The sequence below is a fragment of the Ambystoma mexicanum genome, chromosome 8, assembly GCF_040938575.1.
Source record: "Ambystoma mexicanum isolate Mex_15411 chromosome 8, UKY_AmexF1_1, whole genome shotgun sequence".
NCBI lineage: Eukaryota > Metazoa > Chordata > Amphibia > Caudata > Ambystomatidae > Ambystoma > Ambystoma mexicanum.
In genome coordinates this window covers 973,477,440-973,765,797 of record NC_090929.1, presented here as the reverse complement: position 1 = coordinate 973,765,797, position 288,358 = coordinate 973,477,440, and the positions used below count along the sequence as shown (strand labels likewise).

At 46.0% G+C, this 288,358-nt stretch overlaps 1 long non-coding RNA gene across 1 annotated transcript; it reads left to right on the top strand.

Moving 5' to 3' along the window:
• Window positions 1-75,744: 75,744 nt before the first annotated feature.
• Window positions 75,745-242,147, top strand: LOC138473702 (uncharacterized). Its single transcript, XR_011268865.1, has 2 exons — window positions 75,745-75,999; window positions 241,713-242,147. It is a non-coding gene; the product is annotated as an uncharacterized lncRNA (long non-coding RNA).
• The last annotated feature ends 46,211 nt before the right edge of the window (window positions 242,148-288,358 follow it).

Below are 288,358 nucleotides of genomic sequence, written 5' to 3'. Positions count from 1 at the left end.
CATGGTAAGGCTGATGCCCTATCCCGTTCACCTGGGGGGGAACCACTGTCTTCATTTCCAGACACATTGTTGGGGAAGGGTCATGTTGTTTGTTTGTGTACACCATCCCAGCCACTGCTTACCTCTATTAGACAATGGGTCTCCCAACATCCGCATACACTCACAGAATGGGATATTGTACTACGAGAGGGGTTGCCGTTTGTTCAGGGCAAGTTGTTCCTTCCCACATGCGATGTGCGCAACCAAGCGCTGGCCTGGTCTCACGATGCTGCCATAAACGGTCACCCCGGGCAGCAACGCACCCTGGATCTGTTACACCGGTGGTGCTGGTGGCCGTCCATGAGAAGGGATGTAGAGAACTTCGTGAACACCTGTTCGATATGTGCCCAATGCAAGTCACGTAGAGGACGCCCCCTAGGCCTACTCCATCCATTGCCCATACCCCTCCGACCGTGGCATACTATCTCCATGGACCTTGTCACGGATCTGCCACGCCGACAAGGTTATGATGCCATCTGGGTTATCGTGGACTCCTGTACTAAGATGGCACGCTTCATTCCCTGCACCGGCATACCTTCGGCCCCAACGCTAGCCCGCTTGTTCTTCAGGACAGTCTTTTGTCTCTTTGGTCTTCCACAGGTCATCATATCGGACCGCGGGTCGCAGTTTACTTCCTGTTTCTGGCGTGCCCTTACCAAACTACTGGGAATTGATGCTCGTTTCTCCTCTGCCTATCACCCAGAAAGCGATGGGCAGACTGAGAGGGTAAATCAAGCCATGGAACAATATTTGCGGTGCCTGACCCTTCAATACCAAGACTCCTGGTACGATCTGCTCCACCTCGCTGAATTCGCCTATAACAACTCACGACACTCAGCTACTGGTTTCTCTCCTTTCTATTCTATGTATGGTCAACATCCGCGCACCCTTCCGCTTCCGGATCTCTCCTCCGACACCCCTGCTGCCAACGCCTGTGTTCGCGACCTTGCGGACGTCCATGCTCAGACACTTGTCCATCTCCGTGAGGCCAAAACCTTGATGAAATCAAAGGCTGACCGGAGACGGTCGGTAGCCCCTGCTTATCGCGTAGGGGATCGGGTGTGGTTGTCAACCCGACACTTGCGTATACCTGGGTGTCGCAAACTGTTGCCCCGTTTTGTGGGTCCCTATAAAATCACTGGGATCTTGAACCCTGTGGCCTTCCGCCTTGCTGTCCCTCCTTCTTGGCGAGTCCACCCGGTTTTTCATACCTCTCTCCTCAAGCCTTGCCTGGCCCCTACCCGTGTCACTGCTCCGCCACCCTCTGTCTCGGTGTCCTCTCCGGATGTTTTCGAGGTCAGTGCTATCTTGGGTTCCCGTTTTCACAGGGGTCGCCTTCAATATCTCATCGACTGGGTGGGTTACGGTCCCGAGGACCGCTCTTGGGTTTCCTCCAATGATGTCCATGCCCCGCTTCTTGTTGCCCGTTTTCATAGTGACTGCCCTGCCTGCCCACGGGGTCGTGGGCCTTTGAGGGGGGACTCTGTTACGTCTCCCACTACCCCACACACTTACCTGGGTCCACGTAACCCATTGACCCTCAACCATCCTGTTAGAACACTGTATAGCAGACCCGGCGTTTATCGCCCCTCCCGTTCTTGGCAACTGAACTGGAGATTGACATCTCGCTACAACGCAAAGCGTTGCCCACGGAGACCCGCGCGGCACGGATCACGTGATTGCCCTTCACGCAGCAACGCTCCCGTGTCACGTGACCCCTGAAAGGATATAAAAGACTTCCGGAAACAAGGAGCGTTGCTTCACAGCTGTTTTCCTCCTGGATCACGTGACGCTTTTGAACTTACGGATTGTTTTCTTTCCTCGACCACGCTTTGTTTCACGGACTGCCTCGCATTGCCCTTCTACTTTGGATCTTCAGTTACCGAACCACGCTTTGCTCCACGGACTGCTTCTGCCTCGCCCTCCTGTTCGTACTTTGGTCCTCTTGTTTACTTGACCTCGGCTTCGTCTCTGGATACTCTACGGATCACGTCTGTCTGCTTGGTAACCTGGCCTCCGGCCTCCACTCTAGGTGTTTACCTATCCGCCTTCCTAGCCTCCAGCAACTCCTGCTCCGGGGTTCAGCCCTTTCTCACATCTCTGGGCCACCTAGGTAAGCAGCACCAACTTACCTGTGTCTTTAGTTGTCCTTCCTGTTCTGTGCATAACTGCCTAACCTTTTGCTTTACAGCGTTCAAGGGGTTCTTCCGGCTGTTCCCAAATCGGCTCGACGGACTTCCACCTGTGGCCTCAAAGACCGCACATGCAGTATTTCTGGTGTTGTCTGTGGGGTACTTGGGGACGGAGGTATTTATACTCTGCACGACCATCAAGTCCATAACAGAGACCCTCACACCATCCCGTGCTGCTCCCATAGTTGGGAGTTGCATCCGAGACACTACTCGCTGGGCACTGCGCAGCTGCAGCTTGGTGTACACGAGACACTATTCTCGTGTGCACGCGCAGCTTCTTCTCGCCGGCTGTGTATTTTTACAGCTCCCATTTCCACCGTTCTGCCCACATCGACATTTTGCAGGTATGTTAACCCGCACTTGAATACGGCCAGGCACCCATTCGCCACACCCTACCATCTGAGAGTGTCGCTTTGTCTCGGCTCCACAGGCCCCTTCACAAGGACCTACTCGATCCACATTTTTTCATGTTTTCTTTATATTCATCTCACAGGGCGCACCAGACGTTTATTCTCTACAGAGCTACTCAGCCCTGATGACTTCGTTCCCGAACCGCTCGTGATACGGCCCCCCGTTCCATCATGTTGGGACCCCACTAATTAGCCTCAGGTACTGTTTGTTCCCCCTATTTCACACCACAATGCACTCATCTGCATTTGTTTGTTTAATTTACTTGCGCCTCCATTTCTACCCATTTCCCTACGCAATATTCCCTCTCCCATCCCCTTTTCCCTCCCCTTTTCTCTCATATTTTACAGGCTCAACTCCCTCGGACCTGTACCCGACCCCGCCATCCACCCCGTGGGTCTGGCACCAGCTATCCACCGGCCGCCTGCCTACATCCCGGCCATCCACTCCACCCACGCCCACACAGGCTACATCCGCTTTTCTTACTGCCCTATGATGAAACCCCTCGGGTTCATCCGTTCCAACTGGACGCACGACCAGTGGTGAGTGGAGTTTGTCTCTGGAACTTCTTTTAGGACTTGTTTTTAGTAGTAGATGCTCCACATTGACCTATATCAGCTACCTGCAGCTGTTTTAACTGTACTCTCTTATATATTTTCTCTACCTTTTCTGTTTTTCCAACACAGAGTCTCCTGACTTTCTTTGGCCCCAGAAGAAGGCTACCATCCATTCTGCCGAAACGTCAGCAGCACACCTTCCCAAAGTAGTACTGGGTTCTCATCCTGTGCTGTATTCCCATTTTCTAACATCACACCCAGACGTAGACCAAATATGAGGTCAGACTTTAGCCGGGCATAGAAGACCGATTACCAACGTCTCCTCCATCTGCACTTTCATCCTGTGTTTTCTAAATTTATTGGCATGGAACATCTTTTGCTTACCAACAAACTACCAGTGATAATGTACACTTGAATGATTTATGTGCCATGCCGCTTGCATTTATGTCATAGTGAATGTATAACTATGTTTTTGTGTTCCGCAATGGACATTATAGATTGTCATCTATATAAATCTACTAAAAGGCTTTACATAAATAAAATAAGCATCAGCTAATTAATAAAAAGCTGTAATTGTGTATAAAAGAATTGGAATTTGTGTAAGTGAATATTGTATTGGAGATACCTGTTTGACAGCAGCAAGTATGCTGTTTCTTTCAACGGTTGCCCAAACTGCACGGGCAACCATAAGGGTCTAAAACCAGTGTGCACTTAATTCTCCCTGCGCACCCTTGAGATCCATAGAGGGTAGGACAACCCCCCTTGTTATAGGTTTATGCATGTCATCAGTTCTTAGTTTTTGTCATATGAAAATATGCAGCTTGTTGTTTTGCATTGTGTCCATACAAGCAAGAGACAGTATGCCTTTAATAAGACATTACTCATATTTATTTTGCTTAATATTATGCACAAAAGACCAGGTGCTTTTAACTAAAACAAATGTCACTCCCAGCTCAGCTTCAAATAGTATATAGGTAGAGATGTTTTAGCAGACTAGACATCACCTCAGCTTCAAATGATCTACCATCAAAAAAATTCAGTTAACCATAAGAGATATTCCACATAGCTCAGCGTCAAATGATAGGTAGTCAAAGGCAGTCTGTGTATCAGATAAAACACCACCCATACGCGCAGAGCACAGGGGGAAATGGGGCCACTCTCCCCTTAGTTCTTCAGCAATGTGGTTAGAAACCTCACTTTGCCTCCATTGGAAATGATTACAGTTTGCAGTTTCTCGGTGTGCATCCTAAATGAGACTGTGCACAGTATCAGTGTGGCTGGAGATGACACACTATTGGCTTTAAATGCATGCGCATGAATTGTACTATTGGTAAAGCAGTTATCCATATCTATAATGTTGAATTCTTTGAAGGCGTAAGTGACAGGTCCTAAAGTAAAAAGCTACCAAGGTAGCTCAGCAGATTATCTGACCATTGTTTAGATGTTATTTGTTTAAAGCTAGCTGCAAATCGTATGGCTTTTGGAATTTCTTAAAAAAATAGGTGATGTAAAATGCACTGTTGGGCCAGAGGATGGGTTTGGCTGGACTTCTTCAGGGCGGGTCTGGGTCTATTTCTGCTCCCATAGTGAAAATCAAATGTTGGCACTCATAAACACACTTCCTAGTTTGATTGAGCAGTTTGACAAAAAAAAAACATCTTTATCAGTATGGTATTGTTTATTTATAAAGCGTCTATACACAGGCAAGTGTTTCAAAGCGCTTAAGGTGGGTGAGAACAGGGGGAAAAAACAACAGTCACTCATAGCCCTTGAAATTCTGAGACGATAATAGTCTGCAAAGCAGAGTAAGCACGTAAATTACAATAAACAGTTTGAGGATCAGCAAATAGGCCTCAAGGTGATTCTGCAGTTTTAATCAGTACGATTAAGGGGGGAGACAGGGAGAACATACAGACAATCGTCTCGTCAGCACAGTGCGTATGGATGGTCCAAGCGCTCAGAGGGGGGTAAAAGTGCACCAGATCATTGGAAGCCTCTCTCTATGGTTAATTTGGTTAATGTTCTAGTGCAGTGAGTGTGTGAAGGGTGTAGGGCCCCTGGGCAATTGCGGAGTAGGACTGGCAGGGGTGTCAGGGACCTGTGAGACTCTGAAGTACACCTGCCGGCCAGTCAGCAAGCTGTAAGGAGGAGGAGGAGGGAGAGAGAGAAGAGCAGAGAACTAGTTAGCAGGGTAGAGGGAGAGAGAGAAGAGGAGAAGAGGAAGGTCTTAAGGAGTTTCCGGAACTTAAAGGATAGTTCCGGGACTTTTTTTTTATTCTCCCTACGGTTCGGCCATGTGTTTTTAAGCATAACTCGGTAGATCGTAGAAAACTTTCCTATGGACCTTACCCGACTTTTCGTCCATTAACGCACTCGAAATCAGCCGCCATTTTCTGATAATCCTATCATTTCCCCCCATCGACCTGGCTCACCTGCTTTTGCGGCACTAAATCAAATCCCCCGCCCCTGAGCCTGACATCAGCAGACGCGTACCACCCATTTCCCAACGCCAAAGCACGTTTTGTGTCAACAATCGCTGCGCCTCAGCTAATGAAGTGTCGCCATGGAAATGGCAGGACGCCTCTTTCCTCAATAAGTATAAACACACCGTTTCACAACACACAGCAGCAGATTTTCGATTCCATTACTCTCTCTGTGTTACTTTGAGTATTCTGTGACTCGTTTCTGTGCTCTGGTCAGCTACATTCGCCGCTTCTAGGCCTTGTGAACACCTGTACCATCTCTGTAAATTATTTTACTTTCTTTACCACACAATGGCTACAATAATGCCGTATATGTACGAGCCCGAGTACACCGAGGAAGAACTACTGGAAAGGCAAGCACGCGAAAACGATGGGGATTCGGACGGCAGTTGGGAGGACCAGTCAACGGATGAAGAGCCTGGACCATGTCGCATGGACGGCGTCTCCACCTGGTGCACGTGCAATCGGTGCGAGCTAATGCCAACTGAGGAGGAGAACTGCTGCTGCCGTGAAAATTCCGGGTGCTTGGCCTACATTTCGGAAGGCGAGCCAAGTCCGCAATGCATCACCGAGCTGCCAGAGTTCAGGGAAGCCTGCCTCTCACGGACCGTGTTGAGGATGATGATGGTGCTTATGCACGAACTTCGCGGCACTGTTCGTCCGCGTAATCCGAGTAACGAGTAAGTATACTCTGGTTGTGATGTCAGTGATGCCACTACTATTTCATGGTCGTCTCCCACATATAAAATTACATCTACATATCATTCGAACGCATGTAAATTGGTTCCATATTGTGCATTTTCTAGATAGAATTTTTTTCAAAGCAGAATGACATTTTTTACCTGAATCGACAGTGATAAGAAAGTTTTGTCATTTTAATACAGTTTGCATCTTTCATTTTCACAGGTGGTACAGGCTGGTGGCCTATCGTTGCTTCACTTGGTGGCTTCACGGGAGGCTCGGACACCGCGTTCGGAGAGTAATACCTGCCTGTGCGGTACTTGCCATTAGACAACATTTCCCCAGCGACAGTGGACAATACCGCGGATTTTCCCTGGATGTGCTGCAACCGGAACTTTACAATGTGTAATGTTTATTATTTATGTTCAATTGAAATTAAGATCTAAAATAAAACCCAACATATATTTTAACAATGGTTGTTTTGATTTTTTAAATGAATCTAGTGTGTCTCCATTGAATAGTCTTCCTGTGCCTTGTCTTGTCACACCACATGTCTCCGGCCAGCATCCTCCCTCACGCTGGCCGCCCACCTTCAATCCACATAACCGTTGAACCCATATGCAGCAGACATACATATGTTATTTTGCGGGTTGGCATCAAGCCTCCCGGCCTTGCCTCCTCCCCCAAAAATACTTACCACACCACTTTGTTCAAGCGTTGGCAATAAAAGGCCGTTGGATTTTATTGATACAAAACATGGTTATAGGTAAATAATCAATATGGTTGATCATAATAAATCATCCTTTTGGGCACCGGGTACAGAGATGACCCCCTCTGGCCCGTGCCGCCTTGCCACCACAGGCCAGCCTGCTGCTGACTAACTGCCTAGGCATCCAGGGTCTCCAGGGTGAACTGCACCCATATATTCTCCTGGGAGGGTGAGGTATTTATAAACTCACCCCCCTGCCTTCCATGTACTAGATCCTGCAGCCTGCCTCTTACATGCAGTTAGATGGCCTCTCCTTGGTGAGGCCCTGCGGCAAACGAGTCTTGTCTGCACAACCACCGCCCCAATCCACCCCCCCGCCCTATCAAAGGCAGTTCGCACCGGGGTACTTGTGCTGCCAAGTGGAGCTGTCAGGGAGCGATAAAGGCCAAGAGGTGCCAAAGACCATGTACACTTCAAAGTGGTCTATAGAGCATGGGTTGTTGTTCCCATGTCTACCTCCAGACCCCGTGTCTCCTGCCAAGCATCCCCCCTCACGCTGGACGGCCCCCTGCAATCCACATAAGTGTGTCTCCATTCACGAGTCTTCCTGTGTCTTGTCTGCACGACCACCGCCCCAATCCACCCCCCCGCCCTCTCAAAGGCAGTTCGCACCGGGGTACTTGTGCTGCCAAGTGGAGCTGTCAGGGAGCGATAAAGGCCAAGAGGTGCCAAAGACCATGTACACTTCAAAGTGGTCTATAGAGCATGGGTTGTTGTTCCCATGTCTACCTCCAGACCCCGTGTCTCCTGCCAAGCATCCCCCCTCACGCTGGACGGCCCCCTGCAAACCGCATAATGCCACGACATATACACGTCATTCATTCACAAACACACCCCTGTTTCGAATTCTTTATAACCCACTTCATATTTCTAATGAGAACTTCTTTGCGCTTTGCTAGTCAACCCGTGAAGGTGCTGGTTATCTGCTCTTCGTCTCTGTGAACTTCCGTGACCACTTCGAGGAAACTCGTCAGTTTGCAACCTGTGAACTGCTCCCTGTTCTACGACAAGAAACTACTCTGATCCCTGCATCTAACTGTTTGTTCGTCAAGGTAAGGCCATGTACCATAATCATTTCGCGTCCAATTTCTTTTCGTTCAAGACAGAACATGCAAGGAACTAGTCACATGTTCTGAGTTTAGTCAAATTATTTTTCTATTTTTTTAAAGTTATTCAAATACTTATCCGCATGTGAATAACGTGTATAGTTCCAAGAACCAAAACGAACCTTGCATTGAACCTTTTATGTGTCATTTAATTTTTTAACACATTGGTATTCATAGAGAATTGTTGATCTTTACTTTTCAGAACTTTCCACAATGCCTGCCTGTTCCATTGGCGGTTGCCCTTCGAAGACCCATAATAAATCTGAAGGTACTATAATGCATGTTTTCCCTAAGACAATAGATCAGATAAGAGAATGGGTCCGATATTGCGGATATCCACCGTCTGAGCTTGAAAGTAGAGTCCTAGAAGTCTTTGCGGACAAGAGGGGTGATCGATACCGCATCTGCAGCAGGCACTTTAGCTCAGACATGTACTCCACATCATTGCTAATAAAGAAGAACACACCGCGAGCGAGGCGAAAATTGCTCTCAACCGCTATTCCCACTCTATTCGTCCACATCCCTCCACTGGTGAGTCATGTTTACGTATTTATCTCTCGGCCTTGCGGTAGTGTGTAGCATTAGCTAACAATAATTTCCCCATTTATGTATCCACTCAATATGAAGGCGGAAGATTCTCCATCCGTGTCGTTATTGCAGTCATCAGCCACTTCAAGCGCCTATCGGGTAATCTTACTTGGCTATTCTGCCACTGACTTGTTTTAGGCATGTAAATCAATAGTTTTAATTTATCGTGTAATTATTTTACCTAATGGTACACCCTTGTACTCGTCCTCTAGTCTTTGTTTTCAGTTATAATTATTGTTATCCAAAATAATGCAAGTACTGTCTTTCAGGGAGATGCTGAGGAGTCCAACGCATTGATGACAACCGTTGATGTCACTCAGATGCTCGAGGTACGTTTCCGGACAGTTCCATCGATGGAGATCATCAGATCTTGCATTCTTGTAGCGTGATTGTTACACACAATGTTTCTTTCGTTTTTAGCCATTGATATGTCCTTCTGTCGTCGCCCTCCTATTTGTCTTCTTTTTTCAATATTGTGTTCATTACTTATGAAAGTCCTATGTTTCAGGGAGTCGATGGAGCATTAGTCCAAGAAGAAGGGGGAGCATGCAGTTACGGGTCGGCGCAACAGCTTGCAGAAGTGTGCACCGCAGTTACATCGTCCCTTGATGTTCTTATGCATTTCGAGGTATGGATACTGACAGTTCGATCAAGCGAAATCATATGACGTGATTACATCCGCTATACTTCCTTCTTTATTAACGCAAGTACTATGTTTCAGGGAGATGACAGAGCTTCTTCTACAAGAACATCACCCCTAGTAGTTGATGCAGATTTCTGGGTGGTGACACTTCCAACAATCGAGCAAATCGAATCATATTTAGATATCCATTATTTATTTTAGACAACTGATCATTTGTGCAGGTCTATTTAGATGAGCCGTTGACGCCTGCACAAAGTGTATGTTCTTTTTAACAAAATAGAAAACCATACTAATGCAATTACTGTGTTTCAGGGAGTTACTGAAGCATCATCTTCAATAATATCATCAATGGAAGTCTATGAGGAGCCCGAGGTATGGATCTTGACAGTTCCATCTAACTAGATCAACAATGCGTGAATAATTGTCGTTTGAATGTTCTACACAAAGCGTTCATTCGTGTTTTGCTATTGAGATGTACGTGGGTATTGGTCCCCAAGTACATTTTGTGTTTTCAATATTATTATACATACTAATGAAAGTTCTATGTTTCAGGGAGTCGATGGAGCGTCAGTGCGTGATGGATGTGCTTATCATGAAAATATAGTCGTTGCAGCGCAAGAGGAAGTGGAGACATGAACACACGAGTCGGAGCAACAGCGTCCCGATGTTGAAGTTCGAGGCAAGAAAGTTTCAAAGAAAAGAAAGCAAAAGAAGGTTAGTGTCCTGGTCACTATATTATGTTGTTTTTCACTGTTAATAGTTCAATACTGTAAGTTGTGTTTAAACTGAACATCCCTTTTCCAATCTGTCCTCTAGTTGCGAGTGGGTGTACGAACTAGATCTACACAGACAGTGAAGCGAACGAGAGATGTTGCTTGTCAAACCTTTTGGCAGGGACTTGAGACTGGAGATGCATCGTGCCAATGGGAAGAATATGAAGTGATTGACAACGGAGCTATACCACATCCAGCCATCAATAGTGAATGTCCTCCTGGTAGTTCGGATGCAGTCAGAGATCAATTCACAGTATCCACACCCTCAAAAACTAAGACCGCGAGAAAGTTGAAGAAATTGTTTTATTCACCCATCGCCGGAGAAGGAACAGATGTTGCAATGGAAGAGAATGAAGTGGACGACAATGAAACACCATCAATATCACTGAACATAGTGGAAGACGATATCAGAGATTCTACCTTTCATGTGAGTGACATGTCCTCAACGTTACAGGCCGAACCAGCTGGGATGCAGAGTGACAGTATAAGGAAAGAGGCCAAATTCATTGTATTCGATAGTTGTTTGATTGATATTATTATTCGGATGAAATGTGGGCATTCGTTTGGTGGGGAAGTATGTGGGGAGCCATTGATTAATGTGACTCGTGCAATTCGAGGCACTAACCTTAAAATACATGCCACCTGTACAAAATATCATCCTTTCTCATGGTCTGCACAACCCATGCTGGGCAACTGCCAGCAGGCAATCTACTTTGTGCAGCGGCTGCACTTTTTAGTGGTTCAAGTTTTAAAAAGCTAGAGTCTTTCTTTCAGTTTGTGGGAATCCATTTCATTGCGAAAACTCAGTTCTACAAATACCAAACCGATTATCTATTTCCAGCCATTAGCGAAGCTTGGAGAATGGAAAAAATGTCTATTGATAGTACATTCGCGGGCAAACGGTTCAGGCTAGCCGGTGATGGACAGTGCGACAGCCCAGGATTTTCAGCCAAGTACTGCACCTACCACTTTCAGGACATGGAAAGTAAGAAAATTGTGAGTTCGGTGGTCGTGCAGGTGTCACAAAGCACATCCTCAGTGGCCATGGAGAAAGTTGGCTTTGTAGCATCATTGCAAGAACTACAATCACGGGGAATGGTGATCGACCTGATAGCCACGGACAGACACGTTTCAATTGCCAAGACAATGAGAGAAGAGTACAAAAATATAAATCACCAATTTGACGTTTGGCATCTTGCAAAAACAATCAATAAAAAAATGTCGGCTGCAGGTAAAAAAAAAGATATGCAAGGTATTTCACAGTGGTCCAAGTCAATCAGCAACCATCTTTGGTGGAGCTCAAAAACATGTGGAGGGTCGTTGGAAATTCTACTGGAAAAATGGCGGTCAGTAATGCTACACTGTAGCAACGTTCACCGCTGGACCACAAACCAACATTTCCACAATTGTGAACATGGCCATTTGTCCACAGAGGAGGCACGGAAGAAGAAGTGGTTGATTCCTTCATCACCCACTCACAAAGCCATTGAAAAGATTGTATTTGATAAAACTATAACAAGAGATTTGAGGGGACTCACAGAATTCTGCCACACAGGAGATTTGGAGGTGTTCCACAATATGTGCCTAAAGTACAGGCCAAAACGATTGCATTTTGGCATGGAGGGCATGATAAATCGGACTCTTCTAGCGGTTTTGGCACATAACCATAATGTTGGCCGTCAACAAAGTAGGACAACCGGAACTTTAGGGACGCTTCGCTACAATAAGGCCTTCACTAAAAGAAGTAAACAATGGGTGATCAAACCAGTGTTTGAGGATATGCAATATGAGTTTATTGAAAGACTTATTGTTGATGTCCTAGATAGGCACATACATGGAGTTGTGAACGAACCTGTGCAGGGGACAACTGCATTGCCACCCAACATTGCCTCTGTTCCATGTCCACCTAAAGCAGAGCTCATTGAGAAATACACATCACGGTTTAAATGATTGTCATTTGATTGTCTGTTCTCTCGAGTCTCCTCATGTTGCAGGCCCATTGAATATGTGTATCTATGTATTGTGTAAATAAAAGTGATTGCTCAGTGTACATGCAATGTGTCTCTCCACCCTTGCCCCTCCCTTCACCGTGCAGTAGTGCGAACCACCCGGGTGTCACCTGTGACTTTGCTCTCGAGTCTCCTCATGTCGCAGGCCCATTGAATATGTGTAGCTATGTATTGTGTAAATAAAAGTGATTGCTCAGTGTACATGCAATGTGTCTATCCAACCTTGTTCATTTGCGCATTAAATTAAACCAAACAGTAATATAAATCATTTTTCAAAAAATATAGAATGTCTCCGTATTTATGGTTCTCTGGGGCTGCAAAGCACGCAGACAAAATGCAAAGATGGAGTGTAAATTTCAAGTCCTGTGAGATGGCCTTACACTGAATGTAGCTAACTAGGAATGTGTGCTCGTTCAAAGTGAAGGTCAGCTGCTTTGATTTTTTGCTCGGGTGCCGGAATGGCCCACGACTCAGTATAAGGTTCTATTGTTATTTGACCTTGACAGGCCGGGACCATCCCGAAAGACTTCTTTTTGGGGGTGTGGTGCAATAACGTAAGAAACGATAATGAATAAAATTTCAGAAACGATAGCCATTTAATGTTCGTTCATTAGAAGAAATAACGTCGGCATAGAAGGAGTGGTATTTCGGGGCTGCCCTACGCACAGACACAATGGAAAATGCAAATATAATGTAAGTAACTCTTTAGATGAGTTTATACCGCAATTTTATTACTATACAGTAGCTTTAAAGACGGGTTAAGTTGTACTTGTTCGTTCTATGTGGCATATTGTTTTGTACCGCGCACTATCTTGAGGAGAACCATCTCCTTTTACGGAAGCACCTCAAAATCTTCCTCTTTGCTTCTGCTTTCTCTCTCCCTCTCCCCTGCTACAACTGGTCCACTGTCTGCGACCTCGGTCCTGGGCCCTTCCACTCTCCACCTGCACTGCCTCCCTGTCAACCCCTGCACTGGGGGACTGTCTCAGTATCCTACAGCCCCCCCTTCCCAGCACTTGTTCTGCACTTACCTTGCACTCGCCACCAGCTGGCCCTATGTATTTATTATTTTATGCTACTTACCTTGTACTCCACTTCCCCCCTCCCCTTCCTCTTGCACTTTTACCTTCCCCCTACCCCTGCACTTGCGCGATCTGAATGACACCTGGCCTAGTAGGATCGTTGTCTGTCTTCTCCTTCTTCCCCCCCCTCCCTGCCTCGCCACGCCTTGAAACACTTGTGTATAGGCACGTTGCAAATGCCATATTATATCATATCAGTGACGAAGTGGTCCACTGGCGCTCAGGCGGCTCTGAAAAAGGCGGAGGAGAGGGGGTGTGTTACTGCAAATAACGTATAATACCCAGTTGCACTGTCCTAGCTATGAAATAATTTCCCGACCTAATATATAAAATGAATAATTTTAATAAAGATCTGATGGTGAGACTAATTTCATTTTTTATGTTTTTAAAACAGGTACATCCTTCATTATTGTATGTGTCACGAGTACCAGACACCGGCGGATGGCTTTTATAACCGCCAGTTGCTTCTCCGCGTGAACAACGTTACCACCCTGACCATTTTATGGGACGATCGCCAAGTACAAGTATGCCCTTACGCAGTACTAACGGCTAGATGCAACATACAGACCGTTGTGGTGGCCTAGTGCCTCGTTGTTGGAACAGCCATGCGATTATCAGTGCGACCGAAGAGCTTATTTTATCGTAAACCAACAACCTGTGTACTGCACACGAACATCGCTTGCCTCAAGACGAACTATTTTGGATCGAGAGCAAAGAAAAATGCAAATCGCTGAATATTCTCTAAACATTTGATGTCCAATAAATGTACTTTGCCAAATGTACAATCTTGCCGTTTGCTTTTAAACCAAAGTTTCATATTCCGAATTGTGGCGCTGTATTGTGAGATGATCTAAGACCCTGTGTACAGCAAAGGAACATCGCGTGCCTCAAAACGAACTTTTTGGAACGTGAGCAAATAAAAATGAAAATCGCTGAATATTCTCAAAACATTTGATGTCAAATAAATGTACTTTACCAAATTTACAATCTTGCGGTTTGATTTAAAAGTACAGTTTCATATTCCCAATTGTGGCGCGCTGTGTTGTGAGCTGATCTGTGTTGATTTCCGGGTTCTGTGTGGAGTCGCGTAGAAGACGTCTGGGCGCGTTTGCCTACGCAGCACAGTCACGTCACGGATAGAGGCGGGGAATATGAATGTTTTGATAAAGTCTGTTTCAGGGGCGGGGGATTTGATTTAGTGCCGCAAAAGCAGGTGAGCCAGGTCGATGGGGGGAAATGATAGGATTATCAGAAAATGGCGGCTGATTTCGAGTGCGTTAATGGACGAAAAGTCGGGTAAGGTCCATAGGAAAGTTTTCTACGATCTACCGAGTTATGCTTAAAAACACATGGCCGAACCGTAGGGACAATAAAAAAAAAGTCCCGGAACTATCCTTTAAGAAGATCCAGCTCAAGGCGAAGGGCGACAGGGAGGCTATTTCAGAGGGAGGCACCTGCAGAGGATAAGGATCTCCCTCCAAATATTTGCTTGGAGAACTGGCTCACTCGCAGAAGGTTGCAGTTAGACAAGCGGAGGGCTCATGAGGGACAGTATTTAGGAAGGCAGCATTGAAGGTAGGTAGGTTCCAGGCCCCAGAAAGCCTTGTGAACAATGCAGAGGGTCTTGAATTTGATCCTTGTAGCCACGGGGAGGCAGCAAAGGGATTTCAGCGCCGGAGAGATGCAAGATATGTCTTGCGGTTCTGTTCTGCGGTTCTGTTCTGTTCTGGGTGAGTTACAGAGGGCACAGGGCAGACGAAGGGATGTTGAGGAAGAGGCTATTGCAGTAGTCCAGCCTAGAGAGAACCAGGGCTCTGGAGACAATGGCGGTCATTACGAGTTAGCCATGCCTCTATTAGCGGCATGGCTACCCCCTTACCAGGTACCGGGTCCGGGTTCCTTAAATGAGGAATTACCGGGCCATTCCAACCTTGGAGGGCCCGGTAATTCCTCATTCAAGGAACCCGTACCCGGTACATCCCCATTCCCATTTGAGCCCACATGGGGCTCAATGGGAATGTGGAGCATGCTAACAACGAGCCCGTTAATAACTGGGCCCATTGTTAGCATACTGGTCTCCTCGCGGGACCCGCTAAGGACGCCTGGTTTTACCAGGCTGCCTTCCCGCGGGAAGACCTCGTAATAGGGCGGTAAGGGGTTGGCGGCTCTGGCACCTTTACCAGCGCCATTAACCCCTTACCGCCCAACTCGTAATGACCCCCAATGGGGGAAAGTGAAAAAGGTAGAGTACCACTGAGGAGGTGTAGCTGGTAGTTAGCTTTTTTAGAGATGTCCAAAATCTGAGAGGAGAAGGAGAGAGTGGAATCGAAGATGACCCTGAGGTTTCTCCTTTGATAACATTCAAATTCAAATGAAGTTGCAAAAAAATCACAGGGCAATTGTCGGGATAGCCCAACAAAAGTAGGACATTTTAAAGATTTTGAGCATGTATTTTTTGTTGTTCCTATGACATTGTAAGCTACACATGTATAAAACAATAGTTTGTCCAGCATGTGGGCAGCCTTTTTCAAACATAGAAGGCGCCCACCCAAGCAATATTCATGGCCCATCTATCCCTAATGTGTCTGCTTCAGGTTAGAAGAAAGAACAGGTTCAGCAAACAAAGAAACAGTAAACCCGCAAATAACTCCAGGTTGAAGTGTTCTTTGCCAAGGACACCAATTAGGGGTGGGGCAAATCAGCAATTAGGGGAGGCAAATTGCCCATCTTTGCCGTACCATAGGGACGCCTCTGGCATGCACACTGTGGAGTCAAGCAGATTTTCCAAGTACCCTGATGAGAGCAACGGGGTGCATGGAGGCTGCATGGGCACCCTTAGTCATATTCCGAGTGGTGCTCTGTAGTGAAAGTTGTGCATGGTGAAAGAGTAGTTCTAGGTTCCTGTTTTTAGAGTTGCTTCAATGGAAACAAGAAGTGGGGCAAGAAATATGTAGGCAAGACAAGGAAGGCAAGACATTCCAGCAGAGTGACTTCCTCCACTTCTTCAGTGTCTCTGTCCTCTAAGAAAAGGCCATAGCCAAGACGTCTTTTTGGGAGGGAAAAAGGGGCACGTGCCCTGGGGCCCACATGGTTGTCTGATTGAAAGCAGCCAGTTCCCCTTCTTTTGCAAAACTAAAATAACCTATAGTAGGATGTTTTATGGTGCACTACTGAGTTGCCAAACCTGCTGCCAGACTGCTACTGACAAGTACATTCTGCTTGGAACAATTAATCTTATAATGCGTTTTCTGTTCACTGTAGTACACACAGTTTAGCCGTTAACTATAGCACCACACCTCCTGTATTAGTTCCACTGTCCTGTGGGGTTTATATAGACCACATGCTGTACTGAAGGTTGAAATCCATAATGATACCTTTGAGTGCCACGATTGCTCAGTCTGTTAAGCACATGTTACAGAGATTTGTGTTCATATGCCAAATCACAGTACTAAATTCTAGCAAGGCCAACTCGGTCTTTCCTATGTCTGAGGTGAATAAACCTGTATGTATATATACTTTTGTGATAGGAACAATTAATGTGTGCTACACAGCAACGTAATTGCACCAGTTAGCACTAGCAATCAAAAAGTAACATAGCATCAGTCTGGTGCAGGTCTAGAGCGTTGCCCAAATGAAGATTGTCAATGAGGAGCTTTAAGTGTTAGTAGGGCGAGTAGAGTTGTGTGTTGGTGAGTGGCGGGTTGACTGATGGGGTGCCTGTGAAGAGTGAAGTACGGAAAAGGTGTCTATGATCTGCTTTGCTCCTTATACTTTGCATGGAGCATTGTTGGCATGGGCTGAGAGAAGGTGTACCCGGGCCTGGTGTACATTTATATATTTATTTATTTTTATTGTTTTAGGTGCAGACATAGCTAGAGAGCAGCAGAGCGCTGTACAGAGTGTGCATATCCAGGCTTTGGGCTGCCATCTTTAAACAGTAGCTCAGTGCTTTGAGGTCTGTGCGTCTGTCTGTGCGTCCATTGGAATTAGTCTTTGCTCAGGTGGTGTTCTTGTACAAGTTGCAAGTCGGTGTCAAGTGAAGAGTGTGAAATGCATGGATGATGTGAAACTGTTATATGCTGTGGGATACTTTGCTAGTTGGTCATTATTGCATACACACGATTTGTTTGCAAAACCTCCGCATCAAAGATGAATGTAGACAATTCTGATATGGAAAATGGCTCGGCCACTATGTCAAAAGTCAAAAGTGGTACAAGACAGGATAACAATCTTCGATATTAATTTAGTTCACCTGACTGTTCCGATATCTGGCCAGAGGAAGTGTGAACGTGGCGCAAAGGAAGAGGTACCGGAGTGTAAGGTATCTTTCTTACGAAGGTAACAATTTCATTCTTAATCTATAACAGTGCTTCCTTTGTTATACGCAGCAGTGGTTTTCAGCTGTGTTGAAATATTATCTTCAAGCTAAAAAAGAAAACAATTTCTGTTTTCTGGGGTTATAAACTGAAAAAAATTGCGAGTTGGGGGCCTATTGTAGAAAAACCACCACAGATGAAGAGGACTGTGCTTATAGGATTAGCATTCTACCCATTAGTAAATGGCGATGAAAAGGAAATTAAGCTAAAATGGCAGTTTGACCAAAATTCCACCAGTAGAGGGAGGACACTATAACTAATAGAGAGTAAAGAAACCAAAGGCTGTGAGCCAACCACAGTCAGAAAATCTGCGGGTGTGGCACAGGATTGCACTGCCAGTGAAGAATATCAGCCAGAGGAAAATAAGCGCACCACCTGTAAAGTGCGCACCCCGTGCAGTGACCGTGCTTCCTCCTGCCTGTCTACGAGCACCACCGGGCAGCATATGTGCTGGTGGAATCATGCTACGTCGCCGGAAACAGGCTCCTCTGTCAGGACACCTCTAGCACTCTGCATCCCTTTGTCTACTGCAGATGCACACCACGCAGCCCACGGAATACATCACACATGAGACCCACATGATCATCGAAACAAGGCACAGTGAGGACAGCAGATCCCCAGACCATGCTACTTCCAATGAGTGAGCACAGAGAACACGACAAGAAACAACCTCTGCCTATGCTCGGAAAGCATAAGGCTCCTCAGCCATTGGAGATATACGCAAGAGCACACAAATAGGCAGCAGCATCACCCAGCACAACACAGGTGAAGATGATAATAACAACCACGTGGCCAGATGTCAAAGCAGCATTTACAAACAGCATGAAGTGAAGTTCCCACAAGATGAGCTGATCTCTCAGAGGAGGTAATCAACCACACTAAAGAATGTTCTGGGCTAAATGAAAACAAGCTTACAAAAAGTAAGAGAGAAAATATGTGTAGGTATGTGAGTGCAGTCGGCAGCGGCATTAAACAGGCAGCGTCAAAAAACAATGGAATCATCTATGGGCAGAAGTCAAGACGAAGGAGGACAAAAGAAGCCGTGAGGCAATCGCGACATGAGGATCCGCAACTGAAGGATGGATGACTCCTGGAGTGAGGGGGACCATATTCCCCAAACCAAATGAGACCAACGGAAGAACTAACACTCGCCTCATCACAGAGCACCAGATAACTTGTGAGGGCAACATCGTTATTGAAGGACCTGGCAAGTGTTCAGATCAGCCTCTACTCATAATGTACAACTTCATAGAATAACAATGCAGCACTAAATAAAGAGGAGGGGATTCCTCGAAACATGTCATGTACTGTTCATTGCTTAAAAGGTAATGCAACGTGACAGTCAGCTGACCCCTTTACCCAGGGAATGTCTAATCATATAGAATGTGAAGTAAGCACACTATCTGATAAGAGGAATATCGTCTCATTGTATGAGGACATGATGACCCCTCTCCTTCCCCTGGTCGCCAAAGTGAGTGGGAGACACAAAACAAAAACAAGCATTGGCAATGCCAATAGTTTTGGCGTTTAATGCTGTTCTTTGTGTGAACCCGAATTTAAATTTGGGGTTTTGTTCAGACCCATCGCAATCAATAAAAGGAGTATGTACGTGGTGATGGCCAAGTACGTCTAAATAATAAAAACAGCAAAAATAAACCAAAACCAATACATGGGGTCACATTTCCGGTGAGGTAAAGTGGTGCGTGGGGAGTTTATGTATGTTATGCCTTTTGTAGGTTGGGGTGAATGTGTGCGCAAAATATGTGTTTTGTTTTCCACCTGTTCATTGCTATTTCAGACACCGGTAGGCAACCGTAGTTTTGATGTGGAGATCGAGCCCGTACTTTAGGCTAGTGGTTTCTCCCAACCTGCAAGGGGAAGCAGAACGTCCCTGAGGAACTGAGGAGATTTGGCAACTTTCTCTGTCAGCACGCCCCCCTGGAGTCTGATGTGGGAGCATCCGGGGAATCGGATAAAGGGAAGCCCGGTGCAGAGAGGTGAGAGACGCTGGAGAGACAGGGATCAGGGAACTGTCCGTTAGGCCCTCAGTTGCTAGTATCACAGGCCTCTATGGGCTGTGTGTGTATGAGGTCTCCCGCCCAGTCGACTAGCCTGAGGTGGAAGGTGTGAGGTGCTGTGCGGCAGGCCGTGTTTGGGCCCAGACCAGCTCCTGTCATGCCCACACCTATGATGGTAGCCACGCCGAGCCCATGTGTTCGGTGGGGGTGAGTTTTTCTTTCCATGGCCGACGGAAAGGAAGGTAGGGTGATACTCCATTTTCAAAACACAAGGAAAGTTGGCGCATACACTCTTTGCCTTAATCATACGTGAAAGCAATGTAAAGAGGTTACATCCCCTTCCCACTCTGTCTCTCCGTGCGGTACCACCGGCGAGAGTACCATTTGGGGTGTTGGTTTGTGTGTTATTTGGCAATCGCGAACATAGCCTCTAAGGGGCAGGATTTAGGACTCTGCCTCAAGCTGTTGTTGGAGGGGGAGACTAGAGAAAACTAAGAGAAAGAGAAACTAAAGAAACGCAAGTCCGCCTCGCAGGGGTGCTCCACCTGTGTGTCAGCTCCAGTGGGCCTCCGAGGTCCTGAGGGCTTCAGGGTTTGTGGAAGTGGACACATTACGTACCTCACTTAACTGGAGAGTAGACCTCTGGAGAGCTGGATGGATGACGAGAGGTTCAGGCCGCAGGCGCCACTTTGGGTGGCTGGTCCCAGGAGCACCGTCCCGATCAGGCCACGCTGTGTTTGTTTGAGTAAGGAAGGGATGCTAGGAGGCATGACGTAAAGTCTCACGCAGAGTGTAAATATATTGCCGCCCTTTCCGGATGACTTTCGGTGAATGGGGGCCTAGCTGTATGTGTGTGTGTGTGTAATAGTTGTCCCGTATTAAGTGAGTTCTGTCCGTGGTAGATGGCAGCTACTGTTAGAGTATGGTAGTGCTAGAGGGAATCAAACCATTCTCCAAAGTAGAGCGACTTAAGGGAAATCACTTAATTATGCAGCAGTGCTAGTTCTGAGAATCCCAGCGTTGTGTCCTCCAGTCATCAAAGGTAAAGGGGTGGCTACATTCTCAGACATCAAGGAACTCAGGTGGCCTAGCCCAGTTATTCTTCTATTTATGAAAAGTCACATGCAAACATCCCTCTGTCTGACTGGTGGTATTGAGGGAATGTAATTATGTATTTACCAAATGTGAATGGACTTGTTCCCAGGTGGCCCACTTGATGCTATTTAATTATTTATTTACCAAATGTGAACAGACTTGTTCCCAGGTGCCCCACTTGATGCTATTTAATTATTTATTTAGCAAATGTGAATGGACTTGTTCCCAGGTGCCCCACTTGATGCTATTTAATTATTTATCTTCCAAATGTGAATGGACGTGTTCCCAGGGTGCCCCAAGTGAAGCTATGGTATTATTTAATTAACAAATATTAACTATTTAACACAGGAGGTAAAGTAAGGGCACCCTGTACTTATTCACTTATTGTATATACTTATCAAGAGCGCCGCAGGTAGGGGCGTACAGATGTTATATTACTTATGTAAACTGAGTGCATGGTTTTACATATTCTGTTCATGAAGAAGGCTGTCAAGCTCGCCAAATGAAATAAGGCTGTGACTGTTCTTTCACTATGTGCACTCTAATTACTGTTAGCCGCCAGGGCTGACCTGCTCATAGGAGGAGGCCAAACCACACCCTGGACACCCCGCCCATCATTGAGGTCTGCCATAAGCCCTCTGTGAGGGTCCGTCCATCATTCCCCTGGGTTTTCTCATTCACATGTGTGTGGTAAGGTGTAAGTATCCCATGTTCAGGACTCCTACAGGTTGCTACTCACCCCTTCTTTCAGAATCATAGGGAGAAACACCTTAGATTTGCATTATGCATTTATAGGCACATGGGTGCAAGGAGGAGCGTGCAAAGCTTTAAAGGAAGATGCGATAAGGGAGACCGGTGTGCAAGAGAATGAGAAGGAAGGAGAATAGAGCAAGGGGGAAATGATTACGAGCAATGATAGAAGTCTACCAAAAAAGTAGGTGAACTATGACTCTGGAAAGGGACAGAATATGTAGGAAGATAGCAACGTGCAACACATATTTCATGGGTTGCAGTTATGCTGTTGTACATCCAATTGAGTTGAAGCAGTTTTGAGATCAGTTGTAACTGATATCCATGGTAAAATGGAGAAGTGTGATTTCACTGGGGGGGCGTGGCTTGGAAGCCATGTGAGAGGACGCGCTCTTGGAAGAGCTCCTGAAGATCCTGCATTTATCCTGTGTAAAAGTGCATTGAGACTAACTTTCGCGAGTCAGGAACGAAGGAACCCGTCCATGAATGTATGCTGCATAAATATTGAGGAGCTGAATCCTTCGTAAGCCCGGCAACAACAGAAAAATTGCGATCGAAGATCCGGGAGTCACGGCCCGGACGGAGGGAAGATGGCGGCCATGCCGGACAACGGAGGAGATACATGCGGGGCGATGAAGAGGCATTCTCGTAGTGATCGGTGGCAAAGTAAGCTGTGAAGTGTGAGAATGGCCTCTGGGAGAGAACCGGCGAGTCTCGGTGGGCACCGATTACTTATCACGGGCTTTGGACAGTGACGGTCAGTGGTCGGCACTAGGACCCACCCGAGCTGACCACCCGCCTTGGGTGCCGGAGCATCGCGTGCTGGTCAAGCGGCAGCCTTGGGACGGAGGGCCCACATTGTGTAGGAACTCGCTGGTAGGGACCCAGTCGAGTGGCGGAAGGAGTGACTGCGGAGGTACACTTGGTGCGGGAGAAGCGACTCGCTCCATTGCGAGCGGAAGGTGGGCTCCTCTCTCCCGGGGTGGGGGTGAGGCGGGAGTGTACGGGCCCGCGACATACAGTGGTGGTGGAATGGCGAATAAATCCGTCAGACAGAAAGTGAAACAACCCACATTGGATGAGTTTACCAAGACACCACCAGGCCCAGAAAGTGCTCGGAGCAAGGAGAAGCCATCTGCAGGCGGCATGGCCGCCGCTAGCCCAAATCAGGACGTGTTAGTTGCGCTCGCAGAATTGAAAGCGGATTTGAAAACCGCTTGGGAAGCCAAGCTCGAAATGGTGGTGGCGGACCTGAAAACAGTGCTTGACCTCAAAGTGGGAGAAGTTCGGGAGGAGGTGAACCTACTTCGACAAGATGTGAGGACTCTGTCGGAGCGCACGGAGAGCCTGGAAAAGGAGGGGAGCGCCAACACGGCAGATTGCGCCTCACACAAGGCCGACCTGCATGTCTTGGAACAGAAAGTGCGCAACCTGGAGAACAGGGCCGAAGAAGCAGAAGGGCGCGCCCGGAGGAATAATATCCGTGTAGTGGGCATCCCGGAAGGATTGGAGGGTCACAACCCCACGGACTTCATTGAGAATATGTTGCTCCAAGAGATCACTGGGGGAGTGCTGTCGCAGGGTTTTGCGGTGGAGCGAGCGCATAGAGCATTGGCCAGGAGGCCTCCGCCGGGCGGTCCGCCCAGGCCAATGATAGCCAAAATCCTTAACTACCGAGACAGAGAGAGGATTTTGGAGCATTTTCGCAAAGGAGGAACCATCAAGAGGGGGGAGGCCACCATAACGGCCTACCCAGACTACACCATGATGGTGCAGAGGAGTCGGATGAACTTTGCAGCGGTCAAAAGGAGACTTAGAGAGGCGGGGAAGAAGTATATGCTCCTCTACCCGGCCAAATTGAAGGTGATCCACAACAACAGATCCTTGTTTTTCGAGTCGCCTGAGGAAGCCATGGGTTGGTTGGACATGCAGGGCAGCCCCCAGGAGCCGGAGGTCCAGGCTGATGAAGGTGGCAATAAGAGTTAAGTGCGCTACGACGATAAAGAGTGCAGCCAGAAGACTATGGGACTTGAATATAGTTACTGTTATGGCCGGGGGAGGTCGGGCCTGGAACTGAATGATCAATGCACTGTTTGCACCGTACCTGTGGTTATACGAAGGAGCCTTTCGGGGCTAGTCCATTCACCCCCATTTAGTGTTTTTTAGTTAAGTGGCCGTTAGGGCGACTTTACCCTACTGGGCTCTGTGTGTAACAGCCAGAACTAGATGTGGGGGGGCCTGAGTTCCCGAGGTGGAGCTGGGCAACAGTTGGGGAGGGTGTTGGGGGGACGGGTGGGGGGAATGGGGGGTGCGGGGAAAGTTGGGGTGTACATAGCGTTGGGGAGTTTAAGTTTGACCGCGAGCCCTGGGAGTACATTTTGGATGAGATATCTGGACGGCACGGATGAGCGGGGTGGGTTGGGGGGGAGTGGGCAGGATACCAGTGAATTATGGGGGAGCTAAAATTGCTAACATGGAACGTCAGGGGTCTCAATAGCTATCTAAAACGGAATAAAGTCATGCTATACTTGAGAAGGCAAAAGATAGACATCGCATTGTTGCAAGAAACGCATTTGACCCGAGATAAACTGGAGTTGGTAAAGAAAAAGTGGGGTGGAACGGTGGTGGGATCCACGTACTCGGCTTATGCCAGAGGTGTACTGATCTGGGTGGCGCCACATGTCCCGTTTCAACTGAGGCAGGAAATCTTGGATACTGAGGGGCGCCTGGCTATGGTAAGAGGGGCAATCGAGAATAAAGAGATGTGTGTAGTGAACACGTATGCCCCGAACCAGGGCACGGCAGAGTACTATCGGACTATGAGTGCCAGCCTGAGCTGGTGTGTTGGGAGTGCGGTGTTCTGGGGAGGGGATTTTAACTGTGTGTTGGAGCCGGGGATGGATAGATCCGACGATAAAGTGACTAGGCCCGCCCCGGCAGCCCGGGCGCTGCGGACGCTGCTGCGAGACTTCGAGCTCGAGGATGTGTGGAGGACTAAGCACCCCAATGTGAGACAGTACTCACACTACTCGGCCCCGCAGCAGTTGCACACCAGGCTTGATTATATCTTTGCCACATCGGATGTCTTGACAGAGGTGTCCAGGGCGGAATATAAAGCGAGGGTCCTATCGGACCACTCGCCATTGGTGGTGGGTTGGCAATATGGCCGCCCCAGAGCGCGGATCCCGACGTGGCGTCTGCGCGCAGAGGCGCTTAAAGACCAGGTTTTCAGGGAAGATATGCGGGAGGAAATAGCTAGTTATTTCGATACCAATACTGGCAGCGTTGATTCGGCGGGAACTCTGTGGGAGGCTTTTAAGGTTGTGATGCGAGGGGTGGCGATTGCCAAATCGAAAGGCTTGCAGAATGGGGTCCTGGTTGATTTACAGAGGGCAGAAAGCCAGTTGGAACGGGCGTTGAAGAGCGAGCCCATAGACAACGAGCTGGTGCTTAAACTGCAACAACAGTGTACGGAACATTGGGGGAGGCTCTGTAACCTAAACTATAAAAAATATATTGAGAGACAACACGCGGGAGGAGACAAAACGGGCCGTCTCCTGGCATGGCTATATAAGAAAGAAACCCCGAGACCCCCGATTAGGACGATTACTAGAGAGGATGGGAAGCAGATAGATACCCAAGAGGGCATAAACGAACAATTTGTGAATTACTATAGGGAATTGTACGGGGATCCGGGTGGCGGTGACCGGGAGGATATGCTGGAGACCCTGCAAGATATTGGGCTGCCCAGGATAAGCACGGAAGAAAGAGAGGAATTAGATGCCCCGATAACATTGGAGGAGTTGGAGGCGGTTGTCCGGCAACTACCCACTAGTAAGACCCCAGGGACGGACGGCCTGCCCAGCGAATTTTACAAAACCTTTGGAGCGGAAGTGCTCCCCCCGATGCTTGATATGCTCAATGAGGCGTTCGAGACGGGGAGGTTGCCGGAATCGCTCAGAGAGGCGGTCATTGTACCGCTCCCTAAGCCCAATAAACCCAGGCATAGTTGTGGGTCGTACAGGCCAGTATCTATGCTGAATCAGGACAGCAAGATACTAACGGCTGTCCTGGCAAACAGACTGCGGAGGGTGATAGGCAAACTGGTACACCCGGACCAAACAGGGTATGTCCCGGGGAGGAATATTACCCAAAACCACAGACGCCTCCACCGGGTGATAGAGATGGGATCCATTAGCGACGGGGAAATGGCGATAGTGTCGTTGGATGCTGTAAAGGCCTTCGATTCGGTTAATTGGGGGTGGCTGCTGACGGCCTTGAGAGAATACGGACTGGGTCCAAGATACGTTAGATGGGCGGAGCTGCTGTATAGTGCTCCACTGGCCAGGGTCCGGACGGGGGCAATCATATCCGAGAGATGGCAACTCAGCAGAGGCACTAGACAGGGGTGTCCTTGGTCCCCGATGCTGTATATCCTGGCCCTGGAACCCCTGGCACTGTACCTGCGGCAGCAGTACGACATTGTGGGTATTGAGATTGGGAGGGAAAAGCATCTGATATCCCTGTATGCGGACGACTTGTTATTGTACCTGAGTCATCCGGAGGAGAATTTACAGTATATCCTGGACGTGATGGGGAGATATGCGAGGTTGTCAGGCATAGCGGTCAACCCCCAGAAGTCGAACATTTTCCCATTGGGCTGCTATACGGGTGTCCCCATAGAGAGGCTGCCGGTGCTACAGGTGCCCTGGGCAGTTAACACGTTTCGTTACCTGGGAATAGATGTCTACCACACGGTAGAGAAAGAACATAAGTGTAATACTGAGATGGCTGTTGAGAAGATACGCGCATGCATGAGTTTCTGGCAGAAGTTGCCCCTGGCGATGATGGGGCGTGGAGCAATGATTAAAATGGTGGTTCTGCCTAGGCTGCTACACTACTTTAGTAACATCCCATATATGATCCCTAAGGGTTTTTTTGCTAAAATAAATGGGGTTTGCAGAGAGTTCCTGTGGCATGGCACTCGAAACAGGGTAGCACTCTGGAAGTTGCAGAACTCTCATGAAAAAGGGGGAGTTAGACTCCCAAACTTTGAGGCTTATTACATAGCGAGCCAACTACAGTTTGTATCCAAATGGCTTTCCGACGAAGAGACCCCAGAACTTAGATTATTCGGGCATGATTGTGCCCCATTTTTCCTGAAGGAAGTCATTTGGTTGCCAGAAACTGTTACGAGAAAGTACCCGGCGATGGTGAGGCTGGGATGGAAGATGTGGAGACGAGCATGCAAACTGATGGGAGACCCACTCCCGTGTTCTCCGCAGATTCCACTAGTTGCCCTGGCGGGGGTAGACGGACAGCTGAGGGGGATTATTAGGACCTATTGGGAATCTGTGGGGTTGGTGACATTGGGTGATGTGTGGCAGGAGGGTGCCATCAGAGCGTTTGAGGAACTTAGCGGGGAGGTTGGATTACATGGAGGCCAATATGTAACATACCACAGATTGGGGAGGAAAATTCGGGAACTATGGCCTGAATTTACCTTGGCAGACGAATCGGAGGTTACGCTGGAAGGGATATACGACACGACGGAAGGGGGACATGAGATCTCTAGGTTGTATGAGATGGTGATGTTGAAGGTTGGGAAGGAATTGACAGGCCTACGATCGGAATGGGAGTGCGAGGTGGGGACCCAGATGGGAGATGGGATGTGGGAACGGGCTCTAAGATACCACAGGAAAGTATCTCGAAATGCCAGACTGCAGCAGGTACAGCTATATGTCACGCACAGAGCGTATATGACCCCACTGCGGATATCCAAATTCCGGAATGCGGGCAGACAGGCGTGCCCTAAATGCGACGAAGAAAATGCGGACATGACGCATATGTTCTGGGCATGCCCAGTGATCGAGGGGTTCTGGAGGGAGGTGGCGCGCAAGCTAGGAGAGAAAGGGGTCACGCTTGCCATAGACACCGCCTGGGCATGCCTGCTGGGTGGGTTTTCCAGACCTAGGAAGCAGAAACATGTGTGTAAACTGAAAGACTTGGCGTATGTGCTGGCCAAACGGAGAATAGCCATGGGCTGGAAAAAATGTAGCAAGCCACGGGTTGAGGTGTGGTGGAATGACCTACAGAAATGGGCGGAGGCCGAGACAGCAGTGTGGCAGGAGGCGAGTTGTATGTCTTGGGAGGAGGAACTGGCCTCTTTGATGGCATGGAGGACTTTGATATCTTGCATATTTGGGACAGGGATGGCTTCGGGAGGGTCGGATGACAACGAGGCCCGCTCATGTGCGGCAGATACGGAATGTGACATGGAAACTGGCTCGCGAGGGGGGAGGGATCAGGGAGGTAGTGCGCACTAATGATTAAATGCTTTATTGTAATATTGTTAATTGCACTACGGTTTGGTTTGTATTGTTGTTTGTGTTGAAAAATCAATAAACTTTTTTAAAAAAAAAAAAAAAGTGTGATTTCACTTCACAAAGAACAGTTCTGGAATGGTGAAAAAGGTTTAAAAAAGTAGGGGAGCTGTTAGCAGTAAATATTAAAAGTCGTGGAACAGCTCTCCTGACCCTTCCCACTCACTTCGACCACTGATAAGAGAGGATGCCATTGATGATGAGCAAGAGGAAATATGAGTGAGAAAGGTTGAGAGTGAGAGGGTAAGAAATAAAGCAATTGGGGTAGAGAGAGTGGTGGTAGGATGGTGAAGTGTTGGTAGGGTGTGAGAGTGGGGGTAGGCTGGGTGAGTGGTAGTAGGGTGGGAGAATGGGGGTATAGAGGGAGAGTGGGTGTATGGTGGGTGAGTGGGGTAGAGATAGTGGGTGGGGATAGAGAGAGTGGGTGGGGTAGAGAGAGTGGGTGGGGATGTAGAGAGTGGTGGTAGGGTGGTGGGGGTAGAGAGAGTGGTGGTAGGGTGGGTGGTTGTCGCTAGAGAGAGTGGGGGTAGAGAGTGGTGCTAGGGTGGGTGGGGGTACAGAGAGTGGTGGTAAGGTGGGTGGGTGTGGGGTAGACAGAGTGGCGGTTTGGGGGTAGAGGGAGTGGTGGCAGGGTGGGGTTGGTGGGTGTTTTTAGAGAAGACTTGGGACGTTGGAAGGAAAGGACTGCCTTGAGAACTTGCTGTGGCAACCAGCACAGAGAGAACGCAGGCTTCAAAATAGGATTTGCAATGTGTGCCTGCCAGCTACGGATACCTCCTCCTCACCCTTCACCGGCAAGACTAAAGCAAGCCCAAAATGGTCTGCGGTGGAGGGGGCATTTTCTCACTCATAACACCAGCAGCCTAGCTTTGAGAGCAGCAGGGGAAATGGCCCAGGAATATGCACGAGAAGCAGCTCAGGTAAGATAGCACACAGTCACAACAAATGAGCACATGGTAGACCTCCACAAACGTTATGTGCATGCCAGAGATGCCGGCAGCAGAGCCAGGCTGCAAATGGCTTCAGTTTTGGCTGGAAACAAGATCATTCCGCCTTAAACATATTGCACAGGAGTTTAAGGCAAAAAAAGTATTGGTGCACGCAAATAATTAGAAAAAAACCCAGCATATTGTAAAGTGCAGTCATTTTGCTACCACCTCCGAGCTGCACAGCTTCCATAACAATAGCAGCCTGTCCCCAACGTCTGTGACCTAGTATGCACCCCGACCTCGGCCTCCCCAGTACACACACTCTCCTCACCTGAGCTGCTAGAAGTGTCAAGCTCTTGCAGGTGCCGTCTCGTGAGGTAGTCCTTCTGTTTCTTGGGAAGATGGTGCTTGTCATGGAGGGAAGCCACAGTGACGGCTGTTTAGACAGCTGTCCCGTGACTCCCTTCCGGAACCAAGCCAGAAATCAGGGAAAAAACCCCCAAAGAGGAAAAAACCCTGCAGTAGAGCCGTTACGCTCTTCAATCCAGATGTCAGTATGGACCGTTGGCAAAGGTCGAATCCGAGGCAGAGCACAGTGTCTGTAGTGAAGGGATAGTCCAGATGCCAGAAGTGCAGGAGTAGCAGAGTCCGGGAAGATACGACCAGCACGAGGCAGGCAGGAAGGCTGGACCTGGAAATGGTACCGCTGGATGAGGCAGAAGCCTCCAGGATATGCAAGGAGGCCAGTAAAAGAGAGGGAAGTAGAATGGAGTAAGGAGGAGAAAAAAGTGAAACAAGCGGCAGGAGCCGCAGTGCAGAGGGAGAGAGGAGACCTACAGAGCCCTGCTCCGCGTAGTGGGGAAGGAAGGTGCCGACTGCGAGAATCCAGAGAGAAAAGCGGGAAGCAGATGCACAGACCAGAACAGGTAAGGAAAGTTTCCTTAAGAAAGCCGAAGCCGGAGGACAGAAACAACACAGCGTGTTAACCCGGAAGCAGGAAAACATCCAAAGGAGGGTTGCAACGCAGAGTTGTGCCGAAAGGTGGGGCCTAAAATACGATCGGCCGTGCTGCGTTGCTTCGCTGGAGACGCGGAAACAAAGAAGGGACCAAACCCTACCTCTGCGTCTCCAGCTCCAAACCGGAAGCAACCGCCAATCTCGGCTGCGGCCGGCCTGGTGGATGACTGTATGCCCCTCCCTAAATCGCACCCACCCCGGCTTCCCTGGGTGGAGGCGATGGAATTTGGCAAGCAAGCAAGGGGCATGTACCTGCGAAGCTGGCTCCCAGGAGTCCTCCGACTCGGGGTACCCCTTCCATGACAGGAGATATTCAAAACATCCCCGGTTATACCGAGAATCCCTTATGGCAGAAACATCGTACTCCTCCTGAGTGGAGGCAGGAGCCGAAGACTGCCGGAAGGGAGTCCGGGGATGTGGATCAGGGAAGTAGGCCTTGAGAAGAGAGGAATGAAAAACAGGGTGAATGCGTTTAAGAGATGGGAGAGTCTCAAGTGACAGGCCACAGGATTAACCCTAGAGAGAATAGAAAAAGTACCCAGGAAGCGAGGTGAAAGTTTGGAAGGTCTTGTCCACCTGGGAAGAAACCTGGTCGACAGCCACACTTTGTCCCCTGGTTTCCAGGACGGGCATGCTCTGCGGTGTTTGTCAGCACTAGCCTTATTCTGTTGTCTGCTGTCTTCCAGGCTACGCAAAGCGACGGACTGAGCCTCTTTAATATTCCTCAGAACCTCTTCTGCCGTTGGAGAATTCGAGAACAAGGGTACCTCCGAAATTAGGAATCTGGGATGGACCCCGTAGGTACAATAAAATGGAGAGAGACTTTTAGCAGAGTGCTTAGAGTTGTTGTAAGAAAACTCCGCTGTCGGAAGTAGCGAGACACAGTTGTCCTGATGTCTGGAAATGAAGCATCGCAGGTACTGCTCAAGAGTTGCATTGAGTCGTTCCGTCTGGCCGTTAGATTGCGGATGGAAACCTGAAGAAAGAGCCCTTTCTATGCCCAGTCGGGTGCACAAGGCCGACCAGAACTTTGAGACATACTGACTTCCTCGATCCGAGATTATTTTGTCAGGTAACCCGTGTAATCTGAAAATGTCTCGGGCAAACACCTCTGCCATCTTGGTTGCGGTGGGGAGACCCGCTAAGGGGGAAAAATGAGCCAATTTAGAAAAGGCGTCCACCGTTACCATGATACAGGTACAAGCTTCGGATTTGGGAAGGTCCACGATAAAATCAGTGGAAATGAGTACCCACAGGCGAGTTGGCAACTCTACTTGAGTAAGGAGTCCGAGGGGTTTGCCTGAGGCATACTTGGTCCTGGCACAACTGGGAGATGTTTTGACATAATCCAGCACCTCCCTTCTGATATTGGGCCAGAGGAACGACCTCGAGATTAGTTCAAGAGTTCCGTCGCCACTTCTGTGCCCTCCCATGCGGGAGTCATGACACCATCTCAACACCTTGTTGCGTAGGGGACCTTCTGGGATGTACCACTTCCCCTTATAGAACACCCAGCCGTCCTTCATTTGAAAAGGGGAATCGGAGCGGAAGGAGAGATGGGGTATCTTCTGCATGACAGTAGCCTTAACCTCTTGTAGAAAGGAACCCTCCGCGGCTAGTATCTGATTCCTGTGGAACATGGGCTCGACCTTGATTGCCGCTCTTTCGGTGTGGGAGTCCTTGCGAGACAAGGCATTAGCCAGACGATTAAGTGACCCAGGAATATAGGTGATCCGAAAATCGTATTGCGAGAACAGGTATGCCCATCTTGCCTGTCTGGAGTTCGAACATTCCATCTCCTGTAAAACCTTCAGGTTTTTGTGATCCGTACGAATGAGGAATGGGTGTCTTGCCCCCATAAGGAGATGCCGCCATTCATCACAGGCCAACTTCATGGCAAGCAACTCTTATTCGAGAACAGAGTAGTTGAGTTGGCTGGGCGAGAGCGTCTTAGACAGGTAGGCCACCGGGTGTTCAATTCCTTGAATAGTCTGAAGTAGCACGGCCCCAATGGCTATGGCGGATGCGTCCGTCTCCAGAATGAATGGTAGTGTCTGATCCGGATGTTGCAGAATCGGGGCCGAGCAAAAAAGGCTTTTGAGACTGCAGAAACTCTGCTCCGCTGCGGTGGACCAAGAAAAAGGGTAGGCTTCTTTTTTAAGCAATCTGGTGATGGGGAACACCACCTCCGAAAAGTTTGTGATGAATCTCCTATAGTAGTTTGCAAGTCCTAAGAACCTCTCCACTTCCCGGACAAAAGTGGGGGCTGGCCAATCCAGTATGGAAATCACCTTATTTTGGTCCATGGCTATCCCTCTCTCAGACAGGACATAACCCAGGTATTGCACAGAAGGTTCAGCGAATCTGCATTTTTCTGCTTTAACGAGTAGATGATTCTTCCGAAGGCGTTCTAGTACCAGTCTGACCTGCTCAATGTGTTTGGTCATGTTAGGGGAGAACACCAGAATGTCATCCAGATAGATGACAACCGATATCATGAGCATGTCGGAAAACATTCTCTCCATGAACCTCTGGAATACCGCTGGGGCATTCACCAATCCAAACGGCATAACTCGGTATTCAAACAATCCTAGAGGGGTCCGGAATGCAGTCTTCCACTCATCTCCTTCTGCGACTCGTAGGTGATGGTAGGCGTTCCGGAGATCCAGCTTGGTAAATACTTTGGCTCCCTGTGCCACCTCAATGATGTCTGTGATGAGGGGCATGGGATACCTATCACGAACAGTAACCTTGTTTAGGCCCCGGTAGTCTATGCAGGGCCTAAGATCGGTAGAGTCTCTCTTCTTGATAAAGAATAGTGGTGCTCCAGCCGGTGATTTTGAGGGTTGAATCAGACCGTTCTCCAAATTGGTGTCTAAGTAATTCCGAAGAACCTGTCTCTCCGTCTGTGTGAGAGAGAACATCCGTTCGAATGGCACCAAAGCGTTGGCTTCCAGGTAGATGGTACAGTCTTCTGGCCGGTGAGGCAGCAATTTAGCTTGAATGTATTCCTGAAACACCTCTGAGAATCCTGAACAGAAGTTGGGTAAAGCATGAACTCCTATGTGATGATTGGAAGAGATCTTAACCGGTTGGAGGTCTCCCCGACTTTCCAGTGAGAAACATTGGTTACGACAATAGGAAGAATCAAAACTTAGCTGATTCTCAGTCCAATTTATTCGGGGGTTATGCCGGCGGAGCCAAGGGATACCCAAAATGATAGGGAAGTGAGCAGCCCTAATGATGTCGAAACGTAAGACTTCCTTGTGATGGTCTATCGTCAAGGCTAGCTCCTCTGTGGTTTGGGTAATGGGGCCAGAGGATAAAGGGGACCCATCCACACCTTCAACCTTCTGACCCTCCTTCCGCTGTATCCGGCGTAGACCCACTCGGTCTGCCCACAGGGTGTCGACGAAGTTGCCCGCCGCACCACAATCCAGTAGAGCTAAGGTCTTAATTTGTCGGCCATCCAAGTCAAGAAGTACCGGAATCACCATAAGTCTGGAGTCGTCCTGCGACTCGGGTGAGGAAACCGAGAGGGAGACATAGGGATGAGAAGAAACGTTTGGAGACCCTCAGTCGTCTGTCCCTACTGACGCCGAGGGGGAACATTTCCCGACCTCTTGTTTGGCAGTTCTGTGCAGTCTTTAAGAAGGTGTTGGTCCGAGCCACAGTAGGCACACAGATCTTTCTCCCGTCTGCAACGTCTTTCAGCCGAGGTCAGGGGTGCTCGGATGGTACCGATCTGCATCGGTTCATCCGTAGGAGAGACTGTGGAACGACCAGGGGAAGAGTGTGCAAGGGGTTCTGGAAGATAACCAAGACCTTTTTGTTTGCGACTTTCCGCTCTCCTTTCTTGGAGGCGATATTCTATGTGAAGGGCCGCAGCAAGCAGATCCGCGAATGTGGGTGAACGAGGGGACCACGCAAGCTCATCCTTAATTTCTTCCTTCAAACCCCTTCTGAAGATGGCATATTGTGCAGATTCGGGCCATCCTGCTCCGGCCACCAATGTCTTGAAGGTTGAGATGTAGGACAAAACATCCTGGGAGCCCTGTTTGACGTCCAGCAAATCTTCACAAGCAGTAAACGACAATTCCGGGCCTTCAAATGTCTGTTTTAATAAATCCTGAAACGCCGAGAAATCCTGTAAAATGGCGTTACCACTGGTCACTAGCGGAGTAGCCCAGGATAGTGCGTTTCCTGTCATATTTGAAATCAGAAAGCCCACTCGGGCTTGATCAGTGGCAAAAGTGCGAGGGTGGAAGGTGAAGTACACCATGCATGCTTCTAGAAACTCCTTCACCTTCTTGGGAGAGCCGTAAAATTTTCTGGAGGATAGTGCCATGGATGGCAATTCCGGGGGAGTGGGTTCTCTAGCGGAGACCATCTGTTTTAGCAGAGCGTTCTCGGTTTTCACCCCTTGTAGCTCTTGAGACATTGCTTGGAACGCCTTCCATAACTCTTGGACTTGATCCTCCGCCGACATCGTGATTCCTTTTGGCGTTGCAATCTGGGACCTAGTATGCACCCCGACCTCGGCCTCCCCAGTACACACACTCTCCTCACCTGAGCTGCTAGAAGTGTCAAGCTCTTGCAGGTGCCGTCTCGCGAGGTAGTCCTTCTGTTTCTTGGGAAGATGGTGCTTGTCACGGAGGGAAGCCACAGTGACGGCTGTTTAGACAGCTGTCCCGTGACTCCCTTCTGGAACCAAGCCAGAAATCAGGGAAAAAAAACCCAAAGGGGAAAAAAACCCTGCAGTAGAGCCGTGACGCTCTTCAATCCAGATATCAGTATGTACCGTTGGCAAAGGTCGAATCCGAGGCAGAGCACAGTGTCTGTAGTGAAGGGATAGTCCAGATGCCAGAAGTGCAGGAGTAGCAGAGTCCGGGAAGATACGACCAGCACGAGGCAGGAAGGAAGGCTGGACCTGGAAATGGTACCGCTGGATGAGGCAGAAGCCTCCAGGATATCCAGGGAGGCCAGTAAAAAAGAGGGAAGTAGAATGGAGTAAGGAGGAGAAAAAAGTGAAACAAGCGGCAGGAGCCGCAGCGGAGAGGGAGAGAGGAGACCTACAGAGCCCTGCTCCGCATAGCGGGGAAGGAAGGTGCCGACTGTGAGAATCCAGAGAGAAAAGCGGGAAGCAGATGCACAGACCAGAACAGGTAAGGAAAGTTTCCGTAAGAAAGCCGAAGCCGGAGGACAGAAACAACACAGCGTGTTAACCCGGAAGCAGGAAAACATCCAAAGGAGGGTTGCAATGCAGCATCGTGCCGAAAGACGGGGCCTAAAATATGATCGCCGTGCCGCGTTGCTTCCCTGGAGACGCAGAAACAAAGAAGGGACTAAACCCTACCTCTGCGTCTCCAACTCCAACGTGGAAGCAACCGCCAATCTCGGCTGCGGCCGGCCTGGCGGATGACAACGTCAGCGAGAGGGTGAAGGGAGAAATGGTGCTTAGGCGATTTCATCGCCAAGCGTTGACAATTTGCCATGGCAACACCATACACTGCTCCCTGACACCCCTTTCTCTTGTTTTTACATTTCTATTACAATGTATTAGCGATTAGGTGGCTTACACCACCAAAGCGTCAAAACCGAACAGAAGGAACATAGTTTTATGCACTGGTTTGATCAGGATTACTGAGACAGAAAGGCAGAATTTCAAGATGCGATCAAACAGGTCTTCTTCACGGCTTCAAAATGCAGCTGGTGAAGCCTATATTGTGCCACCTTTAGTCCTCCATGGGGTGCTCAAAAGTCCGGCCAAATATGCCTTAAAAGCATGGCTTCAGAGGAAAACAACCTTTTTGACATGGCGTGGGAAGATCATTTTCCCATGTCCTGCCAGGCATAGTTTAAAAGGCATTCGATTGCAGGAACTGCAAAATATGGACTTGGAAAATTCAATACACCTTTATATCTCAGGACAAAAATCCTATTCGGCAAGCCAGATTATCCTAAAGAAACAACAGATAGAAAAGAACAGAAAAGCATCAGAGATTGCAATGGAGAATATAGCCCACCTTCCCTAGATTTCTATCTACACTTTTTGTAACATCCTTATCTGCGAACTTAGTCCAGGCCACACCAAAGAAGCCTGTGTGCTTCGGCAATGTGTGATGAATTGCCTTTGGGAAGCAATCTGAAAAGATGAAATCTGAACATTACAATCAGTGCCTTGGTTGCCTCTGTGCCTCTGAAGATCTGGACCATTTTAAATTGACACCTCCATGCTATAGTCAACAGAGGGCTCAGCATTTAGATAGTTGATTGATAAAGAGAGAATTGAAAATATCTCTGAATATGTTGTCTTATGTTTTAGGGGAGTGGAATCACAAGTGACAATATTGATGGCAAGCTTTTTAAATGCAGCATGGAAGAGCAGGTCTAAGAGCATGAGTTCAGAAAAGTCCACAAAGCTATGAAGCTCTTTTGTTGTGAGAACCCTGCGAGTCCTTTCGTTTACATGTCCAATTTAAATTTTAAAGTGCATTAATATGGATGATGCTTGTTTTAAACTATATGTACAGATTTTATTCCTGCATAGTCAAGTCGATCGATTTAAGTTTAGAAATCCAAGGTAAAGAGTGCAAGCAAGGAGAATTATATTGAGCTTTGAAATTTGCAGAATTATTGACTAGCGGAAATCGCTCTCAAAATTTATTTCATGGAAATTAGATCTGTACGATAAGTGGGTTTTGTTGTCCTATACATCACAGAAGGAGATATGGTGTTAGAATAGGATTTCAAAACCTTTAGTATAATTTTATATTTTGTACTGTTTCTTATTTTGAGTTATTTTGTTTAGGTTGTATTCGTGGTGTTGGTTTTTATGCTCTTCTTAAGTGCAAGGCTCAGGGGGCTGAACATTTTAAATAAAAACCAAAAATCAAAAACTCAAAAAACTCAAACAACCCCTTAAGTTTTAGTAATAATTGGTCCACCTAGGAACTCAGGAATAGCACCCTCCAGAAGTGTGAGTGCACTGGGAATACCAGTTCAGGAACCTAGTAGATGCTCAGGCCTCATGGTGAATAGTGAAATTACATATTGCACAACCACAGAGGCACACAATCGGTCAATGTAAATCAATACATATACATGTGCAGTGAAATGTCATGTAGTTCTGCATAGCACACTTTTCTGCCATTTCAATGTTCTCATGGCAATTGAGATCCCTCATGAAAGACAGAGTGTAGGTAAGAGGATCGATGTTTACAGAGTCTGGGTTGTTCTTTGTAAAACAGGTCCAGGTTAGCCATTATCTGTTTTTATTTGCACTATTTGGTTTCCCTATTTTACTTAGTGTGGGGAGCCAGTTACCCGTGAAGGTTGCAAAGCCAGTGTTGTTTTGTGTTGAGATTACCTGACAGACAGTAGGTGTAGGTTTTCTCCCGCTGATGACTAGATGATTATGTGTATTGCTTGCCCATGTCACTTTAGAGCTAACCACCTACCGTGGTGCAGTGTGTGCGGTAGGATCTATAGCTATTGTATGTTGGTGTGTGTAGGGAGGAGAAGGGGAGAAACCATTGTGCAGAGATCTAAAAGAAAGATAAAAGGATTACTATAAAGACAACAACCATTTTGACATATGTATGTCTTGGTACAAATAAATGAGGATGGTTGAATAATGAATGCCATGAAAAATATTGTGTGTGGTCGAAACATGTGTTGCCATATCCATCACTTTAAAATGAATGTCAAATATTTATACTATATGAGCTGTCTATACCTATGAATATTTGTATGAAGTCCACACAATTATATAGAAGTGTGAAAACAAGGAATGTATCAATATTTTGTTCAACCTTAGGACCATGATCAACAGAGATGAGGAGTAGTTTAAGACAAAGAACATTAAGGATATAAAAAAGCATCATTTATATTACAAGAAACATCGCACACTAATACACAATTCCATATATTTTTCCAATATCGTAATGGTAATTGCAGTTTATCATTACACAGTTATATTCATACTGCCACAATCCCAACAGTCAAAATACTTTTGCCCTGCATTTTAGATAAATTGGTGCAAAACATATAGGGGTGCTGCATACTGTCACATTTCTTGGTTTATCTAGCCTTTTCAAATACGAGGAGCCCATGTTGCTAGGAGAGGCGCTAAACTGGTGATCACTATCATAGACCAGATTCAGCATCAAGGCAACATCCCATTATCATGGGGGTGTTAGATATATTCCCTACCACTTTCATTTCTTTTCCAGGCTAGGCTAGACACCATAGACCTAGCACTGCTCTGGCACACACCAGATATTTGTAACACTACAAACCATAAATTGAACAGGCCACACAATGACAAACCACGACACATGCTTGTTGTTTTACACTTGAATCTGAAAACATTTAGATCTGTTAGCAAAATCATGAACACTTTCATAGGCATTGGTTATAGAAGAGAACACAATATATGTCAGCATGTTACACTGGTGAATGGCAGAACATGAATGATATTTCAAAACACATGGAACTCCTGTTTGTACTGAGAAACCCTGGCTGACATTCATTAATAAAGATTGTAACATGGCCAAAGTTGTGCCCATCCCTATCTGGCACTTTGACTATAAAGGCAAATGCACTAAAAATACAGATTTGACCCTCATTTACCGCTTGTCCTTAGCTTAAGTCAGGTTAGTATGAGATTAGATTTAATGGACTTGCCTGCATAGCAAAACCATCCCCATAACAAATTTTGATTCAGGCAACAACCGTCATCTGTGGAAACCTTAGGAATAAAGGGAGTTATGCCTTTTGGGTCAGTTTGACCTGGCCAAATCACCCCTGCAAGAGTCCCAGCTAATATTGTCCCTATTAATACTCACTCCACTTCACTTGAGACTTTGGTGAAACCAGCAGTTCTGGCCTGTCTGCAGTCCGAGGTCCACTAGGTAGCTGCCCCCACCTTCCTTCCAGCTGCTGGGATCCCAGGACACTTTGCTGCTCAGAACTTTGTTCCGCTGCCAGCTACCTAGATACAGTCAGCTCTCCCATCAGTTTCAAGGTCTGTCTGCAGTCGTTTGATTGTGTTCAAAGCAACACTTAACAAGCCAGCTCAGTTTTCACATTCAATGCAAATAAAGGCTTGCAAATGCTTTCTGGTAAGTCCCAGATCTCTTTCAAAATTCGGAAACCAAAACCTCAGGCCCTGCTAGAAATTAGAGTTTGTTAAATTGCAGGCCAGTTTTCAAGTTGCAGTAAGCCAAAAACCAGCCACAAATCCTTTCAAAACTCAGCCAGAAAAAGCTCCAAACATCAAACGGGAAATCTCAGGTCCACAAGCCATGTAGCGAAACTCCAGGCAATACGCCCCTTGTTCCAGCTGACAGGCCATTATAAACCCTTCTCCAGAAATATCCCTTTCTCCTATATCACATGTACATTCTCTGAATGTGTACCCACCTATCCAGCAATCCTTTGAGGCCGCTAGTATGCCTCTAAACTGCAATTCGTACAGAGTGATCGAGAGGAATACTCTGCTGCTGAAATCACAGGGTATCCTGTATGAACTTTGAAAGGCAAAACATCACCATGAAATAATCAAAACCAACAGAGACATCCGGCACCATCTTCAAAGAAATCATTGAGACGTCCCATTGAATTTCTTTTTTTGAACTTCTGTTTATTAGGTTTAGAATAGAACACATCAATTCCGCATAGGTTCAAATCCACAATACAGTATTCACTTATATATGAAAGACATGAACAAGTCATCTAACCAAATCTTATAAGAAAATCAACTATACAAAACTTAACCAAACTAACCCCATCAAGTGTTCTACCCAATACACACCATACAACACAGAGACAACACAACCGTCATGAGAATAACAAAAGAAAAAGGGAAGAAGAGAAGAAAACAAAGGAGACCGAAAAGAAGAAATAGATGAGAGAGAAAAGAGGAAAAAAAATAAGAGAAAAAAAAAAAAAAAAGACGAAAAAAAAAAAAGTACATATTTACTTCATCCACCACCTATCGACCCGTTCGCCACAGAGTGTAGAATCAATCATATAGGGCATCAAACGATTCCCACAGCAATAAATATTCCTCCTCCTTGCCCTTATTCTTCAACATAACCTTATCATATCTAAACAAAACCCTCAGGTCAATCAACCAATCCTCTACACTAGTTTTTTTTTCTAGTTTTCCAAATCCTGCGGATTAATCTGATTGCAATCATCACTGCCCTATCAATCCAAAAGTTATGTTTTCTAATTGGAACACTCCTCTCAACATGTGAAAGCAATATGATATTCGCCACAGATCTAGGCAAACGTATTCCAAAAATGAAATCAATCCTATCTATCACCTCACTCCAAAACGACAAAACCCTTGGGCATTCCCACAATAAATGTAAAAGAGTACCTCTATCAGTACCACAGCTCGAACACAAGTCATCCAATCTCAACTTCAACTTAAACATGTTCACAGGCGTCCAATACAATCTCCCCACAATCTTCTGATAAATTAGTCGTAAGTTCATATCTGCGCCCAAATTCACACCTACCCTCAAAATGCCTTTCCAATCAACATCAGAAATGACTCTATTAACATCACCCGACCAAGTCTCTCTCAATCTATCCCCTGCTAACAAGTATTTTACATTCACTGGCATGAAATTCATATAAGTTTGTGCACCATATTCCGGACCATCCAATAATTTACTAATCTCAGGCTTCTTCCCAAGTGAGCCACCTGCTATAGCAATCCTTTGTTCAATCATTGAGACCAGACTCCGATATCTAGTTTTTTCTCTTTGACCCAAATCAAATCTCCCTACCAACTCCTCGAAACTCAACACCCGGATCCCATCCAAAACATCTCCCAGTTTCAGAATACCCCTCAAGATCCAACTCTTCCAGTGAAGACATCTGTTATCAATCATTAATGCATCATTATGCCAAATTGATGCATCTGCGCTAAAGCCATAAGCCTGACCATTCTCTCTAAACCAAGAGCCTAAAATCTGTCTAGTAGTCCCAACTGGCTACAAAACCATTTTTCTTCCAGATAGTTTTTCCATACAGTATAGATTATCTAAACAGAATGGCGCACACATCTCCCTCTCCATTCGTAGCCAGAAAGGCTCCTTAGCAGTTGCAGCCCTAAAGTAATAGGAACTCTTCTTGAGTAGAAAGAACTTGTAGTGATTAAACAGATCAGGGTAGCCAAAACCACCTTCTTCCACTTTCTGCATCAACATGAATTTTGGAACACGGGGGCTTCTCTCAACTCCCCACAAAAAGTTTTGAAAGAGTTTCTCAATCTTCAAGAAATGTTTCTTATAAATCAACAATGGAATAGATTGAATAATATATAATATTTTAGGTAACAGCACCATCTTAATGGCAGTTATTTTAGCCCACAGAGTTAAGTTCAACCTTTCCCATTTCCTGACTATTAAGGTGATGTTCGCCAACACCCGATCCAAGTTGCATTGTACTATTTTATTCAAATCCCCAACAACATGTTTCCCCAAATATGTGACTCCCCCGGGTGACCACCTACAACAATCCAAATGTCTTTTACTCCACTATTACACATTCTGGACAAGGGAAAGATTTCAGTTTTCTCCCAATTAACCTTGTGACCCGACAATTTACCAACCTCCTCAAACATTTGTCTTACCATCAATCCGCATTCATCCGGGTTGGACAACAAAATTAACATGTCATCTGCATAAGACAATAGCTTAACTTCAGTCTTTCCAACACATATCCCCTTGATTTGTGCACATTGCCTGATATATGCTGCAAGCAGTTCCAACGCTAGATTGAACAAAAATGGCGACAACGGGCACCCCTGACGCCTACCTCTCGACAGATTAAATATCCTCGAAATATCTCCATTAATCAACAACCTAGCCCTAACATCATTATGAATACACTCTATCATCCTCATAAACACAGGCCCAAACCCATTCGTAATAACGTATATTCCATGAATTTCCAGTTGACCCTGTCAAAAGTCTTTTCAGCATCAAAAAACCAATTATATCATCTGAGTCCTCCCCATAATGTACACCAATCACATCCAACACAGTCCGTTTATTATCATACCCAAAACGCCCTGGTACAAAACCCACTTGAGATTCATCAACTAACTCACCTATACATGACTTCAGTCTATTAGCCCAAATTTTAGTAAAAATGTTCAAGTCCACATTCAGCAGAGAAATTGGTCTATAATTTCCACATCTCTTACGTTCCTTGTTCGGTTTCGGAATCACAATAAGCAGTGCCTCCTTCATCGACTCACACATTTCACCCGATTCCATAAATACGTTATGAACTTCACACAGAATAGGAGCCAAGTCAGTGTCAAATTTCTTATAAAATTCTGAAATGATACCATCCGGTCCTGGGGATTTACCGTCATTCATTTGTGCGATTGCCAAGCTTACCTCAGACACATCAATCATAGCTTCTAGCTGATTTTTCCTCTCTAAAGACAACCTGGAGAGATTAATTTTATCAAAGAACACTGTTAAACTCTTAGCATCAGGCTGTATATCCTCACTATACAGGTCCTCATAAAACTCCCTGAAGTATTCACAAATTTCTTCTGTCTCATTCAAGATAACATTAGAATCTGTCAGAATGGACGAAATAGTCGTATCCACCGTTAGTCCTCCAAGTCTATTAGCCAACAGTCTCCCATTCCTATCACCAAATTCCCAAAAGCACTGTTTCGAATAGAACATGCCTTTATCTGCCAAAACCTGCACATTGCTACTCACTTCAGTTTCCAGCTTTCGTAGGCGTATCCTGTTTGATTCCGAGTCATCATCAGCACAAAGCTTTTGCATAGACGTTATCTCTTCTTCCATCCTCCTAAGTTCTTCTTGGCCATTTTTCCTAGCATGAGCTGTTCTGCTAATCAATTCACCCCTAAGAACTGCCTTAAAACAGTCCCAAACAGATTTAACCCCAGCTGTACCTCTATTATCCTCAAAGAAATGCCGAATGAAGTTCCCTAAACCTGATGAAACAACATCGTCCTTAAGTAAAGCAGCGTGCAATCTCCATCTCTTAGCCCTCTTACCCAAATCACCAAGTTTCTCCTGCACATCGATCAAAGCATGGTCCGAAATACCTCTTTCCCGAATATTTGAGCCCACCACCTGATTAACCAACACCTTACTCATGAAAATATGATCTATCCTTGAGTAAGAATTATGAACAGGGGAATAAAATGTATATTCCTTGACATTTGGATGAAGTTCTCTCCAGACATCCACAAGTCCATATTTAGATACCAATTCACGCAGTTTTATACTGACCTTCTCCCCAGAGTACCCACTTTCAGATTTCCGGTCAAGAACACTATTCATCACTACATTAAAGTCCCCACCCAAAATAAACATCTCTCCCTCCATCCTACCTAACAGCAAATCCAACCTGGTGAGGAAATCATTGAATTTCTAACACAGAATCAGTATTGAAGACAAAGTACTGTGCCTGAACTTTTGAAGGCATAACAGCACTATGAGATAAATGAATATCAACAAAGACATTTGGCGCCGGAATCACGGAAATCCCTGTGATGGCCCATTGACTTTCTCTCACATCATTAATGGAGGTAGCTTGGCGCACCCGAAATCTAGATCTAGATTGCATCATGGTCCAGATTTGAATTCTCTCAACGTCCCTAACTGAGTATAGTGAACTCCAGATTGATTTTGAGGAAGCACCTAATTGGGGAAGAATTGAATTCTTGAAAAATTATTTCTGTCCTGAAGATAGCCCATACATTAAGTAGACCAACAGCACTTGAGATTGTGCAATGTGTCTGTGTGGCCGAAACATATGTCGACTTGAAAGGAAATATTACATCTATCAGCAGGCTCTTTAAAAGAAATACTTTACATTTCATTGTCCTATGTTAAAAAATAAGTTTATATAAAAAATTATAAAATGTATGTTATGATGTGAATACCTACCGTCAGGTTAGTGAAATATGTGTCCTTTATGTCTTATGAGTGATCACGTTTTTTAGTGGTTTTTTAGTGGTTTTTTTAAAAAAAGGTGGAAGACAAAATAAAAATGTATGATCTTGATATTTGAGAAACTGAGTATCTTTGCAATGTACTGACCCTTCTGTTAAGTGAACAAACAGCAGTATGATTTACTGACAGGTATTGACTAAGGGATATAAAGAGAGGGGTAGTTGATCTGCTTTTACTGAGTATGCTCAAACAGTCTCCCACAGTGCAGATTCGACCCCCGACAACAAAAAAAAAGGGAGTACCCAATCACTATTATCCCACGTATCTAATGACATCAGCTGCTAGCTCCTTCAGACTTCTGCCCCTTTCTTGTGTCAATCCCAACATCAAAAGGCGCTATACAAATAATAAACTAAACTAAACTAAACTAAACACTTGACAGAGCCTTTGAGAATCTACCCGCCCTTCTTGCACCGTTTTCATGTAATTTTCCAAGCAACTTTTGGGCAGCATTTGGCACATCACCCTATAATGTGGCAATAAGCCATGAGACGGCGGCCAATACCGCCCCAGGTAATGCCCCCGGGCTGTAGTTACAGGCCCGAGCATAGTGAAGGCCTTAACGAAGCCCCGGGGGCATTACCGCAGGCAGTATTGGCCCACCATTAAGGGGTTTATTGCCATTAGTAACCCAGCCTGTTAGACCAGGGTACTAATTGCTTTTTTTTCTGTTCCGAAATGCGTTTCAGAACAGAAAAGAAAATAAAAAGTTTAAAAAATGGCCGCCGGGAAAGGGAAAGCGTAGTCCATTTTCCCTTTCCATGGCAGCCATCAGGAGCGGACGCGCTGGGAACACTCTCTTCCCAGCGCGTCCGCTCCCGAGAAAAGAAGAAAAAAGAAGGTAAGTGGGGTTGGGAGAGGGGATAGTTTGCAGGGGAGGGGGATGGAGGAAAAAAAACGTATCTGGGGGACGAAGGCAGCCTCCAGCCATGGGGAGGCTCAGAGCAGGGATTTCCCCGTTTCAAGCCTCCTCATTGGCTAAGGGGCCGACACGCCCCCCCGTTGGGAACCAAAGGCACGTACAGCGTGCAAGGGATTCCCGGTCGGGTAATGCCCAGGCAAAAGGCCAATGGGAATGCATGTTGCATTCTGATTGACCCTCGCCGGGTACTAATGTAACATATTCCTTCCTTCCTCTTTTCCGCTCAGATCAATGGGCATTTATCTTTAACTTCAAGGCCCAAAAATGTAGTTTTCACTCTTCGTTTTATTATTATCTGAACTGGCAAGACCTGCTGCAATTTTATTATGTTAAAGGCTGAAGCCCACAAATCTAAACCCTAAATCAGCTGTTTGGTTAAAAATGCTACAGTCACCCCCCATGTTAGTAATCCGTGTTAGTAATTCATGTATCACACTACACAGCACATAGAATGTGTTGCAAGGATTCTTTAGGACAAAGTGTTATCTGTCATCCTGGTCCCTTTATGCATGTCCTAGGTGAGTGGTGATGTCAGTGTGGAATGTCAGCGTGGGACCCTGTGTGCCTGAGATGACTGTTGTGTGATTGGAGTTCCGACCCAGACAGTTGATGAAGATGTAGCATGTGTGGTGGGAGCCAGTGGGCTCTCTAATGATCTTCCTAGCTCCTTTGATGTAACCTGAAAAAACCTGAATACCTTAATGACAAATAAACTACAAGTGATGTACCCTGCAGCACAAGTGCATCCTTTCAAACCTGCAGTACAACACATAGCTCCCTATAGGGGCGCACTGGAAATCTCCACTGCAGTCTGACGGCTTACTGCTTCATGCTCCCTGTGGGTAAGGGGAGCCGCCCACCTTTACTGCCTCCTTCTGGGCGGCCTGCACTAAATACCAAGCGCTGCCCGTGAGTGCAAGGGGAGCACTGATTGATGGTTACTGGGCCCACCCCTGTGCATGTGGGTCCAGACTGAATACCCTAGGCTACTTCTGGCATATACAGGTAGGTTAAGAAAACAATACCGGCCCCCATTGATACAATTAATGGCGTGCACGGTCTGGCTAAAATTACTTTGGACCTTTCGACAGCCCTGGCCAATTTGTCTCTTAAGTAAGGACTTTGTACACAATTGTTATGATATAAAGTGCATTTTCTAAAGACACTGTATATCCTTTATCAGGACTATTTTTAGTTTTTGTTAAATGTAGCTTCTTAGGAATAATGATGATAGTGTTTTTTGTTGTGTGATACCCCGTTTTTATTGCAAAATAGAAAACTGCTGATGTACTGGGACTACTTCAAATGATATGTAGAGACCATCCACACACCAACAGACTGTACACCAGCATTCCTATGTCCTTTCTTTATTTTGTACATTTACTCTAACGTAGTGTTTTTTTCCTAGAGGTTTGGAAAATTCCTGTACCTATTGTCTCTCCTGACCTAGTCCTTTTCCTAGACCGACACACTGAGGGTGATCTGGGAACTCAGGTATAGAGGGAATACCAGACACAGGTATGAGAAAGTGTAAGTACTTATAGGAAAAGTATATAACCATGCCTGCCTACACGGTCTACCACCAAGTACAAGTAGAACCATTCTCCCGGTTCACGTGTCATCCGCTTAATTCAGATAGGGCATTGCTAAGATCACTAGTAACATCATGAGCGATTGAACATTGATGATGCAAAGAGCGAATGACAAATCTGACCCTTGTGGCAGAGGTTGATAAGGGGATTGAAAAGGACCTAGTAAAACTGCAGAGCTCCTGTCCAAAAGAAACAAATTAACCCAGTTCAGGGCCAGGCTTATAATATCAATGAAAAGTGTCCAATAGAAGGTGGGGATCGACAGTGTCTAACGCGTCCATCTGATCCAGTGTAATCATTACTCCAACAACGCCATCATCTACAAATCTCTAATATTTTCCAACATATAAATAATAAGAGTTTCAGAGCAGTAAAAAGGCTTGAACCCTGCTTGGATAGTAAATGTTCTTGAACAATCAATTCTGCCAGTTGCTTAAAAGCAACAGTTCTGATTATGTTAGCTTAATGAGAAATATTCATTGTGGGACTACAGTTGCTCATAGCTCTTGTGTCTGCCAAAGGTTTCTTTAACATGGTGTGTGGGGTGTAATCAAAGGCCCAAACTGAAGGTCCATGTGAAAAAAGGCCAATCTGTCATTACCAAAGCAAAATCAGCTTTTTAATTCACATGAAAAAACAGGATTTTTAAACACTGGTACAAAAACGGCTTTGCATGTATGTTTGAAAGATAAACTTGAATGGTCTTGTGAAAAAGGCCTAGCTGTCATTACAAAAGGAAAAGCAACATTTTAATTCACCAAGGACAAACAAATTTAAAGGTCCTTTTCACATGAAAAAACTGATTTTTGAGCACTGATACAAAAATGGCTTTGCATGTGGGTTTGCAGTTTAAATCTGAAAAATGTAGCCCTGTTAACATAACAATGTCAGGGAAAATACATGGTGCGTGGTGACAAAAAGTAATGTATATTATGTTTCACATGCAAAATACCAGCCATCATCTGAAAAGAAAAGCCCACTTTGTTTCCATGAAAAACGTTCTGTAGGCCTGAGACAAACCTTTTGGCTGGTGGGTGGGAAAAATTCATAAATAACCTCCCCACAGCCAGCCTGCCTTGCATCCCAGCTGTTTATAACTACAGTAAAATGTGGCCTGCATGAAAGGTGTTGTCCCTGAAGGCTGGGCTCTGTGCAAAGACAAATGGCCCTAGATGGTACATCCCTGGTATGTAGAGAGGAGATGTGACAACAGGGGCTACAATTAAGAGGAGCTAAACTTTGAAAGGAATACAAGAAATGGAAGCCTTTCAGATCGAAATAGTGGTCCCCTCCAGATAAGAGGACAGGCCTCGTGGCATCACAGTGCTGGCCCGGCTCATTATCTACAGTTAGAGATCTCCGTGTAGCAAATGCATTCCCTATTTACTAGCTGAAACTTCAACCTCAAAAAGACTAATAAAAACACTGGCCCACAGTGGCAAATGGTGTGGAGGAAGGGCAGCTCATATTTGCAGATATGAAGATTGCCTATATTTAAAAGGACTATTATCATTTAGGCACTTTTCTCAGCAACCATAAGTCAGATTTTCTTTATTTATGTGTCATTTTTTAAGATAATTTCCAGGCAATTCTGGTGATATAAAATGTATCCACCAGTGACTTAGGGAACTGTAATGGCCAGTTTAACTAGGTTCCTTTCTGATCTGAAAATTTTTTAAATTTAAGAGTTGGCGAACTAGTGAAGGGTGAAAACATGAATGTGGAGACTAAATTACATGATCATAACTGTTATGCTTTCTGTGAAAATGGCAGGAAATTTCCACACAGCCGTGCAACATGATGCAGACCTGGCTGTGATTTTATTTAATTCCCCATGATTAGCTGAAAAGGACAACATATATATTATGGCAGTTGGTAGTACAATTATGAAGTTTTGACACATAACTAGTTTTAGCCAAATATTTGACATGAGAACAAATGGGGATTGCAAATGAAGCTGCCATATGTCTGCTCCAGAATCTGAAACAAATTCATAGAGATGGCCTGGAGTTGGGAGGAGAGAGAAGGGTAACTGTCAAATCCTAGTTGTGAGAACTCTTGCAGAGTGCTTCCCCAAGATTGTAAACTTGATGGTGTTATTGCTGCTATATAAGGTGGATTGCACTATCAGGATGGGACAGAGCTGCTAAAATTTACAATCAAACTGAGCTACTGAAAAAATTACCATCGAAGGGTAGCTGTTTAAATTGCCAACAAGAGAGCTGCTAAAAGTCACCATCTGACAGCAACAAGGAAACACCTTCAGAGAGTGCAGAAATTGCCTCTGGGTAGAGCTGTCTATTTCTGGAAAGGCCTAAAAGCCGACTGGATCCTATGGTAGAGTGCTGGTTGCCAATTTTGAGAGTGGAGTTACCAGACCCCGGCCCTTTGTTCCAAGGGGTACCTGAAATGCAACTAGCCTTCCTGAACTTTGAACAGAGGCTTTCTATGTAAGTAGAACTGAGCCCTGGGAAACCAAAAGTGGGAGAGTATGCTTGCCTTAAATCCTTTACCTTTATAGTGGGTAAGGGGGACAAAACTGTGTAGATCCTTAGCCTATTTAACGAAAAAGAATTAATTAAATTATTTCCCTCTGGCAGAACACTATGGGGGGATTTTTGTTAACATTTTAAATTAACAAAGCTCACTTCCCAGTGTGCGCTGAAAAACGATAGCATATTATATAATTGGGTAATTCTTTTTGTCCTGATGACCCCGATTCTTTAAGGAAGAGGGGTGTCTTTGTTCTTAAATCAGCCCAAACGTTCCGCAACACAGACCTTTTAGTGAGTGGCAGCTAAAAACAAACTACTAAATCACCCAGTGTTTATTTTAAACCAGAGGTCTGGGTGAAATCATAATTGCCATATGCATTTCTCCAAATCTGAAAAACCAAACTGCTAGCCTTTTGATCACGCAGGAAAATCGAAATTGCACAGCACTACATTTGTAAATTGTGTTCACTGACCAGCGCTAATTATTTCTTGAAGTGACATTTGTAAGAAAGTAAAGAATCGTGATGTGTTCTTTTCAATGCACTTGTGTAATTTATTTATGTTGAGAGAAGTTGATTGTGTTGTGCCACGGATAAAGTGGTGTTTGACATTTCAGTGCAAGTTTCGTATCATCTAATTCAAATAAATATATTTCCTGCACATTGGCCTGGTTCTTGGCTCATTAGTATCTCAGAGGGAGGGATCCAAGGGAGATTAGACGAATTAGAGATAGGTCTGAATAAAAGAACCATTACATGGTTAGTTGCCTGACATCTTGTCTGGGGAGGGAAGGAACTCCCTGTGTTGAAGGTGGCCTCTCAATAAACAGTTACAGGTGGTGCACCAGTGGCGGCTGTTTAGATAGGGTGGAGGGGGCGCTGCCCCTTTACTCCCTGTCCCAGAGAGAAAGAAACGAAAATAGTGTGCACATTATTTATTTATCAGCCAACCAGCCAACAAATGCATGAGACGACCCATGTGCCTGTGGGTGTGGGCCTTAAGTTAACTGGTAAATACTATTATGACCGATAGTACTGTATAGCTAGGGGGCGCGCTTGGTGGCAATCTGAGCTAAACATTTCAATGTGCAGAGGCTGCCATCGAGCTCGGATGCAGGAAAGGCTGAACATGTATATTGCTGGTAAGGGTGGGTAGAGGGGATTATGGGATGTAGAGTAGAGGCACTTATTTTTTATTTTTTTTTTCTATTTGTATTAGCTGAATCAAATCAACCTTTCAAATATAAAAATACATACATTTAAAAGATACAGTTACATTTCATTAAACATGTGTAAAATTAAATCACAAAGATGCATAGTAGCCTATGACAACACATACTAAAAAACAAGATTTAGCCTCTTTTGCTATTTTTTTGTGATGAACTTAGGTTCTTGGGCACTTAATACATCAACATTTCATAATTTGCTTCAATTTGAAAATCAGTGACACTGTTTCCTGTAATATCCAATTTTAAACTTGATAAGAAATTGACAGTTGCAATTTGTAGAGGAAGATAGCATGAACCCAAGATTACTGACCAACAGTGGTGAGAATCTATTAAACTCAGGTATTTACAGTATCTCGAGAAATGTACTTCTCGTGCAGATCGTAAAGCACTACATTCTGTAAACAAATGCACTACAGTTTCTTGAGTGTCCATCATTAAGCAATATCGACAGAAATGATCTGCTACAGCCAAAGGTTTTCGCTTTACTTGTATGTCTCTAGTGATCCTTAAATTAAAACGCAATCTTAAAATGCTGTTACGTAAGTGATGAGAAGGACATTGTGTCAAATAAGAGGGCAATATTTGTCATTTTTTGTATCGAAAGCGACAACCTTCCATATCCTTATAAGAAAGGCAAAGGGCCCTAGTAGTTATCCAGTCTGAATTGAACAATCTGGATTTAACTTTGTCTGGATTGTGTATTAATAAATCCAGTGAAATGTATGCCGAGTTTAACACATGATAGACCTTCGATAGCCATAGTTTGGTAAATGAGTGGTTTGTAAAAAAAATGTAATTGAATAAAGTTTTCAACAAAACATTTAATTGAGTAGAAAGCAAACTTTTCCTAAAAAAAAAACATAAACGCCAATTATACACAGCCTGTAGGGAAACCAAACCTAATTCATACCTTATCCAGGCGACAGGTATGCAATTGGGTAGATGTAATATCTGCCGCCAGTATTTGGCTTCCCAGTTGGTGAATTGGAAAGATGAGTTGACATTAAAAGTTTCTATCCCATATAAAAGGGCCGTTGTGATTTTCATATTCCAAAAGTGCCAGGCTGGCATAATTGAGAATTTCCCATACTTATACATGAGAATTCTTGCTTGTGATATAAATGATGTAAGCCTTGTTTCCAAGTGAGCTAGGTGACCTACAGCTTGAGGGGAGTTCTCAAACGATATGCCAAGATAGGTGTATTGAGGTACCATTTTTATCGGAGACTGATCAAAAGTCCAAACATAGGATAAGGGACCAGTTCGCCTAGGCGAAGACACAACAATTTGTGTCTTAGCTATGTTGATTTTTAGCTCATTCTCTTGTGTATATTTGAAAAAGGCATCTAAGAGATGCTGCAGACCCAATTGAGTTTTGGAGATGAGAACTAAATCGTCTGCATACATAAGTGTCTGAATTGGTTGATTATGAAGTTTCGGGGAGTCCGATACCACATTAACCAAAGCAAATCTAACATCCTGAATGAAGTAATTAAAGATTGCTGAGGCTAAGAGGCATCCTTGTTTTAGGCCCCGTGATGTATTAATCAACTCTGAAAGTGAACCATCTAGAGAGAGACAGACTTGAGTGGAGGTTTTAAAATGTAATGAATGGATAACATCATATAACGTTGATGGGCACTGATCTTTGCAGAGCTTTGACAGCAGGATCAGACAGCTCACCGAATCAAAGGCCGCATTTAGATCGACGAAAGCAAAAAAAAACCTGCTGTTTGTGCATGTGGCATTGCATTTTGATAGTATTTAGGGCAAATAGGTTTATGACTGTGCCCATACCCGCAACAAATCCCGTCTGATGAGGATCACATGATGAGATTACCATGTAATGTCCAGGCATTAAATTCAGAGAGTATCAGTTTTGTAAAAACTTTCCCTGGCGCGTCCAAAATGGCGATGGGCCGATAATTAGCGGGCACGCTGCGATCGCCTTTTTTAAAAATTGGAATGATTATGGAGGTTCTCCAAGAAAGTGGGATAAGACGAGATCTTAATATTTTGCAGAATATTTTGTATAGAATATTAGCCCATTCATCTGGATGGGATTTAAACATAAAGTTTGATATCCCATCTAGGCCCATCACCCTGGAAGAACTAGCCTGCATTATGATACCTCAAATAATGTGTGGGGACATTTTTATGTGCCATGAAGATGAAGATGTGGCTTGTAAACTGTTTTTTCAAAGGCTGGATCAGCATACAAAGATGAGAAATGATTCATCCAGTCTGTTTCATGGACACCATTGATTTGTGTGTCTCCCTGTAGGTGATGTTTTCGATTGTTTAGCAATTGCCACATGGCGGAGGAATTTTTGTTGGACATAGCGTTTAACATTGCCTCACTGTCTTGTTGAAACTGTGAAGCTTTACGGCTTCTCAACCAGTTTTATATCTGCATTTAGCCATCTTCAGATGTTGCCAACAATTCAGATCTTTTGATAATAAAAGTTTTTTCTTTAGTTTTTTTAATTCAGCTTTGATTCTGTGAGTTTCTGTGTCAAAGGTGTGAGGATGTCGAACTTGATTGTGAAGTGGAATAGTAATAGTCCTCATAAAAGGTTTTAAGAGATCAGTATATTGCTCAGAATTGAAATAAGATACATTGGCATCAACTAAGTTCTTGAAGGCAGAAATAGTGTTAGTATTCCACCAGTGACGACATCTTGCTGAGTTAAATGTTGCCTCAGCCTGCAGAACTGGCTTGTTTTTGATTATGGCAAAATCCCAAGTAATATGGGCAACAAGCAGTCTGTGATCACTATAAGATTGATCACTAATGATCAGTTTTTTTACACTTTGAAAGAGCTGTTGACTCACGTATATATAGTCAATGGTACTTGTACTAAACCCACGATGCCACGTGTAGTTAGGGGGAGAGTCCCCCTCGACAGAACCATGGAGCATATAGAGATTATGATCTTTCATTGTGTTGACCCATCTCGACACCACACGATTATTGCAAGTCAGGTTGCAGCATCCAAATTAAGGTCACTTACAATGATTGTGTGGGTAATTGTCTGATTCATCAGAATCATGTCCAAAATTGTGTTTAGACCATCATAAAAGGTATCATCTGACATTGTGGCGATGTTATGATAGATGTTGACTAGTGCTATCACCTGCTTGTTGCTGGTGATTTGGACTAATTGGATTTGTTCACCCACAGATGACCAGGGCTTAATGGAGAGGCCACCAGAGATGTTAACTGCCACAAGAAGACCTGAAGATGGTCTACCTCGACCAGGGATGGCAGGAATCAGGGTGACATCATAACCATCCCATAATGGAGCGGTTATGAGCCATGTTTCTTTTAGCGCTATCACATGATAGATGCTTGTCAAGTTAGCAATGGATAGATGTAGATGTGAGTGGCCTCTATTGTTCCAGCTTGCAATTTTAAGAATAGAGGAAGCATTTGTCGTTAATGGTTACTGCTGTTGAAAGGGAGGACATTGGATATCTTGATCAGTTCTAGTCACACTTTGATAAATATTCGGTTTTAAAATGACCTTCTGAGTTTTGTGTGAGGCACAATCCAGGTCTTCTGCTAGGAGAAAACCCATCTCAAACAGCTGCATCCTGCATCGCCAAATGGAGTCCCAAACTACTGGAGATGGAATCCATAATCTCACTACTGAGCATGTGCGCTTAGAAATGAACTCTACTTGGTCAATATCTTGTGTTGACAAATTATGCAGTTCGGGGACATCACCAAACAGGTTCAGGACACTCTGTCGATTCAGGTCATAGACTGGGAAATTCCGTCTCTGCATTTCAAAACAAATGTATGAAAATTAGCTCGGTGTGGATGCAGATGGCATGATGATGTTTGTAAGCTATGTTTTCGTGGTGCCCATTTCAGTTTTGAGGGGTCTGGGTCTGATCTTATTCTAGAGTGTGTGCAACCGACTTCTTCCCACAAAGCTTGTTCAGAATATGAAGGAGTGGGGGGAGTGTAATCACCTAAACCAGGTGTGGAAGGAGGTAAAACAGTTTGTTTTCTTCTTTGAGGACCAGAGGAGTGAGAGAGGACTTTAGCCATGCTTGTGGCCAAATATTCGTCCACTTTCTGTTTGAAATGTTCAAATACATCTTGCGATGTTGGTGCCACATGGGTTGTGTCTACATGAACTTGAGGACAAAAGGCTACAGATTTCTTGGAAGGTTGCGAAATGGCAGGCAAAGGATCCTGTGTAGTTGAAGACTGAATTGGCATAGCTAACAAACTCTGAGCTGTGGAAGTCGGAATCAAACCTTTGGAAGTAACAGGCATAGGGAGAGACAAAGCAACATTTTGTGTATTTGTTGGTCCTTGCTGAGTCTCATTCTCCTTGTTTCGCTATACAGATAATACTAGCTGCGAAAGAGGTGAGAGAGACCCACCTCCTTGGTTTTTATAGGCTGGATTTGAGATAATTGTAGACACAAGTGGTATGCTTGTAGAGACTGATGGAACAGGGACTGAGAGTGGTATCTGCTCAGTCAAAGTGGCCATTTCAACACGTGGGACAGTCGTTTTGCTTAGAGCCTTAAAAAAGGAATTAAGTGTTTTTTTAGTTGTTTTACATCTGCCATATTCTTTGTTTTCTTTAATAATGACAAGGCCTTCTTTTTGGCAAATTTAGGAGGCCTAACTTTAAGTACTTCTAAGTGACTTAGAGAGCTGCCGTGGGGGGACACATCTTCTTCTGCCAATTTAACGTTTTGATCATTTTCAAGGCAAACATTAGATGGTTGAGCAATAGGCGCATTGTTCGTTTTTGGGCTTGAGTAAGGACTCAGGCCGGTAATAGGACGTATGATACCAGAAATCAAAGGTATAGCGCAAGGGATGGGTCCCTTCTCATAGTTAGAAGAGCGCGCTCTGCATCACTAAGAGGTTCTCTGCATCACTGCACTGCCGTGCAGCTAAGCGGCCAAGCTGTACTCACACGGTACTCCCACGAGTGCGTGCGCACTGTGCTGTGCACGCTCGAGATAAGGGAGTTTGTGATGACGTGTGAAGTGGGTGTGACACTAGCCAAGCACCTATAGAAAAATCAAAAATAATGGTACTTAATAATGATGCAAAGATCTCGGTGAAACAGGAGCTCGGTGGCCGTGGGTGTAGCAATACAATGTCCAGAAACAAACGTCCACAATCACCTTGAGGCCAAAGTAGTCGCTCGTAGTCCGACGAGCAGACATAAACACAGGAACGCAGCAAAGCAGATCCAGCAAAAGCATCAGCAGGGAGCAACAGAGTGTAGTGGCCAAGCCAAGCGGTACTCACACGGTACTCCCATGAGTGAGTGAGCACGCGCTGTGCGCATGCACGCTCGAGACAAGGGAGTCTTTGATGATGTGTGAAGTGGGTGTGACACTAGCCAAGCACCTTAAGGCCAAAGTAGTTGCTCGTAGTCCGACGAGCAGACGTAAACACAGGAACGCAGCAAAGCAGATCCAGCAAAAGCAGCAGCAGGGAGCAACAGAGTGTAGTGGCCAAGCCAAGCGGTACTCACACATTACTCCCACAAGGCGCTTATTGGATTCTTGTGGCATCCTGTAGAGAATGCTAATGAAAAGTGCCTAGAAGAATGAAAGTAAAATGCCAGACTGTTGGCATGGGTCGAGGATGAAAAAGGGCCAGTGCACATAGCAAGAACAGAAAACCCATCTCTGTCTTTCAGAAACAATGGCAGAGTGCAGACAGGAAATAATGTGGGATGCAAACGCACTATGGATTTGCCAGGCATGGAAGTAGGCATGGCAGTATTAATGGACCACTATTGGGCCTGTAGTTCACAGGCCTATATTCAGCTCCTGTCAGATTAGGGAGGCATCTGCGTACTACCAATGTTACATGCACCGGCACTAGAAGTGCCTCAAAGTGATGTGGTGCAAATAGTAGATTACCCCATAGTGAAGAGTGGCCAGAAAGGGAAAAGATATGAAAGATCACAATGCACAAAACGAGACAATAATTTTTCGAGGGAATCGGTCGAATCATTAGACCATATACCATCTGAGCACACACTGTTTAGCAAGGCATTTACGTTCTTCGCAACCCTTCTTAACCCTGGCTTGAAGATGGCAGCAAATACCAATTGGTTGAAAATAACCAGATCAGAGGTAGTGCAGGGCATCAATGCCACAGAAAAGAAAGGGCTTCAATGCGATTAAATGAGAACTGAGAGCAATAAGACTGATGATTCTCCAGAACAGGTATGTCCTCGACCTCCTCACTGCCATGCAGGGAGGCATCTGTGCAATAATTGGCTAAAACTGTTGCACAATTATCCTGCACACAATGAGCAGAATGGGAGCTTGATGGAAGCAATAAGGTTTCTGCAAAATGTGCATGCAAAAATGGTCCCAGTAACGTGTGAAGTTAAGGATGAGGACTGGTTTATGGCTCTTTTCTCATGGGTGCCTACTTGACTGGGCAATGCATTTAAATATTACTGGCAGTCCTGGTGTTGGTATTAACAGGCCTCTGCATTTTGCAATTAATATTGTCACAGTGTAAAAAAGCTTGGAAAAGGCTGTAGAGCTGCACATAATGACAGTAATACTGGGTAGAGATAACATGGTGCATATACACACCCAGACTGATGAACCACATCAGAAGCATGTCATTGAAAGCTCGATAGGGCCCACAGGCCCTTTGAGCCCCCTCTCAATCCTGAAAACTATATGGAGCATTGGGTCAACTGTGAAGGAGATGGTGAGTGCTGCCTCATGAACATGTGCGCCAGAAGAATATGCAGACATGGGAGGCAGCTTGAGAGCGGTGTCTAAAATATTTATACCCAAAGTTGGATATGATAGGAAGAAGGAAAATGTAGGGGTGGTCAATAGATTGACCAGAGGAGGTGAGTGTGGGAATGGAGATGAGAGTTGTACCCCATTGGCCACTGCCCCAATGGTCCCGCCTGCTCCCGATCATGAAAGAACGTACAGGCTTAGGAAGGGCCAATAAGCCATTCACAAAAAAACTAGGGGCTATGTAGTTGCCATTAACAGTAGAATAGGTTATGTGACAGAAGTAGGATGACAAGCAGTTTCATTTTATTATATACAGAGGCAAGGAACAATTAATTGGTGACACACACACACGAAGCACACACAAAGAGCATGACAGACATGAAGAACATTTGTATGTAGGCATGAAGAACATGTGTATGTAGACATGAGAACATTACATGCAAGATACAAAGGACACAATATGGGGGAGAAAGGATAGAAGTAACAGCATTATTCAGATGAAACTCTGTGAGGCCTCAATTTGGGAATACTACAGCCTAACATAAAATCACTAAACACACAGTTTTGAGGCCCCACAATGCTCATCTGAGCCCCACACACTAAACTCAGTGCGCCAAGGGGAGTTTGGCTTAGCAAACTGAAACCACTCCAGATAATGTTTCCTAAGGCACACAGCACACAATTATTAAAGTTAATTAGTTTCAATTGATAGCAGTAAGACAACACATATCCTTGAATGCCAGTGGATATTGCGAGAAAGCACACACACGTTAAAGAAGTAGAAGTCTAACAAATACATCAAATAGGGCTCCGAACAGTGGTCCATGTGACTGAAACAACGGTAATTTATTCCAGTGCCACTTAGCTAGTGTACGTGCCACTTCTATAGCATATTCAGACAGAGGCGGCAGGACCGACAGTGAAAATCTCAGGCCAACTAGGGAGCATTTTCTTTAAACTGGATCACAACGGTTCACCCATATCTCCTTCCTCAACACGTAACTTGCCACTGCTTCAAAGTGGCTAAGGCCAATCAGCTAACAACTGTCCAATAACCATTGATCCTCTTGTCGACTGGTGTACTATAACACCAACCAATAAGGGGTTAGACTGAAATGCATCATTTTCAAAGGTTGAATTTATGAGGAGTTATTAATTGTAGAAGAACCAATCCTAATGAAGTTCACGTATAGATAACCATATATTCTATACTCTACCATCCACGTATAAACTAGAATAGAAGTATCATGATAATAATTAACCATAAAATCATTTATGATGATTTTCTGAGATAAAAAGTTGTTGATCATAACGCCATTTTGAGATTGTCTTTTGTACGCTCTGCCAGCGACCGTTTGTTCCTGAATAAATCTGTTTTTTCTCATGCACCTGGACTTACTTTGCCATTGAGTTTTTTCTTTTATTGGTATATTTGGGCCTATCTCAACAAATCCACATTTTTTTCATAAAAGATAGTCTGGATCCATAATTGGAGCATACTGGATCCATAATTGGAGCATACACAGAGAAACTCCTGAGTGGTGTTATATGCAGCACTGCCATTCTTAGAATATCATTGTGCACCATGGCCGATGCCTGCACATGTGGAAAAGGGAAAAGGATGCCATCATTATATTTAATTTTAAGCTTTTCATTTCGTGTCAGGTTTAGATAATGGTTAAGGGAACCGACTTCCAGGTAATCCAGTTAGGAACATTTCTCCCTCCACTTCTATATTCAACTATTACATGCAGGTTCGCTTATAAAAATAAAACTGTTTTGAATGTAAACTTCACACGTGAAGCAGCCAGTTTGGTTTCTCAGAAGGTGAGCTTTACCAACTGGTCAAAGCCAATGTTTGTATTAGGCCACAAGCTGCTTAGACCACTCTCTGCCTCCCTCCCTGCCCAGCTGTCCCAGAGTTCACTGTCTAAACCTTTATTCCTCCCCAGTTGCTCCTTCATAGACAAGTAGACTAGTTATATGAGGCTTCTCCCATTGTCTCAGTGGATCTAACTTAGATTGCAGCCAGGACATTGTCAGCATTCTTCATTGCCAGCACCATCCCACCAAAATTCTAAATGTTGTTCTTCTTGGTAGCCCAGTGAAATACTAGTATTAGGTGGGTCTGCCTGCCACCAGATCTCCTTCCTCACCACGTTTTGCTTCAGGGGGTGGGGTTCCATGAAGGTCCCCCCATTTCTGCAAAGCACATCCTCCCTCACAATCTCAGCATACACTTGAATTACCCACCCTCACCTCCACAAAAAGTACCTCAATGGAGTCCTGCCCTGACACCCAGCACGCAGTGTCTTCCTTGTCTGTGGTGTCAAGCTTTGTTTCTGCCCTTGTCACATTCTGTATGCCAGCATGCTGGTACAAGCATGTACATCTATTGCGGTCTCAGTTCTAACTTCCTCCTCTGCTTCTACACCTTTGCCTGCCAAGCAAATGGAAGTGTGTCTCTGCACAAAGACCAGTTTCAGGTTCTGTAGTGGTCATCTTTGCTTTGTTTCTTTTGGTTTGTGTGAAAGAACGGATTGAGTGCTTGCCACAGCATATTATTGCACATAAAGCATGACCTTTAGCACAGCAGTCTTCAGCTTGGGTGCTAATAGGTATAATGCCATCATCAGTGGGCCATACTGGGTCATAACATCCCACCAGCCATATTAAAGGTGCTCACTTTGCTCTGGCATATCAACTTAGGTGGCAGGCCATTACCACCCATGATGGTCCACCAAAAGGATGATTTATGCACTATCATATTATTTTCTGTACTGAGGCTAGTCGGATAGGTGTCTCCAAAATGTCTCCAAAATGTTTTAGGACACCATCAGATACCCTCAGGTAGTGCAGTGTAACTAGACCCTCAAAGGTACCCTTATTTGTGATTAAAGTTGACTTCAGGTGGTGAAGTAGTTTGGTGAGCGAAGCAGCTAAACCCTGGATGGGTACCTCCATGAATGGAGATGCTTGTAAAAGTAAATAGTTTGCCACACAGCACCACAAATGCAATTAATCCAGTAACTCCACATAAACTAACATCAATTGTATTCATATGTTTATTTATTTGAAGAACAGGGATGGCAATTTCTATCAGAAATTACTTACAATAATACGTTTATAGATTGTGGAGGAATTTGTGGAAGGGTGCCTGTACAGTAGCACAATGATGAAAACAAGCTGGGAGCCAGTTTATGGGATAAAAACAATAAATAAATAAATAAATAAGTGCCTTACAAAGGTAATATTAATATGGGTGCCGGGGTACACACTAAAGAGGAGTACTATACAAATATACAAAATAACATTATCACGGGGCACTGGAGAGAGTGGTTGGGTCAGGTAAGCAGATTGGGAAGGGGAAAGGGGAAGCTCCCTCCTAGGCCAGTAGGTGAAGTTTAAGCTGAGTTTGGAGGAGCTTTACTGCTGGGCTGGATTTGATTGTGACAAGCAGGAGGTTCCCCTGAGCAGGGCAAGTAAGAAGAAAGAGCAGAAGTGAGAGGGGGCTCAGGGAGCATGGGACAGTGAGCTTGAATGCAGTGAAGGAGTGAAGGGAATGAGACAGTGAGTAGACTGAAACAAAGTCAGCGAGGTAGTGATGAGCAAGACCATTGATAGATTTGCAGACTAGAAAAATGAACCTGAAAAGGGAACAGCTTTTCATGGAGATCCAACTAGGGTGGTGCCAGTAGACAGAAGCAGGGGAGGATCTTGGTAGGTTGTAGAGCTTGCGGGTAGTGAAGTTGAGGACTTAGTCATGTCAGAGGAAGGACTAGAGAGGAGAGCCAAGGAGTAGGTATGAGCATTATCTGAGTAGTGCTGACAACTAGGGTGAAGATTGGAGTTTTCGTAGAGTGGTGATTACATTTTCATAGATGTGGAGAAGGTGAATACAAGAGGCAAATGTGTTTGTAGTGATCAATTGTTGCAGTTGGAGGTTGCTATAAAAGCAGACCCCAAAGTTGCAAGCCTTTTGTGACGGATAAAAATTGTGAGGTGGAAAGGAAACAGGAGGATTAAAGGTAGATATGGTGTTGGGAGCCAGGAGAAATATGACTTCTGTTTTCGAGGTGGTCAGCATGAGGTACTGTAGAGCCATCCAATGATGGATTTTAGTGAGACAGTTGGTAATCGGCTTAGCTGGGTTAAAGGAAGGAAAGCACAAATATATTTGAGTGACATCAGCAAAGCGATAATAGTGAAAGTCAAAGGACGAGATAAGTCTAGCTAGGGCAGAGGTATAGATGGTGAAGAGCAGAGGTCCACGCAATGATCCTTGGGGATGCTGGGAGGGAGACAAATAGGGTCAGAGGTTTGCCAGCTCCAGGAGAATTTAACATAGTGACCTTCCAGATAGGAGGCAATACAGGCCAGAGAAGATTTGAGAAAACCCAGGATCCTGAAGAGTGAGGATGAGGGAGGAGTGGTTTAAAGTGTTAGAAGGGGCCAGGGGTCCAAAAGGATAAATAAAAGAGAATCTTGGAGACACAGTCTCGGTGGAGAGCTTACTACAGAAACAAGATTGAAGTAGTTCTCCAACGCCATTGTCCTCAAGGTACTTGGTAATCCAGTTGCTGACCACCTGCTCAAGGACCTTTGAATAATGGGGTAAGAGGGAAACTGGCAATAGTTCAGTTGGGTGATTGAAACAGCAGAGTGTTGGCGTTAATCTAACCCAAAAGGGGTAGGGCAGTTGTACAGTTGTAGATTTTAAGGAGACAGGGAAGAGTCCAGGCGGTAGAGAGAGAGAGAGAGAGAGAGAGAGAAAGAAAGAGAGAGAGAGAGTGACAGAGGTTAAAGAGATCTGGGAAAAGAAGGCAGGTGATTGGGACTAAGTGTTTGACCATCTGTGAAGCAAACAGGTGGATAAAAGGGTGAAAGATCGGGTGGCGCTGTGAAGAATGGCCATTAATTAGGTAGGAGAGGTAGGGACGAAGTAGCTTAGAATTGAAGGAGTAGATGGGGAGGTGGTGGACAGAAGGAAGATGGAAGAGGGAGAGAGAGGAGCAATGTGATAGTCTCATGAATTTCAGAGATTCTAAACTGAAACTTGTGAGCAAAGTCATTAGCAGAGAAGGAGGAGGCAAGAGATATCGTTATGAGTGAGCAAAGCTTGGCGGGTATCAAAGTTTGCGGATGTGAATGCAAAGGGAATAAATCAGGATTGAGAAGTATCAGCATTTGGCAGAGTTTGGTGTAGAGGAGAGGGCAGCAACAGAATATACATAGGTTTAGGAGTATGGTGGGGGTCCTGAATTGCAACAGCATTGTAGGTCATGGTGCATGTTTGTTTTTCTAGGTTTAGATCTCAGAGAGTCTGTATGGTCATTCAGGCCTAGATTAAAGTCACCCACAATGACTATTTTGGACAAGGGTTTTGTGTTAGATGCCAGAAGGGAGGCAATATCATCTTCAAAAGAGGATAATGGGCCTGGAGATCTAAATACAATGTGGAGGATGAGGGTGCAGGTGGAGGAGAGTGAGATTTTAAGTGTGATTACTTCACCCAATAAGAATATGTGGTCCGTGGATACTCTTAGACTGATGTTGTTTTTTTGCGATAAGCACCACTCCTCCCACTTTGGAGTTAGTTCTGTCTTTCCTATAGATGGATACCCTTCAGGGATGGCCAGGGAGAGGGCTGGTCCTGATGCTGAGTGCAGCCACGTTTCAATGATTGCGAGGATGTCCATGTCATTAGTCTTAATAAGGTCTGCGATGACTAAAGAGTGGGCTGGGAGGGATCTGGAATTTACGAGGACTCCTTTCATGTGTGTTGTAGTGTGTGTTGTAGTGTCAATGTGGTCTGTGTCCTTAGTAATAGTTTTCAAAGATTTCAGTTTTTTATGATTTTCTTTGTGGTGTGAGTATTGGTTTGAGAGGGTTTCAACAAACCCAGGTGCGCTACTACACTTGAGTGTGTGTAGATGATCAGTGGAGGAGAATGTCTGGTTTCCAATGGTAGGTGATTTGTTTCTGTGGCTAGAGGATAGGGTGGGCGAGGAGCCATTTTTGGTGAAGGAGTGTGTGCGGGAGGCTAAGCGTTTGTTTCTCAGGATGGTAGGGCATGGGATTGAGTTGGGAGGGGTGTACGGTTTGTCCCTCTGCTCTAGGTGGTCTGGGGTGCTCCCATCAGGGGTAAACGGACCAGTGGAATGGTGTAACTTCAGTAAGAAATATGTTGGAGGAATACTGTGTGAGTTTGGGCGTGAGAGTGCCATTTGCAGCCTCTGTGGGCTCGGGGGGGATTGGTATTTCCGCTTAATGTTAATTGCGGCTCACAAGGATGCCATGTAGGGGTCATGGGAAATTCCATGTTGTAAATGGTGGATGGGTTGAACACATACACCCAGTCTCTTCTGGTTTAGAGTATGCGCCTAGGCTTAAGCACGTCAGAGGTGAGGCGGAGATATAGGCCTACGGCAAGTAGGATATAGTTATGGAGCTAATTTCAGAAACTCACAGAAGAACATGCATGAAGTGCACAGGTGTGACTGGATTTAGTTGCCGTTCAAAGGTCTGTGATCAGCTATAATTATGCACTTAGGTGAGCTTTGAACGTTGATAACAGTATCGGCCCTATGAATGCAACGTCCTGAAAGACGCAAATGGAGCAGAGAGCTCGCAGAGGGCAAGCAGAACAGTGGCACAGCTAGATTTAGGGCCTAAACTGGGTGTGGGTCCTAAGTAGATAACACGTTGATGGAGACAGCTGAAGCATGTGGCATGGTATGAGCAGTTAAATATGAATGTAATGTGATACAAGCAGTTAAATATGAGAGCAATATGGTGCAAGCAGTTAAATATGAATGCAGTACAAAGTTTGTGTTGTTTTACAATATGACACACAGATGTAGGTGGATAACATTTTTAAACTACTAGGTCAAGGTAGATTACAAAAAGGAAAAAAACGCATTTCAGTTTCAGTTTGCCAGCTCATAGTCGGGAGCGTGGAGGAGCGCACAGGCATTTTCCAATTTGATAGGTTATATTATGATGCACAGCAAAAAGCTGGAAGCCGCACGACATATGCATTTGGCTCGGTGAAGAGCGATGTTCACTCAGATAGCTCGCAGTAAGGTATGCAGAAGGATAGTGACAGCCAGTAGACTTAGGTTGGCCAGGAGGTCAGATTGCTCCAATGCAATAGACAATGTCAGCATGTGAGATACTTTACGGGCTCTGACTGTACTTAATGGATGAGGGTAATAGTGACTCCCTGTGGCTTATAGGCCCTTATCAAGAGACACGGAAGGCTGCGCGGGGTGCTAAAGCATGAGAAGGCAGTCGAGCTGGTCGTGTGCCAGGCCAAGGGAGCACAATGGTAAAGTGCAACAAGAAAGACACTCGATAATCCAATCGCCGAGCCATGGGGTTCGGTTTCATGGGTCTTGCAAGCGCCAGCGTGGAGAGGGTGCACCTCCACGCTCTGACAGGCTCAGAGCCTTAGTGTGTGGGTCTTAGGTGGGTGGGCCGGCTGACGGCTACCAGTGATCCTGATAGCCATATAAAGGGCTGAAGGACCAATCAGCTTCCACCAGCAGGATTGCCGGTTAAGTGCAAAGATGAATTTAGGTGGCGGCCATCTTAGCCGGGGTAACGGCATCTGGAAGCGGCAGCTGTTATAAGATATGGATAGGGTAGCTACCTGTTTAGTGTTTAGGAAATGTACATTGATTGGGGATTTAAAGATTGAACATATTGCCTAAATATCTAGGGAAATTGCCTATTTCAGAGTATGAGCTTCAGGTTGAATTTGTTAAATACCAGAGAGGTATTGTTTATGAGGAATAGGAAGGATTTTTCCCGGCCTACATGCCAATATTGTGACAACTTAGAGGTAAAGGAAAGTCTCAGGCACATAGTGAGTGACTACCCAGTTCTGTGTCACACTCGCACTTGTTACTGGAGGGAAGCACCTTACAGGAATGTCTGAATGGGAGTGCAGCATCATTGCAGCTCTGTTTGTAGAGGGGATCAGTTAAACATATCATTCAGATTTAAGATTTTTAAGATTTTTAAAAGATATTGGACTCATTGAAAGTTGAGTAGGGTATGTACATTTTAAATGTTGATAAATTTAATGAATGAATACACTGATGGTATTAAGAGGATTTTATACAATTAATGAAAGTGAGATGAAATTGGTTTTCTTCTTTTGTTTTACTTATGTCTTTTCCTATGTATTGTTTTTGTTTTATCATTTTATCTTTCTTTATATATGTATGGATTATCAATGGTATGGGGAAACATTTGATCTCCTGTATTTTTATAATTGTATTGATACATGATTTTCTCTTCTGAAAGATGTATATGTTAAACCAATGTGCATATACAAAATAAAATAAAGGTTCTGTGGACATAGACCTGCAAATCACAGCCATCATTATAACAACCATTCTATCAACACCTATGTGAAAAAGGCAGAAACCTCCTAACTTGGTTGGGGTAAGGAGGCATTATTGAGGCAGAGTATTAGTAGTGAGGACATGTAGTGCAGAAGAACATGAAGAGTAGAACCTGTGTTTGACAAGTGAATCTGGTCAATCAGGGAAAGAAAGCCAAGAAAGAGGAGAACCACGATTGAAAAAGCTTTCTCAGCAAAGCAATATGTGGCAACCAGAGTGATAGAGCGTAAACAAGGGAGTTGGTTTACACCATTGGAACCCGAACGTTGGAGAAATCAGATTGGGAAGACATGCTAGACTCAAGGCTTCCTGACCTAAGCCTACAGACTGCTAGATGCCACACCCTGTGATCTGTGATGCAATTAAAGTGAAGATAACTTAGAACTCTAGCCCAGTCCCTGGTAGGAGTTTCAAGGCCACTATCCAAAATAAAGGAGTCTTGATAACATTGATTCCCTGGTGGCATAAGTGAGACCTCTAGCCCAAATAAATAACCCTTGCTAAATCTTGAAAATTGAGGCTGGGGGAGTAAATCCTACCCACAAATACCCAGTAGGGGGTACATGACCAACAGCCTATCTGCACTGATATCCAAAGGAAGAGTGGTCCCAAGCAGGGTTACCCCTGGTGTTTCCAGAGGCGGTTACTTCATCCTCATATTCAGGACCACAGGACCAACCAACCAACCAGCACAAAGCAAAGGTCAAGACTAGGCCAAGCTCAAAACAAAGGCAGCAGTCAAGGGAAAGACCAAACTCACGCCAATGCCGGCATGCTACAAAAGCATCTTTCTTAGACAAGATGTTATAAAGGTTGAATCAGCACAAATGTATGATTTGTGAGCTGCAACGCCATCGACAAGGATTCAACCTCAGTTGCAGAGAAAATGTTGGTGGAGAGTTTGAAGGTAAATAATACAAAAGATTTTTGAGTCAATATATTTGCAAAAAAGCAAAGAAAGACATCTCAATGTTGTTCAATGGCACTTAACTTCCTGCTAGTGCTAGGGGGCTGGGAGCCGGGAAGTGAAGCAGAACAGCCTTGCATGAGTGGGGGGATTTACCTCCTAAAGGAGTGGAATTTCACATGTTACCACCATATGCAAGACTCAGCATGATAAATCACAAAAAGGTTGCAATTCCATTTCCATTATTGGTGCTAATTCACTTAGTGCAATAGTTGTGCTGTTGTTATCTAGAAATAAAAGGAAAAGCAGTTGCACTAGAGAAAATAAATGTGCATCACAAGATCTGTTATAAATAAGCTCGCTCCGAGAACTCCACACTTACATGCCATGACATGGGAAATAAGAGACTACACAGCTCCCTATGAGGTCCCTGCAGTCCAAGACCCAAGACCTTCAAAGTCCTAACCACCCACAGTGTATCACAAATGAAGATCATAGGCATACATAAAAAGACTGACCATACAGTTGGGGCCTCCACAAAGACCACAGAGAAACTCCTAGAGAATGGGCCTCCAAAGATCCAGTGCAGACTGTCATGACCAGTAGTGTAAGCGGAAGATAGATGCTCAAGGATAAAAGAGAGGCGATCAGGTATAAGCCTGTAGTCTAAATTGCACTAGCTAATAAGCCGAACAATTCTGGGCGGCTTTGCCAAATGCTTGCTGAAAGGATGTGTTGTTTTTTTGTAACTTCCAATCAGACTTTCATTATGATAAATGGGAAAATTCAGAGATTAAACATTCATCTCCTGTACCTGACCCAAATTGAATAAAGAACATCAGTAGGCCTGATGTTATGTCTGAACACAGGTCATTCCAGGAAGATTACAAGATCCGGGGACCCACGTTAAACACTCTCTAGTGAAACACAGCCCCCAGCAGGGGTGGTCTGGGAATCAAAAGAGGCCCTAGAAATAATGTTCACAGTGGCCCCATATTACACATTTTCAGCAAGCCCAACCCTTTCCCTATGAGAACATTTGGAAATAAAATAGGTTACGACACCAAAGAGGCCCAGGGTGCCAAGTACTACCAGGACATCTCCCAAGTTCCCTATAAACCAGTCCACCTCTGGCCCCCAGACATTACCTTTACAATGTATAATAACATATTTAGTCAAACCAAGGCCATCTCGTTCATACTCAAGTCAACAACAGTTCTTTAACAGACAATGCAAAGTATCTCATGAAGTGATAACGTGAAGTATTGTTTGTGTTTTTTGTTTTATTCGTATTTATTTAGCGCACAACAGCCCTAGGACATCGTGGCACTTGTTACAGTACAAAGCTTAGCTACTTAGTTACATGGTCATTAGAGATATATATACAGGTTGCAATATAGTTACATAGTCATTAGCAGTATATATACAGGTTACAATATAGTTATATTACATTTGTGTTATATTACAATATACATGGCAGAAGTGAAGGAGGCAGTCCTCCACTTGCTAGTTGAGGAGAGTGGCCTTGAGGTTGTTGCGGAAGACAGAGATGAAAGTTTCAGCTCTAAGGGTGGCAGGGAGTGAGTTCCAGAGTTTCGGTGCAATATAGGAGAAGCCTAGACCTCCACCTCCCGCTGTGGCTCTCTTTATGCGTGGTATGTGTAGCTGGTTGGTGTACTGAGCTCTGGTGGGGCGAGTGGATGTGGTCCTTGATATTGCTTCAGATAGGTATGCTGGAGCGGTTTTGTTGATGCAACTGTGAGTGATGGTGAGGATTTTCAGAGTAATATGGTCTTTGACCTGGAGCCACCGTGCTTCACGTCTGGCGTGGGATATATGGTCTCTTCTAGGGATGTTCATGGCGGCTCTGAGGGCATTGTTTTGTGTGGTTTGCAGTCTGTGAATGTTTTTGGCGGAGGTGCCAGCTAGAAGAGCGTTGCAATACTCGAGTTTGGCTCCTATAGTTGCTCTGGCTATTGCCAAGCGGTTGGGGGCGGATAAGTAGGGTTTAATGGCATTGATGAGTTTGGTGCTGAACGCTGATGCAGAGGCTATGGCGCTGGCTTTTTTGTTCATCGATAGATTTGCATCAATGTGAACACCTAGAGTCTTGACAGAGGATGATACGGAGATGGTTGAGTTGTCTATGTTGAAGTTGTTGTATTGGGGGCTTAGTTTCGATAGTGTGTTTGTCTGGCCCAGGATGTCTTCTCCCTGTTAAGACAGAGGCCATTGATTGCCATCCAAGCTTGGATAGTGGCATAGATGTTGTGAAGGGCCGTGGCGTCTTGGTGATAGAGTCCAGATAGGGGTAAAAGTACTTGAGTGTCGTCTGCATAGTTTGTATATGCAACACCCATGGAGTCAAGTCGGTCGAAGAGGGGGTTTTGTGAAGAGGTTATAGAGGGTGGGGGCTGTACAAGATCCTTGGGGGACACCGCAGTTTATAGTGGTAGGATCTGCGTTAGCTGTGTCGGAGTAGACCTTCATGGCTCTTCCTTCAAGGAAGGAAGTGATCCAGGATGCTGCTTGATTAGAGAAATGGGCTGCATGGGTGAGGTGGGTGGTGAGTGTTTGGTGATCTACCAGGTCAAAATCAGCTGATAGATCGAGGAGGAGGAGCAAGGCAGGTTTGCCTTTGTCCATGATCTGTGAGATTTGATTTTTTAGGTCTAATAAGGCGGATTCTGTTCCATGCCTAACACGGTAGCCAGATTGTCTTTTGCCTAGTATGGAGTTAGCTTCTATGTATGATTGGATCTGGATGTGAGCTGCTTTGTCCAGGATTTTTAGGAGGAACGGGACGGTCGTTATCGGTCTGTAGTTGTTGGGTTGCGCTGGGTCAAGTGTGGCCTTTTTTAGAAGTAGCCGCACCCAGGCTTCCTTGAGATTGTTTGGGACAGTTCCTGTTTGGAAAGATGCGTTAATGAAGGCAGTAATCAGGGGTGCTAGGTCATTGGCGCATTCCTTGATGATTTTGGGAGGGCAAATGTCTGCTTTGCAGAGGGATGGTTTGAGGTTTTTGATGAGATTATGGACCTCAGGTTCAATGACGTTTCTGAAGGAGAATTGAGCGTGATTGAGATTACTACACTTGTCTTGTGTAGGGCGATTGGTTTTTTGGTTTGGGAGGACTTTGCAGTGGTTTTGGATTTTGCTCTGGAGGAGTTTTATTTTGTTGAGCATGGCGGACTGAATGCTGGCACACCAGGCTTTGTCTTTAGTTATCTCGTCAGCAGTAGCCGGAGGAGTGACTAATTCATTAAAGATTGTGAATAGTTCTTTAGCTTGGGAGTTGGCCTTTGAGATCCTATCATTGAAGGAGTTGGATTTTGCTGCTAAAATGGCTTTTTTTATATTGGAGGGCTATTTGTTTGAAGAGGCTGTTATTTAGATCACCTGGATCCATTTGCCAGTTTTTAAGCGACTGGCGCTTTTGAGCTCAGAGGGTTTGGAGTTCTTCTGAGAACCAAGAGTTGCAATGAAATGATTTTTTTTCCTTCTTGCTTCCAAGTGGGGCTATAGACTTTATGGCATTGGTGAGAGTATCATTGAAGATAGCTGATAGTATATTTGGGTCCTGAGAGAAAGGTGGTGTTAGGCAGGGGCTTTTAAGGTGGGAACGCAAGTTGTCTGCGTTGAGTTTTTTAGAACTTCTTATTGTGGCAGGTGGTGCGTGGGTGAGAGTCTTAGGTTTAGGGTTGGTGGGGATGAGGAATTCGATGCATGTGTGGTCCGTCCAAGGAAGGGCTGTGTTTGAGGTAATGTTGAATGCACAGTTGTGATCCATGACCCAGTCGAGGGTGCGGCCTTTGGAGTGAGTAGGGGTGAGGACTCTTTGGGAGAAACCTAAGTCTGTGAGTTATTTAGCTATGGTTGCAGCGGATTTATCCTTAGGATCATTGTATCCTAAATTTAAGTCTCCTAATAGAACGATTTTGGAGGACTTTTTAATGTTGTTGCTGAGTCGATGGGTGAGGTGCTCTTGGAAGTCAGCTGGGAGTCCGGGAGGTCTGTATAGGATGTGGATGTTGATCACACGAAGAGGGTCAATAAGCTAGGAAAACAACAGGTACCATGTGCAGAATGATAAACGGAAGACAAAAATGGACAATAGCCCACGTTGTACACCTGTTTGATATGGCTAAATAAGGAGTTTGTGGTTAGAACAAAGCAAGAACCTAGGAAACGGAGTGGCCAACGAGGCCTTTAGGGGTACTGGAGAAAAAAAATGAATATCTGACATTCACAATTCCTTATCCATAATCAGAAAAACAATTTCAAAAGCACGGGTGGCCTCAAGGACCAGCGTAATTGAGGCAGTTCAATATGAGCTCAGGGAAAACATGCAGGGGACCATTGTGAGGCCGAACAGACAAATTAAACAAATTGAAATCACCAAAGTAGCACATGGCGCCATGACAAAAATATGTAATAATGGTCGGGAATGCAGAGAAGCCATCTAAATATGATCCAAGGAAGACACTAAGGATCAAGGTGATGCCCAGGCTGCAACACAAGCTAGGTCCCGTGAAAGTTAGTGAAGTGGTCAAATACACGCAGGATGACGTGGTTATTTAACACGTTATTTATTTACACTAATTGACTAGTGAAAGTGAATCGGCCCCACCGACCACGGAAAGCAACTGAAATAAAGCGGGTTTGAAACTCGCATTCCAATCATACGTTTCTATATTCTATCCATCCTTCCATCACGAGAGGCTCACGCAGAGTCTCGTGATGAAAGGATGAAAGGATATTACACATCTCCCCTCCTTAGTCTCTTGCTGTTTATGGAACACAGTCTAGTATCCTTCTTCTGTATATTCGGTATTATTAGACAAAATCCTTCATGTGGTCTGGTTTGCGGATTACTCTTCCTGTTCTTGACACATGCAAAGGATCTGGTTTAGGTTTTGGCAAGGAAATTTTCGATATCACATTTCTATTCAACACAGATCTCACATGTTCACCATTCCTCTCCATGCTTCCATTACCACCCCTACTGGATTGCTCCTTGTGTTCCATTTCACCAGTTCTCACATCTTTACTTGACTCCATCACACATACTCTCTCCATATTCCAGACTCTACCATCTTGCACTCTCACCGCATGTCTAAAAACCTCAATCACACTCACTGGTTTGGACCATTTGCAGGGTCCATCTCTTAGCACAGGGGGTAATTTAATTCTCACCAGACCCCCCACTCTGGGAACCTTGTTTCTTTTCCCTTCGCTCATTTGACTATCGTGAGCTGCCTTATTCCTCAGCTGGATTTTCCTGATACTCTCTACTGCCTCTCCAAAACCTTTTCTCACTATAGTCTCTCTCTCCAACCAGGATGGTGGCAATGTGGTGTTTGCTCTGCGCCCTCTACTTAACTCAAAAGGTGATAGACCAGTTGTACTATGGGGAGTAAAGCGGTGAGCAATTATTTTCCTTTTAACCGCTTCTTCCCAGTTGAGCCCATTTGACCAAGCCCACCGAATGGCATCCTTGAGTACTTTGTTGAATCTCTCAACCACTCCATTGGTTTGTGGGTGGTATATTGTGCTAGTTTTGTGTACAATGGAATTACTGGTACAGAACCTTTCCATCTCTTTTGACCTGAATTGGACACCATTATCTGTTAATATGCTTCTTGGGAAACCCTCCCTGGTGCATATCTCTGACAAAAATCTACCACTATTTTAGCATTCATATGAGGTTTGATTAAGACTTCTACCCATCTGGTCAAAAGGTCAATGACCACCAAGCAAAATTGTTGCTTACCATCACAATGAATAGGCCCTAGTATATCCATGCCTACTTCATCCCATACTTTTCCTGGAATATTCGTTATTACCATCGGGTATTTCACACTCACACACTCCCTGTCACTCTGATTACAAAGGATACATTCTCTGATGGTTCTCTCGATTTGCAGGTCACATCCTGGCCACCAGAAATCATCACGTATTCTCTGCTTAGTCTTCACAATCCCTTGATGGCCTTCATGGCCCAGATCGATGATTCTTTGTCTTAGACTTGTAGGCGGAATTATTCGATCTCCTCTCATAATTCTGTCACTTGCTATATTGAGTTCATCTGCAACTCTCCAGTATTCGATGAGACCGGACTCTTCAAAAATAACTTTCTTTAGACTTCCATTGCTTTGTATAATTTGCTTCAACTGTTTTATATTATCATCTTGTCTCTCCGCTTCTTCCCACTCAGTTTTGGATATGGATAGCGCTTCAACGTTCAAAACAACTTCTGGATTATTTTCACTTTCATTATCTGCCTCAGAATTGTTGGTAAGCCGCGACAGACAATCAGCAGCATGATTCTTCACTCCTGGTACATATCGTACGGTACAGTTGTATTCTTGCAGAAGTACAACCCATCTTTTGATCCTGTTAGATACATTGTCCAAACCTTTATTCATAAAGACATGTATCAATGGTTTGTGGTCAGTGCGAATCTCCACCTCCACTCCCCAGATGAAATTCCTGAACTTTTCTGTTGCCCACTTGATGGCCAATATTTCCTTTTCTATTGCAGCGTACGATCTTTCTGCACCTTTTAACAGTCTAGATGCAAATGCAATAAGAACTTCTTTTCCTTCGACTTCTTGTGTGACAACAGCTCCTAACCCTAGGTTGCTTGCATCTGTTGTTGTTATAGTCTTCCTCCCACTCTTGAAATTCTTCAATGATGGTGCTCTGTTTAATTCTGATTTGATATTTTCAAATTCTTCTTCGCACTCCCTGTTCCATTCAAATGACTTCTTTAAAAGTTCACGGAGCAGAACAGTGTGCATGGCGAAATCCTTTATAAATTTTGAATAGTACTCTGCCATTCCGATGAACGTACGCACGCCTTCCTTTGACTCTGGTCTCGGCATGTTCATTATGGCATCAGCAAGTTGCTTCTTTGGCTTTATGCCGCTAGCAGATATGGTATGTCCTAAATATTCGATTTTGCTGCGATTTATGTTACATTTGTCTCTACTCAGGGTCATACCTGCTTCATATAACTTCTTGTAGACATGTTGTAATCTTTCTTTATGCACCTTCTGGTTGATGGCGTGTACCAATATGTCATCTTGAAAACAAATAATCCCTTCATCGCCTTCAAATAGTTTGTGCATGATTCTCTGAAATACTGAAGCAGCTGACACCAACCCAAATAGTAATCTTCTGTATTGATACAATCCATCTGGCGTGATAAAAGCTGTCATTTTCTTAGATTCTTCATGAAGTCTAACTTGATGGTACGCTGACGTTAGATCCAGAGTAGAAAAATACTTCGAGGGCCCAATAGTGGATACAATCTCTTGAATATTGGGGAGTGGATGTCTGTCCGGGATCACGCTCTTATTTAATTCTCTCATGTCTACACATATTCTCAATTTTCCGGACTTTTTCCTTAATACAACTAATGGCGAGACCCATTCACTGGCATCTATTCTCTCGATGATCTTCTGATCTTCTAATAATTTAATCTCCTTTCTTACTTCTTCCCTCATTGAGAGCGGGACGTTGCGCAACTTCTGTGCAACAGGAACATGTCCTGGCTTCATTTTGATCTCATGAACAAACCCACGCAGACATCCAATTTCTTTCCTGAAAATGTCTTTCATCATATCAGCCTCTCTGGTGATTTTTTTGTTTTCTTGAATTCCTCCAGCGTTGCTTTCAACCGAATATACAGACTCATCCGATGCAGCATCTAACTTCACTCTGAGTTTGCATTGGTGAGTCCAGCTTAACAAAGGCGTTCTCCCCTTTCTTGTTATGTATATTTTCCCATTGGCTTTCCTCTCCTTGAATTTGAGTGCTCCCCAAAACCATCCAATGACATCTATTTTAACTTCGCCATATGCCCTGGGTTTTATGTCTGGTTCATGTAGGTATTCATGTTTCTTCCTGTCCCAGAGGGTCTGTGGTATCAAGGTATATTTTGCACTTGAATCAATCATCATGTGCATGTTAGTTCCATCAACACAAACTACGGCCTTGGGACTTTCTATTTCTTGTTCATTTTCTTCATCAGTTACGACAAACACGCATTCTTCTCCATCTTCATCACTATTATCATCGTTTCCTATCCAGTTAGTGGAAGTGTTCTGCATTCTGCAACATCGGGCGTAATGCCCCTTGCCTTTGCATTTCCCACATATAATTTTCAAGGCAGGACATTCCGGGTTATCTGCCCAATGATCCATGCTATCACATCTAAAACATCTCCCTGTACTTTTCCTTCTAGGGTCGTCTCCTCGCCTGTGCGGACTTTTCTTTCTCAGGTCACTGTTATTAACTCTGGAGCTTGGTTTTTTTCTTTTATCATCATTCCAAGGAAATCTCCCGTTCCTTTCTGATTTGTATCTCCTATTGGGATTTCCTGATATTTGAGCAATGGATTCATTCTCTTTACTTGCGGTAAGTGTTGCATACTTCTCTTTGGAAATTTCATGTTTAATATCAGTAGCTTGTAACCTGCTTTCTAATTATTTAACACATTTCTCAGTGTGTTCCACTTCCTTGGCCACACGTAAGACAGTGTCCAAGTTGGGGTCGTCCTCAGCCCATAATCTTTCTCTTACTTTGCTACTCCTACACACCAACATAAATTGATCTCTCAATCTCTCGTCCAATTGAGTATTGAAATTGCATGTTTTGGCTAGCTTCCTCAAGTTGGTGATGTATTGTTCTATGCTCTCACCCTCTCCTTGAGTTCTTTTCCCAAACTTATAACGTTCCAAAGTGGTGCTCAATTTCTTTTCGTAATGTTTTCCCATCTTCTTCACTGACCGCTCATATTCATTTAGGTCATTATCTTCATCAGAAAGCAGATCTGGTAGATCTTCAAACTTTTCCTGCCCTGCCGGGCCCAAACAATGCATTAAAAGAGACTTCCTCCTCTCCACACTGCAATTCTGACCACACACAACAGCAGCGTAATGTTCAAATGATTTAATCCATCTTTTCCATGGAATAGCTGGCTCACCAACATCAGAGAGGAAGAACATTGGCGGCGGTACACTATTGAAAGACATGCTGATCGAAATGGGTATGTGCCACAAAATTTGAAAGGAATGACCAAAAATGCAAATGCAGTCCTCCTAATGTCTCTTTTAAATTCAAATGCAGTGGCTTGCTGCTGTACAAATATTTATCACCTTAATTCTCTGTATTTTTTTTTCTGTACTTGCATATATGTGCTGAGATTAGTGGTGGGAGGCTTGAAATAGTTAATTATCGTCCTTTCCTTGCGATGCTAATGTAGTAGATTATGTGTCCCAATACAATAAGGCAAGCACAGCCAAACATATGACTTTCTGCAGTTTAATCACTTGTCGGTTCAATTTCATGTGTACATTCACTTCCCATGTATTTGCGCCCATACACTGAGAATTACGGTAGATGGGAAAGCTTGAAGCAGGCAGAAAGCACCTGTATTCTGTGAAATACGGTAAATTTAACAGCACAGGCCAAAAGGCGTGTCCGGAAGGTATACGTCGGAAGCAAACACAAGCAGGATGAAAGAAAACACTCACTTAATTGACCTTGACTCGGCGTCGCTGGAAGTCAAGTTGATTGTAAGTGGAGCGGAGCGGCCACAGCTTTTAGGACAGCTGCAAGGCCTGCTCACGCACATAAATCGCAGCTGTCGAGACGAGCAGCGGCCACACTACTGTCACAGCTGCAGGCCCTGTTGCGCTCTCACAGACTCAGAGTCGAAGACGGTCAAGAGAGTCAGGTAAGATGAAAGCCTGGGACACACGGGGGGGCGGTGGGGCCTGAAGATCCTCGTCGCCACTTGAAGTGGTGAAATACACGCAGGATGACGTGGTTATTTAACACGTTATTTATTTACAATAATTGACTAGTGAAAGTGAATCGGCCCCACCGACCACGGAAAGCAACTGAAATAAAGCGGGTTTGAAACTCGCATTCCAATCATACGTTTCTATATTCTATCCATCCTTCCATCACGAGAGGCTCGCGCAGAGTCTCGTGATGAAAGGATGAAAGGATATTACAGTTAGGCTGAACTGTTTCCAGTTGCTCCAAAGCACAAAAAGAGAGGAATGGAGTCTATTCTTAGAACTTGCTTTACCCCAAGTGTGGGGACGCACAAGCACATCCCCTTCACACGCCAAAAAAGCTGCACGAAATTCACAAAATGAATCTCTATGTGTGCAGTAAAGATGCTCACATTCAGATGTCCATTTACACTCCCGCTGCCCAATTGGCAAATCAGAAGACGCGTCTGTGCGTGCTAAAGTGCACCCCTATTTCAGAGACAATCACATGTCCCTGTTCCTGTTTGAAAAAAGAGCCTAAGGATGCGCATTGCATGACTGTGCCATATCTGACGTTGTATTTAGTGGAAAGCTCCAATCCTACATGCATTTCTATAACTCAAACGGGGATAGATGAGCATTTTTTTTTTTACACAATGGCAGGCCGTTACACTGTGCAATGCTCTCACACCACCGAAGTCAGTGCCTGGGGCCTGTCAACTGCCCCAGCAGTAATGCATACATGGGGGCTGGCCAGCTCATCACTTGCCCTGCGACATAGCCCCCTAGAAACGTACAGGCCACCATTTGTGGATAAAGTAACCTTCTGCACATTTGCATAGCTTGGTATCTAAAATAGCACTAAAAACCGATTCCTATGCTCTATGTTAGGTGCCTGATCTTTTAGAATTATACACATGATGTACACAAAGAAATAGAGGCTGCAGCGTGGTACTGTGTGGACGAATTAACCTTCAGCAACTTGTAAAGCATATTAGTACCCAGCAAGGGTGAATGAGCTTGTAAAAAGCAAGCTCATTGGCCCTTGTCCGGGTCTTACATGCCCGACAAGCCCTGCCGTGTCCCGGAGATCCATGGAAAGGGAGAAGGGCCTATGGGTCATATTGCCTAAGTAATCACCCAAAGAAGAAGAATGTAAACAGGGGTGGACTGGAAAAGGGCTGGTTTTGCTGAAAATGGGTAGTATGGGGCCACTTGGAAAATTATTTCCAGGGCCTCTTTTGGTTCCCAGTCCACCGCCGAATGTAAAGCGTGTCTTGGAGTGAAGTAATCTAGGAAGCCCAGAACATCTAGAAATGGCTGAATAGGACTTCAACTGTGATATCATCTCCATTACCTGGTCCGATTTAGGCCCACTATTGCAGGCTAATGGATTTGTATTTCATAATTTCCGGCTCATTTGATATGTTTCCCTATTTTCTTCTCGTTTTCTTTTCCCTTTTCTTTTTTCAAGGGTTGTGTACACCCTTTAGATATCATGTATTCATGAATATTGTTACTTGGGCAGTGCACGTTTTTTTTTCACCAAAAACTATTCATTTTAGAACCAGAGAGCTAAAAGGCTTATCTGAGGACTTTTTGTTTTTAAATTAGTAACGTAGGTCATTTCATATGTAATTAAGTCATTAGGCTGACCAGATTGTTCCTGATCATATATGGGATAAGGTACCCCACGCCCCCAACATGTGGATATTGGCGATTGATTGCTGAAAAATGTCACAGAAAACTATTAAACAAGCAAGAAATGTGAAAACCTTTGTAACGGCTTTAATTAACTGCTGCATTGACAGCTGGAATTCTGACCTTTGCTGGCAAGCAGCCAGACTCTTTGTGATGTCACAACTGAAGTGTGATAGCTAATTAAGGAGCTGTTGTGATGCCATTTTCTTATTACAGGTCCGTTTTGTTGTCACAATTAGCCTGTAATAAGAACATTATTTCCATTCTTGAATATGGATGTTGCATGCTGGCACGTATTGTACAATGTTCATAGTGGTTAGGATAAATTGAATGTTTTAACAATTTTAAAGCATTTTACTATTTTTGGACATGGTTGTATTATATTTATGTGCTGCATGTTAATGTATGTGTACATTCTGAATAATATATTTTATTTTATTCATCGCCATGGGCTGAATTGCCGAAATATATTTGTTAGAAAAAAAGTAAATCTTCTCCCCCTTTGAATCCATGTTCCTTTTTATACCCACACTAATTGTGTTTGCCTTTAATAAAATTTAAACTAAATAGACCCAACTAATTTAAAACTACAAGGTGGATACCTGACTTTATTTGATGATTTATTTAATGGAAATGGCACAATAGTACACCAAAGCCGAGCACCCGTGGCTGTTGAAGAGTGCATTATGCAACAACAAACTGCGCTCAACATTCCCGCTCTCCCAAACCTCCTGAATAATATTCATCTCATTTGTAAACTCCCTTCTCCCCACTTCCTCCGGCCACCAGCCTCGGCCGAGCTACTTGGCTGAGCGCATCCTCCGCCGCTCCAGGAGCATTGTGAATGTCTGGCAGCCTTCTCCAGAAGGACCTTCCTCCGGCCACCAGCCTCGGCCGAGCTACTTGGCTGAGCGCATCCTCCGCCGCTCCAGGAGCATTGTGAATGTCTGGCAGCCTTCTCCAGAAGGACCTTCCTCCGGCCACCAGCCTCGGCCGAGCTACTTGGCTGAGCGCATCCTCCGCCGCTCCAGGAGCATTGTGAATGTCTGGCAGCCTTCTCCAGAAGGACTGAGTCATACATGCAGGACAACAAATATAAGTTACTGTACACTGTGGGGTGCAGTCCTGGAGCAGGTGCAGAACACGCTTCACTTCCATTTTAAACAAACGGGGACAGCAATTTTATATATGGAACTCCAGCATGATTTACACCTCTGAAATTTAACAAACAGCCCTCATGAGTCTGCCATTCTTCTGTATCTTATGCCACACATAGAATCAGACTATTTCCTAAATTGCAAGACTCTCAGCTTGAGTTCTGGCATTCTTAGGTTTACGATATGTAATTCTCTGTGTTACCGGGGCGTGTTCACCCTAAACTACGAAGAATACTTTACAGCCAATCGGAAGAGTCTACGAGCCCATTTATTATCAAGCAAGAACCACCCCTCCTTCGTCCTCCTTCCTGCTTCTTATTTCCCTCATCACTTTCTAAAACCTCTTATGCCCAGGGTCGGACTGGGACAAGAAATAGGCCCGGTCACCCAAAAAAAAGTGGCCCACCCCTCGCCTCAAAAAAGTGGCCCAGCCATGGCCTCAGGACTCTTGACCTCCGATGACATCCCCGAAGTGATATAGTTTGACCCCACCCCAAAGTGACATCCCGGGAAGCGATGAAACACAACCTTTCACCACTTGACAAAACAGGAAGTGGCATGAAATAGTATTGGTCCTAAGTACACTAAATCACTATGATGTTATTGTATAGCACTTACGCTTAAGCTCTTTTTTATAGAACAAAAATCCATACAATATCACCCAACCTGTGTTGGTACTCATTTACTGACCTAAGAAGGATGAAAGGCTTTTTGAAAAGAAAATAAATGTGGAAAAATAAATATTTTTTTTTTCAATTCTTTTTTTCTTGCAAGCCAGCCCAGGCATGGCCAGAAACTGGCCCCCACCCCCAAAGGACGACTTCGGCCCAGCCACGGGCCGAATGGCCGAGGGGCCAATCCGGCCCTGCTTATGCCCACTGACTTCATCCGTATAAACACGAACATCCTCCATTTTCTGGAGAGTATGAAATGATGCACATGCACCGAAAACACACTGAAATCATGTTACTGCAGGTTTCACTGCATGTGTATCATTTTGGATATGTTCCATTACGCAGACCTGGAACGGAACCATGGCTTGAAAACCACTCTGGGCAGTTCCCTACTACAGACAAGATAATGTAGGGTAACTCCACAACAACCAGACGTAGAAAAAACAACCAGCGATGGAAAAAGGCTAGGTGCATCCTTTTTCGAGAAGAACAAGAGCTTTATTTTGTATACAAAAAGGAAAATGAAGACAGAGATAAATCCACTTCTGTAGAGCTCTCGCTCGTCATCAAAGTAGTCTTCTCCTTATAAACATTGAAATCGTCATTCATGACGCATTCAAATACAGTACTCATCCCCCACCCTCATTGCTTACCACTTATTTACATGCTAGTGGTTGCCTATGGACCTTTCTCCAATTGGCTGTCCCGTCTTCTGCTCCATCTTCACCACATGTGGGTAACAGTCACGCCACTTCAAAGTGCTGCAAAGTAATTGGTTAAACTTTAAATGGCACAACCCTCTCTTTACTCCTGGCCACGTGATGTGCACATGGTCGTCAACATGTACTCGGCAGATAACTTCAAAGTCAGCCTTGTCCTTGCAAATAAAGTAACTATTTTATCATCCCAGACACACAGGCACCCCCCTCATGACTCCCTGCTGCAATCTTATAAGCATTGGCCTTTCTTCTCCCGGGTACAAATCATGGATCTTGTTCTCTACTGCCCCCAGTATCAGTTAACCCTCCCAAGAGGTAGGCCTGGTGCCTCACTGACCCATCCACTTTGTAAAGGATTTTCAACGTGTTAATATATTTTCCATAATCTAAATTGTTTGGGAGGGGCGGGATTTGAACATGCATCCCAATATATTTCATCAGTATTCGTACACAGTTTAAGAGGCAGGGAACCCTACAGACTGTGCCTGCTTTTCAGTGTGTTCTAAGAGCAGGTGGAGTCTACAAGGTTACACTTTAATCGCTTTTCGCCATGTTTTTACATGCCAGCCACCATTACCAAACTCTGCCAGATGTGCAAACGTGCATGATGAATGTTCTGTTTATCTGCATGAAGTGTAAACAGCAATGGAAAGCCCCACTCTACCTGGATTCCTGTGCCTGTTCATAGTGTATGCGGAAAACAATGAAAATCTGTCAGAATGCCACACTCTATGAGGAAGTGGCCGAATGAAGGCAAAGGGCTCAGGGGGCAAAAAAGACAGAGGGCCCCAGGTGGGTGGGTTATGGAGGCCGAGCCTAGAGTGGGCAGAGTTGCACAATGATGAACGTTGTTTTCTTAAAAGTTTGACTCGAGCTAGAGACAGCTGGGCCCCCTCGACAGGTTTTGCTGTTGATGTTGGTACTATTGAATGATTAAAACTGAAGCTAATATAGGACATTATAGGGTTCATGGAAATGGGCAACAACAAGGTCAATGGGAAGGGACATTGCAGGAGGTGATATCACAGGTTAATTCCTAGAGCATGCAGATCCCTTTTGTGCATGTCCCCGGTGTTCTTACCCCACACACTTGAAATGCCATTGAACATCACAGACCTAAAGTAGTTCACCTTTTAATCTAAAACATACCATGGGGCACCTTTTATGAGAGTGCTGCTTGTGGCACTTGAAAGACCCCTTAACGCCAACCCACCACCTCCATATCTCCATCAGCTCCATAGGCCATGACATGGAAATGGAGAGGGAATAAGGGCAGGATAGAGAGGGAGAAACATAGAAAAGAAGCAGGTAACATGACAACTTGTGGTACAGGATAGTGCAGACTGAAGGAGGGCAGAAGTGTGAGAGAGAGATTGAGAGTGAGGGGAGGTGGGAGATAAAGTGATTGAAGGGAGCCAGGTGAGGGTAATAGGGTGAATGGGTAAAGAGAATGAATGAGGGCAGGAGCATGGGTTAATAGTTAATGAGGCACAAGAGGATTAAAGGGAGGGGAAATAGAGAGCAGAGGGATCAGGAGTGTAAGTAGAATTGGAAATAATGGAAGTCTGAAGACTCACTGAGAAATTAAGAGTGAGGGAGGGCAGGAGAAAGGGAGTGTAGGGAGGCAAGTGAGTGAGAAATGGGGAGTGGAGGTGGGGCAATGTAAAGGCAAATGGTGTGTGCAGTGGGGAAATGAAAGAGGGAGAATATGAGTGAAGGATGCTTGGTGAATTTACAAATAGAAGCCAAATGAGGAAGAAAGCAATATCTGTATACCAAATAACCTTTGGCAGAAATGGCGAAATGGAGAAAGAAAAAGGCCCAAGAATTAAGGGAGTGAGGCAAGAACAGGGGATGACAGTGTTCAAAAAGAGCAGGACAGAGTTGGAAAGTAGAGAGGAAATTGCTGGTAAGGAAAACAGAGGGGGCAAAAAGAATTCTGTATGGGAAAAAAGAAAGGAGTAAAAGGGATGCATATTTGTGATGAGAGGTGAGCAGATAGGTGCTTGCCCTAGCTGCCTACCTATACGCAGTCACAGCTACAATAGATAAATGAATAGGAAAACAAACAAATGCATCCACTTAGATAAGGTTGTATTGAAATGGGCCAAACAGATCCACGGTAGGGTGGCCAACCATGCCGCATTTGCAGGACTGTGTCAATTTCATGGGCCGTGTCTCACACACAGCCCTCGCAGGACAGGAATAAGCCCTGTCTTTTCTCTTCTAAAGTAGGATCAGCTTTTTGTGTGACAGTTACAATCGCAGGGAAGCACAGCGCCTTTCCCAATGCTTCCTCAGTAGCCCCAGGTTCAGCCTTGTGCCAACCTCATTTCAAAATTCTGATTAGAGGTTGATGACCAAGACACAGGGGTAACTGTTTAGACAGTTGTCTCTTAGAAGGTGTAACTGATGAGTGATAATAAATGGAAGGGGAGTATAATGCTGCATGCTGGGTAAAATATTGGCTCAAGCAGATGACCTTATATTGAATTCTCTTTCATTTTGAATACCTTTAAAACCAAATGATATTATTTTTCAGTCCACATTCCTTTGCAAGCTGCTACTGCAATCGGTCATCCAGGGTGGCGAATATAAAGCTACACATGTCTTTTCTATAACAATGTGTATAATGTCAAGTTGGTTTCATATGTGATTCGTGTACTTTTCAAGTCATTAATAGAAAAATGAATCATTTTGTTTTAGGAAACCCAACCTTAAAAAATATGTGTGACCTATCACTGGGAAGATATATTAGTCAGGTTCATAAATCACAGACTGGGTCCAAATACTGATTTCACAATTGTAACGAAACGTGTGATCTTGGGCAAATCATTTAATCACACTGTTCCTGATCAGCTGACATTGGGTGTCGCTAGAAGTGATTTAGTTTGCAATTGTTTCTATGAAGAAAACACCTCATGGTTTACTGAACTATTGAGTTTTTACATATTAATAATAGTGAATATTTATATATTACACAGCACATTATTTTCTTGGTTTATAAATGGAAACTTCTTTTAATGTCTTTTACCAATTGTGTCATGGAGTACTGAAGACTGATGCCACTACTTGCAATGTTATTTACTGTGATGTTGCTTCTGATCATGTCAATCCATATGTCAAGATCCCTACCCCTGACCCCCACTGGCAAGTTAGCCTGCTAGGTAGGGCCAGGTTTTGGGGGTTCCATTATGGCCTTAAAGGCCTTAAAATCTCCCCCCAGGCTCTCTTTGAGTCAGTCCTGGCGCCTTTAGCACTAGGCTCATAATCACTATGGAGAACACCTCTAGGTTGGGACTATTTTACTTGGAACTACTTTCTTGGGGGCTTCAGTCAACACGGAGGCACTCACATAGCTCAGTTCCTAAGAACTGAGCTATGCAGTATAGTGTTTAGGGTGTGGCTGGCCTGGGACTACTTTACTTGGACTACTTTACCTGAAGACTATTTAAACCACACCCAAACAGCAGAACACGCTTCGCGTTATTCTGCTGTTTGCAGCGTAATGCTCAACGTGTCTAGTTGGATCGCCAGTATTCTTTGATGCCAGCTATTCTTGGAACCGCGTGCCTGCAGAGAGAAAAAGAACATCGTTATTGGAATCCTACCTGTGAGTAGCATCCTGTCTTCAGCCCATCGTCAGCTCCTGATTCTGCTTACCTGGAGAAATTCGATCCACCGAACTCCATCATCTGGGCACCGCTTGCTTCCCGGAACGCAGCAACCTGAAAAGGGGAGAGAGAAGAACAGCATTAGTGAGCACACACTCACGGTTCCACTCGAACAACGAAAATCACAAGATTCTTACCGGATCAGTCGCCTCTTGTTCAGCATCATACCGGAACAGCACTGCAACCGGCGAAGAGCACCGTGGCCTACAAAGGAAGGGGAAAGACACAGGTTAGCATATACAAGGCAAAACAGCGCCGCGCATTACTTACTGGATAGCATAGCGCACACCGTGCCTTCATTTACTGGCTCGTACTCAGCTCCTACCCGCACGAAAAAATGCCAGAATCTCTTTGCATACCTAAAGAGAGTAAATAAGACATTAATAACAATAAGAGGAAGGAAGTAAAGAACAGAATAGAATACAAAGACTGTAAAGCAGCAAGACCTACCTTAAAAACACCCAAAAGGGCTCACACCAGTGAAGCAACTTGGTCGCTCACGCCCACACGAGACTACACACCCCTGCCATGAAGAGCAGGACGGAGAGCACGCCTTCTAAGGAATTAAGGCTCAACTTCCATCTGAGGCACTACCCAGGGATCGGGGAAAGGGTTTGAGGCGCATATCATCCAACCAGGGCTGAGTGGCGTCCCTGTGGATACCAGGTGAGTGTAACACCATATCATGCAAATTAGGGTTCTACATATCCTTTGCTGGACAGGTCTGGAAGACAAATTGCACATTTCAGTGCCTTGTATGCTTAACTGTCTCACAGTGTTGTGACTCTTTTATTCTGTGTATGTGTTCAAGAGCCTCGGGGAAGGGCGCGGGGCCCAAGTAGCTGCCCCTATTTTACCTAATATACAGCAGCATATTTCTAAATGTGCACTTTGCAGCAGGTTACAGACTGGGTTTGATAGCACCAGCATCCAGAAGTGTTATCACCTCTTTTACTCTGGTTTCATCTGCATTAGCACCTTGCTGACAGAGCAATTTCTAAAATTTTAGTGGCAGTTTAGTGTTTCAGCTCCCCTCTGGCTGTCTGGCCCGTCAGACTAAAAAGCATTCCTTTGCATCCATTCTTATTTAAGCAACCCACGGGTGCCACAGACTGTGTGTCCCCCATAATTGTTGGCAAGGGGGGCCCCAATCATATTGAAATGGACCCCGACGAGTACTGACAAATGTTTAGCTGGGCCCTGTGAGTGAGTGCTAAGAAGGCTCTTTGTTATTCCACTGTGCCTGACTGCCAGCAAGGAGGGATGAGGGCGTGTATGTTGTGGCTGGTGTGAAGAAATTGGCAAGGTGTCACCGCTTGCCCTTTCTCCATCCAAGTGCTAAATCCGCCTCTGCCATGCAGGTCGATAGAGGTGCAGCAGTCACTGCTGGATTCCTTGGCTCACAGAGAATTAACCTACTAGGATAGTTGGCTGAGCAAACACGCTGCCACTACAAATACTCCATAACCACTGCAAATGTTTGCCATCTTCTCTAGAAGATGTCAGCTGTTAGTGCACATAAAACATGTCACACACAAACTACCATAGGGAGTTATAACTCAACAGATACTCCAATCAAGTTCATCACATAAAATGTAGATCAAGGGTCATTGGATACATGTGGCTTCAATCCGAGTTTGCAAGTAATACCATTAGAATAACTTCCAAATTCGATAACCAATTTCATCACTCAGTGCAGCGGAATTACCGCCAAATTTCGAGTGGCAGTAAGGGAGTGTGAGTCCCCATTCATGGAGTCTATGAGACCCCATGGGGGATTTGGTAGAACTACCATGGGGGGCAGCAGTAGTAGAACCTGTACTGCACTGTCTCTCGCACACTTGGAAGAAGGATAGGTCAGGCACATTTATTAATAATGAAAGGCTGTGCATGGTGTGCACAAAAGCTTTTCATTGTGATGTTTTCTAATGGGAAACATGGAGCCTGAGTTGATGCAAGTGTTGTGTATAAAGGTACCTAACACCTATTTAATCTTTACAGACTTTCCTTGAAGTTGCCCACTTTTGTTGGATACTCACTTTGCCATTATTGCTGTAAATGTACATCTGGTAATTACATTCCCATCAGTGAAAGGTGGAGTGACCAATCACAATCCGCCATTCCCGGGCGTAAATATGCAAGCACTGCTCACGCGAAAGAAAAAAATATATAAACAAAAATCACTGCTGCTATTATCGTCGAAAAGGGAATGGGTCCCTTTTTGGATGACGGTGGCCAATTTGAAATCTGTTTTCCATGGCTGCCGTCATTCGAAAAGGGACATAGTCCCTTTTCTATTTTCATTGCAGCCATTTTCTTTGCCATTTCTTTTCCATTCTGATGGTGTAAAGACTGGAGTGAGGGTTATCTGTACTCCTGCCCTCTAGCTGGCAGAGTAGAAGCACAAAGCACCCCAACCAAGATTCTCTGTTGTTGGTGGCAATGGATGAGCAATCAAGGCTTAAGCTCTCAGGAGGTAATTGCGGCTCGTTCTTAAGTACAGTGTAGTCCCCAAGCACCCATAAAGGAATGTCCACACACTATGTTAGTGAAACCACAGTTCTTTATATAAATAAGACTTTGATTAAGTACACATACATTAACACACTTTGTGCTCAGGCAATTCTTAAATCATAAATATATACAGTCTCTGTGTGGTACTACAATTAATTCTTAGATTCCATTAAAATGCATCAACTGTAGACAGTTTCAAATGATATACAAATCAGTTACTAATGCGAACCAACGGTAGACTGGAGGAGGAAAACAAGTTGGATAAACAATTGGCAGAATACGGGGCCCCTACCACTAGGCACAGTTCTTTGTGAGGATCCCCCCACCTGTGAAACCTGTAAATAATGTTATAAAACAAACCCAGTCCATACATTGCTTATCAGAGTTTTAAATTGTTCTGCCACCCCAATGTACCTGGTTTAGCAGAGTTCGAAGTTGGGTTGTCAACGGATCCTTCTTGAGTGAACTCCCTTTAAGGCAGGAGCCACAGATCGTCGAGATCCATCGAAGAAAAGGTGACCAAAGGCGTCGAGGCAGCAGCTTCGGTCCTGGTGGTGCTCATCGACGATCAGTCATGGATGTCCTGCGAAGGCATGCAGTGCACCTCGATGACGATAGTTCAGTCCCGGAAAGAGTCACTGAAGAACTTTGGCCCAGCAAGGGCGTCGGGTCGTCAGCGTCTTTGTGGTCTTCGGGTGGCGGGAAACCCACCGGAGTATTCTCCTCCGTTCATTGCAACCTTGACTTTCACCGGCAGGACAAAACGGTTGATGGTGATGAGCAAGGGAGTCCTTGTTTCAAAGTGTTCTTAGGCAATGGAGCATTGCGGCTGCGGTCGTCGGCAGCATGGCGTCAAGCGGTCCCCGCTTCTGGGAAACACAGTTTCGACGGGCTTCCAGCAGTTACCGCAAATCCTCCAAACCCTGGTCGACGATGGTGTACGGAATGTCTGAGGGCTTCTCTTCAATTTCCTCGGCGGTCCCCGTCTCCGGTCGACAGTCTTTCGAAGGCTGACTTTCAGGGAATCTTGGTGAAGGTTAGCTGGTGCACAATGGTCCCTCGTAGTTAGGGAAGAGGTATCCTAGTCAGCTCCTCTCTTGGATCAGTTCCTTGAAGGCACAGCAGCTTTCAGATTGCGTCGAAGGTAACAGCAGTCAATCTTCTTCCTCCGGCTTGGCTTCGAGAATAAGCATCATGTTTCAACTTCAGCTTCTGAATGATTTCCATCTGTGATAGGTCCCCAGATATACTGTTTGGTCTCTCATTCAATCTGATAGGTCACACTCAGGCAACCAATCATTCAGAAGGGCATTCATGCAGGCAGCCAACTGGGCTCACAATGCATGCGCTCACAACAAGGAATGTAGATTGGGACAAGGACTTTGCCGTTCAGCACTCCACACTGCATTCATACCAGTTTCGGACAGGGCTGTCTCAGTCGATGTGTCACATACTAGAAACCAGCCACCCATAACATGAAATGCATATTGGTGACACCCTCCATTCACCCAGGTCCCACCCCAAGGGCGTACCCACAACATACAGTCACTGGGAAGGCTCCAGCCAGTCTGGCTGGGACTTCCCCACAATACCTTATGGAACTCCCACCCAACAGCCAGTCAGGGGAAGGGACAGAGTCAGGGCTTCCCAGGACTTTGGGAAAACAAGGTAACAGGCAATAGAAAGCAAGAGGCCACAGGGGTATCTTGTCTTCTATCAGGAATCAACTGATTCCAGTGGCAGGGCCTCGGTATCCCAAAATGGAGGATACTCAGAGCACCTGTCAAATGCAGCATGGTTCTGCCACCAGCCCATACTCTGCTCTGTGGACCACACACAGGTGCCCAAAAACATACACTCGGGGTACAGGGTTGCACCCCCACCCATGGGTGCCATAAGGGTATCCCAAGGGCCTGTACATTAAACCAAATAGAGGAAGAGCTGCACTGCCAGGAGTCCCACATGGACTCCTGTGCAGAGAGTAACACATAACATACATAACATACATGATAAAAGGAGAACAGGACAAGTACATGGAGGCCCTGTTCCTCCAATGCATTTCCAGCATCACAGACTGGAGATGGGCTCGCGTAGAGCTCATCTCCCATCGGAAGGGAAAAAAATATAAAACTATTTGCACCCAGTAAATCTCGGGGTGCGAATCGCTTTTTCTTCTTTGGTTATACATCTCCTCTAGAATCAGCTCAGTGCAAGAGTGCATCTGCCTTCTCAACAAGAGAGCTGGCTGCAGCTGCTGTTGCTCTGCTATATCATCCCATTCAAGAAATTATTCAGTAAGCATGAAGTGTGCCCATGCCAATAAAATATTGGAATTAACTTTATTTTGTATTCTCAGAGTGCGCATTCTTCTAGAAAACAAGCCATCTGCTGGATTAAATTACACCTGAGACACATTCCAACTGCCCTTACTAGAAATAAGGTAAGCCTGAATGCTCCTATTGTAGAAATGACTTTGTAAATCTAAGTTGCAGGGAACAATTTTATGTCGCATGTGGGAATATCTGAGGGATGCGATAAAGAACCTTTTTAGCTTTAATCAGGAATTTCGAACTATCAAAGGTCAATTTTACTTAGGGAATTGGGGTAAAGACTTCTAATTTAAAATGACCAAATAATCAAAAACGTAATTTAAATTGGTGACAGATGTGATACAGTATATATGTTTTTTATTGTTCTCATGTGAGGGCACCTCCCAATTTATTTAAATGAAGTAACCCAAAAAAATCATGTTACCATTTAAAATTACACCAAAATGCAGCAATAATTATTAGCATTATTATAAATCCAAAATAATTGCCATAATGTCCTACGCAATAGCGATTTGGGGTCACAAATTTCAAATTGAACTAATTCGGCTTGAAGCCAAATTATTGAGGCGTCTGCTCCGACTACCCAAAAACATAAGCATTCAATATGTGTACCTCGAATTTGACCTAAAGTGCATATGGAATGTCTACCTATCTCAATATGTGCTGTTCTTTCAGCGTTTATCCAGTGTCCCTACTGATACAATAATGGTGCCTTACATACAAGCATTTTTAGCCTTGGATGCCTCTAAACCAGTTGGCACAATTGGTACATTGAAAAGCACTCATAGCCAGTGGCTTAAAGCAGAAGGAGATTCAATTGACACAGGTAACATTAAATTGTGGCTCAAAAAGAAATTGGCTATATTGGCGTTCCATCATAATATGAACCACCTTGAATCTTTAACATCTGCCAAAGATTTTTGCCAATATAGACGAGTACGTGTAGCCACTCCGAGATATATATTGGCATATCCAAGCCCTAATATATTTCGGGTCTATCTTTTGTTGAAATTCAATACATCTGTGGCATTATCACCTAAAAGTTGGTCGAATAAAATTGAATACAACCATAAATATTGTAGATTATGTGGCAATTTACTAGAGGAATCCCTGTTTCACCTATTAATTATATGTGAAAGGTTAAATTGTCTCCGGCTGCAATATTTTAAATCATACACCAATGCTGTCAGCATATCTGATTTTCCTTGATTATGGTATGAATTTCTGCAAGGCAATGACATTAACTTGATCTATTTTACTGTTAGATTGTATATGCACATTGTTGAGATTTTTGAATGTTTATACTGATATTAGGTGTAAAACAACGCAATGTATTTTAAGCTGTCAGCAATGATTTATTGGTTAATTGTAATGAGCATGTGTTTTTAAATCAAATGTTATACAAAGCTTTGTGCTATATGTATATTCAATAAAAATTTCAAATTTAAATTAGCATTATTCATCTGTGTCTAGAATTGCCCTCAGTGACTCCGACCAACCTTGAGGGCGGAAATGAAAAGTCGTGTGAGAAGCATTGACATCTTTTTCTCCAAAATAAAAAAAAGCTTCAGGACATAGCTATTGATGGCAATTATGCAGCACTAACAAAGATGTATGGGACGTTCCAGGTAACTGAAAACAGATCACGTGCATGTGGGAATTATGAACGCGCTGTGAATGCCTCAGGTACAACTGAGCCTGCGGTACCGCATTTCGATGAAAGGCATGTCTCTTTCTCAGGCTGAAAAAGTTACCCTCCTACTAGATGCATAAGGCGATGGTGAATTCCCAGGCAGCTGTTCACTCCCCGTGGGATGCCCTGAAAACAGAGGACGATTTCGGCAACGTTGCATTAAGAAGCCCACAGAAGTTAAGGGGCCGTTTCATAAAAACGAAAAATGGTAGATACAGTAGAGGTTTTCGATCTGATTTCTACCAGGACTATCTATGGGTGGAATAGTCATTGAAGGCTGACATCATGTATTGCTTTCCTTGTCGTGTGTTTGGGTACAACATCGACTATGCACAAGCACTCCTGGCTTCTGCTTTCGTAGGGCATCCTAGTGGCAAATGTAGGCGCTGCAATTGCAGGGAGGCTCCACTGGGATGCCTGATTGGATGGAGGTCTGTCAGTAGGAAGAAAAATCGGTCTGTGAGAAAAATAGCTCAAATGCCAACAAACTGTACTGTGGTAATATGCCTACTTCGTATAGGTTGGTGGTATTGAAGGTGCATTATTGAGAGGGCATTATGGAGCTGCTGGCTCAAACTATAGTGGGATGTAGCTAGGTGTATGAACTCATGGCACAATTTGATACTCTTCTGCAAACAAAGAAAACAACTTTCCAGGATCATAAAACAACTGCCCTTGATCATAATATGTACACATCAAAACACAGTCAGAATGATATCATTCACTGCGGTCTTATTACTCAATTTAAAAGGGAAGCTGAAGCTATGAAGTGGGTTAGTGTAATGGTGGATTAAACAGCACATTGCTTGAATCACAAACAAGTTGCTGTACTTGTGGGATACTGTGACCAGTCTCTGGAAATCCATGAGACTCAAAATATATCTCCACAGTGGTGGTCTTGCAGCTGCGGGGACTGCCAAAAGTAAAATCATAGCCTGGTGCTATGATGGTGTTGCTGCCCTGAAAGGGGTTCACAGGGGAGTACAGGCTATTGTAAAGGAATGGTATCAAAGTGATGTACCGTATGTGCGATGCTATTGCCATGGTTGTATACGAATTGACCTTTTAAGAATTGATCGTGATAGAATTGCTCGAGGGAGAATTGACAGAATTTAAAAGGTCAATTAGGACATATATGTGGGGGAAAAGCGCCTGCAACCCCCCACCAAATTCAAAAAACCTTGCAACCTCCCATCCAATCCCCTTATATAATTTAGAATCCAACACCAACCCAATATATATATATATTTACAATAACTAAAAGGTCAATTGTGTACGGTCAATTTGGGTAATACCATTCCCATCACTTGAACCTTGTGCTGGTGAAGTCCATGACGATTACAAGGGATGCATTCTCTTGAAAACATTGTACACTTTCGTCGAAGGTTTCCTTCTTTTTTAAAGAAAAAGACTAAAGTCACAAGGGCTGTCAATGCTATTACAAGCAACATTGGAGGACTTCCTGTTGGTGCTAAAGAAATTGGGGACACAAAGGCATGCAGTAAAACAGTAATTCAAGCACCCAGCTAATAAAAAAAAACCTGCAGTCTTTTCAATGTGGTTTCTGGCTATGCTTGCTAATTTCACTTTTGAATGTCATTAATAACGTGAGCAAGGAACTGCAAATGGCCAGACTGCACCTCTATTCTGCCAATCATGATTTTATCAGTTTAAAGGTTGTCATCCAGGATGCGGGGGATTGTTATGGAGACGGTTTTACAGACCCGGAGAAGCAGTGTGCGAAAGCTAACATGCAAGAATTTGAAATCAGAAACAAAAATGTGTAGGTATGAGGGCAACCCAGGTAATGAAAACTCTTTTTCTACTGTAAGGGAGCAATTGGGGAGGAAGTACAATGAGGTGCTCGACAATACACACTCTGGACTGAATAACTTCTTCACACGTGATATTATTTCTCTGGTCAATGGATTTTGAAATATTCTGCTAAAGCAGAGTGCTTAGAGTGAGGACCTCAGGCTTCTGAAAGCTTTCCTACTCTGAACCAGCTAATGAATTATTGGCTGATGGCTTATTTCAGGAGACTCTCTGTATCTATGAAGAACTTATTACATTCCTGAGACAACCCACTTCTGCTGCTTATAGTGTCATCAGGAAGATGGTGGTTGTGTTCTTTACATTGCCCACCACAAGAGCAAGTATGGAAAGGTTGTTTTCTATACTTGCGAGCTCAAAACTGCATCCCACAATTCAACAAAAAAGAATGGATGCATTGGGAGTGCTGTCAGGGGTGAAGAATGCGTGAAAATCAGCAGATCTAAATTCCTGTGTTGATGTGTTCAAGCAAAAAATGACTGCTTCGTGGACATTTAGCCCTTTTAAAAGCTTAACACACATGTGGGCTATTTTTGATTGTGAATTATAACTTTACCAATTAACAACAATAAAAGGATATTCAAACATATACAAATAAGCACTTTCTATTCCCCCGATAAGTTGTGGCTTGCTAGCCGGCTTTTGGGATGGATTTCTTTGCTGCTGTTTATTTAATTTTGGAATCTTTTCACTGCCAACTCTTAATTATTCTTTTATGGCCACAGGGGCGTTGCAAGGTGGTCGTGGGTGGGGGGCTATAGCACTGGGACTTTTGGTTGTATCCCCGGATAGAAACTCAGGGGCTACAACCAAAAGGCTAGCTAGCATCGAGTCCCGACAGTCCCGACATTAGCGTAGCCCCAGATCTTTTCCAGTCCTAGCAACAGGCCTGTATGGCCATGTGATTGCACGCTGTATAATTTTTATAGATTATCAGAGGATTGAAAATTCAATTCCTGTGCTTAGCGACCTCTTAAAATAGGGAAACCAGTAGAGGATGCGTGCTCTAACAACGAGAACTAAATGCATGAAATGCAAAGAAAGACAGATTTATGAACTGCTCCTGTGTACACGATGTTCCATTCTGGGCTAAAGTGTTTTTGAAATTGCATTAGCTATAAGCCTTTAAAATCAGATATCTAACACACGTTAGCCCCGCCCCTAAGGACAATTGGCCACACCCCCAATCTAATTTCCCTGCTTTGGTCCAGTGCCTTTTCAAATCGGTGAGAGCTGCAGTTCTGCTTAACCACAAAAAAATGCAACTTTATTTTGGATAATGCACGTTCCCAATTTCTCTACATTGTTTTTATTAAGACTTTCTCACTGACGAGTGAACTGCAACCAATAAACGGCTCATAGCCACACTTATGTTGGATGTGTTTGTTTTCTTTCTCTTATTTTCAGCACTGTTTTTGTATTTTTGTATGGTCAACAATGGCAAAAAATTATGATCTATTCTGAATACTAAACACTACCTATTGAAAGGCTTGCGATGGTACAAGGCCTGTACAAAAAATGTTTGTGGGCCATGTGTGATAAACGGACACAAATACAAACAAATGGAGAACATTTTGGCTTATTTTAAAGTTTCTTGTTATATGTGAAGTTTCATCAAAACTGGCACCCTACCTGTCTCATTGTGTGTGTGTCCATTCTGCATGAGTGACACACATGGCTTAGAACAGACTGTCCTACTTGGTGTGTAGGCAGGATGACTCTCCCTGTTTTAAGCCACTAGCAACAATGGACAACATTAAGCCACACTGCACCGTACTAGACCACCTGCACAGCACACACTGACAACATATATCACATCATTAAGTTGGATATAATTATTCAGGGAACGATAAGATGGCCATTCACTAGTCCTCTACTCAGAGAAATGGAATGTGTACGTTTCATGGAAGGAAGTATGAACGAGTTCTTTGAGAGCAATAAACACTCAGCAGCTGGGTCAGTAGTCTGAGCTATGTTCTAGGTGGTCTTGAGGGGCCCCACATTAGTATTTACAAAAAAATAAGATGCTTGTAGCAGAACTCGGGAGAATTGAAGAACGTATCATAGCCAGGGAACAGGGAATAATTTCTGTGCAGAATATAAGAGTTTGGAAAATCTTCACGAGACGAAACAGCTGTTGAAAGACATTTGATAAACAGACCATACATCTCAGGACTCAGCTAGAGTCATAATAATCACAGTAGGATGCAAATGGTTGTTTGAGGGGCAGAGGTCTAATTCTGGTTGTGTGGTAGACTCTGGATAGTGCGAGTGTTTCATTTATTTACAGATTTCCTTTTGTTTTGGTATTCAACTACATAGGGATGTGGCAGGGGAGGGTTTTATCCTTAATGTTTTTTATTCATAGGTTGGTGTTTCTGTAGACTGCTGCTGCCTTAAGAGGGAGTTGGGTGGTACTTCTTCTCTGTGTCTATTTTTCAGAGGTAGTACCTACAGATGGCTTGTTCTGCCAGAACACATAAGTGATGTCTGCCTCTGGGGGAGAATTACACATTGTCTCCTGGAATGTCAATGGGGTTACCAACCTCCTAAAAAGCAGATTCTGAATCGTTTAAATAGCCTAAGGGCTGATGTTGCATTATTGCAGGAGACTCATCTCACAGACATGGAAGCTGGAAAATGACAACGTGGTTGGGTTTGACAGGTGAATGGATCCTCATTCAAATCACGCTCAAGGGGTGTGGCCATATTGATTCACAAGAATCTAGTAATCCAGGTTTAATAAGTTTGTATATAGGGGGCAGTGTTTATGCTATGTGATATTTTACTCCCACTGTAGATAATGGGTCTTTCTTTAGGGAGGTTGTCCAATCCTTGCAGGACCAGGAGTGTAACAATATAATTCTCAGCGGAGACTTCAATGAAGTGTTAGTTTCATTAGTATGTTGAGGATTATTGGCTGTAGGCAGACGCCTTGAAAGGCTTGATCGCCAAGCATAACTCGACATATGCCTGGATACTTCAGCACCATGTCTGAAAGGGATTATAGTTTTTACTCTAATGCCCATGACACTTCCTCACAAATTGACCTGATATTGACAGCATGTTTGGCTACTACAAACTATGTGGGAGGTGCAATTAAAAATATCCACATTTCTGGACATGCTCCTGCTGAGGCGATTATTTCACTGCAATTTGCTACTCAAAGAAGTTCACTCTGGAAACTGAACACATCTATACTTGAGGAGGAGGGGATAGTGGAGAAAAGGGTCAATGAAGCAAAATACTTTGTAGAGGACAATCATACCAGGGAAATTGAGCCAGGTACAGTCTGGGAAACATTCAAATGCACGATGAGAGGCCTCTTAATCAGTTTATTGAGCAAGAGGAAAAAGAACAAGAAAGAGACAATTAATTAATTGGAACTAAATATGAAGAATATGGAGACAGAGGTGATGGTGAATACAGATGAAGGGAAAAAGAGTGTGCTGTGTCAGCTTAAATGCAAGTTTAATAAACTGGTGTCCAAAAGGCAGAATACATGCTGTTTTGCAGTAAATGCAGATAATGTGAGAACGGGGAGAAGTGTAATTGATGGCTGGCAGATAGGCTTCAAATTCTGGAAAAAGAAAGCCCCATCCCTTCCATTGAGAAATCTAAGGGCTCCATAACTTTTGACCCAAAAGAAATTTCACAGCTTCTATAGGAAGCTCTACGCTCTGAGGGAGGATGTTGAGGGGGATTTACCAGAACTTGGATGAGACGTGATACTTCCAGAACTTTCAGATGAAGAGAGAGCAAATTTCAATGAGGCTTTTTTCAGTTGAGGAGTTGCGGAAAATAGCTTTGAGTCTTAATTCCGGAAAGTGTCTGAATCCAGACGGGTTGTACATGGAATTCTATAAAACAATTTGGAACTATGTCTTTGAGCTGCTGAGAGACCTGTACAAGGTCTCAAGAGCCATTGGCATACTTTCAACAACAATGCATTACACATCCATCTCATTCATTCAGAAGAAGGATAAGGCTCTAAAATCTCCATCAAACTACCACCCTGGTGTCCTCATAAATACTGATAATCCAATTTTGGCAAAGTCACTGATGAGACGGTTGGAGGCAATTTTACTGAAGTTGATACACTCAGACCAGTCTGGCTTTGTAAAATGAAGACATGCCGGGACCAATATGCAGAGGCTCCGACAGACTATCAAACAGGTGAATGACAGATCAGGATGCAGTTGTCTTCTCCTTAGCCGCAGAGAAGGTGTTTGATCGGGTCAGATGAGCTACTTGTTTGCTGTGTTGAGGAGGATGTTATTGAGAGAGTCCTCCATGCATCGGGTTAAGATCTTGTACAGGGGCCCCACTGCAGATGTGTCGAGCAATGGGGTATGCTTGGAACACTTCAGTTCAGAGCGGGGGATGTGACAAAGTTGCCATCTGTCACCTTTGTTATTTGTGATTGCAATTGAGCCCTTGGACTCAAACATCAGGCAGGATGTAAGAATAAAATGGGGTAATTATGGAGGGGTCACCCAAAAACTTTGGTTATATGCAGATTTCTTACTCTCATTGCTGAGGGACATGGACAGCACACTGCCGGAATTGATGGAGCTGAGTTCAATGTTTGGTCTGGATGCAATATTAACTGGTCCAAGTGAGAGCAACACAACCAACGCAACCTGTAGTAACGCATTGCAGGAAGGAAATGATTGTGCATTTAAGTTTTAGATGGTGCCTAGAAAGTTTAAAATACTCGGGCATCTGGCTGACCAGCAGAGTGGACGAGATTATGTTAGAGAATATGAGGAGACTGCTGTCAGGTCTGAAATCGATTTGGAAAGATGGCAGCTTTGAAACTGTCCATAAAGGGAAAAGTTAACATGCTGAAAATTAATTCTGCACTTAAGGGAACTTATTTATTTATTTTGGATAATATACTTGTGGCTGTGAAGTCTTGTATATACAACAGAAGACATTAACAATATTTAAAATACAGGAATTAAAACAGTAGAAGATTAAGAGACAGAAATGTTAAAAACGCATAGTGCATCTAAAACACATTATCATAATATTAAACATAAATCAACAATACATCACAGCTCATATTACCACAACTAAACACATACAATTCCATTTGAAAGCAGAAACAACATTTCATAAAACATGACTAAAATATCCTTAAAATATTAGAGAACTTCCTATAAAATTTGGTCATAAAATGAATCAAGTTTGCATCATTACCTTCCATAAATATTGGCCTCAAATGTCAGAGATCAGAACAGTCTAATTGGTTATTGTACATTTTCATTAGATTATTTTTCAGTGGATTTATAGCTTCACATAGTAGCAAAATGTGTTTTAAACCTTCAGTTACTACTGTGCAAAATAAGCGACAGTTTTGATTATCACTGAAAATACCCATTTGACCACTCTTTACTTCTAGTGTCTTGCAGATATTACATTTCAAAAGAAGATATTGTCGTAAGATTACGCTATCGGGATTTGCAGTGATGTAATCAGGTCGATGTGACCGTGCATATATTCAATAAAACAAAACATGCAGTGTTTCTATTGGATGCTACATGTGTATGATACAGAGATGATGTGGGATAAGGAGTCAGTTTCAGACATCCATCTGTCATACACTTGAATAATATTGCCAATTGTGCCCAATTTCTAGCGATTGTGCATTCGCAGAAAAGACTGAGGTGTCGATTCATGGAATTAATGTGCGCTGAAAATTCCCGCGCAGAGGTGCCAAAACGTGCAATTCACAGTAAAAGTGCAAAAATCGCAGGGAAACCAGCGCACATCGATTCATGGAAGGCCGTGCGCAAGAAAAATATCGGATGTGCGCTGAAAAAGTGCATGGCGCACGCCGGCGCACAGGATATCTAACGGCGTGCACCACGGCTACAGCGAAATCGCACATAGCACGGCGCACACAACAAAAGTAGGCGTAACACGGGGCGTAACACTCGGAAAGGGGAACAACTCATCAAAATGTGGGCATCATGGGGGAAGTACAGGAGGCAAGTGCGCGGAATGCCCACACGCTCGCCTACAACACGTATTCATGGAATCCAATAGGGCAAACCAGCGCACAGTCAAACCAGCGCACAGGCCCAAACACGTCCGCCACAAGAAAGCAGGCGGTAGTGTCCCTACCCCTGAAAATAAATGTGCGCCAACAAAAAGCACCTATATACAGCCATGATGAATGTCACATACTGTGGCCCTCTAGGACAAATGACGTGCAAAGGGGGACGCGACAAACACGGACACCCGCTGTGTGAAAAATAGCGTGTGCGTGCATTCTGTGCTGCGCGGAAAGTCCCACATGCAAATTGCCTGGGTCTGTGTATTCCGGGTGCGCGGGAAATCCCACACGCGAAATGGCTGGGTCCGTGTATTCCGGGGTGCGCAGGAAGTCCCACACGCGATTGGCCTGGGTACGTGTATTCCGGGGTGCGCGGGAAGTTCCACATGCTAATCCTGCAGGGTACGTGTATTCCGGAGTGCGCGTGAAGTTCCACACGCGATTCCAGCAGGGTATGTGTATTTCGGGGGTGCCGGGTAGTACTACATGTGAATTGACCGTGTGGGTCCTTCCAGGTGTTCCACCTACACCCCCACGGCCCCTGCAGGAAGCCCACACCACAGGGGACTACCCTGCACCCCTGCTCATGTCCCGCAGGCAGCCCATCCACCATGGCCATGCCCCCCAGCCAACCCACATGTCACCTTGCACTACTGATCACCAACGCATGTCCCCCTGCACCCCCACCCCCCAGCAGTCAGGGGCACCCTCCACCAGGCCCCCACACATGTCTCCCACCACCCCCACCCCCCAGCAGTCAGGGGCACCCTCCACCAGGCCCCAACACATGTCTCCCACCACCCCCACCCCCCAGCATCCAGGGGCACCCTCCACCAGGCCCCCACTCATGTCCCCCTGAACCCCCACCCACCAGCATCCAGGAGCACCCTCCACCAGGCCCCCACTCATGTCCCCCTGAACCCCCACCCACCAGCATCCAGGGGCACCCTCCACCAGGCCCCCACACATGTCTCTCACCACCCCCACCCCCCAGCAGTGCAGGGCACTGTCCACCAGGCCCCCACTCATGTCCCCCTGCACCCCCAGCCCCCAGCAGTGCAGGGCACCCTCCAGCAGGCCCCCACTCATGTCCAACTCATGTCTCCCAGCACCCCCACCCCCAGCAGTGCAGGGCACCCTCCACCAGGCCTCCACTCATGTCCAACTCATGTCTCCCAGCACCCCCACCCCCCAGCAGTGCAGGGCACCCTCCACCAGGCCCCCACTCATGTCCCCCTGCACCCCCACCCCCAACAGTGCAGGGCACCCTCCACCAGGCCCCCACTCATGTCCAACTCATGTCTCCCAGCACCCCCACCCCCCAGCATCCAGGGGCACCCTCCACCAGGCCCCCACACTTGTCTCCCACCACCCCCACCCCCCAGCAGTCAGGGGCACCCTCCACCAGGCCCCCACACATGTCTCCCACCACCCCCACCCCCCAGCAGTCAGGGGCACCTTCCACCAGACCCCCACACGTCTCCCACCACCCCCACCCCCCAGCATCCAGAGGCACCCTCCACCAGGCCCCCACTCATGTCCAACTCATGTCCCCCACCACGCCCACCCCCCAGCAGTCAGGGGCACCCTCCACCAGGCCCCACACATGTCTCCCACCACCCCCACCCCCCAGAAGTCAGGGGCACCCTCCACCAGGCCCCCACATATGTCTCCCACGTCCCCCACCCCCCAGCATCCAGGGGCACCCTCCACAAGGCCCCCACTCATGTCCCCCTGCACCCCCACCCCCAGCAGTGCAGGGCACCCTCCACCAGGCCCCCACTCATGTCCAACTCATGTCTCCCAGCACCCCCACCCCCCAGCATTCAGGGGCACCCTCCACCAGGCCCCCACACTTGTCTCCCACCACCCCCACCCCCCAGCAGTCAGGGGCACCCTCCACCAGGCCCCCACACGTCTCCCACCACCCCCACCCCCCAGCAGTCAGGGGCACCTTCCACCAGACCCCCACACATGTCTCCCACCACCCTCACCCCCCAGCATCCAGGGGCACCCTCCACCAGGCCCCCACTCATGTCCAACTCATGTCCCCCACCACCCCCACCCCCCAGCAGTCAGGGGCACCCTCCACCAGGCCCCCACACATGTCTCCCACCACCCCCACCCCCCAGCAGTCAGGGGCACCCTCCACCAGGCCCCCACTCATGTCCAACTCATGTCCCTCTGCGCCCCAACCCCCCAGCAGTCAGGGGCACCCTCCACCAGGCCCCCACACATGTCTCCCACCACCCCCACCCCCCAGCAGTCAGGGGAACCCTCCACCAGGCCCCCACACATGTCTCCACCACCCGCACCCCCCAGCATCCAGGGGCACCCTCCACCAGGCCCCCACTCATGTCCCACTGCACCCCCACCCACCAGCATCCAGGGGCACCCTCCACCAGGCCCCCACACATGTCTCCCACCACCCCCACCCCCCAGCAGTGCAGGGCACTCTCCACCAGGCCCCCACTCATGTCCCCCTGCACCCCCACCCCCCAGCAGTGCAGGGAACCCTCTACCAGGCCCCCACTCATGTCCAACTCATGTCTCCCAGCACCCCCACCCCCAGCAGTGCAGGGCACCCTCCACCAGGCCCCCACTCATGTCCAACTCATGTCTCCCAGCACCCCCACCCCCCAGCAGTGCAGGGCACCCTCCACCAGGCCCCCACTCATGTCCCCCTGCACCCCCACCCCCACCCCCCAGCAGTGCAGGGCACCCTCCACCAGGCCCCCACTCATGTCCAACTCATGTCTCCCAGCACCCCCACCCCCCAGCATCCAGGGGCACCCTCCACCAGGCCCCCACACATGTCTCCCACCACCCCCACCCCCCAGCAGTCAGGGGCACCCACCACCAGGCCCCCACACATGTCTCCCACCCCCCCCCCCCTGCAGTCAGGGACACCCTCCACCAGGCCCCCACACATGTCTCCCACCACCCCCACCCCCCAGCAGTCAGGGGCACCCTTCACCAGGCCCCTACACATGTCTCCCACCACCCCCACCCCCCAGCAGTCAGGGGCACCCTCCACCAAGCCCCCACACATGTCTCCCACCACCCCCACCCCCCAGCATCCAGGGGCACCCTCCACCTGGCCCCCACTCATGTCCAACTCATGTCTCCCAGCACCCCCACCCTCCAGCAGTGCAGGGCACCCTCTACCAGGCCCCCACTCATGTCCCCCTGCACCCCCAACCCCCAGCAGTGCAGGTCACCCTCCACCAGGCCCCCACTCATGTCCAACTCATGTCTCCCAGCACCCCCACCCCCCAGCATCCATGGGCACCCTCCACCAGGCCCCACACATGTCTCCCACCGCCCCCACCACCCAGCAGTCAGGGGCACCCTCCACCAGGCCCCCACACATGTCTCCCACCACCCCCACCCCCCAGCAGTCAGGGGCACCCTCCACCAGGCCCCACACATGTCTCCCACCACCCCCACCCCAAGCATCCAGGGGCACCCTCCACCAGGCCCCCACTCATGTCCAACTCATGTCTCCCAGCACCCCCACCCCCGAGCATCCAGGGGCACCCTCCACCTGGCCCCCACTCATGTCCAACTCATGTCCCCCACCACCCCCACCCCCCAGCAGTCAGGGGCACCCTCCACCAGGCCCCCACACATGTCTCCCACCACCCCCACCCCCCAGCAGTGCAGGGCACCCTCCACCAGGCCCCCACTCATGTCCAACTCATGTCTCCCAGCACCCCCACCCCACAGCATCCAGGGGCACCCTCCACCAGGCCCCGACTCATGTACAGCTCATGTCTCCCAGCACCCCCACCCCCCTGTATCCAGGGGCACCCTCCACCAGGCCCGCACACATATCTCCCACCACCCCCACCCCCCAGTAGTCAGGGGCACCCTCCACCAGGCCCCCACTCATGTCCAACTCATGTCTCCCTGCACCCCCACCCCCCAGCGGTGCAGGGCACCCTCTACCAGGCCCCCACTCATGTCCCCCTGCACCCCCACACCCCAGCAGTGCAGGGCACCCTCCACCAGGCCCCCACTCATGTCCAACTCATGTCTCCCAGCACCCCCACCCCCCAGCATCCAGGGGCACCCTCCACCAGGCCCCCACACATGTCTTCCACCACCTCCACCCCCCAGCAGTGAGGGGCACTCTCCACCATGCCCCCACCCATGTCCCCCAGCCAACATGTCATCACAATCCAGATCCCAGGCTCCTATGCCCACCCAAATCCCACCCCACGCCACCCCAGTCCAAACACCCAACTAAGCTTCACATCCATTCAAAATGGAAATACCCATTACATGATAGATAACAAATAAGCAGTATGCGCATGAGTACAAGTCCGTCAGACCCCCACAATGGCAACACATGACTGTGAAAACCCACATTCTGACAGGCATGAAACCAATGAGAGAAGTCCACACATTGAAGTAACAAAAAAAAAATGTATTACAGTGTAAATGAAGTGAATGAAATATAAACAAACAATAATGGCAACAAAAATCAAAAAGCAGCATGTCCACAAAAATAATAAATAACGAAAATGGGACTCCAAAATAACCGCAAAGAAATTGTGTCCAAAGTCACTGTCCAACAAAGCAAATCCAAAGGGAAAGTAAAGTGAAAATCCATTGCTCCATGGTGAAAAAATAATAAAAGATGAAGGCCACAAATCCACTGTCAAACTATGTACAAAGAGCAAATCCAGGGTCCATGATCCCAACGATGTAAATAAAACCTACTATAAAAACTACCTAACTGATAACTATATACAAAAAAGTGGGGCATAGTCCAAGCGCCCCAAATTAAAAAAAAGAAATAAAACCTAACACTAATTAACTATGTACAAAGGCGGCAGGCTAGTCCAGCGGCTCACTCCGTGGTGTCCCGGGCCAGGGCATCATCGAACTCCTGTTCGATGTCCCGGAGGCAGTCCTGTTCCATGGCCATGAGGGTCCGCAGGGACGCAGACATGTCCTCCTCCAACTCCCTGCGGATTCCCTCGAGGCACTCGGCCCGCCTCAGGGCCCTTCGCTTGGAGTTCTCCACCCTGACCATCGTGAGCCGCGCCTCTTCCGCCCGCCGTCGCTCCGCACCTATCTGCTGGCGCAACCGCTGCAACACGGAAGATACTTCCCGTCCTGGGTCCTCCTGCCCTCCGGCCGATGCCTGCCCCTCCGATGTAGATTGCCCCGAGCCATGTTGCCTCCCACGTTGACTCCGCTGCTGCCTCTGACGCAACTGCCTCTGCCAGCACGACGGCATCCAGGCTGATGGAATCCACCGACGCCGTCGTGCACGTGCCCTGCCCAATGATGCCGGCACATCCTCCATCTGCTGGGGTCCAGTTGCTGTGGTGTCCACCCCTGCTGGACCTCCGACTCCCAACTGTGGCAGGGATGGGATCCCCACCAAGCCGGCTGCGTTGGTCAGGGCAGGTCCACAGGGGGCCCTGGTGGCATCTGGGCCGGAAGACGGCATGGAGAACGACTGGTGTATAGTCTCCACAGAGGAGGAGAGGGCCGCCAGATTGGTCGACACATGTATGAAACCCTCGACCACGGCCGATCCCAACTGGGCCACGTTGGCACGGTGCTCTTCGTGATGACGTGCAAGCTCCTCCCGGGAAGCATGCAAGTCATCACGAATGACACCCGTGCGCAACGCGACACCAATATGGACCTTCTCCATACAGCCACGGGTGCCCTCGTCCGCAGGTGGAGGGGAGTCAGATGACATGGACATCCCTCCTACCTGCGGAAGGGCCTGGGATGGGGCATCCCTGCTGGTGCATGGTGGTGCAGTCACAGTGTCAGGGACAGTGACATGCACAGGCCCCTCCACGGCGACCTGTGCTGCCTCCTGCCCCTGCCCTGGACTGCACCACTTGCACCAGCAGGGATGCCCCCACCAGGCCCCATGTGCGCCTCAGTAGCGGCCTCCTCCTCTGTGGAAACCACCAACCTGGATGGCTCCACACCGTCTTCCGCCATTGCAAGCCCCTGTGGGGGCTCACCCACCCTTTCCGCTGCAGCCGTGGGGGCATCCCCGCCGCTTTGCTCCACAGCGCCGTCTCCGCCCTCTTCTTCACTTGCCGCTGTGTAGAGGGAGACATAGAACACAAGCATCAGGGTACTGTACAATGGTCCCCTAGACAGGAAGCAATAGCAGATGAATGGCACTGTCAAAGATCACTTCCATCATTTCCCTCCACAACACATGGGTCAGTGCAGGCAAAACACACGCAGTAACAGGCATGGCACATGCTATGGACATTTGCATACATGTCCAAGGGACTCTCCAAACATACAATGTTGTTATGGAACTCACATGCATCATGGGTCATGCCTATCATATGCACACACATCAACGTAATTTCATCCATCTGGCCTTGTACACGCCAGACACAGTGGATACAAGGATAACTAGGCAGCATCTGTGAATCTGTACATTATCACAGACATGTGTCATGCATCCATGGCATTCACAAATCACAGACACGCAGGTCAGACACACAGACATGGATAACATACATGTACATGGCATCAGCACCCATCCCTCACCCCCCACCCATGTCCAGGAACAGAGACTGGCATGCTCTCATGTGTCCAATCCGCATAGGGCTCCCCATGATGCATTTAAACACATGCACCAACCGTGTGGTTCACACATCACTGGTCTCACATGCATGACCATGATGTCCCTGCACACATACATGCGTACATGGCCTATGTCACACATATAGGCAAGCATCAGACAACCAGCACAATGCAACATGTCCTGTCTCACTCAGCAATGCTTTCCCACTTACCGCTCAACTCCAGACGGGTCTGCCTCGCAAGGATCTGGGCGTGGAGCGCTGGGTCTAAACATTCCAGGACCCTCAGCTGGATGGTACTCATGCGGCCCCGGCCCCCCTCAACGAGGCGCCGGGCCTTCAAGAGGTCCTGGACCTCAAGTCCTCCCAGCGCTTCTTGACTTTCTGGATGTTGTGGGTTGCCACCCCCTCCGCGATGATGGCAACCACCAAGTCGTCCCAGATCCTGTTCCGCCCTTCCTTGTTGGCGTGTGACGATCCGAAGAGGGCATCATACTGCCCCAGGACTTGCTCCACCAGGACACCAACTTCGGTGGCAGTGAAGCTGGTGCCCCTCTGCCTCTCTGGCCGGGGATTGCCACTGGTGCCAGATGTTGCAGTGCCCGACATGGCAACCCCAGAGGCACGAGTGGGTGGGCAACTGGGTCCTGGGGCTGGGCTGTGGAGCGATGGTATAGCAGTCGGGAGTCTTCTGTTCCAGCAGGGGTGGACACAGCAACTGGACCCCTGCGGATGACAGATATGCAGGCACAAAATGGCATGTCACGGTGGCAGCAGGCAGGCAGGCAGCAGCAGATGGCTCGTGGGAGGCTGCTCGGGGCTCTGGGGGGCAGTAATTCGGCCTTCTGGGCAGGAGCGTGGTCTTCCGTGTGCTTACGCATGGCCAGCTTGATACGGAGTGAATTGGCACGTGAAAATCCTGCACGTCAACGTGAAATTCGAGGAAAGGGCCTTAGCGCGTAAGCGCGTCAGCACGCATACGCGATTCCATTGGCCCAACGGCCCTCAGCGCGTAAGCGCATCTGTGACGTGACGCGCACGGGTGTTTCCCTCATAGCACGTGATGACAGAGCACACGTGGAAACACTGCACGTCAGAGTATCATTGCGTGTAATTGGATGAAAGTGCGCGAACACGCAATTGGCCTGGGTACGTGTATTGCAGGGGTGTGTGGGAATTCTCACACGCGATTTGCTTGGGTATGTGTATTACAGGGGTGTGCGGGAATTCTCACATGCGATTTGCTTGGGTACGTGTATTACAGGGGTGCGCGGGAATTCTCACACGTGATTTGCTTGGGTATGTGTATTACAGGGGTGTGCAGGAATTCTCACACGCGATTTGCTTGGGTACGTGTATTACAGGGGTGCGCGGGAATCCTCACACGCGATTTGCTTGGGTACATTCATTACAGGGGTGCGCGGGAATTCTCACACGCGATTTGCTTGGGTACGTGTATTACAGGGGTGCGCGGGAATTCTCACACGCGATTTGCTTGGGTACGTGTATTACAGGGGTGCGCGGGAATTCTCACATGTGATTTGCTTGGGTACGTGTATTACAGGGGTGCGCGGGAAGTTTTACATGCTTGCCAACAACACGTATCCATGGAATTGAACTGGGCTAAGGCATGCGCACAAAAAAAGTGCTAATCCGGAAACACGTACGCCAGCAAGAAGCAGGCGTACGTCAACCCGTGCAGCATAAAAGTGCGCGCAAACAACAAACAAGGTCAGACGCCAGGAAGAATATACCTTTCCTAGCAGCAGTGGCCTTGGGTTACCAAAGGAGGAGGAGGAGGAGGATAGTGAGGGCCCGAATTTTCACACCCAGAACCAGCCTTTTTGGGATGCCTGATGACCAGGTGTATGGGAGGTACAGGTTTCCACCTCACATAATACTGGACCTGGTGAGTGAGTGGGAGGATGACCTCACATCACCCACCCTTTGTTCCCAAGCACTCAGCCCCCTGGAGAAGGTCCTTAATGTACTGCACTTCTTGGCCACTGGATCATTTCAGCGGACAAGTGCCATAGTGTGTTGGGTGTCACAGGCCACGAAGTCACGCTGCCTACACCAGGTCTTAAACATCATCACTGCATGCCCATCAGTCCGCAGGCACATATACCTTCCCAGGACACCTGCAGAAAGGCAGGCTGCCGCCCTGGATTTCTACGGTGTGGCACAATTCCCCAAAGTGCTAGGTGCCATTGACTGCACCCATGTGGCACTACGTCCCCGCAAGGCATCTGAGCACATCTATAGGAACCGCAAGCACTGGCATTCCATCAACGTGCAGGTAGCATGTAATGCCAAGAGAATCATCACCTCAATATATGCCAACTATCCAGGGTCCACCCACGACAGCTTCATTTACCGAATGTCTACCCTAAGCCAGGACCTAGAAGCTGGGCGGCATGGCGATACATGGCTGCTTGGTGAGTATGAATGCCACTGCACATGCATGCATGTCAGATGCAGAGTCATGTCACTATCCCACTAATGATACCCATCACCTCGTCACCAGGGGACAGTGCCTTCCCTCTGAGCACCCACATGATGACGCCAATTCGAAACCCCATCACGCCTCCCGAGGTAAGATACAACACAGCCCATATTGCACCGCGGGGCATAGTGGAGTGCACATTCGGAGTGCTCAAGTCACGCTTTCGCTCCCTTGACCGTTCTGGCGGGCAGCTGTTATATGCGCCCCCAGTAGTGTGCAGGATCATAGTCGCAGCATGTGTCCTGCACAATGTTGCAACACGCCGGGGCCTGGCTGTGGACATGGTGGTGCCCCCACATCCCCAACCACATGCACGCCCGCTGCGCATGGGAGGGGAAAGGGCACGGAGTGAGGCAGCACGTACGCAGCTGGTGGCTAATTACTTCACGTAGAAATCACACCCCTGTGGAGTGCACACAGCCCTGGCACATACCATCTGATAATCAATGATGACTCGACCTGACAATTATGACGAACAAAGGGACAGTCAACTGTCAGAACCATAGCAGCCTGATATTGTTCATGTGGAAGTGTCACAATGTGTGCATCCCTACCTACACAAACACCACCAATGTAGTGTCATCAAAAGACACACTTCCATGCAGCAGAAATGAATACCCACTTGCAAAATACTACATGAGAACAGTGCCATGTCACCCAACCCCTCCCCGGCATGGCCACACAACACACCATGGCATGTCAGCAATGTGAGAGCAAACAAATTAATCCCCACAACATGCCCCAAGTGTCACCAACTACAGTGTCCCTAATGGAAACTGGCCACACAGTAATGCAGGACCTACAACACACATTACCAAATACTTACCAAGATTACCAATCACCTACACAACCTCCAACCTACCTTAAACATGACAGTACAGACTTAAAAAATTGGTCGCCTCACTACCTGATAATGCCAGCACTTCGAACACTTCCAAGTATACAGTGTTAGCGCCACGCAAAAGTGTAGGTGCACTGCTTACAACATGGTCTCCAGTTCCAAAGTAGACCGCCTTGTGAAGACATGAGAAATGGACCTGAAATTAGGAGGATGAGATGTATGCAGAGGCACATATCAATACAGCATGCAGTGTACAATACAACAACAATATGCACTAGGAATGTATACACAGTATTGACTACAGACTGCCCACACATCAAATGGGAGTCCAACGTCACTGTGTACGTCAAAGTCACTTGGGCACACCCTTTGCAAGCCCATGGAAATGGGAAGCAGGAGGGGTGTGTGTCACACAAACCTAAGCATCTGACCAAAATTAATGACAAGCCTGCATGTGCCAAGCCACAATACAGCGTATGCCCACGGGAGCCACACAAGGCAACACACTGTCCAAAAAATCAAGTTAAAAAAAAGAAAAAAAAAAATCTAAAATGCCCATTAATGGGCCCGGGGGGTGGGGGAGGCCACCCAGGAGGTCAGAGGACAAGGTGCACACCAAAACCCACCTGTGTGGATCTTGCGGAAAAAAAACACCTCCATGGGCTCATGGCCTGCACGGCTACCCTATTATGGGAGAATCTCTGCTGTCGCTCTCCTCACCCTCTGCAGCTGCCTCAGGAGGTGGTGGCACTATGGGAGGCAGCCCACGCAAAGCCCTAGTCTGGTCCTCCATGGCAGAAAGCATGCGGGTGTGGAAGGTCTTGTTCTGGAGGATTATTGTGCGTAGGTCCCCATGCAACAACTCACGGGATGCCCGGACCTCCGCCCTAGTTGCCTGCATCTCAGCTGAGAGCGTACGTGTGAGACGCTCCAGCTGCTGTTCTGTCCTTGTGTTTGTTGAAGCCTCAAGCTCAACAAGAGTCGTCCTGAGGTGACGGAGTTCCACCCTCAGGGCTTCCCTGTGGCCCTGGGACTCTATGGAAATGGCCTACCGCAGAGTCACCAGTGCCGCCCGCCTGTCCCTGTTGGACGCCAACATGTCCTCCCTGTGTGACTGGCAGATGGAGTCTGTTGCCTGGTGTAGTCGCTCCATCAGCCTTTCGGGGGGGGACAATGGAAGTGGCCACCCTATCCATGGCCTAAGCCATCATCTCTGATGATGCTGCCTGTTGGGTTGCCATACCGTATATGGATTGCTCCCATGCGGTATTGCCAGGTGGCGTACGGCCACCACGTCAGCGGGTATCACACCTGTCTGGGGCAAGTCGAACTGCGCCTTGCTGTGCCGGCACTGCCTGAGGCTGCAGGACTGCATTCCCCCTCTGATCTGTTGGCCCAGGAACAGGATCAGATGTTGCAGAGTGTGACCCTGCATCCGTAACCATCAAAGGCGTACCTGCCAACACTGACATCCCCATTGAGGGTTCTAACCTTGGTGCAGGTGGGTCGGAAAGAACAGAATCCCTCCCAGGAACACTCACCTGCGACGGCACATAGGTCTCATCATCCGAATCGACACCTGAATACAGCTCGGGGAAGGTGCAGCCAGAGACACCGCTTGAGAGCACGACCTACAGCAGCTGTGGGTTCTCACCCACCACCACACCACGTCCCTCACTGGTGGTCGGTCGGCATTGAGACCCCTCCTGGGTCTGCACCATCTCCACAACCCCAGCAGTATCAAATGCGTCATCCCCTGCAAAGACATAAAAGAAAAGAAATGGAAACAGGCATTAGCACTATGGCACACAATTAGGGCTGAGAAGCTACAGAAACAGTACTTGATTGACACATGTCCCACATGACTAAAACCCTCCCATGCATGCACCGTCACTGCGTGTGAAGGGGAGGCAGATGACACACATTGATGACACCAAGATGGAAGATGAACACATTTGCAGCATGCTGCCTAGCAGTGGCATCACACATTGGCCTGTGATTGGCAGGTCAAATACACATGCCATCAAACAGATGGCATGTACCCTAGCCATAAAGTGAAGAGGGAGAGGAGGGCACCAATTGTTCATTCAGTCTAGTTTGCTCATTAAATTGATTTTTTCATTGAAATGGTTCAAATGTTTAACCTGGAGCTGCCAGTCCAAAATGGTCCTATAGAACAGGGACATGTCTAAACAAATCATATGAAGGAAACAAAGTCAGTCCACTGTACCATAGCCATGTCAGACATGTGACAATAGGACTGAGAAATGCCTAGTAAAAGTGGTGGTATGCAAACAATCTGCCTGAATAAACAGAGAAAAATAAGCAACAATGTTGTGGCAAGATGACACTTCAAGGGCAACTGGCGTGGTGTCGGGCTAGATGTCTAATGTTGGCAGAAGGGATACTGCTATACCCAAATGCTGGTGCGCAGAATGTATTGGATGAGGCACATGGGTGACCCAAACCACTCAGGCACACACACCCTCACCTGGCACCCAAACAGAAGCCCTCACACACACACCATGCACATGGATGACACACACATGCATGTGCACTCACCGGACAATGCCTCGTAATCTGCCAGTTCTCCCACGCCTTGGATCTGTTCCTCCGTGACGTAGGTCCCAGCAACATGCTCATGTGGAGTGAGTTCTATGTCCTCTGCTGAAGACCCACCTCCAGTCACTAGAGTAGTGGCATGACTTGAGGCCAGCTTATTCTTGGCCCTGCGCTTCAGGTCATTCCAGCGCTTGTAGCATTCAGTAGCTGTGCGCCTCACGATTCCAAGGGCACTTATGATGTCCGCGATGGTCTGCCAGTGTGCCAGACGTTGTGAAGGTGTGGTCTTGGATCCTGCAACAATCACCATTTTGCGGTCATGTGCGGACACATACTCTACAGGTGCATTCAGTTCGGCCTCATTGAATCTGGGCTTCCTTGACGGGCCGGACTGTGTAGCCGTGTCTGGGGCATCAGCCTCTACTGGACGAGCACTCTTCCTCTTCCGCTTGGAAGGTGGTGGGGACCCTGAGTGTTCTACGCCGCTCTGGACACTAGGGGCAGGAGCCCCAGTGGACTCTGTACTAGGAGTGTGGGATTGCACACTCAGCATGGGAGTTGGTGCAGGCATTAGCTCAAGTGTGATGGTGTCAGGGGGAATGTCAGCAGGATGGACTTGGACTGACACTGTCCTGGCTGGGTGTGTGAGAGGTCAGGTGGATGGAGCCGCAGCTGCCCCTGCAGCCTCCCCAGCCTGCCTACGCGGGGCAGCAGATGACCTAGCTGCCCCTGATCCATGTGGCCTGATGACACGAACGTGCACCGGCGCACGTGGCCTAGACCTGCTGACCTGGAAGTCAGCCATGGAGTCACCATGTGCCAGGTCTGGTTCCACAGTGGGCTGGTCCAACAAGGGTTGAGCATGGATGGTGTCAGCCACGTTACCCTCAACCAGGGGAGGCATGGGTGTCCCTGACTGGTCCTCCACACATGGGGGCTAGGGGCACCCTGCAAGTCACGGCCATGTCCCCTACCGGATCCACCACGGCCACCACTTGGGGCTTGGCCACCTTTGCCACCCTTACGGCTTGTTCGCCTCCCAGCCATGGCACTGATGTTATTGTGCGTATGGGAGTCGCTGTGAACTATTGTCCTGGGCAATTGGGGGTCAAAGGGGTTGGGTACCAGATGGTAATCGTACCCTAGTGCTCTAGCAAGGCTGTATGTCATCCCTGGGGAAAGATGACGGGTCACGCAACGCACAGGCACCCCAAAAAAGGGAAGTAAGGTGCACGCAACCCCTCCTAGACCACGTGTGTGGAAAAATAAACCTGCACTACGCTGTGGCACCCAGAAACACAGGAATGAACGTATGCGTGTCACACACAGCCTAGAATGACCTCTGAAGGGGTATGCGACACACGGGGCAAGCTCAGATGTTAAATACGTGCGCGACTAACCGTCTGCCAGGAACAAAAGCGTGAAAAATATGCGCGTGTGCGCGTTGGCAACACCCCCGCCAAAAGAAGAATTGTACGCTGTCTGAGGAGACAGGACAACAGTAGAAGGGAACGCTGTTTGAGGAAACAGGCCCAGGAAAAAGAGGAAAAGAGAAAAAGCTGTCAGAGGTAACAGGGAGTACGAACTTGAAACGCCGTGAAGTAAATCGCGTGTGAACTGACAAGAAGTACAGATTTCATCCACTCGCTCTCCACGAAAAGTACGTACAAGGAAATGGCGTTCTACACGTACCTTTTATACACAGACGTGCATACGCGATGAGGCCATTTCCACCAATTACACGCTTTGACACTCGGACGTGTATATTTTTTTTTACACGCGCCATTCTCTACGGCCATGCGCGTGATGTCATAGATGCGCCTGGGGGCCTTTGGGCCAATGAATGAATGTACGTGTGCTGACACGCTTACGCGCTAAGGGCCTTTCCTCGAATTACACGCAGACGTGCTGGATTTTCACGTGCCAAACCACTCCGTATCAAGCTGGCCACGTGTAAGCACACGAAGACCACGCTCCTGCCCAGACGGCCGAATTACTGCCCCCCAGAACCCCGAGCACGCTCCCACCTGCCATCTGCTGCTGCCTGACTGCCTGCTGCCCACGTGTCCTGCCATTTGCTGCCTGCACATCAGCCAGGGGTGCTGTTGCTGTGACCACCCCTGCTGGAACCAAAGACTCCCGACTGGGATAGCATCGCTCCACAGCCCAGCCCCAGGACCCAGTTGCCCACCCACTCCTGCCTCTGTGGTTTCCATGTCGGGCACTGCAACATCTGGCACCAGTGGCAACCCCAGGCCAGAGAGGCAGAGGGGCACCAGCTTCACTGCCACCGAAGCTGGTGTCCTGGTGGAGCATGTCCTGGGGCAGTATGATGCCCTCTTTGGAAGGTTGCGCGTTGACAAGGAAGGACGGACTCGGATCTGGACGGACATCGTGACTGCCATCAACGCAGAGGGGGTGGCAGTCAGACTATTCCATCATGTGAAGAAGCGCTGGGAGGACTTCAGGTCCAGGACCCTCAAGAAGGCCCAGCGCCTCCTGAAAGCAGCGGATGCTAAGGGGCGCCGGGGCCACTTGTCGGAAGATCAGATGAGGGTCCTGGAATGCATATCCCCAGCGCTCCACGTCCAGGTCCTTGAGAGGCAGTCCCGTCTGGAGTTGAGCGGTAAGTGTACATGCATACTGATTGTAAGCTGTGCGTGTGGTGGTGTGGCAGGAGTGTGCAGGTTGCAGATGTGGTTTTATGTGGCCAAGTATGGGGGGGGTACAGGGCCGTGAGGCTGACACATGCGAGGGCTCTCATGTGTGACATATGGATGGTGCTTGTGTGTGTAGGCTTGCATGGCAAAGGATGTGGAAGAATGATTGGCAGGTGTGACATGGATGCTGATCTGAACACTGCGACAGTTGGCGGAGGTGTACACATGCATGCAAGTGTGGTGGTTTGTGTGCATGTGTAGTGCACTCCCTGTGTCACATGTGATGTCTGGCTCCCCTTTGGCTGCTCATGCTGTTGTATGTGTATGGATGGTGCTGGCTGTTGCGATATGGCTGTGGTATAGCTCATGTGTGCAAGTTGAAATGACATGTGTGTTGGGGATTGTGATGGCATGTCTGAGGTTTGCCAATGCCACTCATGTACAACTGTCATGTGTTTATGAGTCCATTATACAGTGCCCTGATGCCTGTGTTTTATTGCTCCCTGTCTGCAGCATCAATTGATGAAGAGGGCGGAGAAGGTGCTGTGGAGCACAGCGGCAGGGGTCGCACCACCAGCCGGAGACGCAAGGCCCGACTCCCCTCCCAGGTTGTGATCTCGTCGGGGAGTGAGGAGTCCGGTGCCGCGTCCGAGGCCGCAGCTGCCGAGGGGAGGTCCAGGAGGCGGAGGTTGGAGTTGGACTCCTCGGCAGCAGAAGGGGCAGCTGGGACCCCACAGGGCCCAACGGAGGAAGATGGCACAGAGTCATCCAGGTTGGTGGGGGGTTTGGAGGCCGTGCAAACAACAGAGGCGGGGTCTGGAGGTGGGGATTCCACTGGTGCTAGTGGTGCAGTGCAGGACCAGGGACAGGTGGCAGCACAGGCCACCGCGGAGGTGCCTGTGTGCAATCCTGTCCCTGCCCCTGTCACTGCATCATCTTGCATCAGCAGGGATGCCTACCTCCAGACCCGTTCTCAGGGAGGGGATTGGCTTACACCAAATGGCCTTCCTCTCCCTGCGGATGTGGCTATCTTGCAACAGGTTGAGCCTGTCCAGGGTGGGGTGGCGTTGCGTCAACGGGCCATGCGAGCTAACCTGCAGTCTTTCCATGATGAGACTGCACGTCTTCTCACATGGCTCGTTGACCGCGTTGACCCACTGGGACAGCTCAAAATGGCCGGATTCCTCCGTTTCCTGGACCTTGTTCCGACCCCCTCCTCAACGGAACCCCCTATGCCCCAGTCGTCCTCCATGCCATCTTCCCACCCATGTATCACTTGGGTGCCCTGTGGAGCTGCCTCTGACCGTGGGGCCAGGCTGGTGGACAACGGATCCCTGCCACAGTCGGGAGTCGGACGTCCAGCAGGGGTGGCCACATCAACAACTGCACCCCAGCTGGAGGAGGATGTGCAGGCACCATCGGACAGGGCACATGGACAGCAGCAGCAGCAGCAGCAGGAGGCTGTAGGTGGGAGCCACGATGGCTCAGGGCCTTCGACATCGGAGGGGCAGGCATAGGCCGGAGGGCAGGAGGACCCAGGACGGGAAGTGTCTTCCGTGTGGCAGCGGTTGGGCCACGCCATAGATGCGGAGCGGCAGCGGGCAAAAGAGGCACAGCTCACGATGGTCAGGGCGGAGAACTCCATGCCGAGGGCCCTGAGGCGGGCCGAGTGCCTCGAGGCAATCCGCAGGGAGTTGGAGGAGAACATGTCGTCGTCCCTGCGGACCCTCCGGGACATTGAGCAGGAGTTCGATGATGCCCTGGCCCGCAACATCCAGAAGTGAGCCGTTGGACTAGCCCGCTGCCATTGTATATAGTTAATTAGTGTTAGGTTTTATTTTTATTTTTTTAATTTGGGGCACTTGGACTATGCCCCACTTTTTTGTATATAGTTATTAGTTAGGTGTGTTTTATTGTAGGTTTCATTTACATAGTTGGGATCGTGGACCCTGGATTTGCTCTTTGTACATAGTTTGACAGTGGATTTGTGGCCTTTATCTTTTATAATTTTTTCACCATGGAGCAATAGATTTTCACTTTACTTTCCCTTTGGATTTGCTTGGTTGGACGGTGACTTTGGACACAATTTCATTACGGTTATTTTGGATTACCATTTTCGTTATTTATTATTTTGGTGAACATGCATCATTATGATTTGTATTCCCATTATTGTTTCTTTTGATTTCATTCACTTCATTTACACTGTAATACATTTTTGTTTCTTACTTCAATGTATGGACTTCTCATTGGCTTCATGCCTGCCACAATGTGTGTTTTCACAGTCATGTGTTGCCATTGTGTGGGTCTGACGGACTTGTACTCATGCGCATACTGCTTATTTGTTATCTATCATGTAATGGGTATTTCCATTTTGAATGGATGTAAAGCTTGGTTGGGTGTTTGGACTGGGGCGGGATTTGGGTGGGCACAGGAGTCTGGGATCTGGATTGTGATGACGTGTTGGCTGGGGGACATGAGTGGGGGCCTGGTGGAGGGTGCCCTGCACTGCTGGGGGGTGGGGGTGCTGGGAGACATGAGTTGACATGAGTGGGGGCCTGGTGGAGGCTGCCCCTGGAAGCTGGGGGGTGGGGGTGATGGGAGACATGAGTGGGGGCCTGGTGGAGGGTGCCCTGCACTTCTGGGGGCTGGGGGTGCTGGGAGACATGAGTGGGGGCCTGGTGGAGGCTGCCCCTGGATGCTGGGGGGTGGGGGTGCTGAGAGACATGAGTGGGGGCCTGGTGGAGGGTGCCCTGCACTGCTGGGGGGTGGGCGTGGTGGGAGACATGAGTTGGACATGAGTGGGGGCCTGGTGGAGGGTGCCCTGCACTGCTGGGGGTGGGGGTGCTGGGAGACATGAGTTGGACATGAGTGGGGGCCTGGTGGAGGGTGCCCCTGGATGCTGGGGGGTGGGGGTGATGGGAGACATGAGTGGGGGCCTGGTGGAGACTGCCCCTGGATGCTGGGGGGTGGGGGTGATGGGAGACATGAGTGGGGGCCTGGTGGAGGGTGCCCTGCACTGCTGGGGGGTGAGGGTGCTGGGAGACATGAGTTGGACATGAGTGGGGGCTTGGTGGAGGGTGCCCCTGGATGCTGGGGGTGGGGGTGATGGGAGACATGAGTGGGAGCCTGGTGGAGGCTGCCCCTGGATGCTAGGGGGTGGGGGTGATGGGAGACATGAGTGGGGGCCTGGTGGAGGGTGCCCTGCACTGCTGGGGGGTGAGGGTGCTGGGAGACATGAGTTGGACATGAGTGGGGGCCTGGTGGAGGGTGCCCTGCGCTGCTGGGGGGTGCAGGTGCTGGGCAACATGAGTTGGACATGAGTGGGGGCCTGGTGGAGGGTGCCCTGCACGGCTGGGGGGTGGGGGTGCTGGGAGACATGAGTGGGGACCAGGTGGAGGGTACCCCTGGACGCTGGGGGATGGGGGTGATGGGAGACATGAGTTGGACATGAGTGGGGGCCTGGTGGAGGCTGCCCCTGGATGCTGGGGCATAGGGGTGCTGGGAGACATGAGTGGGGGCCTGGTGGAGGGTGCCCTGCACTGCTGGGGGTGGGGGTGCTGGGAGACATGAGTTGGACATGAGTGGGGGCCGGGTGGAGGGTGCCCTGCACTGCTGGGGGGTGGGGGTGATGGGAGACATGAGTGGGGGCCTGGTGGAGGGTGCCCCTGGATGCTGGGGGTTGGGGGTGCTGGGAGACATGAGTTGGACATGAGTGGGGGCCTGGTTGAGGCTGCCCCTGGATGCTGCGGGGTGGGGGTGCTGGGAGACATGAGTGGGGGCCTGGTGGAGGGTGCCCTGCACTGCTGGGGGGTGGGGGTGCTGGGAGACATGAGTTGGACATGAGTGGGGGCCTGATGGAGGGTGCCCTGCACTGCTGGGGGGTGGGGGTGCTGGGAGACATGAGTTGGACCTGAGTGGGGGCCTGGTGGAGGGTGCCCCTGGATGCTGGGGGGTGGGGGTGATGGGAGACATGAGTGGGGGCCTGGTAGAGGCCGCCCCTGGATGCTGGGGGTGGTGGTGATGGGAGACATGAGTGGGGGCCTGGTGGAGGGTGCCCTGCACTGCTTGGGGGTGGGGGTGCTGGGAGACATGAGTGGGGGCCTGGTGGAGGGTGCCCCTGGATGCTGGGGGGTGGGGGTGATGGGAGACATGAGTTGGACATGAGTGGGGGCCTGGTGGAGGCTGCCCCTGGATGCTGGGGCGTAGGGGTGCTGGGAGACATGAGTGGGGGCCTGGTGGAGGGTGCCCTGCACTGCTGGGGGTGGGGGTGCTGGGAGACATGAGTTGGACATGAGTGGGGGCCGGGTGGAGGGTGCCCTGCACTGCTGGGGGGTGGGGGTGATGGGAGACATGAGTGGGGGCCTGGTGGAGGGTGCCGCTGGATGCTGGGGGTTGTGGGTGCTGGGAGACATGAGTTGGACATGAGTGGGGGCCTGGTGGAGGCTGCCCCTGGATGCTGCGGGGTGGGGGTGCTGGGAGACATGAGTGGGGGCCTGGTGGAGGGTGCCCTGCACTGCTGGGGGGTGGGGGTGCTGGGAGACATGAGTTGGACATGAGTGGGGGCCTGATGGAGGGTGCCCTGCACTGCTGGGGGGTGGGGGTGCTGGGAGACATGAGTTGGACCTGAGTGGGGGCCTGGTGGAGGGTGCCCCTGGATGCTGGGGGGTGGGGGTGATGGGAGACATGAGTGGGGGCCTGGTAGAGGCCGCCCCTGGATGCTGGGGGTGGTGGTGATGGGACACATGAGTGGGGGCCTGGTGGAGGGTGCCCTGCACTGCTTGGGGGTGGGGGTGCTGGGAGACATGAGTGGGGGCCTGGTGGAGGGTGCCCCTGGATGCTGGGGGGTGGGGGTGATGGGAGACATGAGTTGGACATGAGTGGGGGCCTGGTGGAGGCTGCCCCTGGATGCTGGGGCATAGGGGTGGTGGGAGACATGGGTGGGGGCCTGGTGGAGGGTGCCCTGCACTGCTGGGGGGTGGGGGTGCTGGGAGACAAGAGTTGGACATGAGTGGGGGCCTGGTGGAGGGTGCCCTGCACTGCTGGGGGGTGGGGGTGATGGGAGACATGAGTGGGGGCCTGGTGGAGGGTGCCCCTGTATGCTGGGGGGTGGGGGTGCTGGTAGACATGAGTTGGACATGAGTGGGGGCCTGGTGGAGGCTGCCCCTGGATGCTGGGGGGTGGGGGTGATGGGAGACATGAGTGGGGGCCTGGTGGAGGGTGCCCTGCACTGCTGGGGGATGGGGGTGCTGGGAGACATGAGTGGGGGCCTGGTGGAGGCTGCCCCTGGATGCTGGGGGGTGGGGGTGCTGGGAGACATGAGTGGGGCCTGGTGGAGAGTGCCCTGCACTGCTGGGGGGTGGGGGTGCTGGGAGACATGAGTTGGACATGAGTGGGGGCCTGTTGGAGGGTGCCCTGCACTGCTGGGAGTGGGGGTGCTGGGAGACATGAGGTGGACATGAGTGGGGGCCTGGTGGAGGGTGCCCCTGGATGCTGGGGGGTGGGGGTGATGGGAGACATGAGTGGGGGCCTGGTGGAGGGTGCCCTGCACTGCTGGGGGGTGGGGGTGCTGGGAGACATGAGTGGGGGCCTGGTGGAGGGTGTCCTGCACTGCTGGGGGTGGGGGTGCTGGGAGACATGGTTTGGCCATGAGTGGGGGCCTGGTGGAGGGTGCCCCTGGATGCTGGGGGGTGGGGGTGATGGGAGACATGAGTGGGGGCCTGGTGGAGGCTGCCCCTGGATGCTGGGGGGTGGGGGTGATGGGAGACATGAGTGGGGGCCTGGTGGAGGTTGCCGTGCACTGCTGGGGGGTGGGGGTGATGGGAGACATGAGTTGGACATGAGTGGGGGCCTGGTGGAGGGTGCCCCTGGATGCTGGGGCGTGGCGGTGATGGGAGACATGAGTGGGGGCCTGGTGGAGGCTGCCCCTGGATGCTGGGGGGTGGGGGTGATGGGAGACATGAGTGGGGGCCTGGTGGAGGGTGCCCTGCACTGCTGGGGGGTGGGGGTGCTGCGAGACATGAGTTGGAAATGAGTGGGGACCTGGTGGAGGGTGCCCTGCACTGCTGGGGGGTGGGGGTGCTGGGAGACATGAGTGGGGGCCTGGTGAAGAGTGCCCCTGGATGCTGGGGGGGTGGGGGTGATGGGAGACATGAGTTGGACATGAGTGGGGGCCTGGTGGAGGCTGCCCCTGGATGCTGGGGCGTAGGGGTGCTGGGAGACATGAGTGGGGGCCTGGTGGAGAGTGCCCTGCACTGCTGGGGGGTGGGGGTGCTGGGAGACATGAGTTGGACATGAGTGGGTGCCTGGTGGAGGGTGCCCTGCACTGCTGGGGGGTGGGGGTGATGGGAGACATGAGTGGGGGCCTGGTGGAGGATGTCCCTGGATGCTGGGGGGTGCTGGGAGACATGAGTGGGGGCCTGGTGGAGGGTGCCCTGCACCGCTGGGGTGTGGTGGTGCTGGGAGACATGAGTTGGACATAAGTGGGGACCTGGTGGAGGGTGCCCCTGGATGCTGGGGGGGTGGGGGTGATGGGAGACATGAGTGGGGGCCTGGTGGAGGGTGCCCTTGGATGCTGGGGGGTGGGGGTGATGGGAGACATGAATGGGGGCCTGGTGGCGGCTGCCCCTGGATGCTGGGGGGTGGGGGTGATGGGAGACATGAGTGGGGGCCTGTTGGAGGGTGCCCTGCACTGCTGGGGGATGGGGGTGCTGGGAGACATGAGTTGGACATGAGTGGGGGCCTGGTGGAGGGTGCCCTGCACTGCTGGGGGGTGCGGGTGCTGGGAGACATGAGTTGGACATGAGTGGGGGCCTGGTGGAGGGTGCCCCTGGATGCTGGGGGTGGGGGTGATGGGAGACATGAGTGGGGGCCTGGTAGAGGCTGCCCCTGGATGCTGGGGGGTGGGGGTGATGGGAGACATGAGTGGGGGCCTGGTGGAGGGTGCCCTGCACTGCTTGGGGGTGTGGGTGCTGGGAGACATGAGTGGGGGCCTGGTGGAGGGTGCCCCTGGATGCTGGGGGGTGGGGGTGATGGGAGACATGAGTTGGACATGAGTGGGGGCCTGGTTGAGGCTGCCCCTGGATGCTGGGCCGTAGGGTTGCTGGGAGACATGAGTGCGGGCCTGTTGGAGAGTGCCCTGTACTGCTGGGGGGTAGGGGTGCTGGGAGACATGAGATGGACATGAGTGGGGGCCTGCTGGAGGGTGCCCTGCACTGCTGGGGGGTGGGGGTGATGGGAGACATGAGTGGGGCGTGGTGGAGGGTGCCCTGCACCGCTGGGGGGTGGGGGTGCTGGGAGACATGAGTTGGACATGAGTGGGGGCCTGGTGGAGGGTGCCCCTGGATGCTGGGGGGTGGAGGTGATGGGAGACATGAGTGGGAGCCTGGTGGAGGGTGCCCCTGGATGCTGGGGGGTGGAGGTGATGGGAGACATGAGTGGGGGCCTGGTGGAGGGTGCCCTGCACTGCTGGGGGGTGGGGGTGATGGGAGACATGAGTGGGGGTCTGGTGGAGGCTGCCCCTGGATGCTGGGGGGTGGGGGCGATGGGAGACATGAGTTGGACATGAGTGGGGGCCTGGTGGAGGGTGCCCCTGGATGCTGGGGGGTGGGGTTGCTGGGAGACATGAGTTGGACATGAGTGGGGGCCTGGTGGAGGGTGCCCCTGGATGCAGGGGGGTGGGGGTGCTGGGAGACATGAGTTGGACATGAGTGGGGGTCTGGTGGAGGGTGCCCTGCACTGCTGGGGGGTGGGGGTGATGGGAGACATGAGTTGGACATGAGTGGGGGCCTGGTGGAGGGTGCCCCTGGGTGCTGGGGGGTGGGGGTGATGGGAGACATGAGTGGGGGCCTGGTGGAGGGTGCCCCTGGATGCTGGGGGGTGGGGGTGCAGGGGGACATGAGTGGGGGCCAGGTGGAGGGTGCCCTGCACTGCTGGGGGGTGGGGGTGCTGGGAGACATGAGTTGGACATGAGTGGGGGCCTGGTGGAGGGTGCCCCTGGATGCTGGGGGGTGGGGGTGATGGGAGACATGAGTTGGGCATGAGTGGGGGCCTGGTGGAGGCTGCCCCAGGATGCTGGGGGGTGGGGGTGCTGGGAGACATGAGTGGGGGCCTGGTGGAGGGTGCCCCTGGATGCTGGATGCTGGGTGCTGGTGATGCATGGGGACATGCGTTGGTGGGCAGTAGTGCAAGGTGACATGTGGGTTGGCTGGGGGGCATGGGCATCGTGGATGGGCTGCCTGCGTGACATGTGCAGGGTAGTCCCCTGTGGTGTGGGCCACCTGCAGGGGACGTGGAGGGTGTAGAGGGAACACCTGGGAGGACCCACACGTGCAATTCACGTGTGGTGCTCCCCGTGCACCCCTGGAATACACGTACCCTGATGGAATCGTGTGTGATACTTCCCGCGCACCCCTGGAATACACGTACCCTGCTGCTTTTGCGTGTGATACTTCCCGCGCACCCCTGGAATACACGTACCCTGATGGAATCGCGTGTGATACTTCCCGCGCACCCCTGAAATGCACGTACCGTGCTGCTTTTGCGTGTGATACTTCCCGCGCACCCCTGGAATACACGTGCCCTGATGGAATCGCGTGTGTTACTTCCCGCGCACCCCTGATGTACACGTACCCTGCTGCTTTTGCGTGTGATACTTCCCGTGCACCCCTGAAATGCACGTACCCTGCTGTTTTTGCGTGTGATACTTCCCGCGCACCCCTGGAATACACGTACCCTGATGGAATCGCGTGTGATACTTACCGTGCACCCCTGAAATGCATGTACCCTGCTGTTTTTGCGTGTGATACTTCCCGCGCACCCCTGGAATACACGTGCCCTAATGGAATCGCGTGTGTTGCTTCCCACGCACCCCTGATGTACACGTACCCAGGACAATCGCGTGTGAAACTTCCCGAGAACCACTGAAATACACGTTCCCCGCTTGGCGTTTGCTGTTTGGCAGCCCTGTGAACTGGTCCAGGGTTTGCGCAGCCCTTTGCAATGATTTTGTAATTTTGGAGGCTTTTCCTTGCGCGAGGGCGTTCTTGGGGGCGTAACTGGCGCTGCTGCAGCGTCGCTGCGCCACTCTGCACCACGGCTGGTTTTGGAGGCTAAAATCCATGAATACGCTGTGCGATGAAAAGGATTTTTTCGCACGCGGCTGGCGCAGTGTATCGCACAGGGACACTGTGCTCCAGCCGCGTGCGCCACTTTTGTGCGGATTTCTATGAATTACCCTCTGAATGTAGTTATCTATACAGGTGCCATTTGCTCTCATGTCTCGTGACAATGGCCATATTCTCAACAATAGACAAGTCTAAATGATCGAGAAATATAAAATCGATAGTGGACATAGCAATACTGCATATGCTAGTAAATGCCTTTTTATAAAAACCGGGACATACACCATTAAGAGTAACCAAAGCACTTTAGCTTAGCATTGTGCACCAAAATTTCGATTATGGTCCAATTTTCTTAGAACAAACTGTGGCAGAGGAAGACAGAGATTCAGAGTAAGGCTCATTAATGTAAATGTCAGCATTAATATCACTGACAATTATTTGTGCCTTACCATCACCATATTTAGTTAGCATCTTCTTGACTATACCAACATTCAACCTAGTGAACTTATGCCCAGGTGGATCATATACATTGATTAAGAAAAGGTAGTATTCAAGGCACGTTAAGAGTCCTTCCAATACATGATCTGTCTATTCAGGTTGTTCCTGTATCTGTCATGGATGGCAGACAGTAATAAGAAGGCCGCCTTTATGTCGGCCTTAAAGGCCTTTAGTGGCTTCCTTTGGATGGTTTTACGTCCGTCAAGCTCAATGGTCTCCATCAGCCGAGTCTCCTGTAACACAAGTATTGTGAATAGATCAACTACAGACCAGAGACCTTAGTCTTCAAACAAATGAGAGAAACCTCTTGTATTCCAAGAATATAACACCCTGGGGTCACCCTTGTTGCGAACCAAAGCTTGCTTTGAAGGCAACTGGAAGCCATTGCCATTAGCCTTCACAAGAAAACTCTTACAGGAGTATTGGTGGTCCTGGCAATGGGATCCAATGGAAATGCCAAATTGATTGCTTGTTTGCATATGTGTATTTACTTCAAAATGACCACATGGCTGCACAGATGTATTCTGCTTCAATTTGAGCATCTGTATGCATAAGATTTTACCCCAATTGTACTGCATATCTTTACCTGATCTCACACGACCATCTTAACGCTGCTTTTCAACTGCGCATACTTAGCTACGTTGTTCAACTCAATTGAATTTAGCCATGCATCTATCTCACCAAGCCATAACTAGCATCTTAATTTGCCTGCTCTGTTTGAATTTGTTCATAGTGGTACTCACTACAGTCAGTCCTCCTCTGCCACCTATGATGGACCCCCATATCAACCCCAGAGTGTCCCACACTCGCCTGTCTATGGCATTTAGCCTCCCGCGATCAGCCCTCATACCGCCATCAAGATTCCTACCACCATGTCTTCATATTTAACCTATCCTCCCGCAAAGGTTACTACCTTCATGGACATGCACTGAACCGAAAGCCCAATACATGACCAAGGCATTTCCCTAAGACACTGCTGTACCAGCCTATGTAACTACTGCTTTCTGCAATACCAACGACCAGCCACCTCAATTTATCACACCAACACCACTGCCCACTTCCCCGTGCTCCATGCTATACAGAAATCATAGACTAAGCTCTAGATTCCCACGCCCGCACACTGCCCCTATCACCAAAGACACCACTGCAGCAACCCACACCCAAGCTAACCTAGCTATCACACCCCCTGAATCTGAGCACAGCCCAAGGTTACTTAAGGGTAAACAGGACAATATGTCACCTCTAATTAAAGCTAGTCTTATTAATGCCCGATCCCTAGCTGCACACGCATTAGATATCGCTGACTTCATAACACTACATGACCCTTACTCTGTTTCTATCACTGAGGCCTGGCTTCATAGAGCCTCAAGGCCATCTCTTGCCCTTGTAATCCCGGACAACTATTCTATCATTCGAACTGATAGAGATGATAACCTCCCCAAAGGAAAAGGCATTGCTTTCATTTATAAAACCTCACTAGGCCTAAGAAACATCAATAACCAAACCATGCTGTCAGCAGAACTATTATCTATCAAACTACCCACCTCACCTGCATCCACCATCACCATCCATCTCATTTACCGTCCACCAGGACTGACCACCACCTTTGAAAATTATATTTTGCACCTGTTATCTACTAACACCAAAAACAACTCACACGTCATAATCTTGGGAGACTACAATTTATGTTTCCAAGACACTAAAGACCCCAAAGCTTGTCCCCTTAAGGATACTATCAATGAATTAGGTTTCACACACTGCATAACAGAACCTAAACACAATAAAGGAACCTTAGATTGGTTAGCCGACTTAAATTGTAACATCGATATCTTATCGAGCACTTAATGTGCCTAGACCGACCACCAACTAATCCCGTTCACTATTAAAGAATCTTTGTCACCAAATCTACAAAATCTAGCACCAGCCATGATGACTAGAAATAAATGCAATATGAACATTGAGAAACTAATACCATTACTTCAACCGATCATTAACCCTACCTCAACTCTATCATATCCTACGGCCTTAGTTGACGTGTACAATCATACTATCCTCAAGGCTATCAACACACTAGAGCCACTTAAACTACATAAATCTAAACCTCGGCACATCTCAACACTTGGTAAACATCAAAGCTCTCAGGAAATTGAAAAGAATCTCCAAGGCATTATGGAAGAACACCCCATCTCAAGCAAACAAGGACAACTTCACTGCTTCTTTCAACTTTAAGGTTCCCAACGTCCAAGCCAAAAAAGATAACCATGACGATTGCATAACCAAAGCTAAGTCCAGCAGAAAGGAACTCTTCAACATTTTGAAAGAGTTAGAATCACCTGCCCCACTTCCTGATACCTGTACCAAAGATACTTACTAGGCCTAAGACAGTCAGAATTTATTTGGACCCAGACATGGGACTGAAACAGCACTGATCGACCTCAAGACTCAATTTCAGACCTTGAAAGACAAGGGAAAACTGGCCTTGCTTCTTCTACTCAACTTAGCGGTATGTGACCTGGTGAACCATAAAATTCTATGTAAACACCTCTCATCTGCTGCGCACTTCTCTGACCAAGTGAACACTTGGATTGAGTCCTCCCTCAACAACAGATCCATGAGGGTCTTTGCGCCCTCAGCCTCTGCTACACCCACTACAGTTCCCTGTGGGGTCCCTCAGGGGTTTTGTGTGTCTCCTACTCTCTATAATGTGTTCACCGAGCCACTTTTTGATGATCTCGACTATCTGGGTGTCACTTACACTAATTATGCGGATGACACCCAGATACTCATCCCCATCACCGGTGATTACAGTGTAGACAGTAGGACTCCCAATGACGTTTACCTCATTATGCAAGCCTGGATGGCGAAGCATGGGCTCTGTCTTAACGACAATATGACAGAGCTGCTCCTCCTGCGATCACCAGCCAATCTGAACAAACTGGATGTGCTATTCACCTCCTTTAATATTGACGGCAATATAATTAAAGTCTCCAAAGTTGTGAAATTTATTTTGACTCTGTACTAACCTTAACAAGACAAACCAACGCCATGGCTTCTTCCTCTGCCTACACATGCAAGCTCATAAGTGCTTGCCATCCCTACCTGACAACAGCTAATTGCATCACAATAGCAAGGGCCCCAGTCCTTTCAAAGCTCGACTATTGCAATGCGCTCTATCTTGCCACTTCACACCAGAACCTCAATAAAATTTGTGATGTCATCTTTGATGTCCTGGGTGTTAGGCTTAGCAGTGCACAGTGGTGGCGTGAGTTATGGTTGCTTAGCTTACCATAACCAGCGAATTTCAGGGGTTTTTCGATTTTACTTGGAACCATAACGTCCCTTTAACCAAGTTTTTTCACTGAATTTCATAGGTTTTTAGTTGCGCAACTTATCCATAACGTCCCGTTAACAAAGTTTTTTTACTGAATTTCATAGGTTTTTAGTAGCGCAACTTAACCATAACGTCCCGTTAACAAAGTTTTTTTACTGAATTTCATAGGTTTTTAGTAGCGCAAGTTAACCATAAACTCCCTTTAACAAACTTTTTTCATTAGCACGCAGACAATATACAAAGATGGAGTGTAAAAAGCAATTTCTCAGGGATGTCTTTACACAGAATGTTGCAAAGCAAGAATTTATGCTCGTTCACAGTGAAGGTCAGCTGCTTCCATTTTTTGCTCACGGGCCGGAGTGGCCCACGACTCGCACTATAAGGTTCTATTGTTTTTTGACCTTGACAGACAGGGATCGTGCCAAAAGACTTCTTTTGAAGGAGGGGTGCAAAAACGTAAGAGACGATAAGGATGAAATGTCTGAAACTAAACCGCTTTTATATATTATATCACTATGAGAAAGATTGTTGGCACAGACGGAGTCGTATTTAGGGACTGCATTACACGTAGACAATGGAAAATGCCAATATAATGTAAGTAACCCTTTAGATTATTTTATACCAGAATATAATAACAATAGCGTGGCGTTAAAGCCCGGTTAAGTTGTACTTGTTCGTTCAATGTGGCATATTGTTTTGTACCGCGCACTATCACCGCCAAAGTGGTCCCCTGGCGCTCAGGTGGCTCTGAAAAAGGCAGAGGAGAGAGGGTGGGTTAGTGGGAATAAGTTAACATACTCTGTTGCACTATTCTCGCTAGCAAATAGTTTCACGCCCTAATAAATAAAATGAATATTTTTAATGAAGATCGGCTTGTGAGACTTATTTATGTTTTTAAAACAGGTACATCCTTCCATACTGTCAATGCCACGATTTTCAGACCCCGGCCGACGGATTTTTTAACTGCCAGGTGCAGCTACTTCTAAACAACTTCATGACCCTCACCATTTTATGGGACAATCGCCAAGGACCAATATGCCCTTACGCGGTACTAGCGGCTAGAAGCAACATACCAACCATTATGGTGGTCTAATGCCTTGTTGTTGGAACAGCCTTCCGATTATCAGTGCGACCATAGTACTTCTTTTATCATAAACCAACACCCTGTGTACCGCAAAGGAACAGCGCGTGACTCAAGATGAACTTTTGCGGATCGACAGCAAAGACAAATGCAAATCGCTGAATATTCTCTAAACATTTCATGTCAAATAAAAGTACTTTACGAAATGTACAATCTTGCGGTTTGCTTTTAAATCACAGTTTCATATTCCAAATTGTGGCGCGCTGTGTTGTGAGATGATCTGTGTTGTTTTCCGGATTCTGTGTAATGTCGCGTAGGGCTGGAGACGACTGGGCGCGTTTTGCTACGCACCCTGTAACGTTACGGAGAGAGACGGGGAATATGAATGCTTTGATAATGTTAGGCTTAGGGGCGAGAGATATGATTTAGTGTTGCAAAAGCAGGTCAGCCAGGTCGATGGGGCAAGTGATAGTATTATCACATAATGTCGGCGCACAGCAGCCTGATTTATCATTTGTTTAGTGGACAAAAAGTCGGGTAAGGCCCATAGGAAATTGTAATGTCAACGGACATAAGGAGGGTTCTTAGAACACTTTCAACCTGACAACGAACAATACGAACAGCGTTCTCAGAACACCCCCATTTTGTTTAATTGCAAACATTACCTCCACATCCACTCTTCCTCGTCCCAGTACTTACTTTAATGAGGCCCCTGGCTCCGACACAGGACCTTCTTCTATTTCTTTAAATTCCTATAACTTCTCCCCCACATCCACATCACTCAGTTTCATATTACCAAGCTGGAGCATGGGACCTTCCCCTCAGGGAGGGTGAGGAGGGTCGTCAGTACTGCGACGAGGAAGAGTAGGACTAGGAGTAATGAAGATTAACGGTAAGTAATCAGAGCATTTCAGGACACCGCGAGTGTTCTTAGAACACATTCAACTTGCCAGAGTACAATACGGACAGCGTCCTCAGGACACCCACATTTTGTTTATGTACGAACATTTAAGGACACCGCGAGTGTTCTTAGCTCAATTTTAGCTTGCTTGCGAACAAAACGGACACATACTCCGTCCTCAGAACACCCCACCATTTAGTTTATATAGAAAATTTCAGAACAGCCGTGTTTTCCGCAGACAAATCGAACACAACAAATGTGTCAAGCACATAAAAAAAACAGAACATTGAACCTATCTCATACTCCCCCACCCTCCCCAAAAACCCTTACACACCAACACACTTCACTAAATACAATTTTTAATCCAAGTTTCACCGCGCTGTCCGCGGTCGTCTGCGAATGCAAGATGGCGGGCCCCACAGAAAATCTGACGCGCTTCACGTACCATGCCGTCCAATCAGCAAACACATCACGCAAGCCGCTCGGCCAATCAGGGCACTGTCCGCGGAGCGAACCGGGAAGTCCGTCCGCGGAGCGAACGGAGATATCACTAATTTTTTTGCCTTACATTTTGGTCATTTTAAAAAGAAATACTGGACGGATTTACACCAAATTTGCAAAAGCACGCTTTCGGGACCAAGCCCCCGCTCCTGCCGCAAATTTGGTGTAAATCCGTCCAGCGGTTTGGGCTGTAGGCGTGCGCAAAGTTTCTTCCCATTATGTCTATGGGAAAAAACAAAATTCTTGGGACCCCCCCTATAATTTTGCCCACCCTGGACCAAACCTCTCCAAACTTTGTAAAAAAATTCAGAGTGGGCCATATACTTTTTTTTGCAAAGTTTGGTGAGGATTCGTCCAGAGGGAGCGAAGTTATAAGCCGCCCATAAAATGCTCTTCCTATGGAAACACCAACTTAACCATAACTACATGGACGCTACTGCGTCCATGTAATATATATATATATATATATATATTAATCACAGTAGGAGAAAGACGTGGGGCAATCCTAGCATGGCAATTAAGAAAGAACTATTAGGAAATATAATCTTAAGAACATACTTAGTAGAGATAATTATGTAGTTACAGAACCAGAAGCCATACTAGAAATTATCTACTATTTTTACAGGGAACAAAATCAGAAAGAAATCTCACCAACATGGGCTCAGGTCAGCTGTCAAACATTTTGGGCAGACTCGAGCAGGCAACAGTAAAAATTGAGAAAGCAATAGGTTTACACCAAGAAATCACCATGTATGAGATGAAATTATTATTACACAATGTAAATGGACGTTGTCAAGGGAATACACTAACCAGAGGATGCTGCCAAGGAAAATGGGCCCAGGATCATAGAAGAAGACTGCACATTTACCAAGAACATGCTCTCAGAATTCAATACACCTTAGAGAGTAAAACCAAGGATAGGATGGTAAAACAAAACCGCTAAAAAGGGATGTGTTGTCTGCATGCTGAAGGTCTTTATTGTTGCAGGAGGAGGAGCATCAGGGTGTGGAAGGTAGGACTGGATGGAGGCCTTGGGATTATTGTTATACCATGCCACAGAATTAGAAACAGGACTGCTCTTCAACAGGCGTATGGAACAGGGGAATCACAATGGTTAAGTGCTAGGTCAGGAAACTACCAACGACAGCAAATATGTGCCATTGAGTAACAGTGGCCCACCAGAAAACCTAAACTGAGCAACCCCCTGAAAACAAAAACATTGAAAATAGTAGAAAATGCAAACTTTGGTTATTCAGGGGGTTATGGAACAGGGATGATGTAACAAGGAATTAGGAGCCAGTCTAGTCCAAATAAAAGCATAGTATCAATGATGAACCGTGGATTGAATCAAACTGAGCTTTTAAAACTGACAAAAGATTAGCTGTGTCAGGTATGATGAAATAATACCTTCTGCTATTCACAAGTGTGCTGCATGTTTCACTCATTCGTGGCCTCTAGCATGCAGACAAAGCAGCATGCAATGCATTCTTGGAAATGTAGTAATTGAATATAAAAAAGCATTCTTGCTGCCACAATCCCAAAATATACCAGGATACGAAATACAATTCTGAAATGTGATCCTAGAGCTTGCACTCAAAATCAGGAAATGACCCAAAGCATGCACCCATGATGGCGAGCATGGAGAGTGAATTGTGGCAGAGATCAATAAGTAGAATCAGAGAAAGTACTGGTTGAAATGTATGAAGCATTTAGAACAAACTAATCTATATATTCAATTAAACAACTTTAGTTAAGGGACAGATCTGGTGAATAAATGCAGTGCAAAAGAACCTTTGAAATTCAATGAACAACCTTTAGTTGAAGTGAAGTTAAGGTGGCAATTTAATCCAACAAAACCAATGAAATTTTACTGGTTTTGTAAGCTACGCAACCTAACTCAATGACATCACTGGTACAGCAGTTCACATTTACAAGTAAGAGAGATGCTGTATTTATTGCCCTGTTTCTGCATATAGGGGTAGATTCAAATGCAAAGCTTGATTGGGATTTGCATTTAAATATACTGTCCATTTACAACCATGGTATTCTTACACAGCAGAATTACTCGGTAACAAATGAGCATTTATCATGATGAGATACTCTGACACCTTTAACACTGAGTTCTAAAAACAGGCCCCTATGCAAAGAAGACATTTGGGTAGTCCAACTATGCCTTTGCACTAGACCACCAAAGAGTACAACATACATGAGAAAGAACAGTTTCCCAAATCATGATATCTTCGTATCTCAGCCTACTTACTCTTCATATAAGGTAGTCCATGACTATGTTAAATTGCAAATGAAAGGACTGGTGGCCTAAAAAGGTAAACCTGTGATGGACTGACATCTGCCTGGCAGGAGTACAAGGATGAGTAGAGGCGAACGCGCAAACTCAGCCCGCACACTTCTAAACACTAAGATTCAAGTATCCAACACAATCATAAAGGTAGAACAGACACAGTTAAGAGATGTGCCTCCTTTACCTTTTGTGGTAACGTGTGCCGTGGGAAGTCTATACTCTCAAGAAGGGTGTGAATGTGGTTCAGTAGCAACCCAAACAGATAAGTACAGTCCAAAATAAAGGAATGTCAAACATAGAAGCAGTAATGCATGGGCTAAACACACAGTGGGGGCATGTGGGGCACCATGAGGGTGCTGCACATGTCTTTCACGTGTGATTGCTTCAGGAAGAAAATGAAACTCCTTTTTTTCTAAAATGAGTTTGCTTCCTACTCTCAATGGCTTCATAGAAAATACTTCATGCATGTTTCTTTGGGGTCTCATTTTTGGATGACTTACGGCTGGTGGTAATTACTACCCCTGGGTGTATTGAACAAATCTGCCCAATTACAGGAATATCACCAGCCCAGTGGTAAATGTAGTGGTATTTTGGGAACACTGGTTGTGGTATTACATAAACAGTAATGATTGATTTTTTAAAGAATGATTCAATCCATCTCCACGGTTATATTGATGGTGGTAATGGATAATGTGTAGTAATGGCTCATGCCACTACTGTACATTTGCTTCAATGCTCAAAAGGGTCATTTCTGAACCTTTTATGCATTACATGTGAAAGGTGGTCAAAGGGTGGGCAACAGAGATGTCTACTTTCTGGCGCCCTTTCAATCTGCTCAAGACAACCTTTTTTAATGTGTTGAAGGGCAGCGTTTCTGCTTCGCTACTGTACATTAACAAAACTTTAAAACAAATCTCGAGACATTTTACAATTCTAGCATATATTGTGGGTAAACTGCAGCAACATGAAAGGTTTACAGTGTCAGTGATGGGGAAATGACACAGTTACATAGGCATTCGATCGCAACCATTTATGATATGATATATGATATGATAGGTTATGTATAGCGCGCTTAATACCCAGAGGTTTCTAAGCGCGGACCCGGGGATCAAACCTATGTTGCTCTATGTCGTCTTGCTTCCAAGGTGAGTACTTTGCCCCTGAGCTATCCTCCCGAGATTTACAATGAGCTAGGTACCTTGGAAGTTGATTGCCTCTATGATGGAACCAGGAAGGGGAATAAAAAGGTTCCACCCATCAGTTGGCACCTAATTTGTAAACGTTGTAAAGGTAAGAGCACAATTCAGTCAACACCCAATATATTTCACAGAGACAGCCCGACAGGATCTCTTCTCTCCTCCTTCCTCACTTGTATAGTCTAAATAACTGTTAAAGGTGAGGCTGAACCTTCTTTGGCTCTAGGAGACCCCCTGTACGGGCCAGCTACCACTTTGTGCATAAGCTGACAGGACTTTCCTAACCTTGAAATGGCAGCCCTTGAAATCTGGATGAAAAAAGCATGGCTGTTTTTTTTTACCCAGGTGCCATCATTTAGATGTGGTACAAGTAAGAAAAAACCTGAGTCCCTGAGCTTGAACAGGGCCATAGAGACTGCAAACTCGAGATTGCAGTCTTATTGGAAAGTCAATCATATTCCCCAGCCCCAAAATTGCTCTCTCTCACTGCCAACACAGTACTCTTCACAATCCTGCAGCTATCTCACCACTCTGTCCCCTTTTTTAGGACAAGGTTCTGCAAATTTCTCAGGAATCCACCCGTCATCTTTTCCGCTCTGTGTGTCACCCTTAAGAATCCCCTGCAGGGTTGCAGCATCATTCTAATACCAAAGGCCTGGAGCCACATCAAAACCTGGTGCGTTTCTGCCTGATGCTGGCAGCAGGGGTGAGGGAGATTTTATTGAGGACTGCGTGAGAAGAATTTGGGACTTGAGGAAGACAGCAGGGTAGACCTTGGTGGGAGTCGGGGGGGGAGGGGTGAAATGAGCACAGATTCTAGCCTCCCCCCCGACCAATACCTGACGAATGCCTGGTAAATGCCTTCTTGCCCTGACCAAGACAGGCCTTGCACAAGACGGCAGAATTCCCAGCAGGCCACTGAGCACAGCACATGAGCATGTTAGAGTGAGCTTTGAGGCATCTCCCAGCCTGGCAACCATTATGCCAAGCAAGACAAAATGGGTGACTGAGGCCACACATTTCAAGTAGCCCTTTCTCTGAAGCAAAGGTTCGTGCCTGCCACAACCCTTTGCTTTAGCTTATATTAATTGACTGGAGTTTACAGTCTGCCCTTCCCCCTCATCTGCCAACTCACAGATACTTGCGTTGTTACACATGGTATGCAATGTAGCAATGTGAGACAAAGCGAGAGAGAGAGATTGGCAGGAGAAGAGTGAGCTAGTGAAATGGGACCTGTATGCAAGAGGTCAGTTATGGGAGTGCCCCCTTACTATCCGTCTCCCCTCTCAGATATTCTACCACATTACACTAAACACGGAAACTCTACACAGACGGTCTCCAGAGGCCTACCTGTTAGCACATCAAAACTAACAAGGCCATGAGAAAGCTCTACTCTTTAGCCCTATCGCTCTCTCCTACATCAGCGGCTAACCAGACCCAAAGCACTGTAGTCTATTAGATCGTGGGCTCTTCAATGTGAATAACACACTCCCAGGTTTCTCTGACAAACCCATAGAAAGCAAATTGGCACTGGGTACTTTCGAACTGCGCCCACAAGTTCTGCATCTGCCTTTTCCACTGTTTCTGAAAGAGCAAAGGGCAGTGAAGCCATCAATACTGGCAGGCGGGTGCTATACAAGACAACTTACATTACCACACATTACATAAGCAAAGGAAAAAGGAGACCTGTATTGCTTCGGAATGCTGTAGAGAATGTATCATTAGAATTAAATCTTAGAGCATTCCTTTAGCCATGAAGACTTCCTTTTCCATAAATAGAGCATCCCCTGAAGATGATCACCACCTTCCGCAAAACTCTCAAAACTACCCTCTTCACATAAGGCCCGACACACCAGCACGAATACTTATCATATAAGTTGTAATATATGACCAAATGCAATATCTGTAACAACAGTATGAAGTTTTGTAGTATTCATAATGTGTCAACAACCGCTATCATGCCTGTACGCTGTAACTGAGTTATTGCAAGTAACAGCGCCTCAATGCCCCTGGGCTGCTTGCGCGCTATATAAATATAAATAAATAAATAAAATAAATAAAGATGAAGAGGAGGTTTCTACAAGTGTGCTTGGAATGCTATTGCTTGATTTAATAGCAAATGTTGAGTTCCTGGGAAGATAAGTACAATGCTGCCAATGGGACATGCACCCCAACATTTCACTGTGCACTATCACCACCAGAGTGGTCCCCTGGTGCTCTGGTGCTCTGTCGGATCTGAAAAATTACAGTGTGAAACAGGAAGGCTGTGGGAGTGGTTAGTAGGATGCAGTGGGAATATGAAAGTGAGATAAGATGTTCTGTTGGCAGATTCAGTTCAGTTGGCACCGTTCTCTGAGCTTAGGTGCGATTTTCGAGTCTGAGCGATTCCCATGTGCTGTTGTGCATGGTTATGTGTTGTTTGTATGTTGTTGCAGTGTGGTGAAGTATGTGCGGTTTGCTGTGCAGAGATGTAGTCGTCTGATTTTCTGTAGAAGAGTTTGCGGAAAAATTAGGTTTTAGTGTTGGGTTAGCAGGGTTGTTTTTCTTACCTCTTTGCTTCGGATTCTGTGGTCGGCATTTTAGGGATGGTTAGGTTAGGAAGGTTATGGGTCTCTCCCTTGACTTCTAGTGGGGGGTCCCTGCCTACTGTGGTATTCCTCTGTAAACGTGGTGGTGTGTGTGCATGAGAGGTCCAAAATGTCCTCTCTATGCCCACCAGTTGGGGATGGTTAGACAATAGATTGTAGGTCCCTCCCTGGGCTTCCTGTTTTTGCCAGAATGTATGATTCCTACTCATTCCCTTCTAATCCTGGGGTGAAGAGCCAGGTTTTCTGAATTCCAGATGATTCCTTGCATTGCGCATGTTTTCTGGTAGGGAATTACATGTTTTATGAGCCAGGTGTGAGAAAGATGCTCCTCCGAATGTTCTTTTATTATAGGGTTTTGGTTCTAGGCGAATGTCGTAGCTTGATTTGAGTGGTCTTGCTGGATGGTTGATGGTTATTTTCTTCTTTAGGAACTTTGCTCCTCGCCATGGATTGCTCTGTGCGTTATGTACATTGTTTTGAACCTTTTTCACTGTTTTATCTGTAGCTAGTGTAGTATTTTCAGTGCACGTCTAATGTGTTCTCTTTTTGGTAGTTTGAGCAGGAGTATGGCCACTGTGTTTTGGATACACTGAAATTTCTTAAGTAGGCGTTCTGGCATTCCTAGGTATTGGCTGATGGTGTATTCTACTCTCAACATGATGAGTGTGATGATGGTGAGTGTTTTGTGGGTGAAGGAGAGGAACCGTAGGATCCTTTTTACTGTGTGCAGGAGGAAGAAGCATTTCTTAATTATAGCATTTACTTCTGGCTCAAGTGTTAGTTTGTTGTCCATCAGGTCTCTGAGGTTCTTTACTGCTGTTGATGGTGTCAGTGCTGTTCCTAGTTCTGCTGGCCATGGGATGTAGTGGCTGTTTTTGGATATAACCATTATTTCTGTTTTGCCAGGGTTGAGTTTGAGGTTGTTTGTGTTCATCCAGCTGTAGGGGTCTTGTGGGCATTCTTGCAGGTTTGTGTTTTCTTCACCTGTGTTTTGTACTTTGTAGATGATCTGTGTGTCATCAGCAAAGTTGTAGCATGTAGCATGTGAGGCCATGTCTTTTAATGAGCTTGATTAGTGGAGTAAGGTATATGTTGAAGAGCAGCAGAGATAGGGATTATCCTTGTGGTACTCCACAGGTGGATTTCCTTCGGTTGGATTTGAAGGGTTTGATACTGATAGTTTCTTTTCTGTTAGGAAATATTTAATCCAGTGTATGGCTAGGTCAGTGATTCCCATTTCTTCCAATCTCCTGATGAGGATGTCATGGTTGACTCTGTCAACTGCTGCTCAGAGATCCAGAAGTATTAGAGCTGTGCTTGTGTCTGAGTCTGCATTAGCCTTCAGATCATCCCAGATTGAGAGCAGTGCTGTTCTTGTTCCTCTCATCGGTCTCATCCAGCAGAAGATGTTCTTCTATGTAATCTTGTATTGATCTATATACGTAGGTTTCGAGCAGTTTCGCTGGCTAGGGGATGTTTGAGATGGGGCTGTAGTTGTTGAGGTCCTCCACGGTGCCTGCTGTGTATTAGAGGAGCAGCTTGATGTATGCCGATTTGAAGGATCGCGGTACTTTCCCTGTTAATAGTAATTGGTTGAAAAGGCTTCTGTAGTGTTCCATGGGTGCTCCTTGCGTGATTTGTGTATGTCTGGAGGCAGGGATCCACGGGGGAGTGTCAGGAAAAAGGGCTGGTGCAAGAAAGGAGTGTGTAAAGGACTGTAAAACAGGGAATATGGAAATCAACTACAATTCCCAGCAGCACTTGGGAAAGATTGTAGTTGCAAGCCGTGCGCCCGTGTGACCAGCTGTGCAGAATTAACAACAGCTTAAACTGGGTCAACGGCGCACGGGAGGTGTGGCTTATTTTGTGTTTTCGAACAGGAGCGGGTGGCGAAAGACTACGGTGTGGGCAGCTGCATGGTATGTCTCCAGGCGGGGGCACGGACTATCGGCAGCGGCGAGCAGAGAGTGAATTGCTGTAACTGCTGCATCCGGGGCAGCTCACGGGCCTCCCGGGCATGAGATAAGTACGGGGTAGGGCTGGAAATCATTGGAGCGGCGGCGGGTGGATTTGAGGAGTTGCACCAGCTAAGAGCGTGTCACTGCTGCGACCGGAACGGTTTATGAGCCTTCCGGACCTAAGATAAGTGGGGAAAAAAGGCTGTTAGGGCTATTTACGAATCTCTTCAAAACTCGATTATTATGACTATGATGCAAGCCATTTCACAAGTTCAGCATTGTGTGTGGGTGGAGGTTATCCACTCTTGCATTCAGGACTGTACTAGAGTTTTTGGGAACCCACGCACTCAAAAGCGCATGTGTTGTTTCATTTCATGTTTACACGTCCAGCGTTGCTTGTCATGTACGTGCACATTGCTTCTGTGTGGCCTGAGGGCCATTTGCTTTGTTAATCATTGTCCAACTGTGTAAATGTATGCAGCTTACCATATATGTGAGTCCGGGTATTCATGAATCATAAGTACATGTATTAAGGTGTAGGTATCTCCGTAAAGGATTCAGTGGCAGGTGCTCAGTGTTTTCAGTACACGTATTAAGGTGTCTCAGGCACAGTTAGGATTATGCAAGATATGTATGCATGTGACAAGTATAGAGTGTTTAACAGAGAAAACTAGGCAGGGTTTTTTTCCCTACTGCTTCCCCTCGTCCTGTCCAAATTAGTTGGTCCCTCACCCTCTCTCCGTTGTTCCTAAAATCCCCTACCCTATCCACAACCTCTCCCTAACTCCTCTTCCCCCCCATTGGCTGTCACTTGGTGTCCTGTTTTATCCTACCAGGTACCTGTGCCAACCACGGGTGGAGGGTCGACTTCATTCGGCTTCTGTGGTTCGGGGAAGATTGTCGAATTCTCTCCCCTTGTATTGTGTATCATTGACATAATAAGCCACCCCCATATTGGGATACTTACAACCACCCAAGCCAAATGGAAGCGACACCTCTGCCTTTAGCCGATGTGCTAAAGGCTCTTCAGGATATTCAGGTAGAGTTGGCACATCCCGACAAGAGTCGGATAATTTAAAGACACAAGTCCAGAGTTTGGTAGCGCAGAGAACCCCTTTGGAGGGTACCAGGGCAACGGCAGCATCCACAAGCCAAAATCCAACAGTCATTGTTCAACCCCCTAGCAGCGTTCCTCTGGCAGCTCCGGAGCGTTTTGCGGGAGATCCTCGGAAATATATGATGTTTCTCACCCAATGTAGGCTGCATTTTTTATGTAAACCCACAGCATTTGAGACTATACAGGCGAGGACAGCGTTTGTAATTTCCTATCTAACAGGGGATGCAGCGGCTTGGGCCATGGCATTGGTACAAAAGGATGATCCGCTGTTATAAAATTGGGATGGGTTTTTAACAGAATTTGGCAGACTATTTGACAGACGAGAGGTGTCATTAGCACAAGACAAGGAGTTGTTGGGATTGAAACAAGGAACTGGAACTAGGGATTTGGTACAGTTTAACAGGCTGGTAATTGAAACAGAGTGGCCAGTGGCCAAACAAACAGTGTTATTCTATCAGGGGTTACACGAAGAGCTCAAGGATGCCATTGCCCAAGTTGAGCCACAACCAAGAACTTTTACGGCAATGATTGATTTGGCATTACGATTGGATCATAGGATGAATGAGAGGAAAGGGGACAAGAAAAAAGTAGTTCCATTTGCAAGAATGGATAGAGGTAGGGGAGGAAGGATGAGTGATGTAGAACCCATGCAGATTGGCAGTATAAGAGGACGATTATCAGCCATAGAAAAGGAGCAACGTAAAACGAACAAATTATGCCTTTACTGTGGGCAGGCTGGACATTTTATACATACCTGTCCCAACACCCCGCAGAGGAAGATGGGAGGAGAAAAGTGTACCAAGGAGGCGGGAAAAGAGATGGGCTGACCTTAGGGGGAACACAGGTGTCAGGCCCGAAAGAACTCAGGTTCCCCAGATGGGTGGCAAATACGATGGGGAGTAAAACTTCTCATTTATACATCCTGGTCACATTATGTTTTGCGTGCACTAAACAAGAGGTTATGGCCATGGTAGATTCTGGGGCTACCAGCAATTTTGTGGATATTGCTTTTGTTAAACAGTTAGGGTTGCCTGTTGTGGATAAACAGAAGATGGAAGGAGTGCAATCTGTGGATGGTTCACCATTAGTATCAGGGCCCATACGGAAACAGACACAAGGTTTGGAGATGATTTGTGCATCAGGTCATAGGGAGGAAATCACGTTTGACTTGATTGCATCCCCGCAGTTCGGATTAATTTTGGGCATGCCATGGTTGATACTGCATAACCCTAGAATTGATTGGGGTAGACATGTATTGTGGTTTGAGGAGGAACATTGTCAGGAACATACGTTACCAGAAGCAGGACCAGTAAAATTGTTGGTGGAGAGAGGATTGGACAATCAGATGGTGGGGTCTATGGACGGAGAGATTCCTTCCCAGTATCAAGAGTTTGTTAAGTTATTTGACAAAAGGGTAGCAGAACAATTACCTCTCCATAGACCCTATGACTGTGTCATTGAATTAGAAGAAGGAGCAAAACTGCCTTGCAGTAGAATTTACGCTCTTACAGAAAAAGAAAAATAAGTATTTACGTGACTATTTGGATGAGATGTTGGCCAAGGGGTTTATACGACACTCTACGTCCCCAGTCTCTTCACCATTGTTTTTTGTTACTAAAAAAGGAAGGAACTTTACGAACATGCTTAGACTATCATGCATTAGATAAGGTAGCAATTAAGAACAGGTTCCCATTGCCTTTGATTGCAGTTCTATTAGACCAAGTGAGGACAGCCAATGTATACTAACCTGGACTTAAGAGGAGCATATCACCTGATACGGGTTAAAGAGGGCGATGAGTGGAAAACCGCTTTTAGGACAAAGTTTGGGTTATTTGAGTATTTGGTTATGCCTTTTGGTTTATGTAATGCCCCAGCGGCTTTTCAGTTTTTTATGCAAGAGGTATTGCATGAATTCATTGCTGTTTTTGTTATTGTTTACATTGACGACATTTTGATTTATTCAGATTCCTCAGAGCAGCATGTGCAACATATGAAAGCGGTGTTACAATGGTTGCAAGAGTATCAACTGTGTGTGAAATTGGAGAAATGTGCCTTTCATGTGACTCAAGTGGAGTTTTGGGGATTTATCCTGACTGCAACAGGAATTGTGATGGATCCAAAGAAAGTGTAGGCAGTCAGGGATTGGGCCTCTCCACAATGCATAAAAGATATCCAGTCTTTTTTGGGGTTTGCTCATTTTTATAGGCGGTTTATTAGTGATTTCTCAAAGATTGTTACCCCCATTACACAATTACTTAAGAAAGCAGTGAGGTTTACTTGGAGTGCTGAGGCAGAGAGAGCCTTTCAAGAATTGAAGGTAGCCTTTACCACTGCACCAGTGTAAAACATCCTAACACTGAAAGGGCCTTTCAGGTTGAGACAGATGCCAGCAATGTGGCCATAGGAGCTATTCTATCTCAAAAGGATGAGAAAGGAGTTTGGCATCCGGTGGCATTTTACTCCAGGAAACTGTCAGGGTGTGAACAAAATTATTCCATCACGGATAAAGTACTATTGGCTATCCGATCAGCATTCCTCGAGTGGAGGCATTACTTACTGGGAGCAAGGCATCAGGTGGTGGTGGTAACGGATCATAAGAATTTACAATACTTTAAAACGGCTCAAACTTTAAGTCCAAGGCAATTAAGGTGGTCACAGTATTTCAATGAATTTGATTTTGTGGTGATATTTAGACCGGGAGTAAAAATGGAAAGGCTAATGCCTTATCCCGGCAACAAAACCTAGACAACGCAATAAGTGAAAAGAAAGCAATAATTGCGCCCGATAGGATTATTGGGACTATTACCAAGCAGTTCATTGAACAGGTTAAAAAGGCATTACCATCTAAGCAATTGCAGAAGTGGCAGAGTAGTCATCCGACAAGAACAGTACGGGAGGGACTACCATATCATCAGGGTTGATTGTATTTACCAACCAAGATGTTACAAGAAAAGGTGTTATTTTGGTGCCATCAGTCTCCCTTGGCGGGACATGCAGGTCAGAGAAAAATGAAAATGATGTTGGAAAAATATTTTTGGTGGCCCACGATAAGACAAGATATAGTGACTTACTTGGTACAATGTGAAAATTGTTTACGAAATAAGGCAGATCATGTTAAGAAAAGAGGGTTTTTACAGCCATTACCTACTCCCGGGAAATCATGGACTCACATTTCAATGGATTTCATCACAGATTTGCCCCCTGACAATCAATTCGATACCATTTTGGTAGTAGTAGGTTTCTTGTCTAAAAAAGCTCACTTTGTGCCTTGTGTTGGTATACCGGGAGCGGGCCAGTTGGCTGAGTTATTTCTACAACATGTAGTGAGATTACATGGCTTACCAAAAAGAATTGTCTCAGACAGAAGTTCTCAGTTTACTTCCAGGTTTTGGCGTGCTTTTTGTCGACTACTGGAATCAACTGTGCTCTATCCACCAGTTATCATCCTGAAACAGTTGGTCAGACGGAAAGGGTGAATCAAACACTTGAGCAATATTTGCAAGGGTATTTGGGAGATGGTAGAGGATCCTGGGTGCAAGCCCTATGGTAAGCAGAATTCACATACAATAACACATTTCAGAGTTCCTTGGGAATGGCTCCGAATGAGTGTCTGTATGGTCACGAACAGAATATGATACCTGAACACTTGCCAGAGGTAGAAAGTATGCCAGTATTGCAGGAGCGGAAACAGTTGCTTCTGGAAGTCAGGCAAAAAGCACGAGCCAACTTGGAACACGCCAAAAGACAATATAAAACACAAGCTGATAAGCATAGACAAGACAGCCCTAAATATGAAGTGGGGGATAGAGTGTGGCTATCAACCCGAAATCTATCCATGATAGGATCACGAAAATGTATGCCTCGATTCATTGGGCCATATTCCATTATTCAATGTGTCCATGAAACTGCTGTGAAATTACGTTTGCCTAAGTATTTAGCGATACACCCGGTGTTCCATGTATCTTTGCTAATTAAGATGTATCAGGCACAGTTAGGATTATGCTAGATATGTATGCATGTGACAAGTATAGAGTGTTTAGCAGAGAAAACTAGGTAGGGTTTTTTCTCTGTTGCTTCCCCTCGTCCTATCCAAATTAGGTGTTCCCTCACCCTCTCTCCGGTGTTCCTATAATCCCCTACCCTATCCACAACCTCTCCCTTACTGCTCTTCCCCCCATTGGCAGTCACGTGGTGTCCTGTTTTATCCTACCAGGTACCTGTGCCAACCATGGGTGGAGGGTCGACTTCATTCGGCTTCTGTGGTTCGGGGGAGATTGTCAAATTCTCTCCCCTTGTATTGTGTATCAATGACAGGGAGCCAGCTTTGTTGCTGTTTCTTAGCAGCTTGACGAATGTCTCCGCTTATATATGGGGAAGGTTTTGTAGTTTGTTCTGACGATCCTCGGCTGGCAAGGTCGGTTGCGTGTTGTGGTAGGTTGGTCTGCTTTGTATGATTTGGTGGATGGTGCTGATTTTGTTCTTGAAGTGATCTGCAAGATTGTTGCATAGTTTTAGTGATGCAAGCTAGTGTTTTAGTTATCTAGATGTGACGCAAGCTAGTGTTACTTTTGTCTCGATGTGATGCAATGCTTGTCTTCACAAATCTTCTAAATGAGTGTGACACATGGCTAAACTTCACCAGGACAGAATGTGAATGCGTACATTGGAGGTACAGCAGAAGTGCAAACACCTAGATTTTTAGTTATCTGAATAGATGGAAACGCCTAAGTATGGGACACAACAATGTATAACACCACTGAGTGTTTGTTACACAGCAGTGAAGGGGTATTCTTTACTAGTTGACTGATTTTGGTATGCTTATGTTGTGTAGGTAATAAGAGAGGCAGGGATGTTTGGAATACAGTGATTGCTGTACTCCCCACCCAGACCACACTCATCTTGTCAGTCACTGCTGGTTGACGGCTGGCTACTGGCTTCTCAGGTGAACACAGGCAAACATGGTCTGGAGCTGCTTCTTTGGGAGCTGCCCTTTGCCTTGGGGCCCTTCACCAAAGGGACTACACAGGCAGTGGGCTGCCCTAGGGGGTGTGGTTAAGAGCCTGCCTCCTAGAGGGAGTCAGCCAATCACGGACAATGAGCATGGGAGAGGTCACACAGGGTGGCAGAGAAATGGAAAAAAGTTCAGATGGCAAGTGGAAATGGTTGCCAGGAACAAAGGCAGAGACACACCTGACTATTCCAACCAATTGCCAGGGGGGAGTGTGGAGACAGGAAGAAAGCCAGAAATAAACAAAGGACTATACCCCAGGGACTGCACACTGTAGATGCAGGCCAGATCAGAAAAAAACATGGTGGGATATCACAGAAACACATGAGAAACCTGCTAAAATAGTACAAACTAGTTAAACAACGATTGAAAAAAGCACACAATCCCCTCCACAGGAGCACATGAAACAGGCCAAAAATGTGTTACAATCAATGTACAACTACTCACTGAGCATCAACCAGTCCCTAAGACTGCTTTCCAAGTGGTTTCCTTAAAGGGTCCTTCTACATTGCAGTGCAGAAGGCAAGTGGAAATGGCTGCCAGGAACAAAGGCAGAGACAGATCTGACTATTGAAACCAATTGCAAGGGGGGAGGGTGGGGACAGGACAAAGCCAGAAATAAACAAAGCATTACACCCCAGGGACTGCACACTCTTGATGCACCCAGCCCAGAAACAACAAGGTGAGAAACCACAGAAGTACAAGAGATGCTGACCAGAATAGCACACACAAGTCAAAAAAACGATTGAAAAAAGTACACAAACCCCTCCACAGGACCACATGAAACAGGGCAAAAACAGATTACTATCAATGTACAACTACTTACTGAGCATCAATCAGCCCCTAAGCCTGCTTTATATGTGGTTTCCTTAAAGGATCCCTCTACATTGCATTCCAGAAGGCAAGTGGAAATGTCTGCCAGGAACAAAGGTAGAGACACACCTGACTATTCCAACCAATTACAATGGGGGTTGGTTGGGTCAGGAAGAAAGCCAGGAATAAAGAAAGGACTACACCACAGGGACTGCACACTCTAGATGCAGGCCAGCTCAGAAAAACAAGGTGAGAAGCCACAGAACACACGAGAAACCCACCAGAATAGCACAAAGTAGTCAAAAAAAGATTGTAAAAAACCACACAAACCCCTCCATAGGAGCACGTTAAACAGGCCAAAAATGTATTAGAATAAATGTACAACTACTCACTGAGCATAAACCAGCCCCTAACACCGCTTTCCAATTAGAGCTCCCCTTCCACTGCAGGAGCAGTGGCATGCCTGGAGGCATATTCGAACCCAAGGTAGGCCCTCTGTCATACCCTGCTGCAATGATGATGCCTGCAGCTCAACGCTGCCGACATAGTATTAATTCCGCCTGAGCACGATACTATTTCCACATTTATACCTGACTCTGAATGGGTTTTTGTATCATCAGACCTGCGCTATTTTACAATTGAAGTGCAGCTCCCACCATTGTGATACATGAGGTTTTAGCCACTATAAAATGGCCGCCTGCCATGTGTTTGCCTATTCCCATGGGCTGAACCACACAAGAACCTGCATCTGAATTTGATTGGCCACCCGCCCCCACTTGAGACCCAATCGCGAGCCGGCAGGCTCAAGCCGGCCCACGTCCAAAGGCACACGATCTAAGGCACCATTTCCTGTCGTGAGCCTGTCAGGAGCCGTCGAGCCTAGGGCCACGACTCCTGCTCCTCCCCGTGACGCTCACCTGCCACTAACCAATGTTTGACTGGGTAAACTAGACTCTAGGTGTTCGACTATGTATTCTAATCCTACCCCTGGCGCTACCTCGGCCTTCCAATTCTACTGATATCTTCGTGCCGACCCAAACTTGAGTCACCTTATTGGACTGTCCACCTCTTCACTGTGTGTCTCCCTGATCCCAAGATCTGACTATCCCTTCTTGGCATCCATACGGTACTTTAGACAACGAGTATACTTTACCATTGCTCACATATTGTTGTGGTCTACAAGTAATCAAAACTGGCCATGTACGCACACACAACCATAAGACTGTTACATGTTCTATAAACGGAACCAAATGCCATTGTTGTATACGTCCTATTTTTGTTCCTGGATCTACAACGCTACTTGTATGTGCGGTACGGATTACACTTGTACTCATGGTCAGAGCCACACCTGATCCTGCATATTTTGTCATTGGTACATAATTTATAAACTGTCCTTGCAACAATGCTAGGTAATACACTATGTATAATTGTTTGACTGGTACCCTTAAATGCCTACTGTGTTTATTCTAAATTCATGCCACATTAGGTCACTGTGCATATCTGCTTTTGAAGCCCATTGTGTTTATCCTCGAATTATGCCACTCTAGGTCACTGTGCATTACTGCTTTTGAAGCCCATTGTATTTATGTTTGAATTATGCCACTCTTGGTCACTGTGCATTACTGCTTTTGAAGCCCATTGTGTTTATCCTCGAATTATGCCACTCTTGGTCACTGTGCATTACTGCTTTTGAAGCCCATTGTGTTTATCCTCGAATTATGCCACTTTAGGCCACTGTGCCTTTTTGTCTGACTAGGAGCATTTTGAAGGTTACTGTGTTGATATTTTTACTATGCTAGCCTAACCCACTGAGCCTAATATGGTTGAAAACAGCTTAGCCCACTGCGCACATTGGTATCTGTATTTATATCTTGCACTCTACCGTGCCTACTATTGAACCACTTTACCATTATCCTTCTATGCCTATCCTAGATTGCATACAACCTACTGTCTTTATGCACCGTCTGGGTCCTACTAGACTCCTACCAGATGCTATATCTAAGATAGTGTTGCTAATGTTACTCATCGCCATTTCTATCATCATAGAATCACAGACTAATATCCTGACCACTAACACCCCGACTATTATGCTCGCTCTTATGACGACCCGAAACAGTAGTACTACTTGTCTCACTATGTCAGACACATCTGCACATAAGTTTAGCCCTCAGCAAGAACCTTCTATCACACAGGCACCATGTAGCACCGTTGATAGAAATTTAAGATTGCGCCCACGCCTATCTAAACTGTACGAACTACCAGCTAAAAAAGTAGATCAACTAAATCTCCTAAAAAAGAGCCTACCCAACAAAGTAGCGGCAGAGCCCAATATAGGCCCGGACAACTATAGAAAACCCAAACACAACTCTCCTAGGCATACTATTATAGACAAACCTAGACCCAATGTGCCATATTCACTAGAAAGCCACCTACCTAATCTTAAAGGAGCTCTAATAAATGCAAGGTCTTTAGTTGCACACGCAACAGAAATATCTGACATCATCCTAACAGATAACATTGACTTCCTGGCCATCACAGAATCTTGGTCACATGATGCCGCAGGCCCTGCCCTCTCTCTGGAAGTCCCTGATAACTACACCATTCTGAGAGCAGACAGACATGGCTCCCGAGGAGGAGGATTAGCAATTATTGCCAAAACTAACCTCTCCATGATATTAGTCACCACACCTAGTCTGAAATCCTGCGAATGCCTAACTGTCAAAATACCCACTGCCAACTCCCAAACGCTGAATATCCATCTTATTTATAGACCACCAGGTCCTATTGGAACCTTTCCTGAAGACATCTCCATTTCCTTGTCTAATAACTTAAAAAACACTTCTCAAACGTTAGTGTTAGGTGATTTTAATTTAGGCTACAACGATACCAAAAATACCCAATCTACTGCCATTGCTAATATCTTGAAAGTAGTTTTTACCCAGAAAGTTAACCTACCCACTCATATTAAGGGACGAACGCTCGACTGGATTCCAGAGTACAACTGCAATGTCATTATCACTACTATTGCTCCTCAAATTTGGACTGACCACCATCTTCTGTCATTTACATTGGCAACTAAATCGGCTACAGCTCTACCACCCCGCTTGCCCCACCGACTCTCACAAGGAACAAAAAAAATGACAGTAGACAAACTACTGCCTTACTTACTACCTAACCTTAACTCCCTACCTGACCCCAAATTGCTAGTTGAAAAATACAACAAAGTTATGACTATCGCCCTTGAGGATATTGCACCTCTCAAACTAAGGAAGAGTAAACCCAAAAAACATCTCAATACTTGGTTCACCCCTCATCTAAAGATTCTAAGACTACTCAAAAGAAAATGTGAAACTGCCTGGAGACTCTTACTGTCAGCAGAAAATAAAACAAACCTTACCAATGTTTCAACCCAATACAAGAAAGACATCCTCCTAGCCAAACAGGAGACGTTTAATAATCGAATATCACAGTCTAAATGTAATACTAAAGAACTGTTCACAATTCTAAAAGAACTGGAAACTCCCATCTTACCGCAAGAGAATGGTACCAAAGACAAAATGTGGTGCTCCAGCATTCAGCACGCACTAACTAACAAAGTATCTAACCTACAAACTAAAATTGCCCATAAGAAAGCCTCACTAGCACCCCAAACCACCCCTAGCAAAGTACTGCTGTCACATTACAAACAGGAAACACGTTTCAGCTTCTCAAAAGTCTCTGTCATTGAGGTAGAGAAGGTTATACTGGGACTCAAACCATCTAATTGTAAGGGCGACCAATGCCCAACACAACTTATTAAGGAAGCTGCTAGAGAACTTGCGCCTTTCATATATAAACTTATTCACTCCTCATTCACATCTGGTACTGTCCCTAACAACCTGAAAGAATCATGGGTACTTCCACTACTCAAAAATCAAACCCTTGACCCAACCATACCCACAAATTACAGACCTATAACAACTGTTCCATTTCTCCCAAACATTTTAGACAAAGTGGCATACACTCAAATCCAGAACTTCCTGGAATCCAACCTCTTACTAGGAATCCAACCTCTTACTAGGATCTCGTCAATCTGGTTTCCGTCCTCAACATGGTACGGAAAACAGCTCTCATTGATCTTGAGGACCAAATAGATGAACTCAGAGACAAGGGTCAATCAGCCCTACTCCTCCTACTAGTCCTCTCGGCTACATTTGACCTGGTCGACCATAAAGTCCTATGCAGCCACCTAGACTCTGCAGCACACTTTTCCAAGGAAGCCATAATTTGTATTGAGTCATTCCTGAGCAATAGGACTATGATAGTCATCTCACCTTCGGCATCAGCAGACCCTATCCATATAACTTGTGGTGTACCCCAAGGATCTTGTGTGTCACTGACTCTCTAAAATGTATTCACTAAGCCCCTCTTTAACGAAATGGACCATTTGGGTATCACCTAGACGAACTATGCAGACGATACCCAAATCCTCCTACCTCTTACCAGAGATTACTCCTTGGACCTGGCTTTGGTGAATAGAATTTATGGCATCGTTCAGGAATGATGGCCACCCACGGACTATGCCGGAACGATGATAAAACAGAGCTTATTATCCTAGGCACCACGGCCCATTTGTCCAAATTAAGCCCAGACTATGCTCACTTCACCATTGATGGCAATGACATCAAAGTAGCTAAGGAGGTGAAGACCTTAGGTTTCTACCTTGATGCCACCCTTAACTTTACCAAACAAGTCAATTCCTTGGCATCCGCTACTGCATATACGTGCAAATTAATCAGAGCAAGTAAACAATTTCTCTCCACAAACAGCTGTCTAATTCTCTCTAGAGCCCTAATACTCTCTAAATTGGACTATTGCAATGCCCTGTACATCGATGCGAATAAACATATTATCCCAAAAATACAGGTACTCCAGAATAGTGCTTTGAGAGCAGCACTAAAGATAAATAGAATGGAACACATCTCCTCCACCAGGAGAAAATACAAATGGCTTTCTAATTTCGACAAAATTCGACTCAAAACTGCCACCCTTACTTTTAAATGCCTAGATAATAAAGCACCGCCATATCTAACTGATAGGATCATCAGAAAAACATCCCACAGACCGATCAGATCAACCAACTCCAACTGCCTCCTAGTACCTCGTTTTAAATTATCCACCATTGAGGGATCTAGTTTCCCAGTTAAGGCAGCTCAACTATGGAACTCCCTGCCCCCCTGCCTCAGAGAATATCAAACCTTCGCTAAATTTAGGCAGAACATGACTGAATGCCTGAAAGAAAATGACAAGTAAACTGTTATGCTATAGCTATACCACAGCTGCATCTACCATGTAGATGCCAGCCTTTGTATGTTGCTAATTGTGTACTTGACTGTTAACACTCTCTCCTCACTGTACATTTTTTCTTGCGTGCAAGGGAACTGAGGAGGATGATCTCTTTCTCTTTCACTGGATGGCAGAACCCCGTCCTTTAGTCCTTACACACAGAGGGAGCCACTCCTGTCAGAGGTGCCAAGCCCTGACCCTTAGAGCCCCAGCCAGTGACAAGGAGAATTAAAGTGTCTGCTGCAAGGAACTTAAAAGACCAGCCTATAAAAGAGGTCCTCCTAGGGACTGTGTGGAAACAAAGACCATCTGTTTTAGGTGGTGTTGAAAAGGTGTTGCTGTGGTGCGACTGTACTCTCTGGCAACACTGCAGTATGACTTGCTGAGATGTAGTGATGTTATTTTGCAACGAGACCCACCACATCATGGTATTCAACTCGCACATGAACGTGGGTTCATCATGAAATTCTTCTTTCCATTTGGGCTCAAGTCTCACGGAGATGGAGCAGGGAAAGGGTGGTATACTTGATTCTTCCTCTAGTTCTATTGATTAGGCACTGACCTGTTGCTCATCTCAATGAAGGATTCTGGGTTCAAGGCTCCTGGGTGAATCGTGAATTTGACCTAAACGTTCAAAATGTTTCCAGTCCTTCATTTCAGTGTTTTCAAATATTTGAAATGTGTACAGCAAGAAACAATCGCAAAAGATTCAATTTTTACGAAACTGTGCAGGCTTCAGAAGAGAAAATGAACAAGCAATTCACCTTTTCTTCCCCAGGCACTCTTCCAGAACGTCTAAAATCCCACCAAAATGGGCTATATTCATATCACAATTGTACTCCTGGCGAGGTACTTGAAACAGGCTTCGTTCTAACATTACACAGATCTGCATAGAATGTTTTTGTATGTGTTATTTTGTAGTATAGAGGTACGGACATGTATCCCACTTCCATATGTTTCAAATTTGGGCAGACAGGAGAGCGGAGGTTGCCCGGTTAGTAAAGATATTTTGACGAGGTTGACAAAATGTGGTTAACCATGGTCACATGTGACAACAGGCACCAAATAACTTGATAGGCACCATCTCCTCCCAAACAGAGGTTTCCTGGCCAGTGGGGAAAACAAGAGGATAACGAGGAGGATAGCTCAGGGGCAACGTGCTCGACTTGGAAGCAAGACGACACGGGGCACCACAGGTTGGATAACCGAGTGCGCGTTGAAACCTCTGGGTATTAAGCACGTTATAAATAACCTATCATATAATCATATATCATACTGACAAGCTGATCTACTTTTCAGAGGTCATTAGGGCTGGGGCGGTCAGTGTGCCCGGCTGCTTTGTTCCCTGGCCCTTCTGTCCGTGGAGGGTGGCCGGGAACAGGCAGGGAAAAGGCCACGGGTGGGTATGCCATGATCCCTCTCCCTCTCTCTCTCCTCTTCACCACAGACACTATCCCAACACCCCTGCTCGAAACTAGCCCAGCCCAGCTCACAGAAAATGGTTTTCGTACCTGGACATGTGATGAGAATACTTGGCAAATGATGTGAGAACCTGGTGTAAAGAGAGCAAGGCCTGCACAATTACCTGAAGACCCTGCACATAATAGCGATTCCTGTCACTTAACTGGCCATATGGTAGGAAAGCAGGCCAAACTGTGTATTGTTATTTTATTTATAGTTGACATATAAAACGCCAGTAGAAGTATACAGAATGCTTTGTTGCGCCCAAGCAGAGAAGGGCAAAGCAAAGACAAAAGGTGAGTGGGGAACAACACGAAAGTCACTCAAAGGGAAAGGAGAGAAGCACTGAAGTGAGCCATCGATAAGTGCATAGGAGGGGATAGTTCCGGGCGAAGAAAGTGGTAAGTGTACCGAGGCATCAAACAAGGCGACACCAGGGCATCAGTGTAGGCAGAGAACCAAAGTCAGTGTCCCTCAACCAGCAAGAAGGGCAACAAAGTCAAGTACGTCACTGGATGTAGTCAACACTTAGTTAATGGTGGGGATACTTGCCATATGATGCGTACTTATGGTAATACATGGCCAACAGAGGCAGCACCTGGGCATGATGTCAGTACTTGGGGATTTGATGCCAATTACTGGCAACAAAGAAAATAAATGCGGGCTTCCAAATCGAAAGGTATTTCCTTTGCCAATGCTTGTCTAGCATGTCTATGCAGCCTTTACATTTTGATGGATTGTACACATGTTTCAAAAGTATATTTGTTCTATTTTATTTCATAAAAGTGTAAAATGGTTATTAATAACCTTGTATAGAAATAAAAGGTTTAATTGCTATTGTGCGTATATACCAAAAATATTGGTTTATTCAACATATTGGATTATCAATAAAATGCAGAAATATATACATGGGAACAAAAAAAGAGAAAAAATGGAAAAGAATGAAAGATGTCGTCTCTTGTGTTTGTGAAGTGTCTCAAATGACAAGGGAATAACATTGATGTCCGACCTATGGTGATTGATGACTTCTTCGTCATTCCTCAGTCCTGATTTTAGCGGTGAGACGAGGCATTTCAGCAGCTTCGGAATTATCTCCATCTTCTGCCCCCCAGGGCCGTGCATACTTCCCTGTGTGTTACAGCCTTTCCCTTCCGTGGCTGGAGCGGGCAAGATCCAGACAGTGAGGTGAGAGGAATAGATTCCAGACAGCTGGTGGTCTCCGTCATTTGTTGCAATGATGTGGAACATACAAGGGGGCGAGCATGATGGTTTTCTCAAGTGGGCCTGTGAATCAGAGCCCATCATATGGTTTTAATAGGAAACGAGTTCTCCGCCCTTCGGAACATCACGCATCCTTTTAGCCATCCATTGCTCTGGGGCAGAAAGGATTAGAGCTAACTTTTTTCCCACTCATATGAATTGCGAAATGTAAGATAAAAGGCCGTGTCTTCAAAACAAATATTGGCTTATTAAGCAGAATTGTAAATAGTTTGAGTTGGATCAAAGCGAGTGATATCATAACAACTGCACTCATGAAACGATGGAAGTACTTAGAATGGCGGTTAATGCTAACTGCGTTAATAAACAGCTTGGCGAAATTGGGCCAGTCTATTTTAGGACGGACGCTCCACACCCTTCACTAAAAGCAAGCTCCGAGCACATTGGTCTTTTAATATCTTCCCATGACCACTGCGCGCTGAATAATAATGAGCTGTATTTGTTTTAGAAGATTGTGATGCTGCTTCTTTGCCAATGGAGGGGTTTCCCGTGTTATTCGGCCATTGGTGGGGCCCTGTAGTGCTTAAAATTCGATTCTTAGTCTCTGGGAATAGTAGTTAGTCAATGCATCGCAATTTATAATAAACATTCGGCACAATTATGTTTTGTAGATGATTTTATTATTGAATTCATTTCTCTTAGCCCTGCACTTGCTCGCCATAGTGCTTATCTATCAAGGTAGTAAGCCTCCTTGACAGAAACCCTTCTTCTACTTCTTTAATTTTCATGTCCATGCCCTGTTCCTGGGATTATAATACTCTGTGTCACCCCTACATGTACTTGTTTTTATTTCCCCAACTAAGATGTCGTGATCGATTCCTTCCCATACGGACTGGCTAGTCTTGTCTTAAGTAAGGTGACGAGAAAGATCAGGACTAGGAGTAATAAAGATTAACCCTAAGTAATTGGATTATTACCTTCACGTCCCTCTTTCTCGTCAAGTACTTACTTATGAGGCATAACAAAGACACCTTGAATGGGTTGAGAAATCATACTCTTACCAGAAGTATGATGTGCACGTGCCACAATACCGTTTTTTAAGGCATAGTCAAAGTCCACTCATTATGCTCATGCAGTCAGAGCATCCCCGCCAAATGAGCTTGCCCCTACTATGTACAAATTTAAACAATAGTGTCTCGTGAATGTTTTAGTTAGCAGCCCTACAAATGTCCTGTAAATTTACAGGTACAAGTCCTGAAAAAAAGGGGGATGGGGACTAATTAACATACCAATTTAATGTGGCATCACCAGAAATTAGCATATCGAGGTGCCCTCTGAAAAAAGGGGGGACTCCATCAACCCACGTGCACCCTCGACTTGAGCCCTGCCCGTTGGACCTCTCCCCATGATGCCAACATTCCTGTAGTGGAACGTCCCTGAAATCCTTTCAGAAGGGGAAGCCCTGAACCCCCATAAACCAGTTTAATCACATCTGTAATCCAGCGACCAGCGGTGGGGTCTGCAGGCTTCCTACCCAACTTTACACCTCCAAAGGTGATGAACACACCATCCAATCTACGAATAGAAGCAGTCTTGTTCAGATACATGGATGCAGCCCGCCTCAAATCCAGAGCCACTGGGAACACTGGGACCCAGAAGAAGGAAAGTAGAACACGTCCTTGTGTCAAGTAAAACTTGGAGATTACCTTGGTCCGTAAAGCTGGATCACATTGTAAATACACAGAATCTGCCCTAATCTCTAAATGAGGAGGACTGCACAATGGAGCCCTCATCTCTCCCAGCCTTTAGCCGAAGTGATGGGCATGAACACAGCCATAAGCGTCAAATATTTCAGGTCATTATTCTGCAGGGGTTTAAGGAAGCCTCATGCAATGTGTTTAATAGCAATGGCAAGTCCCAGTTGGAAGCCTTGACAACTGACCTGAATTAGCAAACCCCTTCAACACTCTATTGGTTAATTTTTCATTCTCTGATTCTACTTCCTGTGGGTCCGTTACAATCCGGAGTTGAGCTTGGAGAGCTTATAGCCCTTCTTTTTGCCCCCTTTTGTCTGTAAAACACCTTTAAGTTCGCTCATCTTCTTGCACACTGAACTCTATGGGTCAAGAGCAGAGTCAGGCCTAATCTCTGTAATCCTTTCCCTTCAGTCTCCAGGCCCCCCAGAACAGGACCATGGGCACCATCTCCCTTGAGCCCAGGATTAATGGACAAGGACAGGATGGTAGAAGGAGCATCGGAGCAAGCAAAAGATTCATTATTAAGGGGAGCCAAGGTCTCCTCAGCTAAAAAAAAGGCCCCATGAGAATTGCTCCCACGCCAAATGCCTGATCTTTTCCACATTCATCGGAATGAATGGGAGGGGTGGCAGTGCATATAACAGACCCCACGCCATGGAATACTCATGGCATCTAAAACCATGCTGAAATTTCATCCGGACCCAGAAAAAAACATCTTCACCTTCACATTGAGAGGAGATGCAAACTAGTCCAGAATCGGTGTCCAATACTGAAGGCATATTAACTGTAATATCTTCTGATGCAGTTACCATGCTGCTGATGTGAAAACCCAGCTCAAATGGCCCATTATTTTATTCTCCACCCCCCTGATGAGGACTGCCTTTGTCAACAACAGGTGTACCTCTGCTCATTGCTACAGTGAATTTACCAAACTTTCCAATGCTCTCGAGCTGGTCCACCCCCTGTTATGGCAGAGGTATTGTTCATCCTGAGTAGTACCACCCTCTGCTGAAGAACTGACACAAACGCCTGCAGAACACTGCCTGTCTCTGCTAGTTCTCTCCAATTTGGGGAGTGGTCTGCCTCATGAATGCCCAATTTCTCCTGATGTGCAAGGTCTTCCACCATAAATCCCCAAAACAGGTTGCTGGCATTGGTGGTAACTATGATGAGGCAAAGCAGACTCAGAGAAAACTCCTTCAAGAGATTTTCTAGCTGAAGCACCAGAGGAGCTGCCACTTCAGTTCGCCATAGATAAGGATCCATTTCTCTATGTCGTGTGACTCCACTACCCATTGGCTGTGCAGATGTGATTGCAAACATCTCATATGCAACTTGGCCATGGTACCAAGAACACACAGGATGCCATGTGACGCTGTACCTGCAAAAAGAACCTCATCACAGCCTGCAGCAAGCCCTCCAATTTCTGCATCATACTTTGTGATCTGATTGCTCCGTTGTCTGGAAACAGAATCATGCTATTGGCTATCCAGAACCTGACACCTATACATTTCAAATTCTGAGAAGGATGAAGGTGTTTTTCTTTCCCCTATTCAGAATTAACCTCACCATCTAATGAGGCAGTTGTTCAAATAGGGTAAAGTCTGTATGCCCTCTGAATAAAGTGCTGACCCCAATGGACCCAGGACCTTTGTGAATACTTTCCAGGCCCTTTTGAGTCCATATGGATGCTCCTTGAATTGATAATGCCAAATGCCCACTGCAAACCTGTGAAACCTTTGAAATGCCTTCCAAATTGGCTCCTTATAGTAGGCGTCTTGCAAATAGAGGGACACTAGGAAATGCCTGTACTGTATCAATAGGATTACTTTTGGCGAACGCTCCATCTTGAATGTCTGATTGGGCATCTGCAAGTTCAGGCTCTGTAGATCCAGGACCAGTCTGTTTTTCCCTGATGGTTTCAGCACAAGAAATATGATTGAGTATAACTTTGTTTCCTCCAGCTACCTTGCAACATTCTTGATTAACCTTTTCTTCACTAGCTCCTGGTTGCTGTCCCTCATTGCCAACCTCATATTTCTTCATCTGGGAAGAGGGGTGATGATTGTTCCTGACCTGGTATGAGGAGATGCACCTGTGGGATACAGGTAGTCACCTGCACACCTGAGAGTTAGCCGGATCACACACCGTTTAGCAGTTTGAGTATGGATTGTATTTAGACTGTGTCCTGGTCGTGTGGCTAAGATGACAAGCTGTCATGCTGTTAATGCCGGCTGGGGACTTATATTCAGGGGTCCACAGAGCGGCCCAGTGGTTTTGCCACTTTTCCCCAAGTCATGCCTCTTACCAGGCTGCAGTTAGGGGCGGGATTGAGCACAGGAAAAGTCCCATACATCGGAGGGGAAATCAGAGAGGATTCTGGTTTAACCCAAGGAATGGGTCTTTCCAGTCCATCTTCCATCGCTGTGGGGAAGGAGGTACCTCTGTTATGCTCCCCTAAGCCATTACTGACACCTCTCATGAATAATAATCATCTATCCGACAACCTAGCCACAAGTGCCAAGCGCAGACTGAGGCTGCAACAAGAACAGCTTGCTTGCTCTGAGCTTTTAAATATTAGAAAAGAGCTTCAGAACGAGCTCAATTTCGAAGAACATGTTGTGGACCCTCAGATATTAATGCCCTCACTAGTACATCCTAGGTTAGCTAACCCTGTAGTTACTAAAGAAGGGCTACACAAGTCTGACATTATGAACAAGGAAGCAGACCACTTAGAGGGTCACCTAGGAGTCCAAAGCGTGATAGTGCAACCGAAACCAAAGAGGATCAACCGATCAAAAAGTAGGATTTAACATGGAAAGGGGGATGGAACATTCCTAGAATATAGAGCCTTGGCGGCTACATCAGGAACAGCTATTACGGGATCTTGTGGCCTGTTCGAATATTAGGGACTTCCAGAGATGGATGGCACTCGTAGGTTCTAACATTTCTACCACATCTTTGTCTAATCCAAAGAAGCCCACTATTTTGGAAACCGTGAGAAGGGAAAACGCCACACAAACCCCCTGTTCTTCTAAGAATGGCCACCAAAAGGGTTGCCAAACAGAACTGGCAGAGGCTTGCCATACTGGTGTGTATTTTCAGGTGAAGATTTTCACTCCCGCGTTGGCCAGGGAGACAGTACATCACGAGAGGCCTCCATTCCGCATACAAAGTCAGTTTCATTGGACCCCACTGAACCCTGTAAGGACCTTCGACAAAGGAAATCCAAAATGTCCAGCATTGTGGACCCCAGCTCAAAGAGCTTCGTCCTGGAACATAGAAACTTTATTATCACAAATGTTGCCAAGCCAAAGTAATTCAAATGCAGGGAAGCTCTGAAAAACAAAATCCTGGCCTGGCTTAACTCTAGACTTGGGACTAACTGTGTGAGTACGCAAGACTTAAAAGTTTTCTGTAGAACTCAAATTGCCAAGTGGTGCCCTACCGACAACATGGACTGCAATTTTGTAGGATGTGGGTTTAGTAGTTTACCGATGTACTTGAATAGAATTTCACCTTCACAACAGATATTATCCGCTATGACCCTGAGAATTGTCTTGAATCAAGTAGCCAACTGTCGCAGTATCATTATTTATCTGTAGTTGTACTGTCCTACTATACTGCTCTTTCTGCCCCTTTGTACTATTGCTTGATAGGCAAGCTATGTTTTGTTCCTGCCCAGCTGTTTGTGTTTATTGTTTTTCTGTTTTGTCTATTGATTGTATGATTTATGATATGCGCCCTGATGCCTGCAGGCTTTCGGCACTTCATAAGTATACAAATAAATTGAAACATGGTATTAATAATAACACAAACAAAACCCTCTCAGGAACAATATTGAGCCTTCACTACCTTTTACCCCAAAGAATACCTTTGAATAACATTACATTGACAACAGGAAATGCCGAAAAGCTCCAAGGTATAAAAACGCTTTGTATTCATGGAGAGCTGTGCTTGTTACACTAGAACTCCAATCCGAAAATACTAAGGTCCCAAATGTGACATAACTATAATTCTACTAACCAGATAGCACGGCCTGTGTTGCATATGTTACAAAAATATCTTTTAATATGACAAAGGTCACATAATAGGATGTTGCCACATTCATTCAGAGTATTTCTAGTGCAATGTTTTATTTATTTTCCCAACCACTGTCAGATTACTATGTAAAGTTTATAAAAACATGGTGTATTGTACATAATATCTTGTAGTGCAAATATGTTGAAAATCAGTGTTTCATTTTCATTGGTTTGAATCACTCTTGTGTTCATTTCAGCCTGATATTTTGTTGACTTCAAGTTGACCAGAGTTTCACCAAAGAGAAAACCAGCCATCACCCTGGGAGTATATTCTAGGGGACTCTTAAAAGAAGAACTTAAAATTTCAATTGCTCGAGGTTTGCGGAGTGGCTGGGGATTACCATCTGTTGCTCTGAACCTGATCCTTTACTGCTGCAATTTCAAAAGCAAATTCTCCATTAAAAGAGCATCTTTGTACCCTAATTGGTAACAATGTCTGGTATATGCAAGAGAACATAGCAGGCCTGTCATCTCATTTCAAATCAATCTTTCACTGAACCCATTGTATAGTTTTGTTCACATGTTGCAGCACAGAATCTTGTTCATAGGGCAAATGCAGGTCATGCTTAAAATTAGACATTGTACATGTTGGCACATAACTCTGAAACCATACTAGTTACAAATGTGGAACTGTGCGTGTTTCAAAGCCAGAAGTACCTTTGTTAATTTGCAATGATTATTACAAATTATAAATATTATTAATTATCATACAACTAGGAATGTATATGCTGTATGCTAACTTTGCATACCGAAACATGTGTCTATGATGACAGAGTAGATGAATCCATATCCCATTAATGTAGCAGGTTGCTGCTATGTATTATGGAATAAAAACAAATGTTCCTTGAAAGTATTAAGACCAGATTGGGCTCCCCCCATTTGTGGTCACACATATAGAAATTGTAATAGTGTGATGAAGTTTGGGGATGTGTATTCAATAAGAGTGTCTGACTATGAGGCAGGCATATAGAAAGATCAGCCAATCGAGTACTGTGACATAATCCTGACATAAGCATGGTGATATTTTACACTTTAAAAGTGTGAGAAGGTGGGGATTGGATTCTGACTATGCAAAAGCTATAGGAAAAAACAACACCTGTTGCTATTAGATGGAACGCGTAATGAGAGAGACCAACTTAAGGACTGCAGATGGGAAGATTCCTGTTCTAAGGGAATAATTCCTGTCAACAAGGAAACCCACAGAGAAAGGAAACAGAGGCAGTCCAAACTTCATGGAAGCAGGATAGGGTCTCTGCTAGCTCCATGCAAATAAAGGTAAATTAAAAAGGGAGTATGACACTTCCCCAGTAGGAATGTCAGATGTTTCCTTGAACTATTTTCCTATATGACCCAAAAGGGGGTTGTTTGGAAATTGTGACCAAACTATGTTGATTTTGCATTGGGAAGTGTACAGTACATTATCAATGCATTAAAATCAAGTGAGATGTAATTTCAATCCAAATCAAAATTAATTTTGAGCTCTGTGCACAGTGGTGCCAAAAGCAATGAATGCAGTGTTTGCACACATCTTTGTAAATTATAATCTCATTAAACTGTATCTAAAAGGTTTTCGCAGAAATAGTGAACATTAAGATGTGATATAAAGGCATCTGTGCCATTGCCCAATGAAGTTCTGCTTGATAAAGTGTGTTCTGTGAAGGACATGACTATTTAGGAAGGAATGGGTAAAGAGAGCAAGCTTAATTAAATAAAAGTGATGCATATGTAAATCCCATATACCCCTCATTCTTGAAACTGCAGTGTCACTATATTAGTGAGGTGAAAGGGAAGGGATGCTTATACACAGTTAACCATTCTCCTAGTTAGGGTGGGTGAGTCAAAATAGATATTTCAAGAGAAGTCAAACTGGAAAAGGAAGATTCCACTTCCATATGTTTCCTCTTCCCTTTTCTTTTTGTGCTCATCCTGCACGGCACAGAAGGCACAGTTCCAGCAACGAATTTGCTGAAATGACACATTAGAAATGCAAAAATTATTCCGTATTCCCTATATATTTTTCATAGCAACACACATGCCCCATCATAACATTGCCACCCCCTCTGAGCCCAACACAAGATGGCCACCCACTCCTGTAATATAAATAGAATTTGGCCCATTTGCCTTCTCCTTACTATATTGGCCAGTTGCATTTATTCCAAATGCTAGGCCAGATGAGATTACAACCCACTCTATTTCATTAATGGTCTGTACAGCCACATGCTCGGCGTATGCTGCCCAGCCGGATTCTCCTAATTGGCTTGTCTGCCATCTGTAATCCAGCCGCGCAGGATTCACAGACTGCACACCAATCCTCTTTGTCCATCATGAACCCTGGGACACTCTCCACCCCATATCAGTCTGCCAGCACACCTGCAAAACCATCCTTGGACAAGCCTGGAACAGTGTCATTTTAAACCCAGTAGAGAGAGCATCTGCAAGCAACCACCACTGCTAATCACCAGAGTTCCTGCCCCAAGAAATATTTTTTTTAAATGGTGCATGCTTGGGTGAGGTATTATTCTTCTAGGAATAGGGAAGGGGCCTGGAAATAAAAAAAATAGAACAAGATGCCCTGTCAACAGAGGGTACTACTCTCATGAGTAAGTACACAATGAGGCAGAGGGACTTTGATGCAATAGGCATTAACATACCATGTCATGAAAACCAGCACAGTGTAACTGTAAACACAGCAGACTCTCCCTTACCACCATCTGCTACTGCAGAGTTGGTACAGTTGCTGTCTGAATGGTTGCAATGTGGTGTGTGGTTGGTTAAGTCACTTGCTAGAAATGGTGATTGTATATCATTTGCTTTTACTAATTCAGAATAGTTCTGCTGTCACATTGGCTTTCCTGTAACTTCTCTGAATGGTCAATAATAGTTTAACATTTCAGAGCAAAGAGATGAATTTGGGCGATTAGATGAGGGGACAGGATGTGATGAAGGGTGTACACATTTGCCTGATAATAATATGTTTGATTTTCATTTGTTTATTAGGGCCTTGGTCTTTTCAGTTTATGTTTTAAAGATCCTGAGCCATTTCTAACACTACTAATACAGAAGTCTTTCTGGGTGAGAAACATTCACCCTAACAAAAACTATTAATACATTACAAAGAATCAATATTTATTTTAAAGATAAGATGTGAGCACGAAAGGTGCTTGTTAATTGGCTCTACATTTATTTAACACATATGGACAACGTTTCAATAAGATAGACACTATACATATATATATATATATATATATATATTCAATGAAAAAACTTTGTTAAAGGGACGTTATGGTTAAGTTGCGCTACTAAAAACCTATGAAATTCAGTGAAAAATCTTTGTTAAAGGGACGTTATGGTTCCAAGTAAAACCGAAAAACCCTTGAAATTCGCCAGTTATGGTAAGCTAAGCAACCATAACTGGCGCCACCACCGTGCACTGCTAAGCCTAACACCCAGGACATCAAAGATGACAAAACAAATGTCATTGATGACATCACTGATGACATCACATGTCTGACGCCCCCTTTTTTCCTTTCCTGACATATCTAGGCCACATGATTTTCTTCAGGAACTAAAAATTGGAAATGTACTATATTTGTCGACTTATCCTTCAAGTATGTTCTTACAATTATTCCCTTATGGTCCAGTCATATCATATGAAACATATACATAGGGGAAGACACAACCTTGAAAGACAGCAATCCTTTTTGTGCATTAAAATTATCAGTAGAGTTATCAGCACTTTCTGATAGTTTTGACGTTTTTTTTATTACTGTGTTTTCCCTGTATATGCTCATATTTTTATATGTTGGACTCACACTATTTTCCTTAGGGTCCAGACACATCATGTGACATACATAGATAGGGTAAGTAACAGCTTTGAAACAGAGCAATCATTTCTCTGCATAAAGGTAATCAGTTAGGTTATGAACACTTTCTGCTACTATTGCTGGTTTTTTTATTAATTCAATTCCCTTGTATATATTCATATTTTTATGTGGTGTTGTCTTTTTGTGATTTGTCTATAATAATGCAATTATGTAGTAAGTGGGGTTATTACCTACTTATCACAAGTTTCACTGTACGCAAAACTCTAATATGAAAACAGTTATCATTTCACTATTCAGCATGGCAAGCTTATGAATATTGCACCTCCATCATGTATGCTGCACACAATGCCTATGTTTCTACATGATTACCTTAGTATACTGGATTGAAGTTAATAATAGAATGCTATTTATATCAATGCATAGCTTAATGCACTGATTAGCACTTGATATTTATTCCAATAATCTTTGACACTTTTTTTATTAACATTATACTAAGAATCCCTTGTGCAGACTTTTCATGAAAGGTAAATGCACATGTGATGTCATCAGTGATGTCATCAATGACATTTGTGATGTCATCTTTGATGTCCTGGGTGTTAGGCTTAGCAGTGCATGGTGGTGGCGCGAGTTATAGTTGCTTAGCTTACCATAACTGGCGAATTTCAGGGGTTTTCGGTTTTACTTGGAGCCATAATGTCCCTTTAACAAAGTTTTTTCACTGAATTTCATAGGTTTTTAGTAGCGCAACTTAACCATAATGTCCCTTTACCAACGTTTTGTCACTGAATTTCATAGGTTTTTAATAGCACAACTCCCATAACGTCCCTTTAACAAAGTTTTTTCATTGATTTTCATAGGTTTTTATTAGTGCAACTTAACCATAACGTCAATTTAACAACGTATTTTCATTGAATTTCATAGTTTTTTATTAATGCAACTTAACCATAACGTCCCTTTAACACATTTTTTAAGTTTAATTTCATAGTTTTTTATTAGTGCAATGTAACCATAACGTCCTTTTCAATGGATGAAGACCACTAGCATCCTAGGTTCTCAAAGTGGGAACCCGGGGTGGTAAAAAATAGATTTTTCTTCCCAAACCGGAACGCCTGCGGCGTCCCGGTGTAGGAGGGACAATCTTTTACCAAGATGGACACCATGGAAAGGGAAGGCGGGGTGTATAAAGAGAACACAACAGGGCATGGGTGGGGGGACCAGGAGGGAGACACGGGGCATGAGAGGGGGTTGGGGGTAACAGGAGAGAGACACAGGGCATGAGCAGGGGGTGGGGGTAACAGGAGGGAGACACGGGGCATGAGCGGGGGGTGGGGGGGGCAACAGCAGGGAGACATGGGGTATGAGCTGGGGGTGGGGGGAAACAGCAGGGAGACACAGGGCATGAGCGGGGAGTAACAGGAGAGAGACACAGGGCATGAGCAGGGGGTGGGGGGCAACAGCAGGGAGACACAGGGAATGAGCGGGGGTGGGGGGCAACAGCAGGGAGACACATGGCAGGAGCGGGGGGTGGGGGGAACACGAGGGAGACACAGGGCATGAGAGGGGGTGGGGGGGTAACAGATGAGAGACACAGGGCATGAGCGGGGGGTGGGGGGCAACAGGAGGGAGACACGGGGCATGACCGCGGGTGGGGGGCAACAGGAGAGAGACACGGGGCATGACCGGGGGTGGGGGGCAACAGGAGATAAACACGGGGCATGAGAGGGGGGTGGGGAGACAACAGCAGGGAGACATGGGGCATGAGCGGGGGTGGGGGGCAACAGCAGGGAGACACAGGGCATGAGCGGGGAGTGGGGGGAACACGAGGGAGACACGGGGCATGAGAGGGGGTGGGGGGACAACAGCAGGGAGACATGGGGCATGAGCGGGGGTGGGGGGCAACAGCAGGGAGACACAGGGCATGAGCGGGGAGTGGGGGGAACACGAGGGAGACACGGGGCATGAGAGGAGGTGGGGGGTAACAGGAGAGAGACACGGGACGTGAGCGGGGGGTGGCGGGGCAACAGCACGGAGACACGGGGCATGAGTGGGGGCTGGGGGGCAACAGAAGGGAGACACAGGGCATGACCGGGGGGTGGGGGCAACAGGAGAGAGACATGGGGCATGAGAAGGAGGTGGGAGGTGACAGGAGAGAGACACGGGGCACGAGAGGGGGTGGGGGGGACAGGAGAGAGACACGGGGCATGAGCAGGGGGTGGGGGGCATCAGCAAGGAGGAACGGGGCATGAGCGGGGGGTGGGGGCAACAGGAAAGAGACACGGGGCATGACCGGGGGTGGGGGCAACAGGAGAGACACAGGGCATGAGAGAGGGTGGGGGGTAACAGGAGAGAGACACGGGGCATGAGCGGGGGCTGGGGGGCAACTTGAGAGAGACACTGGGCATGAGCGGGGGGTGGGGGCAACAGCAGGGAGACATGAGGCATGAGCGGGGGTGGGGGGAACACGAGGGAGACACAGGGCATGAGAGGAGGGTGGGGGTAACAGGAGAGAGACACGGGGCATGAACGGGGGGTGGGGGCAACAGCAGAGAGACATGGGGCCCAACCGGGGGGTGGGGGGCAACAGAAGGGAGACACCGGGCATTACCGGGGGGTGGGTGGCAACAGGAGAATGACACGGGGCATGAGAGGGGGTCAGGGAGTAACAGGAGAGAGGGACAGGGCATGAGAGGGGGGTGGGGGTAACAGGAGAGAGACACGGGACGTGAGCGGGGGGTGGCGGGGCAACAGCAGGGAGACACGGGGCATGAGTGGGGGGCAACAGAAGGGAGACACAGGGCATGACCGGGGGGTGGGGGGCAACAGGAGAGAGACATGGGGCATGGAAGGGAGGTGGGAGGTGACAGGAGAGAGACACGGGGCATGAGAGGGGGTGGGGGTAACAGGAGAGAGACACAGGGCATGAGCAGGGGGTGGGGGGCAACAGCAAGGAGGAACGGGGCATGAGCGGGGGTGTGGGGCAACAGCAGGGAGACACGGGGCATGAGCGGGGGGTGGGGGAACACGAGGGAGACACGGGGCATGAGCGGGGGGTGGGGGTAACAGGAGAGAGACACGGGGCATGAGCGGGGGGTGGGGGCAACAGCAGGGAGACACGGGGCATGACCGGGAGTGGGGGCAACAGGAGAGAGACACGGGGCATGAACGGGGGTGGGGGGCAACAGGAGAGACACAGGGCATGAGAGAGGGTGGGGGGTAACAGGAGAGAGACACGGGGCATGAGCGGGGGCTGGGGGGCAACTTGAGAGAGACACTGGTCATGAGCAGGGGGTGGGGGGCAACAGCAGGGAGACATGAGGCATGAGCGGGGGGTGGGGGGAACACGAGGGATACACAGGGCATGAGAGGGGGCTGGGGGGTAACAGGAGAGAGACACGGGGCATGAGCGGGGGGTGGGGGCAACATCAGAGAGACATGGGGCCCGACCGGGGGGTGGGGGGCAACAGAAGGGAGACACGGGGCATTACCGGGGGGTGGGTGGCAACAGGAGAATGACACGGAGCATGAGAGGGGTGTGGGGGTAACAGGAGAGAGACACGGGGCATGAGCGGGGGTGGGGGAAACAGCAGGGAGACACGGGGCATGATCGGGGGTGGGGGGTAACAGGAGAGAGACACGGGGCATGAGCAGGGGGTGGGGGGCAACAGCAGGGAGACACGGGGCATGAGCGGGGGGCAACAGCAGGGAGACACAGGGCATGAGCGGGGGTGGGGGGAACACGAGGGAGACACAGGGCATGAGAGGGGGTGGGGGTAACAGGAGAGAGACACGGGGCATGAGCGGGGGTGAGGGGCAACAGCAGCGAGACACGGGGCATGAGCGGGGGGGCAACAGGAGAAAGACATGGAGCATGAGCGGGGGTGGGGGTAACAGGAGAGACACGAGGCATAAGCAGGGGTTGAGGGAACAGGAGTGAGATAAGGGGCATGACAAGGGGGTGGGGGGCAAAAGGGGAGAGACACGGACCATGAGCGGGGGCAACAGCAGGGAGACATGGGGCATGAGCGGGGGGGCAACAGCAGGGAGACACGGGGCATGACCAGGGGGTGGGGGGGTAACAGGAGAGAGACACAGGGCATGAGCGGGGGTGGAGGGCAACAGGAGGGAGACACGGGGCATGAGAGGGGGTGGGGGGTAACAGGAGAGAGACACGGGGCATGAGCAGGTGTTGGGGGGCAACATCAGGGAGACACAGGGCATGGGTGGTGGGAAAGGGGAGACACGAGGCATGAGCGGGGGGTGTGGGGAACAGGAGAGAGACACGGGGCATGAGCAGGGGGTGGGAGGCAACAGCAGGGAGACACGGGGCATGACAGGGTGTGGGGGGTAACAGGAGAGAGACACGGGGCATGAGCAGGGGTGGGGGGCAACAGCAGGGAGACATGGGGCATGACCAGGGGGTGGGGGGCAACAGGAGAGAGACACGGGGCATGAGCGGGGGTGGGGGCAACAGCAGGGAGACACAGGGCATGACCAGGGGGTGGGGGTAACAGGAGAGAGACACGGGGCATGAGCGGGGGTGGGGGGCAACAGCAGGGAGACACGGGCATGACCGGGGGTGGGAGGCAACAGGAGAGAGACACGGGGCATGAGAGGGGGTTGGGGGTAACAGGAGAGAGACACAGGGCATGAGCGGGGGTGGGGGGCAACAGCAGGGTGACACGGGGCATGAGAGCGAGGTGGGGGCACTCTGATCTTCTGTGCCACATTCTCCGGTATGACTGAACAGAGGAATCCATGAGGCAGGAGCACCACATCAATAGGCTTGCTACCATTACTGTTCTGATAACTTTCTCTTGCCACCAACAACGTGTTGGTTTGGTACCTGTACGAATACATTATTTTAGGACCTTTTATCTTTCCTGCTTAGAGTGCAAAACAGAATACTAATAATGAGATATATCAGAAATGTGAGCTGGTTCAGGGTGTATTTCAGTTGCTTGTGTAGGTCAAGTAACTGATGTTTCATTCTTTGACAGCTCATTTGATGTGAGGGATAATTAGCATTTAACACCCAGAGGTAGTCATCATCAGAGAACCAATTTGCACGGGCCTCACATGGATAGGGAACAGCAACTTGGAGGCACACAGCAGGTCTCAGGAGGAACCCCAACCACATTTATACCCTACGTTCCCATGACCCATTCATATCACATGTTCCTCCCTGACAGTGGTTTACAAACTTCTTCTTATACCAAAGCCAAGCCCGGTCATCTGAGGTAGTCACTATGTTGCAAAGATTGTAGCTCTGTCTCAATTTGGTGGAGATAGAGCTACACTTTAAATCACAAGAGAGGCTAAAACATCAAAAGAGCACAAACCCGGCACTTTGGTCACTTATAGAGCAGCCTGCTTACAATTGGTCACATGGACCCACTTTGGGTGCCCCTGCAACCACAGTGGAATTCAACACTAATAGAACCTGAAATATCCCCTTCCACATTGGAGCCAACGCTGACTTCCTCTGATCTATCTTCAGTAGAGCAACATCTCCTGGTTGCACAAAGCGACCAGGCACACGCGATTATTTTGGCAGAGCTTCCTTAGCATGGTTGTGGACAAACCTGACAGAAGAGAATAACGACTTCATACACCCCAATATTATGTTGTCAGTCAAGTGCAAATTGTCACCAAGAGCTTTTACAGTTGGAGATTAAGGCAATTGTATAGGTTGACCATATAATATTTTTTTTCAGGATTGAGCCCTGTCTTTCTTCTTGATGTACTTTGTATAATGAAAAAAACAAGCGGAAGAGCACCAGTCCAATTCAGGCCAGTCTCTTGACAGAGTTTGGCCAACTTGTTGTTAATTGCCCCGTTACACCTCTCTACCGCACCTACTGATTGGGAATAGTGCAGGCAACATAAATTGTGCTGCCCGTTTAAAGTGGACAGAAGTGATTTCACCACAATATGAATGAAATGATAGCCCTGATCACTGTTGATCCTAACAAGCACTCCAAACCTGCTTGCAAAGTCTCTGACAAGTATTATCACATCAGTTAAAGTATCTACTATCCTGCAAGGGCAAGACCTCCACCCAACAGGAGAACACGTCTAGTGTAACAAGGAAGTACTGAGAATGATTGCAGCAAAGAGGTTGGAGAAATTCAAACTGAAGGCCCACACGTGGCCTGTAAGTAAGAAGGTGGCTGGTGCAGCTTTCCCCACATCATTTTGGATGCAGATGGTACAATGGCTACAGTGTTCATGGGTCATTTTAGAGCAGTTTGGGGTGAACCATGATTTTTTTTACTGACATAACCATCCATTCTCTTCCCACATGAGCCTGGCCATAGTACATTCTAACAAGGCACACCAACAGTATTCTGGGTGCCACTCATCAGACTTGGTTATCTCTCCTTATCTAAATGTCTTTATCACTGTAGGGGGCATTATCTTGCATTTGAGCCAAATAGTGCAGGGACTTGTATGGGGAGGGGATAAGACTAGTCTTAACAGGCAAAATAATTTAATCTTCGGAGTCAGATTCAGCAGCTGGTCTGGCTGTCCAGTCCGCAAAGTCATTGCTACAACCGATTTCATCATCTAGGGGCTAGTGTGCGGCACACTTGATAATGGATATCTTTTCCAGTAACATAATGGCATCTACAAGAGCCTTGACATACTGGCTATTTTTGATAAGGTATGTTATTGATGTCAGGAACTCTCTCTGCTTCCGAAGCTAACCGACATCATTGTCTATACTGAATGCATAACGGGAAACAGTATATATGTTAAAAGAATGTTGAGAAGCTTGGCTACATGCTCTTGATAGGGCTACTAATTCTGGAACATGGGCAGAGGTAACCTGGGGGCACTTTCCACTGTCTATCACTTCCCCAGGGTCACACATTTCATACCCCACAACCAATGTCCTATTCTGATTTTGATAACATGATCCATCAACAGAGTAAACTAGGCCTGCTTCAGGGAGGGGTACATCAGTTAGATCTGTTTGGAGTGTCAGTAAGGAATCAGTAAAGGACACACAATCATGAGGTTCAACATTGTATGGTTCCCCATCTTGGGGTGTGTTGAGCAAAGAAGCTGGATTTAACACCAAGCATCTGCTCAGTGTGACACTGGAGAAGTTCAAGAGAAGACTCTCATAATTGCTATCCCAGGGCACAGACATGTGCTACGTTTTTATTTTCAATATTTAAGATACAACTGTGTGTGGTATGTTAACCTCTATGGGAGATTCTAATGCTCTGTTCCACTGCTAGTGCGGCTGCCTCAACTGATCCTAAACAAGGCAGCATTCCAGCAGCAAAAGGGACTAGTTACAATAGGCCACTGGCTTATGGTTCATGCCTTGTTTCTCTGCGAGGATGGCTAAGGTTAAGTTCTTTCTCTCATGACAGTATATATATATATATATATATATATATATATATATAAATATATATATATATATATATATATATATATATATATATATATATATATATTCCCAGTGGAGGTTGTCAGAGAAGACCTCAAGCCTAAACCTTAAGCACCCTGGTACACTCAACAACTCAACCTCAACAAAATAAGCATCAGAAAACAAGAAAAGAATTGGCCAAAATCCTGCAGCGCATCCAACCTCGGCCTGCTCAAGGAACTCTGTGCTACACACAGGCAACTGATCAACACTGTCAATGCCAACTACTCCCAAAACACCATAGCCAAGACCAACAACGAAAGCAGAGCCCTTTTCAAAGTCATCAAGCACTGCATCAACCCTCTGCCCAACCCAACCGTTGCAAACGCCATTGAAAAATTCACCACCATCAACTGTTTCTTCATCAACAAGATCTACATGATCTGCCAACACATAGACACTAATGCCATAACTGACAGCACACTGCACATCCCATCTCGCAAAACCACAATTACCTGGACAACTTTCAAAACACTATCTATGGAAGACCTCAGTGCCACCTTAGCATCCCTCAAGGCCACATAATATGCAGATGACGTACTCCATGCATCCTTACTCAAGACCCTTCCGACTGAAACACTTCTTCCTTACCTGTAAATTATCAACAGCTCCCTAACTCAAGGTGCTTTCCCCTAAACCCTCAAGACCGGACAACTCCTCCCACTTCTTAAGAAACCAACACTGGAACCTGACAAACTCAGCAACTACCACCCAATTACACAGTCCTAACAATCTGGCTTCAGACCCAGATAGACTAAAACAGGGGATTACCCCAAAAGTGGTACAGCTATGGTTGGGGTCCAAAATGTAACAACAACAAATTCCAAAGAGCTGTATAAAGTGAATTTAACCTAATTTCTTTAAAAACTCATTCATGATCGGTATCAAAGATATTCAATTTTTAGTTACCCTGAATAACCAAAATATATAATCTAAAGGGGTAAGTTAGAGAGGAAAACGTGTGTTGAAATAAATATTGTGTGTTATTAAATAGGAAACACAAATTTTGCAAGTTAATGAAAGTTTTTTTTGGAATTGAAAATAAAGAAGGATTACTAGTACAATCATCCACAGACAATACATGAACAAAGAATACCCTATAGATGAACAATCTTAATGATGAAATACATATGGATGAACAAATCACACAAATAGAACAAAAAGTGAATGAAACACAACAATAAAAATACGAAATAATGAATAAATATATTTTCACAATACTGTAATATGTCAGGGCTGCCTACGTAAAATTCCACATTTTCTTAGTTCAAAAACAGTCTCAAGAAGCATCAACTTCCATCAAACAAAGACCTAATTGCGTTTCGGCGGGCCACCTGAAAGACCATCAATATCAAAAAGTGTGAAGTAATAATCCCTGCGGGAAGCAGACAAACAATTTCTTTTACAAATTCTGTGAACAAAAAGGATTTTAATATATATATAGAACTCTATATAGATTATATACCATTAACAGGGTAATATTTCATGTTATTTAATGAATTTATACGACTACTAATTCAAATGGTTCCAGAAAAGAGCCTTACCCAGACCGATGCTGGGGGGATTTTATGGGCAAGATTTCTTGGTGCTAACCCACGTCCTAACAGGTCGGTGTGTCGAGACGCAGCTCGAGATTGGGAACAGTGTTCACCCGTTACATCTGTGGAATAAGAAAGTAGTCCACTATTAACTTTTCAAAGGGTAAGACAAGTTGTTGCTTCACGAATGAAGAATGGTGGAAGACCACCTAGCTGGTTTTCAATTATATCAAAACCTCAAGGCATAGTGGGATCCCTGTGATGCCATCAAGTACCAGAAGTTGCTCGACAATATTCAATCTAGTGGACAATGGGTCTAATATTAATTATTATGTTGATTGAGTTATGCGAAAATTACAGAATTAAAATAAATTAAAGCCGACCATATAATAATGCTTACTTGTCATGATGTCATTCTGAATTCGCTGCTTGGTCAATTAGATTAATAGGTATTCAAACGTGTGGAGAGCACGTCGTAGCGTTGTGCTGCTGTTGGGTCCCAAACATGTTTTTAAAAAGGAACCTGTGAGAAAGAATATTGAGGTTTCATTTGTCTCATAAGGTGCTACAGTTGGAGCAGTAAACCAATCTAAAAAACACCCATGGAGTTCTAAAACAGGATGACTAATCTGCGTTCTCAGACTTGCAAAGTGCCTCGTACATGGAAATGGAAAGTAACAGAAAATACGTTACTCAGCGGTATGGCCGCTAAAGCTTAGCTGCATTTAACCGGATTTGTAAACAATCAAAACTAATGGCTGATGGGAATTCATCCGTGGCGTTCTGAGAGAAGGAAGCGGAAAGAATCCGAACAACTGCAGAAAAGCTGGCCGGTAACGAAACTTGCTCAGCTAGACTGCCGTGCATAAACTTGCCTACTGGCTGAAGTGGCAGGATACCATTAGTCAAAGCAACACACCAACCTCTTACTGAAAAGCGAGGCTTAGTGAGCTGCTTGCTATACTTTGCCTAATGTGACTGGATTGTCGGTTGCATTAAACTAAATTTGCAAGAGAACAAGCAAATGGGTAATGGAAACTCACTGGTGACATTGTGAATGAAGGCGCAAAGTGAAGCCGTACAGTCACGGAGAAGCTGGCTTTGGAAGAAACTTGCTCGGCTGAGTTGCCGTGCAACATATTTCCTATTGAGTGACGTGGCAGGTCGTAATAGGTCGAATGAGGCACACACCCCTCTCGATCATGAAAAACAAGGCTGGTGTGCCGCTTTCGCTGTATTAGCAGATACGACTAAATTATGAATTATAAACGAACCACGGCGCTGCAACATACGAAGGGCCATGGAGGTAAACTGAATTGAACCCTACCCGCAATCTTGCAGGGTAGGAGAAAGAAAGTTAGTAAGCACGCAATGAATGGATTACCGTTCATGGGAGTTTCTGGTTGAGTGCCATTACTCTGTGTGATTGGCAGGAAGCGACAAACCCTCCCCTGTAATCCATGCAGCACAGCCCTTAAAATCCTTGATGATGACCATCCTTGCTTCCTAGTTCTCCTTGAACTCTCAGCAGCATTTGACACAGTAGATCACCAGACACTCACTGGCAAACTACATTGCTGCATGGGCATCAGGAGGATCGTACACAGCTGGATCTAATCCTACATTGAGAACAGCCAACAGTTCGTACAGATTGATTCTTCCAGATCACCAACTGTACCCATTACCTGTGGAGTCTCGCAAGGACCCATCCTGTCCCCTCTGATCTTCAATTTTTACATGGAACCACTCAGAACCCTCCTCTCTCCACACAACATCCACATATACCAATATGTAGATGAAACGCAGATCTACCTCAAGATATCCTACACAGACCCAAGACCTGCCTCACATTTATCCAGTCCTGGATGTCCAGTGCCTACCTGAATTTCAACCCCTCCAAGACTCAATTCCAACTGCTGAACAACATTACCGAACACCCAGAAGACATCCAGGCCTGGCTGTCTGCTATGAACCTCAAAGGGATTCACACCCCAGCTGGCCCCCACTGCAAGTGCCTTGGCTTCAACATCAACAGACACCTCACATTCAATCAACACATAGCAAGGAAGACACAAATGGCCTGTTACCAACTTTCTCACTTGCAGAAAATCAAGCCCTTCATCTCAGTAAACAATTTCAGATCTGCTGTCCAAGCCTTGGTCCTCCCCCACCTACATGGTGGCAATGCCCCTTTGGAAGGCCTTCTGGTGACTGCCCTGGCACCCCTGAAATGTTTCCTGCATGCTGCAGCAAGACTCATTCCGCATCAAACTGCACTGGCTCCCACTGCAAACCTGTATCGTCTTCAAATCCTGTTGAATTATCCTCAAAGCTGTCATCTGGAAGTCCCCAAGCTACCTTACTGAGAAACTCAGCATCTGCAATCCACCAGAAGTATGGAAATAGGCAGACTTGAATTATGACAGTGCAGGAAGGGAAGAACAAGAAGACAGGCCTTCTCTGTCTACGCGGCAAGACTCTGGAACCTCCTCCCTGTCAACATCAGACTTGAGCCATCACTTCTACATTTCAGGAAAGAACTCAAGAACTCCCTCTTCAAGGAATGGCTCCTGCTTAACACAAAGGTCCAAGCATCCTGCACGCCCCACCCTACCTGAGACTCTGTGATCTGCTCCCAACTGTGTTCCCCCATGCTGCCAATTACCCACCCTACCATGTTAGTGCCCGCTCTGTTTTCTCCACTTCCCTCTCTCCGTTCTTCCCGCTATGATTGTAACGCTCTCCATTGCTTCCCAAAGCTAGGTTCATGCTCAATAAATATTAAAATAACACTAATAGGGTAAACCCTATTCTTTATTTTAATGAAGGCTTCATCAGCAGTCAGAGACAACTTCTGAGTCTGTATAGTATTCACGTGTGTGAATTGCTGTAGAGGTTGAAAGATCATGGCATACTCTACCATACCCAAAAATGTAGTCATCTGGGTAGCAATTTGGCGTTTTTGAATCTCGTGAGTGCCTCTTTCTAGGAGGGAGCTAGTAATTGGAGGACCCCAGTAAAGGCATGCCCCAAATAATTAACTGTCTGTTTATATAACTGGAATTTTTCTTAGAATCCTTGAATGTTACCGAGAAGGCCTTCCTATTGCCACATTCTCTAGAACAAATGTAGTTATTGTTTTGAGGGACTAGTCCAACCTCTATGTCCATGTCCAGAAAGGGGTCATGTGGGGAACCTCATTTGGGAGAAACATGGCAGTGCTTTCGTTAATCGGGGCACGTCCTTCTCAAGAGAGGGGTTGTAAAGCCTCAACCCCATGACAATGTCCGGTGTTGCTGAAGAGTACTTTGTTGGGGCTGGTTCAGACTGGCGGAATCTCCTGGCACTGAATCCGACACCTTGCCTCAGTCACCTGAGACTAGCCAAATGTTCATATTTAGAAAGTTAGGTGCACATGCACAATCCAGATTACAGCAAACAGTAATGCCTGGTTCCAATAGAGATAGGGAAACCCTAACCAATGTCTGCTAAGATTTAAGGAACAATAATAAACATAGGATCGGAGATAGAGGAGTGAAATCATGATGGTCAGTAAAAAATAGTTTTCTCTCATTTATTTTACCAAATAAATCCCTCAACACCGCCCCTTTCTTTCATAACCGCCCCACCCCCATAGTCAACATGTTATTCTGATCATTATTATTTGTATTATTCATGCTCTACTCAACTAATGGGGCTGCGATCAACCACATGGTGAAGTCTAGAATTTATCATCTAGTGCAATATTTGTGTAAGAGAGTATGACAATGAACACTAGGGTATTAATTCTACTAGGATTGATGGTAATGATGCTTTTTGTGCAATGGCTACTGGGTCCATTATTCTAATCGAGAAAAGAGAAATCTTGAAGTAATGTCATTTGTTATGCTATGTTATTTGTCTTTTGTACTGCACACATCTCCACTGTGGTGGTCTTAAAACACCAAGCCATGTAGAGGTGTATCGCAACCCCACCCAGTGTGGTCGGTGGAGTGGAAAGGAAATGGGACGATGGAGAGGAGGAAAGGGGAACAGTGGGGAAAAACCCGGGAGACTGAAACATGTAGACTTAACTCACAACATGTAGGGAAATTGAATCATAAGGGTGAGTGATAATGTTTGTTAGGTTTCATTGTTTATACCAGAAGACACAGGCTTTCCTTATTGGCCTGCAGAACATTCATGGACACCATTGCTAGAGTGTTGTTTGTATTTATTTAAGCCATGTTGTGGATGTGTGATGGCCTTACAGTGGGTTGTGGGCCCTCTAAAAGATAATCATATTGAATCCCCACCTGCTGATTGTCGGAGGGTGATCTGCAAAATCCAAGCCCACTGACTAAGTTGTCAGTAGAACCAGGATTTGGCTGTGTGCAGAATCAGTGCCAAGGGACACAAAACGTAGTTGGACGAAAATGATCTCCCCCGCCATGAGCCATACCAGATTGGCTTCAGGCGGAGAAGAGAGAATACGTATGGACCTTAAAGGTTATTTTCTATTATTTTACCTTATGTTACTTTATATTTGCATAGAAACTATGGCCTTGAAGTGTTGTGGGGTGAATGGCGCTTCAGGAGACCGTTATGCTCTGTTGCTATGATTTTACTGTTGCCTTAACTCTATTGAATGTTGTATGCTGCAATAAGGCCACCTCACAGGATTGTATGTCTGGCGGGGGATTCTTTCATATTGAAAGCCAACAAGGTGAACACCAGTGCACCCATATATGAGTACTGATGGCCTCCCTAGCCAGCAATCCAACAAACAAGCCAAAGAGGAGAGAATGGGAGTGCAACAGAAGTGAATATGCTCAATATATGGCAGGGAACTTCCCATCCATGTTCTGATTGGGTACTGCGCCTGGGAGTTCCAATGCAGCATCTGACAACTGACCGTCCATCTCAGAGTGCTTTCTGATTTCTCTTGTGGGAAATTAATTTCCTATTAGTTGTAAATAAGTGCTGATCATTCAATTTGTTCATTAAGTGTCATTGTGTGTGCTTGAAGCAGCAAAATCAACATGTGTTCTTTCTTTTAAAGTAATATCTCATTTGCTGGCTTATGGTTTGCATTCTTGATTACTTCTAAGATAGTCCACTGCATTTCATCTTCTTTGTGGTTCAATTCCATGTGGTGCATCACCATTGACGCTTGCAGGTCATTCAGACACATTTTTTATCTATGTTCAGAAATGTGTTAACGCAAATTTGGTATTCCTATTCTTTCTTATTTAGGGTGAGTGCTGAAAGTGTTAGACTTGTGGCACTCCTTTTCTTATTTTTCTTCTTTTTTTGAAGGGGTCTGAACAAGAAAACCAGCCCCTCCAGAAGTTAAGAGCCACATGGAGCTGGCCACAGCCAGGAGCTTACTTTACAAAAAAAAGATTTTTTTTTTCCTTTTTTTTCCAGAGGTCGCAAAGGAGAACACGGAGGTCACAAGGGAGACCACAGAGGTCGTAGTTGCGACCTGGCGACCCCTAAATGACGTCCCTGGCAAGGGAACAGGATCAAGGGAGACCCCCAAGGAGCAAGGTCCCAAAATGTCCAGGGAAAAAGCCAGTTGTGGTAGAAAAAATCTTGCTTGAGATATATGACTAGATCCGGATTGTGTGAGTAGGAGTTGTCTTGAGTCACAGAAGATCCTGTTCAATGGGTGCAGAAATGTTCTTCCATAAACAAGGAAGTATCAAAATGAAGCAGAATGAAGACTGGTAATCCTGTTAAGTCTGGAGACTGCAACCTTCAAAGGAGATCGGAGGATGGCTGTAGAAGAGTACCAGATGTTGCTCATAACAAGAGACCCCCGGGATTAGGGATACCGGAAGAGCAAGCTACAGTAGAAATGAATAACGTACCAAAAGACAGCCGGACAAGAAGAAGTAAGGTAAGTCCCGTATGAGCCCTCGAATAAACAGACAAAAAAGACCCCAATCAGTAAAAGCCGAGAGGTGTCCCTAGAAAAGTAACCCGGGAAAGACAGGTCTGAGAAGGCACAGGAAAGGAAAATGACTAATAGACAGAACGGGAAGTCAGCGCGGCAGGGTAAAGGTTCAAAACAAGTAAGGAGAAAACCATATTGGTTGCATTCAAAGTTCCTAACAAAAATAGGAACAAAAACCGAACACGGAACTCAGATAGATGAAAGTAGAAAGAGATATATAGAGAGGGGAACGTGAAAAGTAGCACACCCAGAATAGCCAACAAGGAGTACGAAACCGAAAGTAAACTAGAGTCCCGTGAGCACAGCAGACAAGAGGAATAGAAAAGAATGAGGGAAATAAGGTGCGAAAGGGAGTGTACTTAATAGAAGACAGAAAAGTTTAGATGAGACCGAAGAGAGGAAAAAAGGCAATTGTAGATAAATTGGAAGCGCTAGTACAAGGAAAAGCAGTACAAGCAGCGCAGGTCCATGAACGGATGCAATGCACCACATATCCAGAAGTGACCGTCTATATGACTCTGGCAGCCATCTTGGGGGTAGACTAGACTGTTGAAAACAGTTTGAATGAGCAATGCCACCCAATGTTCACTGGTTCCAGCATTTCCAGGGATGGAGCATGACAGAAGGAAGCTATGCAGCAACTCAAAAGTAGAGAAAAGCATGAACGTAGACAAATGACGAATGCTGAGAAAGCATTATTGCATGACCAGCAGGTACAGTCAGAATCTATTAGAAGTATGGATAGGGCGTTTCAAATAGATGTGTAAAAGATATATCCCTCGCAGGATTTTCACACATCAGATGAGTTACTTAAGTATGGAATGAATGTAGAACTGTTTCAACTGCACCACCTCCGCATGTGGCTCCTCCCGTTGTTGTTTCTCCTCTTCCCATTGTTGTTCCTCTTCCTCCCATTGTTGTTCCCCCTCCTGCACCTCCACCCTTGCCGACAGTTGCCATCCCCATAGCTCCATCTGCACCACCAGCGGTATTGCCTCTGCTATCTATTGACTCGTTGTCAAGTGGTCCTGCTCCACCTGTAGTGGTTGAAGGGGCGGGAGCTGATCCAAGAATAGTGACTCGTGGCACAGTATCTAAAGGCAGAAAGAGAGAATTGTATACATGGGCTAAAAGGTACACAGAAGAAGGTGATTAATTGGCTGTTTTGGTTGAGATTTCTGACTAAAGGAGTATTCCTGAACACAATATTTTGATAGAAAGGATGGGAACGTATTTAGTTCATATATGGAGTGATTTAACTGACATGAATGTCCCACAGGGGTTGAGGATTTTGAATGTCCTTGCCATCTCAAGGGACCCTGCAGAGAAAGCATATGAGCATGTAGAGAAGGTATTTGAGTTTAAAAGAGAGCTAGATTGATTACAGGAAGAAGAAATGGATGGTAATGAACGGCAAGCTTCATATGTGCATAAGCAATTTCTTACTCCATTGAAACTAATGAGTGACGATATGCGCATTTGCATTCGGATGTTTCAATTTCTCCCATTGAAGTGCATGACACGTTTAGTCAGTATGGTCCAGCAATGCAAAGGAAAGTGTTACAGGTGATGGTAGTGTATCTACAAGATGAATTTATGAATAGGAAGAAATGTTGTACTGCAGATTTGATGGTTATTTATAAAAAGATCATTTTCGCCCCGATACTGCTTTGACTACTTTGTCACTTGATTTAGCCTTGCTGCTTAATAGATATTCAGATTTGCCTACTTTACAATTGCCAATGAGGGAAGTTCCTCCGACATTTGTTACAAAAGTAGAGATTCCAGCTAATGCTGCAGCAGGAACACCTACCACTACTATTGAAGCACATTATGTCTCACAGTTTTTACATGTTAAATTTTCTAGACAGGAAGTGAATACCATTAGGCAATCAATTCCAGATATTAGGAAGAATCCAACAGGATTTTATAAAGAAATTGAATCTGTTTTGCATTTGTCAGTTTTCATGCTGGGTGATATAGATTTGTTGTTTCGCGTGATCCTTCCTGCTGATTTGAGAAAGCAGATTAGAACTGGAGACGATCAGGCAGGGATGGGTGATACATGGGATGCATTATTACGAATGGATGGGGAAAGGAATGCCAGTGAGAAACCGCCACTGGTGATACTGATGTTGCCAGATAGAATAGTGACTAAATTGAAAACTCTGGTTCCTGAAAAAAGAATCATATGGGATAAGCTTACGGCTTGCATGCAATTGAAGTCAGAGGGTGCAGCTGAGTAGTTCAACAGATTTGAGCAAGTATTTTCAGATTTTAGTGGTCAAGACGCAAGTACAGAGCCAGGAAAGAGGCTGTTCATTGAGAAGTTTGTGCGTGGATTATTGCCTGAAATCCAATCACAGATCATTACTTCTGAGAGTGCATGGCAAGCAAAATCACAATCTGAAGTGTTACACATGTCTCAGCATATGAAAATAGGGTTAATACAGAGAAGGGGAAGTGGAAAACAAGAAGCGAGATCTGAAAACTAGAGTATTATTGCACCAAATAGCTAGAGGAGCCAGAGGTGGGAATACACAGTTCAGAGGTCCATTTACACCACAGGGTGGCCCACAACTGGGTCCTGTCCACATGAACCAGTGTGTATATTGTAGACAGGAGGGTCATTGGCGAGCACAATGTCCGATCCTTCAGCAGAGATCGAATAGCACTTATGGTGCCATGGGTAGACGTTCCAGAGGCCGTCCTGGTATAGGGGGTCCTGTTAGAAGTCAGTTTGCACAGAATCAACAGACACCATCACAAGATAATCAGCAACAGAGTGTTACTAGTGGGAATATTTTTGATAATCCTTCGAATGTCTATTATTCTGAGATTTTGGATCTGACGATATACTGTTCTGTTAGGACAGCCCGAAGCAGGGTCTGGAACCAATACCTATTCCCGTCAATCAGAAAGGGCCCTACGTTGAAATAAAGGTGGGAAATAGGAAGCATCTCATTTTGATAGATACCGGAGCACAGAAGTGTTCTATTGATCCTTCATGGGTTCCAGATATTCCACTGTCAGGGCAGAACAACATTTCTGTAGGGTTCTCTGGCACGCCAGTGGTAAGTCCGGTCGCTCTGCCGCTACCAATTTCACTGGGACCATTCACTGATTCTTGTGCATTTCCATTGATGACAAATTGTGGCAAAAAATGTGTTGGGATTGAATTTATTAAAGGAATTGAATGCTGTGATTTACTGTTCTCCAGATGGAGTGTACTTAACGATTTGGCCCCAACAAACTTCTGTTCCACAATTTTTGTTTATACCTTTACCAATTGAATTGTATAAGGTTCTGACATGTTTATGGGCCGTTAATGAGAATGATGTTGGAATTTTACAATTGAACCCGTTAAAATTGTGTTGAAACCAGGTGTTAAATTGCAGTGTATTCCTCAGTATAAGATTTCGGTTGAAGGTGAACAGGCTTTGAAGAGTATTATTTCTGATTTCGTACACCGAGGTGTAATTGAGGAAATTGCAGGGAGTGTGTGTAATAATCCGATTTTACCAGTTTACAAGAACAGAGATAATGTGATTCCTTTTCATTTTAGTATTGATTTGCATGCAATTAATAAGAGTGTTGCTCCACAGTTTCCGATTGTGCCTAATGTTACCACAATTCTGACTATGATTCCAGCCACGGCTACACATTTTAGTGTCGTGGATTTGAAAAACGCTTTCTTTAGTGTCCACTACATGTTGATAGCAGATATTTGTTCACGTTCACCCTAGGGGGACGCTCATTCACATTCACTCATGTGCCGCAAGGGTACACTGAGAGTCCAAGCATCTATAGTAGAGCGATGAAAGAACAGCTTGAGATGCTTGACTTACCTTCCACTTGCACATTGTTGTAATATGTTGATGATCTACTTCTAGCTGCTGATTCTGAAGTTGCTTGCATAGAAGGCACTGTGTTACTGCTTATTCATTTAGCAGAGCAGTTTCAGTATTGTTGACAGGCGGTCACCTATTTGGGTTATCTCCTGTCAAAGGATGGAAGAAGACTGACACCTGAACGAATACAAAGCATCTCTGATATGTCTGTTCCAAATACATAAAAAGAGGTCAGAGCTTTAATAGGCATGGCCTCATATTGTCGACACTGGATCACAAATTTTTCTTTATTGATAAAACCTATGTTGGCACTGACAAAGAAGGACGTTTCTTTGCCTTTACTGTGGAACATGGATTGCCAGAATGCTTTTGATCTGCTTAAGGCTGTGCTGTGTTCAGCACCAGTCTTGGGCACACCAAATTACGAGAAAGGCTTTTTTTGTATCTGAATGAACGTGATGGATGTGCTTTGGCTGTTTTGACACAGGAACATGGGGGCAAGAATAGGCTGTGCGGCTATTTTTCCTCCACGTTAGACCCTGTGGCATGTGCTTTGTCAAGATGTTTGAGAGCTGTATCTGCTGCTGCTGCAACCATAAAACAAAGTGAGGGCATGGTTTTAGGTCATTCTTTAACCGTAATGGCACTCCACTCCGTAGACGTTCAATTAAACAGAACTCAGGTGCAACATCTCACATCAGCCCAATTAACAAGATACCAGCTGATTGTATTTGCTCCGCATATCCAAATTAAGAAATGTTGTTCATTGAATCCGGCTGAACTATTGCCTTCTCCACAAGAGAAGGATTGCAGTGATGAAATGTCACATGATTGCCTCTTTATTACTGAACAAGAAACAAAGGGCAGAATTTATTTACTTGATACACCCATAAAGAACGTGCAAGGGGAGTTATTCTGTGATGGCTCCTGTTTTAAACTTCCGGATGGTACTTCCACCGCTGCTTATGCAATCAACAGATTAAGCACTGTTGTGGAAACTAAACTAAATCTGCATACTGCTGAGCAGGCCGCAGATATTATTGCACTAACCAGAGCCTGTGAAATTTCTGAAGGGCTTAGTGTAAATATATATACAGATAGTCAGTACGCATTTGGGGTGATTCATAATTTTGGTCGACTATAGGCTGAGGCTGAAAGAGGATTCTTGACCTCACATGGAACAAAAATTCAACATGGCACTCTGATAGTCCGGTTGCGGTCAGCACTTGCCTTCCTACGCAACTAGCAATAATAAAGTGTGCCGCACACCAGAAAGTGATGGACGATGTAGGAAAAGGGAACGCTTTTGCTGACAGAATAGGCAAAAAGACTGCTACTGACCTGCACTCAAAGATGTACATGTTCGATCCAACAAGATGGGTTACTGATACTTTTATGATGGATGAAGGGATTAGCTGTATAAAAGAAATTCAGGCTGAAGCTACCCCAGAAGAAATGAAACAGAGGGTCTAGATGATGAGGGTTGTTGGATGGTTAATGAGAAGCAAAGATGTATTCTACCCAATGCCTATGTCACTGCTATGGTCACCATGGCTCATGGCACAACACACATATGTGCCAAAAAGATTTGCCAACAGTTAGATCCCATCTGGTGTAACACTAATATCCAGAAAACGGCTGAACATCTGGTCCAGAGTTGCATGATATGCTTGCAACATAACATTGGGAAGGAAACACCGACACCTAAGGGCAGTTTTGGTCGCCCCTCCATGACTTTTGAGATGATCCATTTTGATTTCATTGAGATGGAACTTGGTCATCGACTCCGACCTGGTCAGTGGGTCCTGGCGAAGAATTTCGAGAGGGGCACCTACCTTGCACCTCATTGGAAAGGACCACACCAGATCCTTTTGGCTACGCAAACTGCAGTACGAGTGACTGGAAAAAACACTGGATCCACGCGACACATGTGAAGAGGATTCCTTTTCCTCTGCCTTATGATGAAGGGGCGGACAAGGTAATTAATGATCCCAACGCTCACAACGAGCCTACTTTAATCGACACTTATGGTGTCACGAAAGTCATTCCTGAGCCTGGGGAGATTGCTGTTTCTTCATTTTCTTCTTCACCGTCGATCGATCTTGTTTCTACTTCTTCATCTTCTTCAGTACACAATGACACTTTGTTCAGCGACCATTCTGTACCTGGAGTTGTAAGGTACAATCTGCGATCACGGAACAGGATTTAGATTTAGAGTTTGCTGACATTACATTAATGTAAATAGAATAGGGAAGTACAGCTAGGATTCTGTGCCCACAAGAAACCCCAAGAAACCACTGTTGAGCCAGTCCCTCATCATTCCTCTGCTGCATACAATAAGAGGCAGGGACCTGCAAAGTTACCTATCAAGATAGGCCACGTGGTCAAGTGCCACCCACGGATGAACTAAAAAAGACTAAAAGTGAGGCTTCTTATTAACGGACACTGAGAAACTATGCCTATTTTAGATGCCACTCGTACTAATAAGGATACTGATCATTTTGCTGATAATGAATCCACCCATCAAGGGTCATGGTCCCCGAGAACCAAATGGATACTGATCACAATCACAGCTTGTATTATAATTGCATTGACATTCAGGTTTTGGTATCCGGAAAGTACACATCTGCTTGATGTTTTATTGTCAACTGCAAGTGTCTCCACTGTGTCTCTACCATACGTGCATTCGCACATGCTTCATCCTTGAGACCTTCAATATAGAGGCGGTTATCGTAACAACACCCTCTTGATGATCATGAAAGCAAACCCATGCCATTCTGAATAAGATCAATTGTTGGATATGTTCACATCTGCCACAACATGGGGAAAAGGGATTGGGCTGGTATATACATCCACTCCCTCTAACCACTGCATGTTATTCTTCACTTAGGGCATTATTGTTTGGCCGATGGAACGATAAAGTCACTGGGAATTTTGATGGGACTAATCTCAATGAGTTTGAAAAACGAGTTTTAGCACCTTTAGGATGTTCTCTTTTTGTGAATAGGAGCAAGCTAAATGTTGCTTCTATTAGGCCTTCTGATAGAATTTCTAGACCTTTCGAATCAATGAACCAATCAACATTTAAAAAGGCTCCCATAGGTAATAGGGATGCCATGCCTCCTTCCTATACTGTTAACCATAGTCCAAACTCTGTTCCATTTTGCATACGAAGAGAGGGTTCCCAACCAATGCGTACATTTGAGGGATGTACTGTCAAAAAGTGATGAATGTCACAATGATCTTACAATTTAAACAACTGGCAGGTTACCCCAAGGACTCACCGTTAGCTCTCTTCTTGTCCTGTGACTGACACCTTCTAGCAGGGGAAGACTCTCCTTGTTCCAGGCGGGGAGATGAAAGTGAAAGCCTCCCAAGTACCTCTTCCCCCTCCCGGATAAACCAGGTAAGAGAAGAAGTTCCCGGGAAACCCTCTGGGGAAGAAAACCCTGTGCCGATGGTAGCGGTAAGATGTCTTCAAGTTTCAGGTGGAGATTCCGGTGAAGTCCGGAGGACGCTTGTCTTGAAAGAGAAAGAGACTGGTAAGTACAGGCAGGTAAGTGGAAAAATGGATATATGAGATATATAGGTATGGTGATTACCCTTAAACAGGAACGAAATGTGGGAAAAGGTGCCAGCCAGAGACTTCAGAGGACTTCTGAGAGAGTAAGGAAGGTTTTGATGAGAACAAGTAAGATAACTAAAACTGAATAGTGGAAAGCCACTGGGAAGTCTTTACCTGAGAGGAATGGAGGGCGGAGCTAGGAGTTGTTTCGATAGAACAGAGTTTTGCACGGGCGGTCTCAATACCGGGGTAACATAAGCCTGTAGCTATACGAAGGAAAAGAGATCAGTAAGTCGGGAAAGGAAGAGAAAACGGGCATTTGATATGTCGGAGAATTCCGAAATAAGCTTACCGCCCTCCGAAACGAGACCGGTAGGCAAACTTTGGTGAGAAGGAGATGGAGTCCGTGGAATCGGGAGACAGAGAGGCAGTGGAAAATGCACTGAAATTCAGACAGAGCAGAACAGTTTAGAATGCTGAAAGGTAGTGTTTAGCAAGCCGTATCAGGATTCCTAGATGCGAACTTACGTAGCGTTGTTGAAGCAGAGTAGCAACGCAATTGTGTGCTGATCACAGGAACAGATATACCTACACTCGGGTAGGGAGACAGCACTTCCTGGAAACCGAGTCGTGCAGAATCTAGACCCGCAACTCCAGTTACGGTGGCCATCTTACTAGGAAAAATGGCCGCCACCTGTCGTCCAACGGTCCATCGATGCCACAAGGACCACCGCCTTCGAAGGGGCGTGACAGTATGCCCCCTCAAATGCCCCGGGCCACCCGGTTTATTCGGATGGGACCGAAAAAACCGGCGGACCAGAGCCGGAGCATGTACAGCCGATGCAGGTTCCCAAGAACGATCAGCTGGAGAATACCCCTTCCAGTCAATCAAGAACTGCAGACGGCCCCGAAAGAGACGTGAATCACAAATACTAGCCACTTCGTATTCGGGACCCATCGGGGTGATGACAGGAGGGGGTGCACCCATCCGTACTCGGGAAAAACGATCCACCACGTCCTTCTTCAATTGTGACACATGGAAAACAGGATGAATCCTGGACCAAGACGGAGGGAGCTTGAGCTTGTACGCAGACGACCCCATTTGTTGCAAAACAGGAAAGGGACCGAAGTATCTCGGGGACAATTTGGACGGCACCAGATGACGAGGCAAAAATCGGGAAGCCAACCAAACCAAATCTCCTGGCACCATTTTTGGAGCTGGAGTGCGATGTTTATCAGCAGAGCGTTTGACACGGGCCTGGGCATCCAGAAGAGAGGATCTGGCTGTTCGATGTCCCAGCTGAATAGTATTGATGAGATTGTCTACATCGGGAAATCTAGATGCGGAGACTGGACCGCTGGGAAAGCACTGAGGGTGGTATCCGTAGGAACAAAAGAAAGGGCTGAACCCCCAAGGCTGAGTGTCGAGAGTTATTATATGCAAATTCTGCCAAAGGAAACAAAGAACACCAGTTGTCTTGCGATGAAGAGATGTAACAACGCAGATAACCTTCAAGGGTCTGATTTAGACGTTCCGTCTGACCATTTGTCTGCGGATGGAATCCTGAACTCAATGCTCGGGAAATATGCAAACTCTTGCATACCTGCTGCCAATAACGAGATGTGTATTGGGAACCTCGATCAGAAACAATGGTCTCAGGAAGTCCGTGAAAAGAGAAAATCCGTGAAAGAAAGACTTTTGCCATCTGGGATGCGGTAGGAATCCGCGGAAGTGGAACCAAATGTGCCAATTTCGTGAAGTAATCTATTGTGACCATGATTACTGTGCAACCGTCCGAGAGTGGCAGATCGACAATAAAATCTGTTGAGATCATTTGCCACGGACGGTTAGGAACTGGCATTACTGAAAGGAGGCCCGAAGGGGCAGATCGCGGGCATTTAGATTGCAAGCAGATGGCACAAGCGGAAACATAATCTAGGATGTCTCGATTCATTTCCGGCCACCAGAAATTACGCCGGATCAATTCTTTAGTATTATCCACACCTCTGTGACCAGCTAGGTAGGAGTCATGACAAAAATTTAGAACCGTTCTTCGTAGTTCACTCGAAGGGAGGAAAAGCCTTTTGTTATTATAAGCACATCCTTGGACCAAAATGAGTTTCCAGGTTGTCAGAAAATATGGATTCAACTGGATAAATTGCAAAGTTGAGTTAGCCACGTTTTGCAGAAATGTGGTAACTACGTGCACGAATGTGGCTCTGGGAAACAGAGGCTCTGTTCGGAAAGGCGTAGGGGAGTTATAATCCTTTCTAGACAAAGCATCTGCCTTGAGATTGGCTCTTCCGGGAATAAAGGTAAAAACAATCTCATACGGTGAAAAGAAGTGTGCCCAACGTGCCTGTCGGCTATTTCGGGTCTGAGCATATTGTAGAACACGTAAATTACTGTGATCAGTTCTGACCTCAACTGGGTGTCTAGCCCCCAACAGCAGGTGTCTCCATTCTTCAAATGCCCTCTTTATGGCTAGTAGTTCTTTTTCAAGCACTGAATAATTTATTTCAGAGGGAAACAGAGTCTTAGAAAGATAGGCTACAGGACATTCCATTCCTTGATCATTTTCTTGGAGCAGAACTGCACCAAGGGCCTGATGAGACGCGTCATATTCAACAATGAATCTCTTGGTTTGATCTGGAGTAATCAGAATGGGTCCTGTGAGGAAATGCTCCTTCAGTCTCTCAAATGCCAGTTGAGCCTCCTCTGACCAAAAAAATCTTACATTCTTTTTAAGAAGAGCTGTCAGTGGGAGAATTTCTTGCGAATAATGTGGGATGAAACGTCTATAAAAATTTGTAAATCCCAGAAATCTCTGTAGATCTTTGATGCACGTCGGTATAGGCCAATCAGTAATAGCTGAAACTTTCCTAGGGTCCATGGCTATCCCATTTGCAGAAATTATGTATCCTAGGTAGGCAACCTGGTTCCTGTGAAACTCACATTTCTCTAGTTTGCAATAGAGATGATTGTTAAACAGTCTCCGTAGGACTTCCTTTACGTGCTGACAGTGATCCGATGGGGATGTAGAGAACACCAGAATATCATCTAAGTAGACAATTACTGAATGAAGAAGAATGTCTGAAAATAGGTGGTCCATAAAGCGTTGGAAGACAGCGGGGGCATTGGACAAGCCGAACGGCATTACTTTATATTCATAATGTCCCAAAGGAGTACGGAAAGCCGTCTTCCACTCATCGCCAGCTCGTATACGGATGAGATGGTAAGCCCCGCGGAGATCTAGTTTTGTGAAAATGGTAGCTCCTTTAACGGCTTCGAGTATATCGGGTATGAGAGGCATAGGATAGCGATCAGGGATTGTGATCTTATTCAATCCCCGATAATCTATACACGGTCTGAGTTCCGTAGATTCTTTCTTGGGGATGAAGAATAAGGAAGCACCAGCTGGTGAGGTGGATTCTTGAATAAGTCCATTGTGAAGATTCTTTTGAAGATATTCCTTAAGAATTTCACGTTCTCGTCCTGATAGGACGTACATGCGACCGAAAGGAATCGGTGCATCAGGAACTAGTTCCAAGGCACAGTCATCTCTCCGATGTGGGGGTAGTTCGGCATATTCTGAATCAGAAAATACTGTCTGAAATTGCTTGTATTCGAGGGGTAATTCCTGAATATGGTTCAACATAGAGATGGAACCCGTATTTTCCAACAAGGAAACAGTAGGACGAAACCCAACAGCTCCGTCCAAGAGACAGTGCGTCAAACAATGTTCAGAACCCAGAAAAACAGTGCCCGCCTTCCAATTGATATAAGGATTATGGGTACGAAGCCAAGGTAACCCTAAAATTACTGGATAGTGTGCTGTACGGATTACATCAAAGACAACAGATTCTTGATGGGAGGAAATATTCATCCGCAAAGGTATTGTTTGTTCCTTTATGGGTCCTGAAGTTAACGGACTACCATCCACCGACTCAACTGGTATTGCCAAGGTCTTAACTGAACACGGTATATTATGAGCGGTCTTCCAGAGGGTATCAACAAAATTCCCCGCGGCCCCACAATCTATTAAGGCCGTGACCAGAATGGGAACAGAATCTCCCCATTTGATTTGGACTTGCAAAGCCAACATAGTAAGATCGGGGATCTCTGTTACTTGAGATGGTATCATAGAGGATGAGGAACCTGTTACTGATTCCCTAGCCGCGGTTCCCCTTGCGGTTGGGAAATGGCGTTTCCCTGTCTTTTGACTGGGATTAGAAGACAATCTTGAATAGTGTGTTCCTTGGAACCACAATACATACATAGCCCCTTGACTCGACGTCTATTGCGCTCTTCTGGAGTAAGACAACCTCTGGTAGTTCCTATCTGCATAGGTTCTTCCGTCTGAGATTTTCCTAAATTAGGGTAGTATGTAACAGGTTGTCTCACGGGACGGCCGCAACGTCGTTCCTTTATTCTTTCTTGCAATCTGTAGTCCATCTGCATGACCATGGTGATTAATTCTGCCAGATTTGGAGGTCTGGGTACTCGGGAGATCTCATCTTTTAACTCCTCATATAACCCCCTGCGGAATATAGTGATCAGAGCATCGTCAGCCCAAGACGTGCCAGCTGCTAACTGCTTAAAATTGGTGATGTAGGACAACAGATCTTGAGATCCTTGTTTGAAATCCAATAACTGTTCTTGGGCTGAAACCGTGATTTCTTGACGGCTAAACATGGCTCTTAGACTATTCAAAAAGGCAGGGTAAGAATCTAGCAAGGCATTATTTGTAGTAACAAGAGGCGTGGCCCATGCTAAAGCAGGACCTGTTAAATTTGCAATCATGTGTCCTACTTTATCACGGTCACTATGAAAAAAGGCGGTCTTGAATGAGAACTGAACGGTACAAGCTTCAATAAAGGCCTTGAGTTTATGAGGATTACCGTCGTATAAGCCACCCGGAATTGGGCCAGGAGGTATCTCAGAACAACTAGGGACTCTGTCTACCTGTTGTCGGAGATAGGCATTCTCCTGTTTTAGAGCCTGCACTTAGGCCGTCAATGCTTGTACAGCGGTGATTATTTGTTGTTGTTGGGATGCATCCATATTTCCTTGTAACCCTGAACCCCTGAGATAACCTGCTCAGAATTTCTGAAAGCTCAGTTTAAATTTCGAATCTCAATAATATCTTCTTTAAAGTAGGGCGTTGGTAACTGTCAAAAAGTGATGAATGTCACAATGATCTTACAATTTAAACAACTGGCAGGTTACCCCAAGGACTCACCGTTAGCTCTCTTCTTGTCCTGTGACTGACACCTTCTAGCAGGGGAAGACTCTCCTTGTTCCAGGCGGGGAGATGAAAGTGAAAGCCTCCCAAGTACCTCTTCCCCCTCCCGGATAAACCAGGTAAGAGAAGAAGTTCCCGGGAAACCCTCTGGGGAAGAAAACCCTGTGCCGATGGTAGCGGTAAGATGTCTTCAAGTTTCAGGTGGAGATTCCGGTGAAGTCCGGAGGACGCTTGTCTTGAAAGAGAAAGAGACTGGTAAGTACAGGCAGGTAAGTGGAAAAATGGATATATGAGATATATAGGTATGGTGATTACCCTTAAACAGGAACGAAATGTGGGAAAAGCTGCCAGCCAGAGACTTCAGAGGACTTCTGAGAGAGTAAGGAAGGTTTTGATGAGAACAAGTAAGATAACTAAAACTGAATAGTGGAAAGCCACTGGGAAGTCTTTACCTGAGAGGAATGGAGGGCGGAGCTAGGAGTTGTTTCGATAGAACAGAGTTTTGCACGGGCGGTCTCAATACCGGGGTAACATAAGCCTGTAGCTATACGAAGGAAAAGAGATCAGTAAGTCGGGAAAGGAAGAGAAAACGGGCATTTGATATGTCGGAGAATTCCAAAATAAGCTTACCGCCCTCCGAAACGAGACCGGTAGGCAAACTTTGGTGAGAAGGAGATGGAGTCCGTGGAATCGGGAGACAGAGAGGCAGTGGAAAATGCACTGAAATTCAGACAGAGCAGAACAGTTTAGAATGCTGAAAGGTAGTGTTTAGCAAACGTATCAGGATTCCTAGATGCAAACTTACGTAGCGTTGTTGAAGCAGAGTAGCAACGCAATTGTGTGCTGATCACAGGAACAGATATACCTACACTCGGGTAGGGAGACAGCACTTCCTGGAAACCGAGTCGTGCAGAATCTAGACCCGCAACTCCAGTTACGGCGGCCATCTTACTAGGAAAAATGGCCGCCACCTGTCGTCCAACGGTCCATCGATGCCACAAGGACCACCGCCTTCGAAGGGGCGTGACATGTACAAATGTTGCTGTGCTAACTAGTTAAGATAGACCTATATATGTAGTAGATCCCATTTACTTTGTTTGCGGTAATGAGGCATATCCTTGGTTGCCAAGAGATTGGGTGGGTACTTGTTATTTAGGTATATTGTTACCAGGTGTATATGTTGCCACCACTGCTGATGTCACAGGATTCCCCTTTTCTCACCTGTTTTCTCTGTTTTGCAGAGTCCTTTGTCAAGGTTTTCTTTCGGGTAGTTCGGGTCTTGTACAACCCCGCTCGGCCATCTTCGGATTCCAGGATATGTTCAGCTTCTTCGTCCGGGATCTAGGAAACTCCAGGAAGCTTGGAATGGGGGCAGCACACGGAGGCAGTCTGCGTGGAACACGGAAGAGACAGGGTCAAGGAAGGTAGTAGGAAAGGAGAAGGAGGAAGGTCTGGGAACCAGGAAGCAACACTGTTCAGGAGAACGAACTACGGAGCATGTCAGGCCACAGCTATCAGTAGCATTGAGACGCGTGGAACCGCAGGGGAGTGGCTAATTTATAGAACGTGCTGCATAGGACGTAAACGTCGATAGACTGCTTTCCGTGTATACGGCCATGTTGGGTGTACTACAGCGAGTAACCCCCGACGTGCCAGGGACCAGGAAGACCAGAAGGGGCATGATCGATGGATCATGACAGCATGCCCCCTTCTAAAACCAGTTCCACCGGGTTTACCTGGATGTATTCGGTGGAACCTTCTGAGCAATGTGGGGGAGTTTAAATTCGAGACTGGTTCCCAGGTACGTTCACTGGGTGGATAGCCCTTCCATTCCACCAGGTATTGAAGTCGGCCTCGTCTATATCGGGAGTCACAAATACGAGAAACTTCATATTCCAGCTGGTCATCGACAATCACAGGACTAGGTCTAAGAGTAGTCCGGGTGGTTTGGATGAATGGCTTCAACAGAGATTTGTGAAAAACTGGATGTATCTTCTTCCAGGAGTCCGGAAGTTGGAGTCGAAAGGCCACAGGATGAATGATTTCTTTTATAGAGAAGGGCCCATAATACCGGGGAGCCAACTTATTCGGTCTGAGATGTCGGGGCAGGAGTTTCGAGGATAGCCATACTTTATCCCCAATAGAGTAAGAAGGTCCTGGTCTTCTCTTTGAATCTGCATAGTGCTTGGTTTGGATTTGCGCACTTTCAAGATGTTCCTTGGCGTCTTTCTGTACATTGATACGTTTTTCGATCCAGGAATCGACACTTGGAACAGGTGTTGGGTGTGGAAGAACAGAAGGTAAGACCGAAGGGTGGAATCCTTGGCTGCTGAAAAACGGGCTGGTCTTAACAGCCGAATGATCCGAATTATTGTAACGAATGATCATGGAAGGAAGTCCATGCAGTCGGAAGATGTGTCCCAGGAAAATACCAGCAAGTTCTGATAAGGATGGTAATTTATACAGAGGAGTAAAGTGAGCCATATGAGTGAATAGGTCAATGGGGACCATGATAGTGGTATAACCTCTGGAAGGCGGCAATTCTACAATGAAGTCTGTAGCTATGATTTTTCCCAAGGTCTTGTTGGTGAAGTTGGCTGTAATAAAAGACCTGCTGGTTTCTGGGTATCATGTTTGTTCTGGTTACAGACCGAACAAGATTGAATGTACAGTTGTACATCTGTCTTCATCTTGGGCCACCAAAATTGTCTTTGTATTAGACGGAGGGTGTTGGAAATACCACGATGACCGGAGTGAAGAGTATCATGGCAGAGATTTATTATCCTTTGTTGTAGTTTCTGTGTGTGGATGACCAGGTTATTATCCTTGAACAAGTATCCGTCCTTGATTCTTAAGTCCCATTGATTCTTCTCTGAAAGTCCTTTCTAAAGTTCCGAAGTCTGAGTTTTCATGCGAATCTCTTCCAGGAGGTTGTTTGCTTGAGCTACAAATATGGTATGAGGCAACATCTTGGGATACATCCGGTCCTCCGGAGGTTCATAGTCTGGACGACGAGAAAGTGCATCAGCTATTACATTTTGGGTTCCAGGGACATGGTGAATCTGAAACTGATATTGGGCAAAAAAGAAGGCCCACTGAGCTTGGCGACTATTCCTACATTCCAGGGCTTGTAATACTTGTAGGTTTCGATGATCTGTGTGGACATGGACAGGAAATTTGGCTCCTAGAAGTAAATTACGCCACTCTGTGAAGGCTTGATGGATGGCTAGCAGCTCTTTCTCTAGGACGGAGTAATGGGTTTCACTAGGAGTTAATGTCCGAGAAAGGTAGGCGATGGGATGTTCCAAGCTATCCTCGAATTGCTGTTTTAGAACGGCTCCAATGGCGTAATTGGAGGCATCTGTCTCCACTATGAATGGTCGATTAACATCAGGCTGAGCAAGAATGGGAGCTTGTGTAAATTCAGACTTTAACTGTTGGAAGGCTTTCTCTTGGGCCATGGTCCAATGAAAGGGAACATCTTTTTTCAATAAGGCAATTATTGGTTGGACAATCTCGGAAAAGGAAGGTATGAATTTCCTATAAAAATTAGCCAAGCCGAGAAAGGATTGTATCTGTTTCACTGAGGCAGGGCTAGGCCAGGATAAAATAGCCTTGACCTTGGACTGATCCATACCGATACCATTGGGAGTAAGGACAAACCTTAGGTAGTGGACAGTAGAAGTATGGAAGATGCATTTCTCGGGCTTCGCCAGGAGTTTATTTTCACGTAAGTGTTGTAAAACTGCTTTCACATGTTCTTCGTGCTTGAGAGGGTCCTTCGAAAATATTAGAATATCATCCAAATAGACAATCATAAAAAGGAACAGCATGTCCGAGAACACTCGATCCATGAAACGCTGGAACACCTCTGGGGAATTAGCAAGTCCAAAGGGCATGACCAAGTATTCAAAATGCCCAAAGGGAGTTCTAAAGGCTGTCTTCCACTCGTCACCTGCCCTGATACGAATCAAATGATAGGCGCCCCTGAGATCCAGCTTGGTGAACACAACTGCGCCTCTTACTGCCTCCAGGATGTCTGAGATCAAGGCTAACGGATAGCGGTCCTTGAGAGTACATTGATTTAGACCTCGATAATCCAGACACGGTCTGAGTTCTTTAGTGTCTTTTTTAGGAACGAAGAACAGGGAGGCCCCTGATGGAGATTTAGATGGTCGTATGGTGCCATTTGCGAGATTAGTATCCAGATATTCACGAAGGGCTTTCTTTTCAGGTTTTGATAGGATGAACATCCTTCCAAATGCAATCACCGCAGAAGGTTCCGTCTCAATAGCACAATCTTCAGGTCTGTGGGGAGGTAAGGCCTGAACAATGGCGGAGGAGAAAACATCGGAATATTCCTGGTAAGCCTCCGGGACCCGGATGATGTTTGAAACTGCGATTGTGTTGTGATGAGTTGTAGGAAACTCCTTAGATGGTGTAAGGTCTGGATGTAAGCAGTGAGACATACAAAACTCAGAACCCAGGAACAAGGATCCCGCTGCCCAATTGATATAGGGGTTGTATCTTTGAAGCCAGGGCATTCCCAAAACCATGGGGTAATGGGCGGACTTGATGATGTCAAATCTTATCCTTTCTCGATGTTGATTTATAGCAAGCTCAATCTCCTTGGTCTACAGGGTTATAGGTCCGGAAGAAAGGGGCTTCCATCAATAGCTTCCACAGGTTGCATGATAGTCTGGGATTCGTAAGGAATATGGTGTTTTAAAACCCATTCATGATCTATAAATACCCCCATAGCTCCCCAGTCGACCAGTGCCAGGATGGAATATATTTCTTTCTTGGATGTTGTCAAGAAGGCCTGTAAGATTACCAAGGAATTTTGTCCAGGAGAGTTTAAGGATGGAATAGAGGTGGAGCAGACATCTCTCTACTGAACCTGCGCTCCGTTTAGGATTGGGAGCTGGCGTTTCCCGAGCGCCGTGGGGGGGCAATCGGACATTCTCTTACTAAATGTTTGTCGGATGCACAATACATCCATAATCCAGTATGAATCCTTCGGATCCTCTCTTGTGGTGTAATGGGTACACGGAAGGCCCCTAATTGCATAGGTTCAGGCTCATTTATTTATTTATTTATTCGCATTTGTTAAGCGCACATGCAGCCCGGAGGGCATCGTGGCGCTTGTTACAGACATGACTTGTTATACATACAATGAAGTCATTACTTAGTTGCAAGAGAGTAGTAAGGAGAAGATAGGAGAGGAAGAGGAGATGATGTCGTAGGAGGAGCTAGTTGAACAAGGTGGTTTTCAGTTTTTTTTCGGAAGGCAGTGAGAGAGGTTTCTGCTCTGAGTGTGCTAGGTAGTGCGTTCCATAGCTCCGGGGCAATGTATGGGAAGCTTATTCCACCTGCTCTGGCTCGTTTGATGCGTGGGACCCTAAGTTGGTTGGTGTGGCATTGTCTGGTTGGTCTAGTGGAGTGTGATCTGACTAGAGTATCAGACAGGTATGAGGGTGCGGATAAGTTAATACATTTGTGTGCAGTGGTAAGTATTTTGAATGTAATGCGCTCTTTGACAGGTAGCCAATGTGCTGCCTTTCTGGCTTGTGCGATGTGGTCCCGTTTAGGTATATTGAGGGCTGCTCTTAGTGCATTATTTTGTGTTGTTTGGAGTTTATTGACATTGGTGTTGGAAGTGCCAGCCAATAGCGCATTACAATAATCTATCTTGGCTCCAATGGTGTCTCTGGCAATAGATAAGCAATTATCTTTGGTTAGGAAAGGTTTAATGGCATTAATGAGCTTAGTGCTCAGGGCGGAGGCAGAGACAATGGAGTTGACTTGCTTGTCCATGGATAGTGATGCGTCAATGTGGACTCCTAGTGTTTTAACAGTAGGTAGAACTGGGATGACACAATTGTCTATGCAGAAGTTTGTGTCGAGTGGGTCGAGGTTCTTTAGAGTGGATTTTTGGCCAAGGATGAGAATTTCGGTCTTATCACCGTTAAGACATAGGCCGTTCGTGGCCATCCATGCTTGGATGGTGGCGCATATATTCTGGAGGGTGGCTGCGTCCTGAAGGTAGCGTCCTGTGAGCGGGAGGAGTACTTGGGTATCTTCAGCGTAGTTGGTGTATGTGATCCCAAGTGCATCCAATTTATCAAAGAGAGGTTTGGTAAAAAGATTATAGAGGGTGGGAGCTGTACATGAGCCCTGAGGGACTCCATACCTGATGGTGGTAGGCTCTGCGTTGGCTATATTGGAAAACAATTTCATCACTCTACCTTCGAGGAAGGAGGTAATCCAGTTTGTTGCTTGTTTGGAGAAATGAGCGGCCTGAGTTAGGTGGTTCGTGAGAATGGCATGATCGACTAAATCAAATGCCGCCGAAACGTCTAGGAGGAGCAAGAGGGCCGGCTTGCCTTTATCTAAGATTAGGGTGATTTGATTCTTCAGATCTAGTAAAGCGGTTTCAGTGCCATGCCCTTTACGGAATCCAGACTGCCTTTTACCTAGGACAGAGTTGTTTTCCAGGTAGGCCTGTATCTGCATGTGTGCAGCTTTATCTAGGATTTTTAGGAGAAATGGAACCGTTGTAATGGGCCGGTAATTGTTAGGTTGGGCGAGGTCCAGGGTTGGTTTCTTTAAGAGCGGGCATACCCACGCCTCTTTAAGGCTGTCAGGGACATTACCCGTCTTGAATGAGGCATTAATGAATGCTGTGATGATCGGTACGAGGGGTGCCGCACACTCTTTAATTATGTTGGGGGCGCATATGTCACCTTTGCATTGAGATGGTTTGAGCTGTTTGAGGATGTGGAGAGTGTCCGACTCGGTGATTGGCGAAAACTTGAATTTTGAGGTGTGCTTATCTTTGGCGGTATTGACAGAGAGGGTCTGTTGGGGGTGTAGAGCCTTAAAGTGTTCTGCTATTTTATTTTGGAGAAGGTCTATTTTATTTAACATCGCTTTTGGATGCTATTGCACCAGGCTTCATCCTTAACAATCTCATCTGTGCAGATTGGGGGGATCGTGAGCTCTTTAAAGATGGTGAAAAGCTCTTTTGAGTGGGAGTTGGCTTCCATGATACGTTTATTGTAGGTTTCTGACTTCGCCTTGAATATGGCATTTTTGTATTTTTTTAGAGATACAAAGAAAGTCTACTTTGGTGGCCTCACAGGGATTGGCCTGCCATGTTTTGAGTGCTTGGCGCTTACATTGGTGAAGATTTAGTAGGTCGTCCGTGAACCATGAGTTAGAGTGAAACGATTTTTTTTCTTTTTTGTTTTCAAGAGGGGATGCGGTGTTGATGGCCAAGGCGAGGGTGTTTTTGAAGATCTCTGCTAGAGTGGTGGGGTTGGAGGAGAACGGGGATGCTAGGCAAGGGGTGTTGAGAAAGGGACATATATTGTCTGCTGTAAGTTTTTTGGCACTTCTGGCTAGCGTGGCCGGTGCATGTTTTAGAGGTTTGGAGTAAGATGATATGGGGATGCAGAATTGGAGGCAGTTGTGATCAGACCATGGAAGGGCTGTGTTAGAGTTGAGAGTGGATCCACAGTTGTGATCTGCCACCCAGTCTAAGATACAGCCTTTATTATGGGTCGGGGCAGTGACTATTTGTGTGAATCCTAGATCTGTGAGGTTTCTGGCGAGAGTGATAGCTTCTTTGTCAAGTTTATCATTATATCCAAGGTTTAGATCTCCGAGAAACAGGGTTTTGGAAGTTTGTTTGATGTTTTTTCCAAGAAGATGGTTGACTATGCCTTTGAAGTTATTAGCAGGGCCTGGGGGTCTATATATGACATGAATGTTTACAGTATTTTTGGGAGAGAGGGTAAGTTTGGCTGAGAGGATGTCAATGGTGTCTTCCCCGGAGGTGGGAGTCTGTCTTAAGGCTAAGGTGTCTTTAAAAATCAGTGCAACTCCACCTCCTATTTTGGTTAATCTATCCTGTTTTAGGATCGAGTATCCTGATGGTACAGCTAAGCTGATAGTCGGGCCAGCGGCAGAATGCAGCCAAGTTTCTGTTATGGCTAGCATATCTAGGTCCTGGTTGGTAATAATGTCATTGACTTCTAAAGCGTGGGCGTTGAGTGAGCGAACATTTAATAAAGCACATCTAAGGTGTTGGAACTTTTTTGGTTGTGGTGGCTTGAGGTCGGTAATAGTGATGGACTTTTTGGTAGTGTGTGTAGGCCTGCTAGTCAAGTGGTGTCCGACTTTACGCTGGTCATGTGAGGTTGGAGCGAGGTTTGGAGCACTGTTAGGGTGTTTATGGGTGATAGTGTATGGTGGCCAGGTCTTAGTGTGAGTGCGAGAGCCTATGCATAAGTTCCTGAGTGTTACCTTCATAGGTGTTGAGGGGAATGCTAATGGGAATGTCTGTGTTCTGAGTCTGTACTGTCTGAGTATGATCTCGGGGGGAGTAGCGTGTGTGTCTAGGTTCCATGATATGGTTGTTGGGTTGCCCTGCGGGCACAGAGTAGTCAGTACTACTGGTCAGTAAGGTGTGGACTAAACCTATGAAGAGGTACAATGTATGTGTGGCGTACATATTGAGGTGGGTAGACGAGAGTGGGTTAGATGCAGTATCAGTTGGGCAACACAATATCACAGTAGTCTCTGGCGACCATAAGGCACAACACAATGTCACAGTGGTCTCTAAGCGACCATAATGTACAACACAATGTCACAGTGGTCTCTAAGCGACCATAAGGCACAACACAATGTCACAGTGGTCTCTAAGCGACCATAAGGCACAACACAATGTCACAGTGGACTCTATGCTTGGAGTAGAAATGCCTTCTGAGCTCAAAGGGGTTCCAATGGGTTTTTTCTGGAGTGGTAACTTGGTTTTCTTCTTTTCTGCCTTTCTCTCCTGAATGCGAAAGTCAATCTGTAGAGCGAGATCCATTAGGGCTTGAAAGGAACCCGGACGTGCCCCTCTGGCTAGTTCGTCTTTGATCTCTTCGTTTAGCCCTCTTCGAAATAAAGTAAAACAAGCTTCAGAGGACCAATCCACTTCCTTAGCCAGCTGTTTGAAGCGTGTGATATATGTGAGTAAGTCCCGGGTACCCTGATGAAAGTCGAGTAGACCTTCCTGGGCACTGTAAACTTGTTCCAGGCGTTCAAACATGGTCTTGAGGGCCTCTATAAAGCCATCGTAGTCATCCAGGAGAGCATCACCAGAGTTAACCAATGGGGTGGCCTAGGTCAAGGCATTCCCGGAAAGATGCGAGACTATAAAGCCCACTTTAGCCCTGGGCGTAGAAAACTAATAAGGCTTAAATGTAAAGTGGACCGAACAAGAATCTAGGAATCCACGAAGGCTCTTTGCTGAAGCGTCGAACTTATCAACAACGCCGCCTAGAATTACACTCTCCTTCGTGGCGGAATCACGGGATAACACCAATTGTTTTAATGCAGCATTTTCCGCATTTAAGTTTTGCACTTCGGTCATCAGCTCTTGCATGCCACGCATAAGATCCTGGACAGCCGCTTCCATGTCTTTATCGAGATCGGTCAGGTGGCGTCTCAGTCTGTCACAGGTTTCCCCTTTTCTCTGTTTTGCTGAGTCCTTTGTCGCGGTTTTCTTTCGGGCAGTTCGGGTCTTGTACAAGCCCGCTCGGCCGTTTTCGGATTCCAGGATTCGTTCAGCTTCTTCGTCCGGGATCTAGAAAACTCCAAGAAGCTTGGAATGGGGGCAGCACACGGAGGCGGTCTGCGTGGAATGCGGAAGAGACAGGGTCAAGGAAGGTAGTCGGAAAGGAGAAGGAGGAAGGTCTGGGAACCAGGAGGCAACACAGTTCAGGAGAACGAACTACGGAGCACGTCAGGCCACAGCTATCGGTAGCATTGAGACGCGCGGAACCGCAGGGGAGCGGCTAATTTATAGAACATGCTGCATAGGACGTGAAGGTAGATAGACCGCGTTCCGTGTATACGGCCATGTTGGGTATACTACAGCGAGTAACCCCCGACGTGCCAGGGACCAGGAAGACCAGAAGGGGCGTGATCGATGGATCATGACAGCTGAAGTTGTCTGGGCTTACCCTCATTTCGCTTGCAGAGCATGGCCACCACCACACTCACTCAGGTACTCAGCTCCACAAAGATTTGAGTCCATACAAATAATTCAATACATTGGCCAAATACCAGATGATTGTCTTTTTTGTCCTTACTAGCATCATTGCTGAATGTTTATTTGCTTTTGGCCTGCTTACTATATGTTTTATTGCTACCAACCTACATACTATATTTATGTATTTATTTTGCTATTTATCCCTCTAATATTCCCATACACTTCTGTGCTCTGCCTTACCACCCCTATCTCTCTACACTTTTTATGGGGACACAATGCATACCCATCCATGGTCACTTTGGCCTACCAAGCTGCATCCATTCACATTCTCATCAACCCCACAGCCCCCTCCAACCATATGACCACACTAGTGAACTCACTCTGGGACTTTGAAATGACCAATCCCTCAGCAGCAAGACTTACTACTTCACTGATAACCTTAAATCTCGCACCAACCACATCTCTCCTTGATGGTGTCCCAAAACAGGTTTCCCCCAAAAAACAGTGCCCTCTTGCTGCTGACTCAGAAGCATTCTCACACTCGGTTTGCCTCTCTTAGAGTGGGAAATGAATTAGACTCATGATTAGAAAAGCTATCAATTCTGCCTCTCTACCGCCTTCTAGCATGATCTCCTCTTCCTTCAAAAACATGGTTGTTCAGTTTCCTGAAATAATAAATTTCATTAATATCCCCTTCAATTGTCCCCCAAGTCTCGCAACCTTACCCTCCTTTTCAAATATTTTCCATTGCACTCCCATCCATACTCAACCACCCGAACGTGCCAAAGACCCATGAGCTTCTGCAGACTCCACCATTTCGTACCCACCGGGACACCACCCTTTTTTATCACTCCCTGAGACCCTTCTTATCAACTGGCCCACACTAACGTCATCCTATTCAGCCTCATCTTTCTCTCTCTTAAATCTTCTACACCCTCTGTAGATTCCTACTGAACACTTAATTTTTTTGGTGTCCCTCCCCTCTCTGTTCGTCTCTTTCCACAATCATTAAATTTAATTTTAATCCTTAATCTATTATCCCCTTTCTTGTTCAAGTCAGGCTGTCTCTCACAGTTTTTCATGACCTCTCACCAATTAAATTGATCCGTTTTTTCTGGACTTCATCTTTGCATTTGCATATCCCTTTCACCATAACTTCCCTTGACACTCTTTGCTTCATTACTACCATGACCTCAACCCTCAATCTCTCCAGTAACCAAACTGATGAGGACATCTTTGTGTCACCAACTGCATCACTAGCTTAAAATCTGGTGTACATCTCGCCTGTCCTCTTAAAAGGAAGCACAGCCCAACACGATGTCACTGTGGTAAAGTGACTCATAGATACACTTATAACCAGGGGATTGCGTTGATACTAAATACTGGTCAATGATTTAATTTTCAGGACTTGCTCATGCAGCATTTTGCTCCTGGGCAAACAGCACAGCACATGCCTCGCCAGGCTTGTGCTTTTTTGGCTTGTTTAACACATCCATGCCACAGATAACGTGTACTTCTGTCTCCATTGAGCTATACATGTTGCATAGACTAGCTGTAGCCTGTGCTAGAGATTTTGGTTACCCTGTTACAAGTACTGTATTATGTATGTTTTACATTTAGGCCCCACGTCAAATCAGGAAAATGACATTCCCCAAACGTGTGCTCGTGGACAAATCACACCTCCGTCTGTGCCTCGGTTCTTATATTTGGCTGAAATGAGAGCACCTGGAAACATGGCCGTTAGTTGCATCTGAAGGGCATGTGCCATCACTTCCTGTGATGTCACATGGGGCCGGGGTCACATGACATCACTTCCTGTGGTGTCATCAGCCGTCAATGGACATGTAATGTCACTTTTGCTACCCCTGGCATTTTGGTGAAATGGCATCCTTCTCATCAGGGCTCCTTATCTGGGCATGAGAAAATGGCTTCAGTGAAACGTGTTGTCTTTTTTTTGTCAGAGGTCGGGCTGATCACTCACTTGGTTAGATTCAGACAATGGTTAGGCCACTTCCTTGTTGTTGCCAGTGCACCTGAGGGCAGGTTGGAGGTCGGATGTAAGAGCCTCGAAGAGGCTGTGGGTTCCACGTAGTGGAGGCACCTCTTCCTCCTCGCACCTGAGATCCAAGCAAAACAGTACATGAAAAGTTTTCCCCCGGGGAGTTTTTTGGCGCTGCACACGGCCAGCGAGTGGCCGTGGGGTGCAGAGCGCCCCTTCCCGGGGTATTTAAGGGCTCAGGGAAGGTTCGGGAGGCAGGTGACGGTTAGGACTTGGTGATTGTCCCGCCCTCCCACCCCTTCATTTTGTTTAAGGATGTCAGTTATGTAAGAGGGGGGGGACGTTCGTCAGGGGATTATGCGGGGGAGGGGGTGTTTATGGTTTTGGGGGTATGTTAAGAGGGTAGGGATGGTAGTTTGGTGTGACAGGTCAGGGCATCGGGAAAGGTGTGTGTAATATTGTTGCTGATGTGGCAGGTCAGGCTGGCTGCAGGTCACAGGAAAGAGGAGTTTGGTGTAGAGGGGAGTTTAATGGGGTCAAAGTTGGTCGGGGCGCCGGGGGCATGGCCCCTTTTGATGTGGGGGGAGGGAAGTACAATGGGGGAATGACACGGGAAAGGAGGGGAAAGGAGGGGGTGGCGCTGTTTGCACAAGCAGGTCACCCCGGGGGATCAGGTATTGAGCCTGGAGGGGCATGGCCCCTGGGGAGAAAGCGGGACGCCTGGAAAAGGGGCAAGGATACGGTAGGATCCAAGGGATCATTAGGGAGGAAATTGGTTATTTAATTATTTAATTGTTGGGGGAAAATGGGAAATGTTTAAGTTATTTATTTGATTGTTCAAATAGCTATTTAGCTTGTTAGGCCATGGAGCCAGTTAAGCGTTTTGATTGTAAGCTTTGGCCTGTCACATTAAAGCGACCTTTTCCACTTTTAAATGAGTCTGGGTTTTTGTGCAGTAAGCCAAAAGGCACAGAAATTCCCATTCATGGTTAAGATAAACATTGAGTTGTGGAATAACTTCTGCCTTGAAGGTCAGATCATCTGAGCATACACTGTATAGACACTGGGACGAAAGCACAAATCTCATGGTAGAAGCCGGTCGTGGCCTTGGTGGCATAATCATTGTCAACAAATGTAATGAGCACACCCATAATCAAGCTTCATAAGAGGCTTGAGGCATACGAAATTACTAAAATATCATGATTCCATCAAATTCCGAGCTAACCCATTGAACCACACCATTAAACACACAACATATCACCATAGGGCCTCTGATGATTGGCTTGTTGTACATCAACAATTGGTGTAAGTATGATTACACTGCAGATAGCCAACATGGCACAAACAACCTGGTTTGAATAACTACACATCTGCCATTTCGCTTTATGTAACTCAGACGACTGTGAAATTAATGCGAGGCAGACTGTGTCTACATCATGGAAAAAAGTGGTCTGCCACAGGGAATCTGTCACTGCGGGGACCATCCCATATTTCCTTTGTGATGTTTCTGTGAACTCTTGCAGACAAATAGTCAGAGGTTTGCAGTAAAATGGGGATATGTCACAAAGTGGATTCTGAGGCCTGGAATTTGTCACCACTTCGAGTAACTTCCCAGACATTTAACCTGCATAACAGCCAGACTATGGAAAACGAATGAACAAAGTTATACGGCATAGATAATAATAGAAAAAAGTATTTTAAAAAAATGGCACACACAGTTAAATAACCCCATAAAGAATTCTGAAAATAAAGTGGTCAAATAACGTTTATTAAAAATAGGTAAACTGAAAATGAAGAATGCAAAAATAAACTGACACCACTATTTAATTAACAAAAAATACAATAGGTTAAAACAAAAATATGTTTTTTTTTCTTTCCAAGAGTAGTGCTATACAGTTTAAAGCAACTAAGGAGGGCGTAGAAAGACTATACGGTGATTAGGGATTCAGGAGAGTTTCTCATATTTTTAAAGTATACTTTTACAGATTGAAATAATTAAGTGCAAATGAAGGTGTGTTTCCACTTCCTTTCCCCATTTCATTTTCAATCCGGGTTATTATTCCCAATATAAAACATAGAAACGAAAATGTTAAACTTGCTGAATGAAACGAAAAAGACGCAACTCAAAGAGAAACTTCAGGAGCAAAAAACAACATATGATATCATAAAACATGTCTACAGTTATTGCACAGATCATCTGCCAGATTCTCAAAATTGATTGCAAATGAAAAAAAGTGCAAAGGTTGCACTTTTTTTCATTTGCGTTAATTTTAGAAATGCACGGGTCACCTAATCTGCATTTTGCACTCATATGGGTGCTGGGAGAGCATTTCACAGTGACAAGCCCTTATCACTGTGTAAAGCTGTAAAAGAGGCATGCTCTACCCTTTTGTCACTGCACACCCACTGCAAAGAAAATACATGAGAGGTTCGGAAATTAACCTCTCACACATTGCACATCCCTGTGTACTTAGTCCAAACAGGTGCAGGGGAATTCAGATGATTTTTGCGTATTTCAAAACACATCCCATTTGTGGATTGGGGATGTGCATTGGAATGCACAAAAAAAGGCTCCCTTATTTGCACAAATGAACGAAGAGAACGAAAAAGAAATAAAATGTGTTTGTAAATTGAGTCAATCATCTTATTCAAAACCCCATTCACAATAAATGGATTCATACAAGGGCACGCCCAACCAGCTAAAACCTACAAAAAAATCTCATCCTGTATCCTGGCAGGTATCAGCTATGTCACCCAAAATAAGAGAGGAACCCAATTGTGCACGAAGGAAAAAATGGGAAAACAAAAATTTTTGGTGGACTGGTCCACAGCGTGGATCCCCCTCTCGTTCACAATCCTGGCAGATGAAGCCTTGTGTAGACTCAAAAGGGTGTCATTTTCAATTAGCTGTGTCGTCAAAAGCATGTATAAAAAACTGTTATAAACCATGTATCCATGCTTTTTATGATCCAGTATATTTTGGTGGTATTGAAGGTTCCATGCGATCTTAACGAAAACTGAAATAATGAAAACATTTTTGACGAACCTAAAATGGTGAAAAAAGACAGATTTTTTAAAATGTGGGTCTCTTTCCTGCTCCCTGTTTCCCTAGGTCTATAACCCCACCCTAACCCACTCCCCACCCGTTTTAATGAAATATTCAGTGTTTTCTGGTATTGTAGGTTTGTTAAAAAAAGTTATTTGTTATTTGAAATTCGTTAACATCACTGGATACAGGTATTGAATGGAGTAGCAAGGGCATGCATCACAATTACTGATTCCTCACCCCATCCGCTATGCCACACATGCATTTCCGCTAGCATCTGATTTTGTTGCTGACGGAAGATGATTTGATTCCTATTTAATCCTCATAATTGACTCCCACGATTTATTTATTTATTATTTATGTATTCATATTTATAGAGTGCGCAACAGCCCAAAGGCATCGTGGCGCTTGTTACAGACATGAAGCTTAGTTACAACGTATAATACTTTTTTTTACATTTAGGACAACAAAATTACAATGCAGTGAAGTTTAACACTACAAAGGAAAGGTGGACGTGAGGCAAATAAGGGAAGACAGGAGAGGAGGATAGAGGGAGAGTGTTAGAGGTTTTTAGCATTTTCCGGAACGCAGGGAGGTTGTTCTCTGCTCAGAGAGCTGTGGGTAGTGTGTTCCAGAGTTTGGCAGCTATGTATGGGAATCCAATCCCACCTGCTTTGGCACTGTTCATGTGGGGAGTGTACAGTTGGTTAGAGTAGCAGGTTCTTGTGGGGCGTGTAGAGGTGGTTCTTGCGATGGTCTCCGAGGTATGAGGGGACTGTGAGAGTTAAGCATTTGTGCATGAGGGTGAGAATTTTGAAAGTAATGTGGTCCCTTATGGGAAGCCAGTGTGCTGCCTGCCTGGCTTGGGTAATGTGGTCTCTTTTAGGAATACTCAATGCGGCTCTTAGAGCATTATTTTGTGTGATTTGGAGTCTATTTAAGTTTTTCGCTAATGTTCCGGCTAGAAGGGTGTTGCAATAGTCTAGTTTGGCCCCAATAGTGTCTTTAGCTATTGACAGACAGTTTGACTTCGAAAGGTAGGGTTTTACCACGTTAATGAGCTTAGTGGTATGAGCGGAGGCCAAAGCATTGGCGCTGACCTGCCTGGTCATGGATAGAGTAGAGTCTATGTATACCCCTAAAAACTTTACTGATGAGGATATGGGAATGATAGAGTTGGCAATGCTGAAGTTCGAGTATTGGTTGTCGAGTCTGGCTAGCAGAGTTATTTGACCAAGAATAATGATCTCGGTCTTGTCTCCATTAAGACAGAGGCCGTTCACCGCCATCCAAGCTTGGATAGTGGCGTAAATTAGATGTAGGGCATTGGTCATAGGAGCCAGAGAGTGGTAAAAGTACTTGTGTATCGTCAGTATAATTTGTATATGCTATACCAAGTGCATCGAGCTTGTCGAAGAGGGGCTTTGTGAACAAGTTGTATAGCGTGGGAGCTGTGCAAGAGCCCTGTGGGAGTCCACAGTGGATGGTGGTGGGGCTGTGTTGGCTTGATTAGAGAAAACCTTCATAGCTCTGCCTTCAAGGAACAAAGTAATCCAGGAGGCTACTTCTTTGGAGAATTTAGCTGACTGGGTGAGATGTGATGTGAGTATCTTGCAATCTACAAGATCAAAGGCAGCCGAGAGGTCCAAGAGTAGGAGAAGTGCTGGCTTACCTTTGTCCATGATTTGTGTGATTTGGTTTTTTAGGTCTACCAGGGCAGTTTCAGTGCCATGACCTTTGCGGAAGCCCGATTGTCTTTTCCCTAGGATAGAATTAGCTTCAAGAAAGTGTTGAATCTGTCTGTGGGCCGCTTTATCCAAAGTTTTTAGGTGGAATGGGACGGTGGTTATGGCCCGGTAGTTATTTGGCAGGGCGGGATCTAGAGTGTTTGCTTTTTAAGAGGGGGCGTATCCATGCTTCTATGGGCTTGTCGCCATGCACATAGATGGTCAGAGGCATTTACATTTCATTTAGAAAAAGGGTGTAAAATGTCGAATGGAACTGGGTCCACTGAATTTATATGTTACTTTAGTACCCTTAACTGAAATGAATCAAAATTGGACAGAATGGACTTCATCCAGGGAAATGCTAAAGCATGAAATCAGAAAATGACCACCACAATGCACTTGGTTGTGAGCTTCATGACCTCATCAATCTGGAAAAACTTCTTGCTCTTCTGTATCTCAACCAAATCATCCTGAAGATCAGTCTTAGCAGGAAGAACAGAGTGCCCAGACACCGCATTAAGTGCCTTGTATATATTATAGTGTGGCAGTCGCCACACTGTAGTCAAAATGTATACTGAGTACCATAGAAAATCAAAAAAATTAATTACTAATAACTTTTGACTCGTCTGATGGATTTGCCTGAAATTTTGCAGACAACATTCTACTGATGTCACCCGTATAGCACCCAATGCACCACTGAGCGAATGTACTTTTTGGGAAAGATCCATTACAAAATAAAAAAGCTATTAAGAAAACAGAAAAATACACCTTTGGCCTAGTCACATTCATTTCCCCATAGAAATAAAACTCACATTTTTGCAGGAGCACACAATGAAAACTGCTGGACAGAATTGGATCACGTATGAAACAACTTGGGCACGAAGTGTTGACTCGATCTCCGGTTGGGTCTAGGGTTATGGCATCAAGTACTTATTTAAATATTTGACGGAGAAAGGGGTGCCCCCTTCTCCCAAATTTATAGAGATATCTCCCATGGTGCTTTGCAGCACAGTCTTTTCAGAAAAGAAACATCTGCCATCTTTTTTTTTTGTAGCAATGTGAGAGACAACCCACGGGTTCCCATGGCTACCCCAAAAAAAAAAGCAGAAAGGTGCCATTTGGAGGAAGACAAATTATTAAATTGCATCAGGGTACAGATATGGGGTGGACAACATTTGAAATTTGGAGTTGGAGGGGGTCTAGGGACGAAGTCAAGAGCATGAAAATGTTCACAAAGCCGCAGTTATTTTGCAGGCTAATTGTGAATATAGAAGAAAAAGCAAGCAGGAATGAAAGTGCACCACATGGAACAACAAGGGTTTTGGTGGGGGGTGCATGGGAGAGGGCTAGGGGGGGAAACAGATTTATGGGGGTGGAGCAGTATGACACAGGAGGAGAGGGGTACCTGCTGGTAAGGCAGGGAATCATGGGTTTCTTATGCCGTTTGTGCCTGATAACTGCGGTTATCCAAAAACTACAGCTAACCATGTTTATTTGTAGTACTTTGGTATTTTAGCCGTGGTTTTGGGGAAAAGGTTAAAAAAGTGGTGGTAAAGAAAAAAGTATTTGGGCATGGTTTTTGGCCCGTTCGTGTTTTAAAATATACAGTAGACACGGTTGACCGCCATGGCCAGTGGATTGGAAAAACCCTTGAAATTTACTGAAAAAACTTTAGTTAAAGTTTAGTTAAGTTGACCAGATTCATTGCAACAAAATTCAGCGCATTTGGAAAGTCTTGACCGGCTAAACCTAGCACGTTCTCTTTGCAAAGCCAAAGAGCACAAATATATTATTGGAGAAGGGATTCACAACAACAAACAAAGTGGCATTATGGGGGAACATAGCATTATAGGGGACATCAACAGGAACACGTAGAGTTAAGCCTGGCATGATTTTCCAAAGGCGCTGAATTTTAAGGCTTTCGTTGCGATAAATCTGATCAACTTAACTAAACTTTAACTACATTTTTTCCAGTGAGTATATATATTTAAATACAAAACTTTATAATCTAAAGTATTTACTTTTCTGAATATTATCTATGGAGGGAACTATTGTGCTGCTTTTTTTGTAATTTGCATAATATGCAAATAGTCCTTAGTGAGGACTGGTCATTGCAGATCACCCATATATAAGGCCATCAGTAAATGTTTTGTCTAGAAGCAGAAATGTATTTTAGTTTCTTTAAAAGAGATATTTTGAGGGGGAAAGAGCATCATAGAAAGTGATACAGGGACCAACTAAATAGAAAATAGCCTAAAACATGATTGTTCCATTTCATTTTCCTTTACGTATGTACTTTTCTAAATTAATGTACTTTTCGTTTGCAAGTTGCAATGCTCACCTCTTTTGATGCACAAGATAAAAGGGACAGAAGTTGGCATAATCTCCTTCCTTGCCACTTCACATGCCTTTTCTATCTCGACAACTGCAATCACATATCTGCTGCTCTAACAGTGCTTTAGCAGCTACCGGTCACCTGCATATCTCTTTACAGGACCCATCACAAACAAGGCAAACAAGGGCATCAACCACAAGTTTCTGCAGTATAAGCAGACCAAAAAGGAGCTACGCTTTAAATTTCAACGTATCAATAGCCCCAGATTCCCAAAAGTTGAACAGATATTACTTCATTTTCAGTCCAAATAGACAATATCTATAAAACTGTGACATTTCAGAACTGCAATTTCCAAGAACTCCATGTTTTACAGAAAGCCTGTAGAAACTGGCTAATCACCCCTAACTGGTGTCAGCACTTCATGATTTCATAAGCCAATCAATGGTCCCTGTCACTTATGTGATGTTAACACTCAGGCACCGATTCATGGAATTAACGTGCGCTGAAATATTCATAGCGTGCAAAAGCGTGCGAATCGCAGTGCCAGTGCGAAAATCGCAGCGAAACCCGCGCACAGCGATCCATGGAAGTCCGTTGGCGAGGAATTTCCAGGATGTGTGCCAAAATTCTGCGTGGCGCACGCTGGCGCACACGTCTCCAAACAGCGTGGGCTAAGCACACAGCAAAATCGCACATAGCGCGGCGCACACAACAAAAGTAGGAGGAACAGGGGGCGTGACACGTGGAATGGGGAACAACTCGTGAAAATGTGGGCATCACAGGAGAAGTACAGGAGGCAAGTGCGCGGAACGCCCACACGCACATTCAAAACACGTATTCATGGAATCGAACGGGGCTAACGTGTGCGCCAAAAAAGACGCGCTAATCCGGAAACACGTACGCCAGCAGGAAGTAGGCGTCGGAAGCAGGCGTACGTGGAAGCAGGCATACGTGGACCCGTGCAGCATAAAAGTGCACACAAACAACAAACAAGCACAGACGCCAGGATGAATATACCGTTCCTAGGTGCAGTGGTCGTGGGATACCGCAGGAGGAGGAGGATAGTCAGGCCCAGAATTTTTACACCCAGAACCAGCCTTTTTGGGATGCCTGATGACCAGGTGTATGGGAGGTACAGGTTTCCACCTCACATAATACTCAACCTAGTCAGTGAGTGGGAGGAGGACCTCACATCACCCACTCTGTGCTCCCAAGCACTCAGCCCCCTGCATAAGGTCCTCAATGTATTGCACTTCTTGGCCACTGGATCATTTCAAAGGACAACTGCTATAGTGGGGGGGGGTGTCACAGGCCACGCAGTCATGCTGCCTACACCAGGTCTTAGCCATCATGACTGCACGCCCATCAGTCCGCAGGCACATATACCTGCCCAGAACACCTGCAGAAAGGCAGGCTGTCGTCCAGGATTTTTACAGGGTGGTACACTTCCCCAAAGTGCTAGGTTCCATTGACTGCACCCATGTGGCTCTACGTCCCCCCAGGGCATCAGAGCACATCTACAGAAACCGCAAGCACTGGCATTCCATCACCTCCAGGTAGTATGTGATGCCAAGGGAATCATCACCTCAGTATATGCCAACTATCCAAGGTCCACCCACGACAGTTTTATTTAAAGAATGTCAACCCTAAACCGGGACCTAGAAGCTGGGCGGCATGGCGATACATTGCTGCTCGGTGAGTATAAATGCCACAGCACATGCATGCATGTCAGATACTGAGCAATGTCACAACCCCACTAATGATACCTATCACCACCTCCCCAGGGGACAGTGCCTACCCTCTGAGCACCCATATGATGACGCCAATTTCGGAACCCCACCACGCCACCGAGGTAAGATACAACACAGCCCACATTGCAACCCGGGGCATAGTGGAGCGCACATTCAGAGTGCTCAAGTCACGCTTTCGCTCCCTTGACCGTTCTGGCGGGCAGATGTTATACGCTCCCCCAGTAGTGTGCAGGATCATAGTGGCAGCATGTGTCCTACACAACGTTGCAACACGCCGGGTCCTGCCCGTGGACATGCTGGTGCCCCCACATCCCCAACCACAAGCACGGCCGCTGCGCATGGGAGGGGAAAGGGCACGGGGTAAGGCAGCCCGTACACAGCTGGTGGATAATTACTTCACCTAAAATCACACCCCTGTGGAGTGCACACAGCCCTGGCACATACCGGCTGACAATCAATGATGATGACATAAGGGACAGTCAACTGTCACAACCATACCAGCCTGAGATTGGTCACCTGGAAGTGTTACATTGTGTGCCCTACCTACACAAACACCACCAATGCTGTGTCATCAAAATACACACTTCTATGCTGCAAAAATCATTACCCCCTTGCAAAATACAACATGACAACAGTGCCGTGTCACCCAACCCCTCCCCAACACCGCCACCCAACACACCATGGCATGTCATGCTATGTGAGAGCAAACAAAGCAATCCCCAAAACATCACACAAGTGTCAAAGTACAGTATCCTCAATGGAAACTGCCCACACACAATATGCTCCCAGTAATGTAGAACTAACAACACACATGACCAAATACTTACCAACAATACAATGCAGCTACACAACCTCAAACATAGCATAAACATGACAGTACTAAGTTAAAGTAGTGGTAGTCTTACAACCTGATCATGCCAGCACATAGGCCACTTCCAACTGTACAGTGCTGCTGCCACGCAAATGTCCAAGTGCACTGCTTACAACATGAACTCCATCGCCAAAGTAGACGGCCTTGTGAAGACATGAGGAATTAACCTGCAAATTAGGTGAAAGACATGGATGCACAAGCACATAGCAATACACCATGCAGTGTACAATTCAACAACAATATCCACTAGGAATGTAAACACAGTATTGACTACAGACTGCCCACAAAGCTCATGGGAGTCCTACGTCACTGTGTAAGTCAATGTCACTTGGGCACACCCTTTGCAAGACCATGGAAACGGGATGCAGGAGGGTTGTGTGTCTCACGAACCCAAGCATCTAACCCAAACTCAGGACAAGCCTGCATGTGCCAAGCCGGAATACAGTGGATGCCCATGGGAGCCACACAAGGCAACACACTGCAAAAAAAAAAAAAAAGAAAAAATCAAATATCAAAAATCAAAAATGCCCATGTGGTAGCCAGGGGCGGGGGGGAGGCCACCCAGGAGGTCCCAGGACAGGGTACGCACCAACACCCACCTGTGTGGATGTTGGGGAAGAAAACACCTCCATGGGCTCATGGCCTGCACGGCTATACCAATGTGAGAGAACTGCTGCTGTCGCTATCATCACCCTCTGCTGCTGCCACAGGAGATGGTGCTGCCACAGGAGGTGGTGGTGCAATGGGAGGCAGCCCACGCAAAGCCCTGGTATGGTCCTCCATTGCAGCAAGCATGCGGGTGTGAAAGGTCTCATTTTGGAGGATTATAGTGCGGAGATCCCCATGCAGCACCTGACGTGATGCATGAATCTCCTCCCGAGTTGCCTGCATCTCAGCTGAGAGCGAACGTATGAGCCGCTCCAGCTGCTGTTCTGTCCTCAAGTTAGTGGAAGCCTCAAGGTCAACAAGAGTCTCCCTGAGGTGATGGAGTTCTACCCTCATAGCTTCCCTGTGGCCCTGGGACTCTATTGATATCGATTGGCGTAGTCTCCAGTGCCGCCCGTCTGTCCATGTTGGACGCCAACATGTCCTCCCTGTGTGATTGTCAAACGGAGTCTGTTGCCTGCTGTAGTAGCTCCATCTGCCTTTCAGGGGGGACAATGGAAGTGGCCACCCTCTCCATTGCTTGAGCCATCATCTCAACTGATGCTGCCTGTTTGGTTGCCATACCGTAAATGGATTGTTCCCATGCGGTATTGCCTGGTGGCGTACGGCTACCGCGGGCACCAAACCTGTTTGGGGCAAGGCGATCTGCGCCTTGCTGTTCCGACACTGCCTGAGGCTGCAGGACTGCATTCCCCCTCTGATCTGCTGGCCCAAGAACAGGATCAAATGTTGTGGAGTGTGACCCTGCATCCGTAACCGCCAAAGGCGGACTTACCAACACTGACATCCCCATAGAGGGTTCTACCCCTGGTACAGGTGGGTTGGACAGAACATAATCCCTGCCAAAAACACTTACCTGCAACGCCACATAGGTCTCATCATCTGAATCAGCACCTGAATAGAGGTCTGGGGAGGTGCACCCAGAGGCACTCCTCGACAGAATGTTCTGCAGCAAGATTGGGTTCTCATCCACTACCACACCAAGTCCCCCACTGGTGCCCGGTCGTGCCTGAGATTCCTCCTGGGTCTGCACCATCTCCTCAACCTCAACAGCATCAAGTGTGTCATCCCCTGCAAAAACTTGAAAAACAGAAAATGGAAACAGGCATTAGCACCATAGCACACAAATAGGCCTGACAAGCTACATAACCAGTACATGATTTACACAATTTACACATGTCCCACATGATTATAACCTTCCCATGCATGCACTGTTACTGAGTTTGAAGGAGACCCAAAAGGCAGACACTGATGACACCTACATGGAAGAGCAACACATTTGCTGCATGCTGGGTAGCACTGCCATCACACATTGGGCTGTGAGTGGCATGTCCAATACACATACATGACACATGCCATCACATAGATGGCATGTACCATAGCCATGGTACATTCCACAAGTACATCCATATGTCAGTGAATGAATACTGTCAGCCATCCATGTGAGATGGACATGATGAGATGAAAAATGCTACATCGTGTGACTGTGAAGTAATCGCGTGTGAACCGAAAAGAAGTACAGATTTCACCCACTCGCTCTCCACGAAAAGCACATACAAGGAAATGGCGTCCTACACGCAGCTTTTAAACCGGCCCACACGTACACGTCAGAGACGCGCGGGCGCTTTCATCCAATTACACGCAATGACACTCGGATGTGCAGTTTTTCCACGTGTGCTCTGTCATCACGTGCTATGAGGGAAACGCCCGCGCGTTAATGTAACTTACGCGCCTATGCGCTAATGGCCTTTGGTCCAATGGAATCGCATGCGTGTGCTGATGCGCTTACGCGCTAAGGCCCCTTCCTCGAATTACACGCTGACGTGCAAGATTTTCACGTGCCAAATCACTCCGTATCAAGCTGGCCACGCGAAAACACACAGAACCCACGCTCCTGCCCTGAAGGCCATTTTCCTGCCCCCCAGAGCCCTGAGCACGCTCCCACCTGCCATCTGCTGCTGCCTGACTGCCTGCTGCCCACGTGCCCTGCTATGTGGTGCCTGTACATCAGTCATCTGCAGGGGTCCAGTTGCTGTGTCCACCCCTGCTGGAACAGAAGACTCCCGAATGGAATACCATCGCTCCACAGCCCAGCCCCAGGAACCAGTTGCCCACCCATGCCTGCCTCAGGGGTCGCCATGTCGGGGCAAACACCATCTGAGACCACTGGTGACTCCCAGCCAGAGGGGCAGAGGGCCACCAGCTTCAGTCAGAAGAAAGTTGGTGTCTTGGTGGAGCATGTCCTAGGGCATTATGATGCCCTCTTCGGAACATCACGCGCCAACAAGGAAGGACGGGATAGGATCTGGGACGACTTTGTGGTTGCCATCAATGCGGAGGGGGTGGCAACCTGCAACATCAAGCAAGTCAAGAAGCGCTGGGAGGACTTGAGGTCCAGGACACTCAACAAGGCCCGGCGCCTCGTGGAGGGGGGCCGGGGCAGCATGAGTACCATCCAAATGAGGGTCCAGGAACGCGTAGGCCCAGCGCTCCATGCCTGTCTCTGTTATTGGACATGGATGGGGTGTGAGAGATGGGTGCTGCTGTCATGGACATGTATGGTGTCCATGTCTGTGTGTCTGACTTGCGTGTCTGTGACTTGTAAATGCCATGGATGCATGACACATGTCTGTGACAATGTTCAGATTCACTGATGCAGCCTACTCATCCTTGTATCCACTGTGTCTGGGGTGTACGAGGCCAGATGGATGAAACTACGGTGAAGTGTGTGCATGTGATAGACATGACCCATGATGCATGTGAGTTTCAAACCAGCATTGTATGTTTCAAGAGTCCCTTGGACATGTATGCTAATGTCCATAGCATGCGCCATGCCTGTTACTGCATGTGTTTTGCCTGCACTGACCCATGTGTTGTGGAGGAACAAGATGGAAGTGATGTTTGACAGTGCCACTCATCTGCTATTGCTTCCTGTCTAGGGGACCATTGTACAGTACCCTGATGCTTGTGTTCTATGTCTCCCTCTACACAGCGGTGATGAAGAGGGCGGAGACGGTGCTGTGGAGCAAAGCGGCGGGGATGCCCCCACCGGCCAGCGACGCAGGGCCCAGTCACCCTCCCAGAATTTAGCATCGTCCGGGAGTGAGGGGACTGGTGCTGCGTCTACCACTACGGCTGCAGTGGAAGGGGTGGGTGAGCCACCACAGGGGCTTGCAACGGCGGAAGACGGTGTGGAGCCATCCAGGTTGGTGGTTTCCACAGAGGAGGAGGAGGCTGCTACTGAGCCGCACATGGGGCCTGGTGGGGGTGGTACCACTGGTGCAAGTGGTGCAGTCCAGGGCCAGGGGCAGGAGGCAGCACAGGTCACCACGGAGGGGCCTGTGCATGTCGCTGTCCCTGACCCTGTGACTGCACCACCATGCACCAGCAGGGATGCCCCATCCCAGGCCCGTCCGCAGGTAGGAGGGATGTCCATGTCATCTGACACTCCTCTGCCTGCGGACGAGGGGACCCCTGGCCGTATGGAGAAGGTCCTGATTGGTGTCGCGTTGCGCACGCGTGACATTCGTGATGACGTGCATGCTTCCCGAGGGGAGCACGCAGGTCATCATGAAGAGCAGGGTGCCAACATGGCCGAGTTGGGAGTGTCCATGGTCGGGGGTTTTGTACATGTGTCGGCCACTCTGGCGGCCCTCTCCTCCTCTGTGAAGACTATGCGCCAGTCGTTCTCCATGACATCTTGCGGCCCAGATGCCACCAGGGCCCCCTGTAGACCTGCCCTGACCAACGCAGCCAGCTCGGTGGGGATCCCATCCCTGCCACAGTCGGGAGTCGGAGGTCCAACAGGGGTGGACACCACAGCAACTGGACCCCAGCAGATGGAGGATGTGCCGGCATCATCGAGCAGGTCACGTGCACAACGGCGTTGGTGGATTCCATCAGCCTGGATGCCGTCGTGCTGGCAGAGGCAGTTGCGTCGGAGGCAGCGGCAGGCTCAACGTGGGAGGCATCATGGCTCGGGGCCATCTACATCAGAGGGGCAGGCATCGGCTGGAGGGCAGGAGGACCCTGGAATGGGAGGGTCTTCTGTGTGGCAGCGGTTGGGCCAGCAGATAGGTGCGGTGCGGCGGCGGGCGGAGAAGGCACGGCTCACAATGGTCAGGGCAGAGAACTCCATGCGCAGGGCGCTGAGGCGGGCTGAGTGCCTCGAGGGAATTCGCAGGGAGTTGGAGGTGGACATGGCGTTATCCCTGCGAGACCTCGGGGACAGAGAACAGGCCCGCCTCCAAGACATTGTGGGATGTATTTACCCATGCATCCGAGCCCTACCTCAAAACTGTGCAGTACTGACATGAAAACATCATGATGGCCAGAGCTTCCCAGAAAATGCACAGGGAAATGCATGAAGAATAGGCTGCCACGCATTTTTTGCCGATGTTATGGGCACAGAAGGACACTGCCTAAAACCACCATTGGACTACCCGCACAGTAGTCTGAAACCATTGGGAGTGGCAATGCTGATTGCCAAAAGCAAACCCATAACTGTTGGGAATTCATTTTCTTAAATCCCAAAAATGGGTGCAGTACCAGTACTCACCACTATCCAAAAGCCGGCAGTTTAAAACCACCCTGTGTTTCTCTGAAGGCAAGCCAAAGTGCCTATTTCAAACATTGCAATATGTGCAAAATATTCACTGAACACCAGCAGAAATTTGGTAGAATGGAGTTTTGTGTGCCTACAAAATCTGGGAAATGAAGAGCCCAGAAAAATGCTTATAACAAGACTGGCTGCGCTGTGGATTTCAGCAGTTTAAGTTGCATTGGACTGAAAGACACTACAAATCTAAATGTTCAAATTGACTGAGTGACCTACTTTTGAGTGTCACATAGGTTGAAATTGTTTAAATGTCATAGTTTTAAACTTAGAATCAGCCTTCTAGCTGCATATGTAAAAAAAATGTCTTGACTTAGACTGGGGAACAAAAAGTGACATTTTATCTGAAACCCGGCTTAAGGAACTGAATTCTGCCTGGCAACTACCCCCATCAGGAGGGAAATTTGAGTCACCACTGTGTTCCCAGGCCAACCTTCCTTTTGCTGCCCACACGAAGGATATGCCATCTATCTGATAATTGAATTATCTGTGCTCTGCAGGAGAGTGAACAAAGCCCTCTTCACTCAGGCAAAGGTTTTTATTACCGCAGTCGTAAAATGTAGCTTCCTCTTGGCAAGAGCTGGGAGGGGCACTGCCTGTGAGAGCAAGCTGGCTTGGCAGAAACTGGAAAGACTGGTTTCTATACCATGTGACCTGGGAAACCACACCCCTTTGGAGCCAGAACATAACTTTAAAAAGATGAATAACTCATAGAGCGGACATGTGAAAATTTTATAAATGATACCATAATTCTTGTGATTTTTCTGCCCACATTTTAAGAGGTTTTTCGACCCGGTGGCATGTTCAGGGGGGTGTCAGCGGAAAAGTGGATATTACTCTAAATGTATGCATGTTAAAAATCTGAAACTTCATCAGTTAATGTCCCTACTCCCTGCACACATGTATGTAAAGTTGGGTCAATGTCAGAAATTGCAAAATCAGTTAAAAAGTGAAATATGTGCCAGTTCTGAATGCAAGCTCCCAGGAAGAGCAGAGTTTGAACAGGGGATACCTCCTGTAATGCATGATGGGTGCATATGATTTTAAAACAATATGTACCTCTGCAAATATGTATTTGTTTCAAATCTAGATTTGTGTGTAAGTTGGCAGGAGGAGTGGACTTTCTGCAGGCTGTAAAATGACATCACTCTGACTCACAGTTCATTCCCCAATCAAATGATAAATGGAAGTTTGACCAATTAGAAGCTGGAAGAGAGGTAGGGTCAGTGATGCTAGAACACACCCACATTCTAAACACATAAAAGCAGACAGACAGGACAGATAGGGACTTCCAAATCCATCTGCAGCGGGACGCTCTGCCGGAAAAATCCATACTTTACCTCCATCAATCCTCCAGAGAGCCAAACTAGAGACTTCAATCTATCCAGAACTAGAGACCCAGACCAGAGAACCAGAGAGAGCTGACCCAGATCACTGTGAAGTGCAGAGACCAGAGGCGAATTTAAAACCCTGACCAGATCCGTGATGAGGCTCATTTCACTCAAGAATATAGTGTGAGTACCTAGAAAACTGTGCAGAACCAATCTCCTAGTTAAAATCATATAATTCAAGCTATTTAACCTAAGTAGAACTGCCTCCTAGCTGTCACCTGTCATTTTAGCTGCAAAAGCTGCACGTGTCTTTTTGAACTTTAAAATTTGCAAAACCAAAAACGACCTTTATTTAATCGCTCATATCTCCGCGACCGTTTGTGCTAGAGACTTGCAATAACTTTCATCTGAAAGGTTAGAATCGTGGCTTTCCTACGAACCTAGAACCGCATTCCTACCCCTCATAGTTTTACCGCAATCGCGGAACACGCATTCGCGAATTTTACCGCGATTTGCTAATTTCTTCACATGTAAAAACTGCTGCTGCTTGCCTTCCATTTGCCAGAAATTCGTTTAACCTGCTAACTATCCCTGCATCATTGCTAGTGTGAGTCTGGACTAATATTAACTAGATACCACTCACCCTGAACCTCTGAAAGGGAATTAAAAAGCATTTCCAGCATATTTCTCATCCATTGCTAGCACATATCAAAGCATTTGGGCCTGTGTTTTCAAAACTCCTATCTGTTTTCTGTAAGCTTGCTGGGATTGAACTGATTACATTGATTGCATTTTTGAGAACTGCGTGCTTTCCTCCCATTCCCTTGCATTGCATAAAGAGGGGGGGAGTGGATTGCCAGAGAAAAGTGATTACATTGTTTGGTTGAAATCATATTGAGTATTTTCTGTACTGCATTCATTGAATATTGCATCCACCTGAGCTTACATAAAGCATCCTCTACCACATTATACTTTGGTTCCTATTTACCAGTGTGCTACCTTATCCATTTCCTGTCAACTCATTAGTGATTATAAGAAGTGTGCTAGTGCCAGATTCTCCGTTGTTGATCTTTATCATATCAGATTAAGTGTGCTATTCAGTTATTAATTTATTATAAAGCGTGATATAATATATATTGTTTAAATTATCAAATAAACCTTTTAAACTTGCAAAACAGAACTACTTCTTGGCTCAGTGGGGTCAGGGGGATTCCAAGAGAGGGGTGTTATATAGGGGTAGTCATCCAGAACGCATGAACTGGACCTAAAGATATATCAATAAGGGTTTTCATTCAGTCTTATAGACTAGGCGTTGACTTAGCTGTAGTGTTGAATTGAATCCTCTTACAACATTGAACAGGAGTTCGATGATGCCCTGGCCCATGACATCAACAAGTGAGCCGTTGGACTTGCCCGCCGCCATTGTATATAGTTCATTAGTGTTAAGTTTCATTTCTTTTTTCTTTCATTTGGGGCGCATGGACTATGCCCCACATTTTTGTATATAGTTAGCAATTAGGTAGGTTTCATTCTAGGTTTCATTTATGTCATTGGGCTCATGGACCCTGGATTTGCTATTTGTACATAGATTTACAGTGGATTTTTCTCCTTCATCTTTATTTTTCTTCACCATGGAGCAATGGATATTACGCTTTTCTTTCCCTTTGGATTTGCTTTGTTGGACGGTGACTTTGGACACATTTTCATTTGGATTAATTTGGATTCTCATTTTATTTATTTATCATTTTTTGGGACATGCTGCATTTTGATTATTATTGGCATTATTGTGTGTTTTTATTTCATTCCCTTCATTTTGACTTGAATACATTTTTGTTTCTTACTTCAATGTGTGGTCTTCTCTCATTGGTTTCATGCATGTCACAATGTGTGTTTTCTCAGTCATGTGTTGCCATTGTGTGGGTCTGACAGACTTGTACTCATGCGCATACTGCTTATTTGTGATCTATCATGTAATGGTGATTTCAATTTGGAGTGGATGTAAAGCTTGGTTGGGTGTTTGGACTTGGGTGGCATGGGGTGGGATTTGTGTGGCCATATGATCCAGGGATTTGGATTGTGATGACGTGTTGCCTGGGGGACATGTGTCGGGGCCTGCTGGCAGGTGCCCCTGACTGCTGGGGGGTGGGGGTGCAGGGGGACATGTGTGGAGCCTGCTGGCAGGTGCCCCTGACTGCTGTGGGGTGGGGGTGCAGAGGGACATGTGTGGGGGCCTGCTGGCAGGTGCCCCTGACTGCTGGGGGGTAGGGGTGCAGAGGGACATGTGTGGGGGCCTGCTGGCAGGTGCCCCTGACTGCTGGGGGGTAGGGGTGCAGGGGGACATGTGTGGGGGCCTGCTGGCAGGTGCCCCTGACTGCTAGGGGGGTGGGGGTGCAGGGGGACATGTGTGGGACATGAGTGGGGGCTTGCTGGCAGGTGCCCCTGACTCCTGGGGGGTGGGGGTGCAGGGGGACATGTGTTGGGGCCTGCTGGCAGGTGCCCCTGACGGCTGTGCGGTGGGGGTTCAGGTGGGACATGTGTGGGGGCCTGCTGGCAGGTGCCCCTGACTGCTGGGGCGTGGGGGTGCAGGGGGACATGTGTGGGACATGAGTGGGGCCTGCTGGCAGGTGCCCCTGACTGCTGTGGGGTGGGGGAGCAGGGGGACATGTGTGGGGCCTGCTGGCAGGTGCCCCTGACTGCTGGGGGGTGGGGGTGCAGGGGGACATGTGCGGGACATGAGTGGGGGCCTGCTGGCAGGTGCCACTGACTGCTGGGGGGTGGGGGTGCAGGGGGACATGTGTGGAGGCCCGCTGGCAGGTGCCCCTGACTGCTGTGGGGTGGGGGTGCAGGGGGACAGGTGTGGGGGCCTGCTGGCAGGTGCCCCTGACTGCTGGGGGGTTGGGGTGCAGGAGGACATGTGTGGGGGCCTGCTGGCAGGTGCCCCTGACTGCTGGGGGGGTGGGGGTGCAGGGGGACATGTGTGGGACATGAGTGGGGGCCTGCTGGCAGGTGCCCCTGACTGCTGGGGGTGGGGGTGCAGTGGGACATGTGTGGGGGTCTGCTGGCAGGTGCCCCTGACTGCTGTGGGGTGGGGGTGCAGGGGAACATGTGTGGGGGCCTGCTGGCAGGTGCCCCTGACTGCTGGGGGTGGGGGTGCAGGGGGACATGTGTGGGGGCCTGCTGGCAGGTGCCCCTGACTGCTGGGGGGTGGGGGTGCAGGGGGAGATGAGTGGGGGCCTGCTGGCAGGTGCCCCTGACTGCTGGGGGTGGGGGTGCAGGGGGACATGTGTGGGGGCCTGCTGGCAGGTGCCCCTGACTGCTGTGGGGTGGGGGTGCAGGGGGACATGTGTGGGGGCCTGCTGGCAGGTGCCCCTGACTGCTGGGGGTGGGGGTGCAGGGGGACATGTGTGGGACATGAGTGGGGGCCTGCTGGCAGGTGCCCCTGACTGCTGGGGGTTGGGGGTGCAGAGGGACATGTGTGGGGGGCTGCTGGCAGGTGCCCCTGACTGCTGGGGGGTGGGGTTGCAAGCTGACATGTGGCTGCCTGCGGGACATGACCAGGGGTGGGGGTAGTCCCCTGTGGTGTGGGCTGCCTGCAGGTGCCGTGGGGGGTGTAAAGGGAACACCTGGGAGGACCCACACTGCCAATTCACGTGTAGGACTCACCGCGCACCCCTGAAATTCACGTACCCCGCTCTGACAGCAAAATCGCGTGTGAAACTTCCCACAAACCCCAGAAATACACATACCCTGCTGAAATCACGTGTGAAACCTCCTGCGAACCCCAGTTATACACGTACCCCACTCGCACAGGCCCTTTCGCGTGTGAAACTTCACACGAACCCCCGTAATACACGTGCCCTGCTGAAATCGCATGTGAAACTTCCCACGAACCCCAGTTATACACGTACCCCACTCGCACAGGCCCTTTCGAGTGTGAAACTTCCAGCGAAACCCCATAATACACATACCCTGCTGAAATCGCGTGTGTAACTTCCCGCGAACCCCCGTAATACACGTACCCTGCTGAAATCGTGTGTGAAACTTCCCGCGAACCCCAGTTATACACGTACCCCACACGCACAGGCCCTTTCGCATGTGAAACTTCCTGCGAAACCCCGTAATACATGTATCCTGCTGAAATCGTGTGTGAAACTTCCCGCAAACCCCAGTTACACACACCCCACTCACACAGGCCCTTTCGCGTGTGAAACTTCCCGCGAACCGCCGAAATACACGTACCCTGTTGAAATCGCATGTGAAACTTCCCGCGAACCCCAGTTATACACGTACCCCACTCGCACAGGCCCTTTCGTGTGTGAAACTTCCCGAGAACCCCAGTTATACACGTACCCCACTCGCACAGGCCATTTCGCGTGTGGAACTTCACGCGAACCCCAGTAATACACGTTCCACACTTGGCGTTTGCTGTTTGGCAGCCCTGTAAACTGGTCCAGGGTTAGCGCAGCCCTTTGCGCTGGATTGGGGATTTTGATGGCTTTTCTCTGCGCTAGGGGCGTTCTTGGGGGCGTAACTGGCACTGCTGCAGTGTCGCTGCGCCACTCTGAGCCACGGCTGGTTTTGGAGGCGAAATCCATGAATACGCTGTGCGCCGAAATCGATTTTAGCGCATGCGGCTGGCACAGACTTTCGCACGCGCACACTGTGCGCCAGCCGCGTGCGCCACTTTTGTGCGAAATTCTATGAATTACCCTGTCAATCTGGCGGTCTGGGTTGTTAAAGGCCCGAGTGGAGCACCCAAGTGGAGCACCCGATGACATCGATCAGGCATGCCTGATCGGATGTTAAGGCCATTAGCACCCTGGGTTACCAAAGCAGCTAAAGAAAATGCATTTTCCTTCCTAGAACGGGACGCACGCGTCCTGTTGTATGTAGGAAAATCCTTTACCAACATAGCCGTCATGGAAAGGGAAGGCGGGGCTCCGTATGGAGCCCTTCGTCCCTTTCCATGGTGGCCGTTCTGCACAGAAAGGAAGGTGCGGCTGTGAGTGCTGCTGTGCTGCTGCAATAAGGTAAGTTAGGAATGTGGGGGGAAGATGGCAGTAGGGGGAGCCGGCCATCAGGTGGCTTGGAATGTGGGCTTACACCTGCAGTTCAAGCCCGCATTCCTAGCCACCTGAATGGTTTGCTCCCCCTGCTAGTGTACTAAAAGGTGTTATCAGCCACTAACACTTCTCCTCTACAGTCAATATTGTCCAACTGGGATGCAAGGGGGCACATACAGTGACTGGTAAGGATGACCACTCTGAGTTGTCTACAATCATCCTTTTTCCACAAGGACGGGCCAGCACTGAAATGCTAGGCAAATATCCACTGAACAAGAGTACGAACAGCAACTTCAGACACATGTTTTTGCGGTGTTGGGCAGCATCAGAGAGGGGATACTGTGTCTCTCTAGGCAGACAGGCCAAGGGGTTCGTGGCTGGATACCCTTTCTAACTTAGGTTTAAGGTTTAAGCTCAAGTGTTTCAATACAAGACACCATTGTGAGAGCTCTTCTACTGCAGACAAACCTAGCATGGTTGTCCTCTTGTGTGGGGCGATGTCCACTCAGGATGGTCTACGATCACACTTTAGCCCAGTGTGCCTTACCAACGTTGAAATAGCCATTTACATAATATCAGTGTTTCCACACACATTGTCGGTCTGGCAAATAAAATGCTAGGCAATTGTACTCTAAACAAGAGTACCATCAGAAACCCCAGACACATGTTTCTGACTGGCTGGGCATCATCAGTGAGGTGAAGCTATGTCTCTCTCATTGTCTTACTGTTTTGAGAGGTCCTTTTTTTCTCCTCAAGGGGTCTTATGTTTCCCAAGTTCTCTAAAAGCTACTCATATAATTTTGTATGAAATACCTAGTTCACCCTCTTAATTATTTATGTATTTATTTATTGAGATCAGATATTGGCAAGCCAGAGTCTGACAGTGCCAACAGCGAAAGGTGGGAGGGGGGTGCTACAGCTGGTAAGTAGCTAGCAACCTAGACCAATAAGGTCCGACCCGAAGGAGACTGATTTGACAAAAAGATACGTTTTTAACTTTTTCCTGACAGTTATCAAATCACTTGTGCTTCGGATTTCAATTGAGAGCAGTTCTAGAATTTGGCATAGTTGATAGTACAAAAGAGACCAACCCCTCTAGAAAGACGGATACAATCAACAACCATTGTGTGGCGGTAGACTGCTCTTAAAGGTCTCAAGGGAGAGAACCATCTGAGATATTTCTTAATGTAAAATTTGGCCTAGCCATATAAGGCTTTGGGGGCTTAAGTCAGGAGTTTAAACTTGATCTGTGGTTTTACCCAAAGCCAATATCGTATTTTCAGAACAGGGGTAATGTGATCTTGCCTGAGAGACTGCATCAAAGTACAGCAGCTATATTCTGGATCACTTGGAGTTTATGTAATGAGGATTGTGTTGCCCCTGCATATAAAGCATTACAGTAATACAGACGAATGTTAACCATGGCACATGCAATAATAGTAGAATGATTTTCCAAAAGGAATAGACAGATCTGTCTCAGTGTCATCAATTGGTAATGGGAAGAACTGATGACTTTATTTATATGAGAGATAGATGAAAGAAGGTAGACATCTGTTAAGGATTTCAATCAGGCAATACACCCAGGTCTCGCCTAGAATGTAATGCACAGATGAAATACTTATTTATTGTGTCTATAGGTTCAATATTCTGAGTGATATACCACTCATATCACACCCTTCTCAAAATACCCCCCAGGTCACAGTGGACCAGGAATCAGGCTGGTTGGTAAAGGTAAATATTTATTTATTTATTTAAAATTCAAATCAACATATGTTTTAATATATAAGGGGCAGCCATCACCAATGTGGTGACAAAACAATTCAAAAAATAAGTAAGGCAAATCGATTCACTTTTTAGTGACACAGAATATAAAACACAGGATGTAAAACGCAGAGAAAAGAACAGTTTTGGCTTGTGAAAAGATAGCGCTTAGGTTAATATTTCCCCCCGCAAAGTTCTTAATTCACAAATGAGCAATTCTACACAGATGTAAGTAAGCAACAATATTCAGGAATGTAAGAACAGTGTATAGTGTTTGAATACAATCTTCCCTCCCCAAACAAGAGAGAAAAACGTTTTGGGAAATTTTACACTTTTTAAATGACAGTTGAAAACGGCTTTGTGAAACTATGAAAAGTGTGCAAAAATGCTTAAATTGATATAAATACCTAAGGGACCAATACTGAACAGGTTCTAATGAACATAAGCTACAATAGCAGCAATAGTGAACACTTAGAATCAGAATAGAAGTGTGGAAATACTTTGAATGGGAAAAGACACGTGTAAAACTTTTGCACAAATTGCGAATTCCCGGCTAAATTTCACTACGCGATTTTTAATAAAAACGGTGCAAATATACTGTTTCGCAATGCGGTTTTTAGTTGTGGATGAAGTTATGCAAGTTTAAATGAGAGGCATTTTGGAGAAAAATTAACAAAGAAAAATGGAAAATCGGTTTTAAATGACAGATTGGTTTTATTTAAACTATATTAATGACTAAGAAAAAGAAGAATGCCGCCCAGGAAGCTCCACAGTTACGCACGGCCGTTTGTAACTCTTCATGTGGTGGATACTACGTTTTCTTTATGGAATTACTTTATTTAATCCAAATCACTAATGGCTTATGGTCTAGCAAAACAAATTAGAGAAATCAGCACTAACACTAGGGGTGCAAACAGGGTTGCAATAATGGTTCAGACACTATTGGAGGTTCTTAAGTTAAAGAGAGGATGGGTTGAGATTGGGGTAGGACAAGGCAAATATACTATGGGTTACTATGATTCCTGTTGATACTTATAGTCCACAGTAAATTAAGATTGGACCGTCAGGTTCTGGTCATCACAGATCGGGTCTACAGGCAGCAGGGCACTTCTGGCGGGATGGTCAGCTGGGCGGTTCTGGTCAATTGGACTGCACCTGAGGTTCGATTGGATTGGATTGGCCCTTCTGGTCACTGGACACTGTAGATTAATGGGATGGCGAGTTTCAGTAGGCAATAATGAATGGTAGCAAGCCAGACTGGATCAGAATGATTACTCTTAAGCTTGGGATGGTTCAGGATGTGGGCCTAGCTGAAGAACAGTTCAGCAAATGTTGAGGCCTGGGTTTTGCAAAGTGGTCTAGAATCAGGACAAGATGAAAAGTTCTGGAACAGGATGAAGAAGTCAGGACCAGAGCGTCATGCGGAAATCAGGATGTAGTCAGGAATCAGTCTGTATCTGTGTGTTGTGAGGTTCCCATATTTATCAAGCCAAGTGACATCACTCAGTTTATGGTAGGGGCAGAATTACAATCCACACCCCCAAGGCTGTGAGTGGTCAAATGCACTTGCCTTTTTCTGGTTGAAAGCCAGAAAGAGCTGTCATATTTTGTGATGTGACTTGGGAACTCCCACAGTGATTTGGACCAAAACTTAACTTTCCACAAATACACATTTCTATAATTATGCCCTCTAAAACAATCAGACAGATGCATTACATATTTTATGGGTTACATTTACCTCCAACTCCTACAGCCGTGAGAGCTGGCATTTTGTCTTTCTGTGGAATTGTGTCAATTTTAATCATAAAGATTTGGCCTAACAATTCCTAATTCAGTACATATCTGTGCAATCTCCAGTAGAACACGGGTATACAATATTAGACTTGCAGCATTAATAGTTTGGCGCAATCAGTGTTTCAGTATAACCTTTGTCCCTTATGCAGTACCAGGTTCACTCACGTCTTCAAATGTCTAGCATGAGTTCAGATTCATAAGTATGTATTTTTCACTCGTCCACTTATTTCGGCTGCCATGTTAAATGTCATGAAGTTCTGTGGCAAAGTAACTAATTTCCATTCAACATCCATGTCAGGTTTTCTTTTTCTCTTTCTTCACAAGTGAGCAAATGGCCAGTCCTTTGAAAGTCACTGAGAAGCCTCCCCCACATCCTGCCCCTCCTCTGGGAGGATGGGTGTCCAAGCCTTCTGTTGTCTGTACCTGAAGCAAGGACAAATGTCTAATGAGGGCCTTTGTTCTGAGCATGCAAGGAATCCCCATAACAATTAGGCCTTCCTGCTATCAGTGAGGTGTTACCCATTCCCAGGCTGAATGGGAAATACTTTAAATTACCTACATCTTTCATTAAAAGATATAAATGAACACTGTTTGTAGTTGCATTTTGACATTTAAAGAATTAGGCCTTTCAACAAAAACATGCTTTTAAACAGGCGATTTTGCACTTTCTTCAGGAAAAAAACACATTTAAACAGTCTTTTACATCAGATTTTCATTTGCAGCACACACATTTGATTTAGCATAATGTCTGTCCGTGAGTGCTGGAATTTGTCTGCAGTCTGGATTTATGTATCCAGCCCTTGCTTGGAGTTCTGTCTGCACAGCTGAAATTGTTACATCTTGCCATTTTTAGCCACATTTTTCCTGTGGAACTGAAAACCATGTTGCTGGGCTGCCTTTTTCATGAAATACATTACTTAGCTGCTGTCAGTCAGTGAGGCCTGGCTCCTCTGATCCACCTAGATGATCTGTAACCCTTTTAAATTCAATGGTTCACTGGAAAATGAATGGATCTTGCACTTAAACAGCACTTTGAAGGTTGCAAAGCTGCATTTTAAAAGGCATTTTCGGTTTTTAGCCCAATTCTGCGGCATTGCTTCATGTTGAATGGAACCGATCCCACTGGCATGCTCCTGCAGTGAGAATTCTGTTTTCACCCCCACTTTGACTGTGTGGCGGGGTGTTCAGCCTTTTGTGATGGTGACCCACACGCAGTTTTGCAGATTTTTGTGCGCACAGTGGTTAGCGCATCCATTTTTGGCTGTTTCTTTCCCCATTTGTATAGTGGTGCAGTGGGGCACATTGGCATGGGTCAAAATATCCCACATAAATCCTCCCCCTGACTTCGGCTTGACTTGTAGTCATGGGGAAGTCGGGCATGTGGGATTTTTCTTTCTGTCCATGTGAAGAACGCCGGTTTCTTTGGTGGTAAATTCTTCTTCCCTCAGCGAATGATGTGGCACACTCTCCTCGTCAGCTCTGGTTGGAATAGGAACGATACCCCTGTCTTCTCTCATGCTTTCTTTTCCAGTGTGGAGCAACACTCTGGATCTCTTTGGTTTTTCCTCCCGGGTCCCTGAGGAGGTCCTCCTTGGTGATGAGGGATGCTTAGTACCAATACTAGAAAACAGAACATAATCCAGTTATGAAAATGTCCCACTACTGCTCCAATGGGGATTTCAGCAGTGGGATAGATGCATGCATTCAGTGACAATTTACACTATTCCCTGCATGTATTTAATAACAATTTAAAATATTTCTCGCATGTATTCAATGACAATTCAACAATTTCCAAGGTTTCCAGATTCTCTCCCTCTAGGTTTTCTGTTGGCTCTTGTATTTGCTGCAGTTAGCTGGTTTATGTGGACTCACTTTTCTTCCCCTTCAGTCAAATTTCACTTCGGAATGCGGATTCTGTAGGTGACTGGTGAGGTTTTGTCTACAATTTCAAAAAGGTCCCCGCCAGCTGGGCAAAAATGTGCGCTCTTTGGCTTGGTTCCTTTGGAAATTGTACAAGTAGACCCTGTCTCCTACTTGATATTAATTTTTGGTCGTCTTAAGGTCATAGTGGGTCTTCATGCTGTCTCCAGATCTTTCTAGATTCTGCCGAGCATACGCAAAAGCATGTTGAATATGTCTTCCCAGATTCTCAACATACTCATGAGTTGTGAAGGCATTTATCAATGTCTGCTCTTGGGTTCTATAGAGCAGATGCTGGGGTAGCACCATCCTTCGTCCAGTCATCAGCTCAAATGGAGACATTTTAGTTGCAGAAGAAGGGGTAGATCTGATGTCCATCAGAACAAGGGGTAATTAAACATCCCAACTTGGCCCAGAGTCTGCCACAAACTTTTTAATATGCTCACAATGGTTTTATCAACTCCACCACTAGAGGAGCGGCGGTATGCAATGTGTCATTTCCTTCTTACCCGAAGTATCTCTCTTTGTCATCACCTCGCTGGTGAAGTGACTACCTCAGTCTAACTCAATCCTTTGGGGTAGTCCAAAACGCGAGTAGATGTGATTGATCATCAGGGCAGCTGCTGTGTCTGCCCTGCAATTTGGGGCTGGGAGACATTCCACCCATTTAGTAAACAAGCATGTTACGGTTAACATGTACTTGTTCCCCCTAGAGAAGCGAATCACGGGCCGATAAAATCTACTTGTAAATCTGACCAAGGCAGTGTTATCCATCTCCTTAGGAGGGGAGCACAATGTGTGAGTGATGTTGGCTGAAATTGTGCACACACAAGACACCCCTTCAAGTATTGCTCGAGGTCCTGCCCCATTTGTGGCCAGTATGCAACCTCTCGCAAGATTTCTAATGTAGTATGAAACCCCTGATGACCGGCTGTGGCCGCATCATGGGCGTGACTTAGCATCAGGCTACGGAATGAGGTAGGGACCACCCACTGGTCACAGCCAGATATGGATTGCCTCACCAAGCAATAGTTGCTTGTTCTGTTCATCTCCTCTACTTCTTTCCAATCCCCTGCTCCCCCCACCTTTTGTTATATTCCGGCACTACCTCAATTGCCATCTGGCATAGTAATGTATCTGCTTGTCTGTCTCACTCTCTTGCCCACCCCTCAACCCCTTCCATCCATTGTTCAATGGCTCTTACTTCTTTCCTTTATGTCCTCCAGACCTATCTGATAGCAGCTTGTTTGTCTCCCTCCCTCTCCTCTTCGTCCCCCCTTTTTCCTCCTCCTCCAGCACTACCTGAATTGTCATCAGATCTAGTAAAATAGTTGCTTGTTCTGTTCTTCTCCTTCTCCCTCACTCCAATCCACCCCTTAGCCCCCACTCATCTCGTTATTCTTCAGGCACTACCTCAATTGCCGTTAGGCATAGTAATGTAGCCACCTGTCTGTTTCACTCTTCCTCCCTCCCCTCCTGATCATTGTTTTAGCACTTGCACTACCTGAAATGTCGCAGGCTGATTATGATAGTTGATTTTTGTTTTTCGCATTCTGAATGTATCAAGGACTGTAAGAATGTTCACTGTATAATTTTCCCATGTTCCCTCCCCTCCTTGAAGCGCTTTGAAACACATTGTGTATCGGTGCTAAACAAATAAACAATCAATCAATCAATCACCAACAAACCGTCTTGGATTCGGAACATTTTTGGACATTTCATCAACATTCTGAGGTCCTCTTTCCCAATGCAATCGGTACACGTCAGGGGGAAGTTCTCAGGGTCCTCAATGTGTTGATAAAACTTACCAATGATTGGATCCCCTATTTGAGCCATGATGAAATCAGCATCTGGGTTCTCCTTAATCCACTGGGCAGTTGAGAGTTCATTGTGAGCATTTGTCTGGGACCTATTGATAGCAGTGACCTGGATTTGCCCCAACAAGGACTCGATCTCAAGTAGAGCCCCTTGGATGGCTCTGGTTTTGGCCAGCTGATCAGCTAGGTCATTTCCAGTTTTGTCTGGTCCCTCTACTTTAGAATGACCCTTGATCTTTTTCCAGTAGATGGTCATCCCACTAGAGGTGACCAGATCATCAATATTTTGTATTAGGTTTTCCATGTTTTAGTGGTTTGTTGTTAGCACATAGCATGCCTCTGGTTTTTCAATTAACCAGGTGCTCCACTAATCCGTTCCGGACATAATCTGAATCAGTGATTATGACCAGTTCGTGGAGTTGGTGTTGGACAGCAGTGAGGATGGCTTGATGAACTGCCATCAACTCTGCCACCTGACTACTACGGGGACCGATTTTGTATCCAGCGGAGGGTTCTGGCACATCATTCACCCAGGCATTACCCACGCCGGCCACTAGTTCCTTTTCCCCGCTGTTGTCAACATGGCAGGAGCACCCATCTACGTAGACAGTGGGCATACCCTCACACTTGTCTTCTTCATAAACCTTGTGTGGGGAATTGAGGTACACCTCCATGTTGTCCTGGATTCTAAGACTTTCATCCTCGAGACAGTTTTCTCTGGCACAATCATGCAAGTCAGCTAGGCCTTGTGCGAGGGGATTCCTCTTGTTTTGGCCATATCTGACCGCCACACGAAAGTCTTGCATTGACAGAATCCAGGAAGTAATTCAGGAATTACCCACATTTCCAGCCCGGATTCTGTCACTTTGAAGATATTGCAGAGGCTGGTGTGGAGTCCCCACTATGATGTGTTCCCCCTGGATGAATTCCTCAATGCCCACACCATTTCCAGGAGTGCCTTCTCAAAATCGTTGTTTTTCCTCCACAGAAGATAAAGTCTTACATGCATAGGAGATTACTTTATTGACCTTGACATGCTTTTGGTATAATACTGCGGTCAAGCATGTATTTGAGAACCCTGTTTCCAAAAACTCCTTGTTTTTGACAGGTTAAGCTAGGCAAGGCGCTTGTGAGAGGCTTCTTTTGAGTTCTATTACTGCCTCGGCTTGTTCTGGACCCCACTCCCACCTGACCCCCCACCTTCAACAGATGGATCAGGGGTCTTGTGATCTCTGCATAATCCTCAATGAACTTTCTACTGTAATTATTCAGTCCAAGTAGGCTCCTTATCTCACGCAGAGTTGTGGGGTCTTTTAGTTTCAGGAGTGCTTCCACTTTCTTTTCCTGGGCACAGAGATCCTCAGGAGTTATATCATGCTCCCAGAAATTGACACAGGTCCTTCACCACTGTGCCTTTTGAAAAGATAGTTTTGCTCAGGCAGCCCTCAACTGTGTCAGAACATAACGGATCTCTGCTATTTGTTCCTCCACAGTTGAGCTTTTGATCAGAACATCATATACATAGGCCAGGTTACCCCTTTAACCCAAGTCAGGCATGGCATTATGCAAGAAGATATTAAACTAAATGCCAGAGTTGATGTATCCAAAGGGAGTCCGGGTCCACGTGTACTGCTGCCACCCAAAAGTAAAGGCCAGCTTCCCTACTGACAGGTACGGTCCAGTACCCATTGGTCAGGTCAATGGCAGTGTATTCCTTTGAACCCTGAATCTGGGCCAGACCTTGGTCAACGTAGGGAAGAGGCCATCGGGACGTGTGGACCCGTTTGTTTAGCTCCCTTAGGTCAGCACAGAGTCTCCACTGGCCGTTCGGTTTTAAAATCCCCAGCACCAGCTTATTAAAGGTGCTGTGGACTGGAGAAATTTTCCCACGGGACTCAAGGTTTTTAATTATTTCTGTGAGGGACTCCATGGATGCGAGAGGCAAGCGATATTGCTTCACAAACACTGGAGTCATGCCAGGGTCCGTGGGAATTGTTGTTGTATGGATTTTGGTGCGACCACAATCATATGAGTCCACTGCAAATAGATCCTGAAAATCTAAGAAAAGTTGTTTCAACTTTTGCTCTTGCTCCAGAGTCTCACAGGCATCATCTAGGTTGGCTCTCTCATCAACCATCTGCCTGAAACCCGGACTGAGGGTTCCAGGCAGGGAAGGCAGTCCTTGTGGACCTGGAAGATCACTTCATCCCTCCTAAAGTCACAGGTCACCTCTTCCTTACCATAAGAGTAGGAAGAGTACACCAGGAAATTCCCCCATGCCGGGTGAAAATCCGGTCTGGTGTTGTGTCATTGTCGCTATCACTGTCAAAACAGTCATTGGGGATTGGTCCTATCAGTTAATTACCCAAATCTATGGAAAAATGTCAGTCATCAACCGCCATTCCAATAATGGTGGCTGCGCCCAGAGTCATACTCCTAAGGTCGCTGTTATCCACCACTATTGGAATGGTGTTGTGTTCTATATTGACTAATGGTGTCGGGTTTAACCCCAACCCTTGCTGTTGGAGATGGGCATTGAGGTGAACATATGCATCAGGATTTTGCCGTTTCTGTCCTCTTTTAATTTTACTTTAAGTGAGGCTAGTCGTGTCCGTCCTGAGATGGTGACTTCCTCTCCAATTTGAAATTCAACTGCATACGGCAGCAATTGAGCAGACCAAAATGCTTTTTCTGAATCATCAAAATTCATGGGATTACCCCCTAATCGGGACCAGGCTTTGAAGTTTATCAGGTCCAAACTAATGGCAAAGCGATTGAGAATGTCACTGCCTAAATAGAATTCAGCAGGGACATCTCGCGCGACCCAACAGTTATGTACTATGCTCTTGTTGCCTATGGAAATTTTGATGATACACCTGCTAGGCAGGAGATGTTTGCAATTGGGAGTTTCCAGGTCCATTTCCAATTTGCCAAGCAATTTAAATGTGGGAATAACTGGATCTTTTGGGAGTTTTCAGAACATGGCTTCACTGATGAAGCTCTTAACGTTGTTCACACACACTCGGACGAGAAAAGAGTCCTTCCCCTCATTTAACTGAATAGGGATAAACAACTGTTCTCTAATTTTCTGAATGTTGGCTAAACTTTGAGCTGGTTTCTCATCATTTTGGACTATGGAAGTGGGATTTTCTGATTGTACATTGGTATAGAATTTCACAGTATTTCCTTCCGGTGTGGAATGCCACTTGAAACTGGAAGGAAGGTTGATTTTCAAAAATAGAGAGGAATTCCCATCACCAGTTTGCTGTCCTACTGCAATTACTGTCACATCAGGGATTTGGTTGTTTTGAAAGTGGAATTCAATGTGATCCTATTTTTCTTCAACCATGTGGCATGTGCCATTTAAACTAACATGGTTGACACTATGTTTTCATTTTATTGGTCGGTTAGTCTGGGTCCAGAGGACCTTGTTTACACAGTCTATTAGGGGAGACAACCTATGGAGGATGTAATTCCCCAGTAAACATGGTGTGCCCTCCGGGGTCACGACTATGACCGGGTGTTTCACCTTGTGTCGCCCAATTTTAACTTCTAAATCCGCAGTTCCCTTGACAGGAATTTCAGTCCCATCGAAGTTCTGAAGTTGTCCAGGAAGAGGGGTGAGAGGGATCTGGTAACTATCCCCCCCTTCCTGAATTCAGCTGATCAAAGGCTCTCTTTGACAGAAGAGTGGCCTGGGATCCAGTGTCTACCAGTGCCAAAAATGTACATTTCCCTTATACTTGGACCGGGGCATAAAATCTTCTCTCCTCCTCCTCAATGGGGCAAAGATAATATGCATTTTGGGCCAGTTGGTGGGTTAGCTTCTTGATTCCTGCCTCTGACACAGGGGTGGTTTGGGCAGGATTCTGTGTGGGAGCTTGGGGATCTGTAAGAAAAATATGGGAGTTGGATATTGGGGGAGTTTTGGGCTCCCCTGGTTCTGATTCTGGGCCACCCCCAACCCCTTTTTGGAGGCAGTCACCAGAGTATTTTTGGGCTAAGTGGTTTTCCAAGCAATCATTCTGGGGTACAATGAATGGCGGTTCTAACTCAGTCCCCACATTTACCCAGTCTTGATTAGGATCTCTCAGGACCCATTTTTATTTGGGAGGAGTTCCCCCATCCCTGAAGGAGAAGATCTTTTTCCCAGAGTCCTCTGAGGACCCCTCTCCTTCAAATTGGAGGACACTAACCTCCTCCCCAAAATGGATCTTTTTAGGTCCTTTATTTCTCCTACTCGCCCTCTGTTCCTTAGGTAGCAGACTTTCAGGGGCAGGAGATTTTGGTTCCTGGTTTTCCAGGGGCTTTTCACAAGTGGAGAAGGAAGCTTCTTCTAAGGGTTTACACCCCTTGCCCCTGCGCCTCCTCCTTTGGAACCAGTGGATTATCTGGGTTCTCTCCCCGTTATTGTTCTGGAGTACCAGACTCTTGGTTTGTGGAGTTCTGAGCCACCATGTTCATCTGGGGGTTCTGCTGAGCCCTCAACATGTGACCCAGATCCTGGGACAAGTTCGGGACCTGGCGCTCCAGTTGGGACACCCACTCTGGCTGGTACGGGGGTCTCTGGTCCACCCTAAGTGGATCACGGGAAGGGTAACTCTCCCATCTCCCATAATACCCTGGGTTGGGATAGTTCTGGTAACCCTCCACCCTTGCCCCCCCCTCTCCCGGATTGGGCTGTCTGGGCTCAGGAAAGTGGGGAAAGAAAGAAGGGTTGTTTTGTGGGTTGAAGTTTGGCAGGTACCGGGGAAAGAAGCTGAATCCGGCATTTGGGGGATTACTGCTCTCCTGGGGAAAGTTAGGAGGGAAGTTTCCTGGGTTGGATCCTACCTGGTTGGATCCCCCCCTTGGGCTGGGGGAGTCCATACATACCCCAGGATGGGTTTGTTGCCCTTGTATCAGGGGCTTATGTAGTCTAGAGAGTTAGGGATCCCGTTTGTGGGATTACCTCCCTGACTACCTGTTTGGGATTGGCCCGAGGGCCTTCTAGTTCGTTGATTGGATGGGTTCTGTTCAGGTATATTTTAAGCCCCCCATCTCCAAATCTAAAATGGAGGCAACCTTCACCTCTGCCACCTTAGCAGCAACAGGGTTGTTGGCTGGTTTGGGGCTTTTATTGGAATTCTTGTTCTCCACAGGTTTCTGCACTAGATAAATACGGGTCGCCTTTTCAATGATCCAGTCCAGTGATCTCTTCTCGTGAAAGTCCCTCACCAGCTGGGTCATGATGTATTTGGGGAGTGCATGGAAGAAGGTGCATGGAAGAAGGTGTTAATGAACTCCCTAATGTCTGTGCGCACCCTCCAGGTGGTCTGTGCAAAGGCACGTTTAAGTTCTTGCACAAATTCTTGTGGGGCCTGAACTTCCCCACACTGCAGATTGTAGGCCGCCTTGCGGGCCTCTTGGGGATTTCTATGGACAGAAAAGTGTTTTAAGATGGCCGCCTTGTAGGTGGACCATCTTGAGTGGTTCTGATCCTCCAGCCCCGCAAAGAAGCTGCAATACTCAGGGGAGAATGTCCATTTTACATATTGGATGCAACTCTGACTATCTTTCAGATGAAAAGTACCCATCATCTGTTCGTATAACTCAAGGTGTTCCCAGACTGAATACTTGCCATTTTTGTGATAGGGAGTTATAACACTCCTAATGGCCTTGATCTGCTTCAGGGGATCTTTTTGTATAGCCTTCTTGATTTTGTTGGCCTTTTTGGTCTTAGTCACCCGTGTCCACTCATCCTCTGACTCAGAGGCACTACTACCGGAGGTGGCTATTTGATCCTTTAGGCCAGTGGTCTTCAAACTTTTTTGGCCTGGGCCCCCCCCTGAGCAAATTTTGGGCAGGCCGGCCCCCCCAAACGTGCCAGATGGACAGTATGTAGAAATGGCTATGAACTTTTGCGCCGTCACCGCACCCTACTCCCAGTACAGACCATGGGCTCTCCCCACCCTGCTCCCACCACTATCCCAGTGCTTCCGCCCATCCTTCTCCCACCACAGTGCCATAGCACAAGCATACACGCATCCATACACATATTTAAATAAAAAATAAATCACCATAAACGTACATTCTGCAGGGGCCTGCGCATGGTTGCTAAAATGCCCTGCTCCAGGTTGCTCTGCCCGTATGTGCGAGGAGGCGCAGTAGCACCCCCTCGTACGTACATACATGCAGTGCCCCAGCCAGCATTTCCAATGAGCTATGCAAGGCTGGCGAAGTAAAACGCCCCCAGCGTTGCATGGCTCAGTGATCACGTCATGTGCAGCTGGGGAACTGAACTGTCAAAGGCAAGCTGTTTCCCTTTGACAGATCAGCCAGCCCAGGAGCACTCCCTCAGCTGGAAAAGGAAGCTGAGGGAGTGCTCAGTGTTTCCAGTGGGTGGACGCCCCCTCACCCATTATGGATGAGCCGCCAGGCTTGGACTGGCCTATAGAGCAATAGAGCGATGACCGTATCAAAAATGCAAAATGCTAGTGTAGGGCAATCAAAATGGGCCACTTTTTTGGCCAATGTGAGCTAGTTTGAGGAGTTATTTCACTATGCAGCTAGCAGTTTTGACCATTGTTGCTGAATAAATATTCTTTAAATATCACCATTTGTTTCCATTTGAACAAAAACACCCCCTTGGGTACTATTCAAACAGTCCGTGACTAAAGGACTGAATATCCATTTGCAACTGCTGGCCACTTTTTCATTGGTGCCTTAGGTCATTTTATGGTCCATTCTGACTATGTTAGCTGCCCCTGCCATTTCCTCCAATCTAAAAACACATATATATATATATATGTATATATATATACATATATATATTTTTTTTTTTTACATTTCATGCTGGTCTTTCGCACCCCCCTCCCCCTGGGATGCGGCCGCCCCCCAGTTTGAAGACCTCTGCTCTAGGCACTCTCTGATTGTGCGAGCTTGAGAAGGACTTGCAGAATGTGGGGGCCTAGTTTCCCTTTTCTTCTGACTCTCCCCTGCTCCCAGGATTGGTGGAGTACCCTCCCCCCAACTGCCCTTCCTGGGAAGAGGTCTTGAGGATACTCTTTTTGGGCACCAAATGTAACTAACTGGTCTCTTGGAAGGGGGTAGTTTGGTGGATCCAGTTCCCTGACTCTCACCTCATAGGAGTCTTCCTGATCTGAGATGTTAGCCCTAACATTTGGGGATCTGTACAGAGACACCCATCCATCAATTTCTGGGAGGCGCTGATCTGTCAGTCCCATCTTACCCATTTTGTTGAAGTCTACCATCCCCATGGCCCCTGGTTCATATGAGTCATTGGACATGAAGTTGGCAGAGTTCATTGCATTGAAGGGGTTAGAGTCCCTATGTACAGGGGTCCTGATGTGAGGATCAGGGGTTTCTCTGTCCCTCACTATCTCTTCTCTTTCAGCCCCTATTCCCTGGTGATATGCCAAAATCTGAATCTTTTATTCCTCTATCAGGGCCTTACTAGTCTCAATAATTTGCTCTTGCATCGCTATCTGTTGGTGGATCCTATCATTCTTTTCACAGAGAGCCTCATTGTCTCTCTGCACTTCCTGCCTAGTTTGGAAATACTGGGCCAATTTCTGCTGCAGGAGACTCACCTCCTGAGTTTTACCATCATTGGTCTGGTTGCTCTTTTCCAGAGCATCTTCCATCTGCCTGGTTTGCTCTAGTAGCTTCTCATATTCTGTTTTAACTTCCTTGAGCTCCTGGAGGGCCAGCTTTCTTTCCTCTAGCTTGGTTTTTAATTGGCTCACTTCCTGGCCTAAGGTGTCCCTCTCCTGATTTAGAGTGCCCCTCTGTTCAGCTAGGTCATCCCTTTGTTTTTTAAATGCACTAGATTTCTAGTGCTCCTCATCAAATTCCTCTTGAGAGTGGATGTTTATAATAATTAATTTATTATTTTCCTCTTTCAAGGATTCTATGAGGTTTTGGAAGGTGACTATCTGTTCTGCGCATGCTCTGTTATAAGTTAACTGTTGCGCCTGCATTTGCGGACCCTGTTGTATAGAGTCAACCCTTTCCTGACACTCATCTTTCAGTGCCTGAACTTGGGTATCTTGATCTGCCTTCTCTTGCTGTAGGAGAGCCATATCTTCTTTTAGTTGTGTCAGATACTGCCTAGCTTCTGTCTCTGACTCTTGGTTCTTCAGTAGCCTTTGCTCTGCAGAGTCCAGATCAGTCTGGATTCTTTCTAGTGTTTCCACTTGATTCCTTGCCAGAACTATGTTCTCAGCATGTTTTCCCTGCCTTACTCCTATGTGGAGGTACATGTAGGCCGCTATTTTGGCAATTTTACTCTGCTCCTCTTTTCCTTTTGGGGCCATGTACAGTTCACTAAGAGCTTGGTGTAATGGGCCCTTGTCCTGTCATGTATCTAGGTCCATGGCAGTGACCTGTTCTTTGATTACCTGCAGCCATACCTATTCATTCTGTTCGGGCCACTCACCCCTGACGAACAGTTTGTGCAGGAGGTGTTCCCTAGCCATATTAATTTCTACTCGGATCGTCATTTTGGAAATATCAATTTCCTTATGACCTATTTTAGGATTAATTTACTTTTACAAACAGGCCTGATTTTGGAATATTTATTTTGAGAGGTGTGTGTACAGTGTAGCACAGTACCCCAAACCAGCAAGGTGTCTGTACCCTGCAGGCTAGTATGCTGTGTTAGACTGTCACGGGTAGTAACTCGAACTCAAAATCACGCCACAAGCCCCCAAACCTGTTAAGGATTTCAATCAGGCAATACCCCGGGGTCTCGCCTAGCATGTAATTCACAGATGAAATACTTATTTATTGTGTCTATAGGTTCAGTATTCTGAGTGATATACCACTCATATCACACCCTTCTCAAAATACCCACCAGGTCATAGTGGACCAGGAATCAGGTGGTTGGTAAAGGTAAATATTAATTTATTTATTTAAAATTCAAATCAACATATGTTTTAATATATAAGGGGCAACAATCACCAATGTGGTGACAAAACAATTCAGAAAGTAAGTTAGGCAATTGAATTCACGTTTTAGCGACACAGAATGTAAAACACAGGATGTTAAACACAGAGAAAAGAACAGTTTTGGCTTGTGAAAAGATATCGCTTAGGTTAAGATTTCCCCCTGCAAAGTTCTTAATTCACAAATGAGCAATTCTACACAGATGCAAGTAAGCAGCAGTATTCAGGAATGTAAGAACAGTGTATAGGGTTTGAATACAATCTTCCCTCCCCAACCAAGAGAGAAAAACGTTTTGGGAAATGTTACACTTTTTAAATCACAGTTGAAAATGTCTTTGTGAAACAATGAAAAGTGTGAAAAAATTCTTAAATTGATATAAATTCCTATGGGGCAATACTGAACAGGTTCTAACAAACATAAGCTACAATATGAGGTATAGTACACACTTAGGATCAGAATAGAATCAGAATAGAAGTGTGGAAATGGGAAAAGAAACATGTAAAACCTTTGCAAAAATTGCAAATTCCCACCTAAATTTCACTATGTGATTTTTAATAAAAACAGGTCAAATATACTGTTTCGCAATGCGGTTTTTAGTTGTGGATGTAGCTACAGGTCTTAGGTTTCAATGAGATTTGTCTCTCTAGCGATAAAATTGAAGAAGTTATGCAAGTTTGAATGAGAGGCGTTTTGGAGAAAAATGAACAAAGAAAAATGGAAAATCAGTTTTAAATGACAGATTGGTTTTATTTAAACTATATTAATGACTAAGAAAAAGAAGAATGTGGCCTGGGAATCTCCACAGTTACGCAAGGCCACTTGTAACTCTTCAAGTGGCGGATACTACATTTTCTTTATGGGAATTACTTTAATTCAAATTGCTAATGGCTTATGGTCTAGCCAAACAAATGTGAATTTACCACCGGTAGTGGGTCATTACACATGTGGGCATTGCTCGGTTTGCAAGTTAACATCCAATATGAAAGTAGTCGACCTTAAAGGAAGAAAATGGGAATTAAAAAACTTCACGAATTGTAATTCCAAGTGGGTAGTCTATGGCATCAGATGCCCTTGTGGTTTACTGTACATTGGGAAAACCAAGAGACCGATTGGTCAGAGGATCTGTGAGCACAGATCCTGTGTGAAGAATCAGGTACCGGAGAAACCCTTGGTAGCACACTTTAAGAGCGCCCGACATGGAGTGGATGATATTCACTGGTTCATCATTGAGATGATACCCCCCAACCTAGAGGGGGCAACAGAGATTTGAAATTAAGACAGGCGGAACAGAAATGGATCTATTCCCTAGACAATGTAAAAAATGGGCTAAACATTTCGATTGAATGGTCTCTATTCAATCACCATAAAAAATGAAAAACGCAAAGTGGGTGTGATATCGATACAACTCGAGTTTGGGCATTGATACCTAATGATATTCCGATACATACGTCTGCATATCTGTCATAGATATAGAACGATTTGTGGTACAGATCGACACTACTTGATGTGTATGGTCATCCCACACGTATACAAATATTAGTCTGAAGTAAGTACCGACCCAAGTTCCCAAACCCGCTCTATCATGGTGGACAAGGGAGCCAAAGCAAGATGGTTGTCGGTCACGTGAGCGAGAAATAACTGATTTTAGAATATAACGATATTTGACACATATGTCCACACACTTGTAAAATACATAGATAGTGGTGCAGATTGATACCCTATACCTTTTGTTTTCTATGGTTAATCTACATGCATACAAATATGTCTAAAGTAAGCACCGACTCTAGTGTATGCACCCGCTCCATCATGGCGGATGAGGGAACCTAAGTAAGATGGTGCCGGTCACGTGAGCGAGAAATGCACGCGATGACGTACGTCTCACGTGAAATAGATCCGCCGGTTATTTTAGACGGCAGCTGGGACGTACGATCCGCTCCAGCGTGCCGAGAGGAGACTAGCGTACGCAAGTTACACAGGAGACCAGCACAGAGATTACTAGGTAAGAGGGATGCGTGAGGCGTGAAGATTCACTGATGCACCACCACAAAGGAAAATTTAATAAGTGCCTTTGTTTGTGTTTGGCCATCTAGATTTCGTAGAAAGAAAACAATGCCGAATGTGGTGGAAAACCACTAATCTTTCTCCAGAGAATAAGATTGTGGGGCAAAGTAAAATAGGTAAGCAGCACGAGGTAGAGAGGATACATTTTTCATTTTTGCTAAAGAGTAAACATTTTTTCACAACACGGATCTCTATTTTGCTATAGACCTTTGGTGTAGGTGTCCAAACAGATTGTTGCGCCGCAGCGACCTGCAGTAAAAGTACAATCTGCACTTTTTGAAGCAAGTATAGCAGTGGGAAACGATTGCCCTGCTCATAATAGGTAATCCCTCATAGAGTGCAGACATGTGGAGAGTGAGTAGGTTTTATCTGATTGGAAACAATAGAACCTATTTGTAAAGACCGCAACATTGAGACAGTATATAAATGTATAGCTCATAGAAAATCTGAGAGAGATAGACAGAGGCAATCACGCCCTACGATAGAATGAACATAAAGTGTGGTAAGAGTCGATAGAAACTGGATAACGCCTCCTTGAAATAAGTTTGTGGTAAAAGAATGAGAATATGCAAAATGTGTAAATATTGAGTAAAGATGGGAAAGTAATAAGACCATGAAGAAATGAACCCTGCTGTTTGTATTGATAATGGAGGTGAAGTTGGTATAGATGTGATGTATGATGTGTTATGCACAAAAGAAAAGAAACCATGTTTTTAAGATTCAATGTTTGTTTGTTTTGTAGAAATGTTGAAATTGTGGCATACTGACACGTGATGACATGCGTGAAAACCAGAACATGTATAAAGACTGAGTGCCCTGAAGACAGCACCAACAGGATCTACGGAGTGGATGCATTTCTATGTATATTTGTATGTTTAAGATCTATGTTGGTTCTAGAAACACATTCTTGAAGTGTTGGCACAGCCTTTTTTGCCCACAGAAATTAAGGAGGGCAGTAGTAACAGTGGTGGTTGAAATATATAAATACCCCATATCTAGGCATAGGCAAGGTTTTTTGAAGTGTCAGCTTCTATGCCAATAGTGGAAAATGTATGCACAGATATATGTGGTTCACAACGAGTTTGGATCACAATGATGTGTCTTTTTTTTAAAATGTATTGTGAATGTGATGTATTTTTTGATAAACATTAAAATATGTGTATATCTTTGATAAATACATGGTTTTTCGGCCTTTTTTTGGTTAAGGGGCGAGCATGAGCAAGTGTATATGCATCTAGGGTGACTCACTCTGAACAGCAAGGGAAGGAAGCTGTATTGTGGGATCCTTTAGAATCTGTACCCCATTGCCTAGCAAAAAGCTGGCATGGTAAATGAAATTTTGCTCCCCAGATAATTCACTGTGCTGCAATGAGGCCAGTGTATACATCTCGTTGCCTGCATGGCGAATCCCCTTCAGGTGCTTAGGCTGAGTGCTCTCGCAAGTTGACTGATGGAGAATGCTAGTGACTACAGACATCCTTGGAGGTGGAGCCCTCTCATATTTCAGTACGTATAACCCAGACCTTCTAGAATGAGATTTTGTAAAGTATACTTTTTTGGAAGTCTAATTATACCCTTTCAGGGCAACCCATCCACTTCTACAATGTGGATGGTATCCAGTAATTTCACCAAACAATATTCCTCAAACAATGTTTTATTTTTCTTCATGTTACCACCATTTTGCTACAAAAAAGTAGATGGTAGATGGTAGGTTTGGTTTCAGGAACAAAAATGGTTAAAACAAGTGTGATTAAAAAACAGCGCTAAAACATTGTTTGATAAAAACACATAGAACCGCTGCGAAAGTGTGTGCGTGTGTACGAGAAATAGAGAGGGGGAGAGAGAAAGAGAGAGAGAGAGAGAGTGAGAGAGAGAGAGAGAGAGAGACAGTCAGTCCATGGGGTATCCAGTTATATTTTCGAAAACACATTTTCGACATGGCATTTTGTCAACACCAAAATGCTGGAAAAAAAATTCTGAATGTATTCTTTTTTATTTTATGTTTTATTTTTGTTTTGTTAGTTAAAAAAAGTGTCTATAAAAAAACAGGGGTTTGGGGGGGAACCCCCCCATTAAAAAAATAAAATGTGTCGACAAAATGGCATTTCGAAAATGTGACGTTCGAAAATGTCACTATAAACCGGTCCATGGATGTCACTAAGGGCTGCCTGCTACTAGGAAGAAGATGTGCCAGGACATGTCATGCAGATCTATTTTAAAAGTTCATACATCTTCTACTTGCCTGGGCCTCGTTGAACCGCCATTTTATGGCTGCAACATACTATCCAAATGTCTAGAAGGACTGATGAAAAGTCAAATGTTCATACAGGTAGAAGATAATCGGGGAAAAGAAAGTAGAAGCGAGATTATCTTGGGAGGATAGCTCAAGGGCAACATGCTCGCCTTGGAAGCAAGGCAACACGGAGCGACACATGTTTGATCCGGTTCGCGCTTAGAAACATCTGGGTATTATGCACGTTATAAATAACCTATCATACCTGAAGTGGGTGCTTATCCAATCGTGTGCACTAGAATTCAGGCTGCGCCCAACAGCAGAAGCCTGCCTTCTCTCACCACTGTTTGAATCAGCACTTGTACAGCACTTTCATATCCTGCGCTGTCCTCAGTCTGCTTCCACTTAATCCCCCAACAGCCTTTGTTAAAAAAAAGCTGCACCCCAAACTGTCCTACTTCTACAGCCGTGCATTGGGTCACCTTCCTTATACTATGGTTTACTGCCCTCATTTCTGAATGGCCACTATGGAAAGAGAAAATGGTGATGCTCGGATACCCACAACCGTCTTTTCATGAAAGGAAATGTTATTTTTTTAAAAAAAAATAGCACCTTTTTTTACTTATGGGTTCTAATGATGATTTTGCTGTAAAGGAAACCTCAAGCTGATACGTTTTGCAGTGGGCCTTTGCCTGCAGGACCACCCACCAGGTTTATATCGCCTCTGGAAAAACCCTGCATGTTTTATTCAGGAAAGGCTATGAAAAGGTAGCTTTGTGACCTTGCACTTACCGTACAATGAATACAATGAATACATTAATACTGCTATTTATCAGTTTAATATATCACAAAGTCTACAAACCCTCAAGCCCCTAATGGTTTGGTTTATTCACAATCAAGATGTGACTATTCTGTATCTACCCATTGACATCTAATAGTTCTAATATTATGTTTGTACACTGCACTTAATGTGCTCTATACAAATTGTGTCCTGTACACTTTGTGTCTTATGCACGTATGTGATTTGTGTTAGTGGAAAGATGTTCAGCAAACTCTGAAATAAACAATATTAGTTGACATATTGATTGATTGAATCGATCCAATCATATTATTTTCCTCATTGTAGGAGTGGTGGCAAATGGTGGTTTTGGTCTATGGATGGTGAAATAGACACGTGAAACCTTTTTTAGAGATTGTCTATCACTTTAATATTGCAATCGGTAGGAATCTTCTTAGAGGTTGCATTGTAAAACAGTCTGCGAAGAAGCAATCAACAGCACTTAAGACTACACACATTGCATTAAACATGTTGCTGCAATATTCGCCCAAGCTGTTAAAGGGCATTCTTCAGGACCTGCTTCAGTTGAGAAGATGATTAAATATCCTGCACCTGCCTTTCTCTAACCCTCTCACCAATCCTCTCTCTTGGAGTGACCAATTTCTTTCCACCTCTCTCTCTCTTCCCCGCAGGTCAAGCAACTCCAGCACTGTCATTTACCTTCTCGGTCATCCAACTGACCCATGAAGCGTGTGTCAGTTGAGGCTTTCGTCGCTACTTTCTCTCCTCCTCCTGCACTATTGGCTAACTCACTCCCTGACACAGCCCTCTCTAACCTTCATCTCTCTATCTCTAACACTCTGGATGCCCTTGCCCATGTCATGAGGATCTGCTTGAAGCCCATATTCAAGTTCAACTCTTGGCATGATTCTGACCTTGCTGCCCTTAAACGCAAGTGTAGGGCAGTGGAGAGGAAGTGGAGGGCATTGGACGCACCCCCTGACAAAATGGCCTGCCGCCTGCTCCAAAGGCAGTACGGACTCTCTGTCCTCTCTTAGAAGAGGCCCACATCCGAGCCAGCAGCTCTGTGGCATCTAACAACTCGGCCTAACCTTTCAAACTCTGCAAGGAGCTAGCCAATCCTACTGCAGTCTCTATTTCTCCTGTTCTGTCACAGGCCCACTGCATTGCCTTGGCCACTCCTTTCACTACTAAAACTCAGGACATTCTGTCCACCCTCTCTTACTCTACCTCCTCCTCCTCCTCTACCACTCCTCGCCCGTCTGAGGCCATCTCTCCTCCTCCTTTCTCCATTCCCTTGTTCACCCCTGACAATGTTTATAGACAAGTATGATCTATGAAAGTCTTGTCAAAGCAGATTCTCCCCTGCTCATCCAGAATCATCAAGGACCACATCGACACCCTTGCTCCAGCCTTGGCTGATTTCTGCAATCGCCCCTTTGCCACTGGAACTTTCCCCTCCCCCTTAATCACTCTTTTGTGCACCCCCTTCTAAAGAAGCCCTCAGCTGATCCTTCCTCTCCGGCTAACTATCGCCCATTCTCCATCACTCCTTTCCTGGGCAAACTCTTGGAAAAGCTGGCCATCACCCAGCTCATTCTACATACTAAATCTGTTGGTTCCATCCATGACCACCAGTCTGGCTTCAGCGCTGCCAGAAGCATGGAAACTGTGCTCCTGAACACCTGTGAAGACTCACTCTCCAATCTTGACTCTAATCTCCCTTCTGTCTTCATTCTCCTCAATCTATACTCTGCTTTTGCCACGGTCAACCATGCCATCCTATGCAATCACCTCTGCGACAACCTTGGTATTACTGATCAGGCCCTGGCCTGGTTGGCCTCCTTTCTCACCGACCGACACTCTCATGTCCAACTGGGGTCTTTCCTCTCTTCTATCTCTCTCTCTGCTTGTGGTGTTCCCCAGGTGTCTAACCTCTCTCCCTGGATCATCAACCAATACCTTGCACCTCTTGCCCACTGCATCGCTACTTTCTTCTCCAATTGTCAATGTTATGCGGATGACGCTGAGCTCTCTTTCAGGCTCCCCTCAGCCACCTTTGCTTCTTCTCTCATACCAGGCGGTCTGGCCGCAATTCAGCAATGGTGTGAAACCAATGATCTCTGCCTTAATTCCAGTAAGACTGAGATCCTCCTCATTGGGACACCTGCTCCCTCCGTTCCTCTCTCTCTCTGGCCAACCACTCTGGGCCCTCTTCCTGCTCTTTTCTGTGAGGCTAAGAACCCTGGTGTCATCTTGGACTCCACCCTCTCCTTCTCTCCTCACATCTCTGACATCTCTAAGAAGTCAAATTATCAGCTACACCTCCTCAGAGGTATTCTTCCTTTTCTCACTTTCCCCCAGATGCTCACCGTCTCCAGAGCTCTGGTCCTCTCTAGGCTGGACTATTGCAACAGCCTCTTTCTAAATCTTCCTGCCTCTACTCTTCGACCTTTACAACTTTTCCAGAACAGGACTGCAAGACTTGTCCTTGGCCTCAAGCACATGGATCATATCTCTCCAGCTCTGGAATCTCTTCACTTGTTCCCTGTGGCTTCAAGGATCAAGTTCAAGACCCTCTGCATCATCCACAAGGCTTTCTGGGGCCTGCGACCGCTCTACCTCCAACTTTCTCTTCCAAAACATCCTTCTTTCTCCAGCTCTTCGCTTATCCACCTCCAACTCTCTGAGGGTGAGATGCTTCTCCAAGCAGAGAGCTGGGGGCAGAAATATCTCCTCGGCTGGGTCCTCCTTGTGCAACAGCCTCCCTGCCTCTTTTAAACTTGAGCAGAAACACCTTCGGTCCCGGAAGCAATTTACGCCCTTCCTTTTCGCTTCTGCTTTCTTTCTTGCTCTCCCCTGCTGATGCACCTGACTGCTCCACGCACTGGTCACCTGGTCAGCCTCTGAACACGGACCCAGGCTCCTGCATGTCCAGTTACCCCCGCACTGCCTCCAGGCTCCCCAGCACTTAAGGGTCGGTATCTGCAATCCTACAGTCCCTTCTCTCTACACTTATGAGCGACCTGCTGGCTGCACTTGTGAGTTAACTGCACTTCCCCCTTCCGCTCCCCCTTGGCCCTTCTTCCCTTCCCTCTTCCCCGCACTTGCATGATCTGAATGACACAAGGCCTAGTAAGATCATTATTTTGTCCTCCCTTTGTTTCCCCCTGCTTGTCTTGTCGCACCTAGAAACACTTGTGTACAGGCGCGGTATGAATAGCCCATCTTATCATCGAAATGTGTGCCCTTTATGATATTCATTTATAATGTATATGTCAGTGGATTCAGATCCCTCATTGGTCTTTAATGAAATAAATTCTAAGCCATACATATTGTATCCTTACAAAGCTCTAGGTGACAAAATCATTTGTGTAATATCACTAAAGTTGTTTGTTAAATTGTCATCAACAGAAATATGAAAAAGAGCAAGTCACACAAATTCCAGTAAATCGTCCCCCCATGATACAGTACTTGCTCATATTTATGTGTGTGAATAATAAATGCTATAAGTGTCCCATTTGGCCTCATCCTGAGTTGGGCATTATCCCAGAGTTTATTGAGCCATGATACTGCCCAATGCTATTAGCATTACTGCAACTCGGTGCGGTGCAATTTTCATCTGATCGCTAGTTACGGTGGGTAGGAAAATCCCCATTCCTATTGAGTCCAATGGACCCAATGTGTTTTTCTTGGCACTATTAGCGCCGGCACAATTAGCGCTGTGCTAATAGCACCGAAACCGGGTGGAAAGGGGAGATTTTTACCTCCAGCAAAAAGCTGGAAGTAAAACTCCCACTTTCCGCTCAATTCCAGATTGGGCGGAGTGGTACATGTTTGTTTGTTTGTTTATTTGTTGTTCACATGTGGTGGTAATAATGTTACCGCTGCATTTCACCGCTCTGCCCAACTCATGACGAGGCCCAGAGCTGCTGGAGAAATAATGGTGGTTTATTTACAGTACAGTGCAGTATTTTCTACTGAAATCATTGTTCTTCCTTTCTATTTTTTGCAACGCCTTCTTAATAGAACAGTTATCGTGGTGGTATCCATGAAACACATGTGGGCATAATTTAGGAAGATGAAAGAACTTGCTTCTAAACGTCATGCTTTTAATTTGTATTTAAAACACATTTGATCACGATGCCTCCTTATGTATACAAACAGCATGCACACAAAAAAAGCTAAGATGAGCGAAAGTAAAATAAGGGAAACAATGACATGTTGGAAAAATATCTATTTTTAAGAAGTTTAATACTTCATATCCCCACAGGCTGCTGTCTGGCACATCAAAGAGTGGAATTTTGTTTCATCCCATGTTTTTTGCCTGGTGCTTTTGATATGACCTGAGTTCATTAAAAAAGTGTTTGGAAAAAGACACATTACCAACATGGAGTGGAGTCTCTAGGTAAGAATTTATAATGCTGGTGTTTCTGTGACCTTAGTATTTCTGTTCATAGTTAAAGGTCTTAAACAGGGTGCAGATGGGTGCATGAAATCATAAGCCAGTGGCGTTAACACACATATTATCAGCTACTATAAGTATGACTTTGGACGTAAAACTCTGTGGGCCTCATTAGGACCCAGGCGGACTTCGCGGTGCTAAATGCACCGCGAAGCATGGCGGAAAGCCGCCGATAGCGCCATGGGGGTTGGCGGATTTACCGCCCCATTCCGACCTCGGCGGAGCGGTAAATCCCCAATCCCCATTCTGCCCTTCCCCATTCCCATTTTTGCCCCATAGGGTATAATGGGAGTGGGGAAGGAGTTAATTACGCCACCGTAAAATACGGTGGCGTAATTAACAACGAGGTCCCGTAGCGCCATGGTTTTCTCCGCCTGGTAAAACCAGGCGGAAAAGGCCGCCATGGCGCTACGGGAACTCGTAGTATGGCGGAGAGGTACGCCATGCACTACGCTGGCGTAACACCCTCTCCGCCAGGGTCCTAATGAGGCCCTGTATGTTTTCATCTTGTAAGGCGCTCAATAGATTACGTCTATTATTCTTCACTCCACTGTTACTAACGCATTGCCTGCCCTGCTATTCGCTATGCCTCCTTGGTACATGTTCTTCACATAACATTTCTTGTGCTTATTTTTAGATAAATCAATCGCATACAGGATATTACCCACATGCGGTAAAAAAAGAGGGTGGGATGGCAGCTGTGACAGAATCACTTTTGGGGTGACCGTTGAGGTCATCTGGTCAACTCTTTGGGCGAGGTGAAGCCACCAGCTGAGTGATGCAACCACAGGAGGTGGCATACATCGGATACCGCAGTACCCTAGTGCACACTGCATCCCACACCTTACAGTCATCCCAGCAGGCCCCTCAGGAAGTGTATTTTATGAGGGATGGGGAAGTGGCCAAAACGATCATAATCAGGGGGAAGCAGCCTTGCAGGGAATGCACCCTGAGAAGATAAGCCTCAGGAAAGAAAGTCTCTTCATACAGTATATGGCGGGCCTCTGTTATTTGCACCAGGACCCGTCATGTGAATCCATACATGATGCAGGACTCGAGTGCACCTCATATGGGCAAGCTCTCGAGTGAACCACAAAATGGAATCTGAAGAGCAGCAATACATAGACTCAAACCGAGCCAATGTGCACAGCATACATGCACTGTTAGCAAGTAAGTGCACTTATCACACGTCCTGGCAGCCTAAACGTGGAACTGTCCAGCTGCCATTATTCCAGAGACTGATCCCAATATGGCGGTTAAGCTATTTCAGTCCTTGGGTTACAGAGTCATTGGCAAGGTCAGAATTAAATGGTCATGGAACACACACGACCAGGACACAATTGCGATATTGGGATATGCACACAGAGAGGAGGTAGGACAATTTAGCATGGTGCAATGACACAAGGCAGCACTAACGGTGAAGCAGATCCATCAATTTAAATTATCATAAGAACAATTAGCGTCCAGGGCAACTTAAAAAAGAGCAGCACAATCAACTAGGTTTGGTGGGAGATGGCACACTGTTCTAGAGAGTTGGCGGTTTAGCAGTGAGAGGAGTTAGGTGGAGCAGAGTGCAAGATCAGGAGGCAACTAAGTCAAATAGTACACATTGAGGGAGAGTTGAGCTTTGCGGCAGACACAATAGCAGGGAGACTGCTGGGAGACCTGCTCAGACACTAGCATGAGCCAGAAAAATCTAAGAAGGAGGAGCATTAGAATAGCCAAGATCCTGGTGGAATCTACAAAACCACCAGTGCTAATAAGAAGCCTGCAACCTTGAGACCTAAGAGAAGTCTGTGATTGGCCCAAGCCCCAGGAGTCGAACCTTGGATGAGGATTATTATTACAGCAGCCTGAAAAGGAGGCCGAAGTGTGGTTGGAGGAGAGGCTATCAGAGAGGCCACTAGGGCGACCAGGAAAAGTTACAAGCTCTTTTAAGGCGACCCTGAGGGCAGGAGGGGTAATTTCAATGGTGTTGCCATGGAATGAGTCTGCCACAAGACTTGTCATCATTGGGATCATCTATGAAAACCAAGTAAAGGTGCTGGGGCCCTTAAATGTACATGAGCTTGTGATTGCACTGAAAGGGGTGTTACTGGATGTGGATGCCCTGGGACAGAGAACACGGAAAGGTATAGAACTATCACTGTGTATTACGTGATCTGTTGTATCCATGCTCGGACAAGGGCCGTGCTTTAGGGTAAGCTCTATGTTGAGAACTTCCTTTTATTATCAATGTTTGTACATCCGGCTTATTTATCAATGCAACCACATCTTGTAATATGCTTTTATTCATGTTTTCACATCTTACCAGCCAGCCGAAGGCATTCAGCCAGCTCACAATTCTTTCATAATTGTCAAATTGTGTCCTAATCTAATGAGAGGTTTATGATTTTGCCCAGAGACATTATATTTGAAATCTCAGCTCTTGGTGTTTTGGTTGTTATGAAATATTTGTTCAGACAACTTCTTTCATGCATTTTACTTCGCAATGGAGTGACTGTCCTACATCGATGTTGAGTAGCAATTGCGCGATAACATTAAATGCGATGCGATGGCAGTTCGCGCCGGCGACCGGAGCAGGCACACGTCTCCGGCATCCTCTCTCTGTGTGACTGCCTGCATGCGCTAGTGTGTGTGTGCGTGAGGCCCCGGCACGCCCTGAGGCCCATAACACTGGCGACGAGGGCGGACACAGAGCCATCCTCCGCTCCGAAGACATCGGAGTGAAGGAACGCTACTGCGTGTGTATCGATCGGATGCACACGGACCCGCGCGCACGGCCGGCGGCCATTTTCTTTTTCTAATCTACACGCAGATTGCAGTGGTTGCGGCCCGAGAGGGTGCTTGTGCGCCATGTGCCTCCTGCACTGCTCCAGAACAATTTTTGGAACCACCACAGCCCAGACACCACAGTGTTGTGGTAAAGACAAGAAAGAGGGTGTGAAAGCACTCTGAAGGTCACCAGGTACCTCGACTCCTACCAGATAAGGATCACTGTGAGTACACAATGGGGGAAGAAGGAGAGGAAGAAGAAAATGCTGTCGCCCCAATACCTCGCAGAATGCACAGTACTCTAGCCCCTATGCCTGAATTTGATACCACGGGCCCCCCATCCAAGTTAGGACCGAAGTGGATCACATGGGTCAAAAAGCTAGAAATGTTTTTTAGAGCCTCGGGGGAAACGGAAGAATAGGCGAAGATTGCCATCATGGTCTATTCTGCAGGGACCGAGGTTCAACGCATATATGACACTTTCAACATTCCAGCAGCGAATTATGATGCGGTCAAGCAAGCCTTCCGTGACCACTTCCTTCCTATGGCGAATGTTGACTTTGACAGGTTTGTCATGGGAACTGAGAAACAATTGGAAGAGGAATCATTAGACCAGTTTTGCGCTCGTCTGAGACAACTGGCGAGCTCCTGTAGATGGGTCAACGAGGAAGAAATGGTTCGCAACCAACTGCTACAGGGTTGCTGCTCAGGGAAACTGAGGAGACAAGTGCTAAGAGAACCTGGACTGACTCTGCAGCAAATTCTGGACATGGGGAGAGCGTACGAACTGGCGGAGGCCAGAGGGGCGAAAATGGATGCTGCTACACGCTCCAGGAAGGAGGAAGCGGCATATGCAATAGAACGTTCGGCCATGGGGAAGGCAAAATGGACACCAAGGAGAAGCGAAGGGCCCACAACGCAAGGGAATGTCTCATCGTGCTCATACTGTGGGTACGATCTGCCACATGCGGGAGAGTGCCCAGCAAAGTCAAGGACCTGTGGTCGATGTGGCACACCGGGACACTATGCGAGGATGTGCAGGGCAACAACGCCAGTCACAGTTTTGAGAGGACCAGAGAGAAGTGGTAGGAGTGTCGCTGGAAGAGTAAGGGGTGTGTCCTCTGTCGAACAAGGAATGCAGGATCTCAATATCGCGGAAGAGGAGGAGGAAGATGAAGAAATATTTTTCATCTCAAGAATTGCGCAAGGCCCTGGGGACCGTCGACAACCCAAATGCACCGTCAACATTAGCGAGATGCCAACTCCGGTCCTCATAGATACTGGGGCGTCCGTCTGCGTACTCGCAACCAAACATTACGATGCTCTTCCTGGTCCACCAAGGCTGACAAATTCCACAGCGCGAATCTACGCATTCGGAGGGGATACACCTCTCCCCATCCAAGGAGTGTTTGTGGCCCCAGTCTCTCATGGTCAAAACAAAATAAAGGCGAGGTTTTTCGTCACCAGCGTAAGCCCACATTCCCTCCTAAGCTGTGCCGCGTCAGAAGCGCTAAACATTGTACACTTCACTCTTGCTGTGTACTTCACCGATCTGGACCGCCTACTACAGCGTTTTGAGAAGATATTCACTGGCATTGGAAAACTCAAGGCAGAGCCCATACGGCTGCAAATAGATGAGTCTGTGAGGCCGACTGTGCTCAAACATCGCGGATCCCTTTCCATCTCAGGGAACAAGTTGTGAAAGAGCTACAGTCACTGGTGGACAAGGACATTATCGAAAGGGCAGATGGACCCACTCCCTGGGTCTCCCCAATTGTGGTGGCCCCGAAGCCGAAACAACCAGGGGCAGTACGCATCTGCGTAGATATGAGGCTGCCCAATGTAGCGAACAAGCGAGAAGGCCATCTCACACCGACCCTAGATGACATCGTCGGAGAGCTCCAGGGAGCTAGGGTCTTCTCAAAGCTAGACCTAAGGTCAGGCTACCACCAGTTGGAACTCCACCCCGAGTCCAGATACATTACGACCTTTACGACTCATGAGGGGCTGTATCAATACAAAAGACTTAGTTTCAGGATCTCGTCCGCAGCAGAGGTCTTTCAGAATGCCATCAGGGGGGCACTGTCAGGACTCAAAGGGGTCATCAACATGTCAGATGACATCCTAGTTTTTGCGAAGTCAGAAGCGGAACACATGAAGCACCTCGAGAACACCCTTGAGAGACTGTGCAGTGTCGGCTTAACACTACACAAAGAAAAATGCGAATTTCTGAAGGACAGGCTTGAATTTTTTGGATTTATATTTCATGCTGGAGGAATTTCCCCGGATCCGGAGAAGGTAAAAGACATCCGAGATGCATCCCCACCAGCATCCCCAGCCGAAGTAAGAAGCTTCTTAGGGATGGTCAATTATTGTGGCCGCTTTATCCGAGATCTAGCCTCCCTATCAGAACCACTGAGGGCGCTCACCAGAAATGATGTGGCGTGGACAAGGACAGGGAAGGAACAAAGAGCGTTCACCGCCATCAAACATGCCCTGTCGAAGCAAGAAACAATGGCATACTTCCACCCCGGTCGCGAGTCGGAGATCATAGTTGATGCTAGCCCGGTAGGGTTGAGAGCAGTCCTCATGCAAGCAGACCAGCAAGGGACCATGAGGCCCATCGCCTATGCCAGAAAGGCCCTGACCGACACGGAGAGGCGTTACTCCCAAATAGAGCGAGAAGCCTTGGCCATACTATGGGGGTGTAAACATTTCAGAATCTACATTCTAGGGAAGCCAGTTGTTGTGGTGACTGACCACAAACCCCTCATCCCAATACTGTCTGGAACGTCGTCCAAACCACCTCCGCGCATAGAAAGGTGGATGTTGGCCTTCATGGAATATGGGGTCAAATTGCTATATCGACCAGGGACACACAACCCGGCGGACTACCTATTGCGCCATCCGGGCACCGGGAGACTCAGGGACTCACTAGAGGTGGCGGACTGCGTGGAAGCCGTACATCTAGTAGTTGAGGCAGCACTGCCTGTTGCCCTGACCCGTCAGGAAATCGCTGATGAATCCAACAGCGATGAAGCATTCCGAAAGATAAAAGGTGCGGTGGACACAGGAGAATGGCGGGAGGTCCTCCTAGACAACTCCCGAAGGACTGCGGAAACACAAAGAGATCTACAGGCACTCTGGAAGGCACGCCACAAATTGTCGGTGGCGGATGATGGAATACTGCTAAGAGGGCACCAGATCGTAATACCAGGGGTGTTAGTTGAGAAAATCCTACAGCTAGCTCACAAGGGACATCAAGGAATGGTCAAGATGAAAGCTCGTCTCAGGTTGAAAGTTTGGTTTCCGGATCTGGAAGGAAGGGCGGAGAAATTTGTGAAGGCCTGCATCCCATGTCAAGCCGCAAGCCCTGTGGAGAAGGCGCCACCCATTCAGGCCATGGAGAGGAGTGACCGCCCATGGGGGACAGTGCACGCAGACTTTGGATCCACGGCCTGAGGTTTATACTTTCTGGTGGTGACAGACCAGTGGTCACGATACCCAGAGGTGGAGTTGGAAGAATCCACATCCAGCGACCACACCATTTTGGCCATGGACAAAATATTCGCCATACACGGATTCCCTCTGGAAATTTGCTCGGACAATGGGTCACCGTTTCAGGGCCAACGCTTTGCTCAATACTGTGAGGACAGGGGAATAAAGCATCGCAAAATAACCCCACTATGGCCGAGAGCAAACGGCGAGGTGGAGCGGTTTATGCGAACGCTCAACAAAGTGTTCCGCATATCGGTGAATGGGAGAGAAGATCTCAGGCGAAATTTGGTTGAGTTTCTCAGAGAGTATCGCACGACCCCACATCAGTCCACCGGAGTAGCCCCCGCAGAAGCCCTTTTCAAAAGAATACCAAGAGGCCTACTACCCGAAGTTGAAGGAAGACCACCAGGAGAGATCGACAACCGCAACGTGCGCACAGCGAGGGCCACTCTGAATGAGAAAGAGACTACACGGCGGAGACTACCTGAGAGGGCGATCACAATAGCGGACACCGTGCTGGTGCGCAACAGGAAGCCAGAGGGGAAGTTATCACTGCCGTATGAACCCCAACCACTGGGCGTGACCCACGTCAAAGGGTCGATGGTCACGGCCGCCAATGCAAGAGGGACTGTTACCAGAAATATTTCGTTCTTCAAGCGCATAGAAACTGCAACCCCTGGAGCAGCCGTCAGAGATGATCCCGACCCGAATACTGGAGTGCCGGTGGAAGACGATGGGCCGCCAGAAGCTCCGGTGGCACCCGAGGACCCCGACGCCGGAGCACGCAGGTACCCGAGCCGGGCGGGGCGCAAGCCACCGCTGAGGTTCAAAGACTTCATCATGGACCCTACCTCGTAATTAAAGCAGAGGTATCGTGAAAGTTATGATGGACCCTGTTGGTCCCCATGTGTGATAATGTTGATTTTGTTTTGGGGGAAAAGGAGGGATGTTGCGTAGCAATTATGGTTGTGTACGCATGCGCGAGCAGCATCGAGGCTCGCGCATGCGCGATAACATTAAATGCGGTGCGCCGCAGTTCGCACCGGCGACCAGAGCAGGCACACGTCTCCGGCGTCCTCTCTCTGTGTGACTGCCTGCATGCGCGAGTGTGTGTGTGCGTGAGGCCCTGGCACGCCCTGAGGCCCATAACAATCACCAAAGACTGTGTACAATTTGGAAATGTGAGAAAAACGTACATGTTTGGTGTAGATTGTGCATGATGAGCAGTAGGGCAGTGTCCCACTGAACATTATGGAGGGAACGAGGCTTAGTGCTTTCTTCTGCCAGCCTACAAACTGATCAATGAATTCCAGAGATGTCAGGCTGCGTTACCGTCGATATCATTGAATACCATTTCACCTAATGAGATTTCACTGAATATATTTCACAGAAAATGGTTGGGGAAATGGTATATGTGTAATGCATAATGGGTGGGGTGTGGGGTAAAGGTATACATTAGGGTAGGGAGAGGCCCTGGAGGGATGCGGGGGTCTCCCCCGCGTTAAAAAAAAAGAAAAAAGTAGAAAAGGTAAAAAGGTCGTTTCATTTTTTTGGTGATATGGATTTGGTGAAATCTCTGTTAGGTGAAATATTTTCAAAGAAATCACATACATACGTCGGGCTGGCCAAGCAGAGTACTCTGCATGGCAGCACCTAATCTCTGCCTGCAGGAACAGCGCATGCCCAAGGGATGCTATGTGTGGCACGGTACAAAGCTAGTTCGAGTCTGTATGCCCTCTGCCCCACAGGCAGACGGTGGCGTTGTGCAGTCAATGAAGGAGACCAGTGGTGTCTTGCAGTTACCAAATCCTGGCCATGCACAAAATGTCATGCCTGCATTACATCAACTCCCACCACATACAATATTTGGTTACCATTGTGATTGATAGGACAGAGTGAAATAATCAACTCACATCCACATACCTACCAACCAAATTATTTGGTCGAACACATACCTACCAAACAAATAAAAGCGAGATTGTATCGCAACAACCAGTGCGTAAGAACAACTTCTTGAAATCACAAAAGCAAGATAGCCAGGAGAACACCCTCCTTTTTCTACTCAACAATTGGGGCTTTGGCTAAACCCCAACAACTCCTGTGATCTTGAGACACATGAATTCTACCTCAATGCGCAAGGAATAATAGAGCACAGCAAATGTCAACTCCAAATCAAGAGCCAACCACTTTTCTACATTTTAAATAGGATAACAGCTGTTGGGAGCGCACCAATTTATTTCAACCACCGAGTGTAATACGAACAATAGGGATACCCCCTGGGGCTAATGTGGATGAGGGGTTGAAAATACTAATTCACTTACAAGGAAGAGATCCACACGTAAACCAATTTTAGTTTAATTGTTATTTTTCAAAAAATAATTAAAAAAGGAAATGGTTCAGTGCTCAAAAATAGTCACTGAAGGAACAGCAGAGCAAGAGTTAACTACAATTGAATCAACATTAATTGTTCATACAATCAAATGAAAAGGATGAAAAAGATTGAAAAGAAAGGAAAAGAAGGGGAACCAGAAAGCGAGTTCATACATCAAGTTTAACCTGGTTTGAAACACAAAAAAATAGTGTGTAGAGTAAACATGTATATTAAAACATACTTATACATTAAACCAATTCTGAAAATAAACTAAACAAGTGAAGGAAAACACATTCATGGTTATAGAACAATTTATTCACAAAAGGAGAAAAATTGGAGTCATTTTAGCAACCTTCATACAAAGTTATATGGTTTACCATAGTGGAAATACTCCTACTAATGATCAAAAATCAGGGTACTGTTTTGTATTAAGCTGATAGGGTATAAACATTTATTCTAAAATTCCGGCATGTTCAATGTGTAATCATGTCTATTGATCTGCCAAACTGCCATTGTGTATGATTATAAGTTTAGTTGAGTTTAAACCGAGCTACAAAGTAACTGCTTTTGGGAAAGAATCCCCAATTTATTTTTTAAAGTGAGCACTGGAGACAGTTTCGGCTTTGCCAATATTGGCGGCGTCAATGTTCAGCCTTCCTCAGGGCATAGGAACCTCTTGTTCCTAAATGAGATGGAGGCAGAAAGGAGATACATGCATGTATCAGTGTTTTATGTAGAATACGAACACTCTGCTTTCCTAAAAACAATCCTAAAGGGAAGACTGCTTAAAATTAAAGCATAAGAGAGTCCACATAATACTCACCCTGTTGTTTAAGCAGGGATTAAAGAAGCGGGTGATCTCTTTTTTTCATGTGTACAGAATTACATGTGTAGATCAGACCAAAGACCAGTCTCAAAAGCACCCCTGCATCACTGGAAGGTGAATTGCTAAAGAGAGTTAAAGTGCAATGTGAGTTGTACTATGGTTTGGATGTTGTACCACAATAAAATAAGGAAGGTGTAAAACTAAATCTTTACCAGTTCTGGCTTCCAAATCCGCAAACCTTGTGGGGTTATTATCCTGTTGTAGTGGGACCAGGCTGAGGTCCCACTGATCTCAATGCCAAAGGTTATGGATTGTTCGTCACATATGAAGTTACAACATCTGGATTCATAAATCAAAAGAACCCTGGTTAAAATGTGGGTCCATGTTTGTCATCCGCCTATGTCTGGCTCAAAAAATGTCACAGCTAGTGGTGCATATGTGACCACATATAGCTATAATGCATGCTGAGTGAATGTTTTGAAGAGAAAAGACAGTAATGGAAGTACATTGCAGCAGGCTATACAGCATCTAATGCCATATTCAGTATATGAACAGTCCACAAGAATGTGGGTTACTCAACATACATAAACTTAGGGAGGTGGGGGACACCTACCTTCCTGTTGGTAGTATCCTTGTTTTGTGGGGTGGTGGAATATTCTCTCATCCTCAATGAGGTAAGGAGGACATGGGAGCCTTTGAAGCACAGTTATTGAAAACTGAGTATCTGTGAATAAATGGGACAGGCAAACTTCTTTGAATCGTGGCATCCAGCAAGATAAGCAGGTTATAATGCTTTATGCAGGAGTCTTGCTTACCTTCCTAATTCAAACAGATTTAGTGCCAAGGCCACTGTAAAACACAAAAAACATCTGCTGTGGAATGGAAACTGCTCGCATGCAAGTCCGGTCCGTCAGTGCGTGTCCTGTGGTCCAGGCTGTGATTGAAGCTTGAATGGTTGCTGTAGCAACCTCACAGTCTCCCTAGTCGGACTGTACCATTAACTGGTTAACCTGAGGGGCGGTTTATGTGCAAGGCGAGGAATCGAGGCAAGAGCGCTAAACAAGCGAGAGGCATGCACGTGGATAGCCCACATACATGCGGGCTAGTATCAGAAAAAACATTGGGCCTCATTACGACCCTGGCGGCCACGGTATAAACAGTGCTGGTAAGGTACCGGCATTGTTCATACCGGCACCCGCGAGCAGACCAGGATGCTAACAATGGACCCGTCATTAACGGGTCCGTTGTTAGCATCCTCCCCATTCCCATTGAGCCCTGTGGGGGCTCAAGTGGGAATGGGGACGTACTGGGTCCGGGTCCCAAAAATAGGAATTAACAGGCCCGCAAAAGTCGGAATGGCCTGGTAATTCCCTTTTTTCGGGACCCGGACACAAGTTTGGAGGTAGCCATGCCGGTAATGACGCCATGCCTACCTCCAAACTCGTAATGAGGCCCATTGTGTTTTTGTTTGCGACAGCATTAGAAAGAGGTGTCCTCGGTCGTAATACCGAAATGGGTCTGTCCATCAATGGAAACATTTTGGTTTTGTCCAAACTGACCTGCCTCGTGAAATCACTATGGCAACGTGTTGGTGTATACTCCAGGGGGGAGGAGAAAAGCTTCCTGCTTAGAAAGCATCCCGTGCCAAGGCAAAGTCACGGTAAAGAAAAATGATGCAAACAGTCAGATCGACTTTTATTTGAAGGCACCCCAGTGCTCACTGGTGTCTCATGGTGAGATGAGGCTGCCGGGCATGGAATGCTGGATATTGTAGTCCTGTGATGTAGCCAGGTACAGAATAAACATTCAAGTACAGATGGACCAAAAATCTAGTATACTGGTCATTAGAACAGGCAATTGGTCATTGGTGTTGAAGGTCACAAAGCGGGGTCCCTTGTAGCACTCAGAGTAGATGTCCAAGAGTGGCATGTCCCTGGTCAAGTCTCGGGCAGATGCGCAATCATGGCTCATCCAAAACCATCATGGCCCTGATCAGTTGGTCAAGAGGATCAGTATCAGAGACCCCCTAGTGGTCTGAAATGCAGATAGCATCACCCGCGTTATGCCTTGGCCAGCAGTAGGAACTGGTGTATTTTGTGAAAGGGTGGACTCAACCACAGAGGACATGCCATCAAAGACAAATAAAATCCTTAAATCTGACAGAAAATGTCCTGACCTCTTCACCAACATGTCCTCCTTCCATCACCATACCACTTCCATCATTACTCTCATCACTTACACTTTGACCCTCACCATTTGCACTTCCACCATCGATAACCATACTACTTTCATCAACCTTACTCTCTCTTTCTTGACTCTGTTCCTTGCTCAACACCAGCCTTCCTTTCGATCATACCTCTCCACCATCAACAATCACCACACAACCCATCACTGTTGCAATCCTTTTTGGTCCCAGGAATTTACTTCCCAAACATTTGAGGCCATACCTGAGATTCTTAATAAGTACAAAATCCCCAATCACCCATTCCCACTCCTTAACCATAGAAGGTTCATCAAACGCACTGTTGTATCAACATTGAGCCTCTTCCACCAATTTCATCACCTCTTTGCGACTGACATTCACAGTGCCAGACAACCCCACCCAACCTGGACATAATTTGGTACCAGCTTGGCGTCCCCTTAACGAGACAAAAGGGGATACTCTTGTGACTGAGTGGGGTGTAACACAATAACTCCACACCGCTTCTCTCAAAACCTCAGCCCATGACAATCCTGACCTCATCGCCAATTGAATCCCCCTTTTTAGAAACCTATTTGCTCTCTCTACCAACACATTTGCCCTGGGATGATACAATGCAGTGCGAGTGTGCATAATACCAAAACGCAGCAGAAATTTCCTCATGGTTTCTGAACAAAATTGTACACCATTACCATCACAATTTCTGTGGGAAACCCTTCCAAAAAAAACCTCCTCAAAAAATGTCAGCAACTATATTGTTGTAGCCTCTTTCAACCCTTTCCACTCCATCCACCTCAAATGATCGTCAACCAACTCTACAATAAATGTAATGCCTTCAACCAAACCCTAGATGGGATCCATCAAATCCACTGCCACCTTCTGCCAAGACTCTTCAGGTACCTGCACAGGCGGAAGTGGCGTCTCCCACACTACCTTGCTCTTGTCACACGCTAAACAAACGTCACATTTCCTTATCATCCTGTCCACTCTGCTATCCATAGTTGGCCACCTGTAACTCTTTCTTAACATCCTCTAAGTACCCTTCATACCACAATGTCCTTGATGAGCAATATCAATAAGTTTGTAACTGATACCTTCATGGCGAACTAACTTATTTCCACTCCTAAGCCTTCTCCAGACCCTGACAAACACAATGCATTCCTTATCTCATAAAAACAATCACATTGCTTCACCATTTCATTTTTACAAGGCCAACCTTCCACAGTCCACTCCTTCACCTTACTAAGCACTGTGTCATCTCTCTCTGCCACCATCCAAGCTTATTTATCCAAAGTACCTTGCTCAATACTGGCAACAATCATCTCATCTTCCTGTACCTTCCCTACAGCTTCACTGTCTCCCTCCACCAGAATCTGCGAGAGACAATCTGTGACTACATTCTCCTTGCCAGGAACATAACACATTTGGAAATTATAACTTTGTAATCACAACATCCATATTGAAATTCTGGGCAACCCTTTGGCCCAACCCCCACCAGCTAACATGTGCACCAATGGTCTATGGCCAGTTTTAACCGTAAACCACTGACCCACAAGAAAAACATAAAGTGCATGACAGCCCAAAACACTAATACATCTCTCTCCACAACTGAGTAATAATTTTCTGTACCCTTTAATGGTCTAGACACAAATGCAATGACATGCTCCTCCTTCCCACAGTCCAACTGCGACAACGATGCCCCTAAACCCAGTAGACTGGCATCCACCGCCAACACCGTTCTCTTTCCACTCACAAACCCCCAAAAAGGTTCTTTAGCTATTCCTTCCTTTATTAGTTGGAACACTTCATGACATTCATCTGACCACAGAAAGGTAACCCCTTTCATTAACAAAGCTCTTAATGGTGTTAAAAACAGCTAAGTTATTGGCAAATGTGTGATAGAATTCCACCATTCTCATGTACAACCTCAATTGATCCTTATCTTGCGGTGCTGGAACCTTGCTTATACTAGGCTGTTCTTGGGTTTCTTGGGAGGAATCCCTCGGGATGATACTTGCTACAAGTGGATATTGCAACAAAAACGATTGGCGCAGGTGCGCAAATACATATTCCTGGGGCTTCATGTCAATGACCAGATTTCTGATGCTCCATGTTACTTTGAAACTCGCAAAAAGATGAGAACCGCCGCTGCTCAGGCGACCATCTTAAATAGTATAGATGGTAGATTCTCTTTGCTCCCAGTCTTGACATTTTATAGACAAAAAGCTGTCCTAGCAACTTATCTATGGCTCAAAAACACAAAGCTGACGTGGACATCTATTTTGGGCAATCGTCGAAGGTACTTTTTGGAAGAAACTGTTAAAGCTACCCAAAAGTGTCTCTATCTGCATCTTTTCGAATTAGGACTAATATCACTATGCCATGTATATGTGGAAAATGTGCAGTTTATACAGGAAATGTATTATGAGCTCTAAAACCAATTCGTTATTATATATACTCTCCAAATACAAAAGATCGACAAATCACAAAAACATGAGCATATGGTGTAACAAGGTACAAGATTTTATGGCTGCAGCTGACGTTTCTGATGATTTACTAATACACAATCCAAATAAGGCAAAGAAAAAATTCTGGGAATGGGACTGGATTAATACTCGAGCTGAATGTTTGGAGGGAAAACACTTGGAAGTATACATTTCTCTGACCAAAAAACTGCAAGTGCCTGAATCGTACATAATAAAATTTCCAGCTGGCATTTTCAGCTTTTTGAATTTGGTGCTATGCTGAAAAAGAAAAACAAGAGAGGAGCAACTCTGAACCCAAGCAATACAAGAAAACAAAGTGGGCTTGGTTGAAGAACGTACTAGAAATCCAGAACAGGATTTCTTGCAAGAGGAAGTGAGAGACCGATAAGCTACATGAGAGCAACAAAGAAAGTGAGAAGAGAAACTCGGGTAAATAATAGGGCATACGCACAATAGGAGTGAGGGATAGATGCAGAGCAAAAGAGGCTTTGAGACAGTAAAATAAGAAATCGAATCAACAGCCGGTGGGGAGAGCTGGAAATAGAAAAGCAAGACTAGACAAAGGCAGGCCAAGAACATAAGAGGCAGTGCAAGAAAGCTAATCAAAAGGATTGGCAACCACAACAGAGAAAATGAAAAAACATATCTAGCCAGAGTAATGACATGAGACAGGAAGAGGGGTTATATCAACTGATGCAGCAAGATATAGGAGGGAAACCGCAATAATAGAATGCAGAGATGGGACAAGCAGAGTGACGGAACAGACCACAAAACGTGGCATAGCAAAGTGTGAGAGGCAGCGCATCAGAAAGTTAGAGACTGGGTGAACCAAGTAGCAAAGGGAAGGAAAGATGAGCAAAACATTGTGCGGCTGTCCAGCAGGAAGTGCCAGGCATCAACAGTAGGCCCTAAGAGGACGAGAAGTGATGCTGGTAGAGTGAGAAACTTCATTTACGATTTTAACTATCTGGCATATGTAATAGTTCTTAGTGTCCAAGTTGCATGGAGATGAAGAAGCTGGGTAGTAAGCTTCTACAAGTTCTTTGTCACTAATGTTTTTGAACACCGTTTTACACACATTTGGATAGTTGTCGGGCCCTTTTTACTCTCTTGTGAAGGAGGAAACTCATGTTTACTCTCTTGAAATTGGATTTGCTCTCCAATTCAAAAAATTGGGAGTAATACTCTCACGCCAACATCCTTTCTGGAGCACTGAGTGTGTGTCCCTCCTTTGTCCATTTGTTTCAGGTGAAAGCTGGTGATGTAGGAGTTGAGTCATTTGGGCACTGATTCAATTTGCTCCTCAAACCAAATGTTGAAGTCTGAGGACCATTAAATCTTTGCGTTGTATCGTGGGTGCAGCAATTATGTCTGCAAAGCTTTCTGCGATGTTTGGGTTGTATAATGGAGGCCTGTAAATAAGTGAAGAGGAGAGGTTGTTTTGATGGTTGAGTGCAAGGTTTATCTAGAGCCCTTCACGGTCTGTGAAGTCTGTGGTGTGAAGTCAGGATTTTGAGGTGTGCCTTGTGTACCACAGTGACCCCTACCCCTCGTTTACCTTTCCAGTTGACTTTGAGTTTGAAGTTATTGGGGGTGGATTTGTGTGCAATTACTTGTTGGAAAGAGCATGTTGATTCATCCATCGCTAATAATTTCGTTAATCCCTGTTCTGTTTAGTGGTGGATCTGGTGGGGATCCGGCTGCAGTGTATCGTGTCTCCTTCCCATAGATCCATTTCACTGAGTGCCCTGTGTTTGTTCCATGTTCTGTGTGTGGGTCAGAATCGGAGATGATTGTTTCTAGGTATGGGTAGGTGCAAATAGTCTGTTTAATTGTTAAACAGGTCCAGTAAATTGTTGGGTTTGGGTGTTTATTTCATTGGATTATACCAAGAATGTGGCAGCCTTCATCAGGACAAAAATGATAATTTTTAAACCGGAATGAATCCTGAATACTCCTTGGTTGGGAAACTCGCCAATACCCCAACCTTAGTTAGTGCTTCATCTATGCGACAGTCTGCAGTAAAACTTTTATTTTAAAGAGCGGCAGCTGTATGTGCACACGCTCCCAGATGCAGCCATGACTCGCATCCACTGTCCCATATAATTTATTCACTGCACTCCTACTCGTGAACAGGAATCTGTATCCTTGGACCAAGGAATGTTATTAATTCCCGTCTAAAATTATCGTTTTTGTCCGGATGAAGGCTATGCTACACAGAGCACGGGAACACTTAGGGTAGGTGTACCTCTTGAAAAATTGTCCGAAACCCAGTGACGACATTGTTTATTGTGTCCAAAGAGTACACTGAGATATATCAGAGTGAAAACGGTGGCCATAAAACTGTTTAGATCTGTGGCATTTTTTATTAACAAGCCACAGAGCAATACCAGAGACACTTTTGAAATATCTGTGTTGTATGGGGCTATGGAAGAACAAATATGGTGTTTATGCCTGAATAGTGGTTGGTACCCATTTTCCCTCTTAATGAATACAGGCTGCATGTTAATACTCGTGTTGTGCTTTGAAGCACTTGCACTTTCTGATTACTAACACTGATGCCAATTCAATCCCATTTGGGGATTTCTTTGAAAAAAAATATTCTGCTTTTTATGAAAAAAAATGTCATTGTCATCTTAAAAATTAGTAAAGGTTGTATGCAACAATGTTGTCAATTGGATAGTATGAGCCTCTTTTGACCTGATTGAATCGGGCAAAAAAAGAAATGTATGTGATGTTATGCTCGGATATAGAAGAAATACAGGCGGAACCAATTGTGACTGACCAAACAGTTTTCAGACCCTTTATATCATATCCACTTATTTGTTTGTGTTCATATACACAGCTAACCTTTTACATTTTAAAGCTACTCATCCAGGGCTCGCAAAGTATTTTTGCCCACTCACATATCTAAGTAGATTTTATGAAAGGAGAGTACCATTAGCCGTGGATGTTTGAAACTTTTATTTTACATTTAGTTTGCGTCAAATGTAAAATACAAGTTTCACTGTGCATGGCTGGCTGGGTGGCACAGTGTGCCAAATTATAGTGGGTGTGTGGTGACATGCACCATTTTACAGAGTGCTTTCGGCCCCCGACCTCCATTTTGCCCGGCAGCCCCCAGCGGCTAAGGGCCCCGAGGCCAAGGGCGACTCCAACAGAGGCAACTCCAGGAAGTGTCAGCAGGTGTCTACAGGGGAAGCCACCCCAGTGACCAGCCGTCAACCAGCGACTACAAGGACCAGTAAGGTAGGAGGGCCGGGGTTGGGAGAGGTACAGCTTTACACCAGATACCTAACCCCGTTGCCCCAAACTGCATTTGATAGAAGGGCCGCCGCGCCCAAATTGCATTGTCTATTCTCCAAACTGCATTGATGGGCTTTTCTCCCACTATACAGGTGTCTCAAACTTAGCAGGGCCGCCGTGCCCAAAGTGTATTGTCTGTTCTCCAAACTGCATTGATAGGCTTTTCTCCCACTATACAGGTGTCTCAAACTTAGCAGGGCCGCCGTACCCAAAGTGTATTGTCTGTTCTCCAAGCTGCACTGATGGGCTTTTCTCCCACTATACAGGTGTCTCAAACTTAGCAGGGCCGCCGTGCCCAAAGTGCATTGTCTGTTCTCCAAACTGCATTGATAGCCCACTCCCACACCGTACGGGTGTCTCAAACCTAGCAGGACCGCCATGCCCAAATTGCATTGCCTGCTCTCCAAACTGCACTGATAGGCTTTTCTCCCACTATACAGGTGTCTCAAACTCAGCAGGGCCGCCGTGCCCAAAGTGTATTGTCTGTTTCTCCAAACTGCATTGATAGGCCTCTCTCCCACTATACAGGTGTCACTCAAACGTAACGTTAGATGGAATTGTGAAAGTTAGCATGTCCACTCTTAGATGGAAGTGTGAAAGTTAGCATGTCCGCACCTAGATGGAATTGTGAAAGTTAGCATGTCCTCACCTAGATAGAAATGTGAACTATTAGCATGTCCACTCTTAGATGGAATTGTGAATGTTAGCATGTCCGCACCTAGATGGAATTGAGAAATATTAGCATGTCCACTCTTAGATGGAATTGTGAATGTTAGCATGTCCGCACCTAGATGGAATTGAGAAATGTTAGCATGTCCACTCTTAGATGGAATTGTGAATGTTAGCATGTCCGCACCTAGACGGAATTGAGAAATGTTAGCATGTCCACTCTTAGATGGAATTGTGAAAGTTAGCATGTCCACTCTTAGATGGAATTGTGAAAGTTAGCATGTCCGCGCCTAGATGGAATTGTGAAAGTTAGCATGTCCGCACCTAGATGGAATTGTGAAAATTAGCATGTCCTCACCTAGATAGAAATGTGAAATATTAGCATGTCCACTCCTAGATGGAATTGTGAATGTTAGCATGTCCGCACCTAGATGGAATTGAGAAATATTAGCATGTCCACTCTTAGATGGAATTGTGAATGTTAGCATGTCCGCACCTAGATGGAATTGAGAAATGTTAGCATGGCCACTCTTAGATGGAATTGTGAATGTTAGCATGTCCGCACCTAGACGGAATTGTGAAATGTTAGCATGTCCACTCTTAGATGGAATTGTGAAAGTTAGCATGTCCGCACCTAGATGGAATTGCGAATGTTAGCATGTCCGCACCTAGACGGAATTGAGAAATGTTAGCATGTCCACTCTTAGATGGAATTGTGAAAGTTAGCATGTCCACTCTTAGATGGAATTGTGAAAGTTAGCATGTCCGCACCTAGATGGAATTGTGAAAGTTAGCATGTCCACTCCTAGATGGAATTGTGAATATTGGCCTGCGCCGCATCTAGATAGAACTGTGAATGTTAGCATGTGAAAGTTGCATTTAGAAAGTGTGCCCTATAGCCTCTCCTTGAATTTTAGAAATGTGCCCAATAGCCTCTCTGGTAAATGGAATTTAGAAGTGTGCCCAAGATCCTCTGTGAAAGTTGCATTTAGAAGTGTGCCCAATACTCACTCTGTGAAACTGCATTAAGAAGTGTGCCCAATAGACACTCTGGAAAGTTGCATTTTGAAGTATGCCCAATAAGCTCGCTGTGAATTTAATAGTGTCCCCAATAACCACTCTGTGAAAGTTGCACTTAGAAGGGTGCCCAATACCCCCTCTGTGAAATTTAGAAGTGTACCCAATTACCCAATAACCTCTGTGAGAGTTACATTTAGAAGTGTGCCCAATAGCCCCTCTGGTAAATTGAATTTAGAAATGTTCCCAATAGCCTCGCTGGAAAATTGATTTTAATAGTGCGCCCAATAGCCTCTCTGTGGAAAACTGAATTTAGATATGGGCCCAATATCCTCTGTGAAAGCTGCATTTAGAAGTATGCCCATTAGCCACGCTTTGAAAGTTGTATTTAGAAGTACTACCAATAGCATTCTGTGAAAGTTGATTATAGAAGTGTATCCAATAGACACTCTGGAAAGTTGCATTTAGAAGTTTGCCCAATAGCCTCTCTGGAAACTTGAATTTAGAAGTGTGCCCAGTAGATGCTCTGCGAAAATTGCATTTAGAAGTGTACCCAATAGCCTCTGTGAGAGTTACATTTGGAAGTGTGCCAAATAGCCTCTCTGATAAATTGAATTTGGAAGTGTACCCAATAGCCTCTGTGTGGAAAATCGTACTTAGAAGTTTCGCCCAGTAGCCTCTCTGGAAAGTTGCATTTAGAAGTTTGCACATTGAAAAAGCATATAACCCATCATATCACACCACCACGCTTACTCTCTCCTTTACATCACCACTCAACTAGAACACAGTGATACTATGACACCATTCGGTATAACTGTTCTCATACGAACATCCGCCGCTTACTCCACATCATTCTATGTAAACACTGCTGGTCTCACACCCCCAGCCAGGCGTTTTCCTCAGGCCTAACGCAGCCACATCCGTTCCGGATAAATCCTGCCAGAACGAACACATTCTCCTGATCTCTCAACCACCACACCTACCGATAAGAAGCAGCTATTACACAAGTGCCGCACGAGCTGCACACATATCCGGTGCTCACACGCACCTTTTTGACTCTCCCTACTCTCTCTACTGATCTGAACTGCGGTTCCCAAGGGCGTTCAACCTACCAGCGCCTTCAGACCATACCAATGGTATATAAGGCGCTATATAAGTGCAAAATAACATAACATAACATAACATGTACAACCTCAATTGATCCTTATCTTGCGGTGCTGGAACCTTGCTTATACTCTCCACTAGGCTGTTCTTGGGTTTCTTGGGAGGAATCCCTCGGGATGATACTCTGTGCCCTAAATACTCCACCTCACGCACACCAATTTCACACTTACTCCATTGTGCTGTCAGTCAAGCTTCACCCAACTTTCCCAAAACACATCTCAATAATTTATCATGTTGTTCCATACAGTCAGCAAAAATAAGGGTGTCATCTTGGAACATGATCACATTATAACCCCCTCTAGCACCTTTTCCATCACCCGCTAAAACACAGCTGCAGCCGACACCAAACGAAAAGGCATCCTAAGGTATTTGAAAGTTCCCTCCGGCCTGATGAATGCTGTGACATCTTGACACTTTTGAGATAACGGCACTTGATAATAGGCTGCTGATAAATCTATGACTGTGAACCAACTAGAGTCACCTAACACAGACAGAGCTCCCGAAATGACTGGCAAAGGATGCCTCTCCACCCAAATGTTCTTGTTAAGCTCACTTAAGTCAACTTATAAACAAATCTTTCCATTGTTCCTTGCCACAAGGACCACTGGAGATAGCCATTATGTGCCATACATCTGCTCTATCACTCCTATCTGCAAGAGACCATCTAATTCCTTATGCAATTTTGCTTCATGTTGTGTCGAAATGGTCGTACTTTATGCACCACAGGCACAGGCAGAGAGTTTGACTTAATTTTGATACAATGCTCAAAGTCTTTTAACTTTCCCAGACCTTCCGAAAATACCTTTGGGAATTCTGCAGCCCATTTGTCATCTACCTCTGCTATTGACACTGGGTTTGGTGCATTAGTTTGAATTAGAACTTTTCTTTGCTCTTTCCATCCTAACAAGGATGATCCTTTCCTCACCAATAAAATGCTTGCTATGCATGCTCTGAGTTTATAACCCATGAGTTCTTGAAAAGTCCCTAGCAACTGTACTCTGCTCTCAACATAGCCACAAAGTTGCACTTGAGAAGGAATTCATTCCTGTACATCTCTAGACAGAGTTCTCATGAAAGTATCCTCTGATACAATTGTCCATGGAGAAGCAGAATCTACCTTCATTGATAGTTTTGACCCGTCAATTTGAAACGCATGCACAGGGCCTCCTATTCCCCCAGACATTGCTGATATTTCAAATATGTGTTGAGGCTTGACCTCACCACCTTAGATAGATGGGGCACTTTCCTGCTCACCATTGTTTTGCTTGTTCTCTTCAGCATTAATGGTAGAATCTTTTGCACATGCGTGTAAAAGGCCCTTTTCGTCTTCACTTGATGCATTGTGCATTCCTCGCCAGACAGAACACGCTGGTGCTGAGTGCCTGGGATTTCCACATCTGAAACATTTGTACCCCATCCACTCCTTCGTTGGTCCAAAAGATCTTTTTTGACTTACTGTGCACACTTCTTGACCATTCCTTTCCATTTTCATTTCTTTCATGTATTGGGTTGTCTGCTCAATACTCCTAGTCAGTTCTACCGCCTGCTCCAGGGTCAAGTCCTTTGCCAGATGTTTCTCTTGCACCCTTGGATTGTTGGTTCATCTCACCAGCTGGTCGCAAATCAAATAATTTGTCAGGGCACTAAATTTGCACTTGTGTCTTAATGTTCTCAGCACAGCCACGTACCCTTCTTCTGAATTAGACGGGTCTTGAGTCCTTTTAAAAAATGTGTGTCTTTCGAAGGTTCAATTTTTCCTTGGTTCAAAAATTCCTCTATTTTTCTCAAAGCCACACAGAATTCATCCAGGTCCCCTGCTCCTTCATCCTGCAGTTCTGGAAGACCATCGAAAACACTGCGCCCCTCTGGACCTAGGTTGTGCAGCAATAGCGCTTGCCACCTGCAAGGGTAACAATTGTACCCACCCACATCCACTATATAAGTCTCAAACATTTTTCTCCACCTCTCCCATCTGATTGGTGGTGTTCCCTGTTCTGCCGGGAATGGGGGTGGGGGAGGTATCGCTGCAGCCATAGTTGCTTTTGTTTTCTTGTTGGGCCCTCCTGTCCCTTAATTGTTCTGCACCTTGACATAATTCTCCTTCTGTATTTTGTATAATTTGCCTCCCAACAGTGCTAACAGTGATAGAGGGAACTCTATTTGGGTTCTTGATTTAACATTCCTCGAATTTCCTGACTTGTAATCACTGTTTCCTCATCTTTTGCTGTACCCCATTAGTTTGTATTCGTCATGCAGACTTAATTCAGTGATGCGCTAGAAATCTCTGTTCAACTTCCTTTGTGTTGCTTGGGCAACCATCACACTGTGCTAGCAATTCTTTATTGGGCCTGTGACGAGTTGCACTGCTAGGCAAAGTGTCACAATGCAAGGAGGAAAAGGGTGTCACTGTGAATCACACATCACTTTGCTTATGGGGGAGGCGGTCACGAGTGTAACGTGACTCGCTCGCACCCGTCCACCTGTGGCTCCTTTCCTTTATTTTTTTATTCATTTCACCTCTGTAGCTCATCCAACAGCCTTCTCCTTTACATGGGGTTGCGCCCTTCTCAACTTGTTGCCAGCTGCGAATCCTCAACTACTCACTGCACAGCTGTGACTGCTGCCTCAAGCAGGGGCCTCTGTGTTTTTCTCCTTTTCTCCATCCCCTTGTGTGGAGAAGCTCCTCGTTGCCACTGATGAGACCAAAGTACACCACACGGAAAGTATGTGCAACCACAGGATTGTTGAGTATAACAGAGAGAGCAGCAGACACCCAGCTCAAGACCTATTTAGACTGTCCTGTGTTCCAGAACCCCTATCTTCTGGAACACAGTAAAACATACAGAACATAACATCAGTCTCCTGACTTTAGGGTTATCAGAGAGAAGCAGAGATAATATAAAAACAAACTGTCTAATAGGAGGAGGGAGATTACAATAGAGAAGCAAGCTGTTTTATGTGGGGAATTCGAGATAAATGATATTAGGGCTTTTTGGAACATCATCACAAGATCTGGACTTAGGTATTAGGGAGGCCCCTGAGGTTCATATCTTACAGTCATGTTGGTTAAACCATTTTCGAGATCTCTATCTATGTGAGGGAAATGTATGTGGTATCTCTGACGGTTACCCTATTTCTTTGGGGGAATATTATCCCCAAATTAGTGTTCTCTTCTCGCTTGCACATCTTCTCACTTGCGCCTAAAAAAGGAGAAGCTCGCTTATCAAAGGGCATCTGAATGAGCACATTGAGATGCGCTCATTCAGATGCCCTTTTTCTGCCTTTTGCCCATTTGCGCAAATATAGGGGCATTTCTGTGCATTTAAAAGTGCATCCCGAATTCACAAATGGGTTGCGCATTTAAATGCACAGGAATGAGGTTCTTCCCCCTGGGCTTGTTTGGAACTGGTTCAGGTGAGGAGCAAATCATGACAATGTCATTTCTAGCTCTGTCATAAATTGTTTTGGAAGTGTGACAGCCACGGTGTTAACCCTGGCTGTCACGCTAGCATTCCCTTCCCCCAAATGGGGATGGAAGGGTTTTTTTATTATTTCAAGCATTTCACTGCGTCCTTTGCGGCCCGTCTCGGTGGAACGCGCTTCCAGTGGTTGCTGGGAGCTTGGCATACATTACTGCCTATTGTCCAACCCCTCCCCAAAAGCTCAGGTCACCTTTGAAAATAAGGTATCTGGGGGATTTCAGAAATGAGTCCAAATTAAACAAGTGCATTCTCTGCGCTCCTTCCATTTGTGCTAATTCGTGAAAATCTGTCTCTCAATGTCTAACTCATGTAAATGATCAAAAGTCTTATCTTTGATTTCCCTCACTATACTATGAAAAAATATTTGTTTTATAATACAATTATATACTATTTGGTGTTAGAATTAATGAAAATTGAATTTTGTAAGTTAAAGGAGTATTTTACTTGAATTCCATTTTTTTTGTACTTGCATGCCTTTCATTGGCCACATTTGATAAAACATTGAATGATGTTGATAGCCAAGTGGTGCTATGTTGTTCAATGTGCGTGAGGTGGCTTGGAGAGAGTATTGTCTTGATGGCTGATACTTTCATGAAAATAGTTTCTTGCTTGATCTGTTATAAACTACATTACAATTAGATCCAGCCTGAGAAGATACCAATGTCTCCCGAATATTTGATACACTTTCTGGCTCTTTGCCATATTTCCTGATTATACATTTTTATATTCTAAAATTAATTTTTTCAGAGTTTTGTATTGATCAGTTCGAGCAGTGTACCCCTTTCTTTTCTTTCCTTTTTTTAATCATGGCCCCAGTTATGATATTGTATTGTGGTGTTCGGTGTTTAGTATGTCCACTCATCACGTACAAAAGATTTTTTGCTGCTGTTGATTCATGACAAATTCTGAAACAGATTGGTTTATCATGCATGTAGACACTGATGTTCAAAAAGTAAATTTCAGTCAAGCTATGATGTTCAATAAATTAGGTGTGTGCTGAATTTTCATTCAGCAATGTCACTCAGAAATGCATTCATTGCCATTCATTGTCAATGTAACATCGCCAAAAGAATACCTCTGGTACAAATGTAAGTTGAAAAAGGTAGCGAAAGAGTTTCTTCAACAGTCACTTACTCTCGAACATCGCTACAAATCACATTTACAAAAAAGTGATAAATTATCAATACAAAATAATTGTATTAAGATTCAATACAAGATAAAAATTTCATGAGGTAGAAACTATGATACAGTAAATTACATAAAACAACCCTAAAACAAGCATATTTGAATATGCTAATGACCAAACATAAAAAGTAAACATGCATCAATTGTTTACGACAAAAATCATGAGAGGATAGATCCGTCTATTCATTTTTATCAATGAAATATACATTTTCAATTTAAATAGTACGCTTGGTTACAACTGCACTCTACTCACTCGACATGTTTCAGTCCTCTTGAAAACTCTGAGACTTTCTTCAGGAGTAGTCATCACAAAGGAGTTTTTTTATTAAAAACCTACAAAAGCTTCTTTCAATGAAGACACATTCATTTGTTTGGAGACGTGACTGTTGACAAAAATAAGAAATAACAAAACAGCTGCAGATGGTGAGAGGAAATAATTAAGGAGGCTGAACCCCTAAAATTGCCCAGGTAAGAATGGAAGGGCACATTTAACATAGTGGTGTGTTTTGAATAATTGGGTAGGCTCTTGTGCTTTGGGTGTAGTGGTTATTATATGTGATTATCAACAATGAAATGTTACACACATTTAGGTGCTTATGTACCTCTATTCATTTGTCATAAAGATCCTTACTTTTTTTAAGTTTTATTTTTTATTTTGAATTAGTTAAAATAATCAACTTTACACCACACACACAATTGACAACAACAAAACCTAAAAAACGAATTATAAAACAAGGCTAATACAACATTACAAAAGATTATCAAAATCATAGTCGACACATTACATTGCATAGGCCCAAAACCTAAGAGGAAAAACCAAGAGAATTAATCAATAACCCAATATGTATTATTATACAAAAATACGCTCATATCTAAAATCAGTATAGCGATCTAGAAAATGTAAAAGTGGGAACTTTTTAAAAGAAAACATATATATTCTCTAGAAAATCATGTTAGTAAAATTGTCATACACTCAGGGAAGAATCCCTCCTCACTCACAGCTTTGCATACCCCTTCTGGAGATAGGGACGCCCAGACACCTAGCATAGCCAGAATGCCCACTACACAATCGCCTCCTCATTATGCCCCGTTACCTGTGGTGCATGGGAAACGTCAGCCTCCGTGGCCTAGTGTCAGCCGCAGGAAGCGGCTTAGTTCGTTTCCTCATTTTCGCTGGCAGCTGCCGTGGAGAATACGAACGGGCTGGAGCAGCCAATCGCACCCGCTTCCTGGTTTCACGTCGGCATCCCGATCACGTGTCACAAAACCAAATCACGTGATCGGATGTCGACGGACATAAAAGCCGGGTGATTCAAACGCTCCTCGCTGCACAGCTGTTTTCTACACTGTTAGGCGTTTGCGTTACGGATACTTTTGTTCAAGACCTCGGCTCACGACACCCGGACTGGCTTTCTTGCTCCTCGAAAACTCTTCCCTGGATATTGCTCGAACTTTGATACTTGGACTTTGGCTAAACGGAAACGGACTGGCTTCGGATATTCCCTTTTCTGAATTGTCAACCTGGACCTCGATCCTCGGATCATTTTGCTGACTGCTTTTGGATTCCTCGAACCACGTTTTGTCACAGTACTACAAAAGACTCTAGTCTCTCAGGTGATTCTCCCAGAGTCGGTGTTTTTTCATCTGGCTTTCAGGATCGCTGGCGTTCCCCCGTACCGCAGCCTTGAGCACCATAGCCCTTGACTTTGAACTTAGGTAAGCCTTATTTTAGTACGTATCACTGGCTCAAGGTACTGTTATTGCTTGTGTTAACCTTTCCTTCACTCCAACAGCTTTTGGGTTCTCAACGCTGCTGATCCTGTGAAATACCATCCACCTGTGGTCCCAAGGCTCGCACAGGGAGTTCATTCTACCTCTCTGTGGGGAACTTGGGAACGGAGGTCCATACTCTCTTCACTACGTGGCAAGTCACGACAAAAATACAGTAGAATTTACCAGCACCCCTTTAAAGAGATTACAACAATTTTACCCCAAAATGTGAGTGCTGCAACAGCTCAGCTGTCGGGTTCTCCTGGCCACTATGGACATAAAGGTCATTACTGTTATGGGCGAATACAGTATTTAGGAGGGGAACAACATGAGCTAGCATTTCCAGACATGTTGTTTGTCCAACACCCTTGTGTAATTTGTAAAACCTGGGGTTTCACCGTACGTTTTCTGGGGTAATCGAGACTTGTACCCCTTGCCCAACAAGGCTGAGAAATACATTCCTGTGGATGCTGATGGTACTCTGGTATAGAGGAGAATTGCTTAGCATTTTGGTGCTGGACTGCCATTGTGGGCTGGACCATACTGAAAATTGATATTGCTCCTCGGTGAAGGGTGCAGTGAGCTAAACCCTCCTGAGTGGGTGAAATCCCATAGACCAGGGTATTTGACCCATGTTCATTATCAGTGAAGGGGCTCCCACATCCTTGTTAAATTTGTAAAACTTTGAGTTTTACCCTAAATTACCAGGGTTATCCAGACATCAACACCTTACTCATTGTGCTTTAGAGATGCTCAGCTTCAGCTCACTGAGGAGGCCCAACAAGGCCGAAAAATGTATCTGGGGTTGATGATGGTACTCTTATTCAGGGGAGAATTGGCTAGCATTTTGGTAGTGGACTGCACTTATGGTTGGGACCAGACTGATATGCAAATGGATATTTTGCCTCTACGAAGGGTACAGTGATCTAAAATGTGGTTATATAATCTCCTGAGTGGGAGAAATCCCATTGAACAGGGTAGTGACTGTGATGCTGGAAATGCCTGAAGGGCGACCGGACCTCCTAGATCGTGTCCTACCACTTCCCTGTGTGTGTTTTCTTTATGTTTTCTGCCTCTGAGGTCCTGTCTGGACCTCTGGCAGTGCAGTTCTTCATGTTTTCCTTTTTGGTGAACAACACCCATGGGATACCCTTATGACACCAATGGGTGGGAGTACACCCTTCAACCCCTTATGTGTGTGTGTGTGTTTTGGGCACCTGTGTGTTGCCCACAAAACAGGATATGGCTGGTGGTAGATACATGCTGGCTTAGCAGTGGCTCTGAGTGTCCTCCATTTTTGGGACACCCATACCCTGCCATAGGAATCAATGGACTCCTGATGGAAGCAAGATAGCCCCTGTGGCCTCTTGGTTTCTATTGCTTTTTACCATGTTTTCCCAAGTCCTGGGATGCCCTGTCTCTGTTCCCTTCTTCGTGAGTGGAAGTTTGGGTGGAAACACCACATATGTCTCTGTTCCCTTTTCCTCCTGACTGACTGTTGGTTGGAAATATCATATATGGCTCTGGGAAGCCTGACTGGAGCCTTCCCAGGGGCTGTGTGTTGTGGGTATGCCATAAGGGTGGGGCCCGTATGAATGGAGTCTGAAGTTAACTCACATTATGTGTAATGGGTGCCTGGTTTCTGTGTGTGTGACACATTGAACGAGACAGCCCTGACTGAAACTTACATAAATGTAGTGTAATGTGCTGAAAGGCTGGGTACTTACCCCAATCCACATTCTTTGTTATGGGTGTCTGGGTGGAGTGAATGGCCTGGATGCCTTTTAGCCTGATTGGCTGCCTGCATGACTGCCCTACTGTGTGATTGGCTAACTGAGCCTGGCTCAGCCAGAGTGAATGGGGAACAGATGTGTATATCTGGGGACCTCTCACTTACCAATTTGTTCAGAAGCTGATCTTGAAACTCAAGTTTTTCAGAAACTGAAGTCGAAGCTAAAGCACGAATGAGCTGTTCCTTGAAGTCCCGATGGAGAAGAAAGCCGGCCGCTGCATTTCTTTGTCTAATCCAAAAGCTGCAGTGTTCTTCCAAGGGCTGATCCAGAGAGGACCTGCAAAGGAGACCTCTCCCCGAGCTACGAGTGACCATAGTGCAAACAGCTACTCCTCATCCGAAGTACCCTAGAAGTAATTCCTGTGTGTCTGCCACCCAGAGAAGGGTTTTTTGTGAGTCCCGAAGAGAAGTGCCTGGACATCTTGAGTCAAAGAAGTCCATTGGTGTCACACAGGGTCCGGCGGTGCATTTCATGACCGCTGGAAGCCGTTGCTGTCTACCACCCAGAAGATGGCGTACCCTGGAAAAGTGAAGCTCCAAACTGCCTAAGAACATTTCAAGGGACATACTTGCCATCATCACTTACCACTTTTTCCCCACTGGTGAGAGTCCAGAGTCGCTGAGTACAGGGGAAGGTCCATTGGTGGGTTTCCCGCCACCATAAGCTAACAAAGACATCCCGAGGTGCCAGATTTGGTGAATGTCTGAGGTCCTCTGCAGTGGTCGAGACAAGGTTGGCAGGAGCAATGCAGACGTCCGTGCTGCGGCTGCAGCACAGAAGAACCAAAAGTCAGAAAACCACAATATTCCGAAACCCAACACCAAAAGTGAACTATGCACCCGTCGCCGCCAGAAGTCATTGAAGAGTCCCAAGGGTCTTACTCTCATCTGCCACGCCTTTAAGGAGCCCACAGCAAGTTTAATCTTCAAAGGACTTCTAGGAATTGTCAACCAAAGGAGAGCACCACGAAGAGCAAAACTGCCACGCTTCAGAAAGAATTTGGTTAATTTGTTCTCATGGACTCAGCATCCCAGTGGCTCCTTCTTCAAAGGGGGGGTTAATGCTCAGAGGGAATCGTCCAGTGAAACCGAGAAACTGTGACACTTCGCCTGAGAAGGCACTAAAGGTACTGCGACGAGGAAGATCATCTTCTATCCTCCAGAGCTGTCCAGGGGCCCCAAATTCGTCTTGGATCCTGTTCTACTGTGGCCTCTCAGGTACTTTGGGGTGGTAGAACCTTTTAAAGTAAACAGAAGGTTATTGAACATTATTGGACTGGGCTGTAAAAGGCAAGATCAGTTACTCCCTAACATTTCAATTACAGGTTGCCCTGGTGGGGGGATCTTCAAACAGAATTGTATATGTAGCCTAAAGAAAGCATTCTCCCACTATACACAACTATCCTGCCTTTCTTCCCTATTTTATGCTGATACTACTCACTTACGAATTTGCATGCCTATTTCAAACTGTCTGCAGTTAGTGCATTTATTACTGAATGCATGTATTGTGTTGTATGACATTAAGTGTATATATTTGCCATTCTTTAAACAGGTATTTCCAAGTACAAAGTGGTATTATTTAAATGTATATATATTCCTGAATCTTATTTTATACAAAGAAGTTGTGGTATCACCTAACATAATGTGTGGACATTACTTTGTGGAGGCTTGGGGACTCACTGTACTTAAGAACCAGCTTGGATCGTGTCCGGGAGGATAGCTCAGGGGTGAATCACTTGCCTTGGAAGCAAAACAAGGCAGAGTAACATAGGTTTGATCCCCGGGTCAGCGCTTAAAAACCTCTGAATATTAAGCGCATTATAAAAAACCAATTACAATTACATCACCTCCCCAAAGCTTAAGCTTGCTGCTCGTCCATTGCTACCAAATTGAGAGCCCTGGCTGGGGTGTTCTGTGGCTTTACCCTACCGTATAGAGGGCAGAGGTACAGATATCTCCTTCAGTCTTTACCGTGCCCATTGTTCATTCTCAGTAGAGGGCTCTGACACCCTTGTTTTATTATGTTTGTTTGTTAGGTTTTTTTTCATTTTCTTTTGACGCTTGCAGGTGCAATGTTGTCCTGGGTAGTTTTGTAGACATCAGCAAGATCCATGTATTGGCATGACATGGGGTAGTATGTATTTGGCAAAGGGGAATCAACAAGGTGAAATGTGCTCTGTATATGAATTAATTGTAGGTTTTATTGTGCCACCATGTTTGTGGCCAATGATTGGCTACTTTGGTGCCCTGCTTTCTCTGTGCAGAGGTGTCCTTCTGCCTGTCTCCTTCCATCTCTATGTGGTTCTCCTGCATTTGTGGACTTTGTGTCCTCATTGTTGTCATTCACAGGACCTTATTGTTCCTGTGCCTTTGAGAGCCATCAGTAGGAGAGAATACAAGATGGCGAAATCTCCCTCCAGCTGGTCTGGGCTCCCTCTGTCCACACTACCTCTGCCCCTTCTATTGTTAATAGCATCAAAGACCCTTCGGTATGCAGCACACTGGTGGGAGGATAGTCCTTTTGGGGTGGGTGTTCCGTGCAGTATCCTGGGCAAATTCAGGTTAGAACGATTTATTTTCTATTACTTACAAGGCAGAATATTTCTTTGTCAAATTTTGGTTTGAATTGCAGTGCTTATGAACACAGACCATTCTAATGTTTTTTTTAAAAAAAAATGTTATTATAAAATGAATTTGAAAATGCATATCAATTCTTTCATGTGTGATGATTTTTCTCGACCTCTGTGGGATGTCTTGATCCACTTTTGCTCTGCCATGCGGCATCACTATGTTCTGATGGTGTCAGAAACATCAAAAGGCCGCAAAACCCTTGTGCGTGCCAAAACCTCTGAAAATCGCGCTCTGCAAAGCACAAAAAGATGGCTGCCCAATCTACCACGCATGTTGTCAGTGGTGGAACAGCGATCTCACTCCTGCAATATGTCACTGGGCTCCACAACAAGTGAAAATGGAGCACAGAGGGAAAAGCAGTGCTCTGCTAAAGGAAACCCCAAAATCTTGCTTTAAATCCTTATTCTTGGTTGCTGAAACTGCAGAATGCCGGTACAAAACACCCTTCAACATCCAAAATTCTTACTGGGTGCTACAATTCACTTAGTTCAAGAAATCATTGTTAACTTACAATGTCCTGAAAGGCTGAAAGCATCAAAGAAACATCCACAGCAAAAGGTGCCTGCCTGTGGAATCTGTCAAAATCGGGGCGCAGTACCCTCGGCCGCCTGAATGACAGCTGCCAGAAACCTGCATGATAAACTTTAAAACATACATAAACTGAAATCAAATGGTTGCAATCTAAGTGGATAGTTACTGAGAGTAACCTATGCTGTGATTGTTTGTGCCCATGGTTTAAAATCTGGAAATAGTGTTCTAGCTGCTAGTTTGAAATCACAAGTTTGTTTTAAGCTAAGGAAAAATGCAACAGGCTAAAAGCCACCCAAACTGGAATAACAGCTTTCCTCACAGAGGCAAGGCCTCTCCCTCCAGCTCTCTCCAGCAGGAAATCACACCTACGTGATGATTATAGGGTGGGGGAAGAATTTGGTCTGCAGTGGGGAAGGAGACAATGGACATCCTCCAGCTAACGGAAATACGAGGTGTGAAGGGTCATAAATGGCCTCTGCCAAGGAACAAACAGGGAGGAGATGCTCCTGGGTCCCAGGGAGAGACCAAAGGGGTGGGGCTAAACAACCATTTGTTACTTAACAAGGACAAAATACACATTTAAAAAGACTGATAACTTACTATGTAAAATTGTGCAAAATATAGAAATAACAGAATTGTTAATGTAATTTCTGGATGCACGGGGGAAAAGGTGCCAGAACTCTGTGGCATGTTCTGGGAAGAAACAGCGGAAAATGTGATATTACATCAAATGTATTTTTGATAGAAGTATGAAACTTTATACACGTATGCCCAGGTGCAACATGCACATTTGTAGAAATTTGCTCCTAAATTGGACATTGTGTTCCGGATGAAAAGGGCACAATTCTGTGAAAAGCAGACACAAGATCCCACAGCGACGGGGCTTGGAGGATTATCTGCTACAGAAAATATGCAATCTGTATATATGATTGTTATAGAGGTTGCACATGTGGAAATATGTATTGTACCGAAAGTAGATTTTGTGTTCAAGCAGCTAGGGGTGGATTCTAAGCCTCATAAACCCACACCATAAAGGTGGCACCCTGTTTTTCTCCTCCTATCAAGGCAGAGAGGAGACCATGACCAATCCCTGTCAAAGGGGCGAGCTTAGGATAAACCAGCAAACACACCCCCTTTATCATAAGTATAAATAGAGACAGCAAAGGGCAGAAAAACACAGACAGATTCACGCATTATCTGAATGCTGGCAGAGAACCCTGCTGTACAACTATCCATCTTACTTGCTCCAGACTCCAGAAACTTGGCAAAGCAGAAAGGCCCATTGCATAGCTGAACCATTTTCAGCTAGGCCTTAAATTTCCAGAACCAGAAACAACCCCAGAAACCTAAGGTGAACCAAAAGACAGCCGGGCTGTGCTGTACTGCTTGCCTGCTGAAAATAATTGTCCTCAGAACCAAAAGATCCAATCCAGTCCTGTGCCGTGCTGCGACCAGAGCCATTGCAGATCCAATCCAGTCCTGTGCCGTGCTGTGAACAGACCCGGCCCAATCTGATGTGCCCAGCTGTCTGTCACAGAACCAGATTCCCTTCCATGACCAGAAATCTTGACGGACCAGAATCCTGACAGTTCCATTTAAAAACATATCTAGTGAGTATCTATAGATAGAACTGTGTCACTAGCACATGTAATGTCCATAGTAATCCCTGTCTTAAACCCATCCTATCTTGTCTTCAGAACCTGATATTGTTAGGAGTATTTTTGAATTGTCAGAACTTTTCTTGCACTGAGTTTCTCTTATTTGTATCCTAAAATCATAAGTCATTAGTGTTGTGAGAAGTAACTAAAGTGAATCCCAGAAAGAAATTGTAGGGTGAAGGGTTCCCTGGCCAGGAACTGTTGAGATTCATGTGTGGCATTCTCTTTTTCGATAGTCATAATCTAGTGTAAGAAATCCCATTTGTCTTTTAAAAGTGCATTCCTGTTTCCCATTCCTGCGCCTGTCTCGAAAAACGACCTCCACTAAAACGTCCATAACTTCTTCAATTTCAACTTCTGCTTGTAGCTAACAACCACAGCTTTAATTTGCATCTAAAACCGCATTACGAATCCATATCATTCTCCTGTTATCGCGATTATCGCGCACTGAAAAGTTTGCCGAGAATTTAGTTTAAGGGAAATTCTGACACGTGTAAAACATCTTTTGATTGCTTCCAACCTTAACTTTATGATTTCACATTGTTTCTTAGTATCAAATCATTGCTAGTGTTTATGTGCAACTATCCAAAGTGGCTCCCATAAGAATTTAAACAATGTCAGCAATTTAAACCATGTTTAGTGTTTTTACCCCATCCTTTCTCAAGATAACTTTAAAACCATTCTGACCGCTTGCTAATCAATTCTGTTTTTCTCTTGTGTTGCTGGGGGGAAATTGGGATTGATATTTTGTTTGAATTCTGCCATTCCTGAATACCTGCTCTCTCTCCTCCTAACTCTTTACATTGCCTATTGTTGGGGGGTCGAGGGGTGTCCAGGGGGAACTAGTAACCACACTGTTCTTTGATCTGAACACACCCACAAAGTATTATTTCTGTGCTGAATTGTTTTGCTCACTATCACTCGTGTATTAAAGAGATTATTTAGTGTTACATCACCCCATTGGTGATCATTGTGTACTCATTAAAACATGGTATGATTAAGTTGTGAATACCTAAATAAATATTTTAACTTTGCAAACCAGCCTGATTCCTGGTTCAGTGTGACCGGGGGGTAAGGGAGTGTTCCAGGAGAGGGGCGTGATATGAGTGGTACATCGTTCAGAATAAAATAACTTTTAGACACAAATAAATAAGTATTTCAGTTGTGCATTACATGCTAGGCGTTGACTTAGGTGTGTGCCGGATTGAAATCACTTACACCTTCAGTAGGAACCAAAATTCCCAAACAGATTAGGCACTGCTGGTCATGTAGAAAGGAGAGCAACTATTGCTTTAAGCCATCAGTTACAACAATATGACTGCATACAGTAAAAGGCATCCATTCCAAAATGATGGTGACAACTTGGGGGTAAAGTATTGACAATCCCTATATGTTGAACCATTCCTCCCTCAATATGGTCGGTCTTTTAATTACCCATACCAGACTGTACCAATTGCTGTGAGCAGAAGACTGTACTGATGATAGTGGCTTTACCCGCACACATGCCACAGAAACCGGTCGACAGTGGATGCTACTTACAAGAGGCACAAATCACACATACCTTGTAGTTTGAGCAACCCTTTTTACCAACCACCCATGACCCGTCATATCTACATCATTTCACGACGGATTATGATTCTTGGTGTCTTCTTCGTTGTGTGTTATGTCGAACATTGTATGGTCATGTATCTGTGTCGTTTTTAGACAAGAGTCCACCATGGCCAGAAAGACAATCTAGTGGCTTTGGGGGGGGGTTTCATATTATTGATTCCCATTTTCCCCTCTTCACGTTCTTCGGTGATCGTGTATGTTTTTGTTGTCCCCTTTTGGCCAGGTGCCAGGGAAGGGTTCAACGAAAGTTTAAATTTATATGGGTTTTTTTTCTATACTGATGTAACCACTTTGGTTAGGCATAGGCTCCCACTTGTACACAGTAGCTTGGTGTTCTGTTGGTGGAGGATTTCGTTTCTTTCCCATACGGTTTAGTATATTTTCTTCTCAGTAGCTGCATCGTTTGGGCTACTAATACGCCTTTATGTGTTAGTAATATAATCATTTATCACATCCACAGAACTCCATTTTCCCTGGGGTCCTGATGAAGGCAGCATAATTGATGTTCGGCCGAAACGTCCTTTGCTTCTTTCCACGTCATCGAGCTATGCTACATGACCTAATAATGCAATTATGGACGTAGACCTGGGATGTGTGTTTTTTGGTCAGGTGCAATTCACTTCGCCATGCTGAAGTAATTTTAGAATGTGTATTAGGTGACACTGCTTTATGGAGTATTTCTGTGACTTGTTAGCCAGATAGGGCCAGGAAGACAGCATGTGTGCCCGGTCTCCTCCATCTTAGAGAATTGTGGCTGTGTCACCTTGATCTTTTATGAATTAATCACAATAATGCTATTAGATGCATATTTACACCCTCCACATTAATATATGTTTGTATGTGGTTTTGTTTTATTTTGTGAAACGTAGGACTCATGCCTATGTAATAAAATTTAAAAAAAACTTTTTTATATTAAATGAAAACTCTAGTGCACTGTGTATTACATTCTGTGTGGTGATGTGAATAACCTACGGAGTGGGACCCAGTATGAGCTAAGACTGGGCCACTAAATTTGTATTTGTTTTTGAATGGTTCATCCGGGGGACACCCCAAAGTGTGTTGATTCTGTTACTCATTTGTCCCCTGCATGCCTTTGAGTACTTATCCCTTGTGTGGCAAAACTTGCAGAAGGCAGGCAGGTCAGGTTAACATCTGCAGGCACAAGATCGTATATAGACAGAATTATGGGCATGAGGAAGGGTGAGTCTCTGGGTGTCCAAAAGGGGGTGGTCAGGTTTTTCAAAGGGCGCTCGGGTAAAAGTGGAGAGGGTCATAGAAAAGGGAAAAAAAACACCATTTGATTTGATGCACGCCTGTTCTGTGTTTCACAGTGCATAGATACTTTGCATGTGCATATGTAGAAACCCTGGCTGATGTCACTTCACACATGACGCCCGCCTCACATAGCATACTCGACTGGATGTCGTAGTGGTTGCACTGTTTCCTGCAGATTCTCTTCAAACATCAGAATGAGGCTGTAATTAAGAACACACCTCAGCCACCAAGGCAACACCTACCTTGTAGTTTGAGCAATCCTTTTTACCAACCACCCATGACCTGTCATATCTACATAATTTCACAACGGATTATGGGACTTGGTGTCTTCTTCGTTGTGTGTTATGTCGAACATTGTATGTTAATGTATCTGTGTCGTTTTTAGACCTGAGTCCACCATGGCCAGAAAGACAATCTAGTGGCTAATGAACTGACAGATACCCCATGAGATGCCTCTCCAAATGACCATAGGTGCACCCTTTTAAGTGACCGTTGAGCACTTCTCTTCCTATTTCCAGTGTGGCATAGGTCCAACAAGGCTGAAAGTATTACCTACCTAGAAGTGGTTAGTTTATCTCTTTTTTCTATCCACTGTTTGTTGGCAGCACAGCACCGTTACCTAGAGGAGGCTCTGTAATTAGGCAGGGATAGTCAGATATTCATTCTATCCTTTTTTGTCCTTCCATTACAGCCTTGTTTGGACATCATCAAAAACCACTGGTTGAAGAGGTGAATTTGCAGCCTTGTTTGCTGTCCATCAGAAGGAGGGCCCCCGGAAGCACCTCAACACCACAGTCATGTGGCTGCAGCTATTCGGAGGAGGCCATGACCATGTCTGGCGTGAATGGAATGGAGAGAGTTGGAGATGTAAAGACATGTGATGAAGGTCAGTACCGGAAACAAGACAGAAAACACCTACAACTTTACCTATGCTCCCCTGTATGTCTTCATGGACAGATTTGTGTTGTCATAATGTGCCATGTTATAAAATGAACTCCTATAGACAGCCTCCCTAATTGTGGTGTGGGTGTAGTAGAATCCCAATGAAGAAGTCAATGCAGCCTAGCCATTCTCCTCAATTTCCCTGCATGACTTATGAATCAAGAAGAAGAGTTCTTGTAGGTAATCCATAAGCCAGACTGCAGGGGATCAATATTGTGAATCCCCACAGAGTACCTTAATTCTTGCTGTCTATGCCCGCTTTTCCTACTTCAGGCAGGCAGAGAACATAGGAAGCAATTCACGATGACAGCTGCTAAGTTTTTCAAAATTGCTGTTACTGATCTCTGCTTTATTGACACATTAATTCCAATGGAAGGCACAAGCTATCTACTGGTGCAAGTGGAAGTGGGCATAGTCTGCATGAATCGTATCTCCCCAGCATGACCATACAGATCCCACGTTAGACTGGCCTACAGCATCCTGGCACACTAAGGGAACCCTAAAAAAACGAGTTCAGAGTTTCCCCTTGGGTTACTGGCACTCTTCATCAAACGAAGAATGGGGTAAACCCAGAAAAAGGCAGAAAATTCCTTTTGCAGTGCTTTATCTTTGCATTCACACCATCTAGAAAGTGACTGCAAATGACAGAGGCATTATGGGTGTGAATTCCATAGAAGGCAGCATTGATAGTGGATGGATGTACGCAGCCACAAAATGGTGTCTAGTGGGCTTGCCTAAAAGCGGAAGACATATGTTTCAATATGCCATCTGGCATCGTATTATCACTTATAGGTGACAAAGTGGACACCTCTGAGGAGAGCACAGAAGACATAATATGTGAGGGCGCAAGACATCCTGGCATAATTACCTAGGAATTAAAGGCAATTTGCTCCCATCCCCAAACCGCACCTACAACCCACCCTGATCCTGGGTTTTGTGATGACCACAGTGCCACCACACAGCCCAGCTTCTGCACTTCAGGCACACACTTTTACTATAATTTAGGCCAGGGGGCATATTGCAAGGGGTGTGCTTAGAGGATGATGTGGAAATTCCCCCACTATATAAATCTCTTTCTTGGGCAGTGAGGCAATTATACCACATTCTAGCATTCCAGACCTGTCAACAAATCAGGTGGCACAGACCCAGCCCCCTTTCCACCACCAGCACCTGTACTTCCTGCTCCCTAGGTGGACTAACATGATTATCTGGTGCAGAACATCCTTGCAAGAGCACTGGCCATGGAGGCAGCCCAGGATCAGGTGCAGTAGAATGGAAGGGATCTGGTTTCTATTTTCACAACTTTGGAACAAACAGGTGCTGGTTATGATATAGGAGATGCCAGAACTTCTAAGTGCCAACACACTGACAGAAGCTTTGTTGATTGAGGCATGTGGGGCAGAAAATGAGACGTCAAAGGCATGAATGGAGGGCACCACTTTGATGACTGATTCCAAGGCTTCCCAGGCCAGTGGTGATGTGGATGGCACGTAGGCCAAGCCTATTGTGTAAGCCAAATACTCGAGATTGAAAAACAGATCTGCAAACAAAATTCTGCCCTCATACAAATTGGATTGCACGAAAAGATTGTATCTAAAATGCTGATTGCACGTTTAGAGCGCATTTGGCATAGTAGATAAGATCCAAGCCCATAATACCAAACAGGCGTGTGGGGGCTGCGGGGGTGTCCCCCGCACCTCAATTTCGGTATTATGGGCTGCGTGGGGTTGCGGCCAAAATCCCAAAAGACTGAATTACAAAATGCAGGCTAATGAGTTCTGTGATTTAGTAATTTGGTCTTTTGGGATACGATATTGCAACATCCATCCATTCAAACATCACATAGCACTGCAGGCGCTTTGCCCAGGGGTTTCTTGGTCAACCACCTACCTCATTCTCTGGATGATAGGGGCTAGCCTCAAGCACACCCATTCACTTCACATGCCACCTTAACTGGTCTGCTGGAGTGCTAGAAGCAGTCCCTGTCTATAATGCAGAGCATTTGTAATTGGAGCTCTACATCATCTACCATCCATTCTCTTCAGCACAGCAGTCCCAAGAGCAGCCGAGAAGGGCGTTCACTCTCATTGGGTATTGCCACTCCACCACTCATTCAAATTATAAGAGATACACAAAGGGTACCGCCCTTTTTCATTTTAACTTGGTTTGAAGTACATTGAATTTGTATTGCCCTCCACTGTTTGAGAACTTTTTACCTCTCCTTCTCCATTTTAAAGAGCATAGTGTTTTTGTTGTCCCACACCACTGGAGAACATTGGAATCCTCTCACACTCTGCCACATTAAAGAGAATGTTATCTTTGTTTGCTTACACGTATGGACAATTTATGATTTACTACACTAGGAAACCACACACCACTTGTTGGAGAACTTTTATTTTTTAGCCCCCGCCATTAGAGTACTTTGATTGTATTATTCTATCTCCTTCTATTTTCCCCCCACGCCTAGCATTCTTTTTTATGAGCTCAATGGACGTCTTTAAGGCTTTGTAGATTAGGGAAGTAGGTGGGTATTGGGTTTAATATTTCATAAAAAATAGCAAAATTCAAAAAAGGTTTCTTATTGCCTTAACCTTGAATGGTTGTAATGTAAGATCCCCACTCTATCCTGGGCATGTATTTGAATTTGTATTTCTGTTAAATAAAGAACAAACCTAGCTTGGGAGCAGAAGAGAACTCTACAT